The 288358-nt window shown below is 34.8% G+C and overlaps 2 protein-coding genes across 2 annotated transcripts; both read left to right on the top strand.

The window, feature by feature from the left end:
- Nucleotides 1–56753: 56753 nt before the first annotated feature.
- LOC142347891 (uncharacterized) lies at nt 56754–275083 on the top strand. Its single transcript, XM_075399081.1, has 16 exons — nt 56754–57015; nt 91692–92241; nt 92657–93002; nt 97629–97783; nt 98230–98496; nt 101246–101353; nt 143194–143315; nt 165919–166031; nt 176294–176621; nt 231050–231192; nt 244818–244916; nt 254316–254491; nt 263433–263541; nt 263964–264057; nt 273666–273773; nt 274658–275083. Exons 1-16 carry the CDS (start codon nt 56779–56781, stop codon nt 275081–275083), a joined length of 3381 nt encoding a protein of 1126 aa, XP_075255196.1. The 5' UTR covers nt 56754–56778.
- Nucleotides 153921–157092, top strand: LOC142341858 (lysosomal alpha-mannosidase-like). Its single transcript, XM_075393128.1, has one exon. It carries the CDS (start codon nt 153981–153983, stop codon nt 156933–156935), a length of 2955 nt encoding a protein of 984 aa, XP_075249243.1. The 5' UTR covers nt 153921–153980; the 3' UTR covers nt 156936–157092.
- Nucleotides 275084–288358: the final 13275 nt, after the last annotated feature.

Below are 288358 nucleotides of genomic sequence, written 5' to 3'. Positions count from 1 at the left end.
AAATTGACAACGTATTGAGTACTTTTTTCGTAGGCCACCTAGATCAAAAATTACCTCTCTATTAGAACCTACTAGAATTATGACACTCCTACATGGACCCTCAATTCATTTGAACAAGTCCTTCACAACATTGAAAGTCACTTTTCATGAAATTGCACAAGCATATTTTTTGAGCTCGAAATTTTACAACGTATTGAGTACTTTTTTCGTAGGCCACCTAGGTCAAAAATTACCTCTCTGTTAGAACCTACTAGGATTATGACACTCCTACGTAGACCCTCAATTCATTTGAACAAGTCCTTCACAACATTGAAAGTCACTTTTCATGAAATTGCACAAGCATATTTTTTGAGCCCGAAATTTGACAACGTATTGAGTCCTTTTTTCCTAGGCCACCTAGATCAAAAATTATTTCTCTGTTAAAATTTACTAGGATTATGACACTCCTACATGGACCCTCAATTCATTTGAACAAGTCCTTCACAACATTGAAAGTCACTTTTCATGAAATTGCACAAGCATATTTTTTGAGCTCGAAATTTGACAACGTATTGAGTACTTTTTTCGTAGGCCACCTAGATCAAAAATTACCTCTCTGTTAGAACCTTCTAGGATTATGACACTCCCACATAGACCCTCAATTCATTTGAACAAGTCCTTCACAACATTGAAAGTCACTTTTCATGAAATTGCACAAGATTATTTTTTGAGCTCAAAATTTGACAACGTATTGAGTACTTTTTTCGTAGGCCACCTAGATCAAAAATTACCTCTCTGTTAGAACCTACTAGGGTTATGACACTCCTACATAGACCCTCAATTCATTTGAACAAGTCCTTCACAACAATGAAAGTCACTTTTCATGAAATTGCACAAGCATATTTTTTGAGCCCGAAAATTGACAACGTATTGAGTACTTTTTTCGTAGGCCACCTAGATCAAAAATTACCTCTCTATTAGAACCTACTAGAATTATGACACTCCTACATGGACCCTCAATTCATTTGAACAAGTCCTTCACAACATTGAAAGTCACTTTTCATGAAATTGCACAAGATTATTTTTTGAGCTCGAAATTTTACAACGTATTGAGTACTTTTTTCGTAGGCCACCTAGATCAAAAATTACCTCTCTATTAGAACCTACTAGAATTATGACACTCCTACATGGACCCTCAATTCATTTGAACAAGTCCTTCACAACATTGAAAGTCACTTTTCATGAAATTGCACAAGCATATTTTTTGAGCTCGAAATTTTACAACGTATTGAGTACTTTTTTCGTAGGCCACCTAGGTCAAAAATTACCTCTCTGTTAGAACCTACTAGGATTATGACACTCCTACGTAGACCCTCAATTCATTTGAACAAGTCCTTCACAACATTGAAAGTCACTTTTCATGAAATTGCACAAGCATATTTTTTGAGCCCGAAATTTGACAACGTATTGAGTCCTTTTTTCCTAGGCCACCTAGATCAAAAATTATTTCTCTGTTAAAACCTACTAGGATTATGACACTCCTACATGGACCCTCAATTCATTTGAACAAGTCCTTCACAACATCGAAAGTCACTTTTCATGAAATTGCACAAGCAAATTTTTTGAGCCCGAAATTTGACAACGTATTGAGTACTTTTTTCCTAGGCCACCTAGATCAAAAATTATCTCTCTATTAGAACCTACTAGAATTATGACACTCCTACATGGACCCTCAATTCATTTGAACAAGTCCTTCACAACATTGAAAGTCACTTTTCATGAAATTGCACAAGCATATTTTTTGAGCTCGAAATTTGACAACGTATTGAGTACTTTTTTCGTAGGCCACCTAGATCAAAAATTACCTCTCTGTTAGAACCTTCTAGGATTATGACACTCCCACATAGACCCTCAATTCATTTGAACAAGTCCTTCACAACATTGAAAGTCACTTTTCATGAAATTGCACAAGATTATTTTTTGAGCTCAAAATTTGACAACGTATTGAGTACTTTTTTCGTAGGCCACCTAGATCAAAAATTACCTCTCTGTTAGAACCTACTAGGGTTATGACACTCCTACATAGACCCTCAATTCATTTGAACAAGTCCTTCACAACAATGAAAGTCACTTTTCATGAAATTGCACAAGCATATTTTTTGAGCCCGAAAATTGACAACGTATTGAGTACTTTTTTCGTAGGCCACCTAGATCAAAAATTACCTCTCTATTAGAACCTACTAGAATTATGACACTCCTACATGGACCCTCAATTCATTTGAACAAGTCCTTCACAACATTGAAAGTCACTTTTCATGAAATTGCACAAGCATATTTTTTGAGCTCGAAATTTTACAACGTATTGAGTACTTTTTTCGTAGGCCACCTAGGTCAAAAATTACCTCTCTGTTAGAACCTACTAGGATTATGACACTCCTACGTAGACCCTCAATTCATTTGAACAAGTCCTTCACAACATTGAAAGTCACTTTTCATGAAATTGCACAAGCATATTTTTTGAGCCCGAAATTTGACAACGTATTGAGTCCTTTTTTCCTAGGCCACCTAGATCAAAAATTATTTCTCTGTTAAAACCTACTAGGATTATGACACTCCTACATGGACCCTCAATTCATTTGAACAAGTCCTTCACAACATTGAAAGTCACTTTTCATGAAATTGCACAAGCATATTTTTTGAGCTCGAAATTTGACAACGTATTGAGTACTTTTTTCGTAGGCCACCTAGATCAAAAATTACCTCTCTGTTAGAACCTTCTAGGATTATGACACTCCCACATAGACCCTCAATTCATTTGAACAAGTCCTTCACAACATTGAAAGTCACTTTTCATGAAATTGCACAAGCATATTTTTTGAGCTCGAAATTTTACAACGTATTGAGTACTTTTTTCGTAGGCCACCTAGGTCAAAAATTACCTCTCTGTTAGAACCTACTAGGATTATGACACTCCTACGTAGACCCTCAATTCATTTGAACAAGTCCTTCACAACATTGAAAGTCACTTTTCATGAAATTGCACAAGCATATTTTTTGAGCCCGAAATTTGACAACGTATTGAGTCCTTTTTTCCTAGGCCACCTAGATCAAAAATTATTTCTCTGTTAAAACCTACTAGGATTATGACACTCCTACATGGACCCTCAATTCATTTGAACAAGTCCTTCACAACATTGAAAGTCACTTTTCATGAAATTGCACAAGCATATTTTTTGAGCTCGAAATTTGACAACGTATTGAGTACTTTTTTCGTAGGCCACCTAGATCAAAAATTACCTCTCTGTTAGAACCTTCTAGGATTATGACACTCCCACATAGACCCTCAATTCATTTGAACAAGTCCTTCACAACATTGAAAGTCACTTTTCATGAAATTGCACAAGATTATTTTTTGAGCTCAAAATTTGACAACGTATTGAGTACTTTTTTCGTAGGCCACCTAGATCAAAAATTACCTCTCTATTAGAACCTACTAGAATTATGACACTCCTACATGGACCCTCAATTCATTTGAACAAGTCCTTCACAACATTGAAAGTCACTTTTCATGAAATTGCACAAGATTATTTTTTGAGCTCAAAATTTGACAACGTATTGAGTACTTTTTTCGTAGGCCACCTAGATCAAAAATTACCTCTCTGTTAGAACCTACTAGGGTTATGACACTCCTACATAGACCCTCAATTCATTTGAACAAGTCCTTCACAACAATGAAAGTCACTTTTCATGAAATTGCACAAGCATATTTTTTGAGCCCGAAAATTGACAACGTATTGAGTACTTTTTTCGTAGGCCACCTAGATCAAAAATTACCTCTCTATTAGAACCTACTAGAATTATGACACTCCTACATGGACCCTCAATTCATTTGAACAAGTCCTTCACAACATTGAAAGTCACTTTTCATGAAATTGCACAAGCATATTTTTTGAGCTCGAAATTTTACAACGTATTGAGTACTTTTTTCGTAGGCCACCTAGGTCAAAAATTACCTCTCTGTTAGAACCTACTAGGATTATGACACTCCTACGTAGACCCTCAATTCATTTGAACAAGTCCTTCACAACATTGAAAGTCACTTTTCATGAAATTGCACAAGCATATTTTTTGAGCCCGAAATTTGACAACGTATTGAGTCCTTTTTTCCTAGGCCACCTAGATCAAAAATTATTTCTCTGTTAAAACCTACTAGGATTATGACACTCCTACATGGACCCTCAATTCATTTGAACAAGTCCTTCACAACATTGAAAGTCACTTTTCATGAAATTGCACAAGCATATTTTTTGAGCTCGAAATTTGACAACGTATTGAGTACTTTTTTCGTAGGCCACCTAGATCAAAAATTACCTCTCTGTTAGAACCTTCTAGGATTATGACACTCCCACATAGACCCTCAATTCATTTGAACAAGTCCTTCACAACATTGAAAGTCACTTTTCATGAAATTGCACAAGATTATTTTTTGAGCTCAAAATTTGACAACGTATTGAGTACTTTTTTCGTAGGCCACCTAGATCAAAAATTACCTCTCTATTAGAACCTACTAGAATTATGACACTCCTACATGGACCCTCAATTCATTTGAACAAGTCCTTCACAACATTGAAAGTCACTTTTCATGAAATTGCACAAGATTATTTTTTGAGCTCAAAATTTGACAACGTATTGAGTACTTTTTTCGTAGGCCACCTAGATCAAAAATTACCTCTCTGTTAGAACCTACTAGGGTTATGACACTCCTACATAGACCCTCAATTCATTTGAACAAGTCCTTCACAACAATGAAAGTCACTTTTCATGAAATTGCACAAGCATATTTTTTGAGCCCGAAAATTGACAACGTATTGAGTACTTTTTTCGTAGGCCACCTAGATCAAAAATTACCTCTCTATTAGAACCTACTAGAATTATGACACTCCTACATGGACCCTCAATTCATTTGAACAAGTCCTTCACAACATTGAAAGTCACTTTTCATGAAATTGCACAAGCATATTTTTTGAGCTCGAAATTTTACAACGTATTGAGTACTTTTTTCGTAGGCCACCTAGGTCAAAAATTACCTCTCTGTTAGAACCTACTAGGATTATGACACTCCTACGTAGACCCTCAATTCATTTGAACAAGTCCTTCACAACATTGAAAGTCACTTTTCATGAAATTGCACAAGCATATTTTTTGAGCCCGAAATTTGACAACGTATTGAGTCCTTTTTTCCTAGGCCACCTAGATCAAAAATTATTTCTCTGTTAAAACCTACTAGGATTATGACACTCCTACATGGACCCTCAATTCATTTGAACAAGTCCTTCACAACATTGAAAGTCACTTTTCATGAAATTGCACAAGCATATTTTTTGAGCTCGAAATTTGACAACGTATTGAGTACTTTTTTCGTAGGCCACCTAGATCAAAAATTACCTCTCTGTTAGAACCTTCTAGGATTATGACACTCCCACATAGACCCTCAATTCATTTGAACAAGTCCTTCACAACATTGAAAGTCACTTTTCATGAAATTGCACAAGATTATTTTTTGAGCTCAAAATTTGACAACGTATTGAGTACTTTTTTCGTAGGCCACCTAGATCAAAAATTACCTCTCTGTTAGAACCTACTAGGGTTATGACACTCCTACATAGACCCTCAATTCATTTGAACAAGTCCTTCACAACAATGAAAGTCACTTTTCATGAAATTGCACAAGCATATTTTTTGAGCCCGAAAATTGACAACGTATTGAGTACTTTTTTCGTAGGCCACCTAGATCAAAAATTACCTCTCTATTAGAACCTACTAGAATTATGACACTCCTACATGGACCCTCAATTCATTTGAACAAGTCCTTCACAACATTGAAAGTCACTTTTCATGAAATTGCACAAGATTATTTTTTGAGCTCAAAATTTGACAACGTATTGAGTACTTTTTTCGTAGGCCACCTAGATCAAAAATTACCTCTCTGTTAGAACCTACTAGGGTTATGACACTCCTACATAGACCCTCAATTCATTTGAACAAGTCCTTCACAACAATGAAAGTCACTTTTCATGAAATTGCACAAGCATATTTTTTGAGCCCGAAAATTGACAACGTATTGAGTACTTTTTTCGTAGGCCACCTAGATCAAAAATTACCTCTCTATTAGAACCTACTAGAATTATGACACTCCTACATGGACCCTCAATTCATTTGAACAAGTCCTTCACAACATTGAAAGTCACTTTTCATGAAATTGCACAAGCATATTTTTTGAGCTCGAAATTTTACAACGTATTGAGTACTTTTTTCGTAGGCCACCTAGGTCAAAAATTACCTCTCTGTTAGAACCTACTAGGATTATGACACTCCTACGTAGACCCTCAATTCATTTGAACAAGTCCTTCACAACATTGAAAGTCACTTTTCATGAAATTGCACAAGCATATTTTTTGAGCCCGAAATTTGACAACGTATTGAGTCCTTTTTTCCTAGGCCACCTAGATCAAAAATTATTTCTCTGTTAAAACCTACTAGGATTATGACACTCCTACATGGACCCTCAATTCATTTGAACAAGTCCTTCACAACATTGAAAGTCACTTTTCATGAAATTGCACAAGCATATTTTTTGAGCTCGAAATTTGACAACGTATTGAGTACTTTTTTCGTAGGCCACCTAGATCAAAAATTACCTCTCTGTTAGAACCTTCTAGGATTATGACACTCCCACATAGACCCTCAATTCATTTGAACAAGTCCTTCACAACATTGAAAGTCACTTTTCATGAAATTGCACAAGATTATTTTTTGAGCTCAAAATTTGACAACGTATTGAGTACTTTTTTCGTAGGCCACCTAGATCAAAAATTACCTCTCTGTTAGAACCTACTAGGGTTATGACACTCCTACATAGACCCTCAATTCATTTGAACAAGTCCTTCACAACAATGAAAGTCACTTTTCATGAAATTGCACAAGCATATTTTTTGAGCCCGAAAATTGACAACGTATTGAGTACTTTTTTCGTAGGCCACCTAGATCAAAAATTACCTCTCTATTAGAACCTACTAGAATTATGACACTCCTACATGGACCCTCAATTCATTTGAACAAGTCCTTCACAACATTGAAAGTCACTTTTCATGAAATTGCACAAGCATATTTTTTGAGCTCGAAATTTTACAACGTATTGAGTACTTTTTTCGTAGGCCACCTAGGTCAAAAATTACCTCTCTGTTAGAACCTACTAGGATTATGACACTCCTACGTAGACCCTCAATTCATTTGAACAAGTCCTTCACAACATTGAAAGTCACTTTTCATGAAATTGCACAAGCATATTTTTTGAGCCCGAAATTTGACAACGTATTGAGTCCTTTTTTCCTAGGCCACCTAGATCAAAAATTATTTCTCTGTTAAAACCTACTAGGATTATGACACTCCTACATGGACCCTCAATTCATTTGAACAAGTCCTTCACAACATTGAAAGTCACTTTTCATGAAATTGCACAAGCATATTTTTTGAGCTCGAAATTTGACAACGTATTGAGTACTTTTTTCGTAGGCCACCTAGATCAAAAATTACCTCTCTGTTAGAACCTTCTAGGATTATGACACTCCCACATAGACCCTCAATTCATTTGAACAAGTCCTTCACAACATTGAAAGTCACTTTTCATGAAATTGCACAAGATTATTTTTTGAGCTCAAAATTTGACAACGTATTGAGTACTTTTTTCGTAGGCCACCTAGATCAAAAATTACCTCTCTATTAGAACCTACTAGAATTATGACACTCCTACATGGACCCTCAATTCATTTGAACAAGTCCTTCACAACATTGAAAGTCACTTTTCATGAAATTGCACAAGCATATTTTTTGAGCTCGAAATTTTACAACGTATTGAGTACTTTTTTCGTAGGCCACCTAGGTCAAAAATTACCTCTCTGTTAGAACCTACTAGGATTATGACACTCCTACGTAGACCCTCAATTCATTTGAACAAGTCCTTCACAACATTGAAAGTCACTTTTCATGAAATTGCACAAGCATATTTTTTGAGCCCGAAATTTGACAACGTATTGAGTCCTTTTTTCCTAGGCCACCTAGATCAAAAATTATTTCTCTGTTAAAACCTACTAGGATTATGACACTCCTACATGGACCCTCAATTCATTTGAACAAGTCCTTCACAACATTGAAAGTCACTTTTCATGAAATTGCACAAGCATATTTTTTGAGCTCGAAATTTGACAACGTATTGAGTACTTTTTTCGTAGGCCACCTAGATCAAAAATTACCTCTCTGTTAGAACCTTCTAGGATTATGACACTCCCACATAGACCCTCAATTCATTTGAACAAGTCCTTCACAACATTGAAAGTCACTTTTCATGAAATTGCACAAGATTATTTTTTGAGCTCAAAATTTGACAACGTATTGAGTACTTTTTTCGTAGGCCACCTAGATCAAAAATTACCTCTCTGTTAGAACCTACTAGGGTTATGACACTCCTACATAGACCCTCAATTCATTTGAACAAGTCCTTCACAACAATGAAAGTCACTTTTCATGAAATTGCACAAGCATATTTTTTGAGCCCGAAAATTGACAACGTATTGAGTACTTTTTTCGTAGGCCACCTAGATCAAAAATTACCTCTCTATTAGAACCTACTAGAATTATGACACTCCTACATGGACCCTCAATTCATTTGAACAAGTCCTTCACAACATTGAAAGTCACTTTTCATGAAATTGCACAAGATTATTTTTTGAGCTCAAAATTTGACAACGTATTGAGTACTTTTTTCGTAGGCCACCTAGATCAAAAATTACCTCTCTGTTAGAACCTACTAGGGTTATGACACTCCTACATAGACCCTCAATTCATTTGAACAAGTCCTTCACAACAATGAAAGTCACTTTTCATGAAATTGCACAAGCATATTTTTTGAGCCCGAAAATTGACAACGTATTGAGTACTTTTTTCGTAGGCCACCTAGATCAAAAATTACCTCTCTATTAGAACCTACTAGAATTATGACACTCCTACATGGACCCTCAATTCATTTGAACAAGTCCTTCACAACATTGAAAGTCACTTTTCATGAAATCGCACAAGCATATTTTTTGAGCTCGAAATTTTACAACGTATTGAGTACTTTTTTCGTAGGCCACCTAGGTCAAAAATTACCTCTCTGTTAGAACCTACTAGGATTATGACACTCCTACGTAGACCCTCAATTCATTTGAACAAGTCCTTCACAACATTGAAAGTCACTTTTCATGAAATTGCACAAGCATATTTTTTGAGCCCGAAATTTGACAACGTATTGAGTCCTTTTTTCCTAGGCCACCTAGATCAAAAATTATTTCTCTGTTAAAACCTACTAGGATTATGACACTCCTACATGGACCCTCAATTCATTTGAACAAGTCCTTCACAACATTGAAAGTCACTTTTCATGAAATTGCACAAGCATATTTTTTGAGCTCGAAATTTGACAACGTATTGAGTACTTTTTTCGTAGGCCACCTAGATCAAAAATTACCTCTCTGTTAGAACCTTCTAGGATTATGACACTCCCACATAGACCCTCAATTCATTTGAACAAGTCCTTCACAACATTGAAAGTCACTTTTCATGAAATTGCACAAGATTATTTTTTGAGCTCAAAATTTGACAACGTATTGAGTACTTTTTTCGTAGGCCACCTAGATCAAAAATTACCTCTCTGTTAGAACCTACTAGGGTTATGACACTCCTACATAGACCCTCAATTCATTTGAACAAGTCCTTCACAACAATGAAAGTCACTTTTCATGAAATTGCACAAGCATATTTTTTGAGCCCGAAAATTGACAACGTATTGAGTACTTTTTTCGTAGGCCACCTAGATCAAAAATTACCTCTCTATTAGAACCTACTAGAATTATGACACTCCTACATGGACCCTCAATTCATTTGAACAAGTCCTTCACAACATTGAAAGTCACTTTTCATGAAATTGCACAAGATTATTTTTTGAGCTCAAAATTTGACAACGTATTGAGTACTTTTTTCGTAGGCCACCTAGATCAAAAATTACCTCTCTGTTAGAACCTACTAGGGTTATGACACTCCTACATAGACCCTCAATTCATTTGAACAAGTCCTTCACAACAATGAAAGTCACTTTTCATGAAATTGCACAAGCATATTTTTTGAGCCCGAAAATTGACAACGTATTGAGTACTTTTTTCGTAGGCCACCTAGATCAAAAATTACCTCTCTATTAGAACCTACTAGAATTATGACACTCCTACATGGACCCTCAATTCATTTGAACAAGTCCTTCACAACATTGAAAGTCACTTTTCATGAAATTGCACAAGCATATTTTTTGAGCTCGAAATTTTACAACGTATTGAATACTTTTTTCGTAGGCCACCTAGGTCAAAAATTACCTCTCTGTTAGAACCTACTAGGATTATGACACTCCTACGTAGACCCTCAATTCATTTGAACAAGTCCTTCACAACATTGAAAGTCACTTTTCATGAAATTGCACAAGCATATTTTTTGAGCCCGAAATTTGACAACGTATTGAGTCCTTTTTTCCTAGGCCACCTAGATCAAAAATTATTTCTCTGTTAAAACCTACTAGGATTATGACACTCCTACATGGACCCTCAATTCATTTGAACAAGTCCTTCACAACATTGAAAGTCACTTTTCATGAAATTGCACAAGCATATTTTTTGAGCTCGAAATTTGACAACGTATTGAGTACTTTTTTCGTAGGCCACCTAGATCAAAAATTACCTCTCTGTTAGAACCTTCTAGGATTATGACACTCCCACATAGACCCTCAATTCATTTGAACAAGTCCTTCACAACATTGAAAGTCACTTTTCATGAAATTGCACAAGATTATTTTTTGAGCTCAAAATTTGACAACGTATTGAGTACTTTTTTCGTAGGCCACCTAGATCAAAAATTACCTCTCTGTTAGAACCTACTAGGGTTATGACACTCCTACATAGACCCTCAATTCATTTGAACAAGTCCTTCACAACAATGAAAGTCACTTTTCATGAAATTGCACAAGCATATTTTTTGAGCCCGAAAATTGACAACGTATTGAGTACTTTTTTCGTAGGCCACCTAGATCAAAAATTACCTCTCTATTAGAACCTACTAGAATTATGACACTCCTACATGGACCCTCAATTCATTTGAACAAGTCCTTCACAACATTGAAAGTCACTTTTCATGAAATTGCACAAGCATATTTTTTGAGCTCGAAATTTTACAACGTATTGAGTACTTTTTTCGTAGGCCACCTAGGTCAAAAATTACCTCTCTGTTAGAACCTACTAGGATTATGACACTCCTACGTAGACCCTCAATTCATTTGAACAAGTCCTTCACAACATTGAAAGTCACTTTTCATGAAATTGCACAAGCATATTTTTTGAGCCCGAAATTTGACAACGTATTGAGTCCTTTTTTCCTAGGCCACCTAGATCAAAAATTATTTCTCTGTTAAAACCTACTAGGATTATGACACTCCTACATGGACCCTCAATTCATTTGAACAAGTCCTTCACAACATTGAAAGTCACTTTTCATGAAATTGCACAAGCATATTTTTTGAGCTCGAAATTTGACAACGTATTGAGTACTTTTTTCGTAGGCCACCTAGATCAAAAATTACCTCACTGTTAGAACCTACTAGGACTATGACACTCCTACATAGACCCTCAATTCATTTGAATAAGTCCTTCACAACATTGAAAGTCACTTTTCATGAAATTGCACAAGCATATTTTTTCAGCCCGAAATTTGACAACGTATTGAGTACTTCTTTCGTAGGCCACCTAGATCAAAAATTACTTCTCTGTTAGAACCTACTAGGATTATGACACTCCTACATAGACCCTCAATTCATTTGAACAAGTCCTTCACAACATTGAAAGTCACTTTTCATGAAATTGCACAAGCATATTTTTTGAGCTCGAAATTTGACAACGTATTGAGTACTTTTTTCGTAGGCCACCTGGATCAAAAATTACCTCTCTGTTAGAACCTACTAGGATTATGACAATCCTACATAGACCCTCAATTCATTTGAACAAGTCCTTCACAACATTGAAAGTCACTTTTCATGAAATTGCACAAGCATATTTTTTGAGCTCGAAATTTGACAACGTATTGAGTACTTTTTTCGTAGGCCACCTAGATCAAAAATTACCTCTCTGTTAGAACCTACTATGATTATGACACTCCTACATAGACCCTCAATTCATTTGAACAAGTCCTTCACAACATTGAAAGTCACTTTTCATGAAATTGTACAGGCATATTTTTTGAGCTCGAAATATGACAACGTATTGAGTACTTTTTTCGTAGGCCACCTAGATCAAAAATTACCTCTCTGTTAGAACCTACTAGGATTATGACACTCCTACATAGACCCTCAATTCATTTGAACAAGTCCTTCACAACATTGAAAGTCACTTTTCATGAAATTGCACTAGCATATTTTTTGAGCCCGAAATTTGACAACGTATTGAGTACTTTTTTCCTAGGCCACCTAGATCAAAAATTATTTCTCTGTTAGAACCTACTAGGGTTATGACACTCCTACATAGACCCTCAATTCATTTGAACAAGTCCTTCACAACATTGAAAGTCACTTTTCATGAAATTGCACAAGCATATTTTTTGAGCCCGAAATTTGACAACGTATTGAGTACTTTTTTCCTAGGCCACCTAGATCAAAAATTATTTCTCTGTTAGAACCTACTAGGATTATGACACTCCTACATGGACCCTCAATTCATTTGAACAAGTCCTTCACAACATTGAAAGTCACTTTTCATGAAATTGCACAAGCATATTTTTTGAGCTCGAAATTTGACAACGTATTGAGTACTTTTTTCGTAGGCCACCTAGATCAAAAATTACCTCACTGTTAGAACCTACTAGGACTATGACACTCCTACATAGACCCTCAATTCATTTGAACAAGTCCTTCACAACATTGAAAGTCACTTTTCATGAAAATGCACAAGCATATTTTTTCAGCCCGAAATTTGACAACGTAGTGAGTACTTTTTTCGTAGGCCACCTAGATCAAAAATTACCTCTCTGTTAGAACCTACTAGGATTATGACACTCCTACATAGACCCTCAATTCATTTGAACAAGTCCTTCACAACATTGAAAGTCACTTTTCATGAAATTGCACAAGCATATTTTTTGAGCTCGAAATTTGACAACGTATTGAGTACTTTTTTCGTAGGCCACCTGGATCAAAAATTACCTCTCTGTTAGAACCTACTAGGATTATGACAATCCTACATAGACCCTCAATTCATTTGAACAAGTCCTTCACAACATTGAAAGTCACTTTTCATGAAATTGCACAAGCATATTTTTTGAGCTCGAAATTTGACAACGTATTGAGTACTTTTTTCGTAGGCCACCTAGATCAAAAATTACCTCTCTGTTAGAACCTACTAGGATTATGACACTCCTACATAGACCCTCAATTCATTTGAACAAGTCCTTCACAACATTGAAAGTCACTTTTCATGAAATTGTACAGGCATATTTTTTGAGCTCGAAATATGACAACGTATTGAGTACTTTTTTCGTAGGCCACCTAGATCAAAAATTACCTCTCTGTTAGAACCTACTAGGATTATGACACTCCTACATAGACCCTCAATTCATTTGAACAAGTCCTTCACAACATTGAAAGTCACTTTTCATGAAATTGCACTAGCATATTTTTTGAGCCCGAAATTTGACAACGTATTGAGTACTTTTTTCCTAGGCCACCTAGATCAAAAATTATTTCTCTGTTAGAACCTACTAGGATTATGACACTCCTACATAGACCCTCAATTCATTTGAACAAGTCCTTCACAACATTGAAAGTCACTTTTCATGAAATTGCACAAGCATATTTTTTGAGCCCGAAATTTGACAACGTATTGAGTACTTTTTTCTTAGGCCACCTAGATCAAAAATTATTTCTCTGTTAGAACCTACTAGGATTATGACACTCCTACATAGACCCTCAATTAATTTGAACAAGTCCTTCACAACATTGAAAGTCACTTTTCATGAAATTGCACAAGCATATTTTTTGAGCTCGAAATTTGACAACGTATTGAGTACTTTTTTCGTAGGCCACCTAGATCAAAAATTACCTCTCTGTTGGAACCTACTAGGATTATGACACTCCTACATAGACCTTCAATTCATTTGAACAAGTCCTTCACAATATTGAAAGTCACTTTTCATGAAATTGTACAGGCATATTTTTTGAGCTCGAACTTTGACAACGTATTGAGTACTTTTTTCGTAGGCCACCTAGATCAAAAATTACCTCTCGGTTAGAACCTACTAGGATTATGACACTCCTACATAGACCCTCAATTCATTTGAACAAGTCCTTGACAACATTGAAAGTCACTTTTCATGAAATTGCACAAGCATATTTTTTGAGCCCGAAATTTGACAACGTATTGAGTACTTTTTTCCTAGGCCACCTAGCTCAAAAATTTTTTCTCTGTTAGAACCTACTAGGATTATGACACTCCTACATAGACCCTCAATTCATTTGAACAAGTCCTTCACAACATTGAAAGTCACTTTTCATGAAATTGCACAAGCATATTTTTTGAGCCCGAAATTTGACAACGTATTGAGTACTTTTTTCGTAGGCCACCTAGATCAAAAATTACCTCTCTGTTAAAACCTACTAGAGTTATGACACTCCTACATAGACCCTCAAAACATTTGAACAAGTCCTTCACAACATCGAAAGTCACTTTTCATGAAATTGCACAAGCAAATTTTTTGAGCCCGAAATTTGACAACGTATTGAGTACTTTTTTCCTAGGCCACCTAGATCAAAAATTATCTCTCTGTTAGAACCTACTAGAATTATGACACTCCTACATGCACCCTCAATTAATTTGAACAAGTCCTTCACAACCTTGAAAGTCACTTTTCATGAAATTGCACAAGCATATTTTTTGAGCTCGAAATTTGACAACGTATTGAGTACTTTTTTCGTAGGCCACATAGATCAAAAATTACCTCTCTGTTAGAACCTACTAGGATTATGACACTCCTACATAGACCCTCAATTCATTTGAACAAGTCCTTCACAACATTGAAAGTCACTTTTCATGAAATTGCACAAGCATATTTTTTGAGCCCGAAATTTGACAACGTATTGAGTACTTTTTTCCTAGGCCACCTAGATCAAAAATTATTTCTCTGTTAGAACCTACTAGGATTATGACACTCCTACATGGACCCTCAATTCATTTGAACAAGTCCTTCACAACATTGAAAGTCATTTTTCATGAAATTGCACAAGCATATTTTTTGAGCTCGAAATTTGACAACGTATTGAGTACTTTTTTCGTAGGCCACCTAGATCAAAAATTACCTCTCTGTTAGAACCTACTAGGACTATGACACTCCTACATAGACCCTCAATTCATTTGAACATGTCCTTCACAACATTGAAAGTCACTTTTCATGAAATTGCACAAGCATATTTTTTGAGCCCGAAATTTGACAACGTATTGAGTCCTTTTTTCCTAGGCCACCTAGATCAAAAATTATTTCTCGGTTAAATCCTACTAGGATTATGACACTCCTACATGGACCCTCAATTCATCTGAACAAGTCCTTCACAACATTGAAAGTCACTTTTCATGAAATTGCACAAGCATATTTTTTGAGCTCGAAATTTGACAACGTATTGAGTACTTTTTTCGTAGGCCACCTAGATCAAAAATTACCTCACTGTTAGAACCTACTAGGACTATGACACTCCTACATAGACCCTCAATTCATTTGAACAAGTCCTTCACAACATTGAAAGTCACTTTTCATGAAATTGCACAAGCATATTTTTTCAGCCCGAAATTTGACAACGTATTGAGTACTTTTTTCGTAGGCCACCTAGATCAAAAATTACTTCTCTGTTAGAACCTACTAGGATTATGACACTCCTACATAGACCCTCAATTCATTTGAACAAGTCCTTCACAACATTGAAAGTCACTTTTCATGAAATTGCACAAGCATATTTTTTGAGCTCGAAATTTGACAACGTATTGAGTACTTTTTTCGTAGGCCACCTGGATCAAAAATTACCTCTCTGTTAGAACCTACTAGGATTATGACAATCCTACATAGACCCTCAATTCATTTGAACAAGTCCTTCACAACATTGAAAGTCACTTTTCATGAAATTGCACAAGCATATTTTTTGAGCTCGAAATTTGACAACGTATTGAGTACTTTTTTCGTAGGCCACCTAGATCAAAAATTACCTCTCTGTTAGAACCTACTAGGATTATGACACTCCTACATAGACCCTCAATTCATTTGAACAAGTCCTTCACAACATTGAAAGTCACTTTTCATGAAATTGTACAGGCATATTTTTTGAGCTCGAAATATGACAACGTATTGAGTACTTTTTTCGTAGGCCACCTAGATCAAAAATTACCTCTCTGTTAGAACCTACTAGGATTATGACACTCCTACATAGACCCTCAATTCATTTGAACAAGTCCTTCACAACATTGAAAGTCACTTTTCATGAAATTGCACTAGCATATTTTTTGAGCCCGAAATTTGACAACGTATTGAGTACTTTTTTCCTAGGCCACCTAGATCAAAAATTATTTCTCTGTTAGAACCTACTAGGGTTATGACACTCCTACATAGACCCTCAATTCATTTGAACAAGTCCTTCACAACATTGAAAGTCACTTTTCATGAAATTGCACAAGCATATTTTTTGAGCCCGAAATTTGACAACGTATTGAGTACTTTTTTCCTAGGCCACCTAGATCAAAAATTATTTCTCTGTTAGAACCTACTAGGATTATGACACTCCTACATGGACCCTCAATTCATTTGAACAAGTCCTTCACAACATTGAAAGTCACTTTTCATGAAATTGCACAAGCATATTTTTTGAGCTCGAAATTTGACAACGTATTGAGTACTTTTTTCGTAGGCCACCTAGATCAAAAAATACCTCACTGTTAGAACCTACTAGGACTATGACACTCCTACATAGACCCTCAATTCATTTGAACAAGTCCTTCACAACATTGAAAGTCACTTTTCATGAAAATGCACAAGCATATTTTTTGAGCTCGAAATTTGACAACGTATTGAGTACTTTTTTCGTAGGCCACCTGGATCAAAAATTACCTCTCTGTTAGAACCTACTAGGATTATGACAATCCTACATAGACCCTCAATTCATTTGAACAAGTCCTTCACAACATTGAAAGTCACTTTTCATGAAATTGCACAAGCATATTTTTTGAGCTCGAAATTTGACAACGTATTGAGTACTTTTTTCGTAGGCCACCTAGATCAAAAATTACCTCTCTGTTAGAACCTACTAGGATTATGACACTCCTACATAGACCCTCAATTCATTTGAACAAGTCCTTCACAACATTGAAAGTCACTTTTCATGAAATTGTACAGGCATATTTTTTGAGCTCGAAATATGACAACGTATTGAGTACTTTTTTCGTAGGCCACCTAGATCAAAAATTACCTCTCTGTTAGAACCTACTAGGATTATGACACTCCTACATAGACCCTCAATTCATTTGAACAAGTCCTTCACAACATTGAAAGTCACTTTTCATGAAATTGCACTAGCATATTTTTTGAGCCCGAAATTTGACAACGTATTGAGTACTTTTTTCCTAGGCCACCTAGATCAAAAATTATTTCTCTGTTAGAACCTACTAGGGTTATGACACTCCTACATAGACCCTCAATTCATTTGAACAAGTCCTTCACAACATTGAAAGTCACTTTTCATGAAATTGCACAAGCATATTTTTTGAGCCCGAAATTTGACAACGTATTGAGTACTTTTTTCCTAGGCCACCTAGATCAAAAATTATTTCTCTGTTAGAACCTACTAGGATTATGACACTCCTACATGGACCCTCAATTCATTTGAACAAGTCCTTCACAACATTGAAAGTCACTTTTCATGAAATTGCACAAGCATATTTTTTGAGCTCGAAATTTGACAACGTATTGAGTACTTTTTTCGTAGGCCACCTAGATCAAAAAATACCTCACTGTTAGAACCTACTAGGACTATGACACTCCTACATAGACCCTCAATTCATTTGAACAAGTCCTTCACAACATTGAAAGTCACTTTTCATGAAAATGCACAAGCATATTTTTTCAGCCCGAAATTTGACAACGTATTGAGTACTTTTTTCGTAGGCCACCTAGATCAAAAATTACCTCTCTGTTAGAACCTACTAGGATTATGACACTCCTACATAGACCCTCAATTCATTTGAACTAGTCCTTCACAACATTGAAAGTCACTTTTCATGAAATTGCACAAGCATATTTTTTGAGTTCGAAATTTGACAACGTATTGAGTACTTTTTTCGTAGGCCACCTGGATCAAAAATTACCTCTCTGTTAGAACCTACTAGGATTATGACAATCCTACATAGACCCTCAATTCATTTGAACAAGTCCTTCACAACATTGAAAGTCACTTTTCATGAAATTGCACAAGCATATTTTTTGAGCTCGAAATTTGACAACGTATTGAGTACTTTTTTCGTAGGCCACCTAGATCAAAAAATACCTCACTGTTAGAACCTACTAGGAATATGACACTCCTACAAAGACCCTCAATTCATTTGAACAAGTCCTTCACAACATTGAAAGTCACTTTTCATGAAAATGCACAAGCATATTTTTTCAGCCCGAAATTTGACAACGTATTGAGTACTTTTTTCGTAGGCCACCTAGATCAAAAATTACCTCTCTGTTAGAACCTACTAGGATTATGACACTCCTACATAGACCCTCAATTCATTTGAACAAGTCCTTCACAACATTGAAAGTCACTTTTCATGAAATTGCACAAGCATATTTTTTGAGCTCGAAATTTGACAACGTATTGAGTACTTTTTTCGTAGGCCACCTAGATCAAAAAATACCTCACTGTTAGAACCTACTAGGACTATGACACTCCTACATAGACCCTCAATTCATTTGAACAAGTCCTTCACAACATTGAAAGTCACTTTTCATGAAAATGCACAAGCATATTTTTTCAGCCCGAAATTTGACAACGTATTGAGTACTTTTTTCGTAGGCCACCTAGATCAAAAATTACCTCTCTGTTAGAACCTACTAGGATTATGACACTCCTACATAGACCCTCAATTCATTTGAACAAGTCCTTCACAACATTGAAAGTCACTTTTCATGAAATTGCACAAGCATATTTTTTGAGTTCGAAATTTGACAACGTATTGAGTACTTTTTTCGTAGGCCACCTGGATCAAAAATTACCTCTCTGTTAGAACCTACTAGGATTATGAAAATCCTACATAGACCCTCAATTCATTTGAACAAGTCCTTCACAACATTGAAAGTCACTTTTCATGAAATTGCACAAGCATATTTTTTGAGCTCGAAATTTGACAACGTATTGAGTACTTTTTTCGTAGGCCACCTAGATCAAAAATTACCTCTCTGTTAGAACCTACTAGGATTATGACACTCCTACATAGACCCTCAATTCATTTGAACAAGTCCTTCACAACATTGAAAGTCACTTTTCATGAAATTGTACAGGCATATTTTTTGAGCTCGAAATATGACAACTTATTGAGTACTTTTTTCGTAGGCCACCTAGATCAAAAATTACCTCTCTGTTAGAACCTACTAGGATTATGACACTCCTACATAGACCCTCAATTCATTTGAACAAGTCCTTCACAACATTGAAAGTCACTTTTCATGAAATTGCACTAGCATATTTTTTGAGCCCGAAATTTGACAACGTATTGAGTACTTTTTTCCTAGGCCACCTAGATCAAAAATTATTTCTCTGTTAGAACCTACTAGGATTATGACACTCCTACATAGACCCTCAATTCATTTGAACAAGTCCTTCACAACATTGAAAGTCACTTTTCATGAAATTGCACAAGCATATTTTTTGAGCCCGAAATTTGACAACGTATTGAGTACTTTTTTCTTAGGCCACCTAGATCAAAAATTATTTCTCTGTTAGAACCTACTAGGATTATGACACTCCTACATAGACCCTCAATTCATTTGAACAAGTCCTTCACAACATTGAAAGTCACTTTTCATGAAATTGCACAAGCATATTTTTTGAGCTCGAAATTTGACAACGTATTGAGTACTTTTTTCGTAGGCCACCTAGATCAAAAATTACCTCTCTGTTGGAACCTACTAGGATTATGACACTCCTACATAGACCTTCAATTCATTTGAACAAGTCCTTCACAATATTGAAAGTCACTTTTCATGAAATTGTACAGGCATATTTTTTGAGCTCGAACTTTGACAACGTATTGAGTACTTTTTCCGTAGGCCACCTAGATCAAAAATTACCTCTCGGTTAGAACCTACTAGGATTATGACACTCCTACATAGACCCTCAATTCATTTGAACAAGTCCTTGACAACATTGAAAGTCACTTTTCATGAAATTGCACAAGCATATTTTTTGAGCCCGAAATTTGACAACGTATTGAGTACTTTTTTCCTAGGCCACCTAGATCAAAAATTATTTCTCTGTTAGAACCTACTAGGATTATGACACTCCTACATAGACCCTCAATTCATTTGAACAAGTCCTTCACAACATTGAAAGTCACTTTTCATGAAATTGCACAAGCATATTTTTTGAGCCCGAAATTTGACAACGTATTGAGTACTTTTTTCGTAGGCCACCTAGATCAAAAATTACCTCTCTGTTAAAACCTACTAGAGTTATGACACTCCTACATAGACCCTCAATTCATTTGAACAAGTCCTTCACAACATCGAAAGTCACTTTTCATGAAATTGCACAAGCAAATTTTTTGAGCCCGAAATTTGACAACGTATTGAGTACTTTTTTTCTAGGCCACCTAGATCAAAAATTATCTCTCTGTTAGAACCTACTAGAATTATGACACTCCTACATGGACCCTCAATTCATTTGAACAAGTCCTTCACAACATTGAAAGTCACTTTTCATGAAATTGCACAAGCATATTTTTTGAGCTCGAAATTTGACAACGTATTGAGTACTTTTTTCGTAGGCCACCTAGATCAAACATTACCTCTCTGTTAGAACCTACTAGGATTATGACACTCCTGCATAGACCCTCAATTAATTTGAACAAGTCCTTCACAACCTTGAAAGTCACTTTTCATGAAATTGCACAAGCATATTTTTTGAGCTCGAAATTTGACAACGTATTGAGTACTTTTTTCGTAGGCCACATAGATCAAAAATTACCTCTCTGTTAGAACCTACTAGGATTATGACACTCCTACATAGACCCTCAATTCATTTGAACAAGTCCTTCACAACATTGAAAGTCATTTTTCATGAAATTGCACAAGCATATATTTTGAGCCCGAAATTTGACAACGTATTGAGTACTTTTTTCCTAGGCCACCTAGATCAAAAATTATTTCTCTGTTAGAACCTACTAGGATTATGACACTCCTACATGGACCCTCAATTCATTTGAACAAGTCCTTCACAACATTGAAAGTCACTTTTCATGAAATTGCACAAGCATATTTTTTGAGCTCGAAATTTGACAACGTATTGAGTACTTTTTTCGTAGGCCACCTAGATCAAAAATTACCTCTCTGTTAGAACCTACTAGGACTATGACACTCCTACATAGACCCTCAATTCATTTGAACATGTCCTTCACAACATTGAAAGTCACTTTTCATGAAATTGCACAAGCATATTTTTTCAGCCCGAAAATTGACAACGTATTGAGTACTTTTTTCGTAGGCCACCTAGATCAAAAATTACCTCTCTGTTAGAACCTACTAGGATTATGACACTCCTACATAGACCCTCAATTCATTTGAACAAGTCCTTCACAACATTGAAAGTCACTTTTCATGAAATTGCACAAGCATATTTTTTGAGCTCGAAATTTGACAACGTATTGAGTACTTTTTTCGTAGGCCACCTAGATCAAAAATTACCTCTCTGTTAGAACCTACTACGATTATGACACTCCTACATAGACCCTCAATTCATTTGAACAAGTCCTTCACAACATTGAAAGTCACTTTTCATGAAATTGCACAAGCATATTTTTTGAGCTCGAAATTTGACAACGTATTGAGTACTTTTTTCGTAGGCCACCTAGATCGAAAATTACCTCTCTGTTAGAGCCTACTAGGATTATGACACTCCTACATAGACCCTCAATTCATTTGAACAAGTCCTTCACAACATTGAAGGTCAATTTTCTTGAAATTGCACAAGCATATTTTTTGAGCCCGAAATTTGACAACGTATTCAATACTTTTTTTGTAGGCCACCTAGATCAAAAATTATTTCTCTGTTAGAACTTACTAGGATTATGACACTCCTACATGGACCCTCAATTCATTTGAACAAGTCCTTCACAACATTGAAAGTCACTTTTCATGAAATTGCACAAGCATATTTTTTGAGCTCGAAATTTGAAAACGTATTGAGTACTTTTTTCGTAGGCCACCTAGATCAAAAATTATCTCTCTGTTAGAACCTAATAGGACTATGACACTCCTACATAGACCCTCAATTCATTTGAACAAGTCCTTCACAACATTGAAAGTCACTTTTCATGAAATTGCACAAGCATATTTTTTGAGCTCGAAATTTGACAACGTATTGAGTACTTTTTTCGTAGGCCACCTAGATCGAAAATTACCTCTCTGTTAGAACCTACTAGGATTATGACACTCCTACATAGACCCTCAATTCATTTGAACAAGTCCTTCACAACATTGAAAGTCAATTTTCATGAAATTGCACAAGCATATTTTTTGAGCCCGAAATTTGACAACGTATTGAGTACTTTTTTCGTAGGCCACCTAGATCAAAAATTATTTCTCTGTTAGAACTTACTAATATTATGACACTCCTACATGGACCCTCAATTCATTTGAACAAGTCCTTCACAACATTGAAAGTCACTTTTCATGAAATTGCACAAGCATATTTTTTGAGCTCGAAATTTGAAAACGTATTGAGTACTTTTTTCGTAGGCCACCTAGATCAAAAATTACCTCTCTGTTAGAACCTAATAGGACTATGACACTCCTACATAGACCCTCAGTTCATTTGAACAAGTCCTTCAAAACATTGAAAGTCACTTTTCATGAAATTGCACAAGCATATTTTTTCAGCCCGAAATTTGACGTATTGAGTACTTTTTTCGTAGGCCACCTAGATCAAAAATTACCTCTCTGTTAGAACCTACTAGGATTATGACACTCCTACATAGACCCTCAATTCATTTGAACAAGTCCTTCACAACATTGAAAGTCACTTTTCATGAAATTGCACAAACATAATTTTTGAGCTCGAAATTTGACAACGTATCGAGTACTTTTTTCGTAGGCCACCTAGATCAAAAATTACCTCTCTGTTAGAACCTACTAGGATTATGACACTCCTACATAGACCCTCAGTTCATTTGAACAAGTCCTTCACAACATTGAAAGTCACTTTTCATGAAATTGCACAAGCATATTCTTTGAGCTCGAAATTTGACAACGTATTGAGTACTTTTTTCGTAAGCCACCTAGATCAAAAAATACCTCTCTGTTAGAACCTACTAGGACTATGACACTCCTACATAGACCCTCAATTCATTTGAACAAGTCCTTCACAACATTGAAAGTCACTTTTCATGAAATTGCACAAGCATATTTTTTGAGCCCGAAATTTGACAACGTATTGAGTACTTTTTTCCTAGGCCACCTAGATCAAAAATTATTTCTCTGTTAGAACCTACTAGGATTATGACACTCCTACATGGACCCTCAATTCATTTGAACAAGTCCATCACAACATTGAAAGTCACTTTTCATGAAATTGCACAAGCATATTTTTTGAGCTCGAAATTTGACAACGTATTGAGTACTTTTTTCGTAGGCCACCTAGATCAAAAATTACCTCTTTGTTAGAACCTACTAGGACTATGACACACCTACATAGACCCTCAATTCATTTGAACAAGTCCTTCACAACATTGAAAGTCACTTTTCATGAAATTGCACAAGCATATTTTTTCAGCCCGAAATTTGACAACGTATTGAGTACTTTTTTCGTAGGCCACCTAGATCAAAAATTACCTCTCTGTTAGAACCTACTAGGATTATGACACTCCTACATAGACCCTCAATTCTTTTGAACAAGTCCTTCACAACATTGAAAGTCAATTTTCATGAAATTGCACAAGCATATTTTTTGAGCTCGAAATTTGACAACGTATTGAGTACTTTTTTCGTAGGCTACCTAGATCAAAAATTACCTCTCTGTTAGAACCTACTAGGACTATGACACTCCTACATAGACCCTCAATTCATTTGAACAAGTCCTTCACAACATTGAAAGTCACTTTTCATGAAATTGCACAAGCATATTTTTTGAGCTCGAAATTTGACAACGTATTGAGTACTTTTTCCGTAAGCCTCCTAGATCAAGAATTACCTCTCTGTTAGAACCTACTAGGATTATGACACTCCTACATAGACCCTCAATTCATTTGAACAAGTCCTTCACAACATTGAAAGTCACTTTTCATGAAATTGCACAAGCATATTTTTTGAGCCCGAAATTTGACAACGTATTGAGTACTTTTTTCCTAGGCCACCTAGATCAAAAATTATTTCTCTGTTAGAACCTACTAGGATTATGACACTCCTACATGGACCCTCAATTCATTTGAACAAGTCCTTCACAACATTGAAAGTCACTTTTCATGAAATTGCACAAGCATATTTTTTGAGCTCGAAATTTGACAACGTATTGAGTACTTTTTTCGTAGGCCACCTAGATCAAAAATTACCTCTTTGTTAGAACCTACTAGGACTATGACACTCCTACATAGACCCTCAATTCATTTGAACAAGTCCTTCACAACATTGAAAGTCACTTTTCATGAAATTGCACAAGCATATTTTTTCAGCCCGAAATTTGACAACGTATTGAGTACTTTTTTCGTAGGCCACCTAGATCAAAAATTACCTCCCTGTTAGAACCTACTAGGATTATGACACTCCTACATAGACCCTCAATTCATTTGAACAAGTCCTTCACAACATTGAAAGTCACTTTTCATTAAATTGCATAAGCATATTTTTTGAGCTCGAAATTTGACAACGTATTGAGTACTTTTTTCGTAGGCCACCTAGATCAAAAATTACCTCTCTGTTAGAACCTACTAGGACTATGACACTCCTACATAGACCCTCAATTCATTTGAACAAGTCCTTCACAACATTGAAAGTCACTTTTCATGAAATTGCACGAGCATATTTTTTGAGCTCGAAATTTGACAACGTATTGAGTACTTTTTTCGTAAGCCACCTAGATCAAAAATTACCTCTCTGTTAATACCTACTAGGATTATGACACTCCTACATGGACCCTCAATTCATTTGAACAAGTCCTTCACAACATTGAAAGTCACTTTTCATGAAATTGCACAAGCATATTTTTTGAGCTCGAAATTTGACAACGTATTGAGTACTTTTTTCCTAGGCCACCTGGATCAAAAATTATTTCTCTGTTAGAACCTACTAGGATTATGACACTCCTACATGGACCCTCAATTCATTTGAACAAGTCCTTCACAACATTGAAAGTCACTTTTCATGAAAGTGCACAAGCATATTTTTTGAGCTCGAAATTTGACAACGTATTGAGTACTTTTTTCGTAGGCCACCTAGATAAAAAATTACCTCTCTGTTAGAACCTACTAGGACTATGACACTCCTACATAGACCCTCAATTCATTTGTACAAGTCCTTCACAACATTGAAAGTCACTTTTCATGAAATTGCACAAGCATATTTTTTCAGCCCGAAATTTTACAACGTATTGAGTACTTTTTTCGTAGGCCACCTAGATCAAAAATTATCTCTCTGTTAGAACCTACTAGGATTATGACACTCCTACATAGACCCTCAATTCATTTGAACAAGTCCTTCACAACATTGAAAGTCACTTTTCATGAAATTGCACAAGCATATTTTTTGAGCTCGAAATTTGACAACGTATTGAGTACTTTTTTCGTAGGCCACCTAGATCAAAAAGTACCTCTCTGTTAAAACCTACTAGGACTATGACACTCCTACATAGACCCTCATTTCATTTGAACAAGTCCTTCACAACATTGAAAGTCACTTTTCATGAAATTGCACAAGCATATTTTTTCAGACCAAAATTTGACAACGTATTGAGTACTTTTTTCGTAGGCCACCTAGATCAAAAATTACCTCTCTGTTAGAACCTACTAGGATTATGACACTCCTACATAGACCCTCAATTCATTTGAACAAGTCCTTCACAACTTTGAAAGTCACTTTTCATGAAATTGCACAAGCATATTTTTTGAGCTCGAAATTTGACAACGTATTGAGTACTTTTTTCGTAGGCCACCTAGATCAAAAATTACCTCTCTGTTAGAACCTACTAGGATTATGACACTCCTACATAGACCCTCAATTCATTTGAACAAGTCCTTCACAACATTGAAAGTCACTTTTCATGAAATTGCACAAGCATATTTTTTGAGCCCGAAATTTGACAACGTATTGAGTACTTTTTTCCTAGGCCACCTAGATCAAAAATTATTTCTTTGTTAGAACCTCCTAGGATTATGACACTCCTACATGGACCCTCAACTCATTTGAACAAGTCCTTCACAACATTGAAAGTCACTTTTCATGAAATTGCACACGCATTTTTTTTGAGCTCGAAATTTGACAACGTATTGAGTACTTTTTTCGTAGGCCACCTAGATCAAAAATTACCTATCTGTTAGAATCTACTAGGACTATGACACTTCTGCATAGACCCTCAATTCATTTGAACAAGTCCTTCACAACATTGAAAGTCACTTTTCATGAAATTGCACAAGCATATTTGTTCAGCCCGAAATTTGACAACGTATTGAGTACTTTTTTCGTAAGCAACCTAGATCAAAAATTACTTCTCTGTTAGAACCTACTAGGATTATGACACTCCTACATAGACCCTCAATTCATTTGAACAAGTCCTTCACAACATTGAAAGTCACTTTTCATGAAATTGCACAAGCATATTTTTTGAGCTCGAAATTTGACAACGTATTGAGTACTTTTTTCGTAGGCAACCTAGATCAAAAATTACCTCTCTGTTAGAACCTATTGGGATTATGACACTCCTATATAGACCCTCAATTCATTTGAACAAGTCCTTCACAACATTGAAAGTCACTTTTCATGAAATTGCACAAGCATAATTTTTGAGCCCGAAATTTGACAACGTATTGAGTACTTTTTTCCTAGGCCACCTCGATCAAAAATTATTTCTCTCTTAGAACCTCCTAGGATTATGACACTCCTACATGGACCCTCAATTCATTTGAACAAGTCCTTCACAACATTGAAAGTCACTTTTCATGAAATTGCACAAGCATATTTTTTGAGCTCGAAATTTGACAACGTATTGAGTACTTTTTTCGTAGGCCACCTAGATCAAAAATTACCTATCTGTTGAAACCTACTAGGACTATGACACTCCTACATAGACCCTCAATTCATTTGAACAAGTCCTTCACAACATTGAAAGTCACTTTTCATGAAATTGCACAAGCATATTTGTTCAGCCCGAAATTTGACAACGTATTGAGTACTTTTTTCGTAGGCCACCTAGATCAAAAATTACCTCTCTGTTAGAACCTACTAGGATTATGACACTCCTACATAGACCCTCAATTCATTTGAACAAGTCCTTCACAACATTGAAAGTCACTTTTCATGAAATTGCACAAGCATATTTTTTGAGCTCGAAATTTGACAACGTATTGAGTACTTTTTTCGTAGGCCACCTAGATCAAAAAATACCTCTCTGTTAGATCCTTTTAGGATTATGGCACTCCTACATAGACCCTCAATTCATTTGAACAAGTCCTTCACAACATTGAAAGTCACTTTTCATGAAATTGCACAAGCATATTTTTTGAGCTCGAAATTTGACAACGTATTGAGTACTTTTTTCGTAGGCCACCTAGATCAAAAATTACCTCTCTGTTAGAACCTACTGGGATTATGACACTCCTACATAGACCCTCAATTCATTTGAACAAGTCCTTCACAACATTGAAAGTCACTTTTCATGAAACTGCACAAGCATAATTTTTGAGCCCGAAATTTGACAACGTATTGAGTACTTTTTTCCTAGGCCACCTAGATCAAAAATTATTTCTCTGTTAGAACCTACTAGGATTATGACACTCCTACATGGACCCTCAATTCATTTGAACAAGTCCTTCACAACATTGAAAGTCACTTTTCATGAAATTGCACAAGCATATTTTTTGAGCTCGAATTTTGACAACGTATTGAGTACTTTTTTCGTAGGCCACCTAGATCAAAAATTACCTCTCTGTTAGAACCTACTAGGACTATGACACTCCTACACAGACCCTCAATTCATTTGAACAAGTCCTTCACAACATTGAAAGTCACTTTTCATGAAATTGCACAAGCATATTTTTTCAGCCCGAAATTTGACAACGTATTGAGTACTTTTTTCGTAGGCCACCTAGATCAAAAATTACCTCTCTGTTAGAACCTACTAGGATTATGACACTCCTACATAGACCCTCAATTCATTTGAACAAGTCCTTCACAACATTGAAAGTCACTTTTCATGAAATTGCACAAGCATATTTTTTGAGCTCGAAATTTGACAACGTATTGAGTACTTTTTTCGTAGGCCACCTAGATCAAAAATTATTTCTCTGTTAGAACCTACTAGGATTATGACACTCCTACATGGACCCTCAGTTCATTTGAACAGGTCCTTCACAACATTGAAAGTCACTTTTCATGAAATTGCACAAGCATATTTTTTGAGCTCGAATTTTGACAACGTATTGAGTACTTTTTTCGTAGGCCACCTAGATCAAAAATTACCTCTCTGTTAGAACCTACTAGGGCTATGACACTCCTACACAGACCCTCAATTCATTTGAACAAGTCCTTCACAACATTGAAAGTCACTTTTCATGAAATTGCACAAGCATATTTTTTCAGCCCGAAATTTGACAACGTATTGAGTACTTTTTTCGTAGGCCACCTAGATCAAAAATCACCTCTCTGTTAGAACCTACTAGGATTATGACACTCGTACATAGATCCTCGATTCATTTGAACAAGTCCTTCACAACATTGAAAGTCACTTTTCATGAAATTGCACAAGCATATTTTTTGAGCTCGAAATTTGACAACGTATTGAGTACTTTTTTCGTAGGCCACCTAGATCAAAAATTACCTCTCTGTTAGAACCTACTAGGATTATGACACTCCTACATAGACCCTCAATTCATTTGAACAAGTCCTTCACAACATTGAAAGTCACTTTTCATGAAATTGCACAAGCATATTTTTTGAGCTCGAAATTTGACAACGTATTGAGTACTTTTTTCGTAGGCCACCTAGATCAAAAAATACCTCTCTGTTAGATCCTTTTAGGATTATGGCACTCCTACATAGACCCTCAATTCATTTGAACAAGTCCTTCACAACATTGAAAGTCACTTTTCATGAAATTGCACAAGCATATTTTTTGAGCTCGAAATTTGACAACGTATTGAGTACTTTTTTCGTAGGCCACCTAGATCAAAAATTACCTCTCTGTTAGAACCTACTGGGATTATGACACTCCTACATAGACCCTCAATTCATTTGAACAAGTCCTTCACAACATTGAAAGTCACTTTTCATGAAACTGCACAAGCATAATTTTTGAGCCCGAAATTTGACAACGTATTGAGTACTTTTTTCCTAGGCCACCTAGATCAAAAATTATTTCTCTGTTAGAACCTACTAGGATTATGACACTCCTACATGGACCCTCAATTCATTTGAACAAGTCCTTCACAACATTGAAAGTCACTTTTCATGAAATTGCACAAGCATATTTTTTGAGCTCGAATTTTGACAACGTATTGAGTACTTTTTTCGTAGGCCACCTAGATCAAAAATTACCTCTCTGTTAGAACCTACTAGGACTATGACACTCCTACACAGACCCTCAATTCATTTGAACAAGTCCTTCACAACATTGAAAGTCACTTTTCATGAAATTGCACAAGCATATTTTTTCAGCCCGAAATTTGACAACGTATTGAGTACTTTTTTCGTAGGCCATCTAGATCAAAAATTACCTCTCTGTTAGAACCTACTAGGATTATGACACTCCTACATAGACCCTCAATTCATTTGAACAAGTCCTTCACAACATTGAAAGTCACTTTTCATGAAATTGCACAAGCATATTTTTTGAGCTCGAAATTTGACAACGTATTGAGTACTTTTTTCGTAGGCCACCTAGATCAAAAATTATTTCTCTGTTAGAACCTACTAGGATTATGACACTCCTACATGGACCCTCAGTTCATTTGAACAGGTCCTTCACAACATTGAAAGTCACTTTTCATGAAATTGCACAAGCATATTTTTTGAGCTCGAATTTTGACAACGTATTGAGTACTTTTTTCGTAGGCCACCTAGATCAAAAATTACCTCTCTGTTAGAACCTACTAGGGCTATGACACTCCTACACAGACCCTCAATTCATTTGAACAAGTCCTTCACAACATTGAAAGTCACTTTTCATGAAATTGCACAAGCATATTTTTTCAGCCCGAAATTTGACAACGTATTGAGTACTTTTTTCGTAGGCCACCTAGATCAAAAATCACCTCTCTGTTAGAACCTACTAGGATTATGACACTCGTACATAGATCCTCGATTCATTTGAACAAGTCCTTCACAACATTGAAAGTCACTTTTCATGAAATTGCACAAGCATATTTTTTGAGCTCGAAATTTGACAACGTATTGAGTACTTTTTTCGTAGGCCACCTAGATCAAAAATTACCTCTCTGTTAGAACCTACTAGGACTATGACACTCCTACACAGACCCTCAATTCATTTGAACAAGTCCCTCACAACATTGAAAGTCACTTTTCATGAAATTGCACAAGCATATTTTTTGAGCTCGAAATTTGACAACGTATTGAGTACTTTTTTCGTAGGCCACCTAGATCAAAAAATACCTCTCTGTTAGATTCTTTTAGGATTATGGCACTCCTACATAGACCCTCAATTCATTTGAACAAGTCCTTCACAACATTGAAAGTCACTTTTCATGAAATTGCACAAGCATATTTTTTGAGCTCGAAATTTGACAACGTATTGAGTACTTTTTTCGTAGGCCACCTAGATCAAAAATTACCTCTCTGTTAGAACCTACTGGGATTATGACACTCCTACATAGACCCTCAATTCATTTGAACAACTCCTTCACAACATTGAAAGTCACTTTTCATGAAACTGCACAAGCATAATTTTTGAGCCCGAAATTTGACAACGTATTGAGTACTTTTTTCCTAGGCCACCTAGATCAAAAATTATTTCTCTGTTAGAACCTAATAGGACTATGACACTCCTACATGGACCCTCAATTCATTTGAACAAGTCCTTCACAACATTGAAAGTCACTTTTCATGAAATTGCACAAGCATATTTTTTGAGCTCGAATTTTGACAACGTATTGAGTACTTTTTTCGTAGGCCACCTAGATCAAAAATTACCTCTCTGTTAGAACCTACTAGGACTATGACACTCCTACACAGACCCTCAACTCATTTGAACAAGTCCTTCACAACATTGAAAGTCACTTTTCATGAAATTGCACAAGCATATTTTTTCAGCCCGAAATTTGACAACGTATTGAGTACTTTTTTCGTAGGCCACCTAGATCAAAAATTACCTCTCTGTTAGAACCTACTAGGATTATGACACTCCTACATAGACCCTCAATTCATTTGAACAAGTCCTTCACAACATTGAAAGTCACTTTTCATGAAATTGCACAAGCATATTTTTTGAGCTCGAAATTTGACAACGCATTGAGTACTTTTTTCGTAGGCCACCTAGATCAAAAATTACCTCTCTGTTAGAACCTACTAGGACTATGACACTCCTACACAGACCCTCAATTCATTTGAACAAGTCCTTCACAACATTGAAAGTCACTTTTCATGAAATTGCACAAGCATATTTTTTCAGCCCGAAATTTGACAACGTATTGAGTACTTTTTTCGTAGGCCACCTAGATCAAAAATTACCTCTCTGTTAGAACCTACTAGGATTATGACACTCCTACATAGACCCTCAATTCATTTGAACAAGTCCTTCACAACATTGAAAGTCACTTTTCATGAAATTGCACAAGCATATTTTTTGAGCTCGAAATTTGACAACGTATTGAGTACTTTTTTCGTAGGCCACCTGGATCAAAAATTACCTCTCTGTTAGAACCTACTAGGATTATGACACTCCTACATAGACCCTCAATTCATTTGAACAAGTCCTTCACAACATTGAAAGTCACTTTTCATGAAATTGTACAGGCATATTTTTTGAGCTCGAAATTTGACAACGTATTGAGTACTTTTTTCGTAGGCCACCTAGATCAAAAATTACCTCTCTGTTAGAACCTACTAGGATTATGACACTCCTACATAGACCCTCAATTCATTTGAACAAGTCCTTCACAACATTGAAAGTCACTTTTCATGAAATTGCACAAGCATATTTTTTGAGCTCGAAATTTGACAACGTATTGAGTACTTTTTTCGTAGGCCACCTAGATAAAAAATTACCTCTCTGTTAGAACCTTCTAGGATTATGACACTCCTACATAGACCCTCAATTCATTTGAACAAGTCCTTCACAACATTGAAAGTCACTTTTCATGAAATTGCACAAGCATATTTTTTGAGCCCGAAGTTTGACAACTTATTGAGTACTTTTTCCTAGGCCACCTAGATCAAAAAGTATTTCTCTGTTAGAACCTACTAGGATTATGACACTCCTACATGGACCCTCAATTCATTTGAACAAGTCCTTCACAACATTGAAAGTCACTTTTCATGAAATTGCACAAGCATATTTTTTGAGCTCGAAATTTGACAACGTATTGAGTACTTTTTTCGTAGGCCACCTAGATCAAAAATTGCCTCTCTGTTGGAACCTACTAGGACTATGACACTCCTACATAGACCCTCAATTCATTTGAACAAGTCTTTCACAACATTGAAAGTCACTTTTCATGAAATTGCACAAGCATATTTTTTCAGCCCGAAATTTGACAACGTATTGAGTACTTTTTTCGTAGGCCACCTAGATCAAAAAATACCTCTCTGTTAAAACCTAGTAGGATTATGACACTCCTACATAGACCCTCGATTCATTTGAACAAGTCCTTCACAACATTGAAAGTCACTTTTCATGAAATTGCACAAGCATATTTTTTGAGCTCGAAATTTGACAACATATTGAGTACTTTTTTCGTAGGCCACCTAGATCAAAAATTACCTCTCTGTTAGAACCTACTAGGATTATGACACACCTACATAGACCCTCAATTCATTTGAACAAGTCCTTCACAACATTGAAAGTCACTTTTCATGAAATTGCACAAGCATATTTTTTGAGCCCGAAATTTGACAACGTATTGAGTAGTTTTTTCGTAGGCCACCTAGATCAAAAATTACCCCTCTGTTAGAACCTACTAGGATTATGACACTCCTACATAGACCCTCAATTCATTTGAACAAGTCCTTCACAACATTGAAAGTCACTTTTCATGAAATTGTACAGGCATATTTTTTGAGCTCGAAATTTGACAACGTATTGAGTACTTTTTTCGTAGGCCACCTAGATCAAAAATTACCTCTCTGTTAGAACCTACTAGGATTATGACACTCCTACATAGACCCTCAATTCATTTGAACAAGTCCTTCACAACATTGAAAGTCACTTTTCATGAAATTGCACAAGCATATTTTTTGAGCCCGAAGTTTGACAACTTATTGAGTACTTTTTCCTAGGCCACCTAGATCAAAAAGTATTTCTCTGTTAGAACCTACTAGGATTATGACACTCCTACATAGACCCTCAAATCATTTGAACAAGTCCTTCACAACATTGAAAGTCACTTTTCATGAAATTGCACAAGCATATTTTTTGAGCCCGAAGTTTGACAACTTATTGAGTACTTTTTCCTAGGCCACCTAGATCAAAAAGTATTTCTCTGTTAGAACCTACTAGGATTATGACACTCCTACATGGACCCTCAATTCATTTGAACAAGTCCTTCACAACATTGAAAGTCACTTTTCATGAAATTGCACAAGCATATTTTTTGAGCTCGAAATTTGACAACGTATTGAGTACTTTTTTCGTAGGCCACCTAGATAAAAAATTACCTCTCTGTTAGAACCTTCTAGGATTATGACACTCCTACATAGACCCTCAATTCATTTGAACAAGTCTTTCACAACATTGAAAGTCACTTTTCATGAAATTGCACAAGCATATTTTTTGAGCTCGAAATTTGACAACGTATTGAGTACTTTTTTCGTAGGCCACCTAGATAAAAAATTACCTCTCTGTTAGAACCTTCTAGGATTATGACACTCCTACATAGACCCTCAATTCATTTGAACAAGTCCTTCACAACATTGAAAGTCACTTTTCATGAAATTGCACAAGCATATTTTTTGAGCCCGAAGTTTGACAACTTATTGAGTACTTTTTCCTAGGCCACCTAGATCAAAAAGTATTTCTCTGTTAGAACCTACTAGGATTATGACACTCCTACATGGACCCTCAATTCATTTGAACAAGTCCTTCACAACATTGAAAGTCACTTAACAAGAAATTGCACAAGCATATTTTTTGAGCTCGAAATTTGACAACGTATTGAGTACTTTTTTCGTAGGCCACCTAGATCAAAAATTGCCTCTCTGTTGGAACCTACTAGGACTATGACACTCCTACATAGACCCTCAATTCATTTGAACAAGTCTTTCACAACATTGAAAGTCACTTTTCATGAAATTGCACAAGCATATTTTTTCAGCCCGAAATTTGACAACGTATTGAGTACTTTATTCGTAGGCCACCTAGATCAAAAATTACCTCTCTGTTAGAACCTACTAGGATTATGACACTCCTACATAGACCCTCGATTCATTTGAACAAATCCTTCACAACATTGAAAGTCACTTTTCATGAAATTGCACAAGCATATTTTTTGAGCTCGAAATTTGACAACATATTGAGTACTTTTTTCGTAGGCCACCTAGATCAAAAATTACCTCTCTGTTAGAACCTACTAAGATTATGACACTCCTACATAGAACCTCAATTCATTTAAACATGTCCTTCACAACATTGAAAGTCACTTGTCATGAAATTGCACAAGCATATTTTTTGAGCTCGAAATTTGACAACGTATTGAGTACTTTTTTCGTAGGCCACCTAGATCAAAAATTACCTCTCTGTTAAAACCTACTAGAATTATGACACTCCTACATAGACCCTCAATTCATTTGAACAAGTCCTTCACAACATTGAAAGTCACTTTTCATGAAATTGCACAAGCATATTTTTTGAGCTCGAAATTTGACAACGTATTGAGTACTTTTATCGTAGGCCACCTAGATCAAAAATTGCCTCTCTGTTGGAACCTACTAGGACTATGACACTCCTACATAGACCCTCAATTCATTTGAACAAGTCTTTCACAACATTGAAAGTCACTTTTCATGAAATTGCACAAGCATATTTTTTCAGCCCGAAATTTGACAACGTATTGAGTACTTTTTTCGTAGGCCACCTAGATCAAAAATTACCTCTCTGTTAGAACCTACTAGGATTATGACACTCCTACATAGACCCTCGATTCATTTGAACAAATCCTTCACAACACTGAAAGTCACTTTTCATGAAATTGCACAAGCATATTTTTTGAGCTCGAAATTTGACAACGTATTGAGTACTTTTTTCGTAGGCCACCTAGATCAAAAATTGCCTCTCTGTTGGAACCTACTAGGACTATGACACTCCTACATAGACCCTCAATTCATTTGAACAAGTCTTTCACAACATTGAAAGTCATTTTTCATGAAATTGCACAAGCATATTTTTTCAGCCCGAAATTTGACAACGTATTGAGTACTTTTTTCGTAGGCCACCTAGATCAAAAATTACCTCTCTGTTAGAACCTACTAGTATTATGACACTCCTACATATACCCTCGATTCATTTGAACAAATCCTTCACAACATTGAAAGTCACTTTTCATGAAATTGCACAAGCATATTTTTTGAGCTCGAAATTTGACAACATATTGAGTACTTTTTTCGTAGGCCACCTAGATCAAAAATTACCTCTCTGTTAGAACCTACTAAGATTATGACACTCCTACATAGAACCTCAATTCATTTAAACAAGTCCTTCACAACATTGAAAGTCACTTGTCATGAAATTGCACAAGCATATTTTTTGAGCTCGAAATTTGACAACGTATTGAGTACTTTTTTCGTAGGCCACCTAGATCAAAAATTACCTCTCTGTTAAAACCTACTAGAATTATGACACTCCTACATAGACCCTCAATTCATTTGAACAAGTCCTTCACAACATTGAAAGTCACTTTTCATGAAATTGCACAAGCATATTTTTTGAGCCCGAAATTTGACAACGTATTGAGTAGTTTTTTCGTAGGCCACCTAGATCAAAAATTACCCCTCTGTTAGAACCTACTAGGATTATGACACTCCTACATAGACCCTCAATTCATTTGAACAAGTCCTTCACAACATTGAAAGTCACTTTTCATGAAATTGCACAAGCATATTTTTTGAGCCCGAAATTTGACAACGTATTGAGTACTTTTTTCGTAGGCCACCTAGATCAAAAATTACCTCTTTGTTAGAACCTACTAGGATTATGACACTCCTACATAGACCCTCAATTCATTTGAACAAGTCCTTCACAACATTGAAAGTCACTTTTCATGAAATTGCACAAGCATATTTTTTGAGCCCGAAAATTGACAACGTATTGAGTACTTTTTTCGTAGGCCACCTAGATCAAAAATTACCTCTCTGTTAGAACCTACTAGGATTATGACACTCCTACATAGACCCTCAATTCATTTGAACAAGTCCTTCACAACATTGAAAGTCACTTTTCATGAAATTGCACAAGCATATTTTTTGAGCCCGAAATTTGACAACGTATTGAGTACTTTTTTCGTAGGCCACCTAGATTAAAAATTACTTCTCTGTTAGAACCTACTAGGATTATGACACTCCTACATAGACCCTCAATTCATTTGAACAAGTCCTTCACAACATTGAAAGTCACTTTTCATGAAATTGCACAAGCATATTTTTGAGCCCGAAATTTGACAACGTATTGAGTACTTTTTTCCTAGGCCACCTAGATCAAAAATAATTTCTCTGTTAGAACCTACTAGGATTATGACACTCCTACATGGACCCTCAATTCATTTGAACAAGTCCTTCACAACATTGAAAGTCACTTTTCATGAAATTGCACAAGCATATTTTTTGAGCTCGAAATTTGACAACGTATTGAGTACCTTTTTCGTAGGCCACCTAGATCAAAAATTACCTCTCTGTTAGAACCTACTAGGATTATGACACTCCTACATAGACCCTCAATTCATTTGAACAAGTCCTTCACAACATTGAAAGTCACTTTTCATGAAATTGCACAAGCATGTTTTTTGAGCCCGAAATTTGACAACGTATTGAGTACTTTTTTCCTAGGCCACCTAGATCAAAAATTATTTCTCTGTTAGAACCTACTAGGATTATGACACTCCTACATGGACCCTCAATTCATTTGAACAAGTCCTTCACAACATTGAAAGTCACTTTTCATGAAATTGCACAAGCATATTTTTTGAGCCCGAAATTTGACAACGTATTGAGTACTTTTTTCGTAGGCCACCTAGATCAAAAATTACCCCTCTGTTAGAACCTACTAGGATTATGACACTCCTACATAGACCCTCAATTCATTTGAACAAGTCCTTCACAACATTGAAAGTCACTTTTCATGAAAATGCGTAAGCATATTTTTTTAGCCCGAAATTTGACAACGTATTGAGTACTTTTTTCGTAGGCCACCTAGATCAAAAATTACCTCTTTGTAAGAACCTACTAGGATAATGACACTCCTACATAGACCCTCAATTCATTTGAACAAGTCCTTCACAACATTGAAAGTCACTTTTCATGAAATTGCACAAGCATATTTTTTGAGCCCGAAAATTGACAACGTATTGAGTACTTTTTTCGTAGGCCACCTAGATCAAAAATTACCTCTCTGTTAGAGCCTACTAGGATTATGACACTCCTACATAGACCCTCAATTCATTTGAACAAGTCCTTCACAACATTGAAAGTCACTTTTCATGAAATTGCACAAGCATATTTTTTGAGCCCGAAATTTGACAACGTATTGAGTACTTTTTTCGTAGGCCACCTAGATCAAAAATTACCTCTCTGTTAGAACCTACTAGGATTATGACACTCCTACATAGACCCTCAATTCATTTGAACAAGTCCTTCACAACATTGAAAGTCACTTTTCATGAAATTGCACAAGCATATTTTTGAGCCCGAAATTTGACAACGTATTGAGTACTTTTTTCCTAGGCCACCTAGATCAAAAATTATTTCTCTGTTAGAACCTACTAGGATTATGACACTCCTACATGGACCCTCAATTCATTTGAACAAGTCCTTCACAACATTGAAAGTCACTTTTCATGAAATTGCACAAGCATAATTTTTGAGCTCGAAATTTGACAACGTATTGAGTACCTTTTTCGTAGGCCACCTAGATCAAAAATTGCCTCTCTGTTAGAACCTACTAGAATTATGACACTCCTACATAGACCCTCAATTCATTTGAACAAGTCCTTCACAACATTGAAAGTCACTTTTCATGAAATTGCACAAGCATATTTTTTGAGCTCGTAATTTGACGTATTGAGTACTTTTTTCGTAGGCCACCTAGATCAAAAATTACCTCTCTGTTAGAACCTACTAGGATTATGACACTCCTACATGGACCCTCAATTCATTTGAACAAGTCCTTCACAACATTGAAAGTCACTTTTCATGAAATTGCACAAGCATATTTTTGGAGCCCGAAATTTGACAACGTATTGAGTACTTTTTTCGTAGGCCACATAGATCAAAAATTACCTCTCTGTTAGAACCTACTAGGATTATGACACTCCTACATAGACCCTCAATTCATTTGAACAAGTCCTTCACAACATTGAAAGTCACTTTTCATGAAATTGCACAAGCATATTTTTGAGCCCGAAATTTGACAACGTATTGAGTACTTTTTTCGTAGGCCACCTAGATCAAAAATTACCTCTCTGTTAGAATCTACTAGGATTATGACACTCCTACATAGACCCTCAATTCATTTGAACAAGTCCTTCACAACATTGAAAGTCACTTTTCATGAAATTGCACAAGCATATTTATTGAGCTCGAAATTTGACAACGTATTGAGTACTTTTTTCGTAGGCCACCTAGATCAAAAATTTCCTCTTTGTTAGAACCTACTAAGATAATGACACTCCTACATAGACCCTCAATTCATTTGAACAAGTCCTTCACAACATTGAAAGTCACTTTTCATGAAATTGCACAAGCATATTTTTTGAGCCCGAAAATTGACAACGTATTGAGTACTTTTTTCGTAGGCCACCTAGATCAAAAATTACCTCTCTGTTAGAGCCTACTAGGATTATGACACTCCTACATAGACCCTCAATTCATTTGAACAAGTCCTTCACAACATTGAAAGTCACTTTTCATGAAATTGCACAAGCATATTTTTTGAGCCCGAAATTTGACAACGTATTGAGTACTTTTTTCGTAGGCCACCTAGATCAAAAATTACCTCTCTGTTAGAACCTACTAGGATTATGACACTCCTACATAGACCCACAATTCATTTGAACAAGTCCTTCACAACATTGAAAGTCACTTTTCATGAAATTGCACAAGCATATTTTTGAGCCCGAAATTTGACAACGTATTGAGTACTTTTTTCCTAGGCCACCTAGATCAAAAATTATTTCTCTGCTAGAACCTACTAGGATTATGACACTCCTACATGGACAATCAATTCATTTGAACAAGTCCTTCACAACATTGAAAGTCACTTTTCATGAAATTGCACAAGCATATTTTTTGAGCTCGAAATTTGACAACGTATTGAGTACCTTTTTCTTAGGCCACCTAGATCAAAAATTGCCTCTCTGTTAGAACCTACTAGGATTATGACACTCCTACATAGACCCTCAATTCATTTGAACAAGTCCTTCACAACATTGAAAGTCACTTTTCATGAAATTGCACAAGCATATTTTTTGAGCTCGAAATTTGACGTATTGAGTACTTTTTTCGTAGGCCACCTAGATCAAAAATTACCTCTCTGTTAGAACCTACTAGGATTATGACACTCCTACATGGACCCTCAATTCATTTGAACAAGTCCTTCACAACATTGAAAGTCACTTTTCATGAAATTGCACAAGCATATTTTTTGAGCCCGAAATTTGACAACGTATTGAGTACTTTTTTCGTAGGCCACCTAGATCAAAAATTACCTCTCTGTTAGAACCTACTAGGATTATGACACTCCTACATAGACCCTCAATTCATTTGAACAAGTCCTTCACAACATTGAAAGTCACTTTTCATGAAATTGCACAAGCATATTTTTGAGCCCGAAATTTGACAACGTATTGAGTACTTTTTTCCTAGGCCACCTAGATCAAAAATTATTTCTCTGTTAGAACCTACTAGGATTATGACACTCCTACATGGACCCTCAATTCATTTGAACAAGTCCTTCACAACATTGAAAGTCACTTTTCATGAAATTGCACAAGCATATTTTTTGAGCTCGAAATTTGACAACGTATTGAGTACCTTTTTCGTAGGCCACCTAGATCAAAAATTGCCTCTCTGTTAGAACCTACTAGGATCATGACACTCCTACATAGACCCTCAATTCATTTGAACAAGTCCTTCACAACATTGAAAGTCACTTTTCATGAAATTGCACAAGCATATTTTTTGAGCTCGAAATTTGACAACGTATTGAGTACTTTTTTCGTAGGCCACCAAGATCAAAAATTACCTCTCTGTTAGGACCTACTAGGATTATGACACTCCTACATAGACCCTCAATTCATTTGAACAAGTCCTTCACAACATTGAAAGTCACTTTTCATGAAATTGCACAAGCATATTTTTGAGCCCGAAATTTGACAACGTATTGAGTACTTTTTTCCTAGGCCACCTAGATCAAAAATTATTTCTCTGTTAGAACCTACTAGGATTATGACACTCCTACATGGACCCTCAATTCATTTGAACAAGTCCTTCACAACATTGAAAGTCACTTTTCATGAAATTGCACAAGCATATTTTTTGAGCTCGAAATTTGACAACGTATTGAGTACCTTTTTCGTAGGCCACCTAGATCAAAAATTGCCTCTCTGTTAGAACCTACTAGGATCATGACACTCCTACATAGACCCTCAATTCATTTGAACAAGTCCTTCACAACATTGAAAGTCACTTTTCATGGAATTGCACAAGCATATTTTTTGAGCTCGAAATTTGACAACGTATTGAGTACTTTTTTCGTAGGCCACCAAGATCAAAAATTACCTCTCTGTTAGGACCTACTAGGATTATGACACTCCTACATAGACCCTCAATTCATTTGAACAAGTCCTTCACAACATTGAAAGTCACTTTTCATGAAATTGCACAAGCATATTTTTTGAGCTCGAAATTTGACAACGTATTGAGTACTTTTTTCGTAGGCCACCTGGATCAAAAATTACCTCTCTGTTAGAACCTACTAGGATTATGACACTCCTACATAGACCCTCAATTCATTTGAACAAGTCCTTCACAACATTGAAAGTCACTTTTCATGAAATTGTACAGGCATATTTTTGAGCCCGAAGTTTGACAACGTATTGAGTACTTTTTTCCTAGGCCACCTAGATCACAAATTATTTCTCTGTTAGAACCTACTAGGATTATGACACTCCTACATGGACCCTCAATTCATTTGAACAAGTCCTTCACAACATTGAAAGTCACTTTTCATGAAATTGCACAAGCATATTTTTTGAGCTCGAAATTTGACAACGTATTGAGTACCTTTTTCGTAGGCCACCTAGATCAAAAATTGCCTCTCTGTTAGAACCTACTAGGATCATGACACTCCTACATAGACCCTCAATTCATTTGAACAAGTCCTTCACAACATTGAAAGTCACTTTTCATGAAATTGCACAAGCATATTTTTTGAGCTCGAAATTTGACAACGTATTGAGTACTTTTTTCGTAGGCCACCAAGATCAAAAATTACCTCTCTGTTAGGACCTACTAGGATTATGACACTCCTACATAGACCCTCAATTCATTTGAACAAGTCCTTCACAACATTGAAAGTCACTTTTCATGAAATTGCACAAGCATATTTTTGAGCCCGAAATTTGACAACGTATTGAGTACTTTTTTCCTAGGCCACCTAGATCAACAATTATTTCTCTGTTAGAACCTACTAGGATTATGACACTCCTACATGGACCCTCAATTCATTTGAACAAGTCCTTCACAACATTGAAAGTCACTTTTCATGAAATTGCACAAGCATATTTTTTGAGCTCGAAATTTGACAACGTATTGAGTACCTTTTTCGTAGGCCACCTAGATCAAAAATTGCCTCTCTGTTAGAACCTACTAGGATCATGACACTCCTACATAGACCCTCAATTCATTTGAACAAGTCCTTCACAACATTGAAAGTCACTTTTCATGAAATTGCACAAGCATATTTTTTGAGCTCGAAATTTGACAACGTATTGAGTACTTTTTTCGTAGGCCACCAAGATCAAAAATTACCTCTCTGTTAGGACCTACTAGGATTATGACACTCCTACATAGACCCTCAATTCATTTGAACAAGTCCTTCACAACATTGAAAGTCACTTTTCATGAAATTGCACAAGCATATTTTTTGAGCTCGAAATTTGACGTATTGAGTTCTTTTTTCGTAGGCCACCTAGATCAACAATTACCTCTCTGTTAGAACCTACTAGGATTATGACACTCCTACATAGACCCTCAATTCATTTGAACAAGTCCTTCACAACATTGAAAGTCACTTTTCAGGAAATTGCACAAGCATATTTTTTGAGCCCGAAATTTGACAACGTATTGAGTACTTTTTTCGTAGGCCACCTAGATCAAAAATTACCTCTCTGTTAGAACCTACTAGGATTATGACACTCCTACATAGACCCTCAATTCATTTGAACAACTCCTTCACAACATTGAAAGTGACTTTTCATGAAATTGCACAAGCATATTTTTTGAGCCCGAAATTTGACAACGTATTGAGTACTTTTTTCGTAGGCCACCTGGATCAAAAATTACCTCTCTGTTAGAACCTACTAGGATTATGACACTCCTACTTAGACCCTTAATTCATTTGAACAAGTCCTTCACAACATTGAAAGTCACTTTTCATGAAATTGCACAAGCATATTTATTGAGCTCGAAATTTGACAACGTATTGAGTACTTTTTTCGTAGGCCACCTAGATCAAAAATTGCCTCTCTGTTAGAACCTACTAGGATTATGACACTCCTACATAGACCCTCAATTCATTTGAACAAGTCTTCCACAACATTGAAAGTCACTTTTCATGAAATTGCACAAGCATATTTTTTGAGCTCGAAATTTTACAACGTATTGAGTACTTTTTTCGTAGGCCACCTAGATCAAAAATTACCTCTCTGTTAGAACCTACTGGGATTATGACACTCCTACATAGACCCTCAATTCATTTGAACAAGTCTTCCACAACATTGAAAGTCACTTTTCATGAAATTGCACAAGCATATTTTTTGAGCTCGAAATTTGACAACGTATTGAGTACTTTTTTCGTAGGCCACCTAGATCAAAAATTACCTCTCTGTTAGAACCTACTAGGATTATGACACTCCTACATAGACCCTCAATTCATTTGAACAAGTCCTTCACAACATTGAAAGTCACTTTTCATGAAATTGCACAAGCATATTTTTTGAGCCCGAAATTTGACAACGTATTGAGTACTTTTTTCGTAGGCCACCTAGATCAAAAATTACCTCTCTGTTAGAACCTACTAGGATTATGACACTCCTACATAGACCCTCAATTCATTTGAACAAGTCCTTCACAACATTGAAAGTCACTTTTCATGAAATTGCACAAGCATATTTTTTGAGCCCGAAATTTGACAACGTATTGAGTACTTTTTTCGTAGGCCACCCAGATCAACAATTACCTCTTTGTTAGAACCTACTAGGATTATGACACTCCTACATAGACCCTCAATTCATTTGAACAAGTCCTTCACAACATTGAAAGTCACTTTTCATGAAATTGCACAAGCATATTTTTTGAGCTCGAAATTTGACAACGTATTGAGTACTTTTTTCGTAGGCCACCTAGATCAAAAATTACTTCTCTGTTAGAACCTACTAGGATTATGACACTCCTACATGGACCCTCAATTCATTTGAACAAGTCCTTCACAACATTGAAAGTCACTTTTCATGAAATTGCACAATCATATTTTTTGAGCCCGAAATTTGACAACGTATTGAGTACTTTTTTCGTAGGCCACCTAGATCAAAAATTACCTCTCTGTTAGAACCTACTAGGATTATGACAGTCCTACATAGATCCTCAAATAATTTGAACAAGTCCTTCACAACATTGAAATTCACTTTTCATGAAATTTCACAAGCATATTTTTTGAGCTCGAAATTTGACAACGTATTGAGTACTTTTTTCGTAGGCCACCTAGATCAAAAATAACCTCTCTGTTAGAACCTACTAGGATTATGACACTCCTACATAGACCCTCAATTCATTTGAACAAGTCCTTCACAACATTGAAAGTCACTTTTCATGAAATTGCACAAGCATATTTTTTGAGCCCGAAATTTGACAACGTATTGAGTACTTTTTTCCTAGGCCACTTAGATCAAAAATTATTTCTCTGTTAGAACCTACTAGGATTATGACACTCCTACATGGACCCTCAATTCATTTGAACAAGTCCTTCACAACATTGAAAGTCACTTTTCATGAAATTGCACAAGCACATTTTTTGAGCTCGAAATTTGACAACGTATTGAGTACTTTTTTCGTAGGCCACCTAGATCAAAAATTGCCTCTCTGTTAGAACCTACTAGGATTATGACACTCCTACATAGACCCTCAATTCATTTGAACAAGTCCTTCACAACATTGAAAGTCACTTTTCATGAAATTGCACAAGCATATTTTTTGAGCCCGAAATTTGACAACGTATTGAGTACTTTTTTCGTAGGCCACCTAGATCAAAAATTACCTCTCTGTTAGAACCTACTAGGATTATGACACTCCTACATAGACCCTCAATTCATTTGAACAAGTCCTTCACAACATTGAAAGTCACTTTTCATGAAATTGCACAAGCATATTTTTTGAGCCCGAAATTTGACAACGTATTGAGTACTTTTTTCGTAGGCCACCTAGATCAAAAATTACCTCTTTGTTAGAACCTACTAGGATTATGACACTCCTACATAGACCCTCAATTCATTTGAACAAGTCCTTCACAACATTGAAAGTCACTTTTCATGAAATTGCACAAGCATATTTTTTGAGCTCGAAATTTGACAACGTATTGAGTACTTTTTTCGTAGGCCACCTAGATCAAAAATTACCTCTCTGTTAGAACCTACTAGGATTTTGACACTCCTACATGGACCCTCAATTCATTTGAACAAGTCCTTCACAACATTGAAAGTCACTTTTCATGAAATTGCACAAGCATATTTTTTGAGCTCGAAATTTGACAACGTATTGAGTACTTTTTTCGTAGGCCACCTAGATCAAAAATTGCCTCTCTGTTAGAACCTACTAGGATTATTACACTCCTACATAGACCCTCAATTCATTTGAACAAGTCCTTCACAACATTGAAAGTCACTTTTCATGAAATTGCACAAGCATATTTTTTGAGCTCGAAATTTGACAACGTATTGAGTACTTTTTTCGTAGGCCACCTAGATCATAAATTACCTCTCTGTTAGAACCTACTAGGATTTTGACACTCCTACATAGACCCTCAATTCGTTTGAGCAAGTCCTTCACAACATTGAAATTCACTTTTCATGAAATTGCACAAGCATGTTTTTTGAGCTCGAAATTTGACAACGTATTGAGTACTTTTTTCGTAGACCACCTAGATCAAAAATTACCTCTCTGTTAGAACCTACTAGGATTATGACACTCCAACATAGACCCTCAATTCATTTGAACAAGTCCTTCACAACATTGAAAGTCACTTTTCATGAAATTGCACAAGCATATTTTTTGAGCCCGAAATTTGACAACGTATTGAGTACTTTTTTCGTAGGCCACCTAGATCAAAAATTACCTCTCTGTTAGAACCTACTAGGATTATGACACTCCTATATAGACCCTCAATTCATTTGAACAAGTCCTTCACAACATTGAAAGTCATTTTTCATGAAATGGCACAAGCATATTTTTTGAGCTCGAAATTTGACAACGTATTGAGTACTTTTTTCGTAGGCCACCTAGATCAAAAATTAACTCTCTGTTAGAACCTACTAGGATTATGACACTCCTACATAGACCCTCAATTCATTTGAACAAGTCCTTCACAACATTGAAAGTCACTTTTCATGAAATTGCACAAGCATATTTTTTGAGCACGAAATTTGACAACGTATTGAGTACTTTTTTCGTAGGCCACCTAGACCAAAAATTACCTCTCTGTTAGAACCTACTAGGATTATGACACTCCTACATAGACCCTCAATTCATTTGAACAAGTCCTTCACAACATTGAAAGTCACTTTTCATGAAATTGCACAAGCATATTTTTTAGCCCGAAATTTGACAACGTATTGAGTACTTTTTTCGTAGGCCACCTAGATCAAAAATTACCTCTCTGTTAGAATCTACTAGGATTATGACACTCCTACATAGACCCTCAATTCATTTGAACAAGTCCTTCACAACATTGAAAGTCACTTTTCATGAAATTGCACAAGCATATTTATTGAGCTCGAAATTTGACAACGTATTGAGTACTTTTTTCGTAGGCCACCTAGATCAAAAATTACCTCTCTGTTAGAACCTACTAGGATTATGACACTCCTACATAGACCCTCAATTCATTTGAACAAGTCCTTCACAACATTGAAAGTCACTTTTCATGAAATTGCACAAGCATATTTTTTGAGCCCGAAATTTGACAACGTATTGAGTTCTTTTTTCGTAGGCCACCTAGATCAAAAATTACCTCTCTGTTAGAACCTACTAGGATTATGACACTCCTACATAGACCCTCAATTCATTTGAACAAGTCCTTCACAACATTGAAGGTCACTTTTCATGAAATTGCACAAGCATATTTTTTGAGCTCGAAATTTGACAACGTATTGAGTACCTTTTTCGTAGGCCACCTAGATCAAAAATTGCCTCTCTGTTACAACCTACTAGGATCATGACACTCCTACATAGACCCTCAATTCATTTGAACAAGTCCTTCACAACATTGAAAGTCACTTTTCATGAAATTGCACAAGCATATTTTTTGAGCTCGAAATTTGACAACGTATTGAGTACTGTTTTCGTAGGCCACCTAGATCAAAAATTACCTCTCTGTTAGAACCTAATAGGATTATGACACTCCTACATAGACCCTCAATTCCTCTGAACAAGTCCTTGACTATATTGAAAGTCACTTACTACTACTGGTACCACTATACCTGACCGAGCACGACAACACGAGTATTGGTTCGTTCCTTCACATTTTCTTATAGTACAAAGCCCAAATAAGCGTGAAGAACATTCTGTGCTCAGCACAGTACAGTGTGAGCTAAACCACTAAGAACTTTTACTTGCTATCTGAGTGCAACACTTTGCACTCCAACTCAACACGATCCGAAGCTAAAAATAGGCATATTTTCCAGTTATGAGGTAATATTTGAGGTTATAACTCACGTTTCACAATCCTTGATGTTGCAATTCTTCACGAATAAAATGAATTTACTTTACAATCAATCTGAAATAATGAAATGCTGCAATATGGAATTTCAAAATGGTCATCAAGGTACTGTTTCTCTCCTCAGGAGGTCAATCTGGGGTCAAATTTCCTAGCCAATTTCTCAAAAACGGCTGAAAGAAACAAAACGCTATTTACAGGGATTCAAGTACGGCTCAAGCTAAGTTCAAATCAACAAACAGATCGAAAATCGGTTCACTCTACGAGGAGATATTCCAACATCAAGGTACCGTACCAAATGCTCAAAATGACCCATTTCGGGTCCTGTTTCTGTACTATAACCTATAACCACTCATTATAACCACTGATTATAACCACAAATATATATATGGGGAGACTCCCCACTAACACAGGAATCTAAAACACTGCAAACTGCCCTCTATTTCCACAAGTAACAAGTTTAATATCGTATTCATTGTCGTTCTTCTCTCCTCAGGAGGCCGAACCGGGGCCAAGTTCCCTGGCCAATTTCTCAAAAACGGCTGAACAAAAATGAACCGTTTGTAGCACTGCTTGAGATACGCATCATATTCAAAAATGAGCCCAATCGGTGCATTCTTCGAGGAGTTATAGCAAAAATAATGTACTGTACCAAATGACCTTAGAGGAGATGTACATGACCTTCAGAGCTAAAATTGAACACCTAAAACTCTGAAAACGCTATAGAAAGTATACATATTCGGAATCTACGTTAGTCCAGCTAATCAAAACACTAATTTTTACACGAACATTCATGAAATTCAGACTTCAGAAAGTGACCAGACCGGACTGTCATCCGCTTCTGGGGTCAAAATGTGGTCAAGTTCCCTGGCCAATTTCTCGAAAACGGCTGAACAAAAAAAAAAACGCCCTTAGTACAGTTTGTAGCACTGCTTGAGATACGCATCATATTAAAAAAAGAGCCCAATCGGTGCACTGTAGAAGGAGTCATAGCAAAAACAAGGTACCGTACCAAATTGCGATAAAGCGAAGTGACATCTCTGCAGAGCCCAAATTGACCGTCTGAACATCACAAAATAGTATGTAAAATATATATGGGGAGACTCTCCACTAACTGGGGATTCTAAAACACTAACACTTGTTGGGTAAATTGCGTGTTTTGTTGTACCGAAATTTGGGTCACCCAGAAAAGCCCGAAAATTCGACCCATTTCAATTTTCAACATTAATAACTTTTTGACTAGGCCGAATTGAGAAACCAACCAAACACTGCAAGCACGAGGGGTTCAGTGCTAACAAAATGCGACCACTCCCGTTTGATTTGGTCCAGTACTTCAGAAGATATTAACAAAATACTGTTCTGTACCCCATTTTTTGGGCTAAAATCGAAGCCCAAGATCTCCGGAACCGACGTAAAACAACGTGAAACAGCGTTCCGGCGTATTTGTGGGTGTAATTTTGGTCCACTTCCACGTTCTAGGTCACGGCAAACCTTCATCGTGAGGTGGGAAAAAATTTCCCACCTCACCATGAAGGTTATGATGTTTTGTGTGTTTTGACATAAAACAACATCCACAGAAATTTGATGAAATCGTGAAAAAAGAAAAAATGATGAATTAACCCCATTATTTGATACAATTAGCTTCCACAACTTAAATAGTGTCTAGAAAACACAAAACGCACGACGAAACAGTTGTTCAATCAAGCAAAACACCACTCAGCTATAAAATTTGAGAAGAGATTCGTTTTTCCGCATTCATCATTGAATAATGGATCTAAAGAATGTTTTCAGGACTGTCACCAGCCATTTCAGACAAGAACGTCTCAATATTAACAGATCAAGCCAATAATCACTGGTTTTGGTCAAAAATTCAATGAGAAATTCGAAAAAGTACAAAACATTAATTTTCTTTCTCAATGTGATAAAAAACAAGTTCTTCCCTCCAACTTTTTGATTAAGCCGACGTGAGAAACCTATAAACACTGCAAACAAGGAGGGTTTGATACCAACAAAATGTGCCAATGCCCGTCCCATTTGGTACACTAGTTTTGGAGAAATCGTCAAACACATGAAGCGTACCTCCGACTTCGGGGCTATTGGGAGACCCCCAAATTCTCGCAAAATTATGCAAAACGACTAAAGACGGTACCACTCGGACACTTCGGAACGCAATTCAAGTCCACTAAGTAGTTACTGAAGACCCAAGACCCCCATTGCGAAGTGGGAAAAATTCCCACCTCGCCCTAAAGGCCAGGTTGTTTTGTGTGCTTTGATAAAAAAGACCTACAACAAGAACTTCATGATTTCGCAAAGAATGAAAAATTGATGATTTCCCAAAAACTAAGTTTCGAAAAACGTCAGAGATTGCAACAAAGCCAAAACAACACAACTTGCAAACAACAAAAACCAATTTAGAAGAAAAACTATATCAAAACTGAAAAACAATTAAAATATATTTTTTTTTGTTTTTAAGGTTTACAGCTTAATAAGGTTCTGAGCAGGCCAATTAAAACACAAATTCAAGACCGCAGACATTTGATAAACTTACAGTCAACAAAAAGCGACTATGTTTGGTCAGTTTGGCAAAGTACTTCAGGAAAAATTGTCAGAAAGAAGAAACGTGCCCTCAAATATGTAAATTTTTGTTTCATTTTTTTTCAAAGTTAAACATTAACATCTTTTTGATTAGGGCAACTTGAGAAACTAATGAACACTGCAAGCAGTGGATGTTTAGGGTCAGTAAATCGCAACAATGCCCGTGCTGTTTGGTACTGTAGTTTCGAAGAAATCATAAAATACATGAAGCGAACCCCGATTTCTGGGCTTTTGGGAGAACCCCAAATTCTCGCAAAATTATGCAAAGCGACTAAAAATGGTACCACTCGGACACTTCGGAACGCAATTCAAGTCCACTAAGTAGTTACTGAAGACCCAAGACCCCCATTGCGAAGTGGGAAAAACTTCCCACCTCGCCCTAAAGGCCAGGTTGTTTTGTGTGCTTTGATAAAAAAGACCTCTAACAAGAACTTCATGATTTAGCAAAGAATGAAAAATTGATGATTTCCCATAAACTAAGTATCGAAAAACGTCAGCTACCAAAACAAAGCCAAAAAACACAATTTGCAAGCAACAATAACCAATTTAGAAGAAAAACTACATCAGAACTGAATAACAATTAAAAATTTTTTTTTTAAATTTTTAAGGTTTACAGCTTACTACTCTCCTAAGCAGGCCAATTTAGACACCTATTGAAGACCGCAAACAATATAAAAACTTACATTCAACAAAACGATACCATGCTAGGCCAAATTGACAGAGTATTTCAAGAAAAATTGTCAGAAACAATAAGCGAGCCCCAAAAAAATTAATATTTTTTTCAACTTCTTCAAGTTTAAACATCAGGAACTTGTTTATTAGGCCAAGTTGGCAAATCTACTCAACACTGCAAACAAGGTTATTAAGTGTTCATGAAAAAAGACAATGCCCGTACTATTTGGTACTGTAGTTTCGAAGAAATCATAAAATACATGAAGCGAACCCCGATTTCTGGGCTATTGGGAGAACCCCAAATTCTCGCAAAATTATGCAAAACGACCAAAAATTGTACCACTCGGACACTTCGGAACGCAATTCAAGTCCACTAAGTAGTTACTGAAGACCCAAGACCCCCATTGCGAATTGGGAAAAACTTCCCACCTCGCCCTAAAGGCCAGGTTGTTTTGTGTGCTTTGATAAAAAAGACCTCTAACAAGAACTTCATGATTTAGCAAAGAATGAAAAATTGATGATTTCCCATAAACTAAGTATCGAAAAACGTCAGCTACCAAAACAAAGCCAAAAAACACAATTTGCAAGCAACAATAACCAATTTAGAAGAAAAACTACATCAGAACTAAATAACAATTAAAAAAATTTTTTTTAAAATTTTTAAGGTTTACAGCTTACTACTGTCCTGAGCAGGCCAATTTAGACACCTATTGAAGACCGCAAACAATATAAAAACTTACATTCAACAAAACGATACCACGCTGGGCCAAATTGACAGAGTATTTCAAGAAAAATTGTCAGAAACAATAAGCGAGCCCCAAAAAAATTAATATTTTCTTCAACTTCTTCAAGTTTAAACATCAGGAACTTGTTTATTAGGCCGAGTTGGCAAATCTACTCAACACTGCAAACAAGGTTATTAAGTGTTCATCGAAAAAGACAATGCCCGTACTATTTGGTACTGTAGTTTCGAAGAAATCATAAAATACATGAAGCGAACCCCGATTTCTGGGCTATTGGGAGAACCCCAAATTCTCGCAAAATTATGCAAAACGACTAAAAATTGTACCACTCGGACACTTCGGAACGCAATTCAAGTCCACTAAGTAGTTACTGAAGACCCAAAACCCCCATTGCGAAGTGGGAAAAACTTCCCACCTCGCCCTAAAGGCCAGGTTGTTTTGTGTGCTTTGATAAAAAAGACCTCTAACAAGAACTTCATGATTTAGCAAAGAATGATAAATTGATGATTTCCCATAAACTAAGTATGGAAAAACGTCGGCGACCAAAACAAAGCCAAAATAACACAATTTGCAAGCAACAATAACCAATTTAGAAGAAAAACTACATCAGAACTGAATAACAATTAAAAATTTTCTTTTTTTAAAGTTTTTAAGATTTACAGCTTACTACTGTCCTGAGCAGGCCAATTTAGACACCTATTTAAGACCGCAAGCAATATAAAAACTTACATTCAACAAAACGATACCATGCTGGGCCAAATTGACAGAGTAGTTCAAGAAAAATCGTCAGAAACAATAAGCGAGCCCCAAAAAAATTAATGTTTACTTCAACTTCTTCAAGTTTAAACATCAGTAACTTGTTTATTAGGCCGAGTTGGCAAATCTAACCAACACTGCAAACAACGTCATTAAGTGTTCATCAAAAAAGACAATGACCGTTCAAATTGGTACTGTAGTTTTGGAGAAATCGTCAAACACATGAAGCGTACCTGCGATTTTTGAGCTAATGGGAGACACCAACTTCTCAAGCAATTAAGCAGAACGACTAAAAACGGTGCAAAGTGGACAATTCTGAACGTAGTTCAAGTCCACTCAGTAGTTATGAACTCCCAAGACCTCTACTGTGAACAGGGAGAAACTTCCCAGCTCGCCCCTGAGGCCGGTGTCTTTTGTGTGATTTGACAAAAAAAAGAACTCGAACAAGAATTATTAAAAGCACCATAGAACCGAGATGTCATCTCTTTGAAACAATTTTTTTCTTTCTATGAGATGACTATAGGATTGGTTGAACGAACTAATATGTCGTTTTAAAAATTAGTTTGTTGTGCTACATTGCAAAATATCACTAATAAAAAACTCCGACTGTTCCTTTCTCTTTGACCCAAAAAGAAGCACTACCTAACATAAGATCAAAAACAGAGCTAATGTTTGATTTACCAGAAAGTCAAGGTTGATTTTCTTAGATGAAGATTGAACTATAAATCGAATGAAAGAAGAACAAAAGATGAATTTTCAAAAACACCGATTTTTTTTAAATGAAAAGACTTCAAGAACATTAACACCAATAGCTATCAACTGAAGGCATCATGGGTTAATTTAAATTTCCTTAGGAAGATACTTAGACTTCAATTTAATTGGAATTTTTTTACGACAACAAAAAAATGCTAAATTACGGACAGGATCAGTAACAAAAAGAACCAACTGTTTGTTTCTCTAAAAATAATTTGTTTTAATGAAAGATGAGAAAAAGATCGAAATATTTTTCTTTTTTAATAGGTAAATTGAACTTTAAAAAGGTGGATTTGATTGCCTCGAGTTATTTCTATTTATTTGTCGGAAAGTTGTATGTGAATTCAAAATCTTGCAACAATCTTGCAAGATTCTTGCAAGATTTCACATTCAAAAGGCGTTGACGAGAAAAGTCATTTATTTTCAGTTTTGCTGATCAAGAATTCTGATATCAGTCATGATATTTGGTTTTCAGTTAGTTTTAGCTACCAAAAACACATAAAAATTTTTTCCGGAATTCAAAATCTTGCAAGAATTTTGAATTTTTTTTCATTGAATTGGGCTTCGTAACTTGTTCAGTAAACAAAAACTTGCTTCAAAGATGTTTCCTAAAACACTTGTACCCAGATTTATTTTTTGGCCTTGATTGATATCTTGCAAGATTCTTGCAAGAATCTTGCAAGTTTTGAATTATCTTGCAAGATTCTTGCAAGATTTGAATCCGCTCATCACTAGGGTGAGCACAAATTTTTTATGACCCCCAGGCGCACGTGCTATTTTCTTACATAGTAACGTGCTATATAACAACTTATAATTTGTAACTGGGGGTCATAAAAAACACGGGGGGCCGAAACAATAGATTCAATTTCTTTATAACATTTGTTACTTTTTTTATCAAATCGTTTTGGCTCTCCTTCATTTCTATCTGATTTTGTACTTGCTGCAATTTTTTCGCAGCACAGAAGACTCATATAAAATTAATTCTTCGGTTTGTAATTTTACTTGATGATTAGCCTCTTATATTTTTCTTTTATTTTCCTTATGGGTTCTGCATTCTACCGTTACTTGATGTATTTTGCTAGGGGAAATTGCAAAAATTTACACTGCAATCGGTGAGCAATGGATGTCAAGGTCAGATTCTCAAATTGAAGAAGTCATTTTAATTGAACGTCAGAGCCTGCTGACAAATTTACAAATGGAATATACAAGGTCAATTATTTACAGAGTGTAGTTGTTTCATTTAATTTGTGAGTCTATAATTTTTTGAGGTGGAGAGTTTTAAAAACGAGGCGCAATCAAGTATATGATCATCTGATAAACTTTTTCTCACAAAACCTGCAGACGCACAAGTTCTGCTTTTTTATCAGCCTTCCAAGCTGCTGAAATAGTTGAGCAGACAATTTCCATACAACAACGCGATCTCTCTTCTGTGTTTGGTGGGGAATATTTCAGCCGAATGCTGCTACCACGTGCACTAGATCGCGGCGTACAAACCGGATCGAGGTTTGGCGGTAAATTTTCGTAAGAAATGCGGTGAAATGCGGTGAAAAAAAATTATTTTCACCACGTATTTCTCAAAAATAATTTCACATCTTTTTGCGTTGAAATTTTTATTTTCACTGCGTTCTGTATTCTTACAAAGAAGAATCGGGCCCACACGAGCTCGAACCTCTGAACTCCTGCTTGCCTTTTACTGCTTAGTCCACTGCGCCAACTGTCACGAATATCTTGCAAATTCCACGTGAATTTAAATCAGATTGAGTAATCTTTGGAAATCATATTCGGTGAATTTTTGTAAGAAATGCGGTGAATTTCGCGGTTAATTTTTTGTAAATGCGGTGAAATTTGGTGAATTATTTTTTTTCACCGCATTTCTTAAAATATTTTGCCACAAAAGTCGATGCGGTGAAATTTTGTAAGAAATGCGGTGAAATATTTATTTTCACCGCATTTACAAAAATTTACCGCATTCACTGCATTTCTAACAAAAATTTACCCAAAAACGGCCCGGTAAATTACCTCTAATTCATCACGTTCCAACTCGTAGTTTGGATCAGCAAAAAAGACTAAAAAGTAAGGATGATAGTTTGTATCCCTTAGCAACACCAGTTTCATGCTTTATTTCGTTCGATAGCGTTTCTTCAGCTAATAATTGTTGCAGGTTGCACCTATGAACTGATTGCAATGTTTTTATGTTCCCTCGGAGCAACATTTTAACAAGTTTTGATATCAACAGATTCCGATCAATAAAGTCAACTGCCTTTTCGTAATCGATTAAGCATTTTCCTTACTTTTCGGTTTCATTTTGATTGCTTTTTGAAGATGTGAGGCTGCATTAATTGTCGAGAGGGCACGTATTGGCCTGGCAATAGTTTTACGCAATTTTCTGACCACTTTTGTTATTTCAGATTCTGAGATTGGATATTTCAATGCCACCGTGATACTTAGAAATTTTCGTTTAAGACATGATGTGTGAATAAAATCTGCTTTCTGTAACTATCCTCTTCTTTGTAACTATTCCGAAAGGAAATTTAGTTCAACGAATAGGGAGCTTAAAGCAAAAGAATGGAAAAATAAAGAGGAGAAAATGGAACCGATATAATGCTGAGAGAGGAAGGTTTTTGTAAATTTCCAGTTGGGACAGTAATGCTCTCCTGATATACAAAATTTTTTTACAGCTTCCTCATCAGTTTTTCCGAAGAAATCAATATATCAGCTTTCTCGGTAACCAATGATGTTTTAGGTTACAAGTTCTTGGTTGGTGAAAATGAATAATTGAGTTGTAACTTTTTTATGTTAATTTTTGTTGCCCTTTACATAGCTTTTTTTCTTAGCTTTGTTTTCCCTCTCCCATCTTTTGCTTCAAGATTCCTTCGGATGTATTGTAAAGAATTAAAAAGTGCCCATTTGACCATGTGTTTCTGCTTGAGTTTGTCAAGACTTTTGAACATTATGCTGTCTGTTTGACGTCTTGTGGCATGTTTTTCTGGGAAGGGCCCGTTTTATTATAACAAAGTGAAATTAAGTTGCATATTTTTATCTTCAATTTCCTTTATTTTTAGTTTCTGGGTATGGGTTAGAGAGTCCAAAATGGTGTCAATAATTGACCGAAGCGATTCGGATAGGCTTAGTTTACGGAACAGTGCATCTGCGTTTTCGGACTACCCTAATACAGATGCTCAAAAAGAAGAATGGCGGAAATCGATTCGGGAGACAGTGGAGAAGGCCATTGCTTCAAAAGTCGAGCAACGCCTGGATACTCCTCCTCTGGAACGAATGAGGCGGAGACAGAAAGAAGCCAGATTGAAGAAAGAGGAGCAAATGCGGGTATTCCTAGTAGTTGTGTCCTTTTTGTGGCATGGTGATTCATTTAATTGCCAGTTGATATTGATCACAAAGCGAGATCCCCTAAATGGCGTCTTTCTTGAAAAAATTGAGTTCTAATAAAATTGATCTAACTCTGTTCCCTAAGCTTAGTGGGCATATACTTTTACCCCTCCCTCACCCCACGCGCACGTGCTATTTTTTATGTAGTAACGAGCTATAAAACAACACATGGAAGATTCTCTGAAAAAAAGCTGCACGTGCCCTTTAACTACGACGACATGGGCAGTGTACCTACAGCTGCGGCTGTGAATTCTCTACAAAAACAACGACAGTAACATGAACTGTAATGGGGAGGTATAAAAACACGGAGGGGGGGACATATCCTAAAATGGTGTCCCTCTAGATGACTAGCATCGGTCAGCATTGACGATGAGGGCTGGGGCCATCTGTAGCTTTCATAAAATAACTAAGCTGTAAAAGATCCATAGATATCTATATAAAAAATTCAAAAAGATGAAGGATTTCAAAAATTTTTGGTGGTTATCCGATGTTGTGTTGAGCTAATTGCTTATAAACACTGAACTAATTGTTGTTTGTTTTTCAGTCTGATTACCAATTATCCTGTTGTTTTTGTGAACAAATGCAAATTGATTTTGGCAGTTACACTAATAGAATAAATACAAAGTACACTTTTCTGTTCAGGCTTTACTTGTTAGACTTTCTTGACATAAAAATACAAAAGATGTTTATGGTCACTTTTCAGTAAATGCGAATTTCAGAATCCTTAACGTATTATGAAATGGCTTCTGGTCGTTTTCATACAATTTGTTTTGTACTACGAATTTTTCTTCTGATCGTTATTATGTCTGACCATTTGAGTGCTGTCCTCAAAAATTAGATGAACAGATAAAGCCAAGATGGCATTAAGTTCTCTTAGAGCCTTAAGGCTCACTTATCTCTAAGTATGCGATTCACCAATATTGTTGAAGGGACATAAATTCATGTTTTGAAGGGCGGTCCTCAGAACTTGACCTTCCCCCACTTAACCGTCTTCCCCCTCATTTCCTCCTTCCTGCCCCCTCATCCTAACCTCCTCTTCGCATTTTTCCCCCCACTCCACATCCTCAATCTCACTATAGCCTTCCCTAAGCCACAGCTGGCTACTGACGAAGCCGTACACTGGTCAGTTGTTTGAGAGCAATTCGGTTGACGTTAGTCGGTTGTTTGATCATTTGATAGCAGATCAACCTTTCCTAAGAATTTTCGTATTCTGATTCCTAAAAGTTGAAGAGAAAACATAACCAAATCTTCGACGCTATTTTTTTTGAAAATATCTCCTCCCGTAGTTGCTGTAGCTGCTGCACAGACTTTTAATTCGCAGGTAATTCTGGCGGGATAACGCTCTTTTTGCCATTTTAAACTGGTACCTGTGCTGCATTTGTATCATAAAAAAATAGATATTTTAGTAGTAATATGACTGCCTAACCACAACTTGCTTGTGGTGCGGCGAACTTTCTGCATCTACGCCATGGTGAATGGCATGCGGTCCCTGGGTTAGGGAGCCAGGAGGGGCATCGTCAACATCAGGGAAAAGGGGCAAGAAAGGCGGTTTATTCAGTGCAGTGTGGTTGTTTTGCTATTAGGTCCACCCAGTTATTGGACTGATGGTATTAGGTCCTGCCATTTAGCTATCTCTTCTGGTCTTTCCCACTGGTCAATCACTTTCAGGTCCATGGTGTTCGTAGTGCAGTTGAAAATGTGGTTCACGTCATGTGGTGCTACTTCACATTGGGGACAGTGGTTATCGACATTGCTACAGATCCTACTCAAGTAAGAGTTTAGCAGAGCAGTATCCAGTTCTCAGTTGTGCTAATCGTATAGATGCAATTTGTGGCAGTGTTTGTTCTTCTGCTATCTTTTTTGGGATCCTGCCGTGTTGCTTACTGTCTTTTTCAACTCAGTATGGATTCAACATGTGTTGAAACGTTTTGAGCGCATTTTCGTATTCTTTTTGATTTAATTGCTCTTTATTAATTGAATGCTGTTTCACGCGGTCCCTCTAAGTCTCATTTAATGTCGGTCTCATGTGACCAAAATTGGTTTAGTAGGTTGTTTTGTGATCAGCACCGTGGCTCTGATAACTGCCGACCTGAAGTTGCTCTGCTAACATTTTTGTGAGCTTTAACATGCCGCATTTCACCATCATAGTGTAAGTCATCGATTTGAGACCTTTTTGCACAGCCAGTAACTGTGCGAAGAGCACTATTTTTTGTGTTTGCAGGTGGTTCCAGTATGCATTGTTTATTGTGGAAGCCGAAATTGCAGCACTGTATTTCAGAACTCTCCGACCGATAGCTTTGTAAGTCACCGAGAGTGTCTTATGTGCAGCCTCAGTCGTTACCAGCAATCTTTTTGATTGTTTTTGTGCTTTTGTAATTTTTCTTTGGTACTCCTTGCATGTGCTCCACGTTGTGAACACAATTGTACTTGATTTATCAGCTGATAGTTGAGTTTTTTTTATGTTAGCCAGTTTTGTAAAATGTTCAGGTAGGGAGTATCATATCACGTAATTTTTCAACCTGTGAGAGATGTAGTTAAAGTTAGGTCATCCGACTTAAACTTGATGTTTATAACTTTCGGGGTATAGACAGCTTGCTCATGTAGACATTGAACATTGACGATAATTTACCACCTTGGCGGACACTTTGTTTGACTTTTCTTCACTTTGTTTTTTATAGTTATATTCTACGTTAGAAAAACCTGCCCTGTAAATGTGAAGCGACCCATCTCGAAAATGTCTCTTAGTAGTAGGCTGTGATCAACCGTTTCGAAAGCGGCGGTGCGAGCTAAGGCTACTAGTAGAGTACGATTCCAAGGTTTCTTTTGATTAAGGCCTCTTTGTTAGTAGTTAGTGACAATTTTGAGAGCTGTTGATGTGGAGTGCGCATGTCAAAAGCCGTGTTGATGTTCTATTAGTAGATATTCTACAAAATTTTTTAGTAAGAGTTTTTCTGTTGGTTTTGCGATGGGGGAGAGTAGTGCAATTGGTCTGAAGCTTTTAGATTCGTCTATTGGTTTTCCCGGCTTGTGTAGGGGTATAACCCGTCAACTTTCCAGACGATCGGGGTTTTTGCATTAAAGGTTTATGCTAGCAGTGAGGTATCTGAGTGCTATGGGGTTGAGATGATGTAGATGGATTGGGGCTTTTCTATCTGGGCCCAGCGCCTTATTTTTTTGTGTTTTTGTAGTTTCTCCTGCTGTGTTATACTTAAACATTCTGCTCTTTATCTTCAGTTCTCAAATATGGACGCCTCTACGTGGCAGAACTACGAGAAGATAACTGCTCTCAGGATCCATGCACTCTGTACACAGAAAGCGAGAAACGGGTTTTTCCGGCGGGATTAGGTAAGCCCAGTCTCTCTGGTCCTCAGCTGGTATTTGACTGGGAGACTCATACTCGCTTTGCTTCTTCTCATCCTCAGTGGCATTGAATCCAACTCCAGCCTAACGTCTTTTGCTATTTGTTATCATAGCAACTGGAATCAATATCGCTAGTGCGGCCGCGAAAGATGGGTAAAACTGAATTGCAGCAAATTACAGTCCATAGAGCAATGAAACAACAAGTTTGACTGTAAGTGCTGCTCCTGGTGCAAGATAATAGAAGCAAATCCTTCAAAGCAAAGTTCCCACTCACGACAATACACACCTCAAGATCCTTCAACTGAATTGTAATGGTTCGAAGCAAAAACTAGACATCATATACTGGATCCAGAAGAATAACAGTAGTAATATAGTGAGCTACACTCCCCGGGGGGGGGGGGGGGGGGTGAGGTCCCCCATGTATTAAGATAGGGTATAGCGTATTTTTCGGGATTTGGGTCCTCCGTAACGTATTAAGATAGGGAATGAATTAGCATGTATTAAGATTAGGTATAGCGGCGTTAATGTATTAAGATTGGGTATAGCCGCCATGTATTAAGATTAGTTATAGCCGGCGACATGTATTAAGATTATGCGCCGACATGTATTAAGATTAGTAATAGCCGCCGACATGTATTGAGATTAGTAATAGCCGCCGACATGTATTAAGATTAGTAATAGCCTTCGACATGTTTTAAGATTAGTAATAGCCGCCGACATGTATTAAGATTAGTAATAGCCGCGGACATGTATTGATTAGGTGCCGCCATGTATTAAGATAGGGTATGGGTTTTGTGTATGTATTTGTGCATGTACATTTTCTAGTAGTATAGTCGGTGCAAATGTGGGGGGTAGGTTCGGAGACGCTCCTGATTGGCTGAAATTTTGAGGGGAAAATATCAATATTTGTGTAGTTATTAAGTGTTTACTTGAGAACAATAGAATTGGCGTGGGTAATTAATTGCTGTAATTATGTGAGGTGTAATTATGTGACAGGTTGAATTTTGTTTACAAATTTTATGTTATTAAATTGTGAAATTAATTGGTGGGGGTTTTCAATTACCCTAGTTATCTGAGGGGTAATTATGTGACATGTTGAATTTTTATTTTTAAATTTTAGGTCAATTGCAAAGATTGTTCCCCTAATTGTTTGAATCAATTGTGTAACAAATGTCTTTTGCGCGCTCATTAATTGGAAAAAGTCAAGATAGCAAGAGGTAGTTTCGATCTACCGTCCTCCGGGTTATGGGCCCAGCGCGCTCCCACTGCGCCATCTTGCTTAATACATGCTTATATGCATTATTTTTTGTACATTATTTGAAAAAAGATGTTAAATAAAAGAAAAAAATGAATTAAAATAGTATAAAATGACAGACACAGTACAAATTATGAGCATCAAAATACAAAATTACGCAATCATTTACAATTAATTGTATAAATTTCAATGAACATCAAGGTACACTTAGCCGAGTGGTTAATAAAGTTCGATAAAAAAAGTTTAGAAAACTCACGAGAAACAGTTACGAGAAACATATACTATCGACTTTATTAACTTCAGCTTACTAAATACCAAAATGAACACTACTACATATAGTTACTTATAAAATTTAACACGTGTACATCATGAATATTGTTCAAGTTGGTTTGGAAAAACTTAAATAGTTGAAATGCTGCAAAAATTGCGTAGAATCCACACAAATTTTGCATCTTCTGAAGTGGTCGATGTATTATTTTTTGGTACTTTTTACCTAAAAATTTGTAATGTGTTACTGATCGAGCCAGAGAATCCGCATAATAGTAACTTCTGTTGAGTCGAGCAATCAATATCCAATGTTCACCGACTTCTTTACTCGAAGCAGTGTTAATGATTGCAAAGCTGAATTTGGGTAAATTTGGAATGAAATCTGCTGGAAACGATCCAATGTGTTTGAATTTTAGCTCAGGAATGCGTTCAATAATTTGTTGAAGAGATTGATTATCCATGACAAATAATCTTCTGTTTCAATTCGCAAGCTCCGTTTGAACAGGGATTTCTCACATTACAATCAAGTTGAAATGATTCGTTCTTTTCAATAAAGCAACAATCTTTAGATTGGGGAAATTTACGTATCAGATCTCCTGTAGATTTACTTACTCTGTCTTCACTATTACCTGTGACATCGGGATGAAAGATAATAATGATGATTAAAAGTCCCAGGAATACTGCACAAATAAGGTATACATATAAGTTTGGAGTAGGTCTACCCCAATTTTCATCCATTCCCTATCTTGATATTATAGTGTGAAAAGGGTTGCAACTGGGCGATGAAAGTACATATCCAACAAATGTTCCAACGCAGAAGGCAATAATATAAAAACCATAAAAAATTGAGAAGAAAATTAAAAAATCTTGATTAATGCAGAGTTCTTCAGACATTCTTAGCAACTGTTCCAAACTGATCAATTTTAACTGTTGAGATTCGTTCTCCGAGAACAATTAACTCGGTAACATTGGTTAGCGGACGTTCAAAGAACATTTCTAAATGAAGACTTTCCCCACTGAGTTCAGGATAATGAACATTTTCACCAGCATCTTGGAGTGATGTGAGATCGAATACAAGCACATAATGATCTGTGAAGAAATCATTCGGTAACGCAGGAATTTCTTCGTTGAAGTTCATTGCCTTCATTGTTGTAACATAAGCTCTACAATTGTTGGTTGTATCAATTGAGACAACAGCTCTCCCCCCTCGAACAATTCTCAGCTCCCGCAGTCCAAACTTTCGATAATGAAAAGGATTTGTTTGAAAATGTCCGGTGAATGCTGAATTAGTGTTCATTGCTATTGCAATTCGTCTGATTGGGGCATTATTGAAAACATTTTCCTGAATAAATTGATTTTGTCCAGAAGGAATAATAAATGTTCGCGCAATTGTCTCCATAAAATTATAGCAAGCTGGTTGATGTGTTAGTTGATACTTGATTGTCTGGTGATAGACCTCATTAACGACAACACGTCTCGTAAAAAGTGAACAGTCAAGAACTCTAAGGGAAACATGTGGATTGTAGGAAATCATGTAAAAATTTGGTCTCGCTCGAATCAATTTGAGTCTAATTTTTGTATTTGGAAGTAATAATTTTTCACATTGAAATAAGTCGATTGCAAGTTTACCATATAAGGTAACCCCATCTTTCAACAAAAGCTCTTCTTCCCTATCTATGAACGGACTTTTTTCATAATCACTAGGATCTTTCTCAAATTCGTATCCATGACAAGCCAAAATTCCTTCATTATCCATTGTAGAAGCATTGAATTCATTGGATATCAGAGCTTTGTGGCCATAGAGTCCGTTAGAGTTGTACACTTGTTGATTGTTTAAATACACTTCGCAGTTGGAGAAAAGAGAGTGTAACAAGTTGTTGACATGAGTCAAATATTGTAAATCATCATCAGTGAAAGTCATACCCATATCTGGTTTTCCATGCTCCTCTTTTTTCATGAAATCGTCAAATAATCTTCCCTTTTGTAATCCAACTTTAATTTGTAAATGAATATCTCTCATATCGAGATAAATACTTCTATCTGTTCCAAATTCAAATTCAATGCTGCTTTCATCCAATGAAGTGCTGGGATAAACTTCTTGAATATGGGATGATTCAATTGGTTCCAAAACCGGAATTTTGTCAAAAATCTCCAAGCAAGAATTTGTAAAGTGTCCATAACGGAAATTACTGTCATTTGTTGAACTGGTATTCATTTTAGTTTGGTAAAAATATCCCTCCTAGTTCGACGACGTCGACTGATTTTTGGCGAGCGTTTTCGAATAATACGTCGTTTTCTAGGTTTTCCTCCTCCTAGTTGTTTACGTAAAGTTTTCTTTCCAACATCTGTGGCTGCAGATTTGAACTTTTTCCTTCCAGCTAATACATTTCCGATTTCTGGCGCAGCTAATTCAATCAAGTCAGCACCAACTCTTTTAGCTGCTGGTACAACATATCGTCTCAAAAAAGGAATTGCAGTTCTCCCAATTGTTTGTGCTAAAGCTCCAAATCCTCTTCCCCTTTGTCTTGAATAACCACGAAAATACGGTAAATCACTGTCTGCAACCATTTTTTGTAAACTTAATTTTAAAAATGATTGTCTGAAGCTCTTCTGAACATCAATACAGCTCTTGTTACACCTACTGAATTGAAGGGAACTTTTTCACCGTATGAGTCGCGGAGCTCAAGTTTAATGCTGTGGAAAGAATTTTTAAGAATTTTTTTAAATTGTAGATTTGGGAAGTTTTGATAATTCATATATTGTCCAGTAGATATTATGTCTCCATTCTTAATTTTAGAAATAAACGGAATACATCTCAAAAGCGCGGCTTTTGTATCACCTACAATATTGTATTCAACAATATCGCTGTATATAATGAGAGTATGAATTCGAACAATATCATAGGGAAATTTAGGAAAATGTGGTCCAGCACCACTCATAAAAACACCCATTCCGTAAACAGCTTCCTCACACCCAAATACGTGACAGAGATCAGTACTGAAGATAACTAGTAACGAGTTTTCATTAGGAAGGCTTAGGGATATTCTCTGTGTAATTCTGTTGACTTTTAATTTGATTGGGGTTTTCTCATACTTTTCTCTTTCCTGAATTTGTTTGTTCATTTCGTTCACAATATCAGATATTGATGGATTTAGTCCTGCATCAATTGTATAATAATCGGAAGGTTTTGTATCTGGAGTTGCAGCATCTAGATAGAAAAATTTTCCATCTGTGATATTCTGGTACAAAGATGGATATGATAGTTCGGTTATTGCCACCTCCCATTCTCCTTCAAGGTTAATCTGTTCGGGAAGGAAATTGGTAAAAGAACTCAATGTATTATTTGGATAACAATCAAAGGATGCGTTGGAAACCAGCTCTACCGTAAAAGAGTTCATCACTAAATGATACACTTTGAGAGCTCTTGTTCATAAAATTTTCCTAGTATTTCATCACCCTGCTCTCCCTTGAGGTTGTATGTTGGAGGTTTGTACGTAGCAATCTTAACAATTTCAAAGATTTCACTCGTGAACTGTGACTTGTATCCTTTTCTAAAAGGAATATCGTATTTCGAAATTCGTACTTTATCCCCTACTTTAAACCGAGGTTTTTTGTATTGTCTGATGGGATTTTTGTAAAAAATTGATAAAAAGTCTTTGTTTTTTACCTCTTTTGGAGCTTTACCTGTAGATCTATTTACTCTACTATTCATTGTATTTAGGAAAGATCCCATTTTTACAAGGTACTTATGCCCGTTTTCTTCCATGAAGCGATAAATATTGTTTTTCAAAGATCTGATAGCTCTCTCAGCTACGGCAGCTTTTGTTTCACTTCTCGTTGAATAAATTTTAATTTTCTTTTCTCCACAAAATTTCCGAAATTCGCCACCAAACTCTGTTCCTTGATCAACCCATACTTTTTGTGGGATGTTGTTTTTTCGTAGCATTTTTTTGAAAGCTGCTACAGCATCTGTAGAATACTTTGATTTCATTGGTTGAACACGGACAAAACGAGAAAATACATCAACGCAGATTAATAGATACTTTACTCCGTTATTAAACTCTGACAATTTGTCCATAAAAGCTAAATCAAGACACCAAATTTCATTTATCCGCTTTGCAAATGCAGGTAATCGTCTAAAATGTCGATTTGCTTGACGGTATTTTGTATAGGAATTTTTAGTGTGGAGAAAGGAAATAACCTTGCCTCTTGATAAACCGCTCGCTTTTTGAAGATTTCTAACCGATCCAAATGCAGCTTTTCCTTCTTTGTATAATCGTTGAAGTTTCGCTTTTTCAGATTTTGAAAGGGATCCAACTCCCTCTGTCTTTGCTTTTGGCATCCTTGTTTACAATTTTGCTCGGACTTATCCCTGTAGCATCAAGTATTGTGTAATATATATCAGGAAATGCAATATTTTTTCTCTTCAATGCGTAAATAAAGTCGGTAAATGCTACATTTGTATCTCTTCCATCCAGTAAAATGGAGTCACTGAGGGACAGCTTGATTCGAGGACATTTGAGTATTTGATCTACAACTGACTCGTTTTTGAATGATTTTGTGTTAGTGGTGATGTCCTTGTGAAGAGAATCTAAATTTTGCGGAACGAAGTTAACTTTTTCCTCACTCTCGTCCAATTTATACACATGTAATTTGATTTTTTGTTCGTAAAGCTGTTGAGGAATCAAAACAAACTGTTCCATTTCAAGAAAGACGGTTAATGATAGACGGAGTTAGAATTGATATAAGTTCTATTCCTTTCCTTGAACTTAAAATTGCTCTCCTTTTATTTATTCCAGTTCTTTTTAGAATAAGCTGATGAATTTCGTCTTGATACTTTTTTACGTCTCGTTTTTGAATATCTTGCAGTTCTCCTCTGAGCATGTTTACGATGCACTCGTTTAGGAACTGAATAAATTCTTTCGGACAATTTTTTAGGTAAGTTCTTTTGAGGTTCCGGGAATAACTTTGGAACGTTGTCAGAGTAGAGAGATGTTGTGTGCTCATCACTCAAAAATGTTGTCTGCTGTTTATATTGTGGAAGGAAAAAAATTGAAGGAATCGATCCACTATTTGTACAAAATCGAAGAGAGTCGACTGTTTTGGGAGTTAAATCAATAAGTAAATGACCATAAGGAATAGAAGTTGCTTTGGTATACCAATCTTTTAATTGTGAACCTAATCCCAACTGTTGGCTCAGAGTGTTTATTTGCAGTACATCTCTAGGAGATTTGAACAAGACGATATGAGTATTTTGTAACTCTATATCTCTTCCTAATCTACTCTGATGAAATAAATTGTGTTTGATGTATATTGTGCTGAGTCCTTTATGTCTTCCAGCTGTTGCAATTTTAACGAAATCTTTAGAGCTGGAAATCTCCTCACAAGAGTCGTCAAAAATTAACAGATACTTTGTTCCGTTATTTGGGAGGTTTTGAATAAGCTCAAAGTCAACTCCTTCTATGAACTCAATTTTTTTAACATCTTTAGACATTAAATCATAGAGAGATTGATAATGTTGATAGAAGTAGTAAATTTTGTCGAACTCTGGTTGAAAAGTTCCAATTGTTAACCATTCATGTATAAGATGAGATTTCCCAGATCCGCTTGGACCAACCAATGAAATAAAAATTCGTTCTTTTGTGGAAATTATCTTGTTCATAATTTAGGTGAAGGTAAAATATAACCAACTGTACTAGAAACGATTGCAATCCAAACTGTTGTTTCTTCACACGTTGTAGCCAATGTTATTCGTACTATACAACAGACAAGAATTACGAGTATAACAAAAAATTGGGACAGAAAAACGACTAGAGACCTATTACAAGTCTGTCCAAAACATTTCCATGATTGTCGTTCCTGATTATTATCATCAAAGACAAAATTACCCAAATTTAATCCTTTATCTGTATGCTCAGTCATTTAAACGTAATCATTGAGACGATAGAGAAAATGTTTCAACTGAATTGTGATGTAAATAAATAAAAAAATAAGAGAAGCTTCTAAACATAAAAAAGAAACAAACAACAGCGACAGCCAAAACACTGTCTCTTCACAGGAATTAATAACAGAAAGCATAAAAAAGGAGAATAAATTCAAAATTAAGAAAAACGACAGAATTGAAATGAAGAATAACTGTGTAACGCTAGGACAAAATTTGTTCAACTTTCTCATTTTTGAAGCAACTTTTCTATGTTTTGTAGGCGAAAAAAATGATTTTAAAAATTAATTAAAAGACAATATGATACATTACAATCAAAGTATATAAAAATTTTTACAAATATTAAATTTTGTCAAAAAAATTAAGAACCCAAGTTCCATAAGCATAAGCTTTCTTCTCTGCACAGTGCAATGTTTTCTTGTGTCGGTAGGGGTAGTTACTACATTCCCAGATTGTATCTTCGTTGGAAATCAACTTAGAGGCTTTTGGACATCCAAAATCGTCCAAATTTTCCACATCCTTACACAAATAATTGGATAGGATTTTACATTTCTCCAATCCTTTGGCAAAGTATTCGGTTGTAGGAGAACAATGTTGATGAATTATGGTTGGAAGATCTGAGTAATCAACTTTTCCATTATTCCAGTTTATTCCATGTAAATTCTTTGTGTTCCACTTTGCTTGAAATGTTGGCTTGTAGTCATTAGGTGGGAGGAATGTATATCCTAACACAATTCCGTCCTTGAAAATTCCCAGCTCCTTGACAACTGTTCCCTCCAAGCACTCAATATCAAACACAACGAGAGTCATCCTCTTTTTAGCTGAGATAATTGACAAATGATTTACAATCTAGTATTTTAAAAATATGAGGATGACAAACTTTGATGTAGAGACAAAAGAATAATCCAGTTATATGACCTAGAAGACAGGAGCTGGTTAATTGCGGCAGCATGTAACAATAACCTGGTCCTTCGTCTGTTGTTGTTTTCACAGCTCCAGCAGAATCATGTAAAATTGCATGTAGACGAAAAATTTTTGATCTAGCTAAGAAAAAGTCCAAAAGAGAGTTTCCATATCCAATTCTTCCTCCGTGAGGAAACTTTTGATCAATTTCGTCCAAATCGACATTTCGGTCCCAAATTTTACACGCTGCGAGAAAACAGTTTTTACGTTTTTCGTTCGTAGGGAACATTGAAAGTATGCTTCCGTAACAATTGAAAATGTTTACCAGAGTAACAATATTCATTAACTCTGAGTTGTTTCGTCCAAAATAATGCAAGTCTTTTTGTAATTTTCTATATAGGAAAGAAGTGTTGGTAGATGATCTACTAGATTTTTATACTCCTCTTTTTTCAAATCAATCTTTGTAAGAAAACTCCACTGATATCCGTTCCAGCGATGTTGAGAAATGGAAAATTCTTGTTTGTCAGAACGATATGTTAGAGTTGTTCTGCGCAGCCCATTATGAATAACCCACTTGAATTCAGAAATTTGGGACTCTACGTCTAAATTATCCAAATTGGGAAAATTTTGCGCTTCAAGAACTGTATATGAATACCTTTTAAGCTCGTGATGTAACCTGACGTGAAAAACTTTTGATTTATCTCTGAGACTTAAGAAAATGTTTCTAGAGCATCCAATATCCCAACTCATTCTAAGAAGAAAAAAGTTTCAAATGAAAAAATGTTTACTGAAAGTCAAACACATATAATCACCAAATATTCATCATTCAATATAAAAAACATCATAATATTGCGCAGCAGTAGTTATTGAAATGTACATTGTTCAATATTAGAGAAGTCTTTAAGATTTTCAATGAGTTCCTTGAATTCTTCCATTTTATAGCTGACGTAAGTCACTTGCTTGAACTCATTGCTCTCTTTGCGACAAAATAGTCGGATCTGGACATAAACTGAAGCTGGATTGTCCTGAACGTACTGTATAAAGGTAACGTAGAGTCTTCGATTTTTTCCAATGCTGATCTCTCTTGCTTTGTGACATTGTTGCAGCACGTCTTCCATTTTTGGATTCTTCTCAAATTGAGCTGGATTTTCTCGAATTTCCCAGTCTCCATTCAGCAGATCGTTCTTCAGAAGACAAAATTTCTTGAATTCGTAATCTCCAATTCTCAGTTGTTGGTACTTTTCAAATGTTCCACATTTATCTTTTTTAAAGACTTGAAAAGTTGGTTCCGAGTAATTTTGTCCATTTCTAAATATTTGGGACACAGTAAATCTCCCAAATCTGTTTGGATGAGAACCAAAGTCAATATAAAATGGGACGGAATCAGTACCCAATTTAGGTTGTGAATCTGTAAACATTGATGGAGCGCTCGAGTAACAAGGAGATACTTTGGAGAGAGACATTTACGTAACTTGAGTAAGCTGCGAGAAGTTGATTAAATGATTTGCTTAAAAAATTAAGGGCCTCTACAACGCAGAATTTCCTTTTATGCTAATGACATCATTGTTTTCGCACAATTTCCTAAAAAGGAAGAGAAAAATGTGTGTATTTAGAATTCTTCCTTAAAAGGATTTCTAATCAGAAATTTTCAATAAAGAAAACTTTTGAATCATTATAGAAAAAGAGTCTTTGTGTTTAGCACGTCTGTGTTGCATTAGAGAGAAGTAGTGACGAAAATATTTTGAACAAGTAAAACATCGAAATTTATTAATCCGCTGTTTCTTGAATTGATTCATAGTTCAAATGAGATTTTAAATTGCACATAACAATTTCATTGGTTTCCTTATTTGGAATTTGAATTCCTTTATAATTTATAAGTTGATTTCCTTATTTGGAATTTGGTTTTATTTATAATAAATAAATTAGTTTCCTTATTTGGAATTTAAGTTCAAATAAGGAAATCAATTTCTTTAGAACTAAATAATATTACAGAATGGCAGCAGTTATGTGTCAGGTTTTACCACACTTTTACAAAAAATTCTGTGAAAAGGCGTTGTTTATATCTGTATCTGTCAAAGATTATAGACCATATATTCTTACAAGTGAATTTGTTGTTGCTTCACACAACAGTTTCTGTCCCCTGAAAACCTGTCGATATCACATTGTTCTCATTTCTTTCTCCATCGGAGACTTGCTTCAAAAACTGGAAGATCTCTCCTATTTATATCAGACAGTTGATTGTTTATATACATTATATAAACATCAATTTTTTGGCAATATTTTGGAAGAATCGGGACTTGTCTTTACTCAGTTAGACAGAGCAGTACAACACAATTATGAGAACAAATATGTTGAGAAGTTACCTAGTGTGTCTAAAAAACGATTGAGTAGAAAGAAGTTCAAGAGACATCTACTGCGCGCTGAACAAAGAAATGTAAGCACACAAACAATGGGATCTTCTTTTCTGGACAGAATTCAATCTCTTAAAAACTCAAAATATGAGGGTGAATTGATAAAAATTGTTGACTGTTTGTTAGACGGCCATGGCTTAATTGATAATTCTCTGTTATATCTTGAAATTAGAAAGTAATAAATTTGTAATTGCATCACAATTATTTACATAGTATCAGTTTTATGTTTGGTTTAAAAATCAAGAAAATTCAATTTCTCTTTTTTTACAATCTTTTTCTTAAATGTTTAAATTGATACCTCTAATCTGTTAAATGTCAAGTTTTGTAACAAATTATTCTTTTAAAAGTCGAGTTTTCTCACAAAAATTTTTGTTAACTGTTGGGTTTTGGAACAATTTATTTTAATAAAAGTCGAGTTTTCTCAACGAAATTTTTGTTAAATGTCGAGTTTTCATTCAATCTTTTTGTTTGAATATCAAAAAACAGTTTCCAATTGGATACAATAAAGCGCAAATTTTTTCCTGATTTTCACCAGTTTACGGTATAATTTAACGCAAAAAAGGAAGAGATTTTTAATTTGTAAAATGACAAGTTTTCTTTTTCTATAACAACTTAAAAATCGAGTTTTCATACAGGTTTTTTTCTTAGAAATCAAATTTCTGCTCAGTTTTTTTTCTTAAATATCAAATTTTTGATCAAAAACTTTTGTTAAATGTCGAGTTTTGATAATGCTATTTCCGTTAAATATCAAGTTTTGTAACGAAGTTTCAAAATTCAAAATTTTGTTTGATTATATCCTTGTGAACTGGTTTAAAAAAGAAAGCTGACATGAGAAAAATTATATTATAAAGACTGTTTAAATACATCACCAGGAAAATGTATAAATCAACATACAACTTTTCCGTTAAGAACGATTACAAATGAAGCTGCAAAATTGTACCAACTCGAATCTATTCAAACAGAGTTCTCACAACATACTCTGGTAAGTTTTGAATCTCATTCCCAAAAGGTCTAGAACGTTCAAATATTACTGGAGGCTCAGTTGGTTGAACGCTGATTGAAGTTGTTGAATTTTCATCAGTCAGCAAAATTGGATTGTGCGCCGTTCCATCCTCTATGGAAGGTGTTGTCATTGATGGAGTAGTCGACATATCAGTAGAACCATAGTACTGTGCCGGATCAAAGTTCTGCTGTTCATTTGCTGTCCAAGTGCTAGTATCAACACTTAGCTCGCTCCCATCAAAGCTTGACACAGTTTGAAGCAAATTCCCTGACTCCTCCACTGAACTCAAAACTTGATTTACATCCGGGCTAGAGAACCAAGAGTTGGGAATTTGCCCTTCTTCCCAAGGGAAAGTATATTGAATGTTGCCAGCGACGTAGGTAGGTGGAAATTCTGTCCCAGCAACGTGGGGATAGTGGTGCCCACTAATAACAGCAACCTCGTGTCCCATCGCTTGAGTTCCAAGCTGATTCTCCGTAATTGGAACCTGACCCTGATGATAGGTGTCGAACTGTTGTCGCTGGTGTTCAATAATATGCCACACAGTGATGGGTAAAGTCATTACAGACTCATATAATCCGTTTGATAAGTCTTTAATACTTATCCGAGCAGTCTCCTCAGTGAAGGAAAATGAGTACAGAAGACTGTTGTTTTGCACAGTAAACTCCATTTTCAGATGAGTTGATAGAAGTGGATTTTTTAGAAACAAAAGCAGTTTGTAAATGAACGTATTGAAAACTGTCAAGTAGAGAGTAAGTTAGAAAACAACAAATTTCACTTTATAGTAGGACAAAAAGAATATCTAAGTTAGAAACAGATAAACGTTACAACTGAAGTAAGATCTGTAGATAAGAAGAATGTGAATGTAGGAACTCAATTGTATAAAGTTTTGAAGAATAGTTAGCAGGACGATGAGGAACAGAGGTGAAATTAATTTTGAGGAAATGAAAGAGAATGATGAAGTCTAACTTGGTCGCTCCTATTTATAGTGAATTCCGTCCAATAAGAACAAAGTAACCAAAGAAGGAAATATTTTGTAGAAAAACTGACGTTAGTAACCGAAACAGGAAATGGAAATCATTTAATGTATCCAAATATGGAAGAAGTTGTTATAAAATGATGCTCGTATACGAAGCAGGAACATCAATGCGTGAATAGAAACCAAATATGGTTTTGGAATAATACATGTATCACATGATACGACTACTTGTTTACTAAATAAGGATAGCTCATTGGGAACGAAGTGACATAATTTACCAAAAATGTTAAGCTCTGATAAATTTGTTCAACTTCGTTAAATTTTAAATCAATCTCGGAAAGTATTCCATTTTTGGAACAGAAATTTTGTATATATATATTTGGGAGCCGAATTCCAAATCGAATTTTTACTCCTTCAGAATTGTAATCTGTATAATAATGAAAAACAACGCGCTTTGTACAGATGAAGTGATTGCTATGGGGTCAGGAATTGGAATACAGTTCGCTTGTGCTAGATTTCTGTACTGTTCTAAAATTTCGGGAACAGAATTCAAAATAAATAAAATTTCGTACTTGTTAATGTGTAGCTCTGACGATAAATCAAATGATTGTTTCGTTATATAATCATCATATTTGAATTTTTTAATGGAAATTGTTGCATATTCGAATCCTTTACTAAATCGGATTATTCTGTCATTCTGAACGCAAATGTCCAAGAAATTGTAGAAAAAATAGGAATCAACATCAATCTCGTCAACTTTGTAAATATCGGCAATTCCTTCTTTCCTCTTATATATTTTTTCCAACAACTGTAAATGATTTTTGATTAACATTTTTCGCAAATGAGCAAAATTTCACGCAATACTCTGTTTATGTAAAAGAAAATTAAAATTAAGAAACAATTACACAAAATAAAATTGTTAATCTTCAGAATAATTTCTTTAACACGGGATTTCGATTGGTTGAGAGGTTCCAAGACAATAACGTTAAGTTGTAAAGTAAATATTTGTTCGTGAAGTATGGATGAAAATTTGTTTTCGACATCTTTAACATTGTTGTAAAAGCACATTCATGTGCTAATTTCAATTTTCAATAGGACTAGATTTGTTTGCAAGCACCGAATTCTGTCAATTGCGGATAGACACAAATTTGAATCACAGAGTTTGTTAAGATTGGAACAATTTGTTTGAATTTGTTGTGAGTCTGTTTTTGGATTATGGCTGGATGAAATATGAAAACTTATATAAAATGTAAAAGAAATGATTAAGAAGATATATAAGAATGATTTGCTATTTTTGAGTTTACTCCAAGGAATGAATTCACATATTTAAAAAGAGTGTTCTTAATTATTAAAGGTATTTGTAAATGGAAGAATCTGATTGGTTTATTCATTATGTTCTAGAATGTTCGGTTATGACAACAAGCTTCTTAAAATGGAAATGATAAATTTCCATATATGGAGTGATGCGTCATAGCTGCGTTCCCTAAATGTACAAAAATAATTTCTTTCATTCTCACTTTGTTATTGTCACAATTAGTTGCTCGTCACAATACCCGAATTTGTTTCATCTTGTACCAAAACAATGCCTTCTCTCGATAGAAATCTCCCAGTGAAATGCATAAAGTGCAACAAAATGGTGGTGAAGAAGAATATGGCAAGACACAAGCAGTCTTGTGATAGTGGGACTCTATTTTGTCCCAAATGTCCACATTTCAGTACAAAGAAGAAAGAAGACATGAATTACCACATTGCTAAGCATCACGCTCCTAAGGATACAAAGCTAAGCACTATGTGTACTGTATGCTTGGAGGAGTTTCCGAGTTTCTATTCTCTTCAACAACACAAGAGGAGAAAGCATGGAACTTCAACAAAAGTTGGAACAAAATCGAGTGAAAAGCTTAAAGAAGTTCTAGAATCAGAGGAGCTGGAAAAGGACAACGAGCAGCTACAACAAGAACTTAGTGCTTGCCAGCACTTTTTTGACGATACTGAGATGGAAAATGGAAGACATCAATTGTTCAACTTCAAGCTGTCCAAGCTCGATCCTCATGAAATTAATAAAAAGTTGAAAGAAGTATTCGAAAAACTCAACTGTGCAGCCAAAGTCAACTTAGCTCTAGGATTTATATTAAGAAATGTGGATACGGACGAGTATCGATACTTCTACGCTCACGAGAACAACACTTTCTTCGAGAAATCTCATCTACTCTGTTCCAAAGGAGACTTAGTCTCTCTTCAGGACAGGATTGAAAAGATGGATTTAGTGGAGACGTGTGCTCAGGAGCGGGAGAATACAAAATGGCGATTTGCTCTGACTACAAATGTAACAATATTTTGCGCTCTCCTAAAATCCATTCCAATGGGATGTATCGATGCTGTTCTTCCTGAACAGTTACTCAGACGACCAGATGTGAATTGTCTCGTATCGAATGGCTATGGTGAGACTTACAAAGATTATCTTTGCTTATTCCGAGCTATAGCTGTTCATTTATATGGATCATCGGAGCTTGAGATCAATGCAAAAAATTTGTTTAGTGCATTCCTCCACGAATCTGGACAAGACGCAATCAATTTCAGAGGGGTATCGATCGATCATCTTGTATTTGTTGAAAATGCGATAAAGCACAACATATTTATTTACGATATTGACATTGTAGATGGAGATTTTGTTGGTGAACTTGCGAGGCGAAGTATTGAAATGTATGAGAAAAATATTAATTTATTACGTTACAACAACCACATATGCTATGTAGATGATATCAACACATTCTTTAAACGATTCCGTTGTCCCAGTTGCGATACGTTCATTCAGAAAGCGGGAAATTTCAACCGCCATGTTAAAACGTGTAAAGATAGAGTACAGCATATTTACCCAAAGAGTGTGTATACATTGCGCGAGACCTTATTTGATAAGCTTGACGGATTTGGAATTTCCTACAACGAAGATCAAAAATTGTTCAAGAACTTGGCTATTTTTGACTTTGAATCGATATGTGTACCCTCCGACCAATTAAAAGATACAAACACAACCACTTGGATTGGAAAGCATGAACCAATCTCTGTCTCTATTTCCTCCAATTTATTTGATGAACCTGTCTTCCTATGTGATAAAGATCCGAAAGCTCTCATTATATCTTTTGTTGAAGCTATTGAAGACTTAGCAAACAAAAGTAAAACTGAAATGTGGACAAAGTTTTCCTCTATTGAAGCAGTAATCAGAGCACGAGTTAACGCAATTGGCGAAAATTTAATTAAAAGAAAGGATCAAAACGCTTCAACATTTGAGTGTGAAGATGAACGTACCGAAGAAGATGATGAAGCTGATATGTCTACGCAATTTCTCCAAATGCAGAAAAACCAGCTTTTGGACTTACAGCAGCACTTTGAGCGTTATGTGAACACTTTACCTGTGTTCGGATTCAATAGTGGAAAATATGATTTAAATCTCATTAAGTCCTATCTCCTACCCTATCTTATTCATGAGCGCGACATTTTACCTACTGTTATTAAAAAAGCAAATCACTTTGTTTCTCTTAAGTTTGGTGATGTACAATTTCTCGATATCCTCAACTTTCTCGGTGGAGCTACATCACTTGATTCTTTCCTTAAAGCATACAAGACAAATGAGACCAAAGGATTCTTCCCCTATGAGTGGTTTGACTCTCCCGAAAAGCTCGATGCAACTTTTCTCCCTCCTTACGACCGTTTCTTTAGCAAACTGAGAAATTATAATCCACTGGAGAAGGAATTTACTGATTTCACTAAATTGCTTAACAGTGGATTTTCTCAACAAGAGTCATTAAAAAAGTTGAGGTTGAAAAATGTTCCTCCATCTGGAATTGACAATTACAATTACCTGAAAGTGGTCTGGGAGCAAGAAAAAATGGCTACATTCAGAGATTTTGTCAAGTGGTACAACAACAAGGATGTTGTTCCAACACTGGAGGCAATGCAAAAAATGATGGAGTTTTATCACAACAAGGGCATCGATATGTTAAAACTCGGATGTACACTTCCGAACTTGGCTAATATCTGTCTTCACAAGTCAACAAACCACAAGTTTTTTCCATTTGTTGAAGCTGACAAAGATTTACATGACAAAATACGTGAGGATATGACTGGTGGTCCATCTATTGTTTTTACTAGAAAAGCAGTAGTTGATCAGACCTTCATACGAAACTCTGAGAACCTTTGCAAGTCTATCGTAGGTATTGACGCTAGCCAACTCTATCCCTTTTCAATGTGTCAAGAAATGCCCACTGGACTTTACACTCGATGGGAATTTGATACAGATTCTCAAAAATTCAGGGCTCGAACAAACAGATGTCGAACATTTGAGAACATGGTTATGTCATATCTTCAATCACAACGTTCCGAATGTAAAATTGAGAGCTACTACACAACCGGAAAACAGAAGAAGATTGATTGTTTTAGCGTAGACGGATTTTGCACACATTGTAATACGGTGTTTGAAGCCATGGGTTGTTACTTTCATTTCTGTCCTTGTCAGGAAGCTAAAGCAAGTCTCTCGGAAGAGGAAACACAGAGAGGGATTAGAAAAAGAGAACATGATGAATTGAGAAGAGATTACTTAAAAAGTAAAGGATATAAGATTGTTGAAATCTGGGAGTGTAAATGGTGGGAAAGTGTTAAAGAAGAAGAAAATGTCAGAAATCACGTGAGAAAGAACTTTCCTTTCAAATTACCTTTGAAGCAAGAGTCTTTACTAGCTAAAATAAGAGATGGGGAGATGTTTGGATACGTACAATGTGATTTGGAAGTTCCCACAGGTTTGAAGTACAAGTTTTCGAATTTCCCGCCTATTTTTAAAAATTTCAACGTTAGTCGAGCTGATATTGGGGATTATATGAGAGATTACGCTGTCGAAAACAACTTACTGAAGCAACCTCAGCGAATGCTAATTTCAAGTTTCAATCTGGAAAATGGAACAATTATTACTCCCCTACTAAATTTCTACATCAGCCTCGGTCTGAAATGTACAAGAATTTATAGATTTGTACAGTACACGCCGCGCAAATGTTTCAACACCTTTGTACAGTCAGTGGTAGACGCTAGAAGAGGTGGAGATGAAAATCCTGATTCCAGCGTTGTTGCTGAGACTATGAAATTATTGGGTAATAGCTCTTACGGTTATCAGATTATGGACAGAAGCAAACATACAGAAACCAAATATTTGAACGATGAGAAGACGCATAAAGCAATCAATGGGAAAATGTTTAAGCGGTTGAACAATGTCTCAAAAGAGCTTTACGAAGTTGAGCTAGCAAAATCAAAAATTGAACACCGCGAACCTATAATAGTTGGATTCTTCATACTTCAGTACGCTAAATTACGTATGTTGGAGCTCTACTATAACTTCTTTGACAGATTTTGCGACGTGGATAAATTCGAGGAGTTAGAGATGGATACAGATTCCCTCTATTTAGCCTTAGCTCATGAGAATTTGTATGATTGTATTCGACCTGCTAAAAAACAAGAATGGGAAGCATTGAGAAAGCAGGACTGTAACGACTCTTTCCAAGCAGATGCTATTCAAAATTTCTTCCCTAGAACATGTTGTTCTAAGCATAAGAAGCATGATAAACGGGAACCAGGACTTTTCAAGGAAGAATTCAGATGTACGGAAATGATTTGTCTTTGTAGCAAAACTTATTGTTGCTACGATGCACAGTCTGACAAATACAAGTTCAGCAGTAAAGGTCTCAATAAAAGAACACTAGAAGAGAATGGAGATGGACCGATGGAGAAATATCGACGTGTGATGGATGAAATTATCAATCTTACTTCAACAAATAGAGGGTTCAGAACAATAAACCATTGTGTTGCTACGTATGAGCAGACAAAGAAGGGACTGTCCTATTTCTACCCTAAGCGCATTGTTCAGTCTGACGGTATTCATACAGCACCACTCAACATATAACTTAAATGCTTTTACTATAGCACAATTCTTTAGTATTCTCTATTACATTTATACTGTGTCTGTAATTTTATACAATTTTAATTCATTTTTTTCTATCATTGAATTTTTTCCAATTAATGAGCGCGCAAAAGACATTTGTTACACAATTGATTCAAACAATTAGGGGAACAATCTTTGCAATTGACCTAAAATTTAAAAATAAAAATTCAACATGTCACATAATTACCCCTCAGATAACTAGGGTAATTGAAAACCCCCACCAATTAATTTCACAATTTAATAACATAAAATTTGTAAACAAAATTCAACCTGTCACATAATTACACCTCACATAATTACAGCAATTAATTACCCACGCCAATTCTATTGTTCTCAAGTAAACACTTAATAACTACACAAATATTGATATTTTCCCCTCAAAATTTCAGCCAATCAGGAGCGTCTCCGAACCTACCCCCCACATTTGCACCGACTATACTACTAGAAAATGTACATGCACAAATACATACACAAAACCCATACCCTATCTTAATACATGGCGGCACCTAATCAATACATGTCCGCGGCTATTACTAATCTTAATACATGTCGGCGGCTATTACTAATCTTAATACATGTCGGCGGCTATTACTAATCTTAATACATGTCGGCGGCTATTACTAATCTCAATACATGTCGGCGGCTATTACTAATCTTAATACATGTCGGCGCATAATCTTAATACATGTCGCCGGCTATAACTAATCTTAATACATGGCGGCTATACCCAATCTTGATACATTAACGCCGCTATACCTAATCTTAATACATGCTAATTCATTCCCTATCTTAATACGTTACGGAGGACCCAAATCCCGAAAAATACGCTATACCCTATCTTAATACATGGGGGACCTCACCCCCCCCCCCGGGGAGTGTAGCTCACTATATTACTACTAATAACTTCCAAATAGCTAACAGCCACGAGACCAAATTCAATGAAAAATTCACCTTCGAAAGCCCACTGGGCTACTGCATAATCCAGGAGAATAGGCCCAAAGAAAGAAGCAAAGGTTGAGTGGTAGCTTTTATCATTAGGGCCACAATTCTGTTTCAGGAAATCAAACTTCAAGACTTCTGACGAACACCTAGGAGTTCAAGCCATAAAACTCACTGCATGTGGTAATATCATCAGGCTAGTAAGCACCCACATAGCACCTTATTCTGGCTGTGATGCAGGATACAAGATATCAATCATTAAACTACTTGAGTTAGATGACTGTATTATTGTCGGTGTTTTCATTGCTCATAGCCCTCCATGGCACTCAAAACTACCGCAATGCACCAGAAGAAACTTTGTTGCAAGCGAAATAGACCCTCTCTAATGATGTAAGACTAAGAAAGGCCAGCAAATGAGTAAATGATTCTTGTACCAGCTCCCCGGACTTTGTCTCTTTTTAGATAGCTTTACTGCTCTAAAAATTTACAACCACTCTAGTTTTTCCTTGTGGGATATGCCTGCCAGCCGCTGCATGGATGGCTTTCCATAAGGTCTTTTCTGCACAGTAAGCATTGTTGACCTTTGTTGTTTCTTGAGTTTTAGTTCAATATCGTCTTTAAGACTTGCCCAGCCAGCTTTGCGCAAGTTGATGAAAGTTCTTTGCGGTGTTATGTGTGTGTGATGATGTCACAGGTGACGTATGGAACTATTGGTGATTGAGATTAATGCGTACTCCGTGCGCCAGCAGCAGTCGATGTTCATTGCTGTTTTTGAGCTGGCAACGCTGATGTCCTGGGAGCTTATGTTAGGGAGCTTTTGTAAAAGCTCCCCGGACATCAGTGTCGCCAGTCCAAGCCTAGCCATGAACATCGACTGGCGCTAGCCTACGGAGTACGCAATAGGTTGAATTATCAATAGTTCTATCCATCACCTCATCCCACACACAACACCTTAAAGAACTTTCATCAACTTTCGCAAAGCTGACTGGGCAATTCTTAAAGACGATATTGAACTGAAACTCAAGAAGCAGTAAAGGCGAACAAAGGTTTACCATGCGGAAAAGACCTTAAGGAAAGCCATCAATGCAGCGGCTGGGAGGCATATCCCACAAGGAAAATTAGAACAGTGGTTGTCAATTTTCCCAAGGAAGCAGTAAAGCTTTCTGAGAAGAGAGATGAAATTCGTAAAAAATACAGGGGACCTCAAAATAACGCAACTAAACCATGAAATAAACAAACTCGTTCAAAGTCAAAAGCGCAAAAAAAAGGATCGAGTTGGTACAAACACATACTGGAATAAATCCTCCTCCTCGTCGTCGTCATCATCAATGACTTTCACCCTGGGTATGAGGGCACGCTCCTTGCCGCTCCGTCACAGCATGTGCGTTGGTGTCTGGCTAGATTTGTCGCTGACACTGGTTTGCTGCGGACTGGGCACTGAACGTACTTGCATACGTATTCCCTGGCATGGCTCGTATCTGGTGTTGGATTGCGTTTCTGATTTTGTCGTACAAAATTTCTTCGATATCCATCATTGACATCCCATTCATTTTTGGGTCCTCTTGTTGTTTTTCCCCATGGCAAGTCTTCTCAAGGTTGAGCTTTGTGTTCCCGGTCTCGGACTCTTTATTGCATTTTAAGCATGCAAACATTAATTCTGCATGCTAAAACTTTAACTTTTATTCTAAGCATTTTGCAGTCCGAAGACTTAAATTGCTGTCTGCACTAACTTTTCAGAGATTCCATCCCATTTCGTTGTCTTCCGAATTTTGTTCTCACTGATCAGAACTGATGTGAGTTTTCGAAACTCTCTCTATTTTGCGGTATTCGAAGTGCTTCCCATTTGATATTAGCGATGGTTCTCTTGAATGATCTCTGACCTATAGGCAGTTCACAGAGGTTTTGGTTATCAGGCCTTCTACATCTGTGCGGTAAGCTTCTATGGCTTCCTCCGCATGGATGCCTACTGGCTGGTCAGAGAGGAGCGTTATTTTCCACTTTCTCCTTGTGACGTGGTCCTCAATCCTCTTGAGTCTAACTCGATTGTTCTCTCGAAGGGTAATGCCTTATACCTCTCCGCTCTTCTTCCACTCGTGTTAGGTACGGGGTTCGGGTGTACTGTTTGCAACTGTTTCTCCGCCAGCTGTGCCCTGTGCATCGACCTGCCATAACGGGTTCGGAATTGCCCTCGCCAATGTGGCTGTTGAAAAGGTTCTCAGGGTTGCTAGCCCGTCGCCACTTCGTTAGCCTCTGGGAGGTTGAATTAGTATCTCTTGCGGGGTTCCCAATGTTTGGCGCACAAGACATGCTCTGCGGTGACCACTAGTGCCACGTCGGAGGTCATACACTTGGCGAGCTGTCGTCTTCTAGGCATTCGCCTCCTGCGTGGTGGCACACCCTCTCTCCCTTCCCTGACAGCCTCGCACGTGTCGAGTCACATTCGTTGCTGATTGGGGTACTTCGCAGTATACACACGGGACGTACTTCGCTTTGTATACTCGGGCCTTTCTCTTCTCGATTCCTCCGGTGGGGTTTTTGGATAAGCAGCTTTTCTCTTGGTTGCGAAGTGCCTTTTCCGTTTTCAACTTTCTCCCCCATCTCCTGCATTCAAACTCGGTATTCGTGGTACCATGCATTCTCTTCTTGTGGATTTTAGTCCACCCACTGACAGGCAAAGCTTTCCGCAAACTTCGCACTCGAGTGAAACTATGGGAGGAGTCTGGTTTCTCTGGAGGGGAAGGTTGTCACTGTGGAAATGTGATCTTCTTTTCTCGTATTTTTGTAAATGTGTCATTCTTTCCTTGATCATCTTCTTCCATTTCTTTCTGTCTTGGGCTTGGTCTGCAGCTTCCTGCAGGTTGACTCCGGCTTCTTTCTATAGTCTCCGCCAATGGAGAAGAGTCTTCAGTTTTCTATCGCGGGTTTTCGGCAACTTTTTGTAGTTCTGTCAACCATCCCAGGACCGCTATCTTCAGTGGTCTCTGGCTATCCATTCGTAGCACGTGTCCTATTCCTTCCAGGGTTAGTTTCTCCACTTTCCACCTGATCAATTTGACATTTCGGATGTTTCGTATGTCCTGCATATTTTTTCCTTCATGTTCCATTTGGATTAGTGGAGATGACTTCTTTGTACTTCATTTGTGCCGCATATTTTCTTTGCCGCTCTTTCCAAAGTATGTGCTATTTCCTTTCACAAGTTTTTCTCTGAGAGCCCCTTAGTTAGCTCTTCTGTCCGGTGTTGGAATCTCTCTGTGTTCGCGGGAAAAGATAGCGCTTCCCAGTTGATTATCGGTTTCCGTGCTACCCTCTTCTTTCTAGCCTGTCTCCTGATTCGTAGCTTCATGATCACCGGCTTGTGGTCAGATAGGCTGAATTCTTCTACCGTTTCCATCTTCGCATATCGATGACGCTCTCCTTGATGCCTTATGAATCCGTCCAGTTCATACCGTTTGCCAAACGATTTGTTGAACCAAGTACCTCTCCTCCATATTTTATGGCAGGAGTTGACCATTTGGAGGTTCCTTGTCCTGCACCAGTCAACAAGGTCTTCTGCAGCTGTGGAGTCGGTGTGGAGACGGTATTTTCTGCATGTTTCACTCTGACTTCCCCTCTCGATATGAGCATTGTGATGTTCTCCAATAACAAGGCAGTTCTCTTCCGGGAACCTCGCAATCCATTTTCCAGGTTGTGCCTGTACTAGTCAACGCGCTCGGGACCGTTACTCCATAGCGGTTGGTAGACCGAGATCTGAGATTTTCCAGGTTTACAGCAGTAACTCGCTCCGCAAAACTCTTAGGTTGACCTTCTATTATCCACGACCTAAGAGCCTGACCCTCAAGACTATGCCTCTCTTCTGTGAATGGATCAGGACGATTTGGTCTTCGGGTTCCTCTAACCACAGATCTTGATCGTAGCTCGGTAACAAGAGATATTTCCTACTGTCTCTTTTGCATGAAGGCGAGCGCTCTCCGCAGCCTTTCTCGGTTTCTCTCGTTTACAGGAATGCCCTGGAGATTCCATGTTCTCATTCGTACTTCGGCGTTGAGGTGTGTGGTTCTTCGTTTTTTCTTGATCTCTCGATGTCGGGCCCGTCTCTGCTCTTTGAGCGCTTCGGTGGTTCTCCTGTTCTTTCCTCGACGTGTTTTCCCCTTGGCTTCCTCAATTGTCGACTGCAGGAGGCGCACAGGGTGGACGCGACCAGGATTTTTCCCCCGGGGTTTCCTGCCAGTACGAATCCGCTCAGGGTTAGAGCGGCGGGCACAATCATGTTCCCCTGATATGGCAGACTCTCTGAGCCGAGTGGTCTCCTGCACAGTGTGGACGCATGACAGATCTCTCTTCTGTTCACCCACAATCGGCTCCTGTCCGGGTGGTGACAGTTAGTCTGTTCTTCCTCTGAGATCAGCTCGGTTGTCGACTTCGGCTCCAATACTCGGCATTGGTTTCGTTAATTCCCTGCGGCGTGTCCTGTCGGCATCTGTACCAGGTTGTTACAGCGAGCTTCGGTGCACTCTTTGCATTCAAATGCATATGTTTCGGCTTTAGCTAATTGTTGGATATCTGAGTTCGTTAGTGTGCTTTATTTTTGATGGATCCATTCCCCCCACCAGGTGCATCTAATGCTGTTGCCTCCAACACGTTTCTTGCAGATGCCACATAAGGTGGGTCCGGGATTGCGTTCCACGTCTCCAGCCCTCAAAATTTGCTGACTCAGGTGGGCTGCTAGGTCCAAGTCAGCAGCGAAGAACCCTGATCCGCGCGAAGACTGTTCGGGCCTGGAGAGGCCCTTGCCATTGAATTTTTTTAGAGTAGTTCGGACTGGCTGGGTCGTCTCCACTCTGTTGACGTCCAGGGGTTGGGATTCTTCTCGTTTCCGATTCGAATGCTTCCATCTTCTGGTGTCCTGTGTGTTGTTCGCCGCACAGAGTTCCATCGTGCGTTCCCACTTGCACCGCTGGGAGGCCACACACTTGCAACTTACGAGCTGTCGTCGTCCTCCTCCTCCTCCTCCCCCTCCTCCTCCCCCTCCTCCTCCTCCTCCTCCTCCTCCTCCTCCTCCTCCTCCTCCTCCTCCTCCTCCTCCTCCTCCTCCTCCTCCTCCTCCTCCTCCTCCTCCTCCTCCTCCTCCTCCTCCTCCTCCTCCTCCTCCTCCTCCTCCTCCTCCTCCTCCTCCTCCTCCTCCTCCTCCTCCTCCTCCTCCTCCTCCTCCTCCTCCTCCTCCTCCTCCTCCTCCTCCTGCTCATCCTCCTCTTCTTCCTCCTTCTCCTCATTTATCGAATATATTTTGCTTCAGTTTTATTTCACGGATATTGCGTTTCTATGAGTGGAGGAGACTTTTTAATGCTCCAAATTGGTTTATTATACTGGCCTGTTCAGCTTTCAAAGTTTTTATTCGTAAATTTCACCAGTTTCCGCACAGCGCAGTCACACGCACACCTAGCTGTACCTAGCTTGCACGTAGACCGCTTAAGTGTTATCGGTCTTTTTGGCCTTCAATTTAACTGGTTTGACTCCTTCTTTTTTGTGGAAATATTTTTTGCATTAAAAGAGTTCAGAAAGTATTTGAGAGTTCTTTGGAAATCTTAACGGTAAATGGGCCCTCATTTTATTTGATTAGTCATACAATTGCAATATCTTAAGTAATAGGCCACGAAGTTAGTTTCTTTTTGAGACCTTAATGCATCATAAATCTTTGTCAAAATTTGCCTGTTCTACGTAGAGATGTTTTGTAGAAGTAGTCACTTGTTATCATGGATATCTTTTCAATTTGCGTGATGATGCAAAGCCTTTTTCTTAATTTGCGTAATGGTTCAAGGCATTGTTTACCACGTCTCTGTATTGTAAAAGCGAGTTGTTTAAAAACAAATGAATCGAGAGATGGTCAATTATAATTTATTGTTTTTATAACTATTGTGTTTGCTGCATAATTACTAAGCCATTATTATTAGAGAATAAGTGAAAGTGAAAACGCAAACATTTAAAATGAAGCTCATATGAATGCGAGATAATAACTCAATGCGAATGGTAGTTTTCTTACAGTAAAGTGCATTGGGCGGATCAGTTTTCCTGAAGATGATTAGAGTTTGTATCCCTAGACCGTTGATAAAAACTAGCTAGTATAGTCTTTAAGAGGGTAATCATTGCTGCTTCTAAAGAAGCAAAAAATTAAAATTTTCACCTATTTCAATGTTTTTTTTTTAAATTTTTTTGCAATACTCTCTCGGAAACGGCAGTTTTAATTGGAGACAAGAATAAGTTTTTTTTCTGATTATTTTTTTTTATCTCAATGTATTTTGAAAGGACATTTTTAAGACAAAATAGGTGGACATGTTCGTTTAAGTAGTTCGCCACAATTGCGAATGCTGATGAAATGCTTTTTAGGTCTTGCCGAGAAGATTTGAATTTTTTAAACTCAAACAATGGCTCTAGGAAGCATAGCTTGAACCCATTATATGAAAAACGTTGTTCGTAAAAAGTCGAATATCTTGAGAGCAGTCTATTTTTCGACAGAAAGCATTTTTTACCCAAAAGTTAGATTTCAGGAAAGGTGAGATAATAAGACAATGTTTGAACATCAGGGAAGTCACTATTGTCAAGAGTGATTTTTAGCAATGTCTGGAATTTTATATGATGTAAAAGGTAACTCGAGCTAAAATTTAATGAAACCCTGTCGGTTTTGACTGTTTTCCGATGCAAAAAAATTAGCTCTTATGTTATCGCCAGTTGCAAATAATAGCTGTCAACTCTAGATTCGCTGAATAATTAAAAAGAAACCAAATATGGTGCACCTTTTTAGAGCTTTTTCAGCGCGCATTTTTTCCTGCTGATTTGCAGAATTTCAGGAGCTCTATATGGTAAGGCGTTGTATCCATTGACATTTGGAACTGGTGGTCACAAGGGGTCTATTTATTAACATTAAATAATTTAATTTTTCAAGAAATGCAAAAAATATTTTTTTTTTCAAAAAAAACATCAACAACGAAGCAAAAAATCAACAGTTTACATGATCCTACTTGTTCTTGGTTCTCATGACTCAACACATGTAATATTTTCTGTTCAAATTTATCGATTCTTTTCGGTCGACAAAACCTCGAAAAAATAAAGGCCCTTTTTGTAATTGAAAGATTTTTTTAAATGTAAACCACCGTTTCCTTTCAAGCTCTGAGTTGCGCTTATTGGTTGAACGTGTGATGTTTTTTACTGAAAGGAACAAGAAATATTGTAGAAGAATTTTTTTTGTTTATAGATTGCGGAATAGTACGTTTCAAATAGATAGATTAACGGAGTTTCTTTTAGTCTGTTTATTTACTAATTTCGCAAAAATTTTGAAAAACAAACACACTGCCTGAAATCCACTTGCCATGGTCACCCTCGTGTTTTTATCAGTTTTTGAACAAGGCTTTTTTCAAAACGGCGAAGATTATGCACTGTTTCTGTACCTAGCTTTCTGTTTTAACTAAATGAGGATCTTCTGATAGATATGATCAGCTGTTTTGACGTGTGTCGTAATTGATACCAATTTTAAATAAAAAATTGTTTTTGTTTGAGTTTTGTTGATGTTCTTTTGTTAAGTAGATCGCAAAAAAGTTGCTTTTCGGTTCTGAAAATAATTGCAGCTGGATTTGGTTACTTAAAGCAGGATTTATTTTAATTTCTGTGATGATAAAATGTCGCGAATGATGTCTTTGTTTAGTTATCTCAAATGCAATTACAATATCTTATATCTAATCAAAATTATCTAGATAAAATACCAAAAGATTCACAGAATATATTACTTAAAATTTGAGCAACTTTGAGGGATAGAGCAGGATGAAAGACCACGAAAGTGCAAAAAAGTGGAATGTTTTAGCGATATTTTAAACTGAAAGAAACAAAGAATTTTTGCATGGATCAGTTTCAGTTTTTCAAGAGCCTTTTAATGGTAGCTTTTAATGCAATTACAATATCTGATATCTAATCAAAATTATCTAGATAAAATACCAAAAGATTCGCAGAATATATTACTTAAAATTTGAGCAACTTTGAGGGATAGAGCAGGATGAAAGACCACGAAAGTGCAAAAAAGTGGAATGTTTTAGCGATATTTTAAACTGAAAGAAATAAAGAATTTTTGCATGGATCAGTTTCAGTTTTTCAAGAGCCTTTTAATGGTAGCTGTGAATGGAACCCAAGTAGTAGTTATATGGTGAATAATTAGGTTATCTATCATAAATTAGTTTTTTAGGTACCTAAAACGCGTTTTTCAAACGTGAGATGGGGAGAAAAGTGAAAAATTTTCCAACTTTAATTCGCAATGTTTAATTGGTAATTCAAAATGAAAAAGTCTCTTCAACGATTGATTACTGATAGCACTATTGTAACTTTTCTCAAAAGATATCTTTCAGCCAGCAAAAAATTATGGATGGAATAAAGTTCCTAGCCCCCATTTCACGGAGAGTTGGAACAATAACCATTAGTTTATGAGGAAATCATGAAATTTTAGCATTACTATAGGCATGAAAATGTAGCAGTGACCTTTTCGTCCTATTTAAGGACCGCAAAAACATGTAGAGCGGAATCCATATTGGGTGACAAAGTTTTTAAAATAGTTTTGGTGCAGCTAAATAGTTTTGAAAACACTTTTGGTGACACTTTTTGCAATCTAATGGACGAGTGCCACCGCATTGGTATAGATATTAGCAACAAATAGAAAATTTTTGAAAACTTAATTCTACAGTGGTCAGTGTGTTAAATGTTGCCCCACATCAATGCTCAAGGCTATCAAAGCTTGTCAAAGCATTGTAAGTACTAAAAAGGTGCATTTTTTATTTTTGTTGGGTAGTTAAAAGGTTAGTTTTTTATTAACTGCAATGGTTTTGGCATATATAGAATTAAATGAAACGATTTTTTTGGTTTTTCAGCATATCCTGTATATTTGCTTTCCAAATTTGATTGCCATCGTTTGCTAGGCTAAAATATGCAAAAACTAATTTTTTGACTTTTTGCAATTTTCCGATTTGTTTTATCACATTTTTCGTTTCCTATCTACGTATCTGTGGTATTGTCATTCTATCTCTTCAATAATTGGTAGTTGCCGTCTCAGAGGGTTTTTTGAAACTTGCTCAAATCAACTCTTTAATTGCTCTCAAACGGAGTTTGTAGCAATTAGTTAAGTCCTGTCGGTCTTTTTTATGCAATTTTTTGCTTGGCCAATTTTGTCTGACTCGTTTGACTTTTCGTCCTCAAAAACGGGATGAACAGGTAGTGCCCATTGGGCATTAAGTTCTCTTAGTACCTTTCAGCTCACTAGTCTCAAAGTAAAAGCCTTTCAGCTCACTAGTCTCAAAATACGCGTTTCACAGAAACTGTGCATGGAGACTGTGTGAAGGGCGGTTCTTAGATGTTAATCCCCACACCTCCCACAACTTCCCCCGCTGTGCTCACCTTACACCCCTTCAATTAGATTAGCCTCACTAAACCGTAGCTAGCTACTGACAAAGCCAACTGCTCGCCGGTCGTTTTGTTCGCTCCGACGTTAGTCGGTTATGTTTTATATTTTAGAAACTGCTGTTAACTATTCCCTCTCTTGGTTATCAGAGATACCGATAGCTGGGCGATTAGCGAAATACTTCATGCTTAGTAGTTCCTCTTCAAGGCTGAAAGGTTTTTTCTGTATGTACTGTTTACTGCGGAAAAACCGACAAATTCTAAGCGTTACTAGGCGTTTGTTTGATGAGAATTTTGTGAGAGAGTGTAAACATATCCCATCGACCACTATTTGGTTTTATGTTGTGCTTTGTTTTCTGTCGAACATTTGTGGGCAGCTTGGAGTTGAAAAATTTTGCACGTGTCTTTTCTCATAAAAGTTTTCTTTTAATTTCCAAAAAATCTCCTTTTTCAAAATTACAAGAGTTTGTTTTTTTTTTTGTGGAGGCTTTCTTTTTAGGACCCAAAGAGGATCATTGGTGTGGCCTTTTTTATCTATATTTGGCAAGCATTTTGTGGTAATTTTCTTGTTTCTAACTGCTGTTGTTTTTTTGAGCGTTTCCTAAATCAATTTTAGGCAAACGTCCTTAATCTTCTGTATCCAAATGAGATTTAGTGGCGCGTTTTTTTTTTAAAAAAAATCACATCGGATTGATAATATCTATTTTTGGCTAATTGGTATATGTCAAATTTTCGAAGAATGACTATTTGTTGCAGATTTTTATAATTTTATTACGTTTTGCCGCATTTTGCACTTTTTTCCTGTAGTTTAATTATTCTTATCTCTATTTGTTCAATCTAAACTTGTTAAAGCTTTTCTTGACATGATCTGTTGTTAGGTGTTTAATTGCCGAAGATAAATTTGTGCCTAGATTGTTTTGCTTTGCAAATGTTCTCTGGTATTTTGAAAAATAATCTGCCGCAAGTTTCTGCTGTTTTCTGAATTGATAATAAAGTGCAAAAAACTGGATAAACTTTAAATTAAGATTGGAAAGTTTTTCATTTATTTTATAGGCTTAAGTATTTTGTGTGCACTGGTTATTTTCATGTTGTTTTTTTATTTGGAATTTTTAGCTTTGAGTTGGACAGATTTTTAGATATCTTGTGGACAGACTATCGCGTCATTTTAGGCATCTTGTTGACAAAATCTCCCGTCATTAAATGTCCTTGCAATCGCAAAAAATAGAATTTTTTATTCAAAATTTTGACATTTTTGTAGACTACTGCAAGACATATGAATGGAAAAGATATATTTGAAAAAATAATATATTGAAAATCAAAGATGTTTTTCAGATACTTATTTCCCTGAAGTTCCTCCATTTTCTCGAAGTGTTTAAGTATTGATTGCAGTAATGTCCATTTTATATGCTAAAATTGATCCGATGATTTTAGATTACAAATTGATTAGTTACGGACCCTTGGTTAAAGTTACCAATGTCAGTTAGTCTGGCCAGCTTCCTACTTCGATTCGTTTTTTCTTTTTTGACTTCTGATTTTTGACTTCTTTTTACTGATTTTTCTAGTTTTTCTGATTTGTTTTTAAAGTCCATTGCTAGTAATTTCAAGGTCTCAATTTTTGTTCGGTCAATGGGATTTTTATGAATTGTAGTTCATACTTTTTCTATTGTCTTTTTTTTCTCCTGCTGTATTTTCTCCTCATACTCCTGCTGTCTTTTTTTTATTGTTTGATTTTCTATTGTTGTTCAATTTGATAGATATTAAGATGCCGAGTTTCCAAGAAAGTTTTAAAAAGTTTTTTCTGTTGTTGTTTTTTATTTGCTAAAAGATTATAACTGTAAAAGAGGTTTGTATCTTTACATTTTTGCTGGGGCTATTTTGACTTTCGAATTAAGTAGACGGTCAGGGACATCGAACAGTTTCTGGTTGGTTTTCAAAATACATAATTTTAGCATATTTAAATCATTTTTCCCCGGCTTTCTTAATTTTTAATTAAAAAGTTGCGGTTTCTCTCGATACTTTTTGTTGGTTTTTTTGTTCCTCTTTGGTCAATTTGTTGATTTGCATGAATTTTTGAATATGATAGTTTTGATTGTTTTTTTCTCTCCAAGAACTCGTTTTTTGTCTGAAAAGCTTTTAAAATTGCTTCTTTTAGGAGCTAGAGAGAAGTATGAGCTTGAACCAGTCCGCAAATGCGCCTGTTTGCGACGCATGGAAGAGGAAGTTCACCTCTGTTGATACTGGAATTACCGATTCTGACTTCTTGAAGAAATTGGATCGCATGAAGAATCCACGCGGCAAGTCGGCTAATGTAGTTTCAGAACATCTATCATCGGCTGGATCTAGTTCTGCAGACATCGTTCTCAGATCAAACTCACCATCGAATAACGACACCAAAGGTGGACTTAGCATTCCCAGTGACTGGATTGATTCCTCTAACGAGAACAGTGACAATATTTTCTCAACCACTACTTACGAAACAAAGCGACTCTTGTTCAGGAAGTTTTGTAAAGAGGGATTTAAGGAAGCGGTGAGAAATGGAACTGTCCATTCGACGGATTCCAAAGGAGTCTTCATGGACGAGATCGGAATGGAACTGTCATATGATGGTCCTTTCTGGCCGAGTGGTTACGGACCCTTGGTTAAAACTCCCAATCATATCATTGATGTGCCAAAATACGCAGAGCTGCTTTCTTTCGCTTTGGGTGAGTTATGATAAATTCTTGTGAAAAGAAAGAACTTTTATAAGTTTATGGTTTTTAAATGATAGCCTCCAAAAGGTCAACATTTAAAATGTCAGCTATACTTAAGTTCACCCTTAAGTACAGCTAATTTGTATATTTTTCATTGGAGAAATTAATTCTTTCTTTACCCACGTCAAGAGGTGGCCTATACTTAAAAAACTGAATATTATAATTATAACAACGAGAGGAATTTTATTGTTCAAGGAAGGCACTGCATCTTTGAGTTAACGAGAAATAACTGCCCATCCGCAAACAGAAATGATTCGCAAATTTGGAACATGAATAATTCTAATTTTCTAGAGACCATATAAGCTGTAGCTCAATTGTGTACTTATTGTTTATGACAGTTCAAATTTTAATATGAGTTTCAATTTAGGAGAGAACAGCTGCAATGCAATAGACAGAAACCCTTCTCATCATATGCAGCAGCTACAGCCTTCACGTACTTCATATGGTTGGAGCAAACCGACACCCTTGTGCAATAATAACATTATGATAAACAACAATAACTATCGCTTCAGTACCAACAGTTACAATACCCAGCAAAATGCGGACAAAAATCGATTAGTGCAATACCCTCTCTGGGACTCTCCCGTCCTAGTGTACGACTCGTCCAGATTTGTGACGTCACCAGTGCCACACGACCTGCTGGAATCCTCAGTTCCTTCCTTAGTTTTTGAGTCCAGATTCGAATGTGGCAATCTGGCATTAGCTTTTAGAGTGTGAGTTGAGGGAGAGAGTAAACTGCATCCTAATATAAAAATTTGCTGACTTTCTGATGATTTTGTTCAGATGATGCAGCGAAGATTGTTCTCTGATGTTGTGGTTAGAGTTACTCAACCAAACAGATTTAGTAGAAGCTTCCCTTTTCCAAATATTCAAATCATGTTTTCGTGAAATTGCATGTGGTCAAATTATTTTGTGCCCTCAAATGTTGTTGAGCAAGCATAAATCAGAGTGGCCGGAAATTTTTGGTCCGAAAACTTTTGAAGCTTCAGATTTGCGAAGCTCTATTATTGTCACATTTTGTGAAGTAGTCCTTTCTTCGATTTGCTCGATGATTAAAAATTTTATTGAAATGAAATAGGTAATTTTCAATTAATATCTTTTTAAAGATAATAATCAAAATCCTTTTAACGGGTGGTTGGTGGTCATGTATTGTAATTATTGTTTTCTGTAAATTGTGAAATGTTTCGACCGTTGAACATCTTAAGGGCATGTTTAAGTTTCATAGAACTCTGCTTCAGCGCTTTCCAAGTTTTTCTCATTTTTATTAGGTTTGTCTTTTTTACATTGATCGAATTGATTAGGCTAATGTTCAAATGCTTGTTTTTTGAATCATACCAGAGCCCTGGGATTAATTTTTTTCCCTAATTTCTCTGGGTTTAATACTAAATTTTGTTTTATCTTCACATGATGCAGCTCTAACCTAACATTTGTAAAACAAAATGAGCTAGCTTTTCAGGAAGAAAAAACAGTAAGTAGAACTTAGTGCCAATCATATTTGACGAGCTGAACAAAGAGTCCTTCTGTTTCTCCTGTTATGGGCATTGCTTGTAAAATATCAAATGTCAAGTTATATGCATGAAACTTCCTCGCCGCAAGAAAATTGTGGAAAGTTAGTTACTGACACTATTTATCCTATTAAGCTTCCAGTGACTTTATTTTGTGCCCTCAATTGTTGTTAACCAAGCATAAATTGGAGTGACCTGAAATTTTTGGCCCGAAAAATTGTGAAACTTTGGATTTGCCAAGCTATATTATGCTCATATTGTGTGAATTTCTCCTTTACTTGATTTGCTCGATCATTAAAAAAATGTATTGATATTGAATAGCTGTTTTTCTATCACTATCTTCCAGCCTGTTCTTCCAGCCGGTTTCTTTCCTGTTCAATTGAGTCTTGAGTTTAGAGGCGGCAAAACGAATTGGAGTGGCTCTTTTTTGGCGATGCTTTTATTGGCGTTTATTCGTCATAAATAGTTTTTCCGGTTTTGCCCTTTTCTGATGCGAGGATAACCAATTGCTGGTGTCCAAAGCCAAATTCTCTTTATTTTCTGCCTCATTGTTTTGGCAGTCGGTGATATAAAAAATTTGAATATTTATGATGAAATGCATCATTAATTGCTCTCAAACGAAGTTTTTAGCCATTATATTAGTCCTGTCGGTCTTTTTTAATGCGATTTTTCTCTTGATCGATTTTTCGTCTGACGCTTTTGACTTTTGGCCCTCAAAAACGGGATACACAGGTAGCGCCCAGCGGGCATTAAGTGCTCTTAAAGCCTTTCAGCTCTGTTTCAGCTCAAACTTTTGGAGACTTATCCTTATGGTGTGAATGGCGGTTCTTAGAGGTTGAAGACATCCCCACTGTTGACCCCCCGCTATTACCCCAACACCCCCACCTCGCTGTTTGCCCCACCCACCCCACTGTTGCCCTCTGCCCATCAGCCTCCTGATGCATCCCCCTCCCCCGTGGCTACGTTCGAATAACCGATCGCTAAAAACACGCAATTTTATACTAATTTTCACAATTTTTTCAAGCTTTTTGAAAATTTTTGTCATTTTTGTCACCTTTTGAGTTCTTTCAGCCCTAGGTGTCAAGAAACCTCCTCTAGGGCTTTATAATAGGTTACTGCTTAGTTTCTAGGGGTAGAGGAAAGGTTTCAACATTTAAACATCACCAATTTTTGCATTCTTTGACAAAACGTGCAATTATTTTCAATTTTTTTGACTTTTATTTTTCATTATTCAGGTCTTTCCGGATGCAGGGGCCAGAAAACGTCCGTATGGTTTTGATAATAAGTTAAAGAAAAAAAATTATTGGCCATGGAATAGCTTTCAACTTTTTAATATTACAAATGTTAGCGATTTTTTTTATAAAACTTGGATTTTTTCAAGGTTTTGAGAGTTTTTCGGTTTTTGGTTTTTCCAGCCTCAAAAGACATATAAACTCTAGGGTTTGATTATAGGTTGCTGCATAGCTTCTAGATGTCATGGAATGTTTTTCAAGATTTTAATATCCGCAATTTTAAAAAAAAATTGTAATTTTTACAAGTTTTTTGAATCTTTTTGAATTTTTTAATCATTTTCCCCGCACCAGGGTCCTGGGAACCTCATGCGAGCCTTTATGACGCGGTGTCACATAGTTTCTGTAGTTAATTGAATGATTATCTTTATTTAAATAACTCCCCCTTTAGCATTTTTGTGATAAAATTTAGTTTTTTTTCTTCAAATTTTTGGAAAATTGTGATCATATTCCAAGTTTATGAATCTTTATGAGCCACCGAAACTAATTAAAGCTTAAAATAGGGATACTGGATAGTCTCTTGAAACAATGAAAAGATTTTGAGGATTTTAGTATCGTGAATTTTAGAAAGATTTTGTTAAAAATTGTTTTCAAATTTTTTGAATATTTCTGTCCTCTTCTGAGTTTAACGATCATTACTGACCAACTAAGCTTTTCAAGTCTTGCAGATGGGTTACTTGACATAACTCCGAAGACAAAAAATTGTTTTGAACTTCTTCACTGCAAAATCTGGAAGCTTTTCTTTTAATTTTTGCAAATTTTTATTTTGATTTATTTACTAACAAGGCTAGAAAACTAAAAGTCGCAGAGTCGAATCAAGCTAAAGCTAGCCTCAATAAACCGTGGCTAGCCTCTGACAAAGCCAATCGCTCGTCGGTTGTTTGAGAGCAATTCGCCGGACGTTAGTCGGTTATGTTTTTTATCTCAGTTTTTTTAAAAAAGAATGTTTAGAGTAGCAGAGTTTATGATACTTGTGAAACTATCAAATCATTGATTTCTACTTCATATTTCAAAGCTATATAAAATATATTTTTAAAGCTATTTCAAAGAATTTCAAAAAACTTTCAAAACTGTTTTTCTTGACCTTTTTCTGAAAAAAAAATTTCCGAATTGTTTTACAAATACCTCTAATTGTAAGTAAGTTTAGGTTAAGATTTTTTTACTAAACATATCAGTGGCCCGTTATGGATTCATCCAGCTTTTTCACTGCGTTTTTTCAGATTTGAATTTCATTAATTGTAATATTTGGTCATTGAGCTGCGCAATGTCAATGAAACCGAAGAAACAATTGCGTCTTTGTCTGACCTATCAGATCATTAATGTGTAGAACTACCGCTGACGCATATGTATAACATGTTGGTTTGTGGCAATATTGTGAATATTGTCTTCTGTAAGTTGTGAAATGTTTCAACAGTTGAACATCTTGATGGTAAGTTTTATAGAGATTTCTGATTCCGCATTTTGCAATTTTTACATCGACCGAATTAATTAGGCTTCTGTTTAAATACTATTGTGTAATGTTATTTATCATTTTTCTGTTTTATTGTATCATGCGAGAGCCCTGGGAATCACTATTTTTTCTAATTTCTTTGGGTTTAATACTTAATTTTGTTTTTTATTTTCTCATGATGCAGCTCTTGCCTAGCTTTTTGAAAACAAAATGAGCTAGCTCTTCAGAAAGTAAAAACAGTAACTAGAACTTAGTACCATTCATATTCGACAAGCTCAAGAGTCATTCTGTTTCTTCTATCATTGGCAACTACCACGATGTATACGCATAAAACTTCCGCAACACTATGCAATTGTGGCCGAGGAGAGAGTAACATACATTATTTATCCTAGTAGTCTGCAAGTGAAAACTGGCAATCGAATGCCAGGTCCCGAATATACCTTTTGTAACAACTTAAACGGATCTATTTGAAAGTCATGTGAAATAAAAGGCAGTTTAAAATGGAGCAACGGAAATCCAAATGAAATACGCTTGTTCATGAAGTGCAAATGAAACTCTGGAAAAAAAGTGAAAAGAAACAGAACTTCACATGAAACAATAATTGATAACAATTAAATTTCTGCTGTTTTATAATGCCTTTGTTTTTAATAAGAAAGCCAAATTTCTGTCTTTGTGAAAAACTGAATAATTGAGGCCTTCTTTATTTGGTGCCAAGAATAAAGGAAACCAAAAATCAACATGGCGGACACAGGTATCAAAAGATTGAGGTTGAAATTAAATTTCGTGGAAGGCTTTTCTTTAGTAATAACCTTCTAATTGAATACTAACTGAGAAAGTTTAATACTTTTGCTCAATTCCATCTGTTTCTGTCGCATTTGTTTTGTTCCACTCGAATATCACAATTCGTTTTTCACTTGAACCGACCTTTTGTACTTGAATAGCAAACGGTGTACACGTGCTTGAAAATTAGGAACCAGAATAAGACATTGAGTTTAATATTAGAAATTGTGAAGGTAGCTCTAACGCTAGAAGGAAGTTGACGGCAACGTAAATACGATGAAACAAGAGCGCTTGATTAGTATTTTATGATTTCAGTGGCGAGTTGGACTATGAGCTGGTTCTGAAGGCAGACTTGTTCACAGAGAGACACACGCAGTGGTACTACTTCAGTGTGTCAGGAATGCAACCCAATCTCACCTACAGTTTCAAAATCATCAACTTGTCCAAGGCCGACTCTCTTTACAATTATGGTAAGTATATAGTAACGTCTGCTCTTCAAATTTCACTAACCATTCATTTTAGATGTAGCATTTTGAAAGCTCATTGATGAAAATTGCTGTTAGCACGTTTGTTTCATGGAAAAGCCTTGGATAAGCTTGTTTCATGGATAAGCTGTTTTGGCGCCATTCTAATTGCTATGATAACTCTTTATTTCGAGGCACTGGAGGTTTCCGACTTTGGTTTGTGGGTTTTTTCTTCCTTTTTGTATTTTCTGAGTGTTTGGGTCCGCAAGTGTCCAGTATCCTGCAAAAATAAGAAAGTTTCACAAATTCTAAAGACCATGAATTGGGTTGGAACTTGAGATACTGTGAAATAGAACTGAATGAGCGAATTACTTTTAGATGAATCAGACATGATGAATCAGCTCTGATATAATATGAAGTCAGTCATGATTGTAATATTGCCATTGATCTAGGCATGCGTCCTCTAGTGTACTCGGAGATAGTAGCAAGTGCCAAGAGCATTGGCTGGCACAGGACTGGTCACCACGTGACATACTCCACCAGGACAGAGGTCAAGTGCGGCAAGTATTGCAAGTCGGCCAATGGACTTCCCCTGTCATCCGACCCCGCTTTCCAATTCGCAGTTCTCCACTGGCAAGTCGAGTTCACCCACAAAGGAGACACATGCTACTTTGCCCATTGTTATCCTTACACCTTCACAAGACTGCGCAAATTCATGAGTAAGTATCACGTTTAGGTCGATCGTACTTATTTTATCCAATGAATTAGTTAAAGGAAAACGCAAGGGGTATGTACTGATTACCATTCGCGATGTCTCGTGTTGTTGATGAGATGTTAAAAATCGCTCCATGCCGCCTATATAATACACTTTTAGATAAGAGATTTAATAGATTGCGCAATGAGAACAAATTCGACATAAAGGCTCCCGCCACAACAGCTCGCATAGCTCAATGATTTAAACAATTTAATAGAAGAACGTATTACGGGTTTTTGCTCCAATTTTCTCTCCATTCGATGAAAACGTCTATTGTATTATATTCGAAGTTTTATTTATTGAACTTTGATGGTGCATGCTTCCCACGTTCTCTTTTCAGTCACCCAGATAGGAAATTTTTTTAATCGAGTTTTTGGTCAAAAAAGATTTTGTTTAACAGATTATGCTATATTTTTGGCATGAATACTGAGATCGTTACTGAGCTCATGGAAGAGAGGGTTTCAAATCCTAAGGTCGCAAAATGGAATACTAATATTACTGGCTTCGTAAATGTGCAAATTTGACCGTTTTAAGGACATATAATGACGAAAACTGATTGAGTGAATGTGTGATTTTGCTTACGATTTTAACTTTGCCTGCCGCCTGAGATCAAATTTTATCTAATGCGGGTAATGAGAAATTGCACGTACGCATTATTGAAGGGAAATTCGAGAGATAGGTGGATTAAAGCAATTCAGAGTTGATTTCAAGCCATTCTGAAAAGTAAATTTCACTATCCTTAGATGTGTCAATTCTACCCTGGTAACGTTACTTCATGGCGAAATAGCAAAACTTTTCTAACCTTAAATTAATTGAATCATATTTTTGTGCTACACCAAAATATTTTTCGAGCTATGCTAAACAGATAGCTAGCTGCTGTTCTCCACTTTCGCTTGTTTTCAATGTGTCAACGACATTGCCTGTAACTTTTATTCAATTTTTCCAATTACCGAATGGTGAGAAAGAATCTTTCCCAATAAAACGACATTTTCTGATTATTTTGACATCTGGCTAACGGCGACGTGTAAGAGAGCCGAAATTTTATTGAAATTACTAGGCGATTAATTAAGATAAATTTTGCGGCCAATTAAATTGCTTTCTGCAATAAGACTACCAAATTCTCAACCAATCATAACCGAGTTTTTCAGAAAAGAAAATTTAATAATTTCTAGCAGAAGAAACAAATCGAGTTAATACTTGTTTATCGTGAAGTTATCGCGGGCCAAGGCCATGCCTCAGCGGCTTATGTGACTTGATATGATGGATCTATCACAACCGATCATGAGACCAATTAAACCAATTCAATACATTGGTAATCAACTAACAATATAGGGTAAATAAAGGCAAATTTTAGCTTTCGACCTTTTAAATCAAGTCAGGTTTCGGTGCTTTCTAGCGTCGGTTCTTTATAGCGTCGGAACTTACTCAAAAATATAAGCAATGAGTTTAATGCATATAGTTTCTAGGTTTTGAAACTTGGTCTTGTGGGTCACGATGTTTCCCGAATGAGAGGGTATTTGAAGGCTTCTTTTTGTTTTCTTATAGCTTAGTCTTTTTGTTTTGCTAAAAAATTTCTTTAGTGTTTTTGTTGTGCCTAGTATGTTTCTTTTATAGTAAAAAAATTAATTATTACCTAAGGTCTCTAAAAAGAATTATAATTCACATCAAATATGTTTAATTTAAATCAAATATGTGGGTATTATTATTAAAATTGAGTTATCTGTGTTAATTTTTAATTCTTTTAGTTGAAGTTTGCAAAAGATTCGAATTCACAGCTTTATGTTTTTTTGTTGCATGGAAGGTTTTTTGGGTTTTGGTTTTCTTCAAATAGACTTTAATTTATAATAGTTTCTTCTGCGTTTATTTTTTTGGTTTCAAAATTGCAATTTATAGCTGCTGAAGACAACAAATCTTTATATCCAACTTTGCAGAAGTATCAGTGGGTGCAAATGTCCCACAGGATGCGTAAAACACTGTGTGTGCTCACTGGGTTCTTTCAGCTGTGCTTTTTTATTGCTGAATGTTTTTGTATATTTTTGTATTAACCTTGAAAATTCAAGTTTTTGAATGATTTTTGGAACACATTGATATGAGGTTAGTTGAAGGTCTTTTTTCAGCATCTGGCTTTGAGTGGCAAACTGTTTTCCAATTTTAACTTATTTGATTAGTGCCTTGATATTTTTCCTACAAATTTTATCCAGTACTGATTGAATCTATTTTTAAATAGTAAAAAAATATGACATGTTACCCTTTTTATCAGTTTGTCTTGGATTTCTGTGTTTTAAGTTTTCATGCTATTTGGTGACCTGATTCTTAACCGACCAATTCAACTTCAAAACTTTCAATACTTCATCTGCCTATGTTATCAAATTTAATAAATTAGATAGCAAAATTGCAAAACAGGTGTTTCTTCTTTGCTGTATGTCGAAGTTATTTGAAAAGTTTCTTTCTTTCATCAATGAAAAAAGCTGTTGAATAAAAAAAGCTGATTCTGATAAGTAAAAATTTTTTTGAAATGATATTTTGTGATTTTTTCCTAGTATCCAATAGTTCTGAAAAGCAGCCAGATGCAAGATCTCTGACTTTTTCTGAATTTCAGAGATATAACTTTTCATACTTGCTTAGACAATAACATCAGTCTGAATTAATTTTCAATGATACTGATATAATATCAAGTTTTTTGGTATTTAGTTATCTGAGAATATGTGTTTCAGCATATTTGTCTGATAAAACAATCAATAGACGGATCATGAGGAAAGAGAGCCTCTGCGAGACGAGAGCCCGCAACACTTGTTTCCTCCTCACAATTACCAACCAGGAAGGTATGTATGGGTTCTATCACACATTCGTTCATGGGTGCTTCAGAAGCGGATCAAATTGTCGAAATGGGGCAGGAGCTCCTTCTGGAGTCAACATTGGCAATAATTAATTGCCAGTCTTTCAATGTGTTGGGGTCTCTTTTTACTAAGATTGTTTTCACGATATGCAGGCAGTAAGTCGAAATAAGTTAAATGGCCGTGATAATTGAGTATCCGTAATGGAAAACAAACACGGTGCCCTTAAGACATTCTGTAGTAGATATTCTGTAAAGAATTAAAATTGGGTGAATTTTATCAATTTCTTTGAATGATTTGTTTTCAGATGACATCTTTAAAAGTAATATCTTGTTAAAATGAAACGTTGTTTCAATTCTTTTTTCTAGTTTCCCCATGGCAATCATTGATAATAAGAATTGTTTGGTTTTCTGGATAAGTTTCTCGGGCAGGGGGGAATTCAGATTGTCGACCAAGTTTTCGTTTTGATTAGTACCATAGTGGGTATGATTTGTTGCCTAGCTGACACAGCCTTCAGCCAAATGTTTTGTGAGTCTGTAAGAGATTTCTAATTATTTGTAAAAAAGGAATGAGTTTTAAGTTCTTTTTTTTTGTAAGGAACTTAGGTTCTCTTCAAAAAACATTATTAACATAGCTTTTTTTCTCGACATACTTTATTTAATGCTCTATGGTAAAGGTTTTAGCTGTTATTTGGTTCCTGTTGCTCTTTCTAACCTAAATGCACTTGATTGTACTTGATTGGTTGTTAATCTAACCAACGGGTTTTGTCCAGAGTTACAGTATGGACTGGTTAAAGTTCGAGAACAGCATGTCACTATGCCCTTCCTTCTATTACAGCTTTACTAGTCTCTAGCCGTACGTGTCAGCAAAACAGCCATGGTTGCGTTATTTCATAATCTAACAGATTATCTTCATAGTTTTGGTTTTTCCATAATAATTTTTCTGCCAATTTTTTGTCGCCCTCTAACCTAGTAAGGCTAGCCTTTATAAGCTCAAGCTGGCTAAAACCAAATCGAGCGCATGCAAGTCGTTCGAGGAAAATTCATCCAACGATAGTTAGTTACGCTAATGTTATGGAACAGTTTGTTTTTCATTTTGTCTGATGCACGATTATTTCTCTGTGTAGCTTCTGCTGATAATCTCAGTGTGCCACCACTATTTTTTGTTCTTTTCGGAATTACTTGAAACAGATCATTTTATTTTTCATGAAAAGGGAAAAATTTCCTATTTTTTTCTTCCGTAACGAAATTTTTAGTGTACGACCAGAAATAAAACCCTTTTGTCTGTTTTCTCATTTGAAATAATTTGATTTCTTTTCCAAGTTTTTATTATAAAGAAGCAATATTTTTCTTTCTATACAAATCTTTGACGCCTTTAGTCAAATGTAATTTAATTAGCAGTTTTGTTTTTTCTTCTGAATTTTGAATGACGTCTTTTTTTTCTGTAATTAGACATAGGTGATAAAACTCAGTAATTCGCGCTGTTTTTCTCGGCAACCTGTGGGGTTAGTATTCATTTTAATTGGGCCCTGAAACTCTACTGTAGGTAAATTTTGAGCTTGGTAAAATTTGAGGGCTCAAACTGAAATCGAACTGCTGTGTAAGCTTTAAGAAAAGGCAAATAATTAATTAAATAATTTTTTATTGGATGCATTAATGGTCAGCTCATCTGTAGAAATTGGTAGTTCACGGTCAAAATTCTGGTGAAAGTTTTGCGATCGAATCGGATGTATTATATGATCAGACTTTTGTCTATTATCAGCTGCCATCTGAAAGAAAATTAATGAATTAATTTTTGCGCATGTTTTTTTTAAACAAATTTTCAGTCTTTAGTTGGTTATTTTTATCCCGGTGCCTGTCAGAATGGCCCAATTGTTAATCCTCTGTCATCTTTGGATAGTTTGTTGTCAGTTACGAGGATTATGTACCGATTTGGCTAATAAAGCTGATTTTCTTATTTTCTTTCTATTCAGGATGTTCGGCGTCTTTTGCTTCAGGATGTTCACAGCTCTGTAGTTGGAAAAGTTTGTTCACTTCGTGACGTGGAACCATGAGAGGTTTAAGGCTTTTACTTCATTTGAGTTTTTTGGGAAATATATCTTTTGTTGTGGACAGTCCATATTCATATACCTCCTCCGGGAGCTCAAGTTCTTGTCCTTATGAGCAAGTGTGCAATATTTCAGAGCAAATGTTACCTCGTGCAATTTTAACGTTAATTTTGTCAAAACGAATTTGACATTTATAAAAGCAAAACCAAAATGTTTGAGGCGAACAACAACCATTCTGCAAATTAGATCTCCGCCATTTGTTTTAGCTGCATTGCAGACAACGCAAAATAAATGCTTACAAAATCAAATTCAGCGCCGTCTAAAGGAAAGCACATTAAAGAAAGCTTAAAAATTTGAGCTTGGATGCGTTTTAAAAGATTTGATTAGCAGAGTTCCTGAATGGAAGACAGTCCTTTAATCATGTTTTAATTAAAATAACTTACAAATTGCCCGTCTGAAGACTTAAACATTGCACCAACTTTCAAAGTGTTAAAAACTGAGTCTATTTAAAGAATTCTTTTTTCTCATCTTTAGTGCACAAATTGTATTTTTATTCAGTGCGTTTTTGAATTTTGAACATAAAAAAGGAAAACTTCATTCACGGCTTGTAATTACTTTTTAAGCACGAATTGATTGAACCACTTTTTTGCTGATTAACTAAACAAGAGTGCTCACCTAGTTTTGTGCGTGGCACCGAAATTTCCAACATTAACCTTGGAGGACGTGTTGTCACGATCAAAGCTGTACCGAATTGTAAAAGAAGGCCACATTTCTAAAAAATAAACGCGTTTTTAATTCCTAATGAATTGCATACAAAAAAAGCAGTCGAAGGGACGTCAGATGGATTTTTAAATCGCTTGTTTTCGCTAAATCGCTGGACAAAATAATATAAATACAACAAATAGCCATTCAATAGAATTTAAAGCCGTGTATTTTTTGATCTTCAACCGGAACTACGATTTTATTAATTGAATTAAAAGAAAACCTCATTTGTTGTAGAAAACATTTAGCCAGATCTAATTTTTGCAACGTTATTTCCCGATTCCATATAAAAACAAGGAGGCTCGGTAATGTGCGTACGCACATAATGTTCCGACCCCGCTCATCCACATTCTTGATTCTTGACTTAATTGGCTGACAAATGATGAACCGATAAAAAAACTTTCAAAAACATTTATATCGCTCAATAAACCATAATGGAATACAATAAGGCCACGCTAGAGGGCCGATAAAACTTGTTGTTAATAGGACTACTGAAAAAGACTATAATAAAAATTAAATAACAAACATTAATAACGACCAAAACTCGATGTCTATATTTTTTTAAAATTTATAACAAAATCAACCTTCCATCAGATGAAACCTAAACAAAAAAAATAACCTTTACTTGAATAGAAAAGATATGGGACCTGTTCTCAATGCGACTGGGTAACAGTTTGACAAACAGAGCAAAAAGGTGCGAAGTTCAGAAATACGTTTCTATTTTTGAAAACAATTGATTTCAAAAATGATTATTATCATTAGATAATAAGTCAAATCACTAAAATTTTTTATTTATATCTGCATATGAAGCAATTGAGACCTGTCATTATGCAGTGTACGTCATACGACTACAAAAAGAAGGACAAATACCGGAAAACCCAAGCTTTGCACGAAATGGCAGTGAAACCGTTAAAACGGTTGAAACAATAAACTTGTTACTAAGAGCATTAAAAATGTTCAATTTCGCAATATTTTAAAGCCGATGGGGCCTACCATTAGCGTAATAATTTTTAAAGAGAACAAAAGTCCTTTAAAATGTACAAATATTTAAAATTCTCAATTATGATATAAAATTTTGTAGTAACAGTAGTAACAAAACCGAGAAACATTTGGTTGGCACTAAAACCATTATTATTTTAATTATAGCTCACTAGAAACGGGTTGTAACCTGTCTTTACAGAGGCTAAGCTACAAATCGACCAAAAAAACACTTTAAGAAAATGGCGAAGCTCAATAATTTTTTTTTCAAATATTTGAAAAACAATTTTGTTTCAAATGTCATAACAGACATATGATTTCAAGAAAAAGAGGTGATTAAGATGCAACACCTCAGAAAGCCAATTGGGCCTGTCATTAATGAGACTAAGTCACGAGACGACAAATTAACAAAAACAGGCAGAATTCAAAACTTCACAAACAATTTTAAACCACAGTGTTCAAGGTACTACATTTATAAGATGTTATCTGCAAGAGCTATAAGACATCACTTGGTTTTCATCTGAAATCATTGGGGTTTCCCTATAAAAGGACTACATAAAAATGACAACAAAAAACCCAAAAAGTGAACTGTAGAGAAATCTCCAAAATTTCCTATAAAACTATATGGCCAAAGCAATCAATCAAAACATATAACCAGCCGCGAAAAAAATGTTTGAGTCAACAAAAGTAATTGCGACTTTTTTAGTGAGATTGAGTTACATTTTGACAAAAATCAAAGCAGAGAGGAAACAGTTGAAAAGGTCTTGCTTGAAAGTTACTAAAAGAAGTAGCTATATCCTGAAAGGTTAAAATAGGTTGTTAATTGTCCTGGGGAAGCAACTGAGAGCAATCATTATCAGGTATATGTCGTATAACAACCAAATGAAAGACAAATTTACGCAAAAAAACACTAAATTTTGCAAGAGAACAGTGTCTCTGCCCAAAATTGCAAACTCTTCATTGAAAACAATTAACATATTCGGATACGCCTTTTTAAACCCCGTTCATTTTCCAACTATACTTATCTTCAACTGGATCTGTCAATAATGTAATAATTGACAACGAAACAAAATGAATTAAAAAAAATCTGCAACTTTACTAAAAAAAATCGAAACTCGTAGTGTGAAATCCAAGAATCCATTAGTTAATTATAAAACCGTTACAGACAATAATTTATTTACTAAAGCGAAATGGTTTTTTGCTTGTTTTCATCGAGACTACGCCGAAGCTGAGAGAAATAATAGAAAATGGTGGCAAAGTTTAAAAATTCGCCTACATTTTCTTGAAACAAATGAATTCAACGTTATGAGAGACATTAGGTAACAACTGAAAGCATTGTCTGATTCAAATATAGCTCATAATAAGCCATTCTGATCACTGATTGCGGTGACTATGTCATTGGACTACAAAAAGTATAAAATATGATTGCAAAACATAAGAAATCCACAAAATTTTACGAAAGCAATTGGTCAGAGCCATAAAAAACACAAGCTTTACTCTGAGACCGTGAAATATGGTCGTTAGTATTCATTTTTTGCAAATAGTATCTCTCGATAAAAGAGCCGTATTTGAAATTCTTGTCAGCAATATGCATAAGAAACTATATGCGGAAATGTTTTTTTAAAAAAGGCCGCACCCCATTAAAATTCTAAAATTTTTTACCGATATTGCTACTCCTGATATTCTGCGCGATAGTCCTGATATTGCTGCGCGACTAAGAACACATTCAATTGTTCAAATCGTTGCGAAATATATCAATTTTTACACAAAATTTTTAAGGATATCAAAAAATAATGCATTTCGTTTAATTATCGTGATTAAATTTGCAAAACTCTGGCAAAATTATGATTTCTGATAACTCTTAAAACCAGCGGGAGTGCAACTAGCTCTCTCTTCAAGCTTGCGATGAATATGACTACAGTTTTAAGGTGTCTACTTTCAGTAAATTCAGTGAAAGCGGGCCAAAAATGCATATTTGGTCCCATTTTTGACGAAAAAAGTCTGATTTTTGAAAAATTTTTCATACATTTTAGCCAAAAAGCTCAGATCGAACAATTCAGCAACCCCCCTTTATCTTTTTAGATAAGATCAATCCCACTACCGTTAACATTTTTAAGATATTTTAGCAAAATTAACGAAAATTTGGTCAAAAATTGCGGAAAATGTGAACAAAAACAACGGAATTCACTCTACTTTTCTCAAAGTTTTAAACTTCGATAACTCCCTGTAAAAAACGAAAATCAAAAAAATCTTTTTAATTCCGTATTCTACGCTGGACGGGCTTTCTAATGATGCCACTCACAACTCTTTACGATGAATATATCGATCGGCCAAAATTGACTGAACAAAAAAAACCAGTTGAGTATATAGTTCCTCCCCCCCCACTGAAAGTGGGGTCGGAACAATAAATTTTTAATCTCTCAAAATAAGAAGAGCGATTTCAGTCTATTATGCACACGAAAATTTCCGGTAAACGGGCGACATTTGAAATGCACAATTTTAATATTTATTGCTATCATCAATGACTCTTTATGCTTGTTTATTAACACAAGCAAAAACAAAATCAAAAGAGGTTGATATTTTTCTTATCGACATTTAACTATTATATAGAAATCAAAGACAACTGCGTTTTTGTTCAATTCGTTAACTTTTTGGGAATGTGATAAATGCACAAAATAATTCAAAACTGCAGAACAAAATCATGAAAGAAAAAGGGGTGTATCATTTGAACAGCAGTAAATTTGAATATTTCCATGTATATACTGTCGTATCTTCGTCACGCGGTGATTGTATCAATGCTTAACTATCCTCGGCTAGTAAAGAAATCTTCATGTGCACCTTGGATAAAAAAAATCAACGAAAACGCAATGCAACGCATCTAAGTGAGACCGAAACCTTTTCTCAAAGACAACTCAAATTGTAAGAGGATTGACGTATTTTTCGGATCTAGTTAAATAAATGATAGAAAGTTGTTTAGGCAACGACTTTCTTTCTAAAAAAGGCACAGGTAACCTTCACTTTGAGTTAAAATCATTACAAAATTTTTAGGAGGAAATTTTTTATTCATTTTGATGAATTATGGCGACTCAGTTATCTAACACCCCATTTTTAGGTCTTTCAACAAACTGCTATCAACAGCAGGTGGCAATCCTTTACATGACTTTTAACGCGTGTAACAAAACAAAACGTAGCTTCATTTTTGTTATAAATATGCTTCTTTCTGCTCAGTTTTTTTTTTCTATATTATTCCTTAAAGGGTTTAAAAATCTTTCGACTCCATTTTTTACAGACTAAAGTTGATGCTAAGGAGCTCAAAGGATTCTCTATAGAATTTTGCTTATTGCACTGATTTTCAAACAAATTTGTTAGTGACAGGTTTTATTGTTCCTTACATGACAAATTCAAACAATCCAAAATATAAACTGTTTTCGAAACGAAAAGCACTCCTTTATTAAGACAATTGTAAAAAGATCTTCGACAACAAATCTGACGTTACTTTTGACGCAAATTAAAAGTTAAATTTATTGTACAATTGAAGCGCAATAAGTAAAGGATTAATTATCGATTTGAACCATAGCTTTTTGTTCCGACCCACATGTGGGGGGAGGAACTATATACTCAAATGGGTTTTCTTTGTTCAGTCAATTTTGGCCGAACGATTTATTAATCGTAGAGAGTTGAGTTTGGTATCGTTAGAAAGCTCGTCCAGCGTAGAATAGGGGAATAGGGAATTAAAAAGATTTTTTTGATTTTTGTATTTTACGGGGAGTTATCGAGGTTTAGATTTCTGAGAAAAGTAGCGTGAATTCCGTTGTTTTTATTCACACTTTCCGTAATTTTCGTTAATTTTGCTAAATATGTTAAATTTGCTAAATATTGTTAAAATATTGTTAATTTTGCTAAATATTGTTAATATTGTTAAAATTAAAATTGTTAAGCTCGTTTTAATCGAGCTTTTTGGTTAAAATTTTTCCTAAATTTTTTCAACTTGAGACTTTTTTAACTAAAAAAGGCTCCAAATAAGACTTGTTTCCTACTTCGTTCAAGTTTGCAGGAACTGCAGACCTAAAATCTGCTGCCACAATCTTCGAAAACTCCTAATAAGACAGATGTACATTTGCTTCCTGTAGGAGTTTTCTGGAATTGAATTTTTAGCGGTTTTTTTGAAAAATAAACCTCAAATTATACAAAGTGTTTGATAAGTTTGTGGTTTATTGAAATATTTCATTTAATAATTGGTCTATTTGGCAAACATACGGAATAATTGATTGTTGTTTTTGGACGCTGAGAAAAATCAGGGCTAGGGGTCAACTCATCATGCATTCTTACATTAATTAATTATTCGGATTATAATAGGGCGCGGTCTTTTTCAAAGTTTTTTTTCGGAATTTTGTTTTTTGATGTTCATTCCTGACATGACTTATTTCAAATCACGGCGCAATCAATGACTATTAATCCTATTTACAAAAAATAAGGCCTTTTGAAATTATAGTTTGTCTTCAGAGAAAAGCTCAGTTTTTATGGCTTGGAAAATGTGTTTTCGTAAATTTTATATAATTTCCTTTTGTTTTGGATTCGTTTGTAATACGTTTTGCAGTCGCATGACTATCTTTTATTAGTTAAATATTCCAATGGGTTCATAAAGAGCTGCAGGTGAGCCTATAAAATGCCTCCAGTTTTTATCTAATGCCTTCATTCTTATGTCTGTCCTTATGTAGCTTAGTCTCAATTTATACAGTGCAAAAATTTTTCCAAGTGGACGAAAAAAGCACTCTTTACATTGGTTTTATTTTCAAGTAATGTTTTTTGGCTTGCTTTGTACGAAATTTCAGGAAAGTTTTGTGAATATTGGCAGGTTTTCCTGTATTTGAGGTTATTTATTCCCCTTTCAACTAATCATATTAATTACAGTTCCAATTGGCATTGAAAAAAAGCGCAGAATAAACATTTTTAATGACTTCCGTGAATAGCTGATAGTTTTAACGACTCTGAAGACGTTCTCTCAAAACTTCTTGGATTTGTGTCTTTGCCTGTAATTGTGGCCTTTTCTTTTTTATACGGCATATGCCTGTCAAGCAAAAGTCCTAATTGCTCCTATATACGTTTAATTGAATATATTTACTGATTTTTGATTAGAGCTAGAAGTTTTAATGACTTTCAATTAATTATTTTAAGATAATTTTGTATTTCACAATATTTGCATATTTTCCTGTATCTGGGTTGTTGTTTGTTCTCTTTTCAACTTATCACACTAAGGATAGTTCCAACTGGCATTGAAGAAATTCGCAGAATAACGTGTTTAAAGACTTCAGTGAATAGTCTATAGTTTTAACGGCTGCGCATCCGTGCTCTCACAAAATTTATTAGATTTTTTTGGGTTTTGCCTCAAAATGTCGTTCTTTTTGTTTTCGTTCGGTATATTCATGAAAATCAAAGACTTTGAACGCTTCCCACGATTCTCTATCTGAATCTTTTTCCTGATTTCAGTTTATAGTTAACGGTTTTAAAGACTTTCAATTATTTTCTTCAAAGAAAACATTTTTGTTATTCCCATTTTTTGTTATCTTTGTCGTCAACAAGGAACTAAGTCTTGTTATTGACGGAACTAACCATTTTTCTGATGCTCTACACTTTTTTTGTAGTTATTTATGTTTTGACAGATGTCTATAGAGCTTAGTATCGTGTTTTCATAAGAATTCTTTGTTTTCGATATAGGTCAGTATTTGTGGTTCTTTTTGTTGTTTTTTTCCACAAAGACGCTTTAACTAGAAGACCCAGTTAAAATCAAAAGGGACTAAGACAAATCATTTAATCGCTTTCATCAGTTTAAATTTTTTAATGGTTTTTTAATGTATTATAGATATAATGGCTTCAACACTGTGGCTTCGGTAAATTGTATGCGAAATTTCTAGTTTATCCGTATTTGCTGTTTTTTCTCGTCATATGATTTGGCGTCACTACTAACAAGTTTAACTGGATTCTTGAGCAGTTGCAAAATGATCTGTTTTTTTAAAGTCCAATGCTTATGGTTTTGTAGAATTTTTGAAAATAATTCTATTAAAAAATCAGTTCATTTTTGAGCTTCATCACTTTTATATTACTTGTTTCAATTTTGTAGCTTGGTCTCTGTAAGGATAGGTCGCATCCTTTTTCCATTAAGCTATGATCCAATCTCTTTTATAGTGTTATTTAAAACCAATGGTTTATTGGCTTTGGTACTACGCATTTTTACAAAAAAAGTTTGATTTTTGTATATTCGCTCATTCTGAGTTTTCTGTTTTTTTTCCACCTTATCACGCTAATGGGTTGTCCCAATTGTGGGTGTTAGTTTTCGTCTAATATATTACAGATAACGACAAGTCTCAATTGCTTCACGTTTAAATTAGCCTTCCTTTTGATCCGAGTTGATAGGAAGTGATTTCAATCAATTTGAAATTGGTTGTTTTCAAAAAAAAGAGAATTGTATTTTTGAATCTTGTCTTTTTTGCTCCTTTTTGTCAGCCTATCAACAAGTCGCATTATTGAGAGTTGTTATATCTTATCCAATGAAAATCTAATGAACTACAGGTTGATTTGTTTAGATCGGATTTTACCGGATTCGAGCTTCATTTTGGTATTTTCTGTTTTTTAAATATTTTCATCGAGTTTTGGTCGTAATAAATGTTTGCAAGTATTTGTTTTTGGGTGTGTCTCGTCCAGTACACTCATTGCCGGCGAGTCTCATCGGATCTCTAATCCAGATTTTTTTCACTTAATTGTTTGCTGAAAGATATGAGAGTTTTTGAACCTTTTCTTTCTCTTCCTCATTTGGTAGACTAATAAATCAAAACGTGGATGGGCGGGGTCTTTAATGTCGGCCTGTCACCAAGTCGTATTATTGAGAGGTCTTTTATCTTATCCAATGAACATCTAAAAAAGTACAGGTTGATTTGTTTAAATCGGGTTTTATCGGATTCATTCTTCATTTTGTTATTATCTGTTTTTTAAATATATTCATCGAGTTTGGTCGTAATAAATTTTTGCTAGTATTTGTTTTTGGGTGTGTCTCGTCCAGTGCTCTCATTGCTGGCAGGTCTAACCGGCTCTCTAACCCAGCTTTTTTTTCACTTAGTTGTTTGTTGAAAGATATGAGATGTTTTGAACCTTTTCTTTCTCTTCCTCATTTAGTAGACTAATAAATCAAAACGTGGATTTGTGGGGTCTTTATTGTCGGCCTGCCACCAAGTCGCAATATTGAAAGGTCTTTTATCTTATCCAATGAACATCTAAAGAAGTACAGGTTGATTTGTTTAGATCGGGTTTTATCGGAGTCATTCTTCATTTTGTTATTATCTGTTTTTTAAATAAATTCATCGAGTTTGGTCGTAATAAATTTTTGCAGGTATTTGTTTTTGGGTGTGTCTCGTCCAGTGCTCTCATTGCTGGCAGGTCTCACCGGCTCTCTAACCCAGCTTTATTTTTTCACTTAGGTGTTTGTTGAAAGATATGAGATGTTTTGAACCTTTTCTTTCTCTTCCTCATTTGGTAGACTAATGAATTAAAACATGGATGGGCGGAGTCGGAACATCATGTGGGAACGCACATTACCGAGCCTCCTTGTTGATATAAACTACCTAAATTTTCTTTTGTCACTAGTTAGTTTTTTGTTCTCAAAAGCTGGTGAAAGGTTGTGAATAATCAAAGTATTTTACTGCTTACAAAGCAAAGACAAAAGAACTATTTCCTTTTTAAATCATTTTATTTTCCCCTTTCAACATGAATATCTAAATGTTTAACATGATTTTCTAACAATGGTGTTGAGTCTGACTTCAAGAAAATTAGCATAGCACAGTTCAGTGACAGAAATTGAACGCAGTTTTACCAAGTGATGGAAAAAATTGAGGCTAAAAATGATCATTTTCCTAATAATGATTTGTTTTAATTCTTTGTAGTTTAGCCCTAGTGCTGCAAATCATTGACTGGTATAAACGGTAGTCTAATAGCAATTTTGTTTGTTCTTCAGGAGAAATAAAATTTAAAATTTAAGGTAATGAACAGAAAAATAAATTTGTTGCAGTGATTTACATTTTGGTAAGGCATTCTTTTAAGATTTTCCAGAGAAACTCCAGAAATCTGGTTCAAAAAAGAAAGAAGAGGTATACTGACTTATTTGTCGATATGTGTTTATCTGTTGCGGCAACAAAGAAGTAGAAATTTGGCTCCTGTTGTATAACAAAACCTCAAATTGTGATATCCCTCGGTAGTTTTGAAAAAGTATCCTTCATTCTTCGTTCTAAAATACTAAAAAATGAAAATGAAACAAATCCGTACCAAAAAGTAGAAAATAACACCAAATGAAGATGCCATTGGTAATAACATCAAAGGAAGAGAATCCAGAGGAACCTATGAAATCGGCTCAGAAAACTTTGTGCATATAGCACAAAAAAACTTTAAAAATGTAAAAGAAAAGTTTCAAATAGATATATTTTAAAAGTACTCATGCTTATTGTGTTTTACTGCCAGACACGATATGTTAAAAGATTTTCAAAAGAGAATCATCTGGTTTTTAAATAGAGTTTGCTGGCTACCGATTATATATCGCTGAATGTTAATCTCACCAGTAAATCATTGAAAAAAATCTAGGTTCAACTGGCTCACTTCTTTAGTTTGAGGAATAATATTACCTTTCATAACCATAAATTCAGTTTTGTAAAAAATTTATAGAATTGTATTTATCGGGTTTGATCTCTTTAATTAACATAATTGATCTCTCTGCAACCAAACTGAAGTGTTGCAATTTCTTGTACAATTTTCTTTTTAATAAGCAGTCTGTCAATAAGCAGTTTCAATTTCTGTATCCCATAAGCGTTTGCCGTTGTTTCTATTGTCATAGCTCGTTTCAACGTCAAGTCTCTCATTAAATCAACGTCAAGTCTCTAATTACCTCAGCTGTCATTAGATACCTTTTTCAAGCAGGCCTCATTTCCGACAAGGATTTTATAGTTCTTTGTCTTCTATGCTGACTACTGCAATGCATTTTCCCTTATACGGAAAAGTTCGAAAAAGTATTTGAAAAATTATTCAGGAATATTTGTGAAATTAAAGCAATACTCTAACCAAAATCACAGTGTCACTTGTATCTGCAGAGAATTTTTGGGTAAGTTTAGGAGTCTGCGTTTCAATTGTTATCGCATGGTATTATTATTTTTTTAGCATGCATTTAAGTTTTTCCGATTTGCTCGGTAGAAAAACTCCAGCCTCGCATAAATATTCTTTAATTTCTGACAAAACGTTAGAACAATAAAAAGTCCTTGAAAGCATCCAAAGGGTTGCATCAAAATAACCTACAGTTTGTTATTCCAAAGGCTGCAAAAACGAGTACATTCCTAACTGCTAAAGATCGAACGTTCTGTTTTATTGCCTTTTTAACGATGTTTGCACCACTTATAGTTTTCCTAACGGTCTTTTGTATACGATTGTTCGTGCTACTTTGTCTGATTTTTTCTTTTTGGCTGACCATTTGATTATTCTTGTCCAAACACGCGATAAAAATTTAAAGCCCAGAGAACATTACTTGGCCGAGCAACTTTCTTAGCGCCTTACACCTTTCTAATCTTCAAATATGCTATTCGCCGAAACTGTTTTGAGGGACAATTTCTCTATGTGAAGAGTGGTTCTTAATATTAAAAGTGACCTCCCTCAGTGTTCGTGAGTATAACTCATCGAAGGTACTGAGAAGACATACAATCTTTGTGTGAGGGTTCTTTAGAGATGTACTCTCTCACCTCTGTTTAACATCTCACCCTTCCCCTTCCCCAATTAAGCCCAAACTCCCCCAAGGCAACTCCTTTTTCTCAGGCGTTCCCCCTCTGCTATTCCAGCTGATCTGTAGTTAGCCTCCCTTACCCCCTGCTAGAATGTGAGGAAACTAACGCTTGCCATTCTATTGAGAACTGGTCCTCTCCTCTGATTTTATTCTGTTTTTTTATAGATAATCTGAGTAAACAATGAACAAGATGGCTCGTGAGAGTCTGTGCGTAGCACGGTGTGTGTCAACATTCGTCTCAAGGTTACAAAAAAAGAAGCCATTTATATGCATTGGAGAAAATTGTTTCTAGTTTGAACAAAAAAATTAGCCGTATTTCTTCGGCAGCAAAACACTTTAACACATTATCGAAGGATAAGTGTAGTACAATTTGAAAGAAACGGAAACAGACAAAAATTACAAACACAATCACACTCACATTACACAAACAAATAAAAACTTAGGTCTTCTTAGTGTTTTTTAAATAACTGGGCGTGGAATTTTTGAGGCAATTGTATCGGTTATTGTAAATTTGGCAGTTAACTTTGAAATGAAATTTATTGGTTTTTCGAAAAATTTTGTCAATTTTGATGTTCCGTGAGCATAATTAAATAATTAGTTTATAAAAATCTTGCAGATATTTTAACTCAATAACTGTATTTTTGTACAAATTTAAAGCCGCAATTTGTAACATTTAATAAGTTGTTTTAAAATTTTTAAAAGAATTTCTGACAGTTTTTGCATTCTGCCTCTCTTTCTGTCTAAGTTTTAAAGGAACTCTTTCTCTCAATTTTTACATACACACATACACAAGTGCGGGAACACGCACACACACACACACACACACACACACACACACACACACACACACATACAATCCACGACACCAGAATGTTTTTCAAAAATCTTATTTTGGCAACTGATCTTTACCCATAGTTCGTCACTGTTCATTTATGTCTTGTTAGTTTTCTTTGTAAACTGAGTGTGAACTGCTTGAGGCAATTGTTTGGGTAACTGTAAAATTGTCAGAAAAATTTGAATTTAGCTTTTAAATTTTTCCAAATCTATCTCATTTTTGATGACTCTTGAGTATGAGGAGCCAAGTCGTGTTTAATATTTTGGAGGTGTGTTACCAAATAGACTTAGTAAGCACAATTTTGTTTTTAAACATATTTAAAACCACAATTTGCAGCAAATATCAAGTGAGTTTCTGACAGTTTTTGCACTCTGCCTTTACTTGTGCCTGACATTTAAGAACGTTAAAGGCTGTCCTTAAAGGCTCTCATTCAGTAGCATTGAGTTACATTGGTTGCAGTACTTTTTTGTTTGGGCATTTTCATGTTTCGAAGAACTTTTAAAGGATTAGAATTTTTTAATATTTTTTATGTGAACTGAAACTGAAAAGAAGATTTTCTGTTATCATCTTTCCAGAAAACCTCATCGTTTTTTATATGAGGCGTTTCACAATCATTGAGCTATTTAGTTTTTCAATTCACAGAAACGGCCATAGATTCGAAAAGCTTAGTTTGGAGAGCAGTTTAAAAAAAGTGAAAAATATTTTCCAATTTTCAAAAAACAATTATACATTTGTATCAAGTTTCTCAACCTGGCAATCCATATGGTCTCTGACTCTCAAATTCTTCTATTTTGCATTATGTGAGATGAGGTTTATTTGAAGCATTGCTCTGATGATATAAGGAATTAGAAGAGTTGTTTGCATAAATACTCTAGAATTTGGAAAAGAATACATTTTCTACTTTTATCACATTTTTGAAGTTGAATTTTTTCCCGCTTTTTGAGAGCTGTAAATTGCCGAAAGTCTTCCTGTTTCAAAAAATCAAATTGATTGGGAGAAACATTAATTCTTAGAATAATTTTTAATCAGCGAGTTGGATAAAGAGCTTTTTAATAATGTTTTCAGAAAAAGTTCAAAGTAATAAATTGGTTCTTTTTCTCTCGAAGTTTTTGGTCAAATAGTATTCAAATAGTTAAGATTTAGGCTCGCAAATGTAAAGAGTTACTCGGGGCAATGAAAACTTATGTAATCCAATTAACTTTATTACAAATTTCCGTTTCTAAATTTCTATTTTTTAAGTATCTTTAATTTCAACGCGATTTGCCCCCCCCCCACCTCTCCCCGCGAGAGATATTTTTCATCTTTCAATTTTTCTTTCGAAACTTTAAATTTTAAAGTGTTCTCCTTTTTCAAAATCTGGATAATTTTTTATTTTTATTATTATTTAAATTAATAATCTTTCAAAAACTTCAAATTAATATTCAAAACTAGACCCCGTGGGCTACAAAATGATCTTTTTTCTCTGCAAATGCTGAAAAAAAGTGAAAATTTGACTGAAGAAAAAGCCTGTCATAATTTTTCCAACAATCAGTTTGTTTCATTCCGCTTTTATTCGTTCCTCTAATTTTGCTTGCTTAAGTTTGTTTCCAAAGTTTTGCAGCTTTTTCCTGTTTCAAATCAGTAGAATTTTACCTGAAGCTACTTTTTCTATAATTCACCCAGTTTTCTTATAAATTTGTCGGCGGAGTGTTTTTTGTTGAATCAAAATTTAAATTTTGCAAGGAAGTGAACTCAATTGAACTTTATTAGTTTTGATCTTTTTCATTATTCAAAGTTTTTGCTCCATTGCTAATAATAGAAGTTCTGGATTTTACTTGACTTGAGACAAAGTTTAGTGGAAGATTAAAATGTTTCTGGAAAAGTAGAACATTTTTTTCTGTTGTTTTCATCAGATCGCGGATTTCAATTGAACCAAATGGAGTTACTGGCGGGAATGAATATAAAGAGTCTTTTATTTGGTCACCAAACTTTTCCTGTACCTAGATGTTAGTTCTCCATTGTCGGCTATAGATGGCTTTAAAAAAGAATTCTGTGACTTTTGAATGTGATTTCTTTCCCGTGCTGCGGAAGAGTTTTATCACCAAAAATTGTGACACTCTTTTGAATGCAGTTTTTGTTATTTGTTTACTTAAATTAGTTTTTCGGGTTATTACTTGTACAAAAAACCAAAATAAAAATAACCAAAGTTAATTAAACACCGTTGTTACTTAGTTGATACTTTTTTCGGTCAGCTTCTATTTTTATTCTTTTGCGATTTTTAGTCATTTATCATGACCGGATTTATTGCATATCGTTTTTTAACTAATTGATTGATGACAGCTCGACCTTGATTGCATGTTCATCATGTATAATGAACTTGGAAATAAACGAAATTCGCGTCTATAGTTCAAAAGTAAAAAATTGATCGCCTTTTGAATTCAAATCTTTGGTGTTTGCTTAATGTCGACTGTGTTGTTTCATTTCCGCGGGCTTTTTTCATGTAAAGAGAGAACACTTTAAGCCTTTAATTCATTCTTGAAGTCGTGACATTTGAGCAGCTTAGAGCTCAAAAGATTTTTGAACTTATTTAAAGTCAGCAAGACATTTATTTGAGGCCTACTGTTTGCAGTTTTAAATTTTTTTTGCACGAGATTAGAACAGAATAATCAATTTGTTTTCTTTAACGTTCTGATAACGATTAGGTTCAAAATAGGATAAATTTATTGTATTTTTCTTTGCCATTGTTTTTTTAGCTCTGGCAAAGTGAAGTTTTTATTGGAGTGATGATGTCTATCTACTAAATTTAATTTAAACTCAGTTCTAACTTAATGACTTGTTTTCGTTTCCCAAAATCCCAATACATTTTTTGTAATTCATTTTTACCCATGCAGGAGGGCTTATGTTATCTGTAATGCATTTCTGCATGTCCGCAAAACGTTTTTTCAAATTTTTTGCCTTATGGCCACAAACGACACACATAACAAACACACTTACACACCCACACAAGTACGTGAACACACACCCACACACAAATACAATCCACGACACCTGGATGTTTTTCAAAAAAATTTATATTGGCAACTGATCTTTAACCATAGTTCGTCACTGTTCATTTATGTCTTATTAGTTTTCTTTGTAAACTGAGTGTGAACTTCTTGAGGCAATTGTTTCGGTAACTGTAAAATTGACAAAAATTTTGAAGTAAGCTTTGAAAATTTTCCAAACTTTTCTCATTTTTGATGACTCTTGAGCATAAGGAGCCAAGTCGTTTTTAATGTTTTACAGGTGTGTTACCAAATAGACTTAATAAGCACAATTTTGTTTTTAAACATATTTAAAACCGCAAATTGCAGCAAATATCAAGTAAGTGTCTGACAGTTTTTGCACTCTGCCTCTACTTGTGCCTGACATTTAAGAATGTTAGAGGCTGTCCTGAAAGGTTCTCATTTAGTGGCATTGAGTTACATTGGTTGCAGTATTTTTCTGTTTGTGCATTTTCATGTTTAGAAGAGCCTTTAAAGGATTAGAGTTTTTTAAATATTTTTTAGGTGAACTGAAACTGAAAAGAAGATTTTCTGTTATCATCTTTCCAGAAAACCTCATCGTTTTTTATATGAGGCGTTTCACAATCATTGAGCTATTTAGTTTTTCAATTCACAGAAACGGCCATAGATTCGAAAAGCTTAGTTTGGAGAGCAGTTTAAAAAAAGTGAAAAATATTTTCCAATTTTCAAAAAACAATTATACGTTTGTATCAAGTTTCTCAACCTGGCAATCCATATGGTCTCTATCTCTCACTTTTTTCTATTTTGCATTATGCGGGATGAGGTTTATTTGAAGCATTGCTCTGATGATATAAGGAATTAGAAAATTTGTTTGCATAAAAAACTCTAGAATTTGGAAAAGAATACGTTTTCTTTTTTTATCACATTTTTGAAGTTTAATTTTTTCTTTGCTTTTTTGAGAGCTGAAAATTGCCGGAAGTCTTCCTGTTTCAAAAAATCAAATTGATTAGGAGAAACATTAGTTCTTAGAATAATTTTTAATCAGCGAGGTGGATAAAGAAGTTTTTAATAATGTTTTTAGAAAAAATTCAAAGTAATAAATTAGTTCTTTTTCGTTCGGAGTTTTTGGTCAAATAGTATTTAAATAGTTAACATTTAGGCTCGCAAATGTTAAGTGTTACTCGGGGCAATGAAAACTCATATAATCCAATTAACTTTTTTACAAATTTCCGTTCTTAAATTTCAATTTCTTAAGTATCTTAAATTTCAACGCGATTTGCCACCCCCCCTCTCCCCCCCCGAGAGATATTTTTTTCTTTTCAATTTTTCCTTCGAAACTTTAAATTTTAAAGCGTTCTCCTTTTTCAAAATCCGGATACTTTTTATTTTTATTATTATTTAATTTTATAATTTTTCAAAAGTTTCAAATTATTATTCAAAACTAGATCCCGTGGGCTACAAAATGGTCTTTTTTCTCTGGAATGCTGAAACGAAAAGTGAAAATTTGACTGACGAAAAAGCCAGCCATATATATTCCCCCATTTTGAAAAAAATGTTAGAACAATCAGTTTGTTTCATTGCGCTGTTATTCGTATCTCTAATTTTTTGCTTGCTTAAATTTATTTCCCTAGTTTTGCAATTTTTCCATGTTTCAAATCATTAAAGTTTTACCTTTTAGCATCTTTTTTCTATAATTCACCGAGTTGTCTTATGAATTTGTCGGCAAAGTGTTCCTTGTTGAATCAAAATCTAAATTTTGCAAGGAAGTGCTGGCTCAATAAAACTGAATTAGTTTTGATCTTTTTCATTATTCGAAGTTTTTGTTCCATTGCTAATAATAGCTTTTCTGGAATTTACTTGACTTGAGACAACGTTTAGTGGAAGATCAAAATGTTTCTAGAAAAGTAGAACATTTTTTTCTGTTGTTTTCATCAGATCGCGGATTTCAATTGAACGAAATGGAGTTACTGGCGGGAATGAATATAAAGAGTCTATTTTTGGTGTCCAAACTTTTCCAGTACACGTAATAACCTGGAAAACTAATTTAAGTAAACAATTAACAAATCTCTATTTAAAAGATTGTCACAATTTTTGGTGATAAAACTCTTCCGCAGCACGGGAAAGACATCACATTCAAAAGTCACAGAATTCTTTTTTAAAGCCATCTAAAGCCTACAATGGAGAAGTAAAATAACCAAAATGGAAATAATCAAAACTAAGTAAACACCGTTGTTACTTAGTTGATACTTTTCTCGTTCAGCTTCTATTTTCATTCTTTTGCCATTTTTAGTCATTTATCATGACCGGAATTATTGCATATCGTTTTTGAAATAATTGATTGATGACAGCTCGACCTTGATTACATGTTCATCATTTACAATGAACTTGGAAAAAGCGAAATTCGCGTCTATAGTTCAAAAGTAAAAAATTGATCGCCTTTTGAATTCAAATCTTTGGTGTTTGCTTAATGTCGACTGTGTTGTTTCATTTCCTCGGGCTTTTTTCATGTAAAGAGAGAACACTTTAAGCCTTGAATTCATTTTTGAAGTCGTGACATTTGAGCAGCTTAGAGCTCAAAAGATTCTTGAACTTACTTAAAGTCAGCAAGACATTTATTTGAGGCCTACTGTTTGCAGTTTTAAATTATTTTTGCACGAGATTAGAACAATAATCAATTTGTTTTCTTCAAAGCTGTGATAACGATTAGGTTCAAAATACGACTTTTATTCTGTTTTTGTTTGCCATTTTTTATTACCTCAGGAAAGTGAGGTTTTATTGGAGTGAGGATGTTTGTCTACTAAAATTCATTTTAACTCAGTTTAATGACCTGTTTTTGTTTCCAAAAATCTCAATACATTTTTCGTAATTCAATTTTACCCATGCAGGAGGTCTTATGTTATCTGTAATGCATTTCTGCATGTCCGCAAAACGTTTTTTTTTTCAAAATTATCTGGCTTTATGGTCACAAACGACACACATAACAAACACAAACATACACACCCACACAAGTGCGTGAACACACACACACGCACACAAATACAATCCACGACACCAGAATGTTTTTCAAAAATTTTCATTTTGGCAGCTGATCTTTACCCATAGTTCGTCACTGTTCATTTATGTCTTGTTAGTTTTCTTTGTAAACTGAGTGTGAACTTCTTAAGGCAATTGTTTTGGTGACTGTAAAATCGACAAAAAATTTGAAGTAAGCTTTGAAGTTTTTCCAAACCTTTCTCATTTTTGATGACTCTTTAGGATAAGGAGCCAAGTCGTTTTTAATACTTTGGAGGAGTTTTAACAAATAGACTTAATAAGCGCAATTTTGTTTTTAAACATATTTAGAACCACAAATTGTAGCAAATATCAAGTAAGTTTCTGACAGTTTTTGCACTCTGCCTCTACTTGTGCCTGACATTCAAGAACGTTAAAGGCTGTCCTTAAAGGCTCTCATTTAGTAGCATTGAGTTACATTGGTTGCAGTACTTTTTTGTTTGGGCATTTTCATGTGTCGAAGAACCTTTAAAGGATTAGATTTTTTAAATATTTTTTATGTGAACTGAAACCGAAAAGAAGAATTTCTGTTATCATCTTTCCAAAAAAACTTCTTCGTTTTTTATATGAAGCGTTTGACAATCATTGAGCTACTTAGCTTTTCAATTCACAGAAGCGGTCATAGACTCAAAAAACTTAGTTTGGAGAGCAGTTTAAATAAAGTGAAATATGTTTTTTAATTTTCAAAAAACAATTATACGTTTGTATTAAGTTTCTCAACGTGGCAATCAATATGGTCTCTAACTCTCAAATTCTTCTGTTTTGCATTATGCGAGATGAGGTTTATTTGAAGCGTTGCTCTGATGATATAAGGAATTAGAAGAGTTGTTTGCATAAAAAAACTCTAGAATTTGGAAAAGAATACGTTTTCTACTTTTATCACATTTTTGAAGTTGAATTTTTTTTCGCTTTTTTTGAGAGCTGTTAATTGCCTGAAGTCTTCATGTTTCAAAAAATCAAATTGGTTAGGAGAAACATTAGTTCTTAGAATAATTTTTAATCAGCGAGGTGGATAAAGAAGTTTTTAATAATGTTTTCACAAAAAATTCAAAATAAAAAATTAGTTCTTTTCTTTCGAAGTTTTTGGTCAAATAGTATTCAAATAGTTAACATTTAGGCTCGCAAATGTAAAGAGTTAATCGTGGCAATGAAAACTCATATAATCTAATTGACTTTTATTTACAAATTTCTGTTTGTTTTTATTTTAAACTTCAATGTGATTTGCCCCCCCCAGAGTTTTTTTTTTTAAATTTTTCCTTCGAAACTTTAAATTTTAAAGTGTTCTCCTTTTTCAAAATCCGGATACTTTTTTTAATTATTATTTAATTTAATAATCTTTTAAATATTTCAAACTAATATTCAAAACAAGATCCCGTGGGCTACAAAATGGTCTTTTTCTCTGCAATGCTGAAACGAAAAGTGAAAATTTGACTGACGAAAAAGCCAGCCATATATATTCCACCATTTTGAAAAAAATGTTAGAACAATCAGTTTGTTTCATTGCGCTTTTATTCGTTTCTCTAATTTTTTGCTTGCTTAAATTTATTTCCCTAGTTTTGCAATTTTTCCATGTTTCAAATCATTAAAGTTTTACCTTTTAGCATCTTTTTTCTATAATTCACCGAGTTTTCTTATGAATTTGTCGGCAAAGTGTTCCTTGTTGAATCAAAATTTAAATTTTGCAAGGAAGTGCTGGCTCAATTAAACTGAATTAGTTTTGATCTTTTTCATTATTCGAAGTTTTTGTTCCATTGCTAATAATAGCTTTCCTGGAATTTACTTGACTTGAGACAACGTTTAGTGGAAGATCAAAATGTTTCTAGAAAAGTAGAACATTTTTTTCTGTTGTTTTCATCAGATCGCGGATTTCAATTGAACGAAATGGAGTTACTGGCGGGAATGAATATAAAGAGTCTTTTATTTGGTCACCAAACTTTTCCAGTACCTAGATGTTAGTTCTCCATTGTCGGCTTTAGATGGCTTTAAAAAAGAATTCTGTGACTTTTGAATGTGATGTCTTTCCCGTGCTGCAGAAGCGTTTTATCAGCAAAAATTGTGACACTCTTTTAAATGCTGTTTTTGTTATTTGTTTACTTAAATTAGTTTTTCGGGTTATTACATGTACAAATAACCAAAATAGAAATAACCAAAATTAAGCAAACACTGATAACGATTAGGTTCAAAATAGGATAAATTTATTGTATTTTTCTTTGCCATTGTTTTTTTAGCTCTGGCAAAGTGAAGTTTTTATTGGAGTGAGGATGTCTATCTACTAAATTTAATTTAAATTCAGTTCTAACTTAATGACTTGTTTTCGTTTCCCAAAATCCCAATACATTTTTTGTAATTCATTTTTACCCATGCAGGAGGGCTTATGTTATCTGTAATGCATTTCTGCATGTCCGCAAAACGTTTTTTCAAATTTTTTGCCTTACGGCCACAAACGACACACATAACAAACACACTTACACACCCACACAAGTACGTGAACACACACCCACACACAGATACAATCCACGATACCTGGATGTTTTTCAAAAAAATTCATATTGGCAACTGATCTTTAACCATAGTTCGTCACTGTTCATTTATGTCTTGTTAGTTTTCTTTGTAAACTGAGTGTGAACTTCTTGAGGCAATTGTTTCGGTAACTGTAAAATTGACAAAAAAGTTTGAAGTAAGCTTTGAAAATTTTCCAAACTGTTCTCATTTTTGATGACTCTTGAGCATAAGGAGCCAAGTCGCTTTTAATGTTTTAAAGGTGTGTTACCAAATAGACTTAATAAGCACAATTTTGTTTTTAAACATATTTAAAACCGCAAATTGCAGCAAATATCAAGTAAGTGTCTGACAGTTTTTGCACTCTGCCTCTACTTGTGCCTGACATTTAAGAATGTTAGAGGCTGTCCTTAAAGGTTCTCATTTAGTGGCATTGAGTTACATTGGTTGCAGTATTTTTCTGTTTGTGCATTTTCATGTTTAGAAGAGCCTTTAAAGGATTAGAGTTTTTTAAATATTTTTTAGGTGAACTGAAACTGAAAAGAAGATTTTCTGTTATCATCTTTCCAGAAAACCTCATTTTTTTTATGAGGCGTTTCACAATCATTGAGCTATTTAGTTTTTCAATTCACAGAAACGGCCATAGATTCGAAAAACTTAGTTTGGAGAGCAGTTTAAAAAAAGTGAAAAATATTTTCCAATTTTCAAAAAACAATTATACGTTTGTATCAAGTTTCTCAACCTGGCAATCCATATGGTCTCTATCTCTCACATTTTTCTATTTTGCATTATGCGGGATGAGGTTTATTTGAAGCATTGCTCTGATGATATAAGGAATTAGAAAATTTGTTTGCATAAAAAACTCTAGAATTTGGAAAAGAATACGTTTTCTTTTTTTATCAAATTTTTGAAGTTTAATTTTTTCTTTGCTTTTTTGAGAGCTGAAAATTGCCGGAAGTCTTCCTGTTTCAAAAAATCAAATTGATTAGGAGAAACATTAATTCTTAGAATAATTTTAATCAGCGAGGTGGATAAAGAAGTTTTTAATAATGTTTTTAGAAAAAATTCAAAGTAATAAATTAGTTCTTTTTCGTTCGAAGTTTTTGGTCAAATAGTATTTAAATAGTTAACATTTAGGCTCGCAAATGTTAAGTGTTACTCGGGGCAATGAAAACTCATATAATCCAGTTAACTTTTTTACAAATTTCCGTTCTTAAATTTCAATTTCCTAAGTATCTTAAATTTCAACGCGATTTGCCACCCCCCTCTCCCCCCCCCCCCGAGAGATATTTTTTTCTTTTCAATTTTTCCTTCGAAACTTTAAATTTTAAAGCGTTCTCCTTTTTCAAAATCCGGATACTTTTTATTTTTATTATTATTTAATTTTATAATTTTTCAAAAGTTTCAAATTATTATTCAAAACTAGATCCCGTGGGCTACAAAATGGTCTTTTTTCTCTGGAATGCTGAAACGAAAAGTGAAAATTTGACTGACGAAAAAGCCAGCCATATATATTCCCCCATTTTGAAAAAAATGTTAGAACAATCAGTTTGTTTCATTGCGCTGTTATTCGTATCTCTAATTTTTTGCTTGCTTAAATTTATTTCCCTAGTTTTGCAATTTTTCCATGTTTCAAATCATTAAAGTTTTACCTTTTAGCATCTTTTTTCTATAATTCACCGAGTTGTCTTATGAATTTTTCGGCAAAGTGTTCCTTGTTGAATCAAAATTTAAATTTTGCAAGGAAGTGCTGGCTCAATTAAACTGAATTAGTTTTGATCTTTTTCATTATTCGAAGTTTTTGTTCCATTGCTAATAATAGCTTTTCTGGAATTTACTTGACTTGAGTAGACAACGTTTAGTGGAAGATCAAAATATTTCTAGAAAAGTAGAACATTTTTTTCTGTTGTTTTCATCAGATCGCGGATTTCAATTGAACGAAATGGAGTTACTGGCGGGAATGAATATAAAGAGTCTATTTTTGGTGTCCAAACTTTTCCAGTACATGTAATAACCTGGAAAACTAATTTAAGTAAACAATTAACAAATCTCTATTTAAAAGATTGTCACAATTTTTGGTGATAAAACTCGGGAAAAGACATCACATTCAAAAGTCACAGAATTCTTTTTTAAAGCCATCTAAAGCCTACAATGGAGAAGTAAAATAACCAAAATGGAAATAATCAAAACTAAGTAAACACCGTTGTTACTTAGTTGATACTTTTCTCGTTCAGCTTCTATTTTCATTCTTTTGCCATTTTTAGTCATTTATCATGACCGGAATGATTGCATATCGTTTTTGAAATAATTGATTGATGACAGCTCGACCTTGATTACATGTTCATCATTTACAATGAACTTGGAAAAAGCGAAATTCGCGTCTATAGTTCAAAAGTAAAAAATTGATCGCCTTTTGAATTCAAATCTTTGGTGTTTGCTTAATGTCGACTGTGTTGTTTCATTTCCTCGGGCTTTTTTCATGTAAAGAGAGAACACTTTAAGCCTTGAATTCATTTTTGAAGTCGTGACATTTGAGCAGCTTAGAGCTCAAAAGATTCTTGAACTTACTTAAAGTCAGCAAGATATTTATTTGAGGCCTACTGTTTGCAGTTTTAAATTATTTTTGCACGAGATTAGAACAATAATCAATTTGTTTTCTTCAAAGCTGTGATAACGATTAGGTTCAAAATACGACTTTTATTCTGTTTTTGTTTGCCATTTTTTATTACCTCAGGAAAGTGAGGTTTTATTGGAGTGAGGATGTTTGTCTACTAAAATTCATTTTAACTCAGTTTAATGACCTGTTTTTGTTTCCAAAAATCTCAATACATTTTTCGTAATTCAATTTTACCCATGCAGGAGGTCTTATGTTATCTGTAATGCATTTCTGCATGTCCGCAAAACGTTTTTTTTTCAAAATTATCTGGCTTTATGGTCACAAACGACACACATAACAAACACAAACATACACACCCACACAAGTGCGTGAACACACACACACGCACACAAATACAATCCACGACACCAGAATGTTTTTCAAAAATTTTCATTTTGGCAGCTGATCTTTACCCATAGTTCGTCACTGTTCATTTATGTCTTGTTAGTTTTCTTTGTAAACTGAGTGTGAACTTCTTAAGGCAATTGTTTTGGTGACTGTAAAATCGACAAAAAATTTGAAGTAAGCTTTGAAGTTTTTCCAAACCTTTCTCATTTTTGATGACTCTTTAGGATAAGGAGCCAAGTCGTTTTTAATATTTTTGAGGAGTTTTAACAAATGGACTTAATAAGCGCAATTTTGTTTTTAAACATATTTAGAACCACAAATTGTAGCAAATATCAAGTAAGTTTCTGACAGTTTTTGCACTCTGCCTCTACTTGTGCCTGACATTCAAGAACGTTAAAGGCTGTCCTTAAAGGCTCTCATTTAGTAGCATTGAGTTACATTGGTTGCAGTACTTTAGGAGAAACATTAATTCTTAGAATAATTTTTAATCAGCGAGGTGGATAAAGAAGTTTTTAATAATGTTTTTAGAAAAAATTCAAAGTAATAAATTAGTTCTTTTTCATTCGAAGTTTTTGGTCAAATAGTATTTAAATAGTTAACATTTAGGCTCGCAAATGTTAAGTGTTACTCGGGGCAATGAAAACTCATATAATCCAGTTAACTTTTTTTTACAAATTTCCGTTCTTAAATTTCAATTTCTTAAGTATCTTAAATTTCAACGCGATTTGCCACCCCCATTCTCCCCCCCCCGAGAGATATTTTTTTCTTTTCAATTTTTCCTTCGAAACTTTAAATTTTAAAGCGTTCTCCTTTTTCAAAATCCGGATACTTTTTATTTTTATTATTATTTAATTTTATAATCTTTCAAAAGTTTCAAATTATTATTCAAAACTAGATCCCGTGGGCTACAAAATGGTCTTTTTTTTCTGGAATGCTGAAACGGAAAAGTGAAAATTTGACTGACGAAAAAGCCAGCCATATATATTCCCCCATTTTGAAAAAAATGTTAGAACAATCAGTTTGTTTCATTGCGCTGTTATTCGTTTCTCTAATTTTTTGCTTGCTTAAATTTATTTCCCTAGTTTTGCAATTTTTCCATGTTTCAAATCATTAAAGTTTTACCTTTTAGCATCTTTTTTCTATAATTCACCGAGTTGTCTTATGAATTTGTCGGCAAAGTGTTCCTTGTTGAATCAAAATTTAAATTTTGCAAGGAAGTGCTGGCTCAATTAAACTGAATTAGTTTTGATCTTTTTCATTATTCGAAGTTTTTGTTCCATTGCTAATAATAGCTTTTCTGGAATTTACTTGACTTGAGACAACGTTTAGTGGAAGATCAAAATGTTTCTAGAAAAGTAGAACATTTTTTTCTGTTGTTTTCATCAGATCGCGGATTTCAATTGAACGAAATGGAGTTACTGGCGGGAATGAATATAAAGAGTCTATTTTTGGTGTCCAAACTTTTCCAGTACATGTAATAACCTGGAAAACTAATTTAAGTAAACAATTAACAAATCTCTATTTAAAAGATTGTCACAATTTTTGGTGATAAAACTCGGGAAAAGACATCACATTCAAAAGTCACAGAATTCTTTTTTAAAGCCATCTAAAGCCTACAATGGAGAAGTAAAATAACCAAAATGGAAATAATCAAAACTAAGTAAACACCGTTGTTACTTAGTTGATACTTTTCTCGTTCAGCTTCTATTTTCATTCTTTTGCCATTTTTAGTCATTTATCATGACCGGAATTATTGCATATCGTTTTTGAAATAATTGATTGATGACAGCTCGACCTTGATTACATGTTCATCATTTACAATGAACTTGGAAAAAGCTAAATTCGCGTCTATAGTTCAAAAGTAAAAAATTGATCGCCTTTTGAATTCAAATCTTTGGTGTTTGCCTAATGTCGACTGTGTTGTTTCATTTCCTCGGGCTTTTTTCATGTAAAGAGAGAACACTTTAAGCCTTGAATTCATTTTTGAAGTCGTGACATTTGAGCAGCTTAGAGCTCAAAAGATTCTTGAACTTACTTAAAGTCAGCAAGACATTTATTTGAGGCCTACTGTTTGCAGTTTTAAATTGTTTTTGCACGAGATTAGAACAATAATCAATTTGTTTTCTTCAACGCTGTGATAACGATTAGGTTCAAAATACGACTTTTATTCTGTTTTTGTTTGCCATTTTTTATTACCTCAGGCAAAGTGAAGTTTTATTGGAGTGAGGATGTTTGTCTACTAAAATTCATTTTAACTCAGTTTAATGACCTGCTTTTGTTTCCAAAAATCTCAATACATTTTTCGTAATTCAATTTTACCCATGCAGGAGGTCTTATGTTATCTGTAATGCATTTCTGCATGTCCGCAAAACGTTTTTTTTTCAAAGTTATCTGGCTTTATGGCCACAAACGACACACATAACAAACACAAACATACACACCCACACAAGTGCGTGAACACACACACACGCACACAAATACAATCCACGACACCAGAATGTTTTTCAAAAATTTTCATTTTGGCAGCTGATCTTTACCCATAGTTCGTCACTGTTCATTTATGTCTTGTTAGTTTTCTTTGTAAACTGAGTGTGAACTTCTTAAGGCAATTGTTTTGGTGACTGTAAAATCGACAAAAAATTTGAAGTAAGCTTTGAAGTTTTTCCAAACCTTTCTCATTTTTGATGACTCTTTAGGATAAGGAGCCAAGTCGTTTTTAATATTTTGGAGGAGTTTTAACAAATAGACTTAATAAGCGCAATTTTGTTTTTAAACATATTTAGAACCACAAATTGTAGCAAATATCAAGTAAGTTTCTGACAGTTTTTGCACTCTGCCTCTACTTGTGCCTGACATTCAAGAACGTTAAAGGCTGTCCTTAAAGGCTCTCATATAGTAGCATTGAGTTACATTGGTTGCAGTACTTTTTTGTTTGGGCATTTTCATGTGTCGAAGAACCTTTAAAGGATTAGATTTTTTAAATATTTTTATGTGAACTGAAACCGAAAAGAAGAATTTCTGTTATCATCTTTCCAAAAAAACTTCTTCGTTTTTTATATGAAGCGTTTGACAATCATTGAGCTACTTAGCTTTTCAATTCACAGAAGCGGTCATAGACTCAAAAAACTTAGTTTGGAGAGCAGTTTAAATAAAGTGAAATATGTTTTTTAATTTTCAAAAAACAATTATACGTTTGTATTAAGTTTCTCAACGTGGCAATCAATATGGTCTCTAACTCTCAAATTCTTCTGTTTTGCATTATGCGAGATGAGGTTTATTTGAAGCGTTGCTCTGATGATATAAGGAATTAGAAGAGTTGTTTGCATAAAAAAACTCTAGAATTTGGAAAAGAATACGTTTTCTACTTTTATCACATTTTTGAAGTTGAATTTTTTTTCGCTTTTTTGAGAGCTGTTAATTGCCTGAAGTCTTCATGTTTCAAAAAATCAAATTGGTTAGGAGAAACATTAGTTCTTAGAATAATTTTTAATCAGCGAGGTGGATAAAGAAGTTTTTAATAATGTTTTCACAAAAAATTCAAAATAAAAAATTAGTTCTTTTCTTTCGAAGTTTTTGGTCAAACAGTATTCAAATAGTTAACATTTAGGCTCGCAAATGTAAAGAGTTAATCGTGGCATTGAAAACTCATATAATCTAATTGACTTTTATTTACAAATTTCTGTTTGTTTTTATTTTAAACTTCAACGCGATTTGCCCCCCCCCCCAGAGTTTTTTTTTTTAAATTTTTCCTTCGAAACTTTAAATTTTAAAGTGTTCTCCTTTTTCAAAATCCGGATACTTTTTTTATTATTATTTAATTTAATAATCTTTTAAATATTTCAAACTAATTTTCAAAACAAGATCCCGTGGGCTACAAAATGGTCTTTTTCTCTGCAATGCTGAAACGAAAAGTGAAAATTTGACTGACGAAAAAGCCAGCCATATATATTCCACCATTTTGAAAAAAAAATGTTAGAACAATCAGTTTGTTTCATTGCGCTTTTATTCGTTTCTCTAATTTTTTGCTTGCTTAAATTTATTTCCCTAGTTTTGCAATTTTTCCATGTTTCAAATCATTAAAGTTTTACCTTTTAGCATCTTTTTTCTATAATTCACCGAGTTGTCTTATGAATTTTTCGGCAAAGTGTTCCTTGTTGAATCAAAATTTAAATTTTGCAAGGAAGTGCTGGCTCAATTAAACTGAATTAGTTTTGATCTTTTTCATTATTCGAAGTTTTTGTTCCATTGCTAATAATAGCTTTTCTGGAATTTACTTGACTTGAGACAACGTTTAGTGGAAGATCAAAATGTTTCTAGAAAAGTAGAACATTTTTTTCTGTTGTTTTCATCAGATCGCGGATTTCAATTGAACGAAATGGAGTTACTGGCGGGAATGAATATAAAGAGTCTTTTATTTGGTCACCAAACTTTTCCAGTACCTAGATGTTAGTTCTCCATTGTCGGCTTTAGATGGCTTTAAAAAAGAATTCTGTGACTTTTGAATGTGATGTCTTTCCCGTGCTGCGGAAGAGTTTTATCAGCAAAAATTGTGACACTCTTTTAAATGCTGTTTTTGTTATTTGTTTACTTAACTTAGTTTTTCGGGTTATTACATGTACAAATAACCAAAATAGAAATAACCAAAATTAAGCAAACACTGTTGTTACTTTGTTGATACTTTTTTCGTTCAGCTTTTATTTTTATTCTTTTGCGATTTTTAGTCATTTATCATGACCGGAATTATTGCATATTGTTTTTGAAATAATTGATTGATGACAGCTCGACCTTGATTGCATGTTCATCATGTATAATGAACTTGGAAATAAACGAAATTCGCGTCTATAGTTCAATAGTAAAAAATTGATCGCATTTTGAATACAAATCTTTGGTGTTTGCTTAATGTCGACTGTGTTGTTTCATTTCCGCGGGCTTTTTTCATGTAAAGAGAGAACACTTTAAGCCTTTAATTCATTCTTGAAGTCGTGACATTTGAGCAGCTTAGAGCTCAAAAGATTTTTGAACTTATTTAAAGTAAGCAAGACAATTATTTGAGTTCTACTGTTTGCAGTTTTAATTGATTTTTGCACGAGATTAGAACAGAATAATCAATTTGTATTCTTTAACGTTCTGATAACGATTAGGTTCAAAATAGGATTAGTATATTCTATTTTTGTTTGCCATTGTTTATTACCTCAGGCAAAGTGAAGTTTTTATTGGAGTGAGGATGTTTGTCTACTAAATTTCATTTAAACTCAGTTCTATTTTAATGACGTGTTTTCGTTTCCAAAAATCCCAATACATTTTTTGTAATTCATTTTTACTCATGCAGGAGGGCTCATGTTATCTGTAATGCATTTCTGCATGTCCGCAAAACGTTTTTTCAAAATTTTTGCCTTATGGCCACAAACATTGGTTTCGCCTAATCGAGCTTTGGCCTAATATCATACGTCCCTGCAAAGATCTCACATTTTAAAACTTGCACATGTGTGTTTTAATTATTTTGCATGTAGTTGAAATCATACGTTTGAGCTATTTCAAATGTACCACCGAGATTAGCTCAAATTCTCGGATTTTGTTGCAGAATTATGGAAGTTTCTGGAATTTGAATCGCCTATGTTTTTAATTTTTGTCAAAAACTAAATGAAGGAGCACTAGTTGCACATGACAGGGAAATTACAATGCACATTTAAGTAATAGTGAACAAATTGTTGGTGGGTTTTATAGTAAAAAATTATCTATGTAGGCGCTTTATTTCCATAACTTTTGGGCTGTTTTTAAAACTTGGGCATCTTTACTGCATACGCAGATTTGCAATGTATATGTAGCAATAAAATTTTGCAGCAATAAGAAACATCATTTATTTTAGGTTAATGTTTTTTTGATTATGCTCACCCTAACTTTTGTGGATATGATATGGATAACATTTAAATCATTAAGGTTTTGACTATTGAAATGATGTCATGATATCTGTAATTGGTTATCAAAATTATTTTTAATGTAAAAAGTATACGAATTCTAACGGCTCTCTTTTGGACATCATAAATGAGCATTTCAGTTTAGTTGTTACTGATAAGTGATAATAAGCCTTTAAACCATTCTTTAGGGCTCATAGCGTTATATAATGTAGCGATGGTGGAAGTGGGGGGGGATGAAAGTGGGAATGCATGTATCTATTGATGAAATAAATCTCAGCTAATATCCCTCTGTCTGCGCCGAGACTAATCAAATAATGCAAATGGCGTCTGATGTTAACCTTTATGGCCTCTGCGCTGGGCACCTGATCCGGACATCGATTTAGCTTTATGGCCAGTGATTCAAGGGATGGGGAGGAAAATCCCTGTCGCAATCCATGAAGCATTCTGCCATCACCAGTCGCAATTTTAATCAAAATGGGGGAATTTTGGTTGATTAGAATAGGTACAATTTAATCTAGTTTGATCAACCTTGATTAAATCGGTTGCCTTGACTTCAAAATGTGCATCAATTTGATGAATTGAATTAGTTTGAACCAGATTTCCTTAGCTGAATTTTATTACCGCTTAAATTTGGTTCAACAGATGAGTCAAAAGTAGGGAGAAAGTTAATTGAATTTTGAAAAGGTGAACGCTTTTTCCTAATTCGGAATCTTTGACCCAAAAAGGGTTGATTGGTTTAAATCAACTAAAAATATTCTTGCAACTTTTGAGTCAGTAGAGAACGGACTGTTGTTAATTGTTGTCAAACAAAGCTCAAAGCAATTGGATTAATCCTACTGTTCATTTAGCGGCAATTTTTTCCGACCGATTTAATTTTGTTGTCTGAATCTTTTGCAGTTATTTTTGACTTGTTATTGAAATGTCGATACGCTACATTTGGCGACAATTTAAAGACCGAACTGAAGTGTCAAAAATTAAATTGTATTGCCTTATATAAATTGGATTACAGTTCTACGTGATTTTTTTGTACACTAATATTGCAAAACGGTCCTATAATTAATGTGTTCAATTACATTATCTAAAAGGTCGGAATAAAATCAAGCAGCAAAACCATTTTGAATGCATTTTTTTAGGTAGTACCGAACAATGAAGTTTATAGAATTTAAATCACAAGTTCCTGATGCCCTTAACTGCCCAAGAAAGATTGATATTAATAAAAATTAGAAACTTCATTTTTCCGCCGTCCTTTTTCTGATCGTCTGAAACCTTCCGGAATATCAACCTGTCCCGATTTTTTTTTGTTTTCTGATCATTTGGTTGTGCTTCAAAAACAAACTGTGCGCCAATTTTTGTAAAGCCTTCAAACTTGTTTGGGAACAATGCTTAGACAGTTTGTAATGCTTACATTGGCTTTCGGCTTAAGCAATTGAACTTCTTGGAGGTTCTGTCACCTAAATGTGGTAAAAATCCACAGGCACCTGTTTTGAATGACTGTTTTTGGTAGTTCTTAAAGGGTGTCAGATAAAAAACAATGACGCTCGTGGACCTGTGCACATCTAGTTCCGACTGTACTCTTAAACTCATATGGACAGAATAAACATCGCCATAATTAACTTACGCAAAATAAAGTGCGTACACAGTTAAAAAATTTACTAGCTATTAACAAGGAGGCTCGGTAATGTGCGTGCGCACATATTTTTCCGACCCCCATCATCTGCATTTTTGACATAATGGTCTAATAAATCAGGAAGAGATAGAAAACTTTCAAGTAGTCTTATATTGTTCAATAAACCACTAAATGAAACTAATGGCAAAGAAGAGGGTTGATGAAACCTGCGACAAAATGAGACTAAGAGACAAGACAAGCGTGATTTTTTTTTTAAAAAAAAACAAAATTTAATCACACGCAAAACTAGATGTCTTTGTTTAAAAGAAAACAGAATAACAAAATTAAAATTGCACTAGATAACACCTAAATAAACATATTTATCTCTACCTTAATGAAAAGATATAAAAGCTCTCCTTAATGTGACTTCTTACCAAATAGAAGAATAACAGCAGAAAGGACAAAATTCAAAAACAAATTTCCATTTCTTCTTAGCGATTAAAACAATTAGGTATCAACTGAAATCATTAAAAAGGTTCAATTATACTTCTTGATGTATAATTGAGGGTGCAATTGAAACCTGTTAAATTATACCTTTTAAGGAAGCAACTCAGACCTATCATTATCCAGATAATATTATACGATGACAAAAAATTTAGGAAGAAAACGATGTCGTTTTTAGGAACAAATTAGGAAGAAAACGCTGTCGCAGCCGTTAAAACGATAATCTAATTATTAAAAACTTTATAACCTCAATTATGCAATCTTTAAGCGTCAACGCGATCTCCCTATTAGTTTGTTGTTGCGACAAGGGAACAAAGAACATCCTAAGAAAACTCAGTTATTGCAGATATCCATAATCGCATTTTTTATATGAAAATGCGTAGTATCAAAGCCAAGGAACCATTAGTTGAAAACAAAACGAATTATAAAAATTTATAAAATTTGAGTTTGGCTCACTGGAAAGAAGAAACGGCCTGGCTTTACACAGACTAAACTATCTTTGAAGGAAAGAAGGTAAAAAGTGGTAAAACTGAAAATTCGACTGAAAATTCGACTCGTAGTGCCAAAGCCGAAAACCATTAGTTAAAAATAAAAAAAATTATAGAAATTAAATTTTTTTCTAATGGAAAAAAGATTGAGCTCTCCTTACTGAGTCCAATACTACAGATCGACTGTACTATGATACATAAGGTGCATATTTCAGGAGTTCACTGATATTTTCACAAAACAAATAAATACAAAGTAATAAGAGCCCTTAGATGTCAATTGAAAACATGGTATGGTTTTCTTCGTACCAAATTAAGAGGCCAATTGGTTTGTTGATTAGTGAGACTAAGTCATGAGTCTGCAAAAAAGAACAAGAAGTGAAAGCAGACAAAAATTTATTTCAAGTTTGTTAAAACCCTTTCTCGAAGCCTTAATACCCATGGGCTCGTACTCAAAAGCTATTGTTATGTTTAATGAAGTTCATTTTCTTGTAAAGGGGAATTGCTTCAATTGAATCTTAGTCTGAATGCATTTTAGTCAGTAAATAACAAAAAAAAATTGCGAAAATATTTGGAAAAGATTGCGCCCTATACAATCCGATCAATTTTTGATTATAAGAGTCCAGGAGAATAAAACTGGCATTGCTATAGCTGCGCGTCCAACTGAACAACTAAATGTTCCAATATTTTGCGAAAGAATTAGCAAAAGGAATGAAGTTTTTCAGTTTATTAAAAATAAATGATGCGTTTTGAATACATATTGAGTAAAATCAGCGAAAAAGGGGCAGAATTTTGATTTAAGGAGACTCTTATAGTAAGCTGAAAAAATTGGCCCCCTTTTAAAAAGATTGAGTTTTCATATGGAGTTTTCAGGTCTCTACCTCTGACAGACTTAACAATGTGGGCTATAGAAGCATATTTGGCATCCTTTTTGATTAGAAAGTCTGAAATTCGACAAATTTAGTAACAGAAACGCGGATCAAACCATTAAGGATGTCTCCTTTATCCTTGGTAAAATGAATAACACTATTGTTGAGAAGTTTAACAACTTTTAGCAAAATCAATTGAACTGATTCAAACGCAAATGACTGAACAAAAAACCCATTTGAGTATATAGTTCCTCCTTCCCACTAAAGTGTTTTCGGAACAATAATGGCGATGATTCATTAATGTTAATGACTAAATAAGACGAAGTTTTGGCAAAACTAATAATTGAAAGCCTAAGGAAGTATTGTTTGAGCCATCAAAATCAGTAGGCAAGCATCGGTTCCTTTGGGGGAGCTCTAGCACGGTGGTTTTATTTGAAAATTCATAACACATTACAAAAATAACATGCAAAGCTAGGCTTTCAGCTTGAGAAATTATACTACAAAACAAAAACTACTCAACTCAAACTCAAAGCATTTTTTATGCAATTCAAACAAAATTTCAATCGATAATTAAAACAACCTAATAGTGAAAGCATGAAATCCATAGGTAAAAAACAGCAAGATTTGTCAATCACTATTAATGAGACAAGCTTGTTTTAATTTTTTAGGAAAGAAACTTAATGTCATAGTCATTAACTCAAATTTTTTTTGAAATCTGATTTTGCACTGCGTAAGTTTAGAAGAATAACTTCTATCTGTGGCATATAATGCAAGGTCAGAAATTTTTTATGCATTACATAAAACGCCTTGCATTGATTCTTCGTATGGACAGTCATTTATCGATCGGCAAAAAATGACAACAAAAAACCCATATGATTATATAGTTCCTCCTTCCTACTAAAGTGGGGTTGGAACATTAATAGCGATGAATTATTAATGTTAATGACCAAACAATACGAAATTATCGCAAAATTAAGAAGTTAAAATCCTAAGTTGGTATTGCCGGAGCGATATAAATCAGTAGGCAGGCATCGATACCATTGGGGAGTTCTTGTAGGGTTTTTTTTCGAAAACTCATACAACTTTTTAAAAATAACATGCAAAGCTAGGCTTTCAGCTTGAGAAATTCTACTCCAAATTAAAAACTGCTCAACTCAAACTGAAAGCAATTTTTATGCAGCTCAAACGCAATTCCAATCGATAGTTAAAACAACCTAATAATGAAAGCATGAATTCCATAGGTAAAACAACAGCAAGATTTTTCGAACACAATTAAGAGCTTGTTGTAATTTTTTGAAAAAAACTTGGTATCAGAGTCATTATTTTCAATATTTATTTTTTGAAACCTCATTTTGCAATCCTTAAGTTTTGAAGACTAGCTTTTATCTGTGGCATAAAATGTCAAATAAGACTTCTTTATATACATAAATTGCCTTGCCTTGATTCTTCGTATGGACAGTCAGAAATTTTTGTTCCGACCGCACTTGCGGGGGGAGGGAGGAACTATATACTCAAATGGGGTTTTTTTTTGTTCAGTCAATTTTGGCCGATCGAAATATTCATCGCAGAGAAATGTGAGTGGTATCATTAAAAAGCTGGTACAGCATAGAATTCAAAATTCAAAAGATTTTTTGATATTCGCTTTTTTCGAGGAGTTATCGAGGACTGAATTTTTGTGTGAAAACGGGATATTTGTTCACTTTTAGTATGATTTTTCTTCAAATTAAGATATTTTCTAAAAAATAGTATTTCAAACTTAAATTTCTTGCCAATAAATGAACCAATTTCGTGTTCCTAATAGTCTAAAGGCGATAAAAAAGAAAAGTTCTAGTCTCATAAAGAGCTTCAATATCAAAAAAATCGAAATCTATTTGAGAGCTCTTTTTTATGAAACCTTTCTACTTTTTTTGCTTTTCCACCTTGAGACAAGTCACCTTTCATATCGAGGTTCTGTTAATGGCAAACCTCCTTTACAGTGAAATGAAGCCCAATGAACAAACAAAAACGTTTTCAAGGAATTGCTTATGTTTTTTTTTTTAAATTCGTCTCTGAGGTTTCGTAACTTTAAGTGAAATTTTGAATTTCTTTATGAGGTTTTACTACTTATTGGAGTGTTATGGCATGAACTCATTAAATCACAGCGCAATATTTTCTGTAATGAGATTTAAGCTAGCGTATCTAGTGCTTTGAGTGGACAGCTAATGGCTGTTAAGACTTTAAAAATAATTTTTTGAAAACTTTTTCGAACATTAGTCAATCATAAGCTTACTACCGTGAACTGTAAGTCAGTCCCTGTGATGACAGCGCCTATTGTCACTAAATTTGATCTAGTTGCTGGTTTTATCTTCCAACTTTTAGTAATAAGACTTCAATGACACAAGATTTCCAAAAGTGTTTAAATATTTTTTTGGATATTTCCGTATTATTGGATACTCTTGTAGTCTTATCACATTATCCTAAAATTGACAGCACCTAATGGCTCCAAGAAGACGTTCAGTGGATCAAAGATAAATTTTTCAGAGAAAAACTTATGGTTTCAAATGGCTTCGACCTTTTCTACTCGCTTTTCTCTACTGAATTTTTGGTTTTTGCCAGGTTTTGTTGTTGTTTTCATAGTCATAAGACTTGTTGTGATCTTTTTTAATCACCTATGCATGACAAACACCCCCATACTCCTATTGAAGCATAATTGAGAGTTTTTACTTATTTCCGTTGAAATTCATTGAACTAAATGGCTGTTAAATAATTTTTCGGAAATTTTTCTGAACATTAACCAATCTTAAAAATTTTATGAACTGTTAGTCAGTCTCAGTTTTGACAGAACCCACTTGCTTTTTAATAGAACTAAAATAAATTTCATTGGCGGTTCTATCTTCTAACTATTGATTGTATGGCTTCAATAACACAAGAATTCAATTTTTTTCAAAAAAAAATTTGGATGTTTTCGTATTATTGTTTACTTTTGAACTCTTATCGCATTATCCAAGTATTATACACATCCAAAAAATATTCTATTGCCATCAGCTTGAGGAAAAAATTCAGTGAATCTCAGATAAAGTTTTCACAGATAAAGTTTTCAGAGAATCACAGATAAAGTTTTCTACTTTTTTTGCTTTTTCAAGTCACCTTGAGACAAACATCTTTTTGACAAACATCTTTTTCCGGCTAATGGTTTAAATGGCTTCGAAATTTTCTTCTCGCACTTTTCTACCGAATTTTGGTTTTCGCCTGTTTTTGTTGTTGTTTTCATAGTCTTAAGACTTATTGTGATCTCTTGTTGATTATCTATACATGACAAACATCTTTTTCCTGCCATCGTGTTATTTCTGAGCGTAGTTATTGACCTCCGTTAAAAGCTTTTGTGGTTAATGGCTGTTAAGTCTTTAAAAATTGTTTTTCGAAATTTTTTGGGAACATTAACCAATCCAAATTTTTTTTTCGTGATTTCTCAGTCAGTCTTTATACTTTTGGGATCCTTTTTTTTCCAATGCAGCCAAAAATAATATGGTTAGCGGTTTTATCTTCTACCTATTAGTTTTCAAAATTCAATGCCACTAGATTTCAATTTTTTTTATATCGGGTAGTTTTTCATAGTTTTGGATGCTTTTGAAATCTCATTACATTATCCTAATACCGATAGTTCCCATTGATTTAGTGAAGACGTTAGATGATCCTATATAAAGTTGTCAGAGAAGAACTTATGATTTAAATTGCTTCGACACTGTCTTCTGGCACTTTTCTACTGAATTTTTGGTTGTTGCCTGTCTTTGTTGTTATTTTCACCTTCAATAAATTGTTGTAAGGTCCTATTGACCACATATGAATGGCCAACAATTTTGTTGTCCCTTGGAGGCATAATTTAGCGTATTTAGTGGATTCCGTTGAAAGCTAATGAAATTAATGGCGTTGATACTACGAGTTTTCTCAAAATTTTCGTCGTTTTAATGTGTTTGTTCTGATTTGATTTTTTGAAACTATATTGATAAAAAAGGGGAGTTCCATTGCCGTTAAAAAATGAATTGAACATAGAAAATATTTTTTGGTGAAAAGTTTATTTTTTAATGCCTTCGACCCTTTTCTCGCTCAATTTTTTTCTTGAAATTGCTGTTTTTGCCTGTTTTTGTTCTGTAGGTAGCCGTAAATTGCTGATAAGTATCTTATACTTGTAGTTGAGGACTGAATTAATGATGTTACTCGAATCAGTTAGTCAATTTATAGCTTTTAGTCTTTGATATACATTTTCAAACTTTTCAGTTTTTGTTGTTCTTTTCGACAAATTATAGCTTATTTTAATGAATGAGAGGTCACATCCAATTTCTTGTATTCCAAAAAAAGATATCTACTGATATTATTTGTCACCGATGCTTTAATTGTTGGAAAATATGCGTTTTTAGAAACGTTTTTTGAGTCGTCATTTTTTGCGCTACCTTTTTTCTTCTTTCAAAAAAATCGCGTGGTATCAGATCCCAATGATTTACAAATGTGGCCAAAAAACTCATTTAATCTCTCAGTACAATTCTTGCAGCTGAATTAGTAGAAATAAGAATCGAATTAAGTATACATAATACTCAGATAATAGCTACTGATTTTAATAGTAGCAATAGTTTGTGTTTTCGCAAATCGTTTCTAATTTTTTAGGTTTTTCTTTAGTTCGTTTCTAAGGCATACACTACCCAAAGACAAGGCCTTTTGGTTTTGTAGTAACTTTTTAGTAATTTATCAAGGATTTTTTAGTTAGAAGCTAATGATTTTTAAGACTTTTGAAATTTCTTGGTTTAAAAATGTTGATTAATTTTTGAATTTCGCCTCAATGATCGTTCTCTTTGTTGACTTGTAACATAGTCTCATTAAGAAAACTTTCCGTCCGCTGTATAGTTAGGAGAAGTTAAATTTGAGTTGTTAAGGTTTTATCTGACTGCGTTTTGGCGTTGTTACTATGTGCTTTTAATTTTACATATTCAGTTTTTGCCTTGAAGTTTTTGTTTTTGCTAATTTTTTGGTTGTTTTTTTTTGTCTCGTAGTCTCTTTAAGGTCAGATCTCATTGGCGCTGTGTTAAAGTATGGCATTGTGTATTTCAATTAGTAGATATGTTGTGTAACGATTGTTTTAAGCTCAAACATCTATTTTTGTTATTTCTTCATTGGGTTGACAACTAAGTCAAAAATTTAGATGAGCTCGGGTCGGAACATCATGTACGAACGCACATTAACGGGCCGCCTTGTTTATATATAAATTTACCTGCATTGATTCTTCGTATGGACAGTCAATTCGCGTGGACATACAGTCAGAAGATTTTGCAATGGTATACACTTACAAAGATTTTATTGAAGAGATTTCTGAAATTGGAGTATCGTAGATTAATATTGTCGACCTTTTTTAAAATCGCATTTCAATTTATACTGACATTCATGACTGATCTCCTGAGTGCTGCTATGCTCGATATTTATTTGAAATTTTTAGTATGTGAAATTGTTGATCAACTCCCCAGTTAAGGAGCCTTGACATGTCGAAAACAGAGCTGGTTCAAATGCAGGAAATCATTTCTGTGAAATTACAGATTTCTAACATTATGTTGATTTGAAGGGATAAAAATTTCACTCACCAATCGATTAACTATTGATTACAATTTCGCTGGAAAATCGACTTAATACTGATAATCTATATCATAATTGATAACTTTCCATTACATGGTTGTGTCTACTTGTGAACTTAAATGCTCCTCAAGTATTCTTCGGAATGACAGTTTGAACAGTTTGACAGTTGTAAAACTGATGAGAAATTATTTTTTGTACCAGTTTAAACATTTTGTAGACAAACTTTTGTTTCAGTTCAATGATGAGATCTACGCGCCTCCGTGTTTGCAGGCTAAAAAAGATGTCTTAAAGGTGCATTTCATTTCAAAATTGTGCTTACTTTTCATAATGGTGATATGATATCTTTTTCTGCAATACTGCTTCTAATCCTATGAATTATTATCCGCGGTAATTGAAATTCATTTCTTTGTCTATTTCAGGGAATTGCAAACACTGATCATAATCAGAAAGAGGAAATGTAGTTGTTTTTTGTTCAGTCATTCGTACAGTGTGGCAAAACGGCACTAATTCAACGTCCGTTCAATGTGCGGTGTAGTTTGTGCGTGATATCCATGAATGTAAATTAGCTGGTTGTAGGTCACATTGACCCGCTTTTCTCTTTCAAAAAAATCTTTCTGCCTGATTCGGGTTTTATTTGGTAACAATTTGGTGGTTTTGTAATCAGTTTCTTGCATCTGTCAATTTTTATCAAGATCCTGTCAAGATATGCCAAAATTCTTTCTTTGCAAATTTTTTTGACGTGATCTTGAAATGTTTGCGAACCAAGATCTTAATAAGACGTTGCTTGTTTTGACAAGGCTGTTGTTAGCAATGCTGCTCGAGTTCCGTTTCATTGACAGTCCTAAAAGGATTGTGAATAAGAACGCCAATTGTAATTATTTGTTTGTAGTGGCCGAGAGGGAGAAGAAAGGGGTGGTGGTGAGTGCACGTGTGCATCCTGGAGAGTCTAACAGCAGTTGGATGATGGAGGGATTCCTTGACTTCATCACCAGTGACCACCAAATAGCACAGGTCAGTTTAATTATATTGCTGACACGATATTAATACATCTGAGCAGAATACATAGACGCGAAGCTTTATCGAGGCTAATATTGGTCTCAACGTGATTTAAAAAAATCAATTAGGCCTCTTCCTTGTTGTTTGACGCGACCATCTGACGAAGCGCCTAGCTGCTTTTTCGATGACCTCTACAACAGCTAAATTTGTGTGCATCGTTGATCATATAGGACTCACCTCGCCCATTCAGTCAAACCACTTCGGCACTGACTTATTAAATCTAAATTTAGAGTGAGGAATCTAATCGAAGCTCAGGAGAGGTCCCCCAAGCTAGATAATTATGACGGTTTGGGCTAATTTTAGAAGTCCGGTTCTCCGGAGTTTTTGACTTTTTTGAGCTTTTTAAGAGTATTGCTTCTCTGCCTACCTTTGTATGTATATGATAGAGTGTAAGGTCGTCTTTGTCGTTGGGCGCTATTGTTCCCACATTTTGTGAAAAAAATGGGAGAACGTTAAGCTATCCCAACTTTTTTTGCTCAGACAAATTTTGACTTTTATTGAGAGCATCCCGATTTATCATAAGCGGTATCACTTTGAAGCTCTCTGCGTCTGGAATCTCATTACAAAAAGAAATTTTAATAATTTCGCTTTTTTGGAAATTTTTTAAACAATTTTAGCCCACAATTTCCAGCAATTTAACCTACTTTTTGATCAAATTTAGCTAATTTCCTTGTTCAAGTCTCGATAGAAAGAAAAACTATTTGAGATCTGTCTTTTAATGGTTTATTGTTAAAATTTTTTTGAAAAATAAAAAAAATTATGAAGATAGTTTATATCGAACTTAAAAAACAAAGAGAAATTTTAAGTTCGAGGAACTGGATGCACTTTGTCTGCATGCACGATTTACTGAACACAAATCAACAATGTTTCATTTTACATTATTATAATCTTTTGGACTACATTGAGATTTGAACATTAAATTATATACTTTTTTGACATTTTTTAAGTTTTGATCAACTTTTCTGCCACTAATGAATTTTTTCTCATACTTTTGTCATTCATCTAGATTGTCATCGTCATTTAGATTGTTTTTCTGTGCAGTATATTTTCTATGAATTCTTCATAGTTTTTGAGGATTTTTAGGTCAAATGTTTGGGGCACCTCAGACAATAGAAGCAATTGTCGTGCTTTATAGCAGAGTGATCAAAAAAACGTTTAGTGCTAAAACAAAACTTTCTGAAATATTATTCTCGATATGTTGATTTGATATTATGCTTTCAAGTGCGAATGTGGGAACATTCTTTGACACGCAGAACAAGCTAGCCTTCTTGTTTTTCATCGTGCATCTAGTATTGCTGCCACAATTATTTATGCAGTATTTTCAATAGTTAAATTTTGGGAAGTTATTTTCGGCAGCTACACGCCTCAATTTTTGTTGATTTGCAGGTCTATGACTACTGCTCTGTGTTATCGCTTTTCTTATGAATATCGCCTTTTTCACTTTCAGATTTTTCCACCAATATTATAACAAAGTAAGAAATTAGTGTTAAGCTTCAACTGCATGAGTCGCTTTTTACGATTCTGATCATTTTTCGATTGAAAAAATTGTTTGTTTTTTTCAAAAAAAATATCAAATTTACTTAATTCCAGTTCTCCTAATCGTAGTCCTTTTGATGGCTTGCCTGAGCATCATTGAAGACGGTCGGTTTCTTTGCTTTCAGTTGCGTTTGTTCTCGTGGAGATTACTTGCTTAGAAACGACAGAATTTTTGAAAAGTATTTCACTTTTGTTCTGACCTTTCTTCTCTGTCTTGCTGCTTGCTGTTTTTCCTTCCTACTGTTTACAGCTCTTCTGAGTATCAAAGTGAATCAACTTTTTAGTTCTCCGTATTGTTTTTTGTTGTAAATATTTTTTGATGTGGTTATAGTGCGTCATTGCAGTTCTTCGCTCAATCTGTTTTTTAACTTACGTTTTGATTACTTTAAAACCACAGGATTCAATTAGTATATTTACCCTTCCTTTTCTAATTTATTGCTCCATTTGCCTTTTGTTTGACAGAACACGTCATTAGTCATGAAATCAATCATCTAGTCAGAATAGCCTTTTCTTTGTTGGTTTTCTTTGCTTGATTTGCTTTTTAGAACTTGTTCTGCTATGTTTTTGAATTTCTCAAACGGATTGTTTCGTTTTATCTGATTTTTTTACAAATGCGTAAATTAATGTTGACTTCTACATGCTATTTATTTATCTCGATTTACCAAAACACCGTTGAGGTGATGTTGCAAGAAAGAACTTGAGAAAAATTGAGTTAATTTTGTCCCGCTGATAATATAAACCACAATCGAAATAATTGACAATTAAATTTGAACAATTGCTTCAGTTTCCGGTATTTTGTATTTCTAAAACAAAATGTTACGGCTACGAACAGCTTGAATTGAGAAGGGTTTCACTGAATATACGTTACATGGAGTCCCTGTTTCCGTAATGATTTTTGAGTTTGATCTTGATAAAACATGGGATCATTATTGTTTTATTAAATTTTTTGTATTCTCTGCAGCCACATTTATCAATGTTTTCGACTAAAACGTTCTGGCTGAGACAATTAGATACTATGAAAAACAGCTAACTCTCAATCAGGAGTCATCCTTTTGACTTTATAATAAAAAAAGTATATTTCTCAAAGAGTTATAGAAAAAACTGATGAAGCTCAATCAATTTTGTCAAAAGAGAGAGAACTAATGGTCAAAAACTAGAAATTATCAAGTATTCAAACTTGAAGGGTTCGTGTTTAGCTACATCGCGCTTTAGGAAAACCCATTTGAGAATATTTATCATAATTTAGGTGCTACTAACTATTTCGTAATTAAAGATTACTCAGGTTTTTTGGTTCTTCGGAAAATAGAAGTATCTTGCCTGTCTGCTTCAATCTCAAGCTAAATAACTTAAGCTTTTTTCGTAGCAGCTTGATAAAAACAATCCTTGCTGCCAAAGCAAATATTTATGAAATATCATTTATGATATATTGGTTTGATACATGTTATGCCTTCGAATATGAATGGGGGAACATTCTGTGCCATGCACAGAACAAGCGAACCTTCTGGTTTTCAATTTGTGTTTGTAATTAAAGCTCAAATGGACTCTTTGGAACTTTTAGTTAGAATTGAGCTTTTGTTTCGCGACTCATCATTTTTTTGTTTATTGATTACACATTGCAAATAGTTGTGCGTCAACGCAGTTTTTCAAACGATGAAACCCTTGCTAAAAGACTCCTTTTTATTCTGCGTTTTTTGAAATCGGTTCGTGATTTTGTGTTGCTTACTTAAACAATAAATAGCCTGAAACTATAATTTTTAGTGTCAGTTTTGGTTGTTTTTTTTTGTTGATTTGTTTAATGATACTGTAATTTTTATCTTTTGCGCCTGATTTCTTACAATTTCGATTCATGAATTTTCCAATTTTTTTGTCGGGATGCTTTTGGAGTAAATTTACGTCTCGTATTTTTAAAATTCTGTATTCTGAGGTGCTCTTTGAAGCTGAATTGTTGCGGCTGCTAAATTGTCTAAGTGCTACTAACTATTTCGTAATTAAAGATTACTCAGGTTTTTGGTTCTTCGGAAAATAGAAATATCTTGCCCTGTCTGCTTCAATCTTAAGCTAAATAACTTAACCTTTTTTCCGTAGCAGCTTGATAAAAGCAATCCTTGCTGCTAAAACAAATATTTATGAAATTTCATTTTGATATATTGGTTTGATACATGTTATGCCTTCGAATGTGAATGTGGGCACAGAACAAGCGAACCGTCTTGTTTTCAATTTGTTTTTGTAATTAAAGCTGAAATAGACTCTTTGGAACTTTTAGTCAGAATTGAGCTTTTGTTTCGCGACTCATCATTTTTATGTTTTTTTTTAATACACATTGCAAATAGTTGTGCGTCAACGCAGTTTTTCAAACGATGAAACCCTTGCTAGAAGACTTCTTTTTAATCTGCGTTTTCGAAATTGGGTTCGTGATTTTGTGTTGCTTATTTAAACAATAAATAGCCTAAAAGTAATTTTTAGTGTCAGTTTTGGTTGTTTATTTTTGTTGATTTGTTTGTTGATACTGTAATTTTTATCTTTTGCCCCTAATTTCTTGCAATTTCGTTTCATGACTTTTCAAATTTTGGTTTTGTCGGGAGGCTTTTTGAGTGAATTTACTTCTCGTAATTTTTAAATTCTGTATTCTGAAGTGCTCTTTGAAGCTGAATTGTTGCGGCCGCTAAATCTTCTAAGCCGAACCCGATCATCAAGACATCGCTTTCTAGCGTTACGCCAGCATCTTATTTTGCTTTATGACAGTTCGCTAACATTCTCGTGAAACTGATAGAATCATTCGTGAAACTGATAGAATCATTGTGTTGTTTAAAGGACCAATATTTCTCATTGAGTTTTTTTTTAAAAACTCGTTTCGATTTTGCATGTTTATCTGGTAGCTCTTGATGCTGCTGAACAGTAGGGACAAAATACAGATTAGAATTCAAGCACTCCTGTTCATAGGCGGCTTTTTAATCAAAATTTTCCTGACTTAAATTGATAGCATAAGGTTTCAGAAAATGGGAGTATACGTGTCAATTGTCAACACATTCCCTGCTGACAGCTTAATCGGTTTTATTTGCACTGCTGTTTTCTTTAGCATTTGAGCTTCTTATCAAATTTAAAGGAGCATGCTCATGTTTGAGATTTTGAAGCATTTTTGTGATTGAGTGTGAGGAGAGAATACTGCCAGCAAAAAACTACCCAAATACATCGGTTTTATTGTGTTTTAGATATATTCGAAATTTCCTTCATGCTCTTTTGGTAGGAGTAAGGGCTTTTTAAACTGTGTACGCAGAGGTAATTTGACATTTATTTGGAAGTCTTGCTTTCAATCGGACTTACGTAGCAGCTGAGGAAATTTCTGTATATAAAATGGGTTTATTTTTCCTTAAGTCGCATTATCTCCTAAGCTTCGAAATTTACTCTCTGTCTGGTGTGTTCAATCAAAGCTGTTCATTCGTTTGTTGTATAGTTAAAGAATTATTGACTTAGTGTCTTTGAAAACTATAACTCTGAGTTTCACCTTTGAAATTGGGGTAATTTGATCTTATCTGAAACCCTAAGTTAAGCGTCAGAGTTGCGTGGCAAAAAAGGGAACTGAAAGTGAATAGTTCTCACTCTGGAAATGCCATTTGATAGATTCCAAAATGACAGCAGACATTGCTACCGGTGCACATAATCATATTTGAAAATAGATGCTGAATATTCAAAACGCAATAGCTCAGATACTCACAAACTTTTGAAAAAAAGTTGATGTATTGAAAGTTTTATGAAAAAAATTTGTATTGAAAATTTGAATAACTACAAAAAAATTGTTTTTCGATTTTATAATGCTGTGTTATTAAAAAATTTGCCCTTCTTGAGGACTTGGTGATCAGAATATCACAATTTTTTTTTGAAAGAGTATTATGATGGTAATAAGTCCAATTTTTTTATGAGGAATCCAACCGCGTTCTTGCGGGACATTTAAATAATCTCTAAACAAACAATTAAACGTCTTTAAACAAGCAATTAGCTTTGAGAGACAAATTTTGTTACATTCAGCGCATTGAGGGCTTGCGATGCATTTGACAAACTCTTTTCAGAATTAATTGCATACGGTGAATTTAAAGGTTTGTTAGAAGCAGTTCTTACTAAAAATAAAATAAGACAAGATTTTTAAAAAATGATGAAATATTAGTAACTTTTATTCGAGATTCCTAGTGGAATATGTTTTTACCAAATAATTCTCTGGATTTTTTTAAATACAGACATTATTGAGTCAAGCACCATACAAGGCTAAGTGAACGATAACGATGAGCCCAAGACGAGGAAAACATAAGGAAAAATTCCACGCCGGTATTAGTTTCTGGTGGTATTTTCAACGTTTTTTGTGCTTTTGCCTTTTCTGTCTGAACAAATCAGATCACCATATTTGTGCTCCTGTACTTGAACGGAAAAAATGAATTGCTGCTCTGAAATGATATTATTGCTCAAATTGGTCAAATTGCTCGTTAACAAAAATAGCAAACGGGCTTTTTGAACTGAAAGTTCAGTTCAAGCGACATGGATATCATGGGGCATTTTCGTGCAAAACTTTTTAACGTTGCTAATAAATTATTTAATTTTCTTTTGTTATTTTTGCCTGTCTCACTGTCTCAACATTAAATAAATAAGGAAAATATGCAAGAGCTAAAAAACACGGGAAAAATTTTTTAATTGCATTCTGATAGTCAGGTTTCTTCAAAACTCATAGAGCTGAATATTTTGGTTACCATTGGTAATGATAGTTATTCTAGAGTTGTGGTATCGCAATGAGGAACGTTTGAGAATAAGAAGGTGATAAAGGGTAAAAGTGACCTGGAAAGACAAAAATAGTTTATTTCAGAGGAATCTGAGCGCTTGTTACCTGAAAGCGATCATGAATCAGCAAGAAAATTGAATTTAAAAAAAGTGGGCAGATTTAAAAGCAAATTTTCAGAAATAATTCCTAAAGGGCAGAAATGGAAAAAAAGACCAAAAATCCGCTCGTTTTGGACCCTAATATTTTTTAAAGAAGCTGCTACACTTGACTGAATGACATAATAGAACTGGTCTAAATAATTTTTGAATAAAAATTCTCCTAATGAGGGCAATGGAAATGCATGGAACAATTTTATGCATAAAATATTTGTTTTTAGAAACTTTTAATGGATGAAATTGAAGTCCTTGTGATAACTAGAGGACAATCTGTATCTACTGTGTGTCTGAAATAATCTTTTAGTTTCGCCTTTTGCATCAATCCATGTCAGCTAATTAGCGAGCATTATTAATTACAAGGTTTTTGTGCCCTTTCGAGGGCATTTAAACACGTCATTCCATTTGAAGTGGCAAAAACGGAGCGTCTGCTAATAACGTGTATTCAATTGTGCTGGTGAAAACAGTAATCAAATATTTCAAAACGTCATTGTGAAAATGTTAAAATTGAAATCTGCTTGTTGAAATGAACTGATTTCTTCTGCCAAACAAAATGTGTACTGAAATGCCAGAGGGAGTCAAATGTGGGTGTTAACAAATAGTTTTTAATAGCGTTGTTTGTACTTTTAAAAATGATTTCATCTCAGTGTTGTAAAGGTCACATTTCGATTAATAATTTTTGACCGAGCAGCAGAAATTGAAAATCGCAAAGTTTGAATGAGAAAGACATAATTAACTCTTTATTTTCCTTGCCCATTGAAGAGGAATTGCAAATAGGAAATAATGATTTGCACATAATATCCCGATTCTTCTCATCCACAAATCTTGCCCAATTTTGTACCACGCAGAGCCCAATGCAGAACAAAGATTATTCGACTGCTTGCTACTGTTGTAGTTTCCCAAAGAATAAAGAATGCCAGGCATGATAACCAGAGCTTTTTTGTTATGTTTCCGAGTCAGAAAGCATAAAAACTGAGAACTAACGATCGAGGTGATTTTAAGAACAGTTTCGACTTTCGAAAGCTTGCTAATTTAAAATTCTACGTCGGCATAAAAATCATGGACGGCTCTTGAATTATCAACGCAATCTGTTTTTGCTGCATAGTAAAAACAATTTCTTTACTGTCCTCTGTTTAACATTCTATTTATATAATAACTGAAATTATTGGTACTCGTTTTAATAATTTGTTATCACTGATTCTTTGTTTTGCCTGTTTTGGTAGTTCTTTTTGTTGTTGCTAAGTCTCACTGATGACTGGTATTGGTTCACGTAAAAGACGCTATGTAATATTTTCAATTGATATCCAAGGGTTTTAACTACTGTCACAATTTTCAAAAAGTATTATAGTGTTTGGAGCTCTTGCCCGGTTTTGTAGCTCTGTTGTCTTATCACTTGATATCATTATTGAAATTTCTCATCGTTTGCTTTTGAGGCATATTTGAATCGAAATAATGGTTTTTAAATAAGTTATCAAAGTTCCTCAGAATGTACTTCTAATTGGTTTTAGTATTATGCTTATATTCCTCAAAATCAGAAGCTGAATATACCATTTAGCGAATCTAATGACTCTGGGGACCAAATGGGAACAGTTTTTGACATTTTATCATTTTTTCTCGTTCTTTCTTCTAATTGTTGCAATCCCAAATTCGGGCAGTGCCGTCAACGGCGTCTATTTTCCAGCAGTTTGCTCGCTGGGCTATTTTAATTGCTTCTTGATCTGTTATCGAACGAAGTTTGAAGCAGTTTTTGTACACGTTTGTTTTTTTGTAGCCCGAATTTTACCTTGACCGTTTTGGCTGTTTGATTGACTTTTATGCCCCTGAATTTTTGTGTTTTGATTCATCGAAATTTCTCTCTTATTCACACTTTTAAACAGTTGAGCTGAATTAGCGGGAATTTAATACTAAAAATCAATGAAAAGCGCGACAAAATTGGTGTCATTTTTTCACGTTAAATAGGAAAAGTGGTATATAAGAATGTCATTTGAATTGTCCTAGTGATTTTCTTTGTCTTCATCATTCTACGCCTCACGTCTCAAGAAAGGTGCAAATGATTAGAGCTCCCTCTTGTCCCTCTTAAGAGCGATTTTTCCAATGTTAGTCGTTTATGTTCTTACTCTCTTTTGTCTCATTGATTATGTTGAATATGTTGATTATCTGTGAATTCACATTGCATGTAGTCGCTTACGTAAGACTGACTACTCTTGTCAACAATGTTTCGCAAACGAGGTGTTTCGAAGATAATTTGTCTCGTATAATTTGGAGGCTCTTAGTGAAACCTTCTTGCTTTACAAATCTTGCATCAAATAAAATACCTTCAGAAATCAAAAACTTGGATTTCTTAATGATCTTTTCTTTTTGCACTGCTCCGAGGACTCAAGTTTATTTGTTTGGTTCGATGTAATTGATCTGGCTTTCTTTTGGCTGGTCTTTTGAAGCTTTCTGTTTAGCGAAATTGATTTACATCTGTCTAACAGGGAAGGCAGAAGTGAAGATTTTTTCTAATTTTTAACACGTTTTCGGTAACGTAACTTACACAAAAAAAACTTGGACTTTCAAAACTTCGTACTCATCTGTCTCTCTTTTTATCCATGCACCGAATATCCTTTAATTATATCTTTAGCAGTATTTGGACTGATGTGTTTTCAATCCAACCCTTTTAAATCTGGCTTTTGTGCTAATACCTGTGTACAAAATAGACAGTTATGAGATTTTTTGTCCAAAATAACCATTTATGTCAAAAATTTCGAAAATGCAATTTTTTACTGAAGGAAAAAAGGGATGGAACCACTCTATGTGGGGGGGGGGGGGGGGAGGGTTGTGGCACATATCCTGGCCCAAATCCTGCATGATAATGCTACTCTCAACTCATTTTTTTTTATAGTCGGCAGTGCTGGCGTACGGCAGGATTCTCTCTCGCTTCTGTTAATTCTTTTTTTGTATGATTTTTATATAAACTCGTTTGCATCATCCTGGTATTAACTTGGTAGCAATAGGGAAGGAGTTGATATCCAACATCAGATGCTCTCCAAATAATTAGTTAATTTTTATTATTTTTGGTGTATATGTCCTATGTTTGAGTCTTGAGCAGTTCGAAATCTCTGCCAATTATTACTCAGATCCCATTTGGTTTGACAAATTTGACTTTATGGATTATTTCTTCATAGCAGCAATTGTCCTGAAATGTCATTGTTTATTTGCAGTTACTTTGTGATTTGATAACGTCTCTTTTGTTTAACCTTTTCACTGATCGTAGTAATGTTAATGAGTTGATCTTTGATGTTTTTAAGTTAATATTTAAGTTAATCCCTTTAGGGAATCTGCATGACTGGCTAAACGTTGTGTATCTTGTGTAATTTGAACAAAAACTGCTCTCACATAGACCAGATGAATTTAAAGCTTTTGGCTTCATTTCTCTGGCTTAAATATAAAAAAGCTTTGATTTTAGAATCACCATCAGAAATGCCAAGGGTTCTATAATATGTTTCTGACTTTGTATTATTGTTTGTTTTTTTTTGCCTAGCAGCGAGTCATGTTTATTCAAGCTACAGCCTGCTGTAATACATTTGCTAACCAAATTATGGTTAATTTGATTTCAATAACTTAAAATATACTTTGCACTTTGTTTCTGCATAGCATGATTGGACAGAAGTTTTCCAACTATTCAATGGTTGTTTTAGTTCCAATTCTTTTTTATTGGAAAGTGATGTCCCTGAAATTTTTTGGAGATTTTTTTGTGTCTAATGATTTCTAAAAAGAACTTGGTATTTTACTCATATCCACGACGCGGTTTATGTCCAATAGGTTCCAGCAGTAAAATGAAGTTCGTAGTCTTTGAGGACATTTTGTTGTATTGCCATTTTGTTATTTTGTTACACTACATTGAGTTAAAATGTAGTCAAAATATATAAATCAATCCGAATATGAGTTATGTCAACCGAAGATGAAATTTTAATTCGGACTTGAACTGGCGTGTCTGTGTCAATGTAAATTGTACCTAGAAATATTAATTTTGCAGATCAAAAGTCGTATGTTGTTATGTAAATAGCATAGCACGCCCTGCGATCTTTGCATTTGAATCTATTGTCATATGATCGAACTAAAACATAATTTAGAATTAAGTAGTTCTGAAACAGTCACAAATCATTTCAAGATAAAGCAATATCTGAAATGAATTGTTACAGAACTAATTTGATATTTCTTCTTTGTTGCGCTCTCGCTATTTCTGCTAAACCGTTGAATTCTAACTCAAATGAGGGCGGTACATCTTCATCGAAGTGTGGTTACGATTCTTGTCCGGACTTGAGTGATGACTTGATTCACGTTCATTTGGTACCTCATACACACGACGATGTTGGATGGCTCAAGAATCCCGAGGAGTACTCGTATGGTCAAAGAGATGACATCCAAAGAGCTGATGTCAATGTCATCTTGAACTCGGTTGTGGACGAGCTGCTTAAGGATTCCTCACGAAGGTTTATCTACGTCGAGATGTACTTTTTCTCCAATTGGTACAAGCTGCAAACTGCTGCACGAAAAGAGCAAGTCAAGAAACTTGTAAATGACGGTCAACTTGTGTTCACAAATGGCGGGTGGTGCATGAATGATGAAGGTGCGGCTCATTACAATGCAATAATTGACCAGATGAGTTTGGGTTTGAGGTATCTGAATAATACTTTTGGTGAATGTGGGGTTCCGAAAGTAGCCTGGCATATTGACCCGTTCGGCCACTCTAGAGAACAGGCAAATCTGTTTGCCATGATGGGTTTTGACTCTTTCTTTTTTGGACGACTCGATTATGACGACAAAAACAACCGGTTGAATACTAAACGAATGGAGGAAGTTTGGCATGCTGGAAATGCCGATTTGTTCTTCGGGGCGCTGTACAATGGCTACGGACCGCCGGGAGGTTTCTGCTTTGACGCTGTAGACTGCTCCGACGAGCCCATCATTGACGACCCGAATTTGTTCACGTATAATGTCAACCAAAGAATAGACGATTTCATCAGCGCTGTTCGAGATCAAGCACAACATTACAGAACTAATCACATCATCATGACAATGGGAAGTGACTTCCAATACATGGTTGCTTCAAAGTGGTACACCAATTTGGACCTTCTGATCAAGTACACGAATGCCCGACAAGCAAACGGATCTAACATCAACGTGTTGTATTCAACCCCAATGTGCTACACCAACTCTCTACATAAAGCAGGAATTGATTGGACTACAAAAAGTGACGACTTTTTCCCGTATGCATCGGATCCACATTCATTCTGGACGGGCTATTTCACAAGTCGTCCGGCTCAAAAAGGTGTCATTAGGAAGAGTAACAACCTGTTACAGATTGCACGACAGCTGAGTGTTATGTCCAGGTGGAATGAAACTGGTTCCATTGAAGGTCTTTCGGGTGCCATGGGTGTCAATCAACATCATGATGCGGTGACTGGAACTGAAAAGCAGGCTGTGGAGAGGTTCTACATGGAATACATGGACAGGAACATTGTCAACACCCGAAGCACCATAAAGGACATGCTTGGCATTGACAACTTAGATTTCTGCCCTTACAGAAACATTAGTGTGTGCGACACAACGGAAAACTCCGAAAATTTTCACGTTGTGGTTTACAATCCTCTAGCGAGGAAAGTGAAGTACTATGTTCGAGTGCCGGTTTCCAAAGAGGAGTACTACATAACAGACGAGAACAGCAGAGTAATTGTTGGTGACGTGATGCCAGTTCCTAACGAGGAGTCTTTGAATCGTCTAAGAAAGGCTATGAATTCTAAAGCCAATTATGAGTTGACATTTGCCGTTGAAGTCGAAGGAATGTCCTTTGCCACATACACTGTTCAAGAATCGAAGTCTTTGAAAGTTACAAGTGTTTCTGCTAAAGTCCCACAGAAGAGGTGCCTATCCGAAGCGGAACCCATAGTTAATGAGTACTTCTCTGCCAGGTTAAAGAATAAACAAATTGAGGTGACTTTCAAGAATGGAAAGACTGAAACAATCGAATTGCCATCATTTGGTTGGTACCATGCAAGTAAAGGTGATCAAGACGAACCTGCAAGTGGGGCGTACTGCTTCAGACCCCAAATTCAGACTCCGTTCGTATACGATTTTGATGCGGCAGCTAGCGAACTTGTTCAGGGTAAATACGTGACTGAAATCAGATTGTCATTTCCCCTTCCTTGGCTTTCAGGAGTTGCAAGAATTTTGGCTGACAAACCGTATATCGAATTTGAGTGGCTGGTCGGACCAATTCCTGTAGAAGACGGTATCGCAAAAGAAGTCGTCCTTCTTTATAACACTTCCATTGTCAACAACGAGACATTCTACACCGATTCCAATGGTCGGCAGATGTTGCAAAGAATCCTGAACTACCGACCCACTTGGAATTTCCAGAGCTCAGAGCCAACTAGTCAAAACTACTACCCGGTGAATAGCAGGATTTTCATCAATGATGGAGTCACTCAAGCTACGGTGCTGACAGATAGGTCAGAGGGCGGAACCAGCATGAACTCTGGACAAATTGAAGTCATGTTGCACCGCCGAGATCTAGCAGATGACGGGTTTGGAGTTGGTGAGGCATTAAACGAACCAGGACAGTTTGGAGATGGTCTGATTGTTCGTGGAACCCACAAATTTATCTACTCAAACATTGCGGAGGCTTCTAAGTTGCATCGTCTTGTGGCCGAGGAAACATTTATGGAACCTCTGGTCGCTTTCTACCCAACTTCTAAATCTTCCGATAGTCAGCCAAAGCCTACAATGACATCCGCTAACGTAACATTGCCCGAGAACATCCATTTGTTGACCTTAATGCAATTAGATGAAGATCCTAACGTAATCTTGCTGCGACTGGAACACCAATTCGCTGAAGGTGAAGACGCGGATCTTTCGAGAAGTGTGACAATCGATTTGGTGTCTGCTTTTTCTAACTTGTTCACGATCAAGAGTGCGCGAGCAATGGTTCTTTCGAGTGAAAAGTATGCGGGCGATGTAAGTAGGTTGAGTTGGGAGACGGTGGATGGAACTAGCGTCGATCCTAACTGGGACATTAATTATGGTCTAACAGTCACTTTAGCTCCAATGGAAATCAAAACTATTGAACTTGAAATTGAATGAAACTATTTTCTAAAACTCTTCAATGGGCTGCAAACTTTCAATGTAATGGTGATATTATTGCCAAGATAGTACTGGTAAACCGCATAATTTATAGCCAATCAATTTTCAATATTCTAAAATGTATTTGAGCACATTGAAAATGATGATTTTCCATTTTTGTCAATTTTGGAACGTTTCAACGTTGGAACTACTCGATAACTGAATGCCCCCTTGTTGAAATTTTCTCTTTGCTTTTCAATGGTAAATGTTTATTGCGTCGGACACTGGAATCAACGTTTTCTGCTGGCAGAGGAAATGTAAACAGTTCTCATGATGTTCTCATTTTTTGTAGTCAATATTTGCGAACAAGAATGGTTGGTATTTGTTGGGCCTCTTTCCGGTTACATTTTTTTCAAGTAGTTATGCAAATTCGGTACTAGCTTATGCAAAAGGTACTTCTTAGTTATTTTCAATTTTGTTTTTTTAAAAGCCACCGTCAGCCTCGCAGCTGCTATCATTCAGGCGCTCTCCTTTGTTTTAAAATCCAAAGAATTTGGATTGTATTGTTGTGCTCTCTTTTGACGACTCGAAGAAGCTTAGCGGAAATACTATTCGTTCAGACGGCGGTTTAACCTAAAACCCAAAGTGAGTAAAATTGCCGTGTGAATAAAATTCTGAGCGAGAGAAGTTTTTGATTCAGTGAATGAGTTTTCGACAGAATGGAAAGTGTTTTTTTTACAGAATGGCGCATATAGATAAGTTTTTTTGTTGTTTTTCGTCCAATTCGCTGTATTTGCCTGTATTTTGTGGAAATGGTTTTTTCGATGCAGTATTAACAGTGTGACCCTCTGAAATTCAAACCAGTGTTTTTGAGGGCGTAATAATATTGCGTTTCAAGTTCAAAATGGGATCATTTTTGTCAATTTGTTTAGAAAATTTCTTTAGTTAACTTATCTTTTTTCGGATCTGTAAGTGAACTTTTTTCAAAAATCAGTAATATGGCAACTTCCCTTTGATAATTTATGCATTGAATGCCGCTTTATAATAAGAGGTATTTTTGTTTTCATAAAAATATCCTCATGCTAATCCGATTTCCGCAGTTTCTGTCATATTTTTCAGTTTTTTGCCGGTATTGTGGTTTTAATTAATGGAAAAATTTTGTTTGTACACTTCCAGGGTTTTTTTCGTTTTGCTGCTAATTGAATTATTTAAATTCTGAATTAGTTTTATCTCATTTTGTCTATGGTACCTTCAACAAAAGAAAAGTATGTATTCTTTTGTCCTAATTGCAGTGACTCCAAAACAAAAAATCAAAATCATTTGCTGTTCTGAGTATTTAATTCTAATTTTCTTTTTCTTTTGAAAGGTTGAACTTGGATTCTACGAATAATATCTGCCTTTTGTTTTGACAATGTGTCTTTTGGGTCGCAGAGTTCATTTCAGAGTTCTATCTTTTGAACACTAACCTCTTGAACTATTCCATGACAGTTTTCAGCTGTGTCATCTCTTTCAGGCTATAAGTAATTGATCATCCTGAGAATTTCGGTCGTTTTCCAACGATACGCAATGTTTTTATAAACAAGAAATTTTGCCTTATCGTGATTTCAAAGAGTTTTTCTGTCATTGTGGTTTGTTATGTTTTGAATCCGTTCATTTCTTTGCGTAATGTTGCTGAATAATCTCGTAGTTAATTTTTTAGTGCGCGGCAATGATGTCAATGCTCAAGTCTTTCTTATGGTGACAGCGGTCTAATTATTCTTTTTTCGAGTCAGTTGCTGGTGTGGTAATGAGTTAATGTTTTATGATAAAAGATTACGGTTTCAGCTGCAATTTTGCGCTACTCCGAGTATTAAATTTAAATTTTTCTTTTGAAAAGTTTAACTTTGATTTTACGGATAATATCTGCCTTATGCTTTCACAATGTGTCTTTTGGGTCGCACTGTTCATTTCAGAGTTCTATCTTTTGAAGACTAATCTCTAGAGCTATTTCATGACAATTTTCCGCTGTCATCTTTTGGAGGCTATACGTTTTAGACCATACTTAGAATACCTGCCATTTTTGAAACGGTACGAAATGTTTTTGTAAACATTAAGTCTTGCCTTATCATGATTTCAAAGAGTTTTTCTGTCAAAGTTGTTTGTTATGATTTGAATCCGTTCGTAATTATTGTAATATTACTGAATGTTCTCGTAGTTATTTTTGTTTCAGTGGGCTTTATTGATGTCAATGCTCAATTCTTTTTTGTGGTGACAGTGCTGTGAATATTCTGTTTTTTGAATCAAATGCTGGAGTGGTAACGAGTTAATGTTTTATGATATAAGATTTTGGTTTCGGCTGCAATTACGGTTGTCTGCGCTTCGAGTCGCCTTCTGAATTCTTCCTGCTCTGTTTTTTAAAGATATGTGCACCAATTTGCGGCGTTTCCACTTCATCAAAAAGTTAAATTAGAGTGATGGTCTTGATCACGCTGGAGTAGTAAATGGATTAAAAAAATGAGAAGCTTTGAATAGTGAAGTTTTCTTTCCAGTTTCTTTGAAGTGAGTGAGAAATTTGAATTCGAGCAAATTATCGGTTTTTGGAAGTGGTTTTCTGTTTAACATGCGGCAACTTGATTTTACTAACATGATACATGTGTCTTTTTGTTGAGCCTATTTTCAATAGCTTGAGTTCATCAACGTGTAGCTAGTGCCTTTTATTACTTTGATGCTATTTGTTTTCATAAAAAGTGGTGAGTTTTCGGGTTTTCCTTTTTTATTATTTCTGTTGCTATATCTCTTAGTATCAGTAGTCGATAATGGTGCGGGCTTTTAGCTAGTGGTGTCCATGACTATGACCTTATTTGTTCTCAAAAGTTTTTAATAGAATTTTTGAGTTTTGCGAGTATTTGTTGTACACTTCGACCTCTTATCAGTTAACCTCATTAAGGATAGGTCTCATAGGTGGTTAATAGGGATCAATTTAGTCGATTTAATTGTTTCAGTTCAAGGCTAATGCTTTCTATGACTTCGGGCTATATGCTTTTAAAATAAATTATCGAATTTTTAGGTTGCAAGTTTTTACTGTCCACTTTGTTCTCGTACCCCTTGGTTTCATTAATGACACGTCTCAACTGTTGCCACATAAATCAATCTAATTAAATTTTTGAGTTCATAGCTATTGCTTTCTTTGACTTATTCGCTGACATTTTAAAAAACGTTTATAACTTTTCGAATTTTGCTAACATTGTTTTTACTTATTGTAGTTTTATCACTTAATCTCATAAATGAAAGGTCTCATCAGTTGCTCATGCGGATTAAGTTATTCGAAATGTTTTTTCCATATCTAGTGTTTTCTGCGATTTTTACACTAATGGTGTTTTTGCTGTCTTATCATTTAGTTTCATTAATGGCAAATTTCGTTGGTTGCTGGCAGGAGATAATTGAAGCTAACTATAGTCGCTAGAGTTTTATCAGTTGTTTTTCATTTTGACTCCTTTTCGAAAAATCAAAATTGTTTTTTTTTAATCTAGCATTTTTTTGTGTTTATTTCGCTTATTCTACAAAAGATTTTCCTTTTTGCCTTTAGTGCGGCGTAATTTCGGCCCAATTCTTGGTTCTAACCTTTAGCTGGCGTCTAAGGTTTTTGGCATGTAGTTTTGAAGTTCTCTTACCTTGACGTCACTGACTTTCAGAGATATTCTGGTTTTTGCCAATCTCTTTATTTTTCTCTTTTTTTTGCTTTTTTTGTCATTGATTACCAGAAATTTGTCATATTTTAAACTCATTTAATTATGCTTGTAGTCAATTTCTTCATAAAGTTTTCTGGTTTTAGTGATTCTTATTGCGCTAAATCTTGGCAAAATTTATTTTCTAATTGTTTTTTTTTTTCATTTTTGCACACACGGTCATAGGCTTTGTTGACTGTCTAGTTTGAAGTTGTTGTTAAAATTTTAATTTTCATGTCATCTTTTAATTTATTTAATTCAAGACATGTCATGCTATGCTTTTTAAATTTCGCTTCACCTTTCTATTGACCTTATTATTAAGCACAATAGCTCTCAGTTTAGAAGTTGAATTGTTTATAGCTTATAGATTCTAACTGAAACTTTATAACAAATTATAACGCGGGCTGACATTGAGAAATAAAATTTTGAATTTTTGTCTTTTCTCTTTCTCTTTTTCTGTCTCAATTCCGATGTCCGTCAAGCGCGTCAACGGCGGCTATTTCCCAATAATGAATTTTCCTAATTGATCGCGTGTCTTTTTATTAAAACTAGAGAATTGAATTAATCTATTTTTCTCAGTCTTTTCTTATTTGATTTTTTCATAAAATTTTCAGCCATTTCTGGCGCCGGTAATTACTTTTAATTCGTGTTTGAAGCTGCAGCGTGAGCTTTTGATTGATTTCCGGAGTTTTATGGAATTCTTTGTTTCCATTTTTTGACTTCCTGTCTGTCTAATACCCCGGCGGAGTTGCCCTTTAAAAATTCTGCAAGAACTTATTTTTGATGCTGTACTCTCATAATTCTTAGTAAGGTATTCGATATCGCGTTTGTCTGATTATCGAATTTGTTCGATAGAGCTTGAAAATTTTCGAACCATTGAAAATTCACTGGGTCGTTTTTAAAAACTTTGAAATGACCAAAAACGTTTCTTAGCAAATCAATTTTTAATTAGATTGTAGTTTAATCAAGCATCTATTCTAAAAAAGTATAAGTGTGCAAAAGTTATTAGTAAATTGCTCAATTTATTGTTTTTTCCTGCCAAATCTTTAGTAGACAAATAATATCTATTCGAGAATATTCAGTTCAAGAAACGTTTTTGTTTGTACAATTACTTTCTACTAATAGATGTCTGCTTTTTGACGATATAACCATCACAAATGTTCAAATGATGATAGCGAACTTTTCTTGCATATATTTTCTGTGTGGTTATTCGATAAATATCGGATACTGATTGTTGTTTAATAATTTAGGGTTTTCAGGATAGTAGTTTGAAATGAGGTTTAATTTTTCAAAGAAATAAGCAGCGCACATATCCCTGACAATGGGAACTAGTGGTCTACTGGGAAATTGCTTCTGCTATTCTGTTTGGCTAACATCAACTGATTAAGGAGTCTATTTTTTCAGACAGTTGTTCTTGTTTAACTTCCTCGAAAGTTTTACCCTTTGAATGCATAGAGATCCTAATAGAACCTAAATAGTACATCTGCCATATTGCACTTTTTGTCACTTTTGCTTTTGTTGGTGTCTTTTGAATTGCAGGCCGAACAGCAGTATTGCACATGTTGAATTGAAGCTAAAAATTTCAAATAATGAAAGCCGTTGGATATCAATTGAAATTTATGCTCAGTCATACCTCAGTAGGATGACATGGAGACCTATCATTATCCAGAATATGTTGCACGTCTTCAAAATTAAACCATCAATTCAGACGAGAGACACAAAAATCCAGACAATTTTGCAAGAGAATGGTGTCGAGCAAGAACCGTTCAAACAACAATTTTTTCAGTACAAAATGGGATATAATCAATTGTGCGTTCTTTGAACACCATTAATGAGATATGTGACCTCTGAAAAATCAGACTAGGTAACAAGTATTGAATAAAGGTCAAAAAGAGGAAAAAGTTACCAGTTAATTTTTGTCGTTCGAAAACAATTAATTTCAAAGACATAAAAACGTTAGCTATCAACGCAAATCATAAAGATTTTTTATCAGATGAAGGTCATTGAGTTTTGTCATTAATCAGAATTGTCATACATCTACAAAAAGAATGATAAATAGACAAAAATTAGTTAATTTTTTTTTGCGAAAAACCGGTATCGAAGCCGTTAAAACAATAAGCAATACATTAATAACCTTAGATAAGTTCAAAACCGTCAAAAGAAATAGTTTTTATGCGACCTGTAATTAAAGAGAATAGGTAACAGTAGACAAAACGTACAGCAAAGTGCAAATTTAAAAATAAGTCTGAATCAAATGTTTTAAGAAAATATATAAGGACTTTTTTTAAAAATTTTCTTAAAACATTCGATTCAAAGTCATGAAAAAACTTTGCTATCAGCTGAAATCAGTGAACATGGTCATTTGATCATCATTCAGAAGCTACTAAGACCTGCAATGATCCAGACTTTTTCTTGCGACTAGAAAAAGAACGGTAAATAAAAACAAAATAAATAAATTCTGCTACAGGACAGTTTCGAAGCAGTTAAAACCGCCATCTTTTCACTTGAAAACTGATGTGTTCAATTGTGCCTCCTTTTAAAACTCCTGTAGGTAATCTGATATCTGGCCTATCGCTGAAGTGACAAATCAAGAAAAGCAACCTAAAAGGAGGAAAATGTTCAAAATTAAAATTTTTTTGTGAGAACTCGTAGTATCAAAGCAGAAAAACAATTAGGCAAAACGGAAAACCGGAAAATTTATTAAAATCAATCCTCTAAAAAACGATGCGACATTTTTTGTTGACTTGAAGCTACAGGTTGACCAAAGAGGAGAAAAATTGCAGAGCTCAATAATCCGTTGTTAATTTTGAAAACATCTTTAAAATTCAAAACGGCCATAAGCTTTCGACTACAAAATTAGTTTTCCATGAATTTCCCTAGGAAGCCAATTGGACCTGTTAATGGTGTGCTAGGATTTGAATTGTTCTTTTCTGTAATGAACATACAAAAAATGAGAAATTATTTAAAACAACTGATTTCATTCCGATTTTTTGGGCCTTAAAAACAGCGATTAGGCTAAAACTGACATGCTATTGCTGTTTCTTCATTAGGAACACGTAATTGTTGCGAGATAAATTGGCAAAAGACTGCTAAAGTTTTAATTCGGGAGCACTCAAAGCATGTACAAGTAACACTTTTCTCTGGAGTTAACGAAGACTGCATCAGCAGTTTTTAGATGTGCTAATCCGGCAAATTCACACATAGTAGACTGAAGAAGCTTATTTCTTGCAATTTTTGATGAAGAAAGGCTATTTTTTGCAAAATCTTTGATAAATGTAACTACAATTTTAGGCTATAAATTAGATCAAACAGTTCAAAGACCCTATTTTCTTTTTAGAGGTAAAAGCAGCGACTCTGTTTGTGGAACATAATATTTGGCAAAATTGGTCAAAAATTGCGTAAAAATACGGAAATTGTGAAGAAACAACAAAAATAAGTCAAATGTTCACAAAACTTTGATAACTCCGTGGAAAAAAAACGAATTTCGAAAAATCTTTTCTCTTATGTTTTCTACGTTGGCAGGAATTTCTAATGATGGCACTCACAATCCACTACAATTAATATGCGCTAAAACAAAACTCAAGGCTAAAACTATGGAAAATGTTAACAAAAACAACCGAAATTGGTCTATTATTAACAAAACTTTAAATCTCGATAACTCTGTGGAAGAAAAGAAGTTAAAAAAATCTTTTTATTTCTATATTCTACGCTGGAAGGGTTTGATAAAAAATACCACACATAACTCTCTACGATGAATATATCGATCGGCGAAAATTGATTGAACAAAAAACCCATTTGTGTATATAGTTCTTCCCCCATTAAAGTGGGTCGGAACATTTATAGCTATTAAGTCATCCAAGCTTGATAATTGAGAGGTTCTCTTATTTGATAGAATTTTGATATCAGAATCTGGGAAATGCTTTTACTCTTGTGTTTGGTCTTGTGGTATCATCTATAATTAGGATATCTCAGCTGTTGTATTTGCAACTGTTTTCTGCACCGGCTTTGTTAATATGTAATTTTTTTTAAGAAATCGATTATTTTTGCTCTTTCGGTTTTCGTGATCTTCTGTTTCAAAGTTTGAAGGGTGAGTTTTTGCTGATGACTTCTTAAATTTTGGCTGATCTCTTTTAACTAGTGTAATGATGATAGTTGTATAACGAGATGGTAAATACATATGTAAAACTTCTTTTGTTGAACATTGATGAAGTTGTAAGCCAGTGATCTACTGGCTATATTTAAGAAGAATTTTTCAGATTTGTTTTTGTCGAAATACATTTGCTATTCTGTTTTATTTCGTTAAAATTGAGTTTGAAGATTTCAAAGTGACTTTGGGAGTAGCCTCACATATTTTTGTAATCGGATTGGTTTAATTCATCACTTCTGCTATGTACGTAAAGTAATTGATCAGTTGGTTGTACTATTCTTTTCTGATAATATACCAAATCCTGCATATCAATTTGCAGAATTATCTGGGCTAAGTTAAAAGAGTGAAGTAGTCCGATAGTATACTTGTATAACTGCCAATTGAGTTTTCAATTTTTCCATGATTTGAAAACTGGCTGAGCAGAATAGTTGTGTGCACCAGTACTATGTTCGTTTTAAAGAAAGTATTTCAAACTGTTTTTTATGAATGTGAACATTCGTTCTTTGATGTCTGACACAATGTGTTGGGAGCTCAAACAGTCCTTTTTTGTATCTAAATTCATAAGTCACTTTGAAGACAAATGATTGAAGCCCCGTAAGTGGATTCGAATCCAGAATATCCCTATCTACCTCTGATGGTTGATACGGTGTTTGTGTCAGAAAATGTGAAGATAACCACGATTTATTTAACACCAACTTCTTGGAATTTAGTATCCTTCTTAATGTGACTATTTGCTTACTAGTCTTTGATGTGAGGAACTGTCAAAGAGACTTGAATTTGTTCTGAATTTGGTAGAATATTTAAGAAGTACTTTTTGGGCAGAGATTCCTTTGAATGATTTGCTATAGGTCTATCTTAACAAACTATTTGTTTTCTTTGAGGTGAACAGATATATTTATTGATGAATGCTCTCGAACAGCAATTTCATGTTTTTCATACAAATTATTCGACGTTTTGTAGTTCATTGCTGAAAGACTATGTTTAGGACAATAAGTATAAATGACGCGCAGTTTTTTGAAGACAGCGAAAAAAGAGCAGATATAATACAGGTATTCAGAGATTCACGAAGAGAAGTGTCTTGAAAAAATTGAAAAAAAAGTGGGTATACTAACAGACAACGACACTCCTTTTAATTTTCGCTTTGTTTGTTTAGATGCTGAGAGACAAGTTTGTGTTCAAAGTGGTGCCAATGTTGAACCCAGATGGGGTTATTGTGGGCAACTATCGATGTTCTCTCTTCGGAAAAGACCTGAATCGCAATTACAGGTATTTGACAAGTTGTGCAATCGCAATTATTTCTATTATACCAACTAATAGCATTTGTGCTGGAAATTTACAGATGTTTCAGTCGTCAATTTTAAGATTCAGTTTGATAGAACTCATATATTTTTTTTCAAATAAGTTGAGGTTTTGCTGAGCTAATGCGAAGACGACGTACATATTGAGTACTCATCCGATCGACTAACAGTGTTGGCAACTGTTATCGACAGAAAAGTCTCTTCTCAGGATTTATCATGACAATGATAGCAATTTCTTAAGATGATCTCAAAATTTGTTTATTTATTTATACATGGTCAAATTTTCAACGCTTCCGCTTGTCTTTTTCACCGGAAATTTGCGCTAACAAATAGCTCTGCAAAAAGCAAAAATAATGCAACTTTGAGTAAATTCTACTCTTTTCCATATCCTCCTTTCCAAATTTTTTGCATGGATGTTGAAAAATATCCATAGGCCCTATGCTACAAATTTTAACGCCAAAAATTGACTTGGAAAACTTCTTCTTACAACGTACAGAGTGCTCAATTTTTATGATGGTCAGTCAAACTATCAAAAAGTTAGCGTCTAAACAATTGACTTGACAAAACGGAGCTTGAGTTCTCTATTTCCTCTATATTATTATTACATAAATTAAATTACTTCCTCTATTTTATTTTTTTTAATTTTTAATTTAATTAGAAGCAGGACAGTTCAGTATGCTAAGTAGATTTAATGCCCTGAGGAGACTCAAGATCGGAAAAAATCGCAGAGAGCGCTCACTATTTGCTTGCTGTTGATAAGCACTTAGTCACAACTTTTTTTGCTATGTATTATTGTATGATATTACACGTAAGCGTCATAGGATGAACCAACACAAACGTACAATGAATATTGCAACTTTAACTAAGACATTTGCAGTTTTTGTTTGGTCATTGTCAGTGGACATTTTTCTTAAAACCAATGTTGAATAAAATCTCTTCAATTATGCTGGAAAAATAGCGTAACAATTAAGCTTAATTTTTTCTGATCTTGTCAAATAGGTACTTCAACATTGTGAGTTTTTTAAATTTGTAGAAAGTGGCATAAAGAACGAAATTAAATATGTAGTAACATATTTATAATGTAGTAACAATAATCTGCGTATGCACATAATATTTTGACCCCTCTGATTCAAGCTTCTCAAGCCAATGAAAAGATTTATGCAACGTCTGAATGATAAAGATTAATAGTATACAAACTGCTTTATTCAGACTGCGGTTTTTGAAGCTGCTATAAGTTTCAGTTGAGCTTCAAGAAATCAACTCCTATAAATAGTCTTGAGCAATTTCTTGCTGAACCTTTCAACAAAATAACGATTCTAGATTTAAAGGATTATTTCAGTAACTGAAAATAGCGATTACGCAAGAAGGTTATAATATCGACACGACATACAAGCAAAGTTGTTAAAGAACAGATTATTTGAGCTTATATGGCTCCTAAGTTAACTATATTATCAAAACCATCTCTGAACTATGTATAAAAGATAGAAATTTTCAAACTTTATTATAATATCCTGTCTAAAGATATGTTCAAATGTAATAGTTTTTATTTAATCCAGTAGTAAACGGGATGCTGATACCTTCTTTCATGAATGCTTATCTTTTTAAACTGGTTTAATGATGATTTAGTATTCTTTATAATGTGACTATTTGCTTACTAGTTTTTGAAGTGAGGAATTGTTAAAGAGACTTCAATTTGTTCTGAATTTGGTAGAATGTTTGAAAAATACTTTGATTAATTTGCTATGGGTCTATCGTAACAAACTATTTGTTTTCCTCAGAAGTGCACAGACATTTTTAGTCCTCGTTAACTTAGTCCTCTTGTCAAATAGGTTTTAGTCCTCGTTAACTTAGTCTTCGTTAACTTAGTTCTCTTGTCAAATAGGTACTTCAACATTGTGAGTTTTTTAGATTTGTAGAAAGTGGCATAAAGAACGAAATTAAGTATGTAGTAACATATTTATAATGTAGTAACAATAATCTGCGTATGCACATAATATTTTGACCCATCTGATTCAAACTTCTCAAGCCAATGAAAAGATTTATGCAACGTCTGAATGATAAAGATTAATAGTATACAAACTGCTTTATTCAGACTGCGGTTTTTGAAGCTGCTATAAGTTTCAGTTGAGCTTCAAGAAATCAACTCCAAGAAATAGTCTTGAGCAATTTCTTGCTGAACCTTTCAACAAAATAACGATTCTAGATTTAAAGGATTATTTCAGTAACTGAAAATAGCGATTACGCAAGAAGGTTATAATATCGACACGACATGCAAGCAAAGTTGTTAAAGAACAGATTATTTGAGCTTATATGGCTCCTAAGTTAACTATATTATCAAAACCATCTCTGAACTATGTATAAAAGCTAGAAATTTTCAAACTTTATTATAATATCCTGTCTAAAGATACGTTCAAATGTAATAGTTTTTATTTAATCCAGTAGTAAACGGGACGCTTTTTTTCGAATTAGACAACCGCGGGTCGAATAGGATATTTGAACAATTTTTATCATCAGAAATTCTCACTTTTTACAATTTTTCCATCTCAAAAAAGTGTTAGGAGCCATACAGTTTTTTAAAGATACTGCCGAAGCTGCGTTTAACTTTCCGACACTCAATTGAGTGTCAAATAAACGTTAAAATTGACTGTCAGTCAGATCGATAGGGTAAAAACTATGAAACGAGCAATGAAAATGGCCAAAAATTCATAAACATTGAATGATGATCGATATAAATTTCCAAAAGTTGGCTATTCCAGATCACTCTGTAAAGATATTAGAAGCCGAAGCTTTCTTCGGTTTAGAATAAATGTTTGTATCATCTTTTTTTCTGGTCAGTGCTCTTTACACATATTGAGATGATCAGTCTAAAATCGCTGAATTTACTCCAGTTTTTGAACAAAGACTCAATTATCAAATAAAGTCAGCAAGATTTACTGCAGAGACAGTCCTGTGAATTAGGTTAGCAGCCTTTGATCATCTTTACAACTTCAATCCAATATATCCGATCCACTTTTAAAAATATTTTCGCATTTTTTGCTATTTTTAATGTTAAATACAGAACAGAACAATTCAAATAAAGGCCTATCAGTGAGTCAAATTGGCTTCCGAGGGAGTTTCAAGAAAAGCTATATAGTTTTTTTAGTCGAAAGTTTGCGGTAGTTTTGACTTTTAAAAACATTTGTATTCAAAAAAATGGATCATTGAGCTTTGTCACTTTTTCTCAAATACAGGTTACGTCGTCTTTCTGATTGATTAAAATTTGGTTTATATTTTACATTTCAAGCTACGGTTTTTTGGCTATGATACGCAGACTTTTTTTAAAAAAAAATCGTTTTCTGGACATTTTTCTATCTTTAAGGTTCTTTTTCTTGTCTTTTCACATTCTTTGTCGCAGGTCAAATCTCACATTATTGGCGTTCCAAATAAGTAACTTAAAATAGAGATTATGTAGGAAGGCTGTAATATCGACACGACATGCAAGCAAAGTTGTTAAAGAACAGATTATTTCAGCTTATATGGCTCCTAAGTTAACTATATTATCAAAACCATCTCTGAACTATGTATAAAAGCTAGAATTTTTCAAACTTTATTATAATATCCTGTCTAGAGATATGTTCAAATGTAATAGTTTTTATTTAATCCAGTAGTAAACGGGACGCTTTTTTTCGAATTAGACAACCGTGGGTCGAATAGGATACTTGAACAATTTTGATTATCAGAAATTCTCACTTTTTACAATTTTTCTATCTCAAAAAAGTGTTAGGAGCCATACAGTTTTTTAAAGATACTGCCGAAGCTGGTTTTAACTTTCCGACACTCAATTGAGTGTCAAATAAACGTTACAATTGGCTGTCAGTCAGATCGATAGGGTAAAAACTATGAAACCAGCAATGAAAATGGCCAAAAATTCAGAAAAATTGAATGATGATTGATATAAATTTCCAAAAGTTGGCTATTCCAGATCAGTCTGTAAAGATATTAGAAGCCGAAGATTTCTTCGGTTTAGAATAAATGTTTGTTTCATCTTTTTTTTCTGGTCAGTGCTCTTTACACATATTGAGATGATCAGTCTAAAATCGCTGAATTTGCTCCAATTTTTGAACAAAGACTCAATTATCAAATAAAGTCAGCAAGATTTACTGCAGAGACAGTCCTGTGAATTAGGTTAGCAGCTTTTGATCATCTTTAAAACTTCAATCCAATATTATTCTTCCGAACCACTTTTTAAAATTTTTTCGCATTTTTTGCTATTTTTAATGTTAAATACAGAACAGAACAATTCAAATAAAGGCCTATCAGTGAGTCCAATTGGCTTCCGAGGGAGTTTCAAGAAAAGCTAGATAGTTTTTTAGTCGAAAGCTTATGGTCGTTTTGACTTTTAAAAACATTTGTTTTCAAAAAAATGGATCATTGAGCTTTGTCACTTTTTCTCAAATACAGGTTACGTCGTCTTTCTGATTGATTGAAATTTGGTTTATATTTTACGTTTCAAGCTACGGTTTTTTGGCTATGATACTCAGACTTTTTCATAAAAAAAATCGTTTTTTGGAAATTTTTCTATCTTCAAGGTTCTTTTTCTTGTCTTTTCACATTCCTTGTCGCAGGTCAAATCTCACATTATTGGCGTTTCAAAATAAGTAACTGAAAATAGAGATTACTTAGGAAGGCTGTAATATCGACACGACATGCAAGCAAAGTTGTTAAAGAACAGATTATTTCAGCTTATATGTCTCCTAAGTTAACTATATTATCAAAACCATCTCTGAACTATGTATAAAAGCTAGAAATTTTCAAACTTTATTATAATATCCTGTCTAAATATATGTTCAAATGTAATAGTTTTTATTTAATCCAGTAGTTAACGGGACGCTTTTTTTCGAATTAGACAACCGCGGGTCGAATAGGATATTTGAACAATTTTCATCATCAGAAATTCTCTCTTCTTACAATTTTTCCATCTCAAAAAGTGTTAGGAGCCATACAGTTTTTTAAAGATGCTGCCGAAGCTGCTTTTAACTTTCCGACACTCAATTGAGTGTCAAATAAACGTTACAATTGACTGTCAGTCAGATCGATAGGGTAAAAACTATGAAACCAGCAATGAAAATGGCCAAAAATTCATAAAAATTGAATGATGATTGATATAAATTTCCAAAAGTTGGCTATTCCAGATCACTCTGTAAAGATATAAGAAGCCAAAGATTTCTTTGGTTTAGAATAAATGTTTGTATCATTTTTTTTCTGGTCAGTGCTCTTTACACATATTGAGATGATCAGTCTAAAATCGCTGAATTTGCTCCAGTTTTTGAACAAAGACTCAATTATCAAATAAAGTCAGCAAGATTTACTGCAGAGACAGTCCTGTGAATTAGGTTAGCAGCTTTTGATCATCTTTAAAACTTCAATTCAATATTATTCTTCCGAACCACTTTTTAAAATATTTTTGCATTTTTTGCTATTTTTAATGTTAAATACAGAACAGAACAATTCAAATAAAGGCCTATCAGTGAGTCCAATTGGCTTCCGGGGGAGTTTCAAGAAAAGCTATATAGTTTTTTTAGTCGAAAGCTTATGGTCGTTTTGACTTTTGAAAACATTTGTTTTCAAAAAAATGGATCATTGAGCTTTGTCACTTTTTCTCAAAAACAGGTTTTGTCGTCTTTCTGATTGATTAAAATTTGGTTTATATTTTACGTTTCAAGCTAAGGTTTTTTGGCTATGATACTCAGACTTTTTTTTAAAAAAAATCGTTTTTTGGAAATTTTTCTATCTTCAAGGTTCTTTTTCTTGTCTTTTCACATTCCTTGTCGCAGGTCAAATCTCACATTATTGGCGTTTCAAAATAAGTAACTGAAAATAGAGATTACTTAGGAAGGCTGTAATATCGACACGACATGCAAGCAAAGTTGTTAAAGAACAGATTATTTCAGCTTATATGTCTCCTAAGTTAACTATATTATCAAAACCATCTCTGAACTATGTATAAAAGCTAGAAATTTTCAAACTTTATTATAATATCCTGTCTAAATATATGTTCAAATGTAATAGTTTTTATTTAATCCAGTAGTAAACGGGACGCTTTTTTCGAATTAGACAACCGCGGGTCGAATAGGATATTTGAACAATTTTCATCATCAGAAATTCTCACTTACAATTTTTCCATCTCAAAAAAGTGTTAGGAGCCATACAGTTTTTTAAAGATACTGCCGAAGCAGCTTTTAACTTTCCGACACTCAATTGAGTGTCAAATAAACGTTACAATTGACTGTCAGTCAGATCGATAGGGTAAAAACTATGAAACCAGCAATGAAAATGGCCAAAAATTCATAAAAATTGAATGATGATTGATATAAATTTCCAAAAGTTGGCTATTCCAGATCACTCTGTAAAGATATTAGCAGCTGAAGATTTCTTCGGTTTAGAATAAACGTTTGTATCATGTTTTTTTTCTGGTCAGTGCTCTTTACACATATTTGATGATCAGTCTAAAATCGCTGAATTTACTCCAGTTTTTGAACAAAGACTCAATTATCAAATAAAGTCAGCAAGATTTACTGCAGAGACAGTCCTGTGAATTAGGTTAGCAGCCTTTGATCATCTTTAAAACTTCAATCCAATATTATTCTTCCGATCCACTTTTAAAAATATTTTCGCATTTTTTGCTGTATTTAATGTTCAATACAGAACAGAACAATTCAAGTCAAGGCCTATCAGTGAGTCCAATTGGCTTCCGGGGGAGTTTCAAGAAAAGCTATATAGCTTTTTAATCGAAAGCTTACGGTCGTTTTGACTTTTAAAAACAATTGTTTTCAAAAAAATGGATCATTGAGCTTTGTCACTTTTTCTCAAATACAGGTTACGTCGTCTTTCTGATTGATTAAAATTAGGTTTATATTTTACGTTTCAAGCTACGGTTTTTTTGGCTATGATACTCAGACTTTTTTTTAAAAAATCGTTTTTTGGTCATTTTTCTATCTTTAAGGTTCTTTTTCTTGTCTTTTCATATTCCTTGTCGCAGGTCAAATCTCACATTATTGGCGTTTCAAAATAAGTAACTGAAAATAGCGATTACGCAGGAAGGTTGTAATATCGACACGACATGCAAGCAAAGTTGTTAAAGAACAGAATGTTTCAGCTTAAATGGCTCCTAAGTTAACTATATTATCAAAACCATCTCTGAACTATGTATAAAAGCTAGAAATTTTCAAACTTTATTATAATATCCTGTCTAAAGATATGTTCAAATGTAATAGTTTTTATTTAATCCAGTAGTAAACGGGACGCTTTTTTTCGAATTAGACAACCGCGGGTCGAATAGGATATTTGAACAATTTGTATCATCAGAAATTCTCACTTTTTACAATTTTTCCATCTCAAAAAAGTGTAAAAGTGTTAGGAGCCATACAGTTTTTTAAAGATACTGCCGAAGCTGCTTTTAACTTCCCGACACTCAATTGAGTGTCAAATAAACGTTAAAATTGACTGTCAGTCAGATCGATAGGGTAAAAACTATGAAACCAGCAATGAAATTGGCCAAAAATTCACAAAAATTGAATGATGATTGATATAAATTTCCAAAAGTTGGCTATTCCAGATCACTCTGTAAAGATATTAGAAGCCGAAGATTTCTTCGGTTTAGAATAAATGTTTGTATCATCTTTTTTTCTGGTCAGTGCTCATTACACATATTGAGATGATCAGTCTAAAATTGCTGAATTTACTCCAGTTTTTGAACAGAAACTCAGTTATCAAATAAAGTCAGCAAGATTTACTGCAGAGACAGTCCTGTGAATTAGGTTAGCAGCCTTTGATCATCTTTAAAACTTCAATCCAATATTATTCTTCCGATCCACTTTTAAAAATATTTTCGCACTTTTTGCTATATTTAATGTTCAGTACAGAACAGAACAATTCAAATCAAGGCCTATCAGTGAGTCCAATCGGCTTCCGAGGGAGTTTCAAGAAAAGCTATATAGCTTTTTAATCGAAAGCTTACGGTCGTTTTGACTTTTAAAAACATTTGTTTTCAAAAAAATGGATCATTGAGCTTTCTCACTTTTTCTCAATTACAGGTTACGTCGTCTTTCTGATTGATTAAAATTAGGTTTATTTTTTACGTTTCAAGCTACGGTTTTTTGGCTATGATACTCAGACTTTTTTTAAAAAAATCGTTTTTTGGACATTTTTCTATCTTTAAGGTTCTTTTTCTTGTCTTTTCACATTCCTTGTCGCAGGTCAAATCTCACATTATTGGCGTTTACAAATAAGGCACACTTTTTGTGATAGATGGTCGTTTCAACGACTTCGACATCGTCTACCGAATTTAATGGATTTTTTTTTATTTGTCGTTCGTTTTGTGGTTGTATCAAAAGTTCTGTATAATTACGGGTCTTAGCGGTTACCTATGGATGAACAAATTGACCAGTTTGCTGGTTTCACTTGATAGCTAAACTTTTTCATGACTTTGAAATCAAGTGCTTCGCAAAAATATAGTGGGATTTTTTAACTTTTGACTTTGATGTTCTAAATTTTATCTTTGTCTAGTTATTACTTTGTCTCCTCTATTACAAGTTTCATATCATATTATTGGTGTTGAGTAAGGCACAATCGAACTTATCCAATTTTTTTTGCAATGCATTTTGTTTTAACGGCTTCGACACCGGTTTTTCGCAAAAATTTAATTTATTTTTTTAATTTTTGTCTTGACTTGTCGTTTGTTTTTGCAGATATATGACATATTCCTACTAATAACGGATCTCAATGGTTTTCTTTGGAGAAATGACTGAACTTGGAGAATTGACTGAACTTCTTTGGGCTTTTGTTGATAGCTAGTATTTATATGACTTTGAAATTAATTGTTTTCAAAAAAATGCAAATGTATTGTTTAACTTTGTCCTTTTTGTTCTATTTGCTTTGTCTACCTGTACGTTTTTCCACTATTAAGAGGTCATATAACACGTTTTTGGGTAAAGAAAAAGTGTAATTCTTGGTTTTTTATTTTTTACGGAAAATGTTTTGGTTTTAACGGCATCGACCCGTTTTCTCGCAAATTTTTTTTTTGTTTTTCGTTTGTATTCGATTTTTGTATTCGTTTTTGTAGACCTGCGACAAGTTTTGGATAGCGACTGGTGTCAATATCTTACACGAAGGTATGAGTAAACATAAACTTATTTTAAGGTATGTTTGATATCTAATTTTTTTCACTATTTGAATTATTTGTTTTCAAAGAATATAAACGTATTTTCTAACTTTGCCTTTGTCGTTCTTTTTTGTCTACTTTTTACCATTAAGAGCTCGCGCCATGTTTTTTCGAGTAAGGCACGAATTAATTTTAATTGACTTCGTTATTTAGTTTTTTGAAAAAAATAGACAGTGAGTTTTGGGTCATAACATTTGAACGAAAAGTGAACAAAAATTTTGAAAATCAGCCGAATGTTCACCAAATAGTAAACCTCAATAATTCCTGATAAATACAAAGCTCGAAAAAAATGTTCAAATAACGATATTCTACTCTCCTGATATCACCCTTACCTCAGTACGTCATGTATAATTGTCGGGACAAATAAGGTAGAAATACTTAATAGCATGCAAAAACTTTCAGTTTTGTTCCAAATTTTCGTCAATTACAGATTATACGTGGTGAAACGGTAACGATGTTTTAGTTTGCTTTGTTCAGAAAAGTTTAATTTAATGTAATTTTTTTAACTGATTAAAATTTTCTGAAAAGTAGGAACTTCCTCTTACTTTGGTCTTTGAAAGTTTCCTTATTTTAAAGTCGATGCAGTCCCTTTTTATTAATCGATGCATCTTTAGCTAGTGGAAAACAATAAAGAGAAAAGGAATGTATATGGAAGATCGATAAACAAATTTGCACAATTTCGTATTTTCTTTTTTAAGAAACTTTTTAACTGGTCAAAATATTGCAACCAAACTGATATATTTGGCCTCGCATATGCTTTCTTGAAGGACTACATAGATGCATGTGTGGTTCTTGAAAGTGATTAACAAGACAATTTGCTCATCACGAGAAGACATGAGAAAAATATCGGAATTGCTCATGCCCTCAAATCCCCTCCCTGAATGGATATCAGTATGTAAACTCGATAATTTTCTAACTTGAATTCGAACGTATTTATTGGCTATTATTAGCACTAATTCGTTTGTTCACACAAGTATTGTAAACCAAAATTTTGTTCACGGGTTTGTCTAAATATTTTTAATCTTTCCAAGGAAACCGAAGAAAGAGTACTTCCCCACAATTTGGGCCACCAAAAACATGATGGAACGATTTGCTCAAAGGTGTGAAATAGTACTATACGTCGACATGCATGGTCATAGTAGGCGTCAGAATGTGTTCATGTATGGCTGTGATTCGGCCTACAGAGAGGACTATCTGAACAGTGGTGGAATTAATGCCCCGGGTAGTCTCCCTAATTCGGCAGGATTCCAACCAGGTGGATTGGGCGGATTCCCTTTGACGACGACGTCTTTCAATCAATCTGGATACTCAGAGGGAGTTATGAGCGAGAGGCTCTTCCCATTCCTCATGTCTTTGAAGGTCAGTTAATCTAACCTGACTGTTAGCTACTGATTTCTGGTCAGAACGCTTTGGAAGTCGGATTTGCCTTTGAACTGCTTGCTCTATGAAAATGTATCCGCCTTTTCCTGCGAGAAAAATATGTGTTTGAATATATGCAAGCATGCCTGGGTGAGTATCGGCGTTTGTGTTTGTTTGTTCGTGTATCTGTGTATGGACGGAAGGGGTTGTTTTTTTCTGACCATCATTTTGGTAGCTGGGAGGCTACTATATGCTTAATTGGACATTGTACTTTTTCAGTCCGTCCTGAGACCGACTATATATAATTATTGATAGCCGCGAAGCGATAGTGACTATTATTTGGGACATCGTGGTTTTTTTACGACTCGAAGAGGAGTATTGGTTTTCTCAATTTTTTTTTTAACCGGAAGTACTATTTGTTCAGACGCCGTTTTGACCTGAAAGCGAAAGTGAGTAAAATTGCCGTGTGAACTTCTCTTTTCTGAGCGGGAGAATGTCATGCGCTGCGTTTAATGATTGACTTTTCGACTTTGAAAAGTATTTGTTGACAGAATGGCACATAGATAGCCGTTTTTTTCCGTCTAAGTGGCCCAGTTTGTTGCGTGTAATTTGGTTCTTTGTAGAAATAATTTTTATTCGATGCTATATTCAAATGTAACCCTCGGAAATTGATGCCACAATGTTTTGTAGAGCCTGAAAATGCGTTTCAACTTCAAAACGGGCACAAATTTCTTGATTTTTTAAGTTAATTTTTGACTTTTTTCTAATAATTTCTTAATTTTTTGGATCTTTCAGTCTTATTTTTTGACAATTCAGTTTATATAGAAACTTGCCTTTGATAATTCATATGCTCAACGCCTCTTTCTACCGCGAAGTAATTTTGTTTTATGAAATTGTACACATGCTAATCCGATTTTGGTAGTTTTTCCGCAATTTTTCTTAGTTTTTTTTGCCTCCTGGTTTTAATTACTAGTAATAGTCTCTTTGTGCAGCATTAGGGATTTTGTTTTTGTTTCAGTGCGAGTTTATTTTTTTGGTGTTAAGTTTTTGAATTAGGGTAACTTTTTTTGCATAAATGCAGTCTTAAAAATTTTTTGACAATCTTTTTTGCAATATTTTTCAGTAATTCTTATTTTTGCGTTCTGTTTTTATTTTTTTTATCTGTTCAAGAGGATGGGATTTTGTCTCTGATGGTTTTTTGTCTTTTCTCTGTCTCTAACGCTCAATAATGAAATGTATTCGTTTTTCTTGATTTTTTAAATCTGATTTTTAATTTTCAAAATCAAGAAGTAGTCTTTTTGTTTCGGTGTTTCTTACCTTATGCCATATTTTTCACGTCCTAGACTGTATCAATCCAGCATTCTCCTGGCGCCTATATTTATATTCGTTATCTTGCTTTTTTCAGTTAATGATTAAAAAATTAATTATTTCAGTTTAAAAAAAATAATGATTTAAGCTTTTTCTTGCATTTTTGTCATTTCTGTGGTTTGCTATTGATTTCATTTCTTATAGGGCAGTAGTGAGAGTTTGCTGGGGAGCTTTTTCCGGTGTTGCGACTGACAGTGTTTGTTTTCTTGGGGCCTTAGCATTGATTTCTCAAACAATTTTTTGCCTTCGAATATTATTTTTTTGTTTTTGTCTCTTCTATGATTAATTTAATTTTTGAATTAGTATGAAATCATTTGGTCCATCACGATACACTCAGAAAGATTTATGTTATATTTTTTAAATTTCAGTGATTAGAAAACTAATCGTAGTGGTTTTCTGAGTCTTAAATTTGAGTATTCTTTTCGTTTTGAAAGTTTTTGTTTAATTTCTGAAGATTATTATCTGCTTTATGCTTTCGTGATCTTTTTGAGACCAGAATCATGAATTATTTGTTGGCTTTTTGAGCTGATCAGTAATTTGATCATCTTAATTTTTTTGGACATTTTTAACGCTACCAAACAGTTTCAATAATACAAAATTTAGAAGCTTTTTGTTTTTCTTTGTCACACTGGTATAAGTTCCAACTATTTTTAGATCGGACCCTGGAAGGTAATGAAGTAATGGTTTTATACAATAGCTAATGACTTCAGTTGCTATTACGCTTTATTTGTGAAGTTTTAAAGCTTCGATTCGCTTCCGGAATTCTTCCGGCTCTGTTTTTAATTCGTCGTCTTCATCGATGATTCTCACGACCTGACTTCTTGGAATTGACTTTTTCAGTGACTTCTATTGCTTTGCAGTTAAAGTTTCTGTGTGACGTCATTTCTGCATTTAGGTCAATTGCGTGACTTACCTCACTCAAAAAATGACTTCTGAACTCACTTGTGGAACTGTAAATTTTATGAACATTTACTTGTTAAAGATCAATAGTGCGCATCTAAGTAGCGCCAAACTTATATGCCCTAATTTTTGAGTATTGGTCTTGAGTTTCTGATTTCTAATATCAATTTTGAAAAAGCTCTTTTTGGGTTTTTTCATTATAGACCGTATGTGTCCAAATATTGACAGTCCGAATCTAACCCAAAAAGTCTATTAAAGGTCTGTTGGTCGATCTTTTTATCTTATTTCTTTAGCTGTTTCAACTCATGGAAAGCCACACGCGTCTATCGTGGCTATTTTCCGGCAATCTGCCAGCTATGTTCGTAGAATGTTGTGAATGTTATTATTCGAAAGTCTTTTTTAAATTGTAGGGTTTTTGAATTTTGCTGTTTTTGTGGAGTTATTGAAGTCAGCTGGGAGCATTTTCTGCCGATTTAAGCAACTTAATTAATCGCAACTGGTTTTCATTCATTGTCTATGCTCTGATTGTTCTTAGCGTAATGTAGTTAAATGAGAGGTAATTCTTTTATTCAAAGAGGACAATGGGTTGACCATCAAGAATCCAAAATATTTGAACTTTTTGCCAGCAAACGGGCCATCGTTTGTTTAAAGCTGTCTCACTTTGGGTTAACTTTGCGGTGAGCCATTAGGCACATAAAATTTTTTTTGTACAAAATCCTCAAAGACAATTTGAAACCCAAAATGAAACTAATCAGAGGTTTATTTCAGCTAAAGTTTTACCGCTGATTTATCCGAATTTTGTTCGTGGACTTAAATTCCATTTCAATTTTTGGCCAATTTACAGGTTCTTCTTACCATTTTGTTGATTTATTTCCGTTTTTATGCTCAAATGGATTATCAAGTTAGTTGTTCTGATAGTGCTGGTTTTAATCGTTTTTGTACTTACGTTTAATGACGAACGTTCCCACAAACTAAGAAAAATGTTTTTCACTTTTCCTTTAAACTCGTGATTTCATTATTCAATATTTGTTCCGCGACCCACTTTAGTGGGTGAGGTACTTTATGCTCAACTGGTTTCTTTTTTGGGATCTTTTTCCAATTGCCCCCCCCCCCCCTTGGTACCTAGTAGAGAATCGCCACCCCTTCTATGCTATACTTTACCATAATATTACTTGGCCTACAGTTTAGATAGCCGAATATTAGTTAAAGCGCAAATGCGGACCGCTGTTCACAGCCATGCCTCTCACGCACTGTGGGATGTAATCCGGAAATCGCGGGTCGGTTATCGCGGCGATGAAGCTGCTTCGCCGCGATAACCGACCGGCGATTTCCTGATTACATCCCACAGTGCGTGAGAGGCATGGCTGTGAACAGCGGTCCGCAATTGCGCTTCAACTAATATTTGGCTATCTAAACTGTAGGCCAAGTAATATTATGGTAAAGTATAGCATAGAAGGGGTGGCGATTCTCTATTAGGTACCAAGGGGAACCCGCCAGTCGGAAATTCTCTACTAAGTACCCGCCAGTCGGAAATTCGTTTCGCTCTGTATTCCAAATCGGCTAATTGCAATAGCATGGCGTATTTTATTCTAGTCAGTTTAACTTAGTATATGCGTACGTGGACAGTTATTCGTCGCCTCTGATTGCTTAAAAAATTGCTCGCTTAAATTCTATCCAAGAAAAGGGGGGGGGGGGCAATTGTTGAAAAGATCCCTTTTTTTGTCAGTAAATTTTCGTCGATCGATAAATCGTACAGGGTTGCGAGTGGTCTCATTAGAAATTTTGCCAAGCGTTGATTTTCAGCTTAATTTTTTTTGAATTTTGCTTCTTCCGAGGAGTTACGGAGGCTAAAAAATTTGTGAATATTAGTCTCACTTCTGTTGTTTTTTTTTCACATTTTAATTTTTGCTTAAATTTTGACCAAATTTTGTCGAAATTTTTAATGATATTCTCATTGACTTAACGTTCAAAGATACAAAGATACTTGAGGAATTGTTTCAACCAACTGTTTTGGCTAAGTGTTCAGCTAAATTTTTGAAACTTCAGCTTTTTTAAATTTTTTTTTCATAATAAATTGGCATCAAATATATCTTTTTGGCCAGCTTTTTCTAGTGTGACCGGTAGTGCAGACATGGAAACTACGGAGTCAACTGTCGTTAATTCAGATACGGGCTAATTGAAGCTCCGGTGCCGAAGAAAATTTTCTGGAAATAACATTTCCGCGGTCTTTCGCTAATTCAAACCGATGTATATATATATGTATATATATATATATATATATATATATATATATATATATATATATAAAATGCATATTTTTTGACATATTAAGATATTCGCTTGACAGAAAATTTATCACATAATTTTTTCGAACAATTGCGTTTTTTAACAGCAACGCAATGATAGAGGGGCCAGTTATGGTCTCATCACTGGTTTTTGCAATGATAATTGATTTGGTATTTTGGGTCTCATTTTTAAAGTAATTTTTTTGCAAATCATTAATCGCATTTACATGAAAGTCTGTTTCAATTGAAAGTTTTTACCGTTAAGAGATCCTATTTATGTTCAAATGTGGTTAAATGAATATATGTTTTCATTTTTGTGTAAAGCTCACCGTTTTGTATGCCTCCGACAAATTATTTTTGTAAATTTTTAATGAGTTCTTGAGTCTTGCCAGCTTTTGATGTTCTTTTTGTAGAACTGAGTGTGATTAATCAAATATCTAGTTTGGAATATAGAGAGCTTTTAAAAACTATCTTATGCTTTCAGCTGATACAAAATGGTTTTCGGTTATTTAACTCGATAAGTATCCAAAATTCATCAATTTTTTTTTTGATATTATGGCTTTATGGCCAAATTAGCTATTTCGGTTTATTTGATTTTTTGTCTTTTTTGTAGAGAATCAGCAGCAACAGCAAGACCATTTTCGGTATAGTTGGGGAGTTTTGTAATTCAAAATTTATTCAGATTGTATCGGAGCACTGTATTTTGTTTTCTGCAGAATGTTACATGCAGACCAGAATTATTTCAAATCAAAGCCCAATTATTGACAAGTAAAAATTTTTGCTAATGAAGGCCAGTGAACGTACATGATAGTTCCGGGTAATTACTTATGGTTTCTAAATAGATACAACAACTTTTTTTGAAGAATATTTTATTTTTTAAAAAAGTTTTCTGTATTCTCCTCATTTGGTGGACATTTATGTTAACAACAATATTGAGCGGGTCGGAACATTATGAGCATACGCTCACTACCGCTCCTCGTGGTTGGTCAATCAAAATTGAATTGACAGTACTGCAATCGAGTCACAGTTTGTGTTATCAACAGCAAACGCAGGTGTTTTATCAGATCAAGTTTCATTATTTCAATGGGTTTTCTTTGTTCAATCAGTTTTGGCCGATCGATATATTCATCGTTCGGCCTTGTGAGTGGTATCATTAGAAAGCACGTGCAACCTAGAATATGGATTTAAAAAGGTTTTTCGAGTTTCATTTTTTTACAGTGAGTTATCGAGGGTTAAGGTTTTGTGAATATTCGACATCTTTTATATGTTTTCCTAATTTTTGCGACAATTTGGCTCACTATGATTTAAAATAGATTAAAAGTTGTAACGGTAGAGTGTTTTTGTTACCGTTAGAGATAGGAGAGTGTTGCTTAATTGTTTGATTGGAGATTTTTTTGGCTAAATGTTTTGATAACATTTTTTATCCATAATTGCTCAAAATATGCTTTTTGGTCCACTTTCCTTGTTTTTCCGAAGTTGGAGATCTACAAACTGCAGAGACAATCTTGATAAACTCCAGCAGAGAGCTAGCTGAAATCTGAGCCCTATAAAAGTCTTCTTGAATTATAAATTTAACTTTTTTTGCACATTTAACTTGATACAATTTTTTTTGATTTTTGAAAGTTCACTTATCAAGTGACCTAATTCGCAAACATTTGAAGCACTTAGGTGTTTTTTGGACGTAAGCCAAAATCAGGGATCGGATTGATATCATCATGGCTTCCTACAATCAGAATTTTTTAATTGTTATTTTGGTACTGACTTTCAAAAATTTTTTGCGTTTATTGTTTTTTTAATGTTGATTACTGACAACAATTTGAACTCTCGGCTTCATTAAGGATAGCCTAATTTACGAAAAAGAGGGCAAATGTGGATATATAGTGTTTTCAGAAAACCTAAGGTAACTCTCACTGATCAAAGATCCAAATGGCATCTTCAAGATTTTTTATCTTACTTCTGTCAACTTTTAGCATATTATCAGTAATTACAGGTCAAACTTTCTTTCATATAAAATAATAACTAATCTTTACGGCAGATTTTTCTGAAAAAAAATTGGGATATTGGTTGTGGTACTATGAGTTTTCAAACAAAAATTTGTGATTTTTGTGCATAATTGCCCATTTCTGTTGTTCTTTTTGTTTTTTTTTGTTAATTGTCAAATTACTTAACAACCTAACTGAAAAAAGCGGCGAAAAATTCGCAATTGGATATATTTATTGTTTTTCTAGCTTTAAGTTTTAAGGGCTGCGACACCTTCTCTTGCTTAATTTGGTATAGTCTTTTTTGCCCTGTATTTGTTGTTAATTTTTGTTGTCGTTTGCCAAATATTGGGTAATAACAGGTCTCAATGGCCAACTAAAGATATGTGAGTTTAATTAACAATTGATATCATCTTATAGTTAATGGTTTTATTGACCTTCAAGTTTCTCAAAAAAAGTAAAAGTGTTCCTCAACTTTTCCCTTTTTGTGCTGATTTTCGTCTTTTTTTCGTACTTTACATTTTTGTATCATTTTCATTATTTAGCGTCATGATTAAGAGATCTCGTAGATTTAATCAAACAATTCTCTGTTGTTGATTAAAATTTTCGGCTGATGTCTTCAAGGATTAGACAATTTGTTTCAGAAGAATTTTGTGAGTTTTGGAAATTTTTCAATTTTTCTGCTTCATTTTGTCATTTTTGAGAGAGTCGTTTTACAAAAAGACTTTATGATGTTCAAAGGTGACGCAAGCAAGTTAAGATTTAATTTTCCCGTGGTCACCTTTTTATAAATTTAATCGCTTCAACAGTGGTTTCATAGAGTTGTTTGTAAATTTGTTTTAGTTTTGCTTGTGTTTTATGTTTTTTTATGGTCGTATGCTTTAGTCTCATCAATAACAGGCGCAATTGGCTGTCGACGAAGTTGCAAAAAACTGTCTATTTGTTTAGTCGAAAGCTTATGTTGGCCACGAATTTTGAACATCTGTGTTTTGAAAAAAGACTATGGATTTCTGAGATTGCCAATTTTATTTCCGTTAACTAAGTTTTGTTCTTTTAGGTGTTTTGTTTTCCTCAAATGGTGTTTGTTCTTAGTACAATAAGTTTTCGTAAAATATTAATGATTTCTGCATATTCGCCCATTTTTCTAAGTTTATGTATTCTTTTCATAGTATCACAAAAATGGGTGCTCTTCTTGCTATTTGAGTAAAAAAAAATGCAATCAGAAAATGATAATGTTCTTTGTTAACAACCTAATGTTTAATTGGCTGGGACACCGCTTTTGTGCAATTTTGAATTTTTTTGTGCCTGTTTTTGTTATTCTTTTAGTAGTTGTATGACATATCCTGGATAATGAAAGGTCTCAAATTTTTTTTGAAAATCTTCCTCATTTGGTAGGCACTTAAATGAAAAATGTAGATGAGCGGGGTCGGAATTTTACCGAGCCTTCTTGTTATCATTCAAGAATTAATCTGACATGATATATTAATGACATTAAAACTAGTGATGTTTTGTTAAATTATTTTTTGTTTGGAACGCATTGCTTCATTTTCTTGGTGGTTATCTTATCGCTGGACGCAGGAAAACCAGAGGAAATAATTTTTTTGACAAACTTTTGTTTTTTTTATTTTTCCTGATCATATCGAAAGCCAATTGCTGTAAACATTTTCAACATGTTTTTGAAGAATGTTTTACCAATTGAGCTTTCAAAAGATGTATTTTTAATATTTGTTTTTTTTTTTCATCAGGCAACAACAAAAAGTGATAAAAAAACAGCTTATTTATTGACAAATCTTATTTTAAAAATTTACTCGGCATCTTTTGTTATTATGTTTTGAATGCGATATTCTGTATGGTCTTGAGGAAACTTGTGTAAAAACAGAGAGAATGTGTGCTCACTTTATAGAAGATTGCTTTCAAACACATTTGTTGTCCTTCTATAGTCTGCCGTCAAAAGTTGATGCATGGATTTTGAACGTAATTGGGGAAACAATATATTTTTAATAGCGGCCCTAATATTCTCAGCTTGCTATTTTAGTGCTCCTAATTTGTAATACAATTCAAAGAACTTGAATTGTATTGGTGCGCTCTCTTTTTTAATTTTTTTTTCTACTTTTGTCACCCAAAAAAGCCTTTTTTTTCGTATCACTTTCCGAAAACACCACATTTGTGGTGTTTATTTTAAACACCATATACTCTCTTTGTTAAAATCTGTTGGCTCGTTTTATAGTATTTTATAGGATATTTCATAGGCTTTTTGTGCGTCAAAATACACCTCTCCGTGTGTTAAAAAGTTGATGAATTGGGTTTTACTGTTTCTCACGCCCGCTGTTATCAAATATATTCCAAACCGTTAAATAATCTTTGTTTTACTCCATGAGTTCGGCTTCTGTGCTTTTCTGTAGAATATTAAACAATTTATATTAAGCATGCAGTTGAGAGAGGTTGGAACATCTTGTGCCAATGCAAATTACCAAGTCTCCTTGTTTTATTTTTAATAAATACATACATACTGATGCAGTTTTCTATAGTTCTTTTTAATTATTTTTTCCAATTTTGTTTTTCTGCTTCTCTTATCAGCTTTTCTTTTGTGTTTAATTTTTTCCGTTTAGCATTTCACATCGGGGGCAATAATTATATATAGAAAAAGATCCGACTTGCTTATTGCAGAAACCTTGTGAGCAAGAAGCAATTTCGAACAAAATACAAAGCAACTAAGTACACCAACTGTTTTATAATTGAAACCTTTGTTGTTTAATAAACTGGCAGAATAGAGCGTCAAAGTTATCTTAGAGAGGACTCCAGTTCGTTTCATGTGGCCATGGAAAAGATATTACAAAAGTCTCTATCGCCCTCTCCCTTTGATGAGGTTACCCCCATTATATCGGACCAAGCTGGGAGTTATAAGCGAACTAGGAGTAGTCGACAGGTAGTGAAGATAAAAGAAATACATTTAGATAATCAAGTCTGATTGCGGATTATCTCCCCCTTCAAATTCAACAGTTTGTTTTGAGCGGGATTAGAAGTCAGATTACCTTGTGTGATAAAAATTTGCCCTGATTATTGCCCACTTAAATTGCTTTTAAGTGCACGCTTAGCTTAAAGGTAAATTAGCATAAAACTTTGTCGCGTCGTTTTGTTGATTTTTTTCATAAAGAGCCGCGCTCCCGACCAAATGAACTGGACCATTTGGTTCTTTATACCTCTTCAATTCCACAAAACGTATGTTATTAGTACATGTAGGAACAACAAAGCCCCCCCCCCGCCCCCCCCCCCCCCAGCTTAGTGGACACCCCAGCCCCAACCCCCCCCCCCCCCTGTAGGTGCTACTTTTTATATACTGACGTGCTGTGCAAAAACATAAATAGCAATTTTAGGCATAAAAAATACGGGGCAGAATATATCCCATTAACTAATAGTTAATAATACAATGTCTTTTGTTGCCATAACTTCCACAAATTAGCGCAATATTAATTAAAGGTAGCGGTTAGGGTTAGGGCGCTGACTCGTAACATTCTGAGCTTCAAATTGAAGGGAGCTTAGTTTTAATTAGCTGTGTGCAGAATTTATATTTCTGGGAAGTCTACTCAGTTGTTTGAACAATTATAACGAATTCCTGGATTCTTTTTTAGCAAGGTAATTGGATTTGAATTCAAAAGAAATTGTATTGAAAAATTGATTAATAGGCGAAACTTTTTTGGCATCTTATTGTAAAGAGAAAAATAGGTTTGTTTCTTGCAGGAATATTCAAAGACTTTCAGAAATGATTGTTCTTCCCACTCACAAATTTCTTTTCACGTCAGCAGTTTCATTGGATAGTAAATGTTTAATTAATGAATAATTGAGATTGGATTTGAAGCTTTTTTTGTTCGAAGAATGCATATGACACAGAATGCATATGTACTGGTTTAGATTGAGTGTAAAAATAAATTTACATTCTCACAGTTCAGATTAGCTAATACAAAATAAGCGTTTCTCTTCGAAACAATTGTTTTAGAAAGGATATTCAAATTGGAATTTTAATGAAAACTTTTGTCTTTTAAGTAGAATGAAAAATGGACTCCAATTTCATGTTAATCGCCTGCCTGGCTGTTATAGCACGTGGGACGATTGTATTCCATAAATTTTCCTTTCCTTGTTTCACTAAAATTGGCTGTTTTATCAACTGATGCTTCAAAATTGGCAATAAAATTTAAGTGGCTTTCCAAAAAGTAGACTTTGTGTATTCTGATAATTACATCCTCCCATTCACTCTCTTAGTTAAACGGTTGTTTTGTTGAACGCTATTTGTGTGGATAAAGGTTTCCTAAATGTAATAAAGAGGCTCGGTAGTATGTGCGTTCACACAAAATGTTCACACCCTGTTCATCCCAATTTTTTTACTTCACTTATTCACATATTGTACGGAAATAATTGTAGCATGAGCAAACAAAATCGTTTTTAACGCATTAGAGGGACGATGAGACCTGCCATTAATGAGACTCCGAGACAAAAATAACAACGACACGCATTAATTACAACAATTATGAGACTTGTCATTAATTACTTCTTTCAATAACAATACCTTTTTTCAACAACAATGAGACTTGTCATTAAGGTGATACTGTGACACCATGACAAAAAAGAAACTCAAAATTGGCAAATATCCAAAAATTTTGAATTTTTCGAAAACTCGTAGTATTAATGCCATTAAATCATTAGCTAAAACATAAATTGGCTATGATGTTTGAATTGTAATTCAGTTGCGTGAGGATTTGGCCTGTTTTTACTGAGACTAAGCAACGAATTCACAAATTAAAAAAAGTGGCAAAGCGAAAAAATCCATGGATGTTTTTTCAACCAAGTATTTTGAAAGGTCCTCACAACCATGAGGTTTGTTGTGCCCACCTTTAGTGAGACTAGTTTTTGCAGTTCGTCACCTGGGTTTAATATGAACTCTGACCCTCAGAAGGCACTTTTTTAATCGGTTTATTTAAAAAGACAACAAATAGAGCCACAAATGTTGACCGATATCAAAAACTCACAAGATTTTTATGAAAACGCACTAGTATCAAAGCCATAAAATGATCAGTCAAATATAAAAACAACGAAGATATCAATAGTTGCTTCACCACAGAAATGTTGTGACATTTCATTAATGAGACTAACGGAAGAAAAAGGGCAAAGTTCAAAAATTCGTTTACTTTTTTGAAACTAATAATTTCAGAGTCGTTAATGATGTTCGCTATAAACTGTATTTTTTAACTTTGCTCAATCTTGCTGCAATAGAATGCCACTGAGAACTGTTATTATCCAGAATAATACATAAGATTACAGAAAGAACAACAAATACGGAAAAAAGTTCAATTAAGTTTTGCGGGTGCGCGGTGTCGTAGCCGTTAAAACCATGAAATATTGACCAATAATACGCTCGATTGCGCATTCCTTCACCGCCAACTGGAGCTGACAATAAGGTGATAAGTTTCAAGACACCCACAAGGATCCTCAAACTGGAAAAATATTCGAAAATATTAACTTTTAAGAAAACCCAAAGCCAGGAAAACACTATTTAAACGGAAAGATGGCAATAAAATTCAAATTTTGATTCAATACAAACAAGAACCGACCTTTACTTATTATGAATAAGCTATAGGTTAATAGAAATATGATAAATGAAATGGCAAGTTCAAAAATTCACTGATGTTTTCTGCAAACAAATATATTCTAAATCATAAGAGCTGTAATTAACATGAAAAAAATAAATATTTTAAAAAAAGATAGCTCCAATATAATCCGAAAGTTTTTCTATTTTTAAAATCCATTCTGAGACCAAAATCAGCCGTGCTACTTCTGCATGTCCATTAAATACGGCAAGGATTATTTAAATCAACCAATAATAATTAACGCATTTTTGGATAGTTATCGAGTCAAGTTAGCGAAAACTATGAGCTATTGACCAATAATACGCTCGATTGCGCATTCCTTCACCGCCAACTGGAGCTGACAATAAGGTGATAAGTTTCAAGACACCCACAAGGATCCTCAAAATGGAAAAATATTCGAAAATATTAACTTTTAAGAAAACCCAAAGCCAGGAAAACACTATTTAAACGGAAAGATGGCAATAAAATTCAAATTTTGATTCAATAAAAACAAGAACCGACCTTTACTTACTATGAATAAGCTATAGGTTAATAGAAATATGAGAAATGAAATGGCAAGTTCAAAAATTCACTGATGTTTTCTGCAAACAAATATATTCTAAATCATAAGAGCTGTAATTAACATGAAAAAAATAAATATTTTAAAAAAAGATAGCTCCAATATAATCCGAAAGTTTTTCTATTTTAAAAATCCATTCTGAGACCAAAATCAGCCGTGCTACTTCTGCATGTCCATTAAATACGGCAAGGATTATTTAAATCAAGCAATAATAATTAACGCATTTTTGGATAGTTATCGAGTCAAGTTAGCGAAAACTATGAGCTATTGACCAATAATACGCTCGATTGCGCATTCCTTCACCGCCAACTGGAGCTGACAATAAGGTGATAAGTTTCAAGACATCCACAAAGATCCTCAAAATGGAAAAATATTCGAAAATATTAACTTTTAAGAAAACCCAAAGCCAGGAGAACACTATTTAAACGGAAAGATGGCAATAAAATTCAAATTTTGATTCAATAAAAACAAGAACCGACCTTTACTTACTATGAATAAGCTATAGGTTAATAGAAATATGAGAAATGAAATGGCAAGTTCAAAAATTCACTGATGTTTTCTGCAAACAAATAAATTCTAAATCATAAGAGCTGTAATTAACATGAAAAAAATAAATATTTTAAAAAAAGATAGCTCCAATATAATCCGAAAGTTTTTCTATTTTAAAAATCCATTCTGAGACCAAAATCAGCCGTGCTACTTCTGCATGTCCATTAAATACGGCAAGGATTATTTAAATCAACCAATAATAATTAACGCATTTTTGGATAGTTATCGAGTCAAGTTAGCGAAAACTGGCCAGCTTTAATTCCAGAAAAAGGAAGCGGAAGTATAACTATCCCGCTTTCAAGTATACGCAGACTGTGTTGGCAGTTTCCATGTCGGTACTTCCGCCAACTTTAGATAGTGAGTTAAAGGATTCTATCGGGTGCCAGTTGACTGCAAGAAAGGTTGAATTCTAAAAAAATGTAAGCCTAAATTTCAACCAAAAAGTTGGATCAAACAGTTTAGCGACCCTTCTTTTTGTTTAAAGCTAACAATTTAACACTATTGCTGACAGTTGTAAAAGATTCTTGCAAAATTGATAGAAACTTGGGCAATAATTACGAAAATCTGAACAAAAACAACCGAGTCAGTACAAGGTTCAAACAATTTTAAACCTCCTCCATAACTCCTTGGAAATAACGAATTTTTAATAACGAAATGTTTTGAATCTTGTAAAATTCGACGCTAGATGGCTTTTTCAATGATACCGTTCATAACTCTCGACAATGGAAACATCGGTCGGCCGAAATTCACTCAACAAATAAAACCGGTTGCGCATATAGCTTCTCCCCCACAAGTTGGAGTCGGAACAAGCAGTGTGTTCGCATGAATCTAAGCAATGGCGGTTGATGATAAAAAATTAAGAGATGATAAATTATACACTAATTGAGGGCGAATTGATCATCTTATTAAACATTTCGATGTGTATCATCTGAACTGGAAAACGAATTCAGGTTTGAGATTTTTCAGATGTCTTCAATGTTTTTAATAAAAAATGCAGGTACTGAATGTCTTTGCCAATTTAGACCCTATCAGTCAGTTAGACCACTTTTTAATTGCTCTTGAACGTAGTTCATAGCAATTATTGTAAACGTGTGTCTTTTTTATGCAAAACTTTCGCTTGACAGTTTTGACTTTTCGATTGACTTTTACGCCCTTGAGTTTTTTGCATTTCGCGTGATCTGAAATTCCCTCTCAATCACAATTTCAAGCAGCTGAACTCAATTGGCGGCAATTCAATACTAAAAGTCAACTGAAAAGTGCGCCGAAACTGGTGTCATTTTTTACTTTAAATCTTAATAGTGGTATATGTTAACCTCTAATGTGGTTATTTGAAGCCCACTATAGAACTTCTTAGTCCCATTTAGGCTCCCCCTCCCCCTCCCCCCCACCCCCACCCCCGACTGGAAAAATATTCGAAAATATTAACTTTTAAGTTTAGCGGGTGCGCGGTGTCGTAGCCGTTAAAACCATGAAATATTGACCAATAATACGCTCGATTGCGCATTCCTTCACCGCCAACTGGAGCTGACAATAAGGTGATAAGTTTCAAGACACCCACAAGGATCCTCAAACTGGAAAAATATTCGAAAATATTAACTTTTAAGAAAACCCAAAGCCAGGAAAACACTATTTAAACGGAAAGATGGCAATAAAATTCAAATTTTGATTCAATAAAAACAAGAACCGACCTTTACTTATTATGAATAAGCTATAGGTTAATAGAAATATGATAAATGAAATGGCAAGTTCAAAAATTCACTGATGTTTTCTGCAAACAAATATATTCTAAATCATAAGAGCTGTAATTAACATGAAAAAAATAAATATTTTAAAAAAAGATAGCTCCAATATAATCCGAAAGTTTTTCTATTTTAAAAATCCATTCTGAGACCAAAATCAGCCGTGCTACTTCTGCATGTCCATTGAATACGGCAAGGATTATTTAAATCAACCAATAATAATTAACGCATTTTTGGATAGTTATCGAGTCAAGATTGCGAAAACTGGCCAGCTTTAATTCCAGAAAAAGGAAGCGGAAGTATAACTATCCCGCTTTCAAGTATACGCAGACTGTGTTGGCAGTTTCCATGTCGGTACTTCCGCCAACTTTAGATAGTGAGTTAAAGGATTCTATCGGGTGCCAGTTGACTGCAAGAAAGGTTGAATTCTAAAAAAATGTAAGCCTAAATTTCAACCAAAAAGTTGGATCAAACAGTTTAGCGACCCTTCTTTTTGTTTAAAGCTAACAATTTAACACTATTGCTGACAGTTGTAAAAGATTCTTGCAAAATTGATAGAAACTTGGGCAATAATTACGAAAATCTGAACAAAAACAACCGAGTCAGTACAAGGTTCAAACAATTTTAAACCTCCTCCATAACTCCTTGGAAATAACGAATTTTTAATAACGAAATGTTTTGAATCTTTGTAAAATTCGACGCTAGATGGCTTTTTCAATGATACCGTTCATAACTCTCGACAATGGAAACATCGGTCGGCCGAAATTCACTCAACAAATAAAACCGGTTGCGCATATAGCTTCTCCCCCACAAGTTGGAGTCGGAACAAGCAGTGTGTTCGCATGAATCTAAGCAATGGCGGTTGATGATAAAAAATTAAGAGATGATAAATTATACACTAATTGAGGGCGAATTGATCATCTTATTAAACATTTCGATGTGTATCATCTGAACTGGAAAACGAATTCAGGTTTGAGATTTTTCAGATGTCTTCAATGTTTTTAATAAAAAATGCAGGTACTGAATGTCTTTGCCAATTTAGACCCTATCAGTCAGTTAGACCACTTTTTAATTGCTCTTGAACGTAGTTCATAGCAATTATTGTAAACGTGTGTCTTTTTTATGCAAAACTTTCGCTTGACAGTTTTGACTTTTCGATTGACTTTTACGCCCTTGAGTTTTTTGCATTTCGCGTGATCTGAAATTCCCTCTCAATCACAATTTCAAGCAGCTGAACTCAATTGGCGGCAATTCAATACTAAAAGTCAACTGAAAAGTGCGCCGAAACTGGTGTCATTTTTTACTTTAAATCTTAATAGTGGTATATGTTAACCTCTAATGTGGTTATTTGAAGCCCACTATAGAACTTCTTAGTCCCATTTAGGCTCCCCCTCCCCCTCCCCCCCACCCCCACCCCCGACTGGAAAAATATTCGAAAATATTAACTTTTAAGTTTAGCGGGTGCGCGGTGTCGTAGCCGTTAAAACCATGAAATATTGACCAATAATACGCTCGATTGCGCATTCCTTCACCGCCAACTGGAGCTGACAATAAGGTGATAAGTTTCAAGACACCCACAAGGATCCTCAAACTGGAAAAATATTCGAAAATATTAACTTTTAAGAAAACCCAAAGCCAGGAAAACACTATTTAAACGGAAAGATGGCAATAAAATTCAAATTTTGATTCAATAAAAACAAGAACCGACCTTTACTTATTATGAATAAGCTATAGGTTAATAGAAATATGATAAATGAAATGGCAAGTTCAAAAATTCACTGATGTTTTCTGCAAACAAATATATTCTAAATCATAAGAGCTGTAATTAACATGAAAAAAATAAATATTTTAAAAAAAGATAGCTCCAATATAATCCGAAAGTTTTTCTATTTTAAAAATCCATTCTGAGACCAAAATCAGCCGTGCTACTTCTGCATGTCCATTGAATACGGCAAGGATTATTTAAATCAACCAATAATAATTAACGCATTTTTGGATAGTTATCGAGTCAAGATTGCGAAAACTGGCCAGCTTTAATTCCAGAAAAAGGGAGCGGAAGTATAACTATCCCGCTTTTAAGTATACGCAGACTGTGTTGGCAGTTTCCATGTCTGTACTTCCGCCAACTTTAGATAGTGAGTTAAAGGATTCTATCGGGTGCCAGTTGACTGCAAAAAAGGTTGAATTCTAAAAAAATGTAAGCCTAAATTTCAACCAAAAAGTTGGATCAAACAGTTTAGCGACCCTTCTTTTTGTTTAAAGCTAAAAATTTAACACTATTGCTGACAGTTGTAAAAGATTCTTGCAAAATTGATAGAAACTTGGGCAATAATTACGAAAATCTGAACAAAAACAACCGAGTCAGTACAAGGTTCAAACAATTTTAAACCTCCTCCATAACTCCTCGGAAATAACGAATTTTTAATAAGGAAATGTTTTGAATCTTTTTAAAATTCGACGCCAGATGGCTTTTTCAATGATACCGTTCATAACTCTCGACATTGGAAACATCGGTCGGCCGAAATTCACTCAACAAATAAAACCGGTTGCGCATATAGCTTCTCCCCCACAAGTTGGAGTCGGAACAAGCAGTGTGTTCGCATGAATCTAAGTAATGGTGGTTGATGATAAAAAATTAAGAGATGATAAATAATACCCTAATTGAGGGCGAATTGATCATCTTATTAAACATTTCGATGTGTATCATCTGAACTGGAAAACGAATTCAGGTTTCAGATTTTTCAGAAGTCTTCAATGTTTTTAATAAAAAAATGCAGGTACTGAATGTCTTTGCCAATTTAGCCCCTATAAGTCAGTTAGACCACTTTTTAATTGCTCTTGAACGTAGTTCATAGCAATTATTGTAAACGTGTGTGTCTTTTTTTTTTGCAAAATTTTCGCTTCACGATTTTGACTTTTCGAGTGACTTTTACGCCCTTGACTTTTTGCATTTGGCGTGGTCTGAAATTCCCTCTCAATCACAATTTCAAGCAGCTGAACTCAATTGGCGGCAATTCAATACTAGAAGTCAAATGAAAAGTGCGCCGAAACTGGTGTCATTTTTTACTTTAAATCTTAATAGTGGTATATGTTAACCTCTAATGTGGTTATTTGAAGCCCACTATAGAACTTCTTAGTCCCATTTAGGCTCCCCCTCCCCCTCCCCCCGACTGAAGCAGGCTGCAATTGATTAGAGCTCCCACTAGTCGTTCAAGAGCAATTCTTCCGACGTTTAGTCGGTTATGTTTACTGAAGCAGCCATATGATTGCACTAACAATTGTTCAGTATGAATTGGCGAGCTTTGAAATTTCAAGTTGTATAAAAAATTAGAAGCGGAAAAAGCTGTAATTAGTTTTTTGAACGTTAAAATTGACATTGTATGACAAAAAAAAACTTATACAAGGAAATGTGTGCGAATATTTCTTAGGTAGCCGGAAGATTTGTTTATCTGTTTTCCACCTTGATTTTTTTTTAGTGAAGTCGTCATTTCTTCCACATCTTGAGTTTCTCTTTTGTTTCACAAAAGATCAATTAAAGTATTCTGTGTGATATCCGAATTACACCACTTTTGAATCATTTCGAAAACAAATTTTTGTCAGTAAGCACACAAAAGTGCTTAATTTTCTATTCATTATCTATCCGTGAATTTTTCTCGTCTCATAGTTTGTCTCTTCAGAGTATTTTATGTCCTCAGCTAGGTTTTCGTCGTCCTTTAGTTATGTTCAAAAATGATATGCATAGAAGGGCTGGGGTGAGGAATACTACGGTTGGATGTCTATGGTTTTTTGTAATTCTTAGGAACACTTTTCTGTACTCAAATTCTTTATAATGAGCTTGTTTGCCATTTAATAATTAATTCATGTTATTATAGGGTATAAACTTAATTCTCTATTATTTTTTAGACCTAATATTCAAATCGGCAACATTGAATAACTCTTAAAAGAGGTTAATTTTTCAGTGATTGATTGCTTATGTATTTCAGAAAGCCCTTTTCTAATATCACAATATCATTTCTGTTTAAACAAATTTCTCTAAACCAAGTTGTCGGTCATTGCACATCGCCAAAATTGATCTTTTTAGAATTGAATCTCCTCTTTTTTGAACTACTTTTCTTGATATCAAAAAATTTTCGTAAAATCCTTATTAAGTTGATCGAGTACGTTGAGCATAGTACTCTTTCTGTTGATAGATAAATGGAATCATAATACTAATACAATACGATGAACATCTTCTATCATTTTGAAGCTTTGAAATTAAGCCAAAAATTTTAACCAAAAAGTTCGACCGAGCAATTTAGCCACCATTCTCTATCTTTAAAGCTAAAACATATAACACTATTGTTGACAGTTTTATCAGATTTTAGCAAAAATGATAAACACTTGGGCAAGAATTACGGAAATTGTGAACAAAATTCACGGCAATCCGTAGAAGGTTCGCAAAGTTTGTTTTGAACCTTGATAACTTCTTGGAAATAATGAATTTTTTATAACGAAATGTTTTGAATCTTTTTATAATTCTGCGCTAGGCGGGTTTTTTCATGATATCACTCTTAACCTTCTTCGGTGAATCTATTGGTTGACCACAATTCACTGAAAGAAAACTCTCTAAGGATATAGTTCCGCTCCCCACAATTTGGAACCGGTGTTTTAGCATGACTATAATGGCGGTTGATGATAAACACTTTATGAGTTGATAAATAATGCCTTTAATTGAGGGTGAAATGATCATCTTATTAAACATTTTTAGGTGTGTCATCTCAACCTGAAAGAAATTCAGGTCTCACGTTTGAGAAGTTTTTGATCATTTGAGTGAAATATTCAGAGTTTAGCCAGCAGTTTTCAGGAAACAAACTTAAAAACCGTAAAAAGTTGAGCACCATCAAAACCCGCAACGGAGATATAACGCAAACATGAAAGATCAGCAGAAAGCTAATACATGTTTGAAAGTTGTTTACGCAATTTAAAAAACTCGAAGCCATATTGTTTTTGTGATTTCTTAAAGCCAGCAGTCAAGAACTCCTGTTTATCTATTTTCTTTTGGGTTATGGTTCACGCGAGCTGACAGAGTATTTGAGTGGGCGTCGGCAGGTATGTCTATATAGTTTGGAGAATTGATTTTGGGGAATGAGGTTTTGTAGTGAATGCGGTGTAGGATGTGGATATGAGAAAGGTCGAGTAGGTAAGTGGTTGACTTCATAAAGAGGCGTTCATGAGTGGTTGAGTTCAAGAATCCGAGTTGCAGAAATGAAGTTAAATTGTTCAATGCTTGAATATGGCTTTTCTGCCTCCAGTTATACGCGAGAGTTAAGCCTGACCTTAATCACAAGAACCTTTAAAAGTAGTTGTCTTTTTTCTGACCCAAATTGACTTCTTTAAAGGTCATCTCCTTTATAATTTCCATTGAGACTCGATCAATGGTTGAATCAATTCGTTTTTTTTTGAACCGAGAATTAATTTCAAGTTCAACAAAAACGACGGACGTTTAACTAGGGCTTGACCTCGTAGAACACTTTTCAATTGCCCTCAACCCAAGTTAATAAAACTGACGCAAGTATTTTAGTTCTTTGGTCTTTTTATCGGATTTTTAGCTCGCCCGATTTTTCGTTGATCCATTTGACTTTTCGTGCTCAATTACGGGATAACGAGGTAGCGCTCGTAGGGCTTTAAGTTTTTTTAGAGCCTTACGCTTCACTAAATCCTATGAATTGAATGAGATTAACCAAAACTGTTTCGGAGACAGTTTCAGGGTGTGAAGGCTGGTTCTTATTTCTAAACGTTTTTCCCAATAAATCTCTCCACCTCTTCAGCCCCCCCCATTACACTCCAACACTCCCCTTAACCACCCTTCTCCACCTGTCTTTGAGCAACCCACTGTTCCAGCCCTCGCAACCCTAACCCCCCATCGCTTGAATCCCCCGCCCACCACACACACACACACACACACACACACACACACACACACACACACACACACACACACACACAAACACACACATTCCGGTCACCCTCCCCTGCTTGAACGAAGTTCTTTAAACGAAGTAGTGGGTCAAAACAAACCGCCAAAACATATTGCCTACTTTTTTTGTATACCATTTTTTATTACGCTTATTAAGTTTGTCGAGTACTTTGAGATAGTTCTTGTTCTGTTGATAGATAAATCGATTGATAATACTAAAACAATACGATTTACAACTTTCTGAAGCTTTGAAATTAAGCCGAAAATTTTTAACCAAAAAGTGGGTTCAAACAGTTTAATGACCCTAATCCATATTTCAAATGAAAAGTGTTAACACTAGTTTTGAAAGTTTTAAAAGATTGTAGCAAAAATGACAAAAACGGACAAAAATTACGGAACCTCTGAACAAAAACAACAGAAATCGGTAGAAATTTCACAAAATTTTAAACCTCGATAACTCCTTAGAAATAACGAATTTTGAAAAATTCTACGCTAGACGGATTTTTTAATGATACCGCTCATAACTTTCTTCGATGAATGTATTGGTCGGCCAAAATTCACTGAACAAAAAAAAACAGTTGAGCATATGGTTCCTCCCCTCACAAGTTGGAATCGGTGTGTTAGCATGACTATAAGTAATGGTGGTTGATGATTAAACACTTTATGAGATGATAAATAATGCTTAATTGAGGGCGAAATGATCATCTTATTAACCATTTTGAGGTGTATCATCTGAAGCTCAGGTTTCAGCTGTCTCAGGTGTTTTCAATGTCTTTGAGAGAGAGTAGCGTTTAGTCATTACCATGCCGGAAACAACACTAAAATTTGTTAAATAAAGTCGAGCACCATTAAAGCCCTCAGCTGAGAAATAACGCAAACATGAAAGAACAGCAGAAAGCTAATAAATGTTTAAAAGTTATTAACTCAATTTGAAAAACAATACTTTTATTTTAGTTACTTAAAGCCAGTAGTCAAAAACCGCTGTTTGTCTATATCTGTTTGGGTTTTGGGTAGGTGAGGTGACAGGGTGTTCGAGTGGGCGCCGGCAGGTCTGTCTCTACATTGTGGGGATTCAAATTTGGCGACGGAGGTTTTGTAGTGAATGCGGTGTAGGTTGCGGATAGAAGGGGCGTGTAGGTAAGTAGTTAAGAAGGAGACTAGATCAGGTCGGTGTTGGTCATAGGGTGTACGCGTGGGTTCGGGCTCTTCTTGCTCAAAACTATAATAGGGCTTTTCTGCCTCCGGTTATATATACTTGTTGCCAACAACGCTTAACAGCTGAGCTTCTAGAATCGTGACAACGCTTTGTGCAGTGATTGGAAACACAAGTCATTACTCGAAAAAAAGTGAAAGATCAAGTTGTGAACAAATATTATCAACGTTATGATTGCTCTCTGATGATATTTGACGATTTTTAGTGCTATTTGCCCATCGATTCCCACGGTTCTGTAAAAAACAAGTTGGAGAACTTAATTGAATGTTCAGATTTCATCGTAGTATACATAAGCACTGATCTAATTGTTTTTCTGCAGGACAAATTTTTACAGCACAAGTTCTATATTTCATTTTTGCTGATATGGTATCTTAATGCGACACCAAATATGTTACCTCTATGGTTATCAGATTTACTATGAAAGCTTGCAATCATTTTTTTTGTATTCTAGTACTCACGCTAGCTAGAAGGTAGCGAAATCTTTGGAATACTGTTTGCGGTATGTGCCAATTTTTAGAGTATCGAACCCGTTTATATGTATGCAAAATAATTTGCAACAACTTTGACGAGTTTGATTCCCCTTATCATTTTGTTTATGCCATTCGGCCTAGGTCTTTTATGTGATAGCCATAAAACTACTTTTCATTGAACGAACAGATTTAGGATTGAGACGAGTCGAAAGCCGAAAGTTGAGCCAGCTTTAATCAAAAGAAGCTTTAAAAGTAGTTCTCTAATTTTTTTTGACCCATATTCAAGTCAGCTAGCCAAAATGACTTCTCAAGTTTTCATTTCTTCTATAAGTTCTGGTGAAAAAGGTTGAATGAATTTATTTTTTTAACCAATAATTTTTTTCAAGTTCAACAAGAACGTTATATTAGTCCTGTGGTGTTCTTCGATGCAATTTTTTTTGCTTGACTGATTTCTCGCTGGCGCATTTGTCTTTTCGTCCTCCATTGTTTTCTTAGAGGCTCAAGACTTACTAGACTCTAAGAACGCGATTCACCAAAACTGTTTTGAGACAAATTTATGATGTGACAGGCTGTTTTTAATCTTAAAAGTTTACCCTATCAGTAACCCCCTTCAGCCCCCTCCCCCTGAACACTCTTGATCACCCTCCTCCGCCTGCTGATTTGAACTCCCATTCATCCAGCCCTCGCAACGCTACCACGCCTCGCTTGAAATCTAGAATTCAACGTGTGGTTACCTTTTGTTTTTCCGGGAATTGTGCAGATCAACCCGGGAGGTCCGTTGAAAACCTAATTTAAGCAGTTGATTTTGACTTAAAACACTCACGTACACATTTTAAAATGCCGAAAGTCTGCAGTGCCAGAAGATAAAATTTCAAAAGTTGACTTCCGTCATTTTAAAACGTGCCTTCATGTTTTAAGCATGGTTACGTGACTCTGCAGGAGTCTCTTTAAAATTCTCGGTTCTCAAAAAAAACGCCAGATGCACCCGCAAAAAAGATGCAATCGAGAAATTTGCCCTGAAATAAAGTAGTCACGTTTTGAAGCGAAACATTTCAAAGAATTTGAATTGTATTGAGCCGCTGTCTATTTTTCATACATTTTTATGATTTGTTCACTCATTTTCATGATTTTTGAAGTCAAATTCGAGTAGTGATTTTTGTCACGCGGAATCAAGAAGTGGAGCGAAAAGCGAGTGGTTTTGCAGCATGATTTTTTTACTCGAATTTTATTGTAGAGTGAGAAAACTGTGCTCGAACAAAAATTTGCTTTTTTGGTTGTGATTTTTTGTTCACATGCGGCTATTTTACTCTGATTTTTGCTGCTTTTTTCTATTTTTTCCAACGATTTTTTTCTGCATGGTTTTCCACATACATTCATTGTCCATTCTAGGTCTAGTTTTTTTGTTTAGTCAATGTAATTTCTTTGAATTGTAGGTCAGGACTTGTCCTGCTATTTCCTTTTCATTTTTGTCTTCTAATGGTACTTCTCTTAGAGGGCGGCAGAACTGCTAGAGTACGCGTAGAGATATGCCATTTTTTATTAGAAGACTAGAAGACTCATAAAACGTTTGTGTAGTTGATCTTAAAATATTTTTATTATTTCAAATTCTGGACACTTGTTTGTCGATTGTTTGCAGCCATAATGTCAAATGGTAAATTTTAAGTATTCTTTTTAAATACCGTTTTTTTTAATTGCTGTGAATTGGAAATGCGATACACTAGCGACCCATCTTCTGAAATATCCATTAAGTTCAATTTATTTAATAACATTTGAACTGATTGTTATATTGTAAACATATATTATATTAACAACCTCTGCTGATTTGTAAATTTAAACTCTGCTGTCCTCTAATTCAATTTGCAGACTTGTTAAATCACCCTTCGCTTATAGAATAAACATTTGTATCTCTTGTAGCTTTAAATTGATTTGGGTGCATGTACTTTGCGTTTATTGTTGGTTGTTTGTTGACAGGGGGAGGGGGGGGGATGTTGTTTAGTGTAATTGTTGTCATGGGCGCTGTTTGTACAGTTGCGTGTGTCAACAATAGTGTCTGCTGTCACACGTGGATGATTTGCTATTCTGATGTGCTTGTTCAGCTACAAAAACAGTGGCGCCTTGCATGCTATTTGATTGAATAAATCATTCACACACTTCCCCCGTTTTCTCCTCCTCCCCTCCCCTCCCCTGCCCTTCCCTCGTCCGCTCAACCTAACCTGCTCTGAGACCTGCCACCAGACAGAATGTCTCCAAAAATCAAATGTTTTCGACTTTATAGTGAAAGATAGAGAGGGCATAAAATAGCTCTTGGATGGTCTTCCATCGACACTGCGAACATGAAATAATAAAAGGGAACATGAATTAATTGGATAATAACAAGAACTCTCCGTTACTATAAAATTTTGTGTAGTAGCCGTTTTGCCCCATCAGTTTAATGGCTGCATGATAATGCGAGCCCCCAAACGGTAATCGAGGAAAAAGAGCGGCAAAACGTACCGGGGAGGGGGTTGGTAAGTACCCCGGGAGGGGGGTTGGCAATCGGTAATCGAGGAAAAGGACCCTGGGTTTGTGATTAAATCCGATTCTTCAACATGGCTACTAAAAGTCATCAATTGGACTAGCGCTGAAATAACTGGTTTGTTGATTTTCGGTTTGTTGATCATTCGACCTGTTGCCCGACACAAACCAGCCGGCTCTGTCGGTTTCTTTCTCTCTCCATCACTTACTTATTTGTAGCTTCATTTTGTTGTGTCACTTGTCTCGTCTAGGGAACCATTACGTGTAGATCTGAGAATCATTTTAGGCAAATTAACTAGGAAGTGGGAACTGTATTTTGAGTGGACAGTTTTGATGTGGTTGTCTGCCGTTTTCCCTCCCCACTTGTTAGCTAAATTGGGCAGAGTTGATTTTGGATATTATTACCGCCTTTCGCACCTTGCACAAAACATTTGCCCACTGATTGACGTCCACCAATCCGCCTCTCCAATTATCTAAAAGCAATTGAGTTTTATTAAATTTTGAATGGACAAATTTTAGTGTCTATTGTTTTGCGTTGCTGTTTTGCTTTGTTTGGAAGTAATCCATGTAATGATGTTCTTAACGTGAAGAAAGGGGAAATGAATGAGGTCTTTGTTTCCGTGACAGCAAGTACGTATTTAAGTTCCCTGGGGCGAAACTGGCTAATTAGAACACGCAAGATCTATATCGATCAAGTTCTTGTGATTATTATAATTCTATAAAATCTACAACTATGACTTGCAAAGATTTGTGAATTGTCATTGATTGATGTCATCAAAATTTGCTCGTTTTCAATTGCTCACACACACACACCAACCCTTCTAAGTTTCCTTATGGCAACCTTGCTAGATATTGAAATTTTAATTTTAAAATTCGATTTTGATGCTCTAATAATCTCTGTGATTACTGAGAAACCTTGTTTTATATTTCTATGAGAGCTAAGGATGGATATATTGTTCCCGATGCTGATACTCTAGCACCAGTATCATTTTTTCCAAACTATTGTTGCTAAATTTGATCTTTTTGTGATGTTGTTTTGTTTTTTCGCTTTATTGAAAGAGAAGAGGGGCAGGCAGAAACACACAGTAGCTATCGATTGAAATCAGTGTGGTTTGTTTATGGGTAGGAAATAGGGAAATATATGTAGTTAATCAGCTTAAATAAGTAGTGTAACTCGCGAAAGTTTGATTTGGATATGTGAAATCAACTCGAAGTGAATGTTGTGCTTTCTCACTTTTAACTTTTGCGTACTTTTAGGAGGCATGCTGAAACCCCTTTTGCGCTAGATTTCACGAAGAAGTTTTCAAAAATTGTATGTTTCCTTATCTCAAGCGATTTAGTCAGAAAGCCTGCTGGCATGTTTTCAATTACAACGATTCAATTCCTAGGTTTCTACCAATTTGCGCACATAGTGGAATGTTGCGGCTTAATGTTTAGTTTTCCATGATGCCTAAAATGCTTACTCAGAGCAATACGAGCCTGATAATCTGCAAAAGTGTTCAGTTGTAACTTACACAAAATTCCCAAATCCTTCAGCAGTTCACTTAGGTAAATAGCTTCCTTACTCACTTCAACAACAGAAATAAACTCTGCTTCACAGTTCGTGTTACTACCGTAATTTGGGCCTTATAACACCAACTAATTGTTACAGAGAAATCACTTAATTTAAAGCGAAAACCTGAAGTACTCCTACTATCTATGTTCCCTGCCCAATCAGAATAAGAAAAACTCCGTAAATCCAAATTTCCTAACGAAAAATGTCTCACGAAAATTTAAAGTGTTTTACCTTTTCCCTTTAAATTTATATGACGAAGCTTGGCCCCTTTGCAATGCTCCTCTCCAGAACTTTCAACCGACGAATTCAATGCATTGGCGGCACAACAAATATCAGGTCTGCTTCACATTAAATATTATAAGCTAAATAGTTGAAAAAACCTATCAGAGTTCGGAAATTTGTTTTTTGTTCTCCTAGGCTGTTCCCATCTAGGATGAAACCAATCGCAAATCATAGAAACGCCACAAACAGCTATGTCATCTACACACAAAAAGAACTCAATGATTTTCCGTTCTGCTTTTTTTTTAAATGAACATTGGTCATGTAATGATTAAACAAAATTAGTTCATTTCAGAAGGCTTTTAAAGTTAAGAATCAGTTTGTTCGAGGTTATTCCGGACCATAAAAACTCCTATTCAGCTTCAAGCAAACGGTTTTCCATATTCATTCAAACATTCAAAACCTTCGGGTTTTTAAACTGTATATGCCTCGAAAGGAGCTTTCAGATAAGCCGTTTTTATGTCCAACTGCCTTATCTGGTAATCGTTAGATACAGCCATACTCATCAAACTTCTAACAATTGAAAGTTTAATTATAGGTGAGTTCGTTGCAATAAAATCATTTCTGAAAGCTTTGCTGAAACTTTTTGCAACGAAACGAGCTACATAGCTATTTATCCCTACGACATGAGCGAACTTATCAGCAATTTTTCTCTACTTTGTGCTGGTTTTTCGTCAGTTTTCACTAAAGACCAGATATTGCTCTCAGCTAAAGAGCCGTCTTCAAAACAAATTAACATTTTCCAAAACCTTATCAACATTTTTTAGAAGCAGTTTCAACGGCAAGTTGACTCAAAAACGAAGCCTCAGTTGAATCATTGAAAATGTTTTGGGCTAGTGCAGGCTTTTTCCTTTTTAAACAGTTGATTTACTTTCAATTGTACGTTTCTTGACTTTCAAACTTTGACTTCACCTCTCTCGTCTTCAAGCACAATCAAATAGCACTGACTATTATTAGAGTTCACGATGAAAAGTCACTTTTTCGAGGTTTGACCTGATTTTCTGTGAAATTCTTTATTGAAATGCTTAAATGCAACATAAACAAAATTTTGACGAAAGATAAAGTTGGTTTTTCTGTGTACATCATTTCATAAGGCATTTTTACAAGAGCTGAGCGCAGAAGCTTTTTTTACGTAGAATGTTTTTTCGAAGCTAATTTTTTTTCTAAACAAGGGTTATCCAAGAAACAATGACCCATAGCAACTGAAAATCACCCAATTTTTTTAATTTTCCTATCTTGTTGTGGAGTATACGCAGAAACATTTTGCGTGTTTCCTACAATACCGCTTCGACTCAATTGAAGAATATGATGCATAACCGTCAGAAATTGTTGTGCTATATTTTCTTACTTCGCCGTAAAACTACTTAATTTTATGCGTTACCTGGTATCTTTTTTTGATAATGCAGATCTCTGCCATCAATTAATGGCAATCAACAGCTTTGAGAGGAAATTTCCTTGTGACATCTGTATGAATTTTATCCACAATTTCTTTTGCCCAAGTCATGTAATTTTGGGTACAGGCCGTTTTGTCGACTCATTCTTCTAATAAATTTCAAAACTTTCGTACCCTACCGGAACTATGATAGACGCAACAAAAGTTTTTGTCCCATCTTGTATGCTGTCTTTTTAAACTGTCATCATTGAAGCATATCCTTTTCCTTCGAGTTTTTTTCTCAACATCGCTTTTTCCTAAGATAGGATTATGGGTTTTGTTTGCTTTGTAATTCATGTCAGTAAACGTTTCATCAAGACTTGTGAAGATATTTTTTAAATCTTCAATCATGCAGCTGGGTGCAACAGTCTTTGATGAATTCTTAGGTTTCAGCACAATTTTTATCGGGCAGAAGCTAAAGGTTTCTGCGTGTTTTTTAAATTTTCTGTTGGTAAAGCAGGTGTCGGAGATATGTCAATAATTTACGTTTTTAAACAGATTTTTTGGAAGAAGTTCAACCTTTGGTACAGAAAAGGGATTCTTATGTCTTTTTTTTCGTTTCTTTTCTCTCTTTCAAATTTGCTCAAATCACTAATTTCATCCGAAGTTTTATCTTGACCATATTTCACTAGCGTACAAAAACTTTCAATTTCTCGTGGAATTCCATTCAAAGGTATCGAGACAATCACTTTGTTCACCTATTAACTCAGGGACTTCAGAAAGATTTAACTTCTCGTCCTCTGCTCTAGTAGTTTAGTCCACTACTATGTTTTCTCAATTTTGTTGGATCAGATGAGTTTTTGGAAACGTTGTTTCTGAAATTTTTCAAATCTCGTATATAAAACGTCCCACTCTTAAGACCCCTTTCCTCTATAAGGCCGCAAAAATAATGCTGACTTCTTTTCAACAGATTGAACTAATTCATATCAGTTTGACATCAAGAATGCATTTCATCAAAAAAGATTTTCTTTCTTCTGTCGACCCTAATGAGTTGTTCTTGTGACGGTTGTCCCCTTAGCTTAGGTATAAAATTTTTATGCTCTACCTTGTCGTCAAGAGTTTTGTTTAACTTTTAATTATACAGTTGGGCGTCCAATTTTTCACAAAATAGGCAATGTCTTCATTGCCGCTAATGAAGAAACGTTTATGATTAATTTTGCTACTCGTTCCTGAAATTGGAAACTTAGTATGCTTACAAAATTCTATCACTGACTTGGACTTTTTTCAAACACAAACTTAGGAGCTTCAAAAGTTTTAAAAGTAAGATTGAAATCTGAACTAAATACCTTTAAAGAAACAATTTTCAACTGAAAAGCAAATGTAACTCAAACGTTGGAAACACAGAAATTGTATCTTTTAAAACTTGTTTACTTGCAAAACTAAAAATCTTATTGAATTTTCCTACGCATGAGTCAAGTTCCGCCATGTTCTTCAAGCAAGCCTCCTATAATCATTTTTGCCCTAATTACTGCTATGATTAATCATATTCAGAATTTGCTTATCCCTCGAATATTTTACTCAACGTTAAAGAAACTCTGACTGATGTTTTACAGCGACTCTTCAATCGACCTTCGGGTTTTAGATTACAATCGAACCTATAGGTTATGAGAGTTTTTAGACCACCCGTAATCACGCTTTGAGGCCTGCCTAAATATTTGACTCCGTGAATGTTTAAAATTTAAATAACCAAATCAACGGTTTCAGTTTTCAGTTATTTAGCTGTCTTTTGCTCTTTATCTCTCTCACTCTTTCAGTAAAGGCTTAATATATCTCTCCTATCTCTCTTTGTTTCTCTCTCTTTCTTTCAACATGTGCTCGCTCTGTCTCTCTCTGTCTCTCTCTCTCTCTCTCTCTCTCTCTCTCTCTCTCTATCTCTCGCTCTCTCTCTTTCTTTGCACTGTGGTCCTGTCGCTGTTCTCTCTCTCATTGGAGATATGTCACTTTCTCTCTCTCCCTCTCTGAATCTGTTTCCCTAGGTTTTTCAAGAACTCTGTCGCACTGCCGCACAGATTGCCTCCTTTATTTTTCTTGTCAGTCAGAACGTCAGATTTTTGGGCCCAGAATCTGTTGACAGTATTGGATGGGAAGGCAGAATTACTCAGGGGTTAAAGATTAAATTCTGTGTTATTATTGGTGGTAATTATATGCACGTCTTCAGCTTATATAAATACTGAACTACCCGCTAAAGCATGATCTGGATATGTGAAATAAGCTCAAAGTTAAGGCCGTGCTTTCTCACTTTCGACAATCGATTACTTTCGGTGGTCATACCGATACATTTGACTTCTTCGCTAAAAGTTGGATTCCGGCATTTAAGGCCGAACTGATTTTTTCAAGCATCTCCTTGCTTGAGCTGGATTGAAAGTTTTCAAGAGCTCTACACTCTTTCTCGGTAAAACCCAATAAAAGCTGGGTCGACGAGATGGTTCTGAAATTGTTTAGCGAAGATATGAAACGCAAATTATCCGGCAGATTGGACGAATGCGCCTAGCTCAGTCAACTTTTTAGAAAGAAGGAATGAGGCGAAATACGTTTTCCTTAAAAAAAAGTGTTTTCAAGTGCAGAATCTGTTATCTCCTCGGGAAAATTCGAGTTTCACCGGTAATTTTATATTCCAGTCGATCCTCACCTGCTTCAAAGCAACTCGGGTGAAACTATAATAGCAAAATAAATTAATTCAATTTCTTACTTTCACTGGTCTTCGTTGAATCTTAGTTGATAGCGAACTTCTCATCAGTTCAAATCAAAATCAGATCAAGTTGACATTTGCACTCAATTTGCAATTGATACCCACACAATCGGGTTTTCAATGATGCTCTACAGTCCTCATGATCACCCTGATCTTGAAGTTTTGTGGTTCAATTCAGTCTCTCCGCTCATTGGGTGAGCTACAGGAAATTGATGTTTTTGAGTCCATTTTTACGGCATTGTTGATTAGCTTTGCTCCCGAAACTCCCTTCTCTTTGATTGAGTGTCTTTCACCACATTTAGGTAAGTCATATGGCTCTATCAAGTATCTTTAATGCATTTCCTCAAATATCGCTTACGGAAATTGGCTTGGCTAATTTATTAATGACAACTGACACTGACAGGCCCTCTGAAATGAAGCATCCACTGTCGGCGACAACAGTCATTCTTTTCAGCGTCTTCTTGAATGTCTGTGAGAAACCCTCGAGAGTTTCAATAGCTAGCGGAACAAAAACAATGCCCCTTTCAGAGCAATTTTATTTCAAATGTGCTCTACTTGCGCTCATATGCTGCTGCTTCAAGAGCTTGACCAGCCGTCAAAGCCGCATTTGCAATTGAGTTTGGTTGCAGCGATGAATTCATAGTCACGTCGAAGGCAGCCGGCTTGACTGCTTGCCAAGATGGAACATAGATATCGCCCGGCTGTGAGTTGCTGTGTTGTATAAGATTTCTCATTTCTGCGACGAGGAACCAATTCGCCACGGAGCAAGCTGATACAACTCTATCGCGAATTCCGTCTTGCCTGGCTATTGCATCACCACGCTAGTGACATGAAACAGCGTGTTAACCATGTTTATCCAGAATCCTGGTTTTGCAGTACTTACATTTCCTCTCTGCATTATAGACAGGTACACCTAATCTGCATTTTGCACTGACGTGGAACTCTTGGGCAGTCAAATGAAGACCGAGAGCGGTTATTGGTGATACTATCAATGAGACAGAGATTGAAGTCTCACTTTTTCTCTGGCAGAGGTCTGCTTTTCAATTTATGCATCAAATTTTTTTTTAATTTTCAAGAACTTCTTGAATTGCTTTCTGAGGAAATGCAGGAAAACCTATCGGGTAAAGTGTTTTGAAGAGTTCCATGTTGTGTTGTCATCCCTTGGACTCTGACGAGTGATAATTGATGCGAGCTCGTCAAGCGACATTACAGAGCCAACAAAGCAGGTTTATAATGGACCAGACACCGCCGAACACCTAAGCCTGATAAACTTATTGGCAAGGACGCCTGGAGCCATGAGCCTTCACTAAGAGCAGTGCCCAGAATGTTTTCGAGAACTTCCCGTTGCATGTAATCAGATTTCTTTAAATTGTTTCGAACCGTTGCTGTCGGAGTGTTGCAACGAAGTAAATACACCATTTTAGGTGCCCCCAGACAATATTGTAAGATTTCTAACGAAATTTGTGTGTCGTCGTGGTAGCCATGCTTATCCAAGACAGCGGAATTTTTTCTATGTTTCATGAGATTACTGGCAACATTTTCTGGACTCTCGTTGAGGTTGACGCCGTTGAGTTTGACGATGGGGCTTTTTGCATTTGCTGAAATGAGAAATATTTGAATTTTTACGCTTATCCGATCCCTTTATCCTCTAAAGAAACAAGGACTATAACGAACAGTCTGAAAATCAAAATAGAAACCGTAGAAGTATGTTCTTTTCGACTCATGCAAAGGGTCCCGTGGAAAGCAATAAATACCTACTATCAGTTTGTATTGCAACTTGTATCTACCATAGATCTTTTGTAGAGTATACGAACCAGATAGCTACAATTTTGTGGGCATGTCTTAAGAAAGGAGAAGCTGGAGTATGCCATGTTAATAAAAAAAAAATCCAAGCAAAAGATAAGGCGGAAAGCAAAGAATAACGTACCTGCAATTTTGCGCCTAACCCATTTTGTGCCTTGCATCGGAAAACTTGGAAGGAATTTTCCAAAGAGGACATCAATGTCTGGAGCAGAATACGATGCTTGAAGAAGAGGAGAAAGACTTAATTATTTACTTGAGAATTTTTTAGTAACTCTAATGGCGTTCCTTGTGGTCCTTTTTGTGCTGACATCCTTTTGAGTAAATATTTCCCAAACTTTGTGTGCCCTCTTTTGTTCGATTCAAAATTTTAAGCAGGGATGAGCTTAAATGATAGTACTAACTGGCGGCAGTTGACTACTTAGGCACGCCAAAACTATCTTCATCTTTCACTTTTATCAGCTAACTAGTTTTCTGTAATCTCGGTTGCCGTCATTTGGCTTTTACTTATTGCCACTTTAGATCTACATCTGCTTTAGAATCATCATGATTTGTATGTCCAGAAAGACAGACTCTGGCGCTTTATGTTTTTCCTAACGTTTCCTTTGACGTCAGGTTCATACTTCAAAGGATTGATATGCCTTTGGTACAAATTATGACTCAATGATAGCGGATTAAAACCTGACCTTCAACTTTAATTTAAGTGGCTTGATTTAATGGAACTTTGGTATCAGTATGATATCATTATCAATGCGAGGCCATGGATTGATAGGCTACGCATAAAATATGTAAACTGCTTAATCTAAACAGTTTTAGTTGATGGAAGAAGCTGGTATCGTTTTTTAAAATAATGCCAGAATTTAAAAGCAGCTCAACTTAATTGGACAGTTTGCCACTTCAAGTGGAATGGGAAGTGAGAAGAAATTTGTTTCATTTTAGGATTTAAACCGTGTACAATTGTCTAATATTTTGATATTAGATAGTCGTTTTTATCGTCTAATATTTGGATATAAACCATTTTAAATGCAATAAAATGCCGTTCGCACTGGTGCTAATTATGTGTAGGAGTGGGACTCATTTTTTGTAGTGTGGTGAAAATAGCTCTAATTATGTTGTTTGAAGCACCGTAGAAAATGTTCTCCTTTCCTTAATAACGGACTCCCATCCCGCGAGATTTTTATGAACAATTAATTGGACATTAGTCTGCTCCTTTCTTGCTTTTATCACTCAGTAAGGTTATTAAGAGGTTTTCGAATAACATTAACGTATAGCCAGCCAAATAGTATCAAAAACAACAAGGCTGCTCGGTAAGGTGCATTCGCACATAATATTCCGACCCCACTCATCCACCTTTTTGGCTTAATTGTCTACCAAATGAGGGAGCTTACGAATCAAAGTAATTGACTCTCAACTCAAATCACTTAGTAATTTAAATAACGACACTTTAGAGGGCCGATGAGAGCTGCCATTATTTTGACTACGAGATAAGACAATAAAGAAGTTCAAAAAACGACAACAAACTTTATTTACATTCAAAAGTCAATGTCTATTTCTTTGAAAAAGACTTAATAACAAAGTCAAAATAGCGGCAATGAAATCCTGAACTAATCAAATAGCTTTTGTTTAACTTGAAAAAACATGGGACCAGTCCTTCATGGGACTTGGTAACAATTAAGTTAAAAAGAACAAAAACGGCAAAGTTAAAAGATACAAATATTTTTTCAAAAACACATGATATCAAATAATGAATACCATTAGATATCAATTGAAATCTTTTTAAATAGGTTTCTATTAATACTTACCACTTATCAAGACGTTGACACCTGTGATTATCCAGAATATGTACGTCTACAAAGTACAAGGAGAAACGACAAATACAGACGAAAAAGAAAAATTCAATTAAATATTGAAAGAGAACGGTGTCGAAGCCGTTAGAACCGTTTTCAATTCCTTTAAAGTAAAATATGATCACTTGCGCCTTCTTTGAACTCAAATAATTTGATATGTGACCTGAATTATGAGACTAGGCAACCAGTAGACAAAAAAGAACAAAGAGACCAAAATTAAAATTCACATTTATAGTTTTTGAAAGCAACTAATTTCAAGTTGATAAAACATTAGGTATGATCTGAAGTCTTTGAATAGGTTCATGTTCTTCTCTAAAGAAAGTCATTGAGATCCCTCATTATTCAGAATATGTCATACGTTTACAAAAAGAACGACAAATAGAGACAAAATCAAGTTTTTTGTAACGTCCTCAGGATATGAATTGTTCGGTTCCGTAATTTACCTTAAAAAAGAAAAAAATTAAAAATATTTTATAATTTTTTTTACAATCTGAATAAATACAATCTGAATTTGATTTTTGTTTTTTTTTTATAAAATACAATCTGAATAAAATACAACCCGTCTGGTTACAATCTGAATTTTTTTTTCGACTGTAAAAAAACAACCGATCAGATCAAAACTCCCTCTGCTTTTGTTGTTCCTCCATTAGGAGCACCTAATTGCTCCAATTATTATGGATATAGATAATTTGACAAAAAAGTCGACATCAAAAATATATTATGAAGTTTGGATAGTCATCGATGTAAGTTTGCAAAAAACCGGCACAGTGTTGATTCAAGTACTCTCTCAAAGGAACCACTTTGCCCACTTTGTAGTTGACGAAAATTGTGTCAGCCGTTTGTTTTTGTGTTAATGGGGCAATTTTAAACAAACTGTACTAAAGAAACTTATTTTCGGCCGTTGTTGAAGAAAAAGTTGAGTTAGAAAATTTTTGTAAACACATTAGCCTAAAAAATGTATCAAACAGTTCAACTCTTCTATCTTTAGAGGTAAAACCAACAACACTAGCAATGTCAAATTTAACTTTATTTTCAACAAATTTGGCAAAAAAATGCGTAAAATTGGGGAAGACGTGAACTTTTCAACTCGATAACTCCGTGAAAAAAAAAACAAATTTCAAGAATTCTTTCAGCCTTATATTCCACATTGGATGGAATTTGTAATGAAACCACTCACAGCCCTCTACGATCAATATATCGGTCGGCCAAAATTGATTGAACAAAAAACCCATTTGAGCATGCAGTTGCTCCCCTCACTAAAGTGGGTCGGGACAATAATGTAGCCAGTTTACTGAATACGGTTTTTTGAAGCCCGCACTACTCAAACAAATGAAGCACTATTTGTTTTTGATTTAAAACGTTTGTTCGATAAGCTTTGAATTAATTTCGCTTGAAAGTAGTAAAAATTTCTTTAATTTTAAAAAAATTTATCAAACGTCGGGATGTAACGCAAAGTTGTCACTGGTCTGTATCATTCGCAAATCTAACACACATAGAATTTTTTTATCGGAGCGTATATGAGCTTTCACTTTCATTGGCTCCCAAACGTATCGAGGTGTTGTTGTTTGTCAAAGTTTTTCATTTTGCCATGATGATAGTCTACATATTTTTGTCAAAATAATATTTGTATCCAAACATTTCGCCATGCAAAGCATGAAAACAAATATCAATTTTTTAAAGATATTTTAGGTATAGCCAAATTTTGAGGCGCTATGTATTGATTAATTGAAATGATACCCCAGCAGTCTATTTACTTTTGCCTTCTATTTGTACATTTCTTTAATCTAGTGTATATTCCTTTAATCTACTTGCAACAAAAGAATTTCATCATCTTTGGCGGCAACTTAACAAAAAATTATTTGAAATAATGTTCCACTTCAGAATAGTTTCAGCGGTCAATATATTGACTCTTTGATCTCTGGACTCTTAGCGGAAATCAAAAACAGACAAAAATTTCTTTCCTCTACTTCTTAACATATTGTTTTGTTTTTTGTGCTGATGTGTCTATTGGCATGGTTGTTCGCTCAATTAACTTTGCCCTTTTGGGTTATCGGTTTTTGAGCTCTCTACCGGTTATTTTGCATCATATTAGCTTCCTTATGAAGTCTGCTATACTTGGGCTTGCGTGATTTTTATTGTATCTCTTTCATTAGTTATAACTACGTATATATTAGAATCAACGATTCAATCGGAATAACTTTTAGTATATTCGCTTTTGTTTTAAGGATATTATTTTTTGAGAAAATTTTCCCATTGGTTTGTTCGGGAACGACTCTTGTGCTATCGACATTCGGTTTACATGGGAATAGATTTGCTGTTTTGCTCTGATAAACATTCATCCTTCCGTTTCTCGGGTCTTCTATTAGTCTTTTGAGCTGGCTTTCAGTAAACACAGACACTGCCATTGTTTTGGAAACGCATTCAAAGTGAATACGGCCATAGTGGTCAAATAAAAGCCAAGTAAAGGCACCTGAGAGCAAACCAATTTTCCTGAGCCCATTGAAGCTGCAACTCTGCAAGATTATCAAATCAATTGTGCCTATCAACCTTGCAAACTATTTTCTATTTTAGGGGAGGGATGGCGGCAATTTGCTATTTTAAACTGGCCCTGGTCAATCAAGCGATGTTGCTACTATCATTTTATACCTTTCATTTTTCGCAGTCATTGTAAAATTTTCTTTCAAACTGCTTGCGTAAAATTGGAGCCAACCTTGGTCTGGGTTTTACATGTGATAGATATTTTAAGGGTAAATTTGCTCAGAAAACTAAAAATGGAACGCCCTTTTCGCAGCCCTTTTAGTAAAAGTGATAATGGAATTAGTTCATTTTTGAGCATAATGCGTTTGGCATTTTCCATGATCCATTATTATATGGTCTGTGAAAGAGAATGAGTTATTTGATACCATTTTAGGTGAAACAAACGAAGATTGTTTTTGATAATAACCTCCCAGTTATTGTGATGGTTTGTTCCCAAATAAACAAAACAATGGGATACTAAGACTTTATTATGACTAAAAAGGCTAAAAATGGAAAGGATAAGGGTACTCATTTACGATTGACAAAAAATTCTGTGGCGGCTTCAACAACTAAAATCTCGTCATTGTTTTTGTCTGAAATTTTTTTAAGCTTCTTCGTAAAAGTTGTTCAGGGTAATTATGCATTGATTTGATTGCCATTAAATCATCGTTATGCTAAATAAAGTTTAATTTATCTCTGGTTTCTACGATGTCGCCCCCTTTTCATCCCTATTAATTTTGCTCCTACGTTTTACCACAATTTTAATCCTTTATCTAATTGTAAATTGAAATTGAATTAAAATGTCAACAATCGCAAAATAAATTTAATTTATTCATAATCAATGACTAACCCAAGTTAGAACAAACTTTTCGAGTTTTCTTCGAAAATAGCAGAAAATTATAACTGGGTGAAAAGGTTGCCGTATATTATTACTAAATTTATTTTCGTTCGTTTATTTTTTTTTAATTCAAAAATATGGCGGAAGTGATCTATTAATCTGATTCACTTATTTAGTGTAAATTTGGTTTTTGTGTAAATGTAGCATGTAATGGAACATCTAAACAGGTGTGCGTTATGCGCCGACTTGTCGCTTCGAATAGTGGGAGGTCAAGAAACAGACGTTATCCAAGCCAAATTTTTCGACTATTTTGATGACGAAAAAAAGTTGCCTCATTTTTGTCTGACACAATAAAATTCTCTTATTTTAAATTTGCGCTCCTGTAAATACGCCGCCAAGTTATGTTTTGTCGGAATTCTTCACTTTCGCTGTTAATATAGGCTACAATTTAAAAAAGTAAACTTATTGGCACTTATTTTCCTTATGAACTAATTGGTCAATAGAGGCCTTTAATGTGTAGCTGTATTAAATATTACGCTACGTAATATATGCACGAGACCCTCTTTATTACTTTCGGGTTTTTGTTTACTTTTCGCGTTTTTGTGCTATGTATTTTTGCTTCATTTGCTCCACTTTATGAGATCTTTCGGCTTGAAAGGTCGGTCTTCTGTGAATGTTTCAAAAGATTTGATAGATTACTGGCTCGACCCAACACTACCGCTTTAGCTCCAAATAAAATCTGGCACTTTGATGCTTTTACACCCACCACAATAGACTTCATGACGTGCACGGTGCATTTTGTATCGCCTAAATTGTTTTTGCTGTTGAATTCGAACACGGAAAACTTAATTAAGTTATTTCATGTCGTTCCTTTGAAATAATCTCATGTTGTTCCTTTTTAATGCTGCTGTAATAAAGGTATGAACGGCAAAATGTTATTTTTGCTTTTATAAATGAGGCAACAAAATCGATTTTCTCAGCAATAATTTATTCGTGATTCGTTTGACATTGAATATAAACAAGATTTAGTGGTTTAAAATGGCACATTTGTACTCTTGTGCTCTGCAGATGTTTCGCTTGAATGGTTTTGAGGAAAAAGAAACACCTGAATTAGATATGCTTCTGATCAAATATGACTACAAACGAACAAGTGCCAGGAAATGCTGTAATTGCATCATTTATTGCATGGCTTACTTCTGCTTTTAGGGCCTTGTTCTAAATTTCAATCTGGTTTTTTAGTGATCTGGTTTGAGATCAATTTGGCCATTTTCAGAATTATTTTTGCACTCATTTTGGTTGAATGAACCGCATAAGAATCAGGGAATGCATTTTCGTTTGTGCCCCCCCCCCCCCCCCCCCCAGCTTGGTGGGTGCATACTAGTTGCACCCCCTAGACGCAGCTGCCATATTTTTACACCACGAATTACTATGCAATGGGACATGCTCTGTAACTGTGGTGCACAAACAGAAAAGACGCGAATTAGGAGCTGCATTTAAAGTGAATAAAGAACAATAAAGAATTAGAAAATGCAATTATGTCAACTTTGGACTGTCAAATATTACCTTTTACCTCATTATACATTAGATATCTTTTTTTTATGTGGGAGCTAAATGAATTGATGGGCGAGTTAAATATTGAAGGCCATGCACACGGAAGTGCTTTCTGATATTTTCGATTTGTTCAGTCAATATTCGCCATTCAATATATCTGACGCCACTTAGAAAGTTGCGAGTGATACCAGAAGCCATCCCGGAAGGCGTCAAGTTTTTCATGTAGGAGGTTTTGCGAAAGTTAGGCGAATTTGAATCGTTTTCTTCAATAAATGTTTTCTAAAAAATAACGAGTAGTTAAACAGCTTGACTACCTTTTGTTCCAGCCATTTTTAGCATAAATTTCTACGTATTCTGCACCTTCGCTATCAATCTCAGCCTACAATGTCTGAATTTATTTTTTACCTAGTTATAGCCATTTCGCTTGAATTTTGATTAGGTTTTCAAAACCCTCGCCATCAATTTCCAGTTGATAGGGAATTAAGTGCTCCCTATTCCCCCATTTGTTTTTCATTCTTAACGGCAGTTTCTTTTGAATCTTTAGCATTTGACATTTATTAATTGCTCTCAAATGTTTTGTAACAATTATATGGTATTTTTAATGCAATTTTTCGCCTGACCGATTTTTCGTCTGACCCATTTGACTTCTCATCCTCAAAAACAGGTTAAGCAGGCAGCGCTCAGAGGGCATTAAGTTCAATTAGATTATTTCAGCTCATTGGTCTCCAAGTAAACGATTCACATAAACCGTTGAGGAAACGTATACTCATAGTGCGAGGGGCAGTTCCTAGAGTTTGAGCCCCACCGCCCCCCCCCCCCGAACTTCACCCCTCTACCACATTAGCCCCCCTCACTTCGCCCCCCCCCATCACCACCCCTGCACATAGTTCAGGCCGTAAGATCGTGCAGCCAAAGACCCCCCCCCCCCACAGTTGCACCCCATCAATCCCCCCGGTGCACCCCCTTGCGCTCCTTTCACGCCCCTCACTCAAGCTAAAGCTAGCCTCAACAAAACCGTAGCTACTTACTGATGAAGCCAACTGCTCGCCAGTCGTTTGAGAGCAATTCGCCCGTCGTTAGTCGGTTATGTTTTAAAAATTGCAGAGTGTTGTTGTTTTTAGGCATGAAGCCCTGCTAAGGCATAATCTGCTGAACACCGTTTAAGGTATAGGTTATGGAAAAATTATATTGTCCGTTTTTAGAATTGATTTTCTGTTTATATTATTATTTCTTTGAAATTTCAGCTTGCTTGATTTTTTGTGTTTTTGAGGATTTTTCTGTTCACCAAGTTTTGCTTTTTGGCAAGCATATTGAGGTTATGTTTTTCATTGTATTGTCATTGCAAGCTACTTTTTGTTGCATTTGTAAATTGGTCCGGACGGTTTTTTCCGAATTTGTTTCTGAACTTAAATCACTTGGTGTAGATAATGTAAGTTTGATTCTATGGTTGGAAGATTGGAGTGAAGAATATTACTCAACATGTGGTTGGTGCATATTGCATCAAATTTCTACGTCCAGCTAATAATGTATCCTTCAGTGGACTGCTCAGCGTAACGTAGTGTTTTATGGAGCAGCTATCTGTGGATATTGGATTTCATAGTGAGACTCAGTTTGATCATCTGAATTGGGGCACTAGGCACAAAGACAAAGGCTGTCGCTAAGGATAGTGACAGCTTATTTGTTACTCAAAATTGTATCACTGATGGGAACTTAATGGTATTGCATTCTTGAGTTATTATTTTCTTTCTATTTAAAGATCTTTTCGCTGTGCGTAAGAAAATTGTAGATAACTTAGTCACTTAGTAAAACTGATAGAAATTAGAGGCGTTTCATTTTATTTTTAATAGTCGGCATTATTGTAGTAGTTTTTTAGTGCATTTGAAAGCTCTCATTTTGCTTCTAAGTTTATTTACTTTCCTTTTTCTTCACATGTATACTTACTTCTGTGTTAATTTTTTGCTTGTTTTGCGACTATTTTTACCCCAATTCGTTCAAGCAAGTCGTTAATTATTTTTTCAAGGACTGCTTTCCGTGTTTGTTTTTCTTTCAATTATTAGATCTGAACAAACAAACAATTATGGGATCTTTTCTGCTAGCGCCCCCCCGCTTAGTTAGGCACCCCCCATTTATAAATATGTAAACATATTGTTAAAGCTAAGTTATCTTATACGTGAACATATATGAGCAATATGCATTTACTAAAAGCTAGCACAGCTATGGTTTGAAAGTATTACGTATTCAACCAAAATTTGTTGCATATAACGTAAGCATCAATAAAAATTTCTATATTAGATCATTTTTGGTGTTATCGGCTACAATAAGGGCTTGATTTTTTAAAACTTTTTAAGGCAACTATTCTAAAAGTGCCTTCAATCCACCTAGACACTCTTGTTTCAATGAAATGCAAATATCACTCTCACAATTCGCGAAAACTTAAATTTTGGGGGGTGCAAATTTAACGGCTATATAAGGCTGGGGGGGCGCTAGCAGAAAAGATCCCAATTATGTTCTTAATAAAAAGAACAATTAACGCGAAATTTTGAAGTTTAATGAGCGAGTTTTATATTCTTCGGTAATTTTCAAGGACAACAATTGCGCCGCGTCTTTTTTAAGCTTTTGTTTAAGCTGCTGCTTGTTAATTTTCTGTTTTTGTTCGCAATCACCCTGGAGAATGCTAGTACTCAACTTTTGAAGGCTGTTAAAATCGATTTGAAAGTAAATTTTTATTCAAGAAATATGCCATTCTCTAATATCTCAGCCAGGAAATATGTCAATTTTTCAAAAGTATTCAATTGTGGACCTTTTTCATTCTCTAAATAAAACTATCTATAAAGAAAATATTGCCAAGTTATACATGAGGGATGTTGAAACTGACGTCTGAGAATATGTCATGCTGAAGAAGATGCCATGCTTCTGTTGCAGAAGTGGAAATTTGACGTGAACAAATATTTGATCTCAGATCTGAACCTGCTGCTGATCACTAGTGACGTCAGCGGGTTTACCAACGTGTGTAACAAAGACATCCGGTTTACAATGAGGAAAAACCACAAATGGTTCTCAGTGCCCGTGATATGAGCAATCTGTAAGTTATAAAGAGCTGTTGCAATTATGTTAGGCCAGTACAGTACAATGAATAAACCACTGATTGCTGTCAAAAGGTAGAACGTCTTTTTGTCATTCGATACTGAGTTTTGAGAGTTCTCGCTCGTTCGGGGACTGTTCGGTGGAGCCGTTCGTACCGCAACTTCGTTATTGATTCTGGCGTTTTCGTGTACGTTATTTTGGCTGCCCCCGCCACGCAAGCTGTTCGGAGCTGTGGTGTCATTCGCAACACGCATTTGTGACGCCAGAGGTTGCGTAGCTGCTGAACAGCTTGAGTTCCCACTGCTGTGCATAGAATTGTTCAGTCTCGCTTGCCTTTGAATCACGTCAGGGCGAAGAGGAGATATGACAACTCGCCCGTGCATATTGTTGACAACCGAAAGATTTGTCATATCGTGCGGCATTCCGTTGTGTCGTCGCGACGCAATCAGGAACCAAACGCTTCGTCGGGATCTCGGCAGACCTAAAGGTGCTTTGCTACCGTTCGTGGCCGCTAATGTTCCAGCGGCTCCGGTTCTTTCTGTCATATTCGTAAACGTGGAGTTGCCATCTTTCGATTCGCCCGCGCCTTGGTTGGCCTGGTTGTTTTCTCCGTAATCGAGAATTCGGCAGTAGATTATACACAATGTTATCATAAGAGTAGAGACAATCATAGCGAGAAGTAAAATGTGACCTTGGAACAGATAAGTTATGGCCAATGGTTGAATGTCGTACAAGCAATGTGTCAAAGTGTTTGGCACAATCGCACAGGCGCTTATTGTGTAAATAAACAAAAACGTACTGATAATGTTCTTCTTTGTCACCATTTTTCTATAAATTCTAATATTTATTACTAAAACTATTCTTTCCATTGTAATCATTGCCAAAGTATACAAAGTTGGAACTATTAAAAAGTAGTTGTACAGATTTAAAGAAATACAAGTTAGTGTCAAATTTTGGTAATGATACTTAGCCGCAAATACCTCCAAAAGTAGATTGATGATCAGACCAGAAGCGTAGAGTAAGTCAATGACAGCCAAGTTTATCAAAAAGTAATCCGGAGGCTGGATTCGAGGTCTCCGAGAAAAAATGATGACCATTAAAAGGTTCCCGAACAGTCCAAGGTAGCTAGAGAACTCAAATATGTTCTTAACTGTTGCGCTGTAAACACCACTTTGACCTGCAAATGCCGCGTGGAAGTATTCATAATCCAGCGTATTAGAATTTGAGTTGTTAACTGAAATTGTTTCACTGGAAATATTCTGCGACATCTTTTGGGACAGCCAGATTTCGGCCTAGTTTGTAGAAAAAGTAATAAACAGAGGAAGAATTATAAACCGATAAATACGCCGGCTGTCTGTAACCTTGGTGCTTTTTTAATATATTTGTTTTGGATATTTCCAAAATTATTCTGCTGAAATTGGGTTTATAAAATTGTCAGTAATCAAAACTTATATTTAGCAGCAGTCTTATTAGGTTCTCATATTGGCATGTTTGCAATGACGCAATTTGTGACGTAATATGTGGCGCTCATAAGGAAGAAATCAATTTATTTTCAATCAAATCTTAGTTTGTTGCTTTTCCAGTGTCTTTGTTTCTCAAAAAGTACCTACGGTACTAAATGGTAATTTTGGAAGGCAGATAGAATTGCAAAATACGAAAGGTCTGACTATTTACTTAATAAAAGTGGGAACCATTTCTGTATATTTACTTGGAAAAATATTCACGAAAGTAGATTTCTCCTCCTTTATTTTTTCCGCCGCGTTTTCTGATTGGTTGTTTTTCTTATGTCCAACCTATACAAATATATTCTTATTTGCTGGTGGAATACTACGTTCTGTTTCATTTAACGAATTGTAGTTGGAGCGAGGCTTAAATTTGCTTGAAAAAGTGTTCATGGCTGCAATGAAGAAAAATGCAATTCCGAATTGGTAATGGTTTCTGGCTGAACTAATTTTATTTATTTGATCAATTTTAGGAGCCGCTAATTTGCATCAACAAAAAAAGCAGCTAGAAATCAACAAAAAAGAGATAGAAATTCTCAATTATCTGGCAAAGTTTTACCAATTTTGCGACCAAGCACCACGTTTTAATGAAAAAAAGACGTCCCACTGTAATTAAGTTTTATTTTAGCCTAAAAAGTTTAATCTCACCAGTGCAAAAATTATCATGTATTTGCCAAGTTAAGACAAAATTTTGTGTACATTTAACTAAGGTTTGATCGTGAAAATATGGAAATTTGAATAAAACGTTTTTCTGATCTCCAAAATGGTGCGCAAAATTCAAACAAGTCAATAATCATTGATGTTTTATTAAATTTTGAGTATGATATTACTATTGCAGGCGCCGGTGCGATCAAAAATGGACCGGTGTTTGATCGACGCCGCTGCATTTTGCAAGCAATAATTTGACTGATGACTGATTGCGATTCTTTGACTATCGTAACTAAATGCCTTATCTTACGATCTATTGTGAATCAACTATAATTTCTTTTCTCTCAAAGCTTTCAATACGCAAGCTGATCCGCAAAAATTTATCTCAAGAACAATACATATGCATGAGCTGCTCGCCATTAACATTCGTGTAACCTTGAACTCAGAAGAACAAAAAGCAACATTAATTTTATACAGTTTTTAAATATTGCTTTTAAAAAATATTTTTGAAAACTTGTTGCATTGGATGTTGCGAATCTGTAAAACAAATCAATGATTACCCAAGGAGGCTCGCTGATGTGCGATGACACAAATTTCCCACCATGAAGCAAAGATAGATTGCCTCTAATTGTTATTCAAATTTTATTTAAACTTCGATAGATTCTTAAGATAAGGAAAGACGTCTATACAAAAAGCGTCCATATCAGTGAGATCAAATTTCTTTAATTTAATAGAACAGACACTTGTACGAATTCACGCCAGACATGGGATCACCACATGGAATGTAATGCAATTTCTCAAGTAGAAAAAAATTGTCACGTGAACGACTAATTTTACCAAAAACAAAAAAATCAAATTGACAACTCAACATCTATCCTGTTCCCAAACTAAATCTCAAACACTATTGAGAATCAATTGTCTTCTATTTAAATTCTAAAAGGTTTTAATTTCTCAATTTAGATTTATAAGTGAGAACAGAAGTAAAATAAATTGACCTCTGCACTCACTTATAAATCTACACCAAGAATGCAAAATCAGTTAAAATTAAAATTGACTATACCCAAGTTATATAATTAGGAGGTAAATCACGATTGAAGTAAATCATGTTTACACTTGGAACTATCAAAAGATTGCTCTTTATAAATGGTTATCAATTTATATAAACATTCATACGCGAAAATAAAAACAGAAACAATTAAAACTCTTTTTTCATCAACGAAATTTGTTGCTAACCAAATACAACCTCAGAGAGAATTCCAAAAAGTAAAATAACTAAACACGGGCACATAGGGTTGAGTGCTAAGCAGCCGGGAGATCTTGTTAAGAAGATAATTTTCCGAGCTGACAAAACAATATTGAAGAACAAGTTTTTTAAGAAAATTTGTTATAATAAAAATGAATTTAAAACATTCATATTCAATAAAAATGTAAACATTTTATTACGAAAATGAAACATTCCTTTTGAGTTGAACACGTACAGAAGTTTTCCTTATTTCTCTTTGTGAAACCAATTGGACTTATATCCTATCACAGTAATTGATGAATCTTTTTTGCAAACATCAAATGTAACCAAAAAAACAAACGTGAAAAACTAAATATAGAGAGAACCCAATATTTCTCCAAAGTGTTTACCAGATTAAAGTACATATAGTACTTTAAAGTACTTTAAGTCTATAAAACACCACGAATTGAATTTGTTTATGTAGGTTTGGATATGCCTCCTTATTGAATTATAAAACTTTAATAAATGAAATTGAATGGCAAGACAAAAAACGGTCACAGCTCAGAAATCAGTCACTTTTTGAAAAAATTTTGTCTCAAACCTAAAAAAATTATTAGCTAAAACCACTATGCAGTTTCCTTTATTCCACTGCTGATATCAATGAGACTTCATTACTTCAAAACTACAGAAAAATATCTGTATCCAAATCTGAAAAATAAAAAATAAAACAAAAATTTAAGTGAATTATTTTGAAAATAATCAATGCCATAATCTGTGGAGTGAAAACATTGCTTATGTTTAGTATAAAAATCATGCAGGGTTGTCAGTATTGGGACTCAGTTCTTTTTTCTAGTCAGGAGACATGAACCGCATTTTTTTTGTGGTTGTTGAGTGAATTTTTGAGTGGTTTTCCGCTTTCATCATAAGTTTCTGTATGTAAGTATTGTTTGATTAAGGAATCACAAAAATTTCTTCAATTTGTTTCTTACGAAATTAATTACATATGTGGAGTTTGATTTGGGAAGAAAATTGCCAAATGCATTTCAGAAATTGTATATATTTTCTATGAAACTTTCATTTTATCTCCAGTTCCGCAGCCAGAATCAAAATGAAAAAAGGTCCTAACAATTTTACACTTTTTGTCACACTTTATGTTATCCCTTGTTAGATTGAAATTACCATAATTTCAATCGATGAATGTTCAGTAAAAACTAGTTTAGTAATTTCTAATGATTACCTTATTAACCAGAAAGTGAAAAATAAACGTAAATTTCAAAGAAATCTGTTCTTTTATTTTAAAGAATTCAGAATTACCTTGGAATACTTTAAACTTTTTAAAATTCAGATTATGATTATTCGGATTTTAAAAGCCCTGTATTCATATTTAGTTTGCTTTTATTTTAACTTTGCTTTTACCTCTGCTTTTACCTCTGCTTTTACTTTGCTTTATTTTAACTTTGCTTTTATTTATGATTTTGCTATCAGAAATAAAATTTGACAGAGGAGACAAAAGCCTCTGCCTGGCTTAAATGTTCTACCATTTTTTAAAGCAATGTTGGAATAACCAAACGATTGTTCCAACATAGGTGACCCGGAAAAAAGTTGCTTATTAATAGCAATCTTGGTGATCAATGCCCGCTGAAATGTCTGAGAATTGGGTACGAATTAATCAAAGGAGCTAATAATTTTGGCCTATTGTTAACCTCAGTCTGTCTAAGTATGTCATTCTGATGAAGTAGAAAACTATTATCTGTTTCTGGCATATATCTTAGCGACATTCTTAATTTCAGTAATAATCAAATGTCGCATTTTGAACTGGTTCATCTTCAAATTTGTCCTGCGGTCCCTACCCCCATTTTGGTAACAATAGAAACTCTAATCAGTCTCTTTGAAAACATGAAGACAATTTGTTGGTTATTCTTAAGGGACGCACCACCCGTGATGCTCTTCACATTGTTTTGAACAAATTTAATCGCTTTTATTCAAATCCGTTCAAGCAGCAACCTTGTCCACGCATTGTGCTCGAATTTGCGCTTTGTAGCCTCAAGTGTAACCCGCTGGGTAAGAAATTAAATTAAACCCAAGTTTGACTAGTTTAGTGGACTGAAAACGTGAGAGATGCCGAGAATTTAGACTTGTTCACGCCGGGCCAGGGTAATTTAGTTCGCCGTGTGTGATTTCCTTAAGAAAAAAAATCAGTTAATTTTCAACTAAAGATTTGTGCATTTGTTTGAATCAAATCTAATGTGAATAAAATTGTCATTAGGATCATAACCATCAGGAAATAAATGTATGGCATCAGTGATGATTTTGTCTGGCCCTGATAGAAAGTAAATCATTGGTATCTTTTATTGCTGCGGTTGGTGTTCTGTAAAATTTCTTTGTCATCAAATTTGCTGCCGAGATATTTAAAAAACAACGATTCATGGATATTCGGAAGTTGTTTCTATCCGAAATGGTTTCTATCCGAAACAATTCTGTTGATGATGAAAATGTCAAAGTACTGAAATATAAAAATTCGTTAAGAGCGTTTTTTGTATAAAAAGCTTTCTACTTTTTCAGTCTGAAAAACAATATCATTAAATTGATTTCAACCGCCTTATGTCAGGTTAAACGAAAAGGCTGTTTGAAGTGAAATTAATTTGTCCCGAAAATTGAATGACTTGATTGAAAACCAGACGTGTAGCTCAACCGAATACAGCTAAATGTGCTCTTGTCCAAATAAATTCGTTCCTGCTGTCATTAAAATTCGCTCCATTTTCAATATATTTTCCTTTGATCAGTTTCGCATGCTAAATCCTAAAGCTTGTTAGCTCATTTCTCCGCGGCATTTGCTACTGGATTAGGTTGCAAGCCTGCTTTCGATCTTTAATATATTTGGGGCTTAACTGGGCAGAAATTGTGTATGGGTTGTGATAACTACTAGGGGTTGTTAAAGGGCTGTTTTTGGATAAACTTGAAGAAGTGTTCCCGGTTGAACTGTAAACAAGTGTTGAATGTTTGGGTTATTTTGCAATGTGCGAGTCCAATCTTCCAGAAGAAACTTGTTTTAATTGTCACAAATTTCAGCTTGTTAATTCTGCACTTTTGTGCTCTCGACTATTTTGTCATAATTAGAGTTTTGAAGAAGGGGTAAAAGGTGGCGAAGCTTGAAATGGTAGCGAAGGTTATAATAGAGGGCAGACTATCATACTGTGCTGCTAAAGGTGGCGGCGAGGGTTATGAAAAATCTTTAATTGACGCTCGATTGCTTAACAAGGATACTCGGTAATGTGCGATCGCACATAAAGTTCCGACACCGCTCATTCACATTTTTCGCGTAAATGTCTACCAAATGAGGAACAGATAGAAAACCAGAAATTTAAGTATTTTTTTTAAATAATGTCTGAACGAAAAGATAGCCTCCAAAGCAAATAACTCACTGTAGTAAAAAAAAAATGATGCAATAGATTGGCGATATATGCCAATATTAAGAAAGCGAGTGAAGACGAACAGCAAAATCAAACAAGAACAACAAACGTTAATAATTACATCCAAAACTTTATGTCCGTTTTAAAAAACAAAACTTAATAACAAAGTCAACATAGCGTCAGATAAAACTGAAACTTAACAAAATAAGTTTTAACTCACCAGAAAAGATATGGGACCAGTCCAAAGAAGGCTTGGTAACACTTAGACAAAAAAGAACAAAAACAGCAAAGTTAAAAACGTTGCTTATTTATTTTAAAAACAATTAATTTCAAAGTCATGAAAACCATTAGAAATCAACTAAAATATCCCATAGATTAACAAGGGCGATAAGACCTGTCCTTTTTCACTTTTTTATGCGGTTAAAAAGAACAGTAGAAAGACAACAAACAAAAATTCAACTAAAACTTGCCAGAAAACGCAGTCGAAGCGGTAAAGCAATATTTTGGCCCTCAAAATATGTTCGATTGCACCTTTTTTCGAAATTAAAGTAGTTTGAGCATAATGTAGTATGAGTAATAATGAGACTAGGTATCAAGTAGACAAAAAAGAAAAAAAGACAAACTAAAGTAATACTTTTTTTTATCAAAACAAAACTAATTCCAAAGCCCTGAAAGCCATTAATTACAAAAGGAAAAAATTAATTAGGTTCATTTATTCGTCCAAATGAAGGGCTTAAAAAGATCTGTAATTATCCAAAACATGTCTTACGTCTACAAAAACAACGTCAAATATGACAAAAAAAAAACAAAAATTAATTTACTTTTTTTGGGAAAAACCCGTGTTGAAGCCAGTAAATTCATATCGAAATTTTTAAAAACATCAGTTTTTGTACAATTGCACCTTCCTTCGACAACAAATATATCATATGTGAACTGTAGTAAATGAGACGAGGTAACAAATGGACAAAAAAGAACAAAACTAAAAAATAATTTTTATTTTTGAACACAATTGTTTTCAAAGTCATGAAACCCATTAGCTACAGAAAAATAACTAAATCGATTCGTTTAGTCGTCAAAAGGAAGGGCTTCAAAAGACCCTAAATTGTCCAGAGTATGTCTGGCGTCTACAAAAAGAACGTCAAATATGACAATAAACAAAAATTAATTTACATTTTTTTGTGAAAAACTGGTGTCGATGCCAGAAAAGTCATAACGAATTCTTTAAAAACAGTAGATCTTGTGACACCAGTCCTTTTTTACACCCTCCCATTACACCAATATTGTCATATTGGACCTGTAATTAAAGAGATTAGGTAACAAATAGATAATAAAAAGAAGAAAATTGCGAAGTTAAGAAGAGCTTTTATATTTTGGAAAACAATTGTTTTTAAAGTCCTGAAAGCAATCAGCTATCCACTAATATCAGATTATCGGCTCAATTATTCTTCCGTGAAAAGCCACTGAAACCTTTCATTATACAGGAAATTTCATACGACAAGAACGAAAAAGTAAAAACGACAGTTAAAGACAAAATAAAAAATTCAATTAAATCAAGAAAGTAATGTCACAGGCGTTAAAACCATAATCGATGTCTATCAGAGTTTTAATATGCTCAATGGTGTTTTGTTTTGAACGCCAATAATGTGATATGTGGACTGTCAGTAATGTGATAATGTGACAAAACTATAAAACGTGAAAAATGGTCAAGTTTTCAAAATAAAAAAATGTGACATCTAGTAGTATCAAAGCCAGAAAACCGTAACCTAAGACGTAAAACCGCTATGGAGATTAAATTTTAAAACACTAGAAAGAGGAAGTATTCTTTCTTTGCTCACATTAAACTACAAGTTAACCAAATTAAGAAAAGAATAGAGTCAAAGTTCAATAAGCCATTTTTTATTTTAAAAGTTAAAACGACCATAAACCTTCAAGTCAACTTCTCGATTCCTTAATTTGGAACTGCTTAGGAAGCAAATTGAACAGTTCAATTGAACTTAAATTAATTAAAAAAGGTCAATTTTTCTAATAAAAAAAGACCAATTGATTACAATCCGAATTCTTTTTGGATTGTAATAGTCAAAGATTGGTCCAAAACTAGCCGTTCTAATGCTGTTCGTGCATTAGAAACACTTAATTTTTCGAATGTTATAGATAAAGATAATTCGTTAAATAAAAAATCTTCAATAAGTGATGCGTTTTTGATAATCAATGAATAAAGTTTGCAAAAAAGGGCAAAATTTTAATTACAGAGCTCTCAACGGAAGTTGAAGTAGGAATAGTCCACTTTGAGTCTATAGATTTTCTCTTAGTGGTGTTTGGGGCTGTTTTTCCGGCAAATTTAATCACAGTGGACCAAAGAAACTTATTTTGTGCTGTTTTTGATGGAAAAGGCTGAGTTTTGAAATATTTGGACAAAAATTGTTGTCAAAAAGTTTAAATAAAAATAGTCGAATTTTTTTGTCTTCAAAAAAATCAACACCACTATTTCTAAAAATTTTAACAAATTTTAGCAAAATCTACGAAATTTTTGGGCAGAAATTCCGGAAGATGTGAGTAAAAACAACGAAATTCACTCTAATTTCTCAGAAGTTTAAACCTCGATAACTCCCTGTAAAAACTGAAAATAAAAAAAAACTTTTTATTTCATTATTCTACGCTGGCCGGGCTTTCTTATGATACCAGTCTCAACTCTCTGCGTTGAGTTTATCGATCGGCAAAATTTGTCTGAACAAAAAAAACCCATTTGAGTATATAGTTCCTCCCCCCTCAAGATGGGTCGGAACAACAAGGGGACTTGGTAAACTACATTTGCAGTTTAGGTTGCCACCCCGCTCATCTGCTTTTTGGGCCCAACTTTTTGCTCAGTTCGTATAACAAATTGCGTAGTTTTGAATTTTTGAAATGGAATAAAAGATTTTTTATGGCTTGGAACTTAAAATTTTATGGGTTCTCAATTAAGGACAGTCATAAGTACCCGGGAGCTTCTTTATTTTCATCATATAAATAAAATAATAAAATAGAGGAGACACCTTCAAAACCCGATGAAGAAATTGCGGGCCAAAAATTGTAAGATAAACTCGGAGAAACTGTTCACCTCATCTCAATCAGACCAAAATTAATTTGGTTCTGAGAACCGTTTATAAAAAATATTTTGCAAAAGAAATACATAAATCAGATTGGCATTACAACAATGTTACAAGATTGATTGGTATTACAAGCATGTTTTTATTACTTACTTGAATAATTTCATCTCAGGTTCAGTTACGAGTTTCGTATCAAGTTCCAGGAGTACTTGAGTCATGGTCACGGCGCAGCATTTTTAAGGACACGGCGATGAATTAACATTTTTTTCACTGTCTATGGCCTGAGAATTTTTTTCGTTTTATTTTTAAAAAAAAATCGAAATTAGTTTTAAAACTTGAATCTGAAGCTCATCAGCCAGAACCATTTGGCCTATTAGTTCAAGAACTGGAAATTTGAGATGAAGAAGTAACTTTCTTTCCATTGCTACAATATATTGTGACCATTAGAAAGAACGTTACTTCTTCTTCTCAAATTTTCGGTTCTTGAACTAACAATATAGCCAAATTGGTCCTGGCTGATGAGCTTTAGATTTAAGTTTTAACAACAATTTTGATTTTTTTAAAAAATGAAGAAAAAAGTTGTCCAGCCATAGAAAGTGAAAGATAAATATGTTGATTCATCATCGTGTGCTTAAAAATGCTGTACCGTGACCATGACTCTAGTACTCTTGGAACTTGATATGAAACTCGTACCTGAACCTGAGATGAAATTATTCAAGTAAGTAATAAAAACATGCTTGTAATACCAACTGCTAATTTGTAATCGGATTATTGAACGAATAGAGCAAGGGGAATAAATTGGGCATTATTACATTTGGTTTTCTGGTATTGGGTAAGATATCATAGAACCTATTCAGCCGGGGGGAGAAACGTTCCGAGTGTTGAATAAGTTTGACTGAAAGTGCAAAGGGTGTATTCATTTTCTCCCTAGTGAATCGAACTCGTGTTTGGAGTGTGAACGGATGATGGATTATATTACTGCTGAGAAATCTGAACATCGTTTGGATTGTGTCTCCCCATTCTGTTCAAGTAATGCCTGCTACCAGAAAAATTGCGGACATGTGCCCCCCCCCCCGTCCATTACTGATCTGAGCATGAACTTATTTCGGCAGTTTTAACGTGAAAAACTGCGACAGGAGATGGACTGAAATCTTGTGAACTTAAAAGTTTCCTGCTCTAGAATTTCCTACACTTTTGGTTGTCTTTCGCATGTGACAATTTTTACGGTATCTTCCGAAAAGGGTTGTTTTCGTGTGTGCCCCCTCCCCCTCCCGCCCAGGTGCATATTAGTTGCATCCCCCAAGCACACGAGCCATATTTTGCCTTCTAATATGCTATGTAATGATGTAATGGCACATTCTCTGTAACGGGGGGTGCATAGGTTTCTTGGGGGGGGGGGGGGGGGGGGGGTTTGTGATGCATGAATTTCTTGGGGGGGGGGGGGGCGGAAACCCGTCATTTGCGAATTCTTTTTTAGCGGTTATGAAAATGATGTTAGAGTTAGAGTACCATGCTTTTTGAGACCCCGCTCAGCAGATTGCTATCAGTATGATGAAATTTTGAAATGGCAAAAATGTTGTGTCTAAGCTTTTGCCGTCACATTGTAATTAGATCATAAGTAACTTCACTGTATTGATTACCTCAAATGAGCGATTTCATGGAAAATTTAGCCATTTAATTTCTTCGCATACATTGGTTCAATACAGCTGTGTTTTAACTTTTTCCAGCCCCATATCGTTGTCTATCAGAATTTAGTCAATAAATATAGGAGACAAAAGTGTATAATAATTCTGTGTTCAGGCGAGTGACAAGTTCTCCTTCAAGTCGTGCAAGTTCAACATCAAGAAGTGCAAAGAAAGCACAGGTAGAGTGGTCGTGTTCAGACAGATGGCCATCTCCAATTCTTATACGATGGAAGCAACCTTCTCAGGAACTACACTCAAGTTAGACCTCAATTCAAACATTTTCTAGCGGTCTTTTAATCATCATGATCTTGACTCCTAAGTTTCCGCCGAGGACACTCTTTATAAGGATCAAACACGTGGAGTAATTAGAGTGAGCTTTTGTAATGAAACATCATGGTAACATAATTGCTAAATTAAATCAGTTGAATCAATAATAATTAAAGACTCAATGGGATAGACTCTAGCATAACGTTAACAGGCGTTGGTAACAGGGGTAAAAAATTTGTAATATTTGGGATTAAAAATTTAAAATCTGATTGCCTCGCCATCTGCTATTCCTTCACCAGCAACAAAACGTTGCCGTTAGTTTTTTACCCCAATCAGACGTGGCACAGTGCCCATTCTAAAACTTATCACCTCAAAATTTAAGGTCAGCAGGCAAGAAAGTTAATGCTCATTATTTTTTGATACGAAATACTTCACTTGAATGGCAAAATTGGTGCTTTCAGAAGGTATTTTCAACACGATGGCTTAGAACATAATTATTTTAATTTATATATGTAATGTATATGATATGCCAATGTTTTTCTGTCAATTTTAAACCCACTGAAATTTCAAAGGTATTATTTGGGAGCCCTTGTTTTACAGTAGGATGGAGCTGCATTGGCGGTTTTGGAATTGTTTTTTTAAACGTTTTATGGATTTCTTATCTCTTGAAGTTTCTTGGAGGATGAAAAATCTCTTTTAGTTGAAGCAGTTCCTTCAAATTTAGGCTAGACAAGGCGGCTCGTTAATGTGCGTTCGCACATGATGTTCCGACCCGAGCTCATCTACATTTTTGACTAAAATGTCAACCAAATCAAGAGATAACAAAAATAGATGTTTGAGTTTAAAACAATCGTTACACATTCTATCTACTAATTGAATTACTAATGCCATGCTTCATTACAGCACCAACGTGACCTGACATTGAAGAGACTAGAAAAAAAATAGCACCAACAAAATTTTGGCGGCAAAAAATGAATATCTAAATTTAAAAGCACCTGGTAACAACGTCAAAATGCAGTCAGATAAAACCTTAACTACACAAGTTTACCTTTTACTAACTATACAGCAGATGAAAAGTTTTCTTAACGAGACTAGGTAACAAGCCGACAAAAAGAACGAACAGTGAGGCGAAACTTAAAAATTAATCAACATTTTTTGTACCAAGAAAATTCAAAAATCTTAAACATTGGTTTTTAATAAAAAAAAATCCTTGATAAATTACTAAAAAGTCATTACAAAACCAAAAGCACCCGTCTGTGGTCAGACTATGCCATAGAAACAAACTAAAGAGAAACTCAAAAAATCACAAACGATTTGCGAAAACACAAACCTTTGCTACCATTAAAATCAATAGCTATCATCTGAATATGTATTTTTAATTCAGTTGTTATTTCTGCTATTTCAGTTGAAGGATTTATACTGAAAGATTAAATAAGTTTACTTGGGCCACATTTAAAAACCATTGGGATCTGTTATTACGCGATTGTTCTGAAGGAAGAGAAAAAGAAACGCAAAAAATGGCCATTCAATAAACGTTCAGAAAAACGAAACAACAGTGGCACATAATATCAATATATATGTTATTTCTTGAAATACACGAAATTCGATGGGACATCTGATTGATGAATAGAAGTTAAATTTGACGAAAGGAACCTATTCGCTATATACTGAATGTTTCGAGCAACATCATTCATTCAGTCCTCAATTACAAGCCTATGAGATCTGTGAGCAATTTACGGCTACCTAAAGAACAAAAACAGCGAATTCAGGAAAAAAAATTGAGCGACAAAAGGGTCGAAGGCATTAAAAAAATGAACTTTTCACTAAACACTCTTCAATTTTAAATTAATTTTTCAGGAGCAATGGGAAAACCTTTTTTATCAATATAATTTCAAAAAATCAACAAATATAAACAAATACATTAGACGCACGAAAATTGCGGGAAAACACGTATTATCAACGCCATTAAATTCATTAGCCTTCAACGGAAGCCAGTATATACAATAAATGATGCCTCGAGGGGACAATAAGTTTTTTTGCCAATCGTATTTCATCAATAAGAACTTACAACAAGTTAATGACTATGAAAACAACAACAGAGAGAGGCAAAAACCACAAATTCAGTAGAAAAGTGCCTGAAGAAAATGTCGAAGCAACTCAAATCATAAGCTCTTCCCTGAAAACTTTATTTATGATCCGTTGAACTTCTTCCCTAAACCAATAGGGACTCTCAGCAGTAAGATGATGTGATAAGATTTCAAAAGGATCGAAAAACAAAATAAAGTACCCAAAAAAAATATGAATTCTCGTGGCATTGATGTTTTAAAACTAATAGGTAGAAGATAAAACCGCTAACCAGATTAATTTTGGCTATAGTAGAACGGAAATGGATTCTGTTAGAACCAACAATGACCAAGAGTATTCACGAAAAAAAATTAGGAATGGTTGAATTTCAAAAAAGTTTCGAAAAATTATTTTTAAACCCTTAACAGCCAGTAAACTCAATCTTTCATCGGAGCTCAATGACGATGCTCAGATATAACCCATAGGGAGGAAAATGATGTCTGTCATGCATAGATAGTTAAAAAGACATCACAATAAGTCTTATGACAGAAAACAATAACAAAAACAGCAAAAACTAAAATTCAGTAGAAAAATGCGAGAAGAAAGTGTCGAAGACAATTAAACCATTAGCTATTCTCTGAAAACTTTCTCTGTGATCCACTGAACGTCCTCTCTAAGCCAATTGGATTACAATAATCTTTGGATAATGTGATAAAGAGTTCAAAAGTGACCAATAATTCAAAAAATCCAAAAAAAAAATTTAAAAAAATTGAAATCTTTGTCATTGAAGTCATATAACCAATAGCTAGAAGATAAAACAGCTAAACAGAATATTTTTAGTCGCAGTAAAAAGCAAGTGGGTCCAGTCAATACTGAAACTCACTAACAGTTCAAGAAAAATTTAGGAATTGTTATTGTTCAAATAAAATTTTCGAAAAATGATTTTTATTTTAACAGACATTAAATTCAATAGCTTTCAACAGAAGTCAATAAAAACGCTCAAAGATGCCCCGGTGGCAGTACATTTATGTTTGTCATGCATAGGTATTCATTATGAGATCACAGTAAGTATAATGACTATTAAAACAACAAAAAAAAACAGGAGAAAACCAAAAAATCAGTAGAAAAGTGCAAGAAGAACGTGTCGAAGCCATTTAAACCATAAATTTTTGTTTAAAATTTTTATTGGTCATCCACAGAACATCGTTTTTAAGCTAATGGGAACTGTCAATATTTGGATAATGTGATAAGATTTCAAAAGTAACCAATAATACGTAAAAATCCAAAAAAAATTTTAAAAAATTGAAATTTTTTGTCATTGAAGTCATATAACCAATAGATAGAAGATAAAACCGCTAACCAGTTTAATTTTGGTTGCAGTAGGAAGGAAGAGGGTGCTCTCACCCCTGGACTGACTTACAATTCACTATAATAAGATTATGATTCTTTAATATTCAAAAAAAAATTCGAAAAATTATTTTTTAAGTCTTAACAGCCATTAGCCGCCCCCTCAATGAAATAGACATGTTCACTTAATGCTCATTATGGAACATATTGCACTGTTAGTCAATGAATCCCTACCATAGGACTCCAAAAAAAAATAGTAAAACTTCAAAAAGAAATTCAAAATTTCATTCAAAATTACGAAAACTCAGAATCGAAGCCAAAAAAAAAAACATGAGCAATTCCTTGAAAACGACGTTTTTTGTTCATTGCGCTTCATTCGACTATAAAGGAGTTTTGTCATTAATAGAACGTCGATATAAAATGTGACTTGTCTCTAGGTGACTTAAAAAAGCAAAAAAGAGAAAAGTTTTATTAAAAAAAGGGCTCTCAATTAGAGTTCGATTTTTTTTTTGATAGTGAACTTCCCTATGAGACCAGAACTAGTCTTTCTATCGCCTTGCATTCAACTTTTACGAACTCAAAATTTATTCTTTTTATAGAAATTTGAATTAATGTTTTCGTAAAAAAGATCTTAGTTTGAAGAAAATTGTACTAAAAGTGAACAATCATGCTAAAGATCCCATTGTTCACACAAAACTTCAATCCTCGATAACTCCTCGAAAAAAACGAAATTCAAAAAAATCTTTTTACTTTTGAATTCTACGCTGGACCAGCTTTTTAATGATACTACTCACATTTCTCTACGACGAATATATCGATCGGCCAAAATTCACTGAACAAAAAAAAAACCCATTTGAGTATATAGTTCCTTCCCCCACAAGTGGGGTCGGAACAAAAATTCTCTCTGCTTATTTGTTCTTCCAAAGTTTAGTATTGAGAGAGAGAGAGAGCGCTGCGAGAAGTTCATGAGAGAATGGCTTGATGTAAATTATGCATAACATAAGCTAGACATGAAGCTTCTTGTTCAGCGTATACTTGGATAGAGAAACGAAGCCTTGTAGAAGGAAGGAACAAGAACGAACGCGAGAACGGGCTATGACAGATGTGTAAATTCCAGAGCTTGAGACCATTTGGTGACACAAGTACGATAGGCTGGTTCGATTCCAATACTGCTCAGTTTTCACATTTATTGCGCTTGTTAGGCTCGTTAACATTAGAAAAATTGTTGATTGAATTAGCACCAGCATTTTTTCAATTTGTGTTTGGCATTTGTGTTTAGCATTTAGTTTCAATTTTAATGTTTTACTAAATTTTTAATAATTAAAATAGAGCCTCCATGAAATAAGAGCGTGCTGAAAAGTATACTGCAAAAGTTGAAAATTATGTCAAATGACGACACACATTTGAGCCCGCAGATAAGGCAATTAAGACTGACTTCGAACATTAGAGTGTTGAAAGTCTTTCTGCAACAACAACTTTCGGCATTTTTCGGTTTGGAAGTAATGATTTTTTGGGTTATCATGCGGCTCTTACTAGTAATATTAGATAGTTTAAATTAAAAGAAAATTTAAGTTTTTGTTTCAGATCATATAACTTTCATTCGTTTCGCCTAATTTTTATCCATTTAATAGTCGTTACGATGCTGAATGGTGCCTTGTTTTCACGGGTAAATTTCAAGATCAGTGGTTATATTTTTTAGGATTTTTTAGGATGCTGTATGTGTTCACATAAAAATTATTTGATGGTAAACGTCGAATTTTTTGGGAAATTAAACTTGAATCTTTCAAATTGTTTTCATTAATATAACCTTTTTGTTTAAATTCTTTTGAAATTCTTGTTAAATTTACGTGATTCTAGTTTTAAATGCAAAAATGGAAATTGAAATTTTAGAAGCTTCTTATGCTGCTATTTTGTCCTAGTTCCTTCATTCTATCTTTGATGGACATTTACTTTTTTTCTTAGGTAGCATCCAATCCATTGTTTGTTTCAGTAAAATTTTTTCGCTTGTGTGAGATTCATAACAAATCCTTTAAAATCTGAAATGAAAACCATGAAAATCATTGAAAAAGTTGAAAATTTGGCAGGTTCCAGGCAGTGGAATTTATTTACAGGTTTTGGTGGGTATCTTTTAATGCTAATAGGCTATTTGCAACTTGTCTTGTTTTTTGCGGGTAGTCACTCGGTTGGATTTCCCCGATGGTTCTGCGTGCAGCTCCTGGTGTGCCTGGAATGCTTTGTGGCCGACTGTAATGTATAGCAGATTTCACATTCGTACCATCGGTCGACCTATTTCAAAAGGCTCGTATCCTCGACATTTTTTGATGGTTAATCAATTTCGTTTTTGCTTTGAATTGCACATTTGCATCTGAGGCCATTTGTTGTTTTAAGTTGGTTTCTTGCGTAGTTCGCTAAACATGCTGTTGAGAGACACTCCATCGTTCTGTTATTCTGTGCTTTGTAGCTCCTTCCAAACAGCTTGTGTCCTGAAGATTGGTTCTTCCTTGCATTCGTTCCCCTCGGTGTCTTTTCAGTGTTATCTGATTAATTATCTCCCGTATCATGCTCCTCCACTTCTTGGTGTCAAATTCTAGATCTAAAACGCTTCACCTTGCTTCCTTTGCCAGTTTCATCCGGTATCTTGGTGTGCATCGGAATTTCTTTTTCGGTTTCTTGAGTTGTCCCAGCTTTTTCGTCCATCCAAACAGCGCAACAGTTGTGCTACTCCTCTCAGACATTCGTATAACGTGTCCAAGTCTTTCCAGGCTTCTTCTTTTAATTTTCTTTTGGATTGACTTTACTCTTATGTCTTTTTGGACACCCCACTTGTTTTTAATTTTGATTCCATTTCTCTGTGGTGATTGGTGTTTGGGACTCCACACGTACATGCTTCCTTTGCATTTTCTTGACCTCACCAATGTTCTACGTTCTTGTTGGACATTTATACAATATCATTTTCTCGACATCTTCGACTACTCGTGCCTGAATTCGTTTTTGTTAACCTCGTGTTCTTCAACAGGCGTTGATTTTTCCGTTGTAGACGTTTGACTTGTCTTCTTTTTCTCCTAGCCAAACGCCCAGGAAACGTGTACTTGGTAAGTTTTCCTCACCCAGGGTAATATTTTCTTTAGTTTCTTTTGTTTTGAAGAGACTCATCGCTCGTTTAATTAAGTTCTTCGCTTCTTCCATTTCTCGCTCGGGGCTCAAAATGGTTGAGTCGTTGGCAACCATAACACTCTTCACTGTATGCATTAGAGCTACTGCGTTTCTTTTTTCTCTTCATTGTGTCTCATCACTACTCCACTTTTAGGTTTCCAGTTGTCTTCCGCTCCTCGCATTGCAATTTGGTGGAAAAAGTTGTACAGGAGAGGACTCAAATGGCATCCTTCCCTCAGCCCCCTCTTTGGTATCATTTCGGAACTTTTTTCTTTGTTTCCCTTGACTTTGTATCTTGTCTCATGTAAGTCCTTTAGGCGATCTAAGAAAGTTAATTTGATTCCGTATTTTTCCAGTATTTTCCACAGCAAAGAGCAATTGACTCTGGAGTTTGACTGTGGCAAGCGCAGAAGGCTAGCTGGGTCTCTCGTGCACTCTTCGCTATTGTCAAGACGTGTGTTATCCTCGTGTATCCTGTATAGAATTTGCATTGTCTTCTGTTGATCGTCTTTGTCTGAAGCCATCCTGATTATCATCCGCAGCTTCAAATTTCTCGCACCATTTTCGCAGTCTTGTTGTCAATATTCGTGCTAAGATGCGACTGATCATTGAGAATAAGCAAACTCCTCTTAAACTGTTGCGATTGTCGTTAGCGCTTTTGTGTGTGGAGGGATGAGAATTCCGCAATTCAAGAGTTCTTCTCACTTGCTGGCCTTTGACGTAAACATTTCTTTGTTTTTGTGTTTTTTTTTACTACAGGACGTTGAGTTTCTTTTGGAGCATTGTTCAAGCTTGTCATCAGAACTTCGTCCTCTCCAGTTGCTTTCGCCTTTATTTTCCTCAATGCTCCCATTTTTTTTGTTGTTGGCGAAATATTAGGATCTGCAGCATTATCTTTAGGCCTGTATTTTTTCCCGAGTTGTTCCATCGCGGTGTTCTGGAACTTACTTGACTTGTTTTTTAAATTTTTTCCGCTGATATAAGAGTTTCCTTCGAATTAGGTCCTGCATAATCTCGGAACCCAAGCTTTTTCTTCAAGCTATACATTTTTCCGATATCCTGCGTGCCTGAATTCCTCGCATTGTACGTTTTTGCTTCCCATCATTCGTTCTCCCAAGTTTTCAAACTTCGTGCAATCCTTGCGTACTTAATTCAATTCTTCGCTCTTCGCTATATTCCTTCCGGTTCCTTTCCCGGACCAGTTGATTAATTTGACGCTTCAACGTTTCTGCTTCCTCAATATTTTCCTCCATGCATTTACTGGCATTATTCTTGTTATCGTCAACACTTCAAGTTTTTTTTTCCCGGCTTTCTTCATACAAGCTGCAATATCACTCCATGTTGTTTTTCGGAAGCCCCGCGCTCTTCAAAAGTTTTTGACTTTTTTCTTGCTGATTGATTGTCTTCAGTTTTTTCCAGTCAATACGGCCACTAGATTTTGGCGGTGTTCATTCCAATATCTTCTTCAAGTTCAACCGTAACTCTTTAGTTGGGTGGTCCGACCATCTTTCTACAACGGGTACTTGGACATCTTTTATCTGTAGATTTCTATGACGTTTGGCAAGGAAGTAATCAAGCGCGTACATTTGCCGCTTCGTGGATGGCATCATGTGTCTCTACTTAGCTTTTGATAAAAGGAATCAACTATGTATAGGTTGTCTTGTTCTGCCCATTCTACTAGATTGCGTGCTGCGTCTGAGGCCAAGTCGAGTCCAAATTTTCCGACTCTTGCCGTTCTGCTGTTCTCGGTTTTCCTTCTAATTCGGGCGTTATGGTCTACTCTAATCAGTATTATCTTGTCTTTTTTTTCTGGCGCACTAACGTTGTCTCCAAATCCTCGCGGTACTCATCAATTGCTTCGTCCTTCTGTCATATCGGTTGGCAAACTGCAATTAGGCTTTAAGTTGTCGATTTTTATCATGACTCTCCCGTGACATTCTCGGTGGTCCATTTAGATGATCTTGTGCCTTCTAGTCGAGAGTCCATTGATTCCTGAGGATAACAGCTACCTTCTGCCCATGTAGCATGACAGAGTTTTCTTCATACCAACACACCCCTTCTTCCTTGGATGAAATTTCCGATAGAAGCACTGCATCCCACTTCTTTTCTTCTATCGTTCTCAGGATGTGTTCTCGGAATTCGACATCTTTCTTCGACTTGCGTTTTGCATCTCTGTATGTTCCAGGTTGCGACGCGCTATTCTTCTTTCTTCGGTGGAAACTTTTGCTCTAGTTTTTCTCATCTCTGCCGCTCCTTCTTTGTGGCTTTGCTGGATGTACTGATTTGACTTGAACCTCTTTCGTTCGGCAAACATCATTTCCCATTTCTCGTTCCGGTGTCTTTTCTTTCTTTTTTTTCTCATTTCATTTCGCATTTCCTTGACCCCCCCCCCACGATTGACGTTTTCTGCCCTTGATCCCTGGTTGGGGTGGATTGTTACCAGTCGCCACTCGATCCACACCATTCGTTGTTGGTGCCCTTCCATTCCAGTCTCTCGGCCGATCCATGGGCATCTATGTGATTTTTTAAGAAGGTGCTTTTTCCGGGCCACTCCATTCCCAAAATGGGTCCATGTTCCTAGTTCCTGCGTCTTCGAAATATTCCGTTTGTGGAATTGCTATCCGCCGTCGTGTAGGCCTAACGTCTTGGAGGTTTTGCAACATTTTAAGATTGCAAGTCATGCTCATGCTCAAAAAGTAATTTCATACAATTTTTGATCTTAACTCCCTAGTGTTTGGGTTGATGTCAAGACTTCGATAATGCTTTAGTTTAATCATAAGTGGAAGGTGGAAATTAGCTGTGTGAGTTAGCTGAATTGACTTAACAAATATAACTTCAGTGCTGAAAGGTTTTAAAGTTTTTGTGTAACTTTCATTTTTTGTCGCTGAAAGAGCTGTTTTGGGAACTTAACGTTCAGGTTTTACTAATTGTTCTGGGAGGAATAGTCTTGCTAACATACAGTCTATATTAGCCTACCATTGCTCATTTTAAAGGAAATATTTTAACTATTTGAGCTTGAAAATTAGTGGTAACACTTTATTTTTAAAATTCTGTCTATTTAAAAATGACGTCATTCAACTTACGCTTGTATTCGAGAGTGGTGGTTAATTATTGCATCAAAGTTAAATTAACATCAATCCATTCCCTTATTGCGTCGCGACTGGTACTTCTGAGATTTGGTTAATTGCTTTTTCATTGTTTACTACATCGGTTTGTCTGCCGTTTTAGATACTTACAAACGAGCGATTTATCCTTTCTTGTCTAATGACGTCATTTCAACTGAATTGAACCGCTGTTTGAGGACAAAATTTGCTTGACATTTAAATAAAAAAGAGTTTGTTCATAAAAGTGACATTTGAAAGAAAATTTCAAAAGCAAATCGCCCTCAGCATTTGTATGACGTTTGTTTTAATTGTTTCCATCGTTTTTTCCTAGAGGTGCAATTATTAAACAGATGTCAGTCAATCCCAGTTAACCTCAGATATGTTCCGCGTGGATAGGGAGTATTTATGTGCCCAGTTAGCGGTCACGCTGTAGTAGTAGCAATTGTATGTAAAATAGATGCCCATCAATCATTGTAAAGACCACATGATTGTTTTTGATAATCAAATTCGATCTTTTCTGCTGTAACCCCGAGCTTTACTCGTCTTATTTAAGGCATTTTACCCGGATTTGAGAGCGGTAGGCATTAATTGGATCTGGAACAGGGAACAAAATTAAATTGCTGAACGGCAAAACATCGCCGCATTCTTTTAAAAAAACTAGATTTCCTTATTTCTGATTGCTTTTAAGTGAGCAAATTGGTCATGCGTGTTCAATCAAAAATATAAAGTAGCTATCTTAAATATATAACGTGAAAAAATTGCAACTGCCAAAACCCCTTGAATGCAGTTTCAAGTTATGCGAAAGTTAAACAGTACTTTCCGAGTGTATTGAAAAGGATAATAGATGAAGCAATGTTAGTTCAATTTAGTGGTTAGAAAGAATAGAAAAACGAAAAACTACACCTTAATTTCCATTCTTTTGTTGCGCGAAGCTATAGCCATACTTTTTTTGGTCTCACCATGCTTTTCTTTAGTTATTATAGAGCCTCTAACGTGAGCCTCGACTTTAGCTGGACTCAACTACGGTCAACATAGACAGTGTTATTGACTCTGTTATTCTCTGTTAATGCCTATCATTGTTCCGACCCACCTTAGCGGGGGAGGGACTATATGCTCAACTCGGTTTTTTTGTTCAGTCAATTTTGGCCGATGGATGTCTTAATCGTAGAGAGTTGTGAGTGGTATCATTAGAAAACCCCTTCCACCGTAGACTGCAGAATTAAAAATATTTTTTCGAAGTTTGGTTTTTGAACGGAGTTATCGGGGTGCTAAATGTTTAAAAATACATATAGTTAAGAAAATTTTGAAGTTTTTTGAGCGCTCTTTACTCTTTTTTACTGTTCACAACTTTTGATGCCCACTTTGAGAGCTGATTTTGACGGCGGTAAAGTGAAAAAGTGAGCAGTTTGCAGGTTGGAATATTTTCAGTCAAATTTTATAGTAGAGTAAATGGAGGACGAACAAATTCTTGCTTTTTTGAGATAGAGCTTTGGTTTATAGTAGGAAATATGGAAATAATAGCCACAAATTGGCATTTTTGCCCCATATGTTGCCCGATTGCGGTATTTCAATGTGCTTTCCCAAAAGTGTTTTTGGTTGATTTTGTGATTTTAAGTAGATATTATCTGTTCGGAAACTTTAGTGATGACAATTATCTGAGTCATGGTTGCCAAAAATAGGAACCATTTCCATCCTGAGACTGTTGAAAATTTTAACTTTGTCATTGAAGCTGAAACTGAATTACATGTTACTGGTTACAGAGTTATTTCATTCAGTGCATCCCAGTGCAAGGTTTTTGTAGGCAAGACAGATTGTATGAAACAATGCAAAAATATTTAACATAGAAAAATCAGGACTAAAATTCTGGGAGCAAATTCATCTAATGGGCGTGTCGATCCGTTTTAATTTATTAATTCCTCGCGAACGAAGTTTGTAGCAATTACATTGACCCTGATATTCTTTTTTATGCGGTTTTTTGTCTGAGTTTTTTTGTCAAACCATTTGACTTTTTGTCAGTAAAAACGGGATGAACAGGTGAAGATTTGGCACTTAGTTTACAGCTCACTAGTCGTTAAGTATGCGATTCACCGAAGCTGTTTAAGAGACAAAAATTCACCCCCTCTCACCACCACTGCGCTCCCCCACTCCATGTCCTCCAACACAGTCCACCCGCAAGCTGCCAAGTGGTGTGTAATTGCGGCAGTTATGGATATATCGGAATTAAATTTAATTATACCATTAAAGGCTTATCGGGTCACTAAAATCTGTATCGATTCTATTCTGGCTTTTTGCAGCTCTATTTATGGAGAATCAATCGCCTAATTGAGAAATAACCACTGAAATGCAATGTTCAAGTTCATTAGGATTTGCGGTTGTGTTCAACTAAAGAGATCGTTTTATTTTTGTTCATTGAAATCAGAAGCATAGATAGGACTTGAGTGCTCTTAAGTTATCACGCTAATGGTTTCCATAGTCTTGAATTTTGCAACCAAAATACAGATAAATAGCAGACAGAAAAGGAAGCTTTAGTTGTAATCCTAATTAATGCCGTTTTTGATTCCTGTGCCTCAATGATTGACATATGTTCAAAGGTTGAATTGCGGCCAAGGATTGTAATATGAGATCATCCAATGATACTCATTTTAAGATAACATTCGTTTTTCTTTTCACCCCTTGTCTTTTAAAACGAATGACATGATTTAGTTTAAAGCTGTATTGCTCGAACCTAATTTCTGTTACGATGTTACTATCTCTCAATTTGTTTATTTGATGCTTTTTGTCGGGAGTATCAAAAAGTTTTTTAATGTCATCCTGTAATTTCATATTATAATTCCATTACCGGAATTAGAATTAAACCGTTTTTCCCCGTAATGCCGCCAGTAATACCGAAGAACTTAATTGTAAATTAATTTACCTCCGTTTCTGAGTTTAAAACCTGAATATGTAAACTCAACTAAGTCTTGACGTTGGCTTTGAAAATGTTCTGGCTGCCTAATTTCTCACAGTTTATTATGCTGTTGCATGATTTACAGTTTATTATTCTAGTTTTACGGCTTTTTGAGACCTGTTTCTTCCATATAGCTTTTAACAAGACGGCCAGGTGTATTAGAGATTGAATTAATTTTGACAGATGAGAACTTGTTTCCGTTGGAGAATTTTGTCTTCGATTTTTTAAAAGTTCTGATCAAATTGCTGTTGCTATTAAAATTACTGAATTACGAACCCGGGTTGCCGCTTCCTATTAATCAAACCAGGATTATATATTATGCAATACGTATCATGTGCTATTTCTTATTGCGATCCTTGCATGATTACCAGTATATCGTATATTACTTTGTACGATTACTGGAATTTTGTCTGACTGGCAACCAGGGAATTTCACTTTTCGCTAAAAATTCATTTATTTGCTCTAGCTTCCAGAGAGGGTTTACGAGGAACTAAAATCCAAGAACCTTATGAAATTTTTCCTCTCAATGAACCTGGAAATATCAATATCCTAATCGAGATATAGACTTATAAAAATACCGTTCTCGGCCAAAATTGTCTACCAACAGGCCATGCTCGAACGAAATGGGATATGAAAAGACTTCTTCGTGACTTTAATGAGAGCCTCGACTTAAGCTGGACTCAAATATGGTCAACCTAGACAGCGTTATTGACCAAAAATGCTCAGTTAATGCTTATCATTAATTTCTTGCTATTTACCGCCAATTGGTTTTGTGTGATTTGTTCGTGTGATTTCTCTGATCGAAAATGTGATGCTTTGTAAACAAAAATTTGAAAGAGTCATGATGACAATGCTCCATTGAAATTTGTAACTTGAAACAAATATGGCAACGAAATAATTGAATTTGATATAGACAGAAAACAGATAGCTGATGACCTGTATCGGTGCCTACCGTCACCATGCTCTTCTGGACAAGGTTGTAACAGTGTTTATTGTTTCAGTGGTGTGAACAGACATTTCAACTCGAATGACTTCAGAGCTGTTGGTCAGACGCTGGCAGAAGCTCTCTTAGACTATTCCCATGCGATGGAGGACGAAAAGTAACCAGTTCATTTATTTATTTTTTTCGGGGCGTTTCATAAAGATCCGAGAGTATCGCCAAACGTCCACTCGTGTTAATTAATATTAAATTATTATGATTAATCCGTTTCGTTTCATCATTTTAATGCGAGAAATTCAATTCATTCATTCATTCAAAAGTAAGCTCAATCACTTGTGCGATTCCCTGGATTAAGTTACCTTTGAATATCGTAGTGACTGCTAGGGATGATGTTTTGGTAGATGCAATTACTAAAGAAAGGGGTTAGAACTGAGTTCAAACCTTTATCTTTCAACTTTCAAGATTAATGTGACGCACAATTCATGGAATGTCTTAAGGTTGTGGTGCGTAGCTGTAAATTGTTATACATAGTAAGTATCGGTCATTGGTTGACCTGCCGATGTACGTGCCCATCGGTATCTCACTGCAGTCCATCTCCTCGATTTGTCTCTCTTTGACCTAAAATTCGGTTACGAGTTTTCACGAACATTTCTGCTGATTGGGTTCCTTTTAACCTTAACCCGTTCTATCATTTTTATTAGTCCTCAAGGCATCTTTCATCTAGCAAAAGTTACATTGAGAAAATAATAGAGATCAATAATATATATAATTTTTAGGGCAAATGCTCCACTATAGAAATGCACAAAAATGAGAAATTCAATCCCATAAGTTGTGAAAGAACAATTTAAATAGTCTTCGCTGCAATAGAATCTATACTTAAATTTTTGAACTCATTCATTAGCTACATTCATGGTAAATATTGTTTTCCAAGATCTAATGGCTGCAGTCTTCTCTAAGTATGCGATTCACCGAAAATGTTTTCAGGAGACAAATTCATAGTGACAAATTCGGTTTTTAATCTTGAAAGTTTAACTCCCCCCCCCCCCCCCCCCCCCCCACCACTCGTCCAGCCCTCTCGTCCAGCCTCCCCAATCCTACCTCCCATCGCTTTACCCCTCCTCCCCCCACCAACGCACGACTCCACCGCACTCCGCTCACCCCCCCCCCCCCCCAATGCTAGCATACCTAAGCCCGAGTTGGCTATTACCAAAGCTAACCGCGCGGGGCATTTGAGAGCAATAAGACCAACGTTACTCGGTTATGTTATTCTTTGTAAAGATATTTTCATTGTAAAAAGTTGCTCGCATTATCTGGTTTTCTATCTCTGATTTTTTTTACTATTCTATTTTGAGAGGTGCTTTGGTGTTCAGTTAGTTCGTTTTCGTTCTCTGATAGCGAAAGCGCTATAAAATCATTCTATATGGACAAAATGATAACTGGCCCTGGAAATTGATCCGCAAAATCTCACTAAATTCTTTAAGATTTCTGAAGTACGGGTTTTAAATTTCATCTTTGTCGATTGCTGCTAAAAGAATACAAACTCCACAGAATTCTTACTTACCAGTACACTACATTGAATTAAACGAGGGGCCGTTTTCTCGGAACTTGAATGTTTTGAAAGCCATATTTATGAAATGTTGGAAAAATTATGTGATTGAGCTTCTACATAGTTTCATTGTTACAGGCAGATTGCTAGTACAAGTGAGGAGCACATGTGTTGTTAAAGCTGCGACAGATAGTTGGGAAGCAGGCTAAGCATGGTTCCTGTTAATCAATGTCTTTCCAATCTATCTATCAGTCTTAAATGTTTAACAGTATAGTAAGTATTAAGCTTTTCCAGTTCTGCAAAGACAGACGATTTCCCATATTTTTATGTTATCAACTGTTGATCAAAGGACTTCAGTCAAATTCATCAGGCACCGCCACGAAATTTTTATTTTGCTGGAAACCAAATTTTTACATTTTTAGCCAAACGGTTTCTTGCAAAATATATTTTTCATCACAATATTGTGTACTTAGAAATTGTTGTATTCGACTATTTGGCATTGTATTCCATAGTTGTATCCGATCTTGGCATTGGCAAGGTCTCAAGAAGAATAATAGGTAGGAGTATAGTCAAGTGCGTTAAACTAGATCTTCAATTGATTGGGGGAAACGTACACATGTGCCTTGAAAAAAGAGTAGTATCGAAAATGCTATCCACGCACTCCGCCGACGCTTTCCTTGTAGTTGATGTCACGAACGTGTTTAACAGCTTGATAAGAGATCTGGCTCGAAAAACATCAGAACTCTTTGTCCATCAATTTATACGGCAGTCAGAAACTCTTGTAAGACCCCATCAGACCTTTTCATTGATAAAGGAGTAATTAAGTCTCAAGCAGGAACAACACAGGGTGATCCAATAGGCATGGAAATGTACGGCGTGGCTATACTTCCTCTCGTCGTCATGCTTGAAGATCAAAATTTGACAGTTACGTGGAGGGACATTTGGTTATAATGTAATCAAATGTCATCTTATTACAAAACCGGAGTTTGTTCAAAAGGCGAACAACATTTTTTCGCGATTAGATATTGATGTTAATGAAGGTCATCATCGTGTTCTGGGTTCAGTTATTGGTTCTGATACAAGCTACAATGATTTTATGAAAGAAAAGTCAATTAATTACTCTAAAATGCTTCAGAAACTTCAGACTGTGTACAAATCATTTACAAATGGAGTGCAATGTAAATTGAATTTTATTGCTAGGACTATTCCAAACTCGGACAGTCTGCTGAGGGAAGCCGATCAAATAAATGACAAAAATCTTATCCCTTCAATGTTGAATAATCCCTCTTACAATGACAAATATCGGAATGTCTTCTCTCTTTCGGATAAAGAAGGTGAACTGAGCATTCTTCTACCTGAAGACAGGGCACAGGAACATGAAAGATCGATTCAGATTTGTAATCCGTTACAGAATCATAATGCTGTAGATGCAGACTTTGTTTAGCTAACACCCTTCAGAAAGTCAGAAGAGAACAGCAGGAACAGGCTCGAACGAAAACGTTGGTGTTGAAAAATATCATCAATGAAAAGGAAGCGTATTTACTAGATTTGGCTATGGAGAAGGAGTATTGTGCTGGCTGAACGCTGGAGTATTATGCTGGCTTTCATTGAAAAGGTATTATTTCGATTTAACCAAGGGAGAGTTTAGAAAAAGAATTGTCCCTAGATATGGATGGCATCCCTAAATATTGCCATCAACTAGCGCATGTGAAGAAATTTTGTAATGTAGCGTATGCTCTTCGAGTCGTTGCCCAAAAGTTGGCTGTACGCACATCAGACAGAATGATATCCGTGACTCTTTTGCCGACCTGCTCAATGAGGTCTGCGATGATGTCGAATTAGAGCCCTGTCTTCAGACATTGTAAAATGAAAGTCTCGCAAATAGAAGAACCACTACTGAATACGACGCTCGACTAGATATCAAAGCTAATGGTTTCTTCGAATCGCGTTTCAGTAGGACATTCTTTAATGTGAAAGTGTTTAATCCGTATGCTAAGAGCTGTCCACGAAGCATACCGGATCCTACATTTTCACGATACCATCAAGAAGCTGAAATACGAGCAAATGATAATTCAAGTCGAGAATGCCATCTAATCTTCTCGTGTACAGGAGCCTGTCCGTCTGCATCAAAGGCCAAGAGAAATTGGTTTCCAGGATCAGCGATTAGAAAAAAAATCATATTCAGGCGTGATCACGTACATTGGGACCAATATAAGTTTCGCGCTTTTGCCTAGCTCCATACTCCGTCTCCGTGGCGCACACTCCTTGCGCCGGCGACCTTCATTGGAAGCATAAATAGGAACCACTGTAGAAGAAGGGAGGTTGCTGTCCTAAATCATTCTATTTTCTTTTTCAAATTTTGATTCAAAATCATTCTTTTTTCTAACTTTGATTCAAAATCACTACACATTATATTTTAATTGCTATTTATCATATCTATTTGGATTATAATTCTGATGCTTTTCACTTTTTAATCTTTCGCTTTGATTCCTCATTTTTTTTACTACTGTCATGATTTATAAATATACATAGGAGTTGTCATGCCGCCCCGAGTTGACCGGCTACCCTTTTACGGGAGTGACGTTCTTTTAATTGACCTCTTTTTAAGTTTGTATCCGACCATATTCGTAAAGCGAAAAGGTAAGCGTTTTATTTAGATAGTTTTCTTTCACTAAGTGGTGCCTATTTGTTTCATTCACTCATTAATATTTCTCAGATTAAAGGTTAAACCATATATAATGGCCTGAAGGCTTACTTCCCAGAAAACTATATTGTATTAATTGGGAGGTCGTTTTATTGAACCTGAAAATTTATATAGGCCGTTTTTGAAAAATTGTCTCAAAGGTTCTGTGATTGAGCATGTACGCATGTACATATGTTGGCTGTTTTAGGCAGATCGTTAGTATACATGAGGATCATAACTTTCATTTTGTTCGCGCTGTTAAAGCTATGGCAGATAGGCACGCTTAGACTCGTTCCGGTTATTCTTTGTCTTTCGTTTTTATCTAGGAGTCTTGGATATTTAATTATGTAAAAATAATAAGACTTTTTGAGATCTGCAAAGGTGCGTACCCCATATTTTTTATGTTATCAACTGTTGATCCATGGATTTCACCCCAAGAGTTCTCTGCCTGGAAAAGAAATTATTAGATATTTTCTAGCGAAACATTTTCTTGGAAAACAAAAATTTTTAATATGATAATAGATTGCATTAATATATTTTATCTTAGTGTATCAAAGCATTGAGACAGACAGTTTTTGTTGAACAAACAGACATTGTATGTTACCTGCATTAACTGTCTGCGAACTATGTTGACGGAAGTCCTCTATTCTAGTCAGCACAACATTCAAATGATAATTGAGTGTTGTCTGATTTAAAAATGATTGCAATTAAAGTTTTGATGAAATGCGTGGGTTTTCGAGAAGACTATAAGAATTCTTTTCATGGGATGCCCTTTGGCGGTTTTCTCAATTAGCCGAATGGTAATTTAGCTAAGCGTTTCTTGAGCTAGTAATTTGTTAAATTTACGATATTTACAATATTTGCCACATTTTATCAACTAATCTTATCAAGTGTAAATTTTGTTTAAAAGACTCAAGAAAAGATAGACACGCAACTGGATCATGGTGTCCTCTTACTCCTACTCGGAATAAGTATTAAGATTTTTCAGAGAGTTTTGTTTCTGAAAAACTGGCAAATGGAGGTCTGTCCGCGGTCGGTTAAACCATCTTTCTGCCAAAGTTCCCAGTGCAACAATAAGTCGTCTGCATTCAAAGACCATTTAACAGTTGATTAGAGGGTAAATAGTCTTTTGATGTCCTTGTGCGTTTTGAGTAACAGCGTGAATAATTTTAATTACTCGTCTGTAAATTATGTCTTCAGTTTACATGTATGCGGAAACCGCATTTTGCCCTGCTTTCAAAACATTGAAATACAAATTTACCATCCAAGGAAATTTTTTTTGCTGTTTTAAGTAACGTACATTGATGGTCAAGATGTTCGTTGCAAGCCATTAAGCTGCTTTGAATGTCTGGGTTAGGGGCGGGGTCGTAAAAGGTTGGCACGCCTGGTATGCAGCTTAACTTATTTTGTCTAATTGGAATAATAAAAGGTTTTATAATTTTCAATGGTGGGCGGGGGTCGGGAATGCTACTTTAATTTATCTGCATAATATCTTACACAATCTTTTCATTGAGTGATACTAATTTGAATTTTATTCAGATAAAGATAGCTTTAATTCGTTTAAACACAAAGCTATAGGAAGTTGAATATAATGAATGGTTTTTCTCAATAACTGATATTGCTGTTATAGAATTGACAATGAGTTTGTTTTAATAAACCACGCTTACCAAATAATGTGTAAGGCGAGTTTGATATTTTTGAAGGTGTTCTAGTACACCCCGCCTCGTTTCTTAAAATAGTTTCCTTCGACCTATTTTTGACCAACTTAAGCTAATTTCATGATTCTTGCATGAATTATGGTCTATATTCTATGAAAGACCTTTTTAAACTCCTCTCTCTAAGAGGATTGGATCCTGCATTTTGATGCAAGTAACACGTCATTATGCCACCCCTATCTCTAGGCTACTCAAAATTGAAAAGTAATGGGACACTTAAAATTTCATGAATCAGTATTGACTTACAATGACACTCTGTTAGTGTAGTTTGAAGTTTTCTAAGGCACGATCACTTTTATCGTAAAGGGTTTGGCGCAAAATAATTTTTAAATAAATGATTAGCAAATTTTCTAGTACTAGTATCGGAGCTTCTGAAGCAAAGCAGTTAAATGCAGATTTTTGACTTTAGAAGTTTCAAAACTCGCTCACGTTAAGTTGACCATTAAGGACGACTTGCCTTCAATATAATGGTCTCCGAAAGTTAGGAATTTAAATTAAATTTTGCAGTTTTCAAAAAAGATCGAAATAAAACTTTTCAGGAAGACCAAATATCAAAAACTAGAAAACTTTTGTTTTGAAATACATGGCAACAAAATCTTCTGACTTCTGAAAAACTACTGTTTTACAAGAATACTTAAAAAATGAGACTTGCAGCAAAACTTTCAATTTAAGGTTGAAAATAGTCGCTAGCTAAGAATACCCCTTACGACTGAAGCAGGTAACAATAGAATCGAGCCCCACCCCGTTGTTCCAAGGCAATTTTTTATTGCTATTCGGTTATCTTTTAAAAATCAAATTTTTAAGCGTGCATTTTTTGTAACAGAATGATTTAAGAAACAACAAATATGAATACATATAAAAGAAGCCACGAAACTTTTGAGAAAACCCGTAGTATCAAAGCCCTTAAATTCAATAGCTTTCAACGGAATTCAATAGATACCATAAAATTTTTAATAGATTTTTGATAAAATTTGTTTTTAAGAGCTGTTGTTGAGGTAGTATATGCTTGTAATGTTAATCGGTTGGAGAAACAACATTGATCGTGAGAGTCTGAGAGTTGAACAGCATAAGAGAAGCCGTTGGGAGTATCCTAACGCAACTTATATGTATTGGAGTAATTTAATTGTCCTGTTTGAACCAAAAATTATGCCTTCTTTTTTCGGCAGACAAAAACTAAAACACCTTAGCACTTTATAGAACGATAAGTTTAGTACAATTTGAAAGACGCAAACACAGACTAACCATACAAACAGACACACACACAGACACCACACATTACACACACAAAGAAGATCACAAATACAAACACCGATACCAAAAAAAAAAACATTTTAAAAAATGTATGTTTACTCAAGTTTTGTCACATTCGTTTTTTGTAATTTACTAAATGTTGACTGGTTGAGCCAATTGAACCCGTAATTGTAATTTTGGCACTTAACTTTGAAACTTTGGTTATGGACTAATTTAAAAACTAATTGACTAATTTTTAAAAAAAAATGGAATTTTTTTCACGACTTCTGACAGTTTTTGCCTCTATGTGTGTCTAACTTTAAAAGGAACTAAGTTTCGCGTTCTCTCTTCTGCTCATAAACACACATACAACTCACAATACGCACACGCACTCCCATACATATATCCACACATTCGCACAAACACCGACTCAAAAAAATATTTTATGATTTTCGTTTTTTTGGCAACTGATCTTTACCCATGTTTCGCATGGTTCGTTTTTGTGTTGCTGATTTCTTGTTGAGGCAATTATATTGGTAACTGTAATAATGACACCAAATTTTGAAATGAACTTTTTTGATCCAATTATTTTGTCTTTTTTTTATGTTTCATAAGCATAATGGATTATTTTGTTTTATGTTTCAAAACCACGCAGATGTGTCGTCACCAGCTAATTTTAATAACCACAATTTTGGGTTTGCACATAACCGCAATATGTAGCAGTAAGTAAGTAATTGTTTTTAAAGATTTATTACAGTTTTTGCACTCTGGCTCTACTTTTTTCTAACATGGAAGGGAACGTCAAAGATTGTCTTTAAAGGTTCCTATTTAGTATTATTTAAGATTATTGGCTGTTGATAAATTTTACCTTTCGCCCTTTTCATGCTTCGAGGTATCTTTTATGAAATAGAAAGTAATAATTTTTATGTGAACTGAAAAAGAAAATTTGTTTTTATCTTCCAGAATTAATTCGTTTTTTGTGCGAGGACTTCACAATCAATAAAGTATATAGTTTTTTCAACTTACAGAATTGCCCACTGCCTGGAGGGAAATGAAAAATAGTTTTCTTCTTTTTTTTAAAAGGTGTATGAAAAATTTTCAACTTGGCAATCAATAAACTCTCCAATTTTTCTATGTTGCATAATATTAGAGGAGGTATGTTCGAACGATCTTGCTCTGAGAACCTAAGGAATACAAATAACAGAAGATTCCGTCCTTATTTAATGAATGAAATTGTTTAGAGTTACTCTTGACAGTAGAAACTCCTTTTAACCTAACTGATTTCTCTACAAGTTTCTCCGTTTGTTTTTCTCTAAAGTTTCAAAGCGATCTGTCATCCCCACCCCCCTGAGAGTTTTTTCTGTTCGATTTTTCCTTCGAAGTTTTAAGGCGTTCCCCCTTTTCCAAATTTTTGATCCTGATAGCTGCAAAATGATGTTTTTGTTTTTCGCTACGATGCTTTAACAAAAAGTGAAATTTTGACTGAAGAAAAAAAGCCAGTCTCGCTATTCCCCCATTTTGCGAAAAAAAATGTTGGATCTGTAAATTTTGCTTGAATTCATCTTTTAAGGATATTTTTGGGGATGAATTTACACAGTTCATTTGGATTTCTTGTCAAACTGAATTTGGTGACTAAATTTTTTTGTTTATGGAATATATATCTTTAGTTTTGAAATATCTTTTATTCGGATTTTTTAGAGGAGAGATCAAAAACATCTACTGCAAGGTTAGTTACTTGAATTTTTTTAATCAAAATTTTGGGATAGAATTTGTCAAGGTCAACTAGGATTATATTACTCTCAGTTCTAACGCGTCTGCATTATTGCTCACCTGAAAGGCTTCTCGATTATTTTTCTACGAAAACCTGGGAAACAAGTAAATTAATTTTATAACCAGAAGTTTAAAATTTACAGTCAATAATAATATTTACATTATTGTTCCTGATTGAGATTTTGCTCTTATCTTTTTGGTTTCCGCTCCACCTCAATTCCCTCTGATGTTCCATCAGACAGTTTTACTTGGAAATTGGTCGTCCTTAATGTGCGACAATGTGTTTTTATTCGGGAGTAACATTAGAATTATGTCAATTATTGTGCCTGTCAATGATAAGCAAAGCTCTATCTCATATTCCTTCTATACAAAATAATCTGAGAGGACACCATACAAGCACGCAGTTTTGCGGAGATCTCAAACTTCATGTTTAAATAAGCTGTATTTCTGACTATCATAGGTTCACTGATTTTAATCTATGTTTATCATTAACAAAAGCAAAATTGACAAATCTTATGCAGACAATTTATCAAATATTCAGTCGCCTTTTTTAATTTTTTTTAATCTCTGAATTTTTACACTCTTTTTTAAAAGAATTCGTTCCCTTGATTTCAGTGCTGAATCGCGTTACATCCTGGAGCTGACCCGGATGGTTACTCGACAATACATCCTGGATGTTCCTAAGAGGTCTGCGGGAGGTGACCAGTTGAGTAATGATGTGCAGAGTAGCGATGAAGAGGATGGCGATGACGGTAACACTGACAAGGAACTCGCCAAAAGACGTCAAAAATGTAGGGGTCCTTTTTCCGTATGTCAATATTGGACATGCAAGTAAGAAATAGTTTTTAAGCAATGCTAAGCAATTATTGACTTAGCAATAATTTTTTATTATGATTATTTAATTAATTTAATTTTTGAAATGCTGGTATCAGAAAAATTTGCTCAACTTTAGATTTATGGTTCTCAGAATTAACTATTTAGAAAACAATTCATGATTCCGTATTTTTTTTCGAGCTTATATGGTTAAGCAGTTGTCCCGTGTCTTTGCTGCTTTCATTTAAGCCCGATTATCTCATCATTACTGTCTCAGAAGTAGAATCGGTTTAGCACATTCCTGTAGAATAGAATCAGTAACAAGGAGGCTTGTTAACGTGCGTTCGCACATGATGTTCCGGCCCGCGCTCATCTACATTTCTGACTTAATTGTTAACCAAATGAAGAGATAACCAAAAATAGATGTTTGAGTTTAAAGAAATCGCTAAACACCCAAACTAATAATTGAATTATATAATGCCATGCCTCATTAGAGCGCTCACGAGACCTACCATTAATAAGACCGCGAAAAAAGACGAGCAACAAAACAATTAAAATATAAAACATTTTTTACAGCAAATCTCAATATCTAAATTTAAAAGCACCTAGTAACAACGTCGAATTGCAATCAGACACAACCCTAACTGCACAAATTTACCTTTTCTTAATCAAAAAGCAGATGGGTAACAAGTCGACAAACAGAAGAAATATAGGAAATAATGAAGCGAAACTCAAAAATGGATCAACATTTTTTAAACCAAATAATTTCAAACGTCTTAAAAACCAGTAGCTTTTAACGACAAAAATACTAGATAAATTTATTAAAACCTCATTAGGAAACCTATAGGACCTGTATTTGGTTATACTAAGCCATGGAAACGGAATAAAGGATCAGAATAACTAAGAAAAATGCAAATAATTTGGGCAAACACATTTATTAATTTGAATTTATTAGTAATTAAAATCATTAGCTCTTATCGGAATATTGTTTTCTATTTCAATTGTTATTTATACTAATACAATTAATAGTTATAATAATTAATTAATAATACAATAAAAATTATACTGATAGGTGAAATATGCTCACTTGGGCCTCATTTGAAAATCATGGGGATGTGTTATTACGCGAATTTGCTAAAGGAAGACAAAAAGAAACACAAATATTGACCACTGACAAAATAATTATAAAAACGCATATTGCACAACAAAAAAAACAACAGTTACGACATAATATCGTTAAACACGTTTAAATTTTTTTTACAAAGAAGCGGATGGGACTTCTCAATGATGAGAATAAGTTAAAAGTTGACAAATAAAACAATGAAAACTGAAAAGTTTAAAATAAGTGGAAATAACTATCAGAAATTTCAAGATCTTTAGCTATACAGTGGCTGCAAACAATAAGTTGATTCAAGTCTCAATTAGAAGCTTTTAGAAAATTTTATACGACTACATAAGGAGCAAAAAACAAGCAAAAACAGCAAATTCATAAACGAAATTGAGAAAAAAATGTCGAAGCCATTAAAAAACAAAGTACTCAGTAAAATTTTTTTTTATTTTCATTTAATCTTTAACAGCATTGGGATTTTTTGTAACAGAATGATTTAAGAAACAACAAATATGAATACATATAAAAGAAGCCACGAAACTTTTGAGAAAACCCGTAGTATCAAAGCCCTTAAATTCAATAGCTTTCAACGGAATTCAATAGATACCATAAAATTCTGCCTCGTTGGGAAGGCAATTATATTTGTCATTCCAAGTCATCAATAAGTCATCACAATAAGTCTTATGACTATGAAAACGCAACAAATAAAAGCAAAAACATAAAATTCATTAGAAAAGTGCGAGTAGAAAGTGTCGAAGCCATCAAAACGATGATTTTTTTCTGAAGTTTTTATCTATGATCAATTGAGCTCCTTCGCTAATCGAATGAGAACTGTCAATTGTAGGATAATATGATAAGATTTCGAAAAGAACCAAAAATATGAAAAATATCCAAAATAAAAAAAATTATGAAAACTCGGGGCATCGAAGTCAGACTGCTATATTACTACAAAAAACATTTAAATCTTAATGAGAATATCAAAATTGCATTAAAAATTACGAAAACTCAGAGTCAAAGCCGTAAAAAATTTGGGCAATTCCTTCAGAACGAATTATTTGTTCATTGGACATTATTTGACTAAATGAGGTTTGTCCTTAACGGAACTGTGATATGAAAAGTGACTTGTTTCTCAGCGACTTGACAAAAAAAAACAAAAAATATGAAATATTTCATTTAAAAAAAGCACTCAAATAGAATTCGATTTTTTTTAAAATAGTAAAATTCTTGAAGAGACCATAACTAGACTTTTTATTGCCTTTCGTCTATTAGGAACACAAAATTGTATGATTTTGTAGCGTAAATTGTAATTTTGAATTAATGTTTCGAAAGAAAAAAATCTTAGTTTGAACGAAAATTCCCCTGAAAGTGAACAAAATCATTGCAAATATCACGCGTTCACACAAAACTTTAAACCTCGATAACTCCTCGAAAAAAAGCGAAATTCAGAAAAATCTTTTTAATTTCGAATTCTACGCTGGACGAGCTTTTTAATGATACCACGCACAGTTCTCTACGATGAATATATCGGTCGGCCAAAATTGTATGAACAAGAAAAAACCATTTGAGTATATAGTTCCTCCTCCTCCACAAGTGGGGTCGGAACAATTATTCGCAGTAATTGTTCTAACCCTAAAATATATTTGAAGATTAGGAATTTTATGCTACCCTGGCTTTTTTTGTTGCTATTTGGCCCATCGATATCTTCCAAAAATTCAACACATTTAGCCCATTTTTCCTTTTTTGCTTTAAAAATCCTTCGGCTATTGAACTTTCTATAGATCAATAAAAACAACTTTTGCGGTTTAATGAGCTTCTGGTTGCTTTCAGTTTTGAGTTTTGGGCACACCTTTAGTTAATTTTTTACAAAATGTTTCTAATTGAAAATGATGTTTAGCGACAGCTGCTACTTGAAAATGAAAATTTCATAGTATTGCTAGTTGACTGCAAGGGATGATCAATTGAAGATTTTTTGGGAAAAAATATGACTAATTCTGTTTTTTTTGTTAAATTGTGTTTCTCAGTTCTCTATAACCATGAGAAAATTATAGGAGTCAATAGTGAAGAATAATTTTGACTAATTTTTCAATTAGTTGCCTGGCCATCTTCTTAGATACTTATTTTTGAGCTCCTGTTTATCATTATTATTATTAATTGCTCTCGAACGAAGTTTGAAGCAACTATTCGAAACGTGTTGGTCTTATTTTTTGCATCATTTTTGTTTTGCGCGATTCTACATTTCTCACTCAATCACAAGTGTCAGCAGCTGAACTCAAGTGGCGGCATTTCACTGCTAAAAGTCGAATGCAAAGTGCGCCAAAATTGGTTCAATTTTTTCACTTTAAATTTTATTAGCGTTTATAGTGGCATATGATAACCTCTAATGACGTTTTTTGAACCCCTTAGTGAATTTAGTCAGCCCCCCCCCCCCCCGACTGAAGCACGTTTCAATAGATTAGAGCTACCGCTAGTTGTTCGAGGGTGGTTATTCCAACCTTAGTTGGTTAAGTTATGTTAAATGTCATTAGAATAATTTGTTTCACTTTATCTTCATTTGCCGCTTTTATACATTTTCAACATTTTTTGCTCTTGGATAATTTTATTGTTCCCTTAATCTGTTTAATCGGCATGAAAATTGGGTATTCTATATCTGGACTTCAAACTGGTGAGACCAAACCGATTTAACCTTTAATTTAATATAGTGTCATTTTCAGGGCGAGTCTTTTTTTTCTGGTTTATACAGGAATAACTAAAACCAATCACCCTAAAGCATAGATATCAATATGACAGATACTATTTCGTTTTTGTCAAAATGGACAAAAGAGAAACTAGTAAGCGAGGTGATGCAACTAAGAAATCAAAGAAGGGAGTCATTTAACTTAGCAAACAAGGATCAAGACAATAACCAAGAATTGGATAGACTTAAGCTCGAATTGGAACATCAGAAAGAACTTTATAATCAAGCTCAATCTGAGATTCAATTTTTGAGGAGTCAGAATGAAAAATTAATATCAAATTTAATTAGCAAAAAAACAGAAGAAAAAGATGTCGTGAAATCTGTCAACCGTCTTTTTTATCCAAAGTTTGTTCCTCGTTTCACAAAACAGTTAATTATATCTGACAGCTCGTATAAACTGGTTCGCCAAAATGACATCAGTGATGATGCTGTCATTCATTCTTATCCATCTTCGACAATAAAAGACCTCAATAATATCATTGACAATTATGCGCCATCAACAAAATCAGAATGTCTGATTATTCATTCAGGACATAATTCCATTGATCAAGGTACGGCAGCAGAAGATGCCGCTAAAGAGTTGGGAGTCGTTTTATCGAAGTGCGTTAATAAAATAAAGCCCTACAAAGTAGCGATTTGTAAATTAACCAAGGTAAAAAACGGGAGTTTTGGACGCGAAACTAACAATAATGAAATAACCAAATTTAACCGGGCTTTAGACGATATAGCCTATGGTTTACGCGGCGAGTTCCAAAATACCGACATAAAAGTTCTGGATTATAATTTGGAAAAAGCAGATATTCGAATTGATGGCATTCATCCTAATCAAAATGGAATCCAGAAAATGGTTTTTAGCTTAAGAAATTACATATCAAGTGTGGGGTATCAACCTTCTGTCAGCAACGTATCTATGAGACAAATCAAAAAGCAGCCAATAGATAATGTTGTCAATAACTGGAACAGAAGTGGTCATATGGGATATAATGCGTTTGGGTGACTTTGAAAAATATGTTTTCCTATTGGAAATTTCTTGTGTTTTTTGGCCTGATTTTTTCTTGCAGAAAATAAAAAGTGTAAATGTTCAATCAAATGTCACGCAAGAACTTCAATTTATTTGATTTTTAAAAACAAAACAATGGTTGATAATGTATGTCTTGGATTTTGGTCTTTAAACTTAATATATCAGTTCCTAACTATAACTTACTTAATTTTACTTTGCGGTGATGTTGAATCCAATCCAGGGCCCAATTTACTTAATTTACAAACATTCGAATGCTACGAAAAACTTAAGGCAAATGCAAACTTGCATCCATGTTTTGTATACACAAATATTAGAAGCGTTAACAACAAACACGAAGAAATTTCGGATTTTTTGCAGCAGCAGAACAGACAAACATGCGTTATTGTTACGGATACATGGATAAACGATAATCAGAAGATACCCGTGATTTTTTAAAGCAACAATCACCGCTTTGTTCATCAAAGCAGATCAAAATTCACGCAGTTAATGAGAGGTGGCGGAGAAGGAATATGGGTACCAAATACATTCAAACATAAATTACGGAATGATCTCAACTCTATTAACAGAAGTTTTTTTGAATCACTATGGCTTGAAATACAAGCACCGTTTAAGGAAAAACTTCTATTAAACATTTCTTATTGTTCCAACAAAACTTGGGCGAATTTTTTCTAGAAGAGCTGACATCAGAAATTTCAGGCGCATATTCAATAACAGATAATGTAATACTATTCGTATACTATAACATCAATTTTTTCAATCAAAGAAAAAGAGAGTTATTGACAGAATTTGCTTCCAACAATGGGCTTGATATAGTAAATAAAAACACTCCAACCTGGACAAATGGAAATCAGGAAACACTGATTGATCACTGCTTATCAACAAAACACCAAATTTTTGATACAACTGTTATCGAGCAGTTATTTGGAATTGATCATTTTACACAAATTTTCCTTTCGTCACTGGATATCGACTATGAAAACACTAAAATGCAGTTTTTTTACAGGGATACTAGCCAATTTAGCAGAGCTAATCTTAACAAAAAAAAATTGCATCCGCGGATTCGAGTCCCATGTGTCAACAAAACAATGCAAACTCAACTTTTGAAAAATTTTGAAATATGTTTGAAAATATTCTGAATAAAGTAGCTCCCATTAGAATAGGAGAGCCATCGTCAAAGTCAACAAAAAAGAAATGGTTATCCAGAGAAATATTGAATCTTATCAACGAAAAGCACAGTCTTTTCAATTTTTGGAAAGAAAAAAGAGACGTTGACACATATAACTCATACAAAAGAATAAGAAACCATACAAACAGACTACTTAGAAGAGCGAGTCACAATGATTCACAGAAATTGTTCGAAAGTCTTCCCGATTTAAAAGAACAGTGGAAATTCATTAAAACAAAGATAAAACACGAGGATAAAAATAGCGAAATTTCTAGAATTCGGTTCAAACAAGATATTTTAAAAGACAAAAAATAAATCGCTAACACAATTAATATTTATTTTTCTAAATTGAGTTTATACGAAGGCGAGACAGAAAAGGTTGAGCTACCGGACTATGATTTTGACAAAACTGAGTTTTCCTTCAGACATATAACGAGAAAAGAACTGTTTACTGTAATTGATCAATTACCACAAAACAAAGCAGCGGGTCCTGGATTACTTACTACATGGTCCTTCAAGTGTAGCAAAATGTCTATTGGAACACATCTACAGTTTGCAATAAACGAATGCATATCAAAAAATGTTTATCCCGATGTACTTAAAAAAGCATATGTAACTCCAATTTACAAAAAAGGTGATCCACTGGAAGCGGAAAACTACCGACCAATTTCAGTTACACCAACTCTTGCAATAATTTTTGAAAGACTTTTGCTCCGACAAATGCTAGAACATGTTGAAAAGTATGAAATAATCAATAAAAATCAGTTTGGGTTTCTGAAAAGAAAATCTTCGAATGATACAGTAATATCGTTGACGGAATCAGTGAACAGTTTGTTAGAAGAAAACGAAACCGTTGTTAGTATATTCTTGGATTTGGCCAAAGCTTTTAACTCCATATCTCACAAAATTTTTCTCAAAAAATTGCAAATTATGGATTTAGTACGGAATCAATTGCAATGCTAGAATCGTTTTTATCTAACAGAAAACAATGCGTATAGAACGGAATTGAATATTCGAACTGGGTGACAATCAATCAAGGAGTACCTCAAGGAACAGTTCTCGGACCTTTAATTTTTATAATGTATATCCACAATTTCCCTGAAGAAATGAAAAAACGAGAGGACGTTTTACAATTTGAAGATGACACATGCATTATTTGTCATTCCAAATCCGATAAAAAATCTTTTATGCGCAATTAACAGTGTATTTGAAAATACTGACAGTTATATGAGCCAAAATATGCTAACTTTAAATCGAGATAAAACAGAAATTGTGGTTTTTTCAAACAATGGTGAATCAAAAATTGAACAATTTCATTATAATGGAATTTTCATAGAGCCAAAAACAAGTTGTCGTTATTTAGGTATAATGATTGATAACAATCTAAATTTTGATATTCAGCTAAACAAAACGTTAACAAAAATGGCAAATGCGTTTAGGTCAATTTACTTAGTAAGACATTTTCTACCGTTAAAAGCAAGAATCGGGCTTTTTAAATCACTTGTTTTGTCCCATTTCAATTTCAGTGCCATTTTTTTCAATCGTTGTCGGTTATGTCACTTCAGAGAGTTAATAGACAAATAAATTGGGGAACAAAGGTTTTCCACCTGCGCAAAAAGTTTGACAGTGCAAGAGATCTATTATTGAAAGACAAAATTTTACCAGCAGAGCTTTTAATTAAAAACGTTTGTCTTCTTAATTTTTTTGACCTCCTCTCACAATATAAAGAGAGCAGTCGAGAAACCGAAAACTCCTCGTTCAGGATTTTTGAAAAGTACGAATTGACCAAAAACTCCAGAACTCTCCAGTACTTTCCACAGAATAAATGCCATTCCAAATGGAGTGACAGGTCACTGATTAGAAGTTTTTCTAGGAAGTGGAATATTTTGCCAATTGAAATCCGAAAAGAGAAAACTAAAAATAAATTTAAGGAAAATTTAAGCAGCGAAATGGTCAAACTGCATGAACGTGTTCCAATAGATAGACAAGTAAGAGGCTTTAGAAATTTGTTCTACTGAAGTATAAAGACCAAACTATTCATATATTTACGAGGCGATTTTGAAAATGTAAATATTTAACCAAACGTTTTTGTTGTGGTTATAACTTTAAATTTACATTTTTGAAGATTAAAAAAAAAGAGAATTGCGCAGCAAAAAACTTGAATGAATTTTGGATTCAACGTTGAAAAGCAAAAGCAAGAATGAAAAGGTAAACCCACTGAGCCCATTTTCGGATACCCTTTTAATTAAAGTTCGTTTTAGTTGGCTTTACTTACTCAGTGTAAGGCTATTTGGCGTTTGTATTAGACCTTTTATCATTATTTTGAGGATGAACAAGTGAGCCGAATTACCAAATCGGAAAATGGGGTCTTGAGATTCGATCTCAGCTTCTTCCAGGCAATCAACGGAGTTTGTTTCGAGGAGTGCATTAACATTTAGAATCCAAGGTTACCAGTCCAAATATTTTGTCTTTGTTGTTTCTTGAGGAGACCTATAACAGAAACATTTTTTCACTGTCGTTGCGAACGTAGAAATGTGTTGATTTTTTTTTTAAAATCTGCCCTCCACTTTCAAATCTGCCGTCTGCTCAACTCATTGTTCTTGTCTACTGTCCACTCCTACGTTTCAAATGGTTATTTGAAAGGTTGAAACACTTCCTGCGAAGCACAGCGGATGACAATCTCCCTTGTAAGTTTTTGAGTGCAATTTTGGGTTCTTTCCGATTATAGCTTCCCTCCCAGCTTAGTGGTCTGATAACCTATAGCCCCCATAATTGCAAACAAAAAACATGGCATATTGGGAGGCTATATATTTGTGGGGGGGGGGGGGGGGGCTATAATGGGAATTTTCTTTGCTTCTGCGTGCCCTCCTAACATCATTCGTTTGTTTTAGTGGAGGAAATTTCGGAGCAGCTTTCCAAATCAAAGAGTTTGAAAGAGTGCTTCAAACTTTTGGACTCACTAAGGTCACCTCAAAACCAGGACAACAGTCGCGATTCGGAGTAAGTTCACATTTCAAATTGATTTTAAAATTGCAGACTAATTTTGATTTTTACGGCAGACGACAATATCCAAGTAATCAATTGTAAAAATTCATAGTAAACGAAAATATTATAACGCTTTGCTCACCTTTAAACTATTTGAATTAACTACCAAAAATTTGATAATCTGACGAGAATTATACTTCCCGAAAAAAAAATTTTTTTAATCCAAAATTTTGCTGCTATTACTGTATGCATTTTCTGGTGATATTTTTGGAAATAATATGCATATACATATACATACATATACTTATACAACAATATATATGTATATAGCAAAATTAAGCTGATTAACTTATTAAGAACCTAATGTTTGACATGAAGCAGTTAAATTGAACGCGTTCTGTTGACTTATTTTTATTACTCTTATTGTGTCATTTTAGCACAGACGATTCTGACAGTGGATCTGAGAAAGAATTTCTGGGCTCTGAGAAGAAGAAAAGGAAAGAGCAAGGAAAGCGGAAACAGTTCTTCAAGGCAAGCCTTGTTAATACAAATCTGCGTTTTAAACCAATGCTAATTCAATTTTGAAATAGTAGACATTTCAAGCCCCGATTTGAAGTACAGGAAATTGTGTTTGAAAAGACACTGTCCTAATTGATATGTTTGTAGATAACAAGGCAATCATTCTGTCAGATTGGATAAACGAAATGTCACAGCTTTCATAATTCTGCTTCAACTATCAAAAACATGTCGATCATAAGTTAGGTTTATATTATCAAGTATTCAATTCTTAACCCATTCCATACTGAATTGTTTGAAAATCGTCATGTCGACATAACTGGACCAAGAAAAGAAAGATTTCATGATTTCATAGGTAAATTGAAGTGACTTACCTAACATTTAGTTAATTCTGATTTTTGATAACTGCGAAACTGTAAGCGAAGATCAGCTATCTTGCCGTTATGATGGTTCCCCTCTATTTAATCGTGTACAACTTTTTCGTGTATTCTATGTTTAATTGCTCCTGAACGAAGTTCATAGCAATTATTGTAAACATGTTGGTCTTTTTTAAGCAATTTTTTTGCTTGACTATTTTGCGCTTTTCTTCTAGAACATTTATTGACTTCTCAAGTGACTTTTTCACGCTTTCGTTCTTCATTTTTGAGTGATCTCTATTGCTCTCACTCCGAAGTGAAACGTGTTGCTAATATGAAGTCGGTTGCAGCATAGCAAAAACATGGGCCAGATAGCCGAGTGGACAGTGCATCTGATTAAGGAACGGTAGGGCAGTGATTCAAATCGCGGCAGGGTCAAATGTTTTTCTACCCGCCTGTCGTTAAAGAGCATTTCTTCCGACATCAGTCGGTTTATGTTTTATTATAGCTGTAAGATGAGTACAACTATATTTTGCTGATCTTGATTTTTATTTTGTTTCATCTTATATTTTAATTGCTCTCAAACGAAGTTTGTAGCAATTATATTAGTCCTGTCGGTCTTTTTTATGCGATTTTTCGCTTGACCGATTTTTCGTCTGACGCTTTTGACTTTTCGTACTCAAAACGGGATAAACAGGTAGCGCCCAGCTGGCATTAAGTGCTTTTAGAGCCTTTCAGAATCTCTGTTTCAACTCAAACTGTTTTGGAGATTTATACTTATACTTAGGGTGTGAAGGGCGGTTCTTAGAAGTTAAATTTGAACTTTTTATTGTGACAATCTTAAGCAATTTTTTTGATAAAACTTGCTTTTTTTCAAGTTTTTTTGAATTTTTTTGTCGTTTTTCAGATTTTTTGGCCTTAAGAGCCAAGGAACCTCCTCTAAAGTTTGAAAACAGGTTACTGAATAATTTCTAGATTAAATGGCTTGCAAGATTTTAACATCACGAATTTTGGCATATTTTTGATATTTTTTGCCATTTTTTTTCCAATTTTTTGAATTTTGTAGTCATTATTCGGATTTTTTGAGCCAGCCTCAAGGGTAAAAAAAGCCTCCGTTAGAATTTGAAAATAATTTACTCTAGAAGATAATAGTTAAATTTTTGTTGGTCATGGATTAATTTACAACTTTTTAATATCACAAGTTTTAGCAATTTGTTTTTAAAAAATTTGCAATTTTAAAGGTTTTTTGAAATTTTTGTCATTTTTTAGGTTTCTCTAGCCTCAAGGGCCACGGATCTTCCTTTAGTTTTTGATAATCTGTTACTGCATAAATTATAAATGTAATGGAATGTTCTTCAAGTTTTTAATGTTACGAATTTAAGCAATTTTTTTCAAAATTTTGCAATTTTTTCATGTTTTTGAATTTTTTCCGGCAACAGAGGCCCTGGGACCTCCTCCAAGGTTTGCTAATAAGCTGCATAGTTTCTAGAGTTAATGGGATGTTGATCAACATTTTTTACTCCAGTTTTAGTAATATTTGGGTAAGATTTAAATTTTTCAAATTTTTGGAATTTTTTTTGTTCCAAGTGGTTGGATCTTTATGAGCCTGTGAAACTATTTCAGGCTTGAAACAGGGATACCGGATAGACTCTTGAGACAATGAAATGGTTCTTAAGATTGTAATGTCTTGAATTTTAGCAAGATTTTTTAAAAATTTGCAATTTTCGAACTTCTTCAATATTTTTGTCCTTTTCTGAGTTTAATGACCATTACTGGCCAACGAAACTTTTCAAGTTATGGGTTATCTGACAGAAATTTTGAGACAAAAAATGATTTTAAACATTTGAACATTTTTATTACAAAGGTGAAAACTTTTTTTTAATTTTGCCTTTTCAGTTTTTTTTCTATATGATTTATTTATTAACAAGGTTAGAAAACTAGAAGTTGCGGTGTCGAATCCAATCATGGAAGATATTCGTGTCTCTTTCTCTCTTTTTCGGTTAGGGTTCATTTCCTTCTCTTTCTCGTTCACGTTTTATCTCTCTCTCTCTCTCTCTCTCTCTCTCGCTCTCTCTCTCTTTGTTGATGCCACACTGCAGCTGCTGTTATGTGGCGTAATGTCATCATCTCTGATCCTCATTGTCAATGAGTTATAGTTGAAATGTTTCTATCATAAGTGATCTAACAGGCACTTTTCAGAAAACCATTATTAATTGCTCTCAAAAGCAATTTGTAGCAAATATATTAATCCTGTTTGTCTTTTATGCAATTTTTTTGCTGGGCCGATTTTTGTCTGGCCCCGTTGACTTTTGTCCTCAGAAACGGGATAAAGAGGTAGCGCCCTGAGGCCAACCGCTCGCCGTTCGTTTGAAAGCAATTCGCCCGACGTTAGTCGGTTATGTTTTCACATCGCAAACTTTAAAAGAGCAATTTTGTTCATCCTTGATGCCGCTATTTCACTGCTCTTTTGCTAAATGTATGTGAATGACGTCCTTTCTAAAACTAATAGACGCTGAGTTTTAATTTCTCTATCATAACTGACTTACATCACTCTCTAAATGACTTATACCTTTTTTACGGTTATTAAGATCACTCTGAACTCTTTCATAATCATTAGAACTCCTATATAATGAGCGATATTAATAATAAAGCAAGGTGACCAAATTAACAATTTTGAATTTTTTGGAACTAATTTATAAGTTTGAAAAGATTTTGTTCTTTAAAAGGTCGGCAGTCTCATCAACTCATTCTGCATCTGTTTTTATCTATAATCTACAACACGAAAGCCCGTTTCGCAGCTATTATGGCAATCTGCCGACAATGTTTTATTATGAGAGATCTACTGCAAAATTTAAGGGACTTACAAAGAGTCCTTAATGAAGGGTCTTTATATTTGGTTATTTATTTTAAAATATTGGATTTTCAAAAAAATGCAGGGTTTTTTCTAAGAGTTTCAGAAATTGAATGTAATTGATGATGACTTTCTTCTGGTTTCGATCGATACTTGGTTTTCTTAAAAGTAGCTAGTAGTAGCTGCGTCAAGATAAAAGTGCATTTTATTACTCTCCAAGATTTAGATCATTAGCAATCTATTTTCATTCGAAACTGCGTTCGTAAATTTTTAAGACGAAATCGATTGTGAAACTGGATACACTGTTAACACCAAATGGATTGAGTTAAGATTAATTCACTCGAGTTCTTTTTGTCTGATTCGGCAGACAGTTCCGAAAAATATTGCTTTAATCTTACCTTTGGTGCGGTTTTTTAAATAACGACAAAAGTTTTCAGATTGTGCCATTTTTTGCTCTTTCCAAACTTTGTTTTGCTGTTTTCCAATTTCGTTTGTTAACTGGTATCGAGAAAAAAGCATGTTTTGGAATGCTACTGTGTTTTTCTTAATACGTGATCTCAAACTGCAGCTTTTGAATTTACATTCTCAAAACATGCTACCATTAAAAAGAGATATGTGATATTGACTATACATAGTTTATGTTCCTTGGATCTATCAGTGCGCGAATACTGACGTCGTCGATTGTAGCACCCCCATTTCAAAGGTTGTTTGCTAAGGTTGGTTGGTATTTTGCAATTTTTACGAAGGTTTCATTTAACCAATATTGAATTAAGTGACTGTAAAATTAATTCTAAAAATTGAAGTGCTTTTTACTTTAATCTGCCGTTTTTTAGCCTAATTTTGTTGCCAGATTTTTAGCCTAATTGTTGTGATAAACTTATTAAATAGTTTCAGAGATGTCAAATGAGACAGAGGCAAATGATCTTCCCAACTTGAGATTTCTAGATCAAACCCCTATTCTGAACAAACAGGACGCGAAGCGGGCCAAACCTGATTCAAGTCCAAGTTCAGATACCTTCGATGAAGATTTATTTTTATCTAAAATTGACAAAATGCTCGAAAGCCGTATCAGCAGCATCATTCCTGCTTGTATTAGTCAAATTATCACTCAAGTTCGAACGGAAATTCAAGTAGCTATTCCAAGTGCAGTGAAGCAAGCAGTAGAACAGGTCAAAGAGGAAATGAAAGCCGAAATTATCAGGCATATTGAGGACGACCTTTACTATCAAGAAGAACGCTGCAATGTAGCAGCAATGTCCCAAGCCGAAACTGTTGAAAATTATACAAGAAGGGACAACATCCGTATTAGTGGCGTTCAGGAAGACTTAGATCATACTGGTAATCGAAACGTACCAGAGAAAGATTCCGTGACCATCAAAAAAGTTATTGAAGTTGCAACATCAATAGGAGTGGAAGTCGACGAAAGGGTCATCTCAACGGCACATAGACTCCCAGGCAGGAAAGCGGGTGAACGCGTTATTATTGCCCGTTTTGCTAGACGGTTGGTGAAAACGCAGATACTCCGAAACAAAAAGAAGTTGTCGGAAGTTGGAAGTAATGTAAAAATCTTCGAAGACATATCACCTGCTAGAGCAAAGTTTCTGGCAATGATGAAAAGAGATCCTAGGGTTGAATCAGCCTGGACAAGGGAGGGCACGATTTTTTACCTATGGAAAGAAAACAAAAGAGTGTACAGAGTGTTTGATCTGCTTGAAGCAGCCAGGAACCTGAATTCTATTTTTTCAGACTTTGTTAAATGTTTCCAACCATCCCATAGCAATATTTTTCCCACCTCCTCGTGCAGTGACTTCACCTAAATCTAAAACTTCAAATTCTTGTTCACTTACTATTCTAAATTTAAACGTTCGCTCCTTAAAAAAACATATAGAGGACCTGGAAGCACTTGTACATAGTCTTGAGTCTCCACCTGATATTCTTTGCTTGACTGAAACTTGGCTATCTAAAAACGACGACCCAAAATCACTACTGGTAACTGGTTACCAAAATGTAGCTTCAAAAGTTCGTGACTCAAAAGGCGGTGGGGTGGCATTATGATTCAACTAACAGCTAACTGCTCTATTCAAAAAGAACTGGATTGCGTGATCGAGGAGTCTTTATTTGCGACCAAAGAAAAACAAGGATACGAGTTCCGGCTAGTGGTAATATACAACAAACCAAGAGCAAATAAACTTGATTTTGTGGACTTAATAGAAGAAGTTTTGGGAAATTTAAATTCCAAATGCTTGCCAACTGTAATATGTGGGGATATTAACATTGATACGATGAAACAAAATTTGCTCACGAAAAAATATAAAAACGCCATTCATTCAAATGGTTTTTTTTATAACACCCAATAAACCCACCCGTGTTACAGAAAAATCAGCAACTTGCTTAGACCACTTCATTTTTTAAAATTTGATAGGGGATGTTCACATACTTGAAAATCAAAGCTTTTCAGACCATTTTCCTGTTACGTTGAAGTGGACAGTGAAAGCAAATGACCTGGAAAGCAAAATTGTAAGGGATACATCATTTCTTCGTAACTGCAGTATTGTTGAAAAATACTTATCTGCCTTGAGTCACGAACTTTGTAATGTTTTTTCAGCACACAGTGGTTGTGCAAATTCATGCTTTAGTGCCTTTCATCACATTTTTCTAACCGTTACTGAGCAGTACGCTCCACTAAAACGTATCACCCCGCACAATCGAAATTCTACACCTAAATGGTTCGACAACAAAATAAAAAATATACGTACGCAGCGGAATCTTATTCACAGGAAATGGAAAGCAGACAAGTCAAATGGCTCTCTGCGCAAGAAGTTTACAGATATTAGACTTCAATTGGAAAAAAATATTAAAACGGCGAAAAAGGTTTATTATCGAAACATGTTCGAAAAATGTATCGGAGACTCAAGACAAACATTTAAACTTTTAAATGAGCTGTCAGGAAAACATTTGGTAAATAATGCAATTCCAAAGCTTTCCTCGTGCATGTCGAATACTGCACCTAACTCATCTAATCTTCAAGTAGCTGAGAAATTTAATGAGTTTTTTGCTAGTATTGGCAAAAATATTCAGCGCAGTATTCCTTCCGAGGCAGTCACACCCCTGACTGATGTTAATATGACATTGAGAGTATATCCAGTTTCTGATACTGAGATAAGTGCAGTTATTGATTCACTTCCGGACAAATCTTCATCCGGTGAAGATGAGATTAGTAATATTGTAGTGAAGACAACAAAATCTGTTGTCACGAAATACCTCACATCGTTAATTAATCAATCATTTCGTGAAGGAGTTTTTCCCACTGAGCTCAAAAAAGCAAAAGTCATTCCATTGCATAAAGAGGGATCAAGACTAGAAGAGAACAATTATAGGCCAATTTCTCTGTTAAATGTTTGGAGTAAAATATACGAGCCGGCAATGTTCTCTAGAATTTACGAATACCTGGAACATTTTGATCTTCTCTATCGCAGGCAATTTGGTTTTCGCAAAAAGCATTCCACCATAGATTCATTGGCAGAATTAACTGAAAGAATAAGAGTAAGCCAATTCAAAGTTGTCAACTTTTTTCTGGATCTACAGAAGGCATTTGATACACTAGATCATCAAATATTGCTCCGTAAGCTCGAAAGTTATGGTATTCGTCATAAGTGCCTAGAATGGTGTAATAGCTATTTATCTAATAGAGTTCAGAGAGTTTTCTTGGCCGGTGTGACATCAACTTCGTTAAATATAACTTGTGGTGTCCCTCAGGGCTCCATACTTGGACCACTGTTGTTTTTAATTTATATAAACGATTTACCAAGAGTGTGTAATCAACTTAGTGTCCATCTTTTTGCTGACGACACCAACCTTTGCAGTTTAGGTTGCTCAAGAATAGCTATCCAAGATGACTTAGATAGTGTAGCCGCTTGGTTAAATGCAAATAAACTTAAGCTCAATATGCTAAAAAACGGTTCAATTAAATTTAAAAACAAGTGCTTCCAGTGAGCGATTCCACATCGCATCAGAAGAAATTAAATTGGAACCATCATGTAAATATTTAGGCATAATAGTTGATTCGAAGTTGTTGTTTAGCTCTCATATAGATCTTGTCATAGGAAAACTTAGTAGGCAATGTGGTATAATATCAAAATTAAGACACTTCGCTCCAAGGTACCAGTTAATAGAATATTACAAGAGTATCATATGTCCTATCATACAATATGGAATTTTGGTGTATGGATGCTCTAGCTTCACGTCTTTAGCTCCAATCCATCTGCTACAGAAGAAAATTCTTAAATTAATTTACTTTAAGAGTCGGTTCGATCAAAGCGAAGATCTATTCTGTGCAAACAAAATTCTAACAGTTTTTGAATTACATGTATATGAGCTGCTTAAGTTTGTTTTAAAATCGATTAACAGTTTCCATGCCGAAGACTATCTAAACAGTATGTTTCAGTTTGAAAGACATTTTTTAACGACAAGACGAGCAAAACACATGTTACTAAAAGTGCCGTTATGCAGATCTAAATTGGAGCAAAATTCGATAAGTCGTCGGGCTTCAACATTATTCAATGTTTTGAAAATTCAAGGACTCTTGCATGACTCTATCGGGAGCTCAACCTATAGCCAAATATCAATGACCTATCATAATTTAAAAGAATCTTATATTCTTGGAAATGAGGAACTCATTCGAAAAGTTTTTTTCTGCTAAATTTCCAGAACCCTGTAATTCTAGATGCTTTCTTTACAAAATAAAAATCTACGCAAAAATTGTGGCGGTGCCTTCGTAAAAGGCACCGCGATTCGTTTTTTGCTGTCAAAATTTGATTTTTCTAAATTCTAAAGATAGTTTTTAACAATGTTTCTTCAATTCGAGTCTTTTTTATATAAAGAACTTATTTTTCTCTTCTTTTTTTTTCAAAGTTGGCGAAGTCTGGATGTTCGCTTGTGCATGCAAAAATATGCCATAGAAGAGGACATCCAGTAGTGAATTGTTCAAAGTTACCTTTTAAGTTCTGTGTTACGTTTTTGAATCATTGTTAAGAAATGAAAAAGAAAAAAAAATTTTTTGAAAAATGTTAATAAGTTTATCATCTATGTTGTATACATCTGGGCACGCTGTGAAGTAGGTCAAACGACCTCGTTGCGTGTCCTTTCCTTGCTTGAAGATAAATAATACTATGCTGATCGTTCTGCTGTACTTTGCTATTCTATTGTAAACTTCGTTGTTTTTTTTTTCTACTAAATCTATGCTGTTCTGTATTTATACTATACAAGCAAGGATAAATTAACTCTCTCTCTCTCTCTCTCTCTCTCTCTCTCTCTCTCTTTGTGTCCTTTTCGTTTGAAGCTGTTTTTTAGCAGATTGTGTGCATTATCAAATGAAGATTTTTGGAATTGCATGATAGCTCCAATGAACAGCTTTTGATTTCCATAACTTTGAGAACGCCTGTATTCAGAAGCTTGCTCTCAGTTTAATCTGTTTTTTTGTTATTTCATTTCATCGTAAAATTTGTTTAAATTTCAATGTTAACTTACGCAGCTTCAGTTCCTTGGCAATGCCGAAGACTAGCTATTTATTTTAATGGCTTTGACAACATTCTTTCAAAAGTTCTTCTTTGTTTTCTTAATTTTGCGAGGACTCCTTGTTGTTTGTTTTCAGTTCCTCCGGAGTGCCATAAACTGGCTAATGGTATCATGAACTTAAATAACAATAAGGGTTTTTAAATAAATTTCAAGTTCGCGAGGAGTTCTATCTCGTTTTTACTTTGCCATATTTGAAAGTGGTTTTTCGATCTGCATATTTTGTCTGAGAGTTGATGTGGACCCACTGATATCCGTTCAAATGAAATGAAAAGAATTTATTTCATGGACATGATTGGCCATATAAATACAAATACCAGATGAAAGTTTTAAACTAGCTGTGTGAAAGCACGGATGATCGAGCCTAGTATGATTGATGCGTAGTGAAAAACAACTATTCACAGCGATACTAAAGTTAGCATGACTAAACATATAGCTAAAATTTGTTTATATTGAATATATTCTGTTCAATCTTCGAATCAAAATTTTTCCTGGAGTAAACAAACAAACTGCCCGCCCTACTATGTTGATTGAAACATTCTGAAGGGTGCTTTTGAATTAACTTCAATCTGTAGTCTGTTGTTATTGAAGTCTATCCGCAAATGTTTCTCATTCTCCCTTGAACTGCTTAAAGCAGAACTATTTTGCCCTTCAGTGAAATTTTGATCCAAATTCTTTTTTTAAAACACGATTTCAACATCTTTTGGAATGTTTAAAACTGATATTTTAGACTTTCGAATTAATTGAAAGTGTCGAAATTGTGTGGAGTGTGGTTTTTGATGGCGTTGATTTCATGTTAATTTAGTTTTGATATTGATAACTATGACTTTGTGTATTTGTTATAGAACAGTTCAGGAAGTGGAACCCGACTTGGTGTGAACTCTCGGACCAAAGATGTTCTGAGTTCACCTCTGGCGGATGAGTGGAACAAAGTGGCCGCACACTCCAAAAAGGTACTTTTTTACAACACATTGATCAAGGATAATACGAGTCATTGGGACAAGGGGACCCGAGAAGGGGGGTTGTACGGATGATCAATAAAAAATGAAAATGAGATTGTGTCAGTGCCTTGAGAGAAAATGTCGTTGAAAAATATCGATGATTTTTAATAGCACTTTGACCCAATAGACAAATTCTCTAGACTGTGGTCGTCTTACTTATACCTGTTTTTTTTACCTATTTCCCATTTGCTAACGCTCAAAAAAATGTTGAAAAGATGCAGAATGAATGAAATGAAATTTAAAAGCACTAAATTTGCGAGCATTTAATGCGGCTATCAAAATTGCGCAAATTGTCTGGTTAGAAAGGCGTGCGTGCTTCAGAACCCGTGCGATCGTACTTGCACGGCATTATTGCACTCAATGTTCTCAAATGGCTCTTTTATTGCACTGTGAGTGTCATTTCGATTGCTGCTGGTCTTAATGCACAATAAGAACTGATTAGATTGGCTGGCCAATTTCTTGTAAGATTTCGCAAAATTATTCCGTCAAGTTTTGGTTGATACAGTCTTCTATGAAACAAAGTCTTTACAGATATTTGTTGCACTGCTCTTGCACTGTAACTGGTTCTATTACAAAATCTTAGAATATTCTTTAATCGAACCCAATCTTACCTTCGAATGACTATTTGTCGTATAGGGTTCTATGCAGTAACAAAATGGTTGTTTTTTGATATTTGTTACTATGCGTTGGTCCAGACCTCTTGCTACTCTTAACAAAAATAAATTAGTGCGTTGAAACTGAAATTAAATGAGTTAAATATGAAATAGAATTGCAATGTAGGGAGGAGGTAGCTACGTATATCTAATTGGTAGCATTTTGTGCTTATCGTTGGACAGAAAAAATCTTTGACAGTTGATGTCAAAGCAACAATTCGTGAAAACATCGAGGAAGACAGTCTTAAAATTGGCAACAATTCTGACGTCAGAACAGAATCTGAGCTGATAAACGAAAGACTTTTACAGTCAGCTAGAGAAACCTTTTCAAATCCTTCGAATAATCTTCGGGCTAAAATGCCGCGAGCTCTTAACACTTCTTTACTTCAATGGCGAAAGTCGCGATTTGATTTCAATTCTGGGTTTTCCCTACGGCAGTGTAATCAGAACCAAATTTGCTGGGAGCAAGAATTGTCCATGGCAGTTTCGAGATTACTGGATAGCACTTTTTTTGCAACTTCAACTCGGAGACCATTTACAGTCGCACCAGAAATGGTGAAACGGCGGCACTTGAACGCAAGGAAGGCTGAGAATGGATCGGTAATTTAATCTATCGTAAATGATAGTGAGCACATAATTTGGTAGTGCGCATGATTGTTAACAAAATTCAGATATAGTTGTATATTCTAGTTAGAAAGCTTCTAGTCAATACTGCTCAAAATTATCCTGTTTTGTCACAAAATCCCTTGAAAAATTGTTGGTAGAATTATATCCGTTTCTGAACCTGAATAATTAGAGTCTTGAGTAAGAAATATCACGCTCACACCCGAAACAGAAAAATCTAGTCTTGCAAGCATCTGTACTCATTCAGTTACATTCTATTGTTAATTGCTCTCAAACGATGTTTGTAGCAATTATATTAGTCCTGTGGGCTTTTATGCGATTTTTCGCTTGACCAATTTTTCGTCTGACCCATTTGACTTTTCGTCCTCAAAAACGGGATAAACAGTTAGCGCTCGGAGGGCATTATGTGGCCGAGCAGCTATCATAAATTCTCACTGGTCTATGAGTATGAGAATCACCAAAACTGTTCTGAGGAGACAATTTTAGGGTGCGAGGGGGCAATTCTTAATCTTAAAAGTTTGACCCCTCAGTCACCCTCTCCAGTCCCCCCAACACCCCGCGTTCACCCTGCTCCAACGTGGCGATTTGGACTCACGTTAGACTTGCCATTAGTTGGTTGTTTTAAAATATTTATTTGAAAGTTTTAAAATGCCAGATCGCTGCAGTGCCATATTTTCCATTAGGCAGTGCCGGATTTTAAAAAAATAGAATTGTTGGTTTTTCACGCAAGGTTGCGTGACTCTGTTAAAATTTACTTGGAAATTCGGACTATACTTGCAAATACGAAATTAGTTCATATAGGCAAGCATATGCGGAAATAATAATAAAAAAAGAAGATCCTGAATGAAACTCCGATTTTTTTGCAAGTTTTGTAGCTAACCAAATACAACCCCGCAGACAATTTCACAAACTAAAATAAAACGGAGCAGACAAAAAGCTAAATGAAGCAGCAATGATATCTTGCTAATGAGATGAATTCATGAGTCGATAATACAATATTAAAGAGCCAAACTTTTTCCATACTCGGTAGTTTTAAAAAGAAGAACTAAAAACCATTCGTTGTACAATGGAAACTTTCTGAAGTATCAGTTATGCTTATTAGGGAAAAATAATAAAAATTTTGAAAAACCAAACAAAGACAAAGCTCAAAAAATCTCCACGTTTTTACATAATTAAATTGCTTCAATCTTAAATGAATGATTTGCCACTATTTCAAAAGGAAATTGAGGTCCAGATGAGCTCATTAATGGCTTATGAAACAATAATAAATGAGATTGAAGGGCAACACAAGAAAAAACAACAAAAACTCTCCAAACTAAAAATGTACTCATAGTTTATTTTTTAAAAAAGTCAGAGTCATAGAAACTGTTATCCATAATCTCCCGTCATTAATTAGAGTTTTTATGTTTTATGCCACTGCTGCAATCAAAGAGATTTTTCATTACTCAGACTGTAACAAGCCTACAGAAAAAGAACATCTGAAGCCAAAAATTTTCAAAAAAAAACAATTCCTTTCAAAGTAATCAATACAACCAGCTAAACAAGAGAGACATTATGCAGACCTATTAGAATTTGTTAGAACGTCAGATCTCTCAGTAGTAGAACTTGGTAACAATACAATATAAAAACGAAAAGGGGATAAACAAAACGTAGTGTCCAAGCCAACAATATTATTAGATGCCCAGAGATAAGACAATAGCATCTAAGTACCATTCAGACACACATCACATTTGCTAGTAATGCATATTCTGTAATTCAAACTTTGGTAGATTCTTAAGGAAGGATATACGTGTATACGAAAATGGAAGGATATACGTGTATACATAAATCAGTTTTCTTCATTTCACTAGAATAAACAAATGGAACGAAACCCATTAAATAGAATCTAATGCAATCTCACAAATTGTAACACGACAATTTTATGAAGTAGACAACTAAATGTTAACAGACAATCAAAATTCTGTCTCATTTGTTCCGTTTTCAAACTAAAGTTCAAATTGTAAAATCTCTCATGTAACATTTTATTATTATTCGGCTTACTTGACCTCTCATTATTTTCGATTAGAATTTTTGAGCTCAATTTAGAATTATGAGCTAGCGCAGAAAGGAAAATCAGCTCTGCACTCACTTATAAATATGAGATGAGAATGAAAATTCAAACAGTGGTCACCCAAATCAGATAATCATAACTAAGTTCTGAGTGACGGTTTTCAGGATTGGTCTTGGCCTTTACCACACACATGTTATAGCAAACTAGTTATCAAATCACTTAAACCCACATATGCGAAAATAGAAAAGAAACGGGAAAATGTCTCCGAGGAGAAACTCTCAATTTCTTGAAAATTTCGGTAATATTTGAGAACCAAATGAAACCTCACAGGAAATTTCAAAAACATAAACTACTAAGTTTAAGCACACGGGATTGAGTGTGAACCAGCTAGAATTAAGGCCTCTTGTTATTTAAAATAATTTATAAGTCGACAAAGCAATATCGAGGGACAAAATACTTTTCATAATCTGTTATTAATTTCGAAAACCAATTCAACTAAATTGAAAGCCCTTTGCTCTCGACAGCATTCGACACATTCAGAAGTTTCAATTTTGCTTCCTTGGAAGAACAATTGGTCTTGTAAGCAAATCGAGTAATTGAGATGTCCAAATGCACACAACCAAAATCAACTAAACTAATGAGTGAAAAACCAGATAAAGATGGAAATCTCCGCTTTTATAGGAAATGAAATGGCTTCACTTTAATCTTTATATCTATATTTGGTGATCAATTGAAAGGGGGTATTTAGATTCAAATCGGCTCCATTACAGGCTCAAGAAGACTTTTAAATGAGATTGAAGGTTAAGACAAGAAAATCAAACAAAAACTGTCAGAACTCAAAGTTCACTTATTTTTTCAAAAAGATGTGTCCGCATAAACATCACACGCTAAAACCTGTAGCCATTGATAAGGCCCTTTTACATCACTACTAACACTAACACCAATGAGACGTGTTACTCGTCAGTCTGTGACAATACTACAGAGACTTATGTAGTCAAAACTCAAAAATGTTTATTAAAACAGAAAGTTTCAAAGTATTCAATGCAATGAATTGAAGTGTGAACTTTATTTACGTTCGTGTGAACTTATATGAGACCTGTCAGTTTTGTTACGCAGTAACATTACAACAGAGAACAAAAAACATTTTGGTAAAGTTTTTTTTAGTGAAATCTTTTGTTGATTAATTCAGACAACAGCATATATTCACGATTAGAACAAATGCATCACATTTATTATACTTCACAAGAAAGACACGAGGAAAATCCAAAACAAGTTAAATAGCCGACAGGTAAACAAAAAGGCTCCTTAAACCGAAAAAAAATAGATCCAAATCCAAATATTTTGTGTTCCAAAAACCACGATGAGACAAAAACAGCCTCGATATTACTTCAGGGTTTCTAAAATTCGCAACTTTTGAAAATGTTAACTTAATCGGGCAAAAATGAGCTGAATTTTTAAAACAAAGTCCGAAAAAATTGAAATTTTGGAAAAGTTTTTCACTTTCAACTCTACGCTGGTCGGGTTTTCTAGTGATATCTCTCACAACTCTCTACGATAAATATATCGATCGGCCAAGATAGACTGAACACAATTGGAGTTGGAACAAATATTTCATTAATTGACAAGGCATATATCAAGAAACTTCACAAAAAAGGCTTGTAAGAATCTGGATTTTAACATCAGATGGTCTTTTTGTTAAAAATCAAACAAAAGTTTGCAAAGGTTTACAAAAATAATGTTGCATACATCCATTCAGGGCGCTGAGAAAAAACTGCTTTCTCTTCAGCAAACTTGTTTTGCTGAATATTTACTTCGGCAAGCTGCAGTAAAAAGCTAGCAGTGAAGATTTTTATTTGGATATCCTTTTCTACCTATGAGAACACATATTTTGATTTTATAAGACGATGTGGACAAAGTATTATGCCTTTTCCCCTGATCAATAGGTCTGTAGCCTAGCAAAAGAGGGTAGCTGTTGCTGTGCTAGGACCGTAGGCACAGGAAACCGCAAGCGATCTTCACTTACACGTTGTGGTCGTTTATATTTAACTATTGCATATAACATGGTCAGATGGTTCAATTGGTTGTGATAGATTAATATTTTGTTTACTATTTGTGCTCAAATTCTGTTTTTAATTTTACATTTTAAAAACTTGTACTTCATTTATGGGGTTCTCGGCTAATTGGTTTCATTCGTACTGTCTTCATGGAGGGATGCCATAAAAAACATAAAATAAACTAGTGTTGCTTTGAATTTGTAACCAATTTAATAGTCCCTGAAGTATTCAACACGGCTACGTTACACATATTGCTTTCTAAGTTTTATCGTAGTTTCGTTCTTCTAATCATAAATATTCAAAGTGCTTTATGTTTTTAAGTAGAAATGAAAAATCGGAGACTGTGTTTGAGGAATTCCGCTCTCGTTAGAAGATGATTTCATTGTGTCGCTTTTTATTACAAAAAAGTATTTCTCATTCTTAAGAGTCAATGCGCCTTTTGAATTAGGATAGGCTGAAAGCATACAGTTGTCTTTGAAAAGGTGTTCTACCACTGTGTTTATTAAATAAACATCAGCAGTAGACAAAAATCGGTAAATAATGTTGATTGATGTCAAAAAAATGTTATCAGGTACTTTACGATAATGCAAGTTTTATTTTAGTTTATTTTAGTTTTATTTTGTAATTTTTAAGCTTATTTGGTAAACTGATTCACAACTAAAGCTATGCTCGTGAAACCGATTTTTTCCTTTAAACATGTCGAGTAAAATTTGGAGCGCACTCTTTTTAACATTTTTTCTAAATTTAAACGAATAATTGCAGATACTCGGCTCAATGCTTTTATTTATTTTTCTTAGAATTTATTTTTTTGGCAAGAAGTAGGTCGCGATACCAAAACTTCTATTTAAATTAATTTCATTGTTTTCCTTTTGCTGACCACAAAATCCTTTCATGATTAACACATGCTCAGTTGGCTAGAAGGGAAATTTTTATCATCATGAAACGACAGCAAAGAGAACAGAGTATTATTGACAATAAATTGACAGAACTGAGGCAAAGTCTGTAGTTTATTTTAATTCCGGTTGCCATTAAAATATGCTAAGCACATTTGCAAATTTCACCTAAATGTAGCAATGGAAATAGCGCGGTACAAATGATTAGAACCAGGATAAACACTTTATCATGACTCGACTTTTTGATTCTCAACGATTAAACTGCATGGAAACAAGTTACACTAAGGAATTTAGTTCAAATTTAGTTTTAAAATTACCCCCTTAACAACGGATAGAGGATTTAATTGCCGAAATCGAAGGAAGCCTTATTGGTGATTAATTTTTTTGAAGTCGAATTAACTGGTTACCAGGACTAGGTTTATAAAACAGCCGATCACCAGTTTAATAAATCAATTTTCAACAGTTCATTTCCGTTTTCCAGATATGAAATATATGTTTCTATTCTCCCCACTTTGGTCAGGTAAGAATAAAAACTCATAAATCTAATTGGTTTATACACGTCTTTCCGCTCACATAACCACACAATCGGTTATGGTCACCTCTCATTTTGTGATTAATTTAAAAAATTTTCCTCTCGACACTAATTGTAGATCAAAAAGACAATTAGCGGTTTTCAAATTACCTACAGCACTGTTCACATGAACAATTGAATTCTTGAATTTAGTCTCAATTAATTACTAATAAAATTTGTGGCAATAAAATTTTAGGTTAAATGCATGCTCACATTGGTTCCGTTTTCACTAAACTCAAAATTTATTTTAAAAAAATTTCCTTTTCGGAAAGTGACCACGTAATGATTTCTTCTTGTCAGCGTGATACATTTTTTTTGGGGGGGTTATATTTGCAGATGTTGTCATTATGTGTCTTCCTGTTTAAAATTAGAAATTTGATTAATAACGGCGTCCTCAATTCCAGGCGGCTATTATAGCGCTCCTAAATTTTTTACAATTCAAAGAATGTGAATTGTATTGGGGCGCTGTCCTTTTTTAAAGATCTGTTCACACATTTTCATGATTTTTGAAGTCAAATTGGAGTAGTGATTTTTGTCACGCCGAAACAGGAAGCGGAGCGAAAAAACGAGTGGTTTTGCGGCGTGAATTTTTTTCGCTCTAAATTTAAAGTTGAGTGAGAAAACGATGTTTGAACAAAATTTCGCTTTCTAGCTAGTGGTTTTTTGTTCACATGCGGCAATTTCACTTTCATTTTTACTGTTTTTTCAATTTTTTTTGAATAGGATATTTTTCTAAATGGTTTTCCCAATCCATTCATAGTCCGTTCTAGGTCTAGTTTTCTTTTTACTCAATGAAAATTCTTTGAATTGTACGTCAGGACTTGTCCTGCTATGTTTTTTTTACTTCGTCTAACAGATTTTTGTTTTGTCTTACCCTGACTTCTTGGAATTGACTTTTTTTTCAATGACTTACCTCACTCAAAAAATGACTTCTGAACTCACTTATGGAACTTTGAATTTTATGAACATTTACTTGTTAAAGGTCAATAGTGTGCATCTAAGTAGTGCCAAACATATATGCCCTAATTCTTGATTATTAGAGTCTTGAGTTTTTGATTTCAAATATTAATTTTGGGATCTTCTTCGTTTGTGCCCCCAGTACGTTATGCGCCCCCCAGTTACAGTGCACGTGCCATTACATAGTAAGTCACTATGTAAAAAATATTACATTGCTTCTGAGGGGTGCAAATAATATGCGCCCACTAAGCTGAGGGGTACAAACGCAAAAATCCTAATTTTGAAAAGCCCTTTTAGGGCTTTCTTATAGAGCTTATGTGTCTCATGAAAATGACAGTCCAAAGCTCACCCAAAAAGTCTAGTGGTCTATTAAAGGACTGGTGGTCGATCTGTCTATCTAATCTCTCTAGTTGTTTCAATTCATGGAGGGCCCCAAGCGTCTATCGCGGCTATTTTCCGGCAATCTGCCGGCTAGCTTTTTAGATATTGCTTATTGGATTTTGGAAAAGATTTCCCTCCACTGCCTTATGAATGCCTTCACCCAATGCGAAATGGGGAAAGAACTGAATCGACGGATTATTTGCAATACACAGACGTTCTAGTTGTAGACAATATAATTATAGACTAGAGTTTCTCTTGTTTACATCGACAATAATTGATGTCTGTATATCAATGAATGTGATTTTTCTAGCTATTGCTGATGATTCTACATTTTCAGAACGATTAACTCAGAAGTTCTGTTTATTTTTAGTAACTCGAACTTAAATAATTGGTTTATGAATGATAGGGGCTTTGAATTCTCTAAGCTCAGGGGAACGGCCTAATTATTTGTCGTTTTTTCCCACAAATTGTCTAATGAATAACAAAAATAATTTTTTCTACAGGTTATTATGTCTCGAAGCTCTGGAGAACAGTTTAATTAATAGACACCACCCCCACACACACCCTGCCTCTGTTTCCCTTCTTATACGTTTTTGTGCATTTTTTGTATTTTTGCCAAAACTAATCCATCCATGAATGAGACCTTGCACTAAAAGGAAACTTAAGTATACATCTGGCTAAAGATGGAATATTACACCTCCGGTTAAAAGGGTTGTAAAAAGCTGAAATACTTATTTCCATATAACATGCAGACGTTCTAGTTGTAGAAAATTTAAATTTAGACTATAGTTTCTCTTGTTTACATCGACAATAATTGAATATCAATGAATTTGAATGTCTGAATATCAATGAATTTTGTTTTTCCTAACTATTGCTGATGATTCTACATTTTCAGATTGAGTTACACAGTAATTTTGGTTTTTTAGTAACTCGAAGTTAATTAATTGGCTTATGAATAATACGGGCTTTGAAGCCTCTAAGCTCAGGAGAACGGTTTAAATATTTGACGTTTGTTTTTCCAACAAATTGACACATGAATAACCAAAATAATTATCTCTACAGGATTTTATATCTCAAAGCCCGTGATCACAATTTAATTAGTAGACACCACATACACAAACCCTACTTCTGTTTCCCCTTTTTACATTTTCTTGTATTTTTTGTATTTTTATCAAATCGAAACTTATTCATCCATGAGTGCTGCCTTGCAATCAAAAGAAATTTAAGTATACAGCTGGCTGAAAATGGAATATTATGCCTCCGGTTAAAATGGGGTTGCTTAATTTAATATGTGGGGGCAATAGCGGAAAGTATTTTTAAAAAATGTTGCTAATCGACTTTTTCATCGATGCGAAGAGGAGTTGTTGTTATGTCCTCTTCTGTGAGAGTATATCATTTTATTTAAAGATTTCTTTGATGCGGTATTAATAAATTACTTTTGATGAAACGGGAATTGGCGGAAGTTTGCGAGATCTTTTGTTAGATGAGTTTCGTAAACTAGATCTGTTCCAGTAAAATGACAATATGATTTTTGAAAAGATTTCGATTTCTATGAAAAATTTGGTATTCGTAGAGAAGTTTCACTGCTACTTTTTTGGATTGATTTTTTATGGTCGTCAGCCTTTAAAGTCACTGGCTACATTTTGTGTTCGAACTCTTGGCTGCTCGTGATTTTAGTTTTGTTCTTGTAATACTCAACTCTTTGAGTGGGGTTTTTGGAACAAGTTTAGCGACAAGTTTGCTTCAGAGTAAAGTGTGAATGAATAGTAATAACACTATGATCCTTTGATTTGTGTCCTGATATTAATTTTTTTTGCTATGTGACCAGCTGTAAGATACAAAATGTTTTCAGCATTCGCATTATGGAATTAGTCTGCGTGTCATCAGTGATCCTACTAAACTAATAATGAAGCTGTTTTGAACAAAAAGATAACTTTTTTCAGGGAAAGATATTCAATTGTGCTGTCTCGTTTTCACCCGGTAAAGGATTTTCCGCTAGCGCTCCCCCTCAAAAATTAATGTTTGTTTCCGACTGAAAATATTACTTATTTTCATAATTACGCGCCTCGTATAATACTTCTACATTCATATTTGCCACAGTTTTCAAAAATTCATAGTAATAGACCCCTTTACAAAGGAGATAATTTCTAAAAATGCATTAGGAACAATTTATTGGTTGATGTTTACATTATATGCAGTGACATATTGCTATATACCTTTTAGTTTCAAACATCGGCTACATTAGTTTTTTCTAAATGCCTATTCAAACGCATTCGTACATGATGATTCAAATGCATGCATCACCTTTAAACTTAAAACAAAATTTGGCGTGCTTAATTTAATGAGGCCGCTGTCGGAAAATATTTTGCTAATCGGTTCTTTCATTGATGCGATGTTGAGTTGTGGGTATATCCTTTTCTGTGATGGTATTTTATTTGAAAATTTTTTGAAGCAATTTTATTGTTTTACTTTTGATAAAACAGGAAATGGTGCAAGATTGCGAGTTCTTTTATAAATGAGTTTTCTAAACTAGTTTTGTGCCAGTAAGGTGACAACATAATTTTTTAGAAAAATTTTTTGGATCGATTTCATTACATTGCCTAACAGCTAACAGGGGACCATTCTAAAGCAAGTCAAGATCTGTTTTTTTGGTTTTGCCTTCTAACACTTAATTTGGATATTGATTGAGGACCTTTTCTGTTAGTTTTCTTCAGCTTTTCTTCAGTTCAGAGCCGTTTTTAGAATCTTCAGAGTTTATATTATTTTTGGTTGCTGATTTTTTTGAGAGCGAACTTCTGCAATCTGCTTTTAAATTGGAGTTACAATCCCTCAGTGTATGGCTAGTGGTTTTTCTGGAGTTCTTTGTTTTTAAGAAGAAATTGGTGAAAGTATTTATTGTTCTTTTTTAATCTTTTTACACAGTAGCTTTAATGACAGAATCCATTTGGTTTCTAATGAAACATCATTGAATCTGTTTAAAGTTTGCGGATGGTAAAAGTTTTTATGGCTTTGATCATGTGTTATCATTAATTCCCCCCTTTTGAGTTCATTTTGTTGTTTGATCATTTAGTTTTGATATTGACAGGTCGGTTGCTAACCAATATTTGTTGCTCCCCTAATAAAGCTTAGATGAGTTTATTTTTTTTCTGTTAATTAATAGCTTTTACTCTTAGTTTCTTTGACCAAATTTAATCGCTAAAGTTAAGTGAACTTTCTGGGCTCTTACGCATTTGTTGTTTAATTGCTCTCAAACGAGGTTTGTAGCAATTGTATTAGTCCTGTCGGTCTTTCTTTTTATGTGATTTTTCGCTTGACCAATTTTTCGTCTGACCCATTGGGCTTTTTGTCCTCAAATGGATAAACAGGTAGCGCCCAGCGGGCATTAAAAGCTCTTAGAGCTTTCAGCTCTGTTTCAGCTCAACCTGTTTTGGAGACTTATAGTTATGGTGTGAATGGCGGTTCTTATAGGTTGAAGACCCACCTCAACTGTTGACCCCCCACTCCCCCGTGGCCAGCTACTGACGAACAACCGCTCGGTTGCTAAAAACACGCAAATTTATACTAATTTTCACATTTTTTCAAGTTTTTTGAAATTTTTTGTCTTTTTTAATTTTTATCAACCCTAGGTATCAAGGAGCCTCCTCTAGGATTTGATAATAGATTACTGCATAGTTTCCAGTTCCAAAATTTTAACATCACGAATTTGGCTTTTTTCACAAAACGTGCAATTTTTTTTCAATTTTTTTGACCTTTTCTTCATTATTCAAGTCTTTCCAGACCCAGGGACCAGAAAACCTCCTTAAGGGTTTGTTAAATGAGTTACTGGAAATTTTTCTTGGTCATGGATTAGTTTTCAACTTTTTAATATCACAAATTATAGCAATTTAATTTCATGTTTTTAAATTTTTTGTCATTTAAAATTCTCAAGCCTCAAGAGCCACGGAACTTCCTCAAGGTTTTGATAGTAGGTTACTGCATAATTTCTAGATGTAATGGAATGTTTTTCGAGATGGTAAAATCACGAATTTATGCAATTTTCGAAAAAAAATTGCAATTTTTTCAAGTTTTTTTTTGTTTTTATTTATTTCCAGCACCCGGGGCCCACGGCCCTCCTCCAGTGTTTAATAATAAACAGCTTCATGGTGTCTAGAGTGAATGGGGTGGATATCAATTTTTTAATGACTCCAGTTTTAGCATTTTTCGATAAATTTTTTTTTCAAATTTTCGGAAAATCATCATGTTCCAAGTTTATGGATCTTTATGAGCCAGTGGAACTATTTAAACCTTGAAAAAGGATACTGGATAGTCTCTTGAGACAATGAAATGGTTTTGAAGATTTCATTGTTTTGAATTTCAGCAAGATTTTGTTAAAATTTGCAATTGTTTTCAATTTTTTTCCCTTTTCTTTTATAAATGAGTTTTCTAAACTAGTTTTGTGCCAGTAAGGTGACAACATAATTTTTTAGAAAAATTTTTTGGATCGATTTCATTACATTGCCTAACAGCTAACAGGGGACCATTCTAAAGCAAGTCAAGATCTGTTTTTTTGGTTTTGCCTTCTAACACTTAATTTGGATATTGATTGAGGACCTTTTCTGTTAGTTTTCTTCAGCTTTTCTTCAGTTCAGAGCCGTTTTTAGAATCTTCAGAGTTTATTATTTTTGGTTGCTGATTTTTTTGAGAGCGAACTTCTGCAATCTGCTTTTAAATTGGAGTTACAATCCCTCAGTGTATGGCTAGTGGTTTTTCTGGAGTTCTTTGTTTTTAAGAAGAAATTGGTGAAAGTATTTATTGTTCTTTTTTAATCTTTTTACACAGTAGCTTTAATGACAGAGTCCATTTGGTTTCTAATGAAACATCATTGAATCTGTTTAAAGTTTGCGGATGGTAAAAGTTTTTATGGCTTTGATCATGTGTTATCATTAATTCCCCCCTTTTGAGTTCATTTTGTTGTTTGATCATTTAGTTTTGATATTGACAGGTCGGTTGCTAACCAATATTTGTTGCTCCCCTAATAAAGCTTAGATGAGTTTATTTTTTTTCTGTTAATTAATAGCTTTTACTCTTAGTTTCTTTGACCAAATTTAATCGCTAAAGTTAAGTGAACTTTCTGGGCTCTTACGCATTTGTTGTTTAATTGCTCTCGAACGAGGTTTGTAGCAATTGTATTAGTCCTGTCGGTCTTTCTTTTTATGTGATTTTTCGCTTGACCAATTTTTCGTCTGATCCATTGGGCTTTTTGTCCTCAAATGGATAAACAGGTAGCGCCCAGCGGGCATTAAAAGCTCTTAGAGCTTTCAGCTCTGTTTCAGCTCAACCTGTTTTGGAGACTTATAGTTATGGTGTGAATGGCGGTTCTTATAGGTTGAAGACCCACCTCAACTGTTGACCCCCCACTCCCCCGTGGCCAGCTACTGACGAACAACCGCTCGGTTGCTAAAAACACGCAAATTTATACTAATTTTCACATTTTTTCAAGTTTTTTGAAATTTTTTGTCTTTTTTAATTTTTATCAACCATAGGTATCAAGGAGCCTCCTCTAGGATTTGATAATAGATTACTGCATAGTTTCCAGTTCCAAAATTTTAACATCACGAATTTGGCTTTTTTCACAAAACGTGCAATTTTTTTTCAATTTTTTTGACCTTTTCTTCATTATTCAAGTCTTTCCAGACCCAGGGACCAGAAAACCTCCTTAAGGGTTTGTTAAATGAGTTACTGGAAATTTTTCTTGGTCATGGATTAGTTTTCAACTTTTTAATATCACAAATTATAGCAATTTAGTTTCATGTTTTTAAATTTTTTGTCATTTAAAATTCTCAAGCCTCAAGAGCCACGGAACTTCCTCAAGGTTTTGATAGTAGGTTACTGCATAATTTCTAGATGTAATGGAATGTTTTTCGAGATGGTAAAATCACGAATTTATGCAATTTTCGAAAAAAAATTGCAATTTTTTCAAGTTTTTTTTTGTTTTTATTTATTTCCAGCACCCGGGGCCCACGGCCCTCCTCCAGTGTTTAATAATAAACAGCTTCATGGTGTCTAGAGTGAATGGGGTGGATATCAATTTTTTAATGACTCCAGTTTTAGCATTTTTCGATAAATTTTTTTTTCAAATTTTCGGAAAATCATCATGTTCTAAGTTTATGGATCTTTATGAGCCAGTGGAACTATTTAAACCTTGAAAAAGGATACTGGATAGTCTCTTGAGACAATGAAATGGTTTTGAAGATTTCATTGTTTTGAATTTCAGCAAGATTTTGTTAAAATTTGCAATTGTTTTCAATTTTTTTCCCTTTTCTTTTATAAATGAGTTTTCTAAACTAGTTTTGTGCCAGTAAGGTGACAACATAA

Source organism: Convolutriloba macropyga, chromosome 1 (genome assembly GCF_964194025.1).
Source record: "Convolutriloba macropyga chromosome 1, txConMacr16.3, whole genome shotgun sequence".
Taxonomy (NCBI): Eukaryota; Metazoa; Xenacoelomorpha; order Acoela; family Convolutidae; genus Convolutriloba; species Convolutriloba macropyga.
The sequence above is the reverse complement of the archived record's forward strand: the minus strand, read 5'-3'. Positions and strand labels throughout refer to the sequence as shown.

Excerpts from the sequence above, each read along its gene's own strand:
- LOC142347891 (XM_075399081.1), top strand. The coding sequence starts at position 56,779 with ATGGTGTCAATAATTGACCGAAGCGATTCGGATAGGCTTAGTTTACGG. Across the intron at positions 166,032-176,293 it reads GACCTGAATCGCAATTACAG|GAAACCGAAGAAAGAGTACT; the intron begins GTATTTGACAAG and ends AATCTTTCCAAG. Across the intron at positions 244,917-254,315 it reads CATGCGATGGAGGACGAAAA|TGCTGAATCGCGTTACATCC; the intron begins GTAACCAGTTCA and ends CCTTGATTTCAG.
- LOC142341858 (XM_075393128.1), top strand. The coding sequence starts at position 153,981 with ATGAATTGTTACAGAACTAATTTGATATTTCTTCTTTGTTGCGCTCTC.